Source organism: Hyaena hyaena, unplaced genomic scaffold (genome assembly GCF_003009895.1).
Source record: "Hyaena hyaena isolate Hyena2069 unplaced genomic scaffold, ASM300989v1 scaffold_690, whole genome shotgun sequence".
Taxonomy (NCBI): Eukaryota; Metazoa; Chordata; class Mammalia; order Carnivora; family Hyaenidae; genus Hyaena; species Hyaena hyaena.
The window spans coordinates 813,142-1,059,579 of NW_024081323.1; the positions used below are offsets into that span (position 1 = coordinate 813,142).

General features: G+C 35.4%; 1 protein-coding gene, 1 long non-coding RNA gene and 1 pseudogene across 2 annotated transcripts; 1 reads left to right on the plus strand and 2 right to left on the minus strand.

Annotated features, from left to right (window-relative positions):
• Positions 1-37,357: 37,357 nt before the first annotated feature.
• Positions 37,358-40,776, minus strand: LOC120220366. The gene is made up of 3 exons (XR_005525555.1): positions 40,698-40,776; positions 39,189-39,371; positions 37,358-37,407 (listed from the first exon to the last, which is right to left on the minus strand). It is a non-coding gene; the product is annotated as an uncharacterized LOC120220366 (long non-coding RNA).
• A 54,034-nt stretch (positions 40,777-94,810) lies between these two features.
• On the minus strand, positions 94,811-240,482 carry LOC120220363 (D-ribitol-5-phosphate cytidylyltransferase-like). The gene is made up of 4 exons (XM_039217444.1): positions 240,396-240,482; positions 239,822-239,914; positions 217,242-217,373; positions 94,811-97,419 (listed from the first exon to the last, which is right to left on the minus strand). The coding sequence occupies exons 1-4, from the start codon at positions 240,429-240,431 to the stop codon at positions 97,315-97,317; spliced, it is 366 nt and encodes a 121-aa protein (XP_039073375.1). The 5' UTR covers positions 240,432-240,482; the 3' UTR covers positions 94,811-97,314.
• Positions 129,380-129,462, plus strand: LOC120220367 (annotated as a pseudogene).
• Positions 240,483-246,438: the final 5,956 nt, after the last annotated feature.

The window sequence follows — 246,438 nt, forward strand, 5'->3', positions numbered from 1 at the left end:
GAGAAAAAAAGTAATCTAGAAGGTTTTCTTTAAAGATACTGAAAGCAGAGCCTATGAAATAAAGTGTAAGCAAGTTGACTTTTTACTCAGGCATTTTTTTTCCTTGAAACTCTCTCATTTTGAACTTATTCTGGATATTGAGAGAAGAGGTCCAAAAGCTAAATGTCATTTTTAAAAATCAATTTTAAAGCACAGATAGATGAAATAATTTATAGTTCTTTTTCAATTGTTGGCTAATTCATTTAAACTCCTTAAAGTTCTAAAAATATATATTATTTTAAAATTTAAAAAATATACATATCCTAAGTATGCTGACAATTTGGCCTCAGTTCTGCAAATCTTCTGTGTTAAGTATTAATTCTGTTTTCTACATTTGAACATATATTACTTTTTTCTTAAGTAGAGTCTTTGATAAGTGTGGTATATATGCATGCCTATGTGAGTATGTGTATAGAGAAAAAGACAGTGAGATTATAATCAGTGTATTTTTCTTCTACTTGATCAGACTTTGTTTTAAAAATCAATGGGAAATATCTAAACTTTTTTGGTAGGTACTCTAGTGTTAAAATAAAAGTTGGGTAATATTGTTATTATTATTAACTTGATTGCTGTTTAGAATGTGAAGAGGTGGGTTTGAGTCCATCATCCTTTTTACAAACATTTTATAAGCCCCTATGTTATGCCAGTCACAGCTTGGCAACTATGGTTTCAATGGTGACAGTGAAATTTCAGCAAAACCTTTGTCTAGAATGCTTCTTGAGAAAACTTCAAAGTACACTCCTGATTATCTAAGGAAAACAACTTGAGATCAGAAAAAAGTAGGAGAGTATTTTTTTATTTACGGAACTCTATTTTATGGGGGGGAGGGTGCGCCAATCTCATGGTTTATGTAAATGATTTATCATCTGTGCATGGTGTAACTGATAGCCACTAACTTAGAAGAAGGGATGTCCTTGAGTCAAGTAGTCTGCTACTTGGAGGCACACTAAAAGCGACATGACAATGAGACCAGAAGGAATGGATTGGATTAATTTCAAGTGAAAATAAGGAACTCAATCTAAACTATGTAAAACTCACCTCACTCTGATTTATTGCTTTCTCAGACCATTGAAGCTACAAATAAAATTTATGAGGGAAGAACAATAAATTAGGATTAGATAAAGGCACAATTTTAGGCCTCAAGTTGCTTGTACAGTTAGATTTTAGCACATAAAATTGGGAGCATAATAATAAGTTAATAAAATCAGCCAAGTGGTGACATGTAAAAACTTTTTTTTTTTAACAATTGGTTGGTCCAATCAGTTAGCCTTGTTGACAACTTGAAATTTTGAAAACCTATATTACTTATATTCAATGAACATTAAAAATGTAGAAAAGTTCATGGATGCATGCAACAGAAGTTCATTGGTCTTGGAATACATTTGGGGGATGGGGTAGTTGCCTTTAAAGTTAAAACTGTAAAATTACCACATAATAAAAGTCTGTGCTTTGAACACTAATTGCCCATTTATTTATTTTTTAAAATTTCTTTTCCTATAATTATGGTGTGATGTATAAACTTTCTTTGGTTTTATTGAGGTATGTTTTATATATGTTCAGTTCTACGGCTCTTTTCCATTTATTCTTGGTTTTAATTTTACTAATATGCATTAGTATCAATCAGGCATCACGTCTACAAAGATTCCTACAGCGTTTTAATTGAGAGTAAATTGCCTTCAATAAATGGGGCCTCCTACTGGCCTAGAAAACTGGCCCACCCTAGTGGCTGGGCACAAATGCTCATTTGAAGAGTTAAACCGAGGTACGATAGCCCACTTTGTCAGCTGCCTAGAGGGACGTTGTCAAGTCTGGGACCCTGCTGCTTTATTCCTATAACTGTGTTTTAGAAACACCTCACAAGTGGAATTGTGGTTGCCTCATCCAGAAAATGTGGAAAGGATTAATGTGGCATGTAAAACAAATCACTCCTGAGCTCAGCTGAGAAAGTGGGTATTAAAAGCACTCCAGTCAAAAGAGCTTTAGTGAGAGGGTCACGGTGATATACAGTCAGCATATGTTGGGCTGGTAATGCTGCAGGGTGTTTGGAAATGGTAATGGTCCATGGGTGTAAAGTCTTTCAAGACCTCTTAAAGACACATGTGTTTCTTGAGCGTGTTCTCCAAACAAGGACCTGTTATGGGTTAGATTCACTGAAGCTTTTAAACTTTATTGATTGGTTTGTGGGATTCCAGGTTCACTCACTGCTTAAGAAAAAAATCTGTTGATAAACACAGGCAAGAATCCCACTTTAATCTTAACCTTATGAATCAATAAACAATGTGGGATGTTGCCTCCTCATCGATTATGGTACACACTGTTTATTTTTACCATGGAAGTGCTTGCTAGTTTTCAGAGTTAATGGGCAATATATCTATGTTGTTCTTCTATATCCAGGTGCTTTGTAGATTTATTTTGAGGGGGAAGAAAAGGGAGAGACCTGAAGATTTCTTGCTATTTGAAATATGAACCATAGCCTTAATAAAAACTTGTGGGTTTCAAGTTGAGAGAGAACAAATAAACCTGCTAAGTGTAATTTCATAAACTGGAACAATTTTCCTTGGTATTTCCAATTTAGGAAGGAATTCATTCAGATCTCACATTATATGCAAATATGTAATTGTAGCCACAGTTGAATGAACTCTTAAAGAAATAAAATGTACTAATTTTCTACATGTGAGTAAACTGTTTTTGCCTATTCTCCTCTGTTTGGTTTATATTTGCAATTTTTTAATGGGGTCCTTATACTTTTTCCCCAGAAGGTTATACCTCATCAATTTATTCATTTTTTTAGTTAAACTACACCAAAGGATCATGCAAAATCTTTGAAAAGATGAAAGCACAGGCAAAGCTTGCAATAAATAAGGGCTGATGCATTTAAGTAGTTGTTGGCACATGTACTCAAAACAAGCATGTGTTTTTAGATAAGACCTGGTAAAACATCAAGACAGGTTAGCAGGAAGTACTAGTTAACCAACCTAAAAATCTCATCAGTAAAACTAAACAAATAAAAATATTATGTGAGACTAGAAAAAGTTAGGGTGCCTTTGGATTTGGGTTCAGTGCTCTCAAGTTTGACCCCAACTTACAACCATGACTGCAAATATTTTTTCACCAACTTCAAGCATGACATTATTTGTTACCTTTACTTTACTGCAGGCCTGGTAAAAGTCAAGATCAATAATTTCTCAGGAACATTTCCACTCTACACTGAAATTACAACCAACTTGAGGGACACAGCAGGTATAAAATTTCTCGCCATCTCTGTAAAACTCATAAAGCATCACCACTGCATTGTGTTTTAATTGAACTTTCCATCTTTAATTGAACTTTTCATCTTTAATTGAACTTTCACATCACTGCTGTCTAACTCACACATTCAGCCAGGAGAGAGGTCTATAGTAGGAGTACATGGCCACTGCATTGAGTATGAAAAAGTTATGTATAGAAACAAGATAAAAATGTTGCAATATAATATCAAGCTAACTGGCAAGTGAAGCTGTCAGTATCATTGTATTTTACTAGACAAGCACAGATTACAGTTACTTTAAAATATCATGGCTATGACTACTTAATATCCAAAGAAGCAATAAATGTTGCTGCCTTCCATGTGATTGACTGTGGCTAAGAAGGAAACACATAACTTTCTATACAAAATGCTTTGAGTACTATGAGTCACTTGCATGCAATGATTGCTTGCATAGACTTTTGAGCTTCTGTTGTATATAGTCTATGTGAATAGTTTTCATAATCCACAAGTAAGCATGAATCTGCAGTCCTATCTTCCTAATTTACTTACAATTACTCTTCCAGGGGCTTCTGTGGCAATAAGGTATTTCTGCATTGTATATAAAAGGATGCAACTTTTATGTATTGTATTAGAAAACAGTAGTTACAAATAGAAAACAACTGAAAACTTCCTGCTCTAGATTTAAAATATTTCAAATGTTTTTCTGATCAAGTTAAACACCCAGAAAGTCAAAGTGCCATGCCTGTCTGCTCCATATTATTCAAAAAAATAATTTATTTTCCTATCAGAATGATGACAGGAAATGGATGAGATTGATGACAGTCTTTCTTTTGCTGTCAGGTGTGTTTGAGTCTATGTGTGCATGTGACATTTTAGCAGCTTTAAACTGAAACTTATTCTGGGCCTGAATGAGAGACTCTGAGATTCCTAACCAGTCCTGAGTTGGGAAATCATGGACCACTTGTCTCCTGTGCTCAGTGGTCCTGACTTTGAATGTTTCTCCAAACACACTAATTGGAGACCTGGACTATGTTGAGTTTTGCAGCTTTCCATGTCCCCCAGACAAACTGCACATGAGGGCAGACTACCCCTCACCAAGATGGGCTGCACACCTGTACAACAGATGACCAATTTTAAATGTGCAAAGAAAAACGTCCACAAAATAATACGATGTTTCCCTCACGTGATGTATATACAATTCAGACAGCTAAGGGGCTAAAGTATGCCATTTAGCTGTAAGTTTTCATTGCTAAAGACATTTTATAGGGCTTAAATTTTATATAGTCCTGTATCAAGTAGTACTCCTAATTGCATGACTTCAAAGTAGACATGTGAGCCCTACTTTCATATTATTTTAGTGGCAAGCAGTCACTGCCCTTCCAATTGTTCCTATGAGGTCCTGTATTAACATCATTATTGGAGATTTTATTTAACTTCAATTTTAGTGAAAACTATGCCTCCTTCTTTGAATGGGAGTTTGAACACTGAGATTAAATTGATAGAGAAAATCAAGTCTGAATCAGTTTATAGCCCAGAGGTACATTGTGAATCCCATAAAGCATTGTTGCAGGAACCTGGTTAGTGTTCTGTACACCTGCTTAATGTTTTTTTCATCATCACAAATGTCAAAGTGCTCGGTAAGTCACTAGGGTTTGAATGACAGCCATGCACTAAGCAAGCAGTTATGTTTTTTCACTACCAAATTGGACCATAAATGATGAAAAAGAGGTCAAAAAGGAAGTATGGAACCATACAAATTTGAAAGGGGAAACTGCTAATAGCCATAAACCCGGTGCAATCAAAGGCTTGGCAAGTCATTGCAAATTACCTGCTCTGTGAATTACTGATCGCACTGCATTATGATATAGAACTTTCTAACTCCTTTCATCTGTAGTAACAGGGTTCCTAATAGCTCACAGATCAAAAGCAAAATACTGCCGATGGAATTTTGATACAAATACACCAAGGTTGTACAAGTATAATGTATATGAATAAAATGTTAATATGCATTCAGTATTGCATCTGGTCTGATTATTTAATATAGTATATGTATTTTACAAACCACACCCACGGATATAATACTTACAGAAAGAGACGACTGGTAAGATATGCTTAATTTAAAAGGAAGTTGAAATCTTGCATGATACTTTCGTTAGGGATTAATGTAGGCTGGTATGCTTTAAGCAAGATCTTGGCAATCTTTCAGATGCAAGATGTCAAGTTCCTAAATCCTTTTCTTTTAGCTCAAAAGTCAGACATGTGGGAGTCAGGGGCACTCAAAGTTGCCCCTTCAAATATTGTTCCTATTAGAGAAAATATCTGTATCAATAAGTTTCTTTCAAAAAGATATGAAATGCCTAGGAAGGGTGAAGTCCCCTGGTCACTTGAAAGCCACTTTAATCAGACTTTTTTCCTCTTGCCCCCTTGCTAGAGATAATAGGTACCAAATAAATGGATATTTTAATTCTAGGTAAATAAGCCTTGGGGATGGGGGAACTTTAGATGATGAGACATTTTATAATAAAGATTTGGCTGAAGTGCTGTCGAGCTAGATTTTGCAACGATGCAGAAATACCTCTGGTGTCTGAAGGGTGGTAAAGGGATAGAGGCAGACAAGGTTGATAGTCACAATATCAAAAGGATACTTGGATCCTTTATATTTGATAATGGCAGATACACTTGAAATTGAAAATCATTTCCTTGTTGGTTCTTAGATCTGGGTTCTTTCATAACCCACTGTGATTCTTTTGTAAGAAGAGCTTATTTTGCTTTTGTAAGAATTAATCATCAATTAGTGCTACCTCCTCTCATGTTGAAAATAGAGATAAGAGAGATACCATCCCTATCTTTATGGGAAATGCAAATATATAGAGACTAACACGAATAAAGAAAGTAGAGATTGTGATAGTGGTATAAAGAATATAAACAGGAGTCTGAGAGGGCTTTTGAATAAGAGTGCTATTTGAGGGAGAATGATCAGGAAAGGCTTTCTGATGAAATAACCTAAGAGTTGGGATATGATTAATATGAAAAAGCTAGGCTAGTGAAGAACTGGGTAGATGGAGAAGATATGACAGAAAAAACACAAGCATAAAGACCCAAAGTATGTGTAGGGCCAAAAGTGGTTGATAAAGAACAAGAAACAGAATGTGGCTGGACCATAGGAAGCAGGGAAGAAAATAGAAAATGATGAGAGCAGATGATCTAAGGCTGTGAGTCAGAGTAGGAAGAAGAACAACACATTGTAACTGGGAAGAACACTGGCTCTGTGAGCAAGAACTGAAGCAAGAAGATCAGCTAGGTCAGCACTGAATTGCCCAAGTGAAGGATGATAGTGGTTTGGGTTAGAGTGGTGGCAGTGGAAGTGAACAGAAATGAAAGCAATGTGACTCACACCCATCAAGTCCCCAGAGAAATCCTGAAAAGCTCTCAGATTTCCAGTCGATGTTATATAGTAGCTGAACCTTCTGGTTCAAGTGTTTCAGTGAATGACTCTCCACTCTCAATAAGAAATTTTGTTTGTCCCACTAGTATTTTCTTGGTGGAGAAAGTATATTAATTTGTGAAATATAAGTGTATGCGTGTGTTTGTTTCTAACTACTTAACAAGCAAAGTACAGAACTCAGTGACACATATGAATTACTTCTGCAATGTCTGTTTTAAAAGCAGTTTCAAATCTTTGTGGCATGAGGTAGGGTTATATATCCATTGGTCAATAAATTGCAGCTGATGAAATCTGAGCTGCTGAGGTGAAGTTCTTACTTCTGTGGGGGAAGTAGGAAGAATGGGAGGTTGGCTGGTTACTAGAGCAATTGGTGTGAGATTGGGGAGGGGTTTAGAAAAAAATGACTCAGTTCTTTTCTACACACTTTTGCTTATTATTTTTATAAGTAGCATGTATCAATGGCTCTGCATTTTGTATAAATGAAAAAAGCTTATTTAAAAAACTTTTTAGCGTTTATTTATTTTTGACAGAGAGAGTGCAAGCATGGAAGAGAGGGCAGAGAGATGGAGGGAGACACAGAATCTGAAACAGTTTCCAGCTCTGTGCTGAAGGCACAGAGCCCAGTACTGGGCTTGAACTCACAAACCATGAGATCATGACCTGAGCCAAAGTTGGTCGCTTAACCCACTGAGCCACCCAGGCACCTTGAAGAAAGTTTATTTCAAAATTAGTTTAAAACATTTGGAAAGAGTGTCTAGAGACTTTCTGTAATCAGCATCAGATCAAGAAAGAAGCCATGAGCGAGGAGAAGAGCAGACCAAAAAGATGAGAGGCTGTTTGAAGGATTTGTAACAGAAATTCAAGTCTGCTCTCTTAGCCAAGCCCAGGGCCAGGGTCATGGGAGGAGCAGTTGGTAGATACTGCTAGATAGTGATGCCTGTATATCATTTATAATTTCTGGTGATATGTAATTGCTTTGAGAACCACATATAATTTATTATAGAATACAGATCAGTGTTTATCAACCCTGTGTGTTTTATAATTTCACGTGAGAGGAGGAAACTTTAATTCATTAGTAAAGGGAAGAAGATGAACAACAATGGCCCATAAGTTATCAGTAACTGATGCCAATAAAAGGAAGACCAATACCAATATGTCTTACTGTATAGCTTCCTTATTCCTTTCTTGTCATGGCATACAGGAAAAAAAGACGATATTTGTAGAGATCATTGGAGGAAACTAGAAGGGATTTAAGAGTGTCTATAAACCTTTTGGAAATTAAAAAAACATTACATTTTCTTGACATTATATAATTACAAAGACACAAAGCATTATGGAAAATATTAAATATTGAATTTGTACCACACTTGCAAATAAAATCTTTTCAAATTTTCTACAAAAACACTGTTAACTTTCATGTTTATTTTTTTATTTTTATTGTTTAAGTAAACTCTATCCCCAACATGAGGCTTGAACTCACATACCCTAAATTAAGAGTAACATGCTTTGCCAATGGAGCCAGCCAGCTACCCCTTTCATCTTTAAACTACTTGCATTTGGAAAACTCATCCAGGACTTTCACTGACAAATATAATTAGTGTTGGCATTTCTGAGGGCAAAATGATTGTTAATCCAATTAAACTTTTCCATATAAGTTATCTCAAACTTAGACTCAGAGGTGTATGCATTGTCAGAGCACTGACGAGGTCACATGTCACTAAGAGAACACAAATGTCAATTACATATGTGAAGACAGAGATTGAGACTGCCACTCACAATCAAGACTATTAAGAGTCCTTGTAAAACTCTGCTGCCACTACAGGCTGTATATCATGGTCTTTGGGTATTTGAGATCTGAACTCAGCTGTAAACTGGTAGGGTCCCACAACTAGCACAACCTGCACCTGAGTCCTGAAGAGATAGATACCCATGGATAGAACAACGGCTGGCATGAAGAGAGACTATTCAGATTGTTGGATGGCTGCAGATATTACTGAACCTTCTTCCAAACATACTGTTTTGTGGCCATCAGCCAGGGGTCATTTCAAAGTTGCTCATAGTTAGAGGCCACTAAACAAAGATATCAGCCACTTCTGGCCCTATCTGGACTTTTCAGGTCTGAGAGAATAACTAGCTATACATCTGCAATTCACTGCTGAGGCTAAGGGCTACAAAGTTCTACTTTACAAAACAGTCAATAGACCAAGCAGCTACCTCACTACACACACACCAGGCTTTAGACCGTATAGGCCAAGTCATATGCCAAAATAGGCATAAATTGGAAGTTCTTTTATTGGGATGATACACTCATCCCAATAAGCCAGAGGGAAAGGGAAGAGAGGTGGAATGAAGGACAAATAAAAAATGACTGGTTTTCCATGAGGACTGTTGTATTTTCTCATTTGTATATATTTCAGCCTTAAAAAAAAAAAGCTCCAGATTCTTTATTTCTTCCCTACCCTTTAGAGGTGGAAAAAATAAGGCAGCACAGGTTCCTTGTCTGCCTTAGTGATAATACTAAATTTATAATGACAGAGAAGCAGGTTTATTAATAGAAGTGATGAGGAAAGTAAAACTAGTATTTCTCAACATTGCTCAAAACACCTTAATATATCTCTTTGAAACATAATAGCTGGTGTTCCCCAATCAACTTGCATATTTAAAAATAATATCGCAACCATTTTATCATAGAGTAACTGATCCGATATCAAATTAGAATTTGGATCCCTCTGATCTTCAGTCCTTGCTTTGCTTGCTGTTTGTGCTCATTGCTAAGCTTCCTTCCTCATATTCATGGACATTTATTTATTTACATGTTTCCTTTCACATGACCCAAAGCACACCCAGAGTTATCTCAAAAAAAAAAAAAAAAAAAATCAAACCAAAAGACTGTGCTTTTGCATGTATACATGTAGCATAGTATTTTTTAATCACAATCTAAATTTTTCCAATGTTTTCCCATAACGTGTGTTTTCCTCTGAAAAAGAGAATTTGAAAAGAATTGCCAAATCTGTCTTGGAACTTCCACTTTAAATTCAAAACAGATCCCAAAATGTCTACTGGGATATATCTCTAGTATGACTAAGAATGTGCACCTGTGATTCCCTAAACCAGCCAAAGAATGGCACCATTGCTTCACATAAATGTAGTCACAGATATTTTTTATATGGTTATAGCATTTTGTCATAAATCCCATGGCTCAGTGTAGAATTCTATCTGTCCTACAGGTCTACTTTTTGCCTTTAGATAACATTTTACAGCAAAAGCCTGATGTATTGCTTCTGTCACCCTTTGACCACTAAAGGAACTTAGAACAGCACAATGGGTGAATAATAAGGAGTCAAAGGGAATTTTCTGCCCTTCTGGCTCAGTCCATGCATATGGTCATAATTTTCCAACTTTATGATAATAAGGGGAATGCATTTATCACCCCTCTGCTCCTTCTCAAGTTGATCCCCCATTGTTAACTTTAGCAGTTGGCTATCGATAATATAGAATTATTAAATAATATGGAGGGTAATGAGTGAGATGACCACTTGAGTTTCACAAGGAAATAAACGGTGGAGAAAGATTGCCAAGTTTGAAGGACAAGTTCAGAAAAGTATTAACTAAATCAGATGGTTATCTTATAAATCCTGAAAGTTAAAATAAAAAACTAAAGATAGCTTGAGAGGTCTTAGGCTAGTTTGTGCTGTCATGTTCTGCTCCAGATAAGATAAGCTGTTATCAGCACTGGGGTAACTACAATGAAAACATAAATTATTTTCTTCTTTAAAATTGGAGACAGCACCTAATAGTCCTTTACCTGATTTATCTACATTTGTGATAGTTTCATGTGACTGAGTTTAAGGGAAAAAAAATGATTACATTACACAGTGATTTTACTTGGATTCGATACTCTCAGTTTTCAAAATGAGGCAAGGAAAAAGAAAGACAATCAATTTTTTTAATGGGCAAAAATAATGAACAGTTTATACAGGAAGATAATCAAATGATTGAAAAGCACATGAGAAAGTGTTCAATGTCATGAATCATCAGGAAAATGTAAATTAAAACCACAATGAGAAACCTCTAAATACTCACCAGAAAATCTAAAAATTAAAAGACTGAAAATACCACATGTCGATGAGCTTAAGAAGTCACCAGCATATTCATACATTGTCAATGAGAATGTAAAATGGTACAACCACTTTGGGAAAATAACTGGCAGTTCCTTTATAAAACTAAACAAATGTCTACCCTATAATTCAGCAATGCTACTCTTAACTATTTACCTAAGAAAAATGAAAACATGTGTACACTGAAAACACTTGCATGAGAATATTCACAGCAGCTTTATCGCTGAAAGCTTAAAGTGAAAACTAGTCCAAGTTTTCATCAAGTGAAGAATGAATAAACAAAATGTAGTATGTTCACGCACTGGGATATTACTCAGAAATAGAGAGGAACAAATCATTACAACAACATGGATAAATGTCAAAATCATTATGCTGAATAAAAGAACCATTGCACAAATGAGTAGATATTATACAATTCATTGGAATGATCAGGAAGTCTAAAATGAGTAGAATTAATCTATGCTATAAAAACTTGAACAATGACTCTCTCTCTGGGCTGAGGGGTAAAAGGTGAGGATTATGTTGGATTTGACATAGTAATATTCTATACCTTTAAAGAGATTTGAGTTCCATAGATATATATACTCATTAAAAATCATGAAATGAGTGGTTTCTAGGAAAGAAGATGGTGGAGAAGGAAGATCCTGAACTCACTTCCTCCCATGCACATGCTGAGACAACAAGTGCATGTATTACACCTCTCCCTGAAAACAATCTAAAGACTGGCAGAATGGATCTTCCACAGCTAGTCATAGAGAGAAGACCACTTTGGAAAGAAGAGGTGGGGTGGTAAAGAATAGGTAGGGTGGAGATGTGATTAGGATTCAAACCTCCAGTGTGACTAATCACAAATGGGAAGGATATCATAAGCATAGAGGAGCAAGGACATCAGACTCCATACTAGACACCCTTGGCCCTGGGAACTCACACTAGGAAGAGGAGTCCCCATGATGCCAGTCTTTGAAAATCAGAGGGGCTTCGCTCCAGGGTCTATAAAAACCAGTGGACTTCACTGCAGGAGAACTGAAGGGCAATGGAAAACTAAGTCCCCCCACTTAGACCCAACATACCAAATAACTGAGCCCAAGACCCAGGACAGAAGCAGCAATTTGCAAGTCTCTGGGACATACATAAAGTAGATTTATTGACTAATTTTAAGACATGCACCAGTGGAACAAACATCTACAAGAGTTTTCTCTGGGAATGAAGGAGTAGGTAACCACCATTTTTCTTGCCCTCCCCCAAACTAAACAGCCAGACACTTGTGGGAGTCTGTGCTAATATTCTCCATCTACTTTGCTAGCACTGTGTGATCCATCCTTGCATCTTCTGTACACATGCCCCATCTGACCTGTTCACGCTGGCAGGCACCACTCCAAAACAACTGCCACACCTCATACCTGGCAAGCAGCCACAGCTGAGACTCATATCTTCCAAATCAACTCCTGTTCTGAGGAAGAGGTATGTTAAATCCACACACTAGTGTGCCCACAGGCCCTGGAGTTGAACTTCTCAGTTGGCAAAAAAAAAGGAGCAAGTGCATGCAGCCTACACAGAGGACATCTTGGACTGCCTGGTCCTGGTTACTGGAGAGGATTGTGGTACAGGGCACCACAGGACCCCTTCTACACAAGGCCACCTCTTTTAAGACCAGCAGATAAAGGTGACCTACCTAATACTAAGAAACAAAAGCCAAGAGTTAGAAAAATGAGGAGACAGAGGAATATGTCTCAAATGCAAGAAGAAGAAAAAGGCAGAGAAAAAGAGCTAAAAGAAATGAAGATAAGCAATAGGGTGGATAAAGAGTTCAAAGTAATTGTCATAAACATAGTGAACTAGACAGAAGAGTGAATGAACTCTGAGAATTTCAACAAAAATAAAGTTTTAAAAAACAGAACTGAAGAACACAATAACTGAAATGAAAAATACATTACAGGGAATAAACAGCAGATTAGAGGATGCAGAAGAATAGATCAGCAATCTGGAAGACAGGGTCATGGAAAGCAACCAGTGTGAGCAACAAAAAGAAAAAAATAGTATTAAAAAACCAAATAGGTTAAGAGACATCTATAACATACTCAAGCATAATAACATTTATATTATAGAGATGCCAGAAGCAGAGGAGAGTGACAAAGGACAGGAAGCCTATTTGAAGAAATAATAGCTGAAAATTTCACTAACCTGGAGAAGGAAACAGACATTCAGGCACAGGTATCACAGAGAGCCCAAAGCAATATGAACTCAAGGAGGTTATCACCAAGATAATAATAACTTAAATGACAAAGACTAAACAAAGAGAATCTTAAAAGCACCAAGAGCAAATAAAGTTACATAAAAGGGAAACCCCAGAAGACTATCAATAGATTTTTCAGCAGAAACATTGCATACCAGAAGGAACTAACATGATATATTCAAAATGCTGAAAAGAAAAACACCTACAACCAAGAATATTCTACCTAGCAAGGTTGTCATTCAGAATTTATGGAGAAATAAAAAATTTCCTAACAATCAAAAGCTAAAGGCACTCATCACCAATAAAGCAGGTTTACAAGAAATGTTAAAAGGACATCTTTAAGTAGATAGAAAAGATCACAAGTAGAAGAAAACTATGAAATAAAAGAATTTCACAGGAAACTGAAAACATATAGTAAAGGTAATAGGTTAATCACTTATAAAGTCAGTATGAAGTTAAAACCCAGAAGTAGTAAAATCAAAAATATCTATAAAAATTAGTCAAGTGATATAAAAAATAAAAAGATGTAAAATATGACATATACATAAAACATGGAGAGAGGAGGGAGTAAAAATTTAGTGTTTTTATAGTGTGTATGAACTTAAGTGACTATTAACTTAATTAGAGTGTCATATGCATATGATATTGTATATGAACACCATAGCAACCAAACACCAAAAACCTATAAAAGACAAACAAAACATGAAGAGAAAGAACTCCAAACATAGCACTAAAGAAAACCTTTTAACTACAGAAAAAGCTATGAGGAAAATAAGGAACAGAGAAGAACTATATAAACAACCAGAAAATAATTTTTTAAAAGGGCAACAAGTGCATAATTATCAGTAATTACTTTAAATGTAAAAGGACTAAATGTTCCAATCAAAAGATAAAGGGTGACTGGATGGATGAAAAAATAAAACATATCTCTGTGCTGTCTATAAGAGACTCACTTCAAACATAAAGAGACATATAGCCTATTAAGGAAGGTAAACCTTTAGCTGCTCAGTCCAAAAAAACATCCTCCCCTTTCTCACAAATAAACTTTAAAAAAAGAAAAAATACAAAGGATTTTAAGAAATTCATATAAAAATTATATGCCAACAATTTGGACAATATATAAGAACTGGGTAAATAATTAGAAACATACAATTTTCCTAGACTGAATCAGGAAGAAATAGAGAATTTGAATAGATCAATAACTAATAACAAAATTGAACTGTTTATCAGAAAACTTCCAACAAACAGAAGTCCAGTATCAGATGGCTTCAAAATAGAAGAAAGATTGCTTCTAAATATTATCTATGAGGCCAGCATTACACTGATATCAAAACAAGGCAAAGACACCACAAAAATAAAACTAACAGACCAACAACCCTCATGATCATAGATGCAAAAATCCTCAAGAAAATATTAGTAAACTGAATTCAAAAATACACTAAAATGATTGTTCACCACAATCAAATCAGATTTATTCTAAGGATGCAAGGATGTTACAATTACATAGGATGTCAGTGTAATATATCACATTAACAAGGTAAAAACCATATGATCATCCTAATAGGTACAGAGAAAACATCTGACAAAACTCAATATGCAATCATGATTAGAAACACCCAACAAAGTAGGTTTAGAGGAATCATATGTCAACTTAATAAAGAAAAACATACAAGACAAACACACAGCTAGCATTATCCTTAATGGTGAAAAGCTGAAACCTTTACCCAACATCAGGAACAAGGCAAGGATGTCCATTCTCATCATTTTTATTCAACATGTTACTATAAGTTCTGGCTAGCAATTACACAACAGAAAGAAACAAAAGGCATTCAAATTAGTAAGGAAGATGTAAAATTGCCAATATTTACAGATGACTTATACTATATATATATAAAAAACCCTAAACACCTCACCAAAATAAAACCTACTAGATCTAATAAATGAATTCAGTAAATTTGGAAAACACAAAATAAATATATAAAAATCTGTTGCATTTCTATACACTAATAATAAAATAGAAAAGAAAATAAACAATCTCATTTACAATTATGTGAAAGAGAATAAAGTACCTAGGAATTAATTTAACCAAAGAGGTAAAAAAAAAAAAAAAAAACAACTGTACTCTAAAAACACTGATGACAAAAACAACAATAACCAAAACAAGCAAAGGTGACATAAATACACTGAAAGATATACAAAGATATACAATGCTCACAAACTGAAAGAAATAATGTTAAGATGTCCATACTCCCCAAAGCTATCTACAGATTCAATGAACTCTCTATCAAAATACCCAGTTTCTGAGTTGAGCTTCATAGAACTCAAAACAAAAAGTTCTAAAATTTGTGTGTAACCATAAAAGACTCCAAAGAGCCAAAGCAGTCTTGAAAAAGAATAATAAAGCTGCAAGTGTCACAATCCCACTATAGTCCTGACACAAAAATAGTCTTCAAAAAATGATGCTGGGAAAACTGGACAGCCACATGTAAAAGAATGAAATTGAAGCATTTTGTTATATCATATACAAAAATAAACTTAAAAGGGATTAAACACCTAAATCTAAGACCTAAAACCATAAAACTAAAAGAAAGTATAGGCGGTATTCACTTATACATCAACTTTAGTAATATTTTTCTTAATCTGTCTCCTCAGGCAAGAGAAACAAAAACCAAAAAACAATTGGGACGACACCAAAATAAAAAGCTTTCACATAACAAAAACCCATCAATAAGATGAAATGGCAACCTAGTGAAGAGGAGAAAATATTTGCAAATTATCTATCTGATGAAGAGTTAATATCTAAAATATATAAAGAACCCATACAACTAAACAGCAGAACAAACAACTCCCATTAATGCAAATAATCCAATTACAAACTGATAAGGTTCCTGGAGGGGAAGTGGACAAATAATCCAATTAAAAAATGATAAGGTTGCTGGAGGGGAAGTTGGCAGGGGGGTGGGATAAATGGGTGATGGGTATTAAGGAGGGTATTAATTGTTGTGATGAGCCTTGGGTGCTGTATGTAAGTGATGAATCACTAAATTCAATCTGAAACTAATATTACCATATATGTTAACTAAAATTTAAATAAAACTTGAAACATAAAAAAATAAAATAAAGAGGGGCACCTGGATGACTCAGTTGGTTAAGCGTCTGACTTCAGCTCGGGTCATGATCTCATGGTTCGTGGGTTTGAGCCCTGCGTTGGGCTCTGTGCTAACAGCTAGCTCAGAGCCTGGAGCCTGCTTCAGATTCTGTCTCCCTCTCTCTCTGACCCTCCCCTGCTCGCACTGTCTCTCTCTCTCTCTCAGAAAAGAATAAAAAGGAAAAAAAATAATAATGAAAAATGAGAAGACCTGAACAGATTTTTTTTTTTTAAGAAGACAAACAGATTGCCAACAGTCACATGAAAAGATGTTCATCATCACTTATCATTAGGGATATGTGAATCAAAACAGAACAAACTTGTGAGTTATCACTTCACAAGAGTCACAACGGCTGGCTAGTATCAAAAAACACAAGAAATAACATGTGTCGGTGAGGATGTAGAGAAAAAGGAACCCCATGAACTGTTGGTGAGAATGTAAATTCATGCAGCCACTATTGAAAACAGGATGGAAGTTCCTCAAAAAGCTAAACATAGAAGTACCGTATGATAGGGGTGCATAGGTGGCTCAGTCAGTTAAACATTTGATTCTTGTTTTTGGCTCAGATCATGATCTCATGGTCAGGCTCTGTGTTGGCAGCATGGAACCTGTTTGGGATCCTCTGTCTCCCTCCCTCTCTGACCCTGCTCTGCTCACACTGTCTCTGTCTCTCTCAAAAATAAATAAGTAAACTTAAAAAAATAAGAAATACTATATGATACAGTTATTCCACTTCTGTATGTTACCTGAAAAAAAAAACACTTATTCAAAAAGATATATGCACCCCTATATTTACTGCAGCATTATTTATAGTAACCAAGATATGGAAGTAAATTATGTGTCTACTGATAGATGAATGGATAAAGAAGATGTGCTAGATGGAATGGAATATTACTTAGCCATGAAAATAAAGAAATCTTTCAATTCAAGACAACATGGATGGACCTATAGGGTATTCTGCCAAGTAAATTAAGCCAGACAAAGACAAATACCATATGATTTCACTTATATGTGAAATATAAAATAAATAAAACAAATGAACAAATAAACAGCAATAGGAAAGAAACAAGCTCATAAATATAGAGAACAAACTGGTCTCCAGAGGGAACGGGGAGATGAGTGAAGATTAAGAGGTGCAAACTTCCAGTTATAAAATAAATAGGCCACAGGGATGAAAAGTACAGTATAGAGAATATAGTCAATACTATTATAATATTCTTATTATGATGAGCATTTAATAATGTATATAATTCTTATATCACTATGTTGTACACCTTTAATATTATATGTCAACTGTACTTCAGTTTTAAAAAATCATCAAATAATACACACAATTTGTGCATTTTACCTCATTTAAAATTTACCTCATCAAAATAGTTAATGAATACTGAACTCTAGCTAATGAGATGCATATTAAATGTTTTAAGGTAAAGAATACTGATTACAATCAATTAATTTTAAAATACATAAAAAAATAGATAAATGGATGGATAGAGATACTGATGGATAGATAGGTGAAAACTGAAGTCAGCAAATTTATAAAATATACTGCTGATACAGTATTCACCATGTAAAACTTAAGCTTTCTTTACATTTAGAAATCATCGTACTAGGAAAAAAATCAGGTAGATGATTTTTCCTTTCTTCATTTTCATTGTTCTTGAAAACTAAAAGTTAGAATTAAAAAAAAAACAAGATAAATATTGAAAATAGCTGTTTTAAAATAAGGCTAGCTATTTCATTGAAACCAACATCTCCATGATTATTTAACATGGAAGTAAATTATTTCCTTACCCAGAACTCTTTTCTTACAACAAAGGCCATAGAAACCAATGAAGAATATGGGTTGGCCAGGGAATGTGTTAAAAACCTGGAGTTCAAGATGTCTGCTCCCACACCTACACCATGCTAATGGGTAAATGGCAGAAGTTCTATATATAGGGGTAGGAAGACCCAGTGATAAATCATAAGGGTTTGAAGTCAGGGGCATCTAAGTTTGAATTCAGGCTCTCCTCCTATCTGCTTTGTTTCCCTGTAAACATTATTGAACCTTTCTGAGTCTTGTTTTTATCATTTACTAAATGGGAGAATTACTGGCATGTACCATTGAGGGTTATTCTAAGGAATAATAAAGTACTATGGGTATTAACAATTATTATCACACACACACACACACACACACTCACACGTGGAGAAGAGAGAACAGAAATTAACTTTGATGGAATTTAAAAAAAGTTTTTGAAGAAAGATTTAATGACAAAATAAGAAGCTAGAAAGTATTGAACTACGCAACTCCTAGTTTTTTCCTTTCTTGCTTTTTTTTTTTTCACTGTGTGGGTTGGAGATTTTTGTCTACCCCTGGCCCCCACCTTTGAACACTGAAGCAGTGACAGCGATGATTGTTCCAAAGTACACGTTTGAATGAAAAGCCACACTATGGAATATTTTACTTTCCCTGCAAATCTTCTCACAACTTTCTCATAAATAAATGGGGCTAGAGTCAAGGAAAATGGGCTAAATCCCTCCCTTACTGCTTGGACTATTCCCAAATCATTCATCATGGACACAGAAGGATGAGAGCCTCTCTTTGGCATATATCTTAGGGAAGTCTGGCAGGGTTAAGGGACAGAGACAAAGGAGCCTATGCTCAAATATCCTGGGTATTTTTTTGCCAATCTACTTAAAAAAAATACATGCACAGCATGCTTTTTTCAATAAATCCTCCATGTGCTTATACTGGAGGTGCTGAAAATCGCTTGGATAGTTCAATATTGTATCTGGAGCTTTCGGCAGATCAGTGTTCTGACAAGTGAAGTTGAAAATTTCTATCTCTAGATCCTATAGTCAACAACCTCTGAGAATTGCTAATGGTTTTTACTGGATTAGAACTGACTGACTCTTCTGATTTGAGCGGTATCCATTTCAATTATACCATTATTCCCTGGGCAAGGAGAATGATCTTGTGCAGGAGCATTGGGCCAGCTTGAGAGCAAAAATATCCGGGTCCCAGGGAAATTAGGCATGGTGTGTAACAGTCACAGAATCCATGATAGATTGCTCTGTGCAATTGCTCTCAAGTCTGCTTAGGATTCTATGTCCTATTTTAAATCTGCAAAATGAAATTTCAGGCCATAGGGTTCTCAATGAGAGGAAAGAATACAGGAAAAAAATAAAGAATAAAGTCAATGCAAGACAGAACACCTTTTATGGTATGAATAGCTCCTAAAACTCTTTTTCTTTCACTAAAAAAGAGTTTTATTGTTAACTGTTTCATTTTGGGGGTATAAAATTATTTATGGGGCTCAGAGTAGAAAGCCACCATGCCTTATCTTTTCCCGGCTCCTATTCTTAAAAAGAAAAAAATCCACCTAATAGTAGTGTGGCAAGGCTTTAAGTAAAAAAAGTGCATTTTATAATTTCTTTAATTAAACATGATCAAAGGTGTCCTTAAAGCATTTGAACGAGCATTTTCCTAGTTATGTGGCACTGTCTATATTCTTAAACATGGCCATTGGCTCAATATCCCTGGTGTTGGTTCAATAGTTTCTTTTGCTATGGACGACCAAAATTTTCCATTCTTTGAAACCTAGTGTTTTACTATACACAGATGAAACACACCTGTTTCTGATATATAACCACTTTCAATTCTTATTAGCTGTGAAAAATCCATGAAATGGAAAAAATCTGTGTTTTCCATGCTGATGTAAAATATAATGTGGAGCATCACATTGTTGATTAAAAGGAAAAAATAGCAAGCACCTACTATGTGCAAGGAAGCTGCCATAGGATTCAACAATTCTATGAACACCCATTTATTGAGCACCCACTCTGGGTCAGGCTGTATCGCACAGTCTAAAAGGTAGGCTATGAAAACAAACAAAAACAGAAACAAAAACAATAACAAGCAGGAAGAAAGGGGGTAGAGATTTCTGGGGATAAGATGACTTTTCAATTGGATTACCAGGGTCCTCTCTACTGAGGAAAATCATATTGTAATGGGGAAATCTGAAGAATTGAAGGAAGTAAGGGTGTAAGCAACATAGTTTTTGTGGGGAAGACCTTTCCCAAAAGCAGGAGCAACAAGCGCCTTGAGGTAGAAGAATACTGAACACTGTTTTAAAAAAGAAAGCAGGCCAGTGATGCCACAAGTAAACACCTGAGGTGGGAGCAGTCAGAGATGAACACATGGAAGGACAGGGTACCAATTATCCAGGGTCTTGTAAGCCATTGTAAAGACTTGGGGTTTTACCATGAGTGAGAGGGATCTTTTAGAAGAGTTGAGTGGGGGTCCTGGGTGGCTCAGGTCATGACTTCACGGTTCGTGGGTTCGAGCCCTGCATTGGGCTCTGTGCTGACAGCTCAGAGCCTGAAGCCTGTTTCAGATTCTGTGTCTCCCTCTCTCTCTGACCCTCCCCTGCTCACACTGTCTCTCTCTCTCTCTCTCAGAAATAAATAAAACATTAGAAAAATTTTTAGAAGAATTGAGTGAAAGGAGACAGTATCTGATTTTTTAAAAAAATTTTTATTTATTTCTAGGAGAGAGAGAGATAGCGTGAACAGGAGAGGGTCAGAAAGAGAGGGAGACACAGACGCTGAAACAGGCTCCAGGCTCTGAGCTGGCAGTCAGCACAGAGCCCGACGCGGGGCTCGAACCCACGAACTACGAGATCATGACCTAAGCGAAAGTCGGACGCTTAACCGACTAAGCCACCCAGGCGCCCCGACAGTATCTGATTTTATATAATACCTCAATCAGTATGGCTGTTCTACTGATTATGTACACAGTACAGAATGCAAGTGCAGAAGAAAAGCCAGTTAGCAAGCCATTGAGTACCTCAGGTGAAAGATGATCATCGCTTTGATCAAAGTCAATATATGGAATGGTGAAAAGTGGTCAGATTCTGAATATCTTTTGCAGATAAAATGAGCAGAATTCATTGAAAGGTTGCATGAATGAATTGAGAACAAGATAAATCGATGATTCTAAGATATTAGCTGGTATTTGCTAAGATGGTAGGTAAAGCAGATTTGTTGGAGGGAGGGGCAGCAAATGGGGATTTCTGTCTTAGACACATTACATTTGAGATGCCAAGTAAAGATACAAGTGAAGATGATTCCACATGAAGCCGGAGATAACCATCTGGATTTGAGGGTAGAGGGACAGGCTGGATATAAATATTTGAGAGTCATCAGATGATCACACATATATATGGGACTCTCAGCAACTAAGGGATTGAGGGCTGAAATGATAATAAAGTGAGCAGAGGCATGCAGCTGTGAACCAAATGTAGGATAATAACTAGGAGTTAGTGATTACAAGGTTAACCGCTTGTGTTCTGTTAAGAGTCCAGGCCAATGAGCCAAAATAAAACAAAATAAAAGACTATAAAGAAATGGCCTTTAAGGGAGGGAGAAAATTGAGAAAGCATGATGTCCTGGAAACCAAGTGAAAAAATAAATAAATAAAATGAGCGTTATACCTAGTGATACATATAAACAATTCTTTAGCTTATAAGGAAGATAAAAGGATATCAAAATATTCCAAATTTAGCATAGTAAGTCGTCAATGCTGCAAAAGATTTTAAATGCAATGTTGAGGGATGGTTATAAACCTGATTGGCAGAAAGAGGCAGACAGTTGTATTAGAGAGAAACTCTTTTTTTTTTTTTAATATTTTTTTTATTTATTTCTAGGAGAGAGAGAGAGACAGCGTGAGCAGGGAAGGGTCAGAGAGAGAGGGAGTCACAGACTGAAACAGGCTCCAGGCTCTGAGCTGGCAGTCAGCACAGAGCCCGACGCGGGGCTCGAACCCACAAACCGCGAGATCATGACCTAAGTGAAAGTCGGACGCTTAACCGACTAAGCCACCCAGGCGCCCCAGAGAGAAACTCTTAAAAAGGAGTCCTGAGAAGGGAAAGCACAATGTATAATGTACTTGAGGAATGGTGAGTAGTTTAAGGTAGCCTGGGAGTACAAGATGTAGAGCCCATTTTTGGTATACTTCTGAGGCAGGTTTCCTGGGGCCAAAAGATATTCAGATTTTGCTGTGTGTGCACATGTGTGTGTGTGTGTCTGTGTGTACCAAATCTCCAGGAACAGCAGGTATAAGAACATAATAATGAAACTTTTTTTGCCATTCCATCTTCTTCCAATCTAACTCTCAGCTATCAAATTTTGTCTTTTCACTTGTAAATAAACTAATTGCTAAGTAAAACATGTATCTCTACCTGTTTAACATTTATGGAATGCTTGTTCTATGTAAACTCTGGTGGAAGGAAAAAAGGACTAATACAAACAAGCAAAAATATTCACTGCAGTGCAAGTCTCTACTATGGGCCAATTGTGGAACCAGGATGGAGAAAGTAAAGAAATATGAATAAGATAAGGCTCATTCTCTGAACAGTTGCATAAACTGATTAGGATAGTCTGCCTTAATAATTGGAAAATAGAAAATCCATGCCAGAGGTTTGGAGTTTGGCCTACGACGATCTGACCTATGCTCTAGCTCCATGGAGACAGAGAAAGCTATCTTGCCTACAATCACATGCAAAATTCCTTAAGGATAACAGTCATTACTTCTGTTGGAACAACTCATGGCATTGAATAAAGGAAAAGAGAATCCCAAGGAATCAGACAAGACTTTATTTTCAGTAACAGAAAAACTTATATTCCTTTCCTCAAAGAGAAACATGGTAAATTTTCTTAAAGATTTGTTAATGTGAATTTTAATTTTAGGGTTGATTTCACAGGTATTTTTCCCACCTTTATCTTTTCAATGACATAGTGGGATAAACTGGGTCAGAAGATCTATCTCCCAATCTAAACTGAGACACCACTTCATCCCCTTTGTGTCTTTAAACCTTGTGTGTCTCATTTGCAAAATTGAGAGAGAGGAGCGTAGTGTCAAGCGGAAAAGAACACTTTGGAGTCATACAGACTTAGTAGCTATATGGTATTAGGCAAGCTACTGAATGTTTGAATTTCAGTAGTTAAAGAGCAAATTAGAAAAACAGGTCTCACACAATGTTGTCACAAGGATAAAAAGAAGTCACGTACAGAAAATTTCTGGCATATAGTAGACACTCAGTAAATGGTCATTTCCTTCCTACTTTTAACTTCAGCATTTCAGTTCCAATATAATGTTAAGACTTAATTCTAAAAAAAAAGTTTAGGAAAGAAATTCTAGAGTTTTATCACTACTGGCTATTTTGAAACACTTTTTTAAAGTGGGCACCCAGTCTATCTCAGAGTTAAAAGACAGCTTCTGTCTTTAGGGTAAAAATAAAGAACTTACATATAAGGGGAAAAATATAAGGAAAGACAGGAGGAAGGAATTTAGCTGATACATAGCTTTAAAGTCTATAAATTAAAAATAAACCAAGTAGCAGAAAGGTATTTGCTGTGTTGCCCTTCTCATTAAGATGGGTGAGGTACTATGGCTGGCATAACACAGTCATCTTCCTTTCTCTCAAAATGGAAAACTTTTTTTTCATAAAAGTGAGAATTTATTGCAGGAATGTCAGCTCAGTGAATAAGTCTATGCTCTATGTAAAAGGAAATGTATACTTTACTACTTTGACCTTTCTATATTTTTCATATTTTGTCTGGCTACATATTGCAACCATTCCTTTCAGTTAGCAATTAAAGTCAAATTCGCAGCTGCTTTTACAAAACCAAAGCTTCCCTCCTACAAGTGAAATTTTTAAAGTCCTCTTCTTTGATCTCTAATATCATACAATTTGTTACTAAGACATATAAAAAACCCCATGTTTGAAGAAACACAATAGTCACTGTCCCTTAGCACTATTTATCACTCTATGTTTTAGTTTGTCATACAGTATAAAAAATAAATTTAAAAAAGGAAGGGAGAGGTAGCAATAATTTATGCCTGTCTAGGAAGTTTGGCACTGTAGCTTCAAGTATAGAGAGCCCTTTACAGGAGAAAAAATGTAACCAGAGACTATGTGAGTATGGAAGATGAGATCATCTACCAACAGCAATCTTTCAAATTCATAGACACTTGTGGGTTCATGAGGTGAGAATGAGCAGTGCAGAGTACTGTAAAATTCATTTGTAGTGTTTGAATTTGTTAACATGCATTCTCAATCTGTCTTTGTTAGGAGACAGTGTCTATAATGCAAGTGAAAAAAAAACAGTATGGACAATATCACTATCAACTGCAATCAGGATAGTCTTAAAGTATGAAAAAAGGACAATATGTAACTCTAAAGAGCATTTAAGAGAGAAAAAAGTGCAAATTTAGGAGAAACTTGCCATCATCTTTTTTTTCAAATATCTTTCTAATTGTCTAAATTATTAACCTCAATTAATTAATTCCAATTATTTTAATGTATTTGTCTTCTACTGAACATGACCAAAATTTATCTTGAGGTTTTTTTTTTAACCAAACATTCTCTTCAAAGTACAATTAAATTTATCAATGATTTCATAAAGACAAAAGATAAATAATTTATAGAAGCATACAGTGATCCGTACTTCTCTTACATTTCTCTAATAAAAGCCAACATCAATATTATTTCAACCTCAAAAAGGGAGATGAGAAATCTATCTTAGTAGTTTCTCTAGAAACATGCAAATCAAAACCTAGGAATCAGATCATGAGAATAGATAGTAAAGTGTTTCAGGGTAAGAGAAGGAGGAGGTGGTATTAATATTGGCTCCTTGGGTCCTAGTGCGTATTAAAAAATATTAAAATAATGTACATTAGTAAAGTGTTACTTATTTTTTAGGACTTACGTAGTGATCCAGGAATTCAAAAAGCAAGTATTTGGGCTAACAAAAATACATAGGTATACTGACAGACATTATTAAATTAGTGGTAAGATCAGGAATATATGAAAGTATATGTAAGGGAATTTGATGTATAGACAATCTCATTAAGATACATATTTGTGAATCAGTAGATTTGGGATGAGATACAAGATTCTGCATTTCCTACAAGCCCCCTGGCCATGCTGAGGCTTCTACTTTAAGGATCACAGTTTGAGTAACAAAGGCCTGATCATGACAAAGGAAGTTTAGGGCTTATCTTAGAAATTATGCCTAGAGAAGTCTGCATATCAGATGATGTGTCTCACCAACTACTGCCACCATTCTTATTTTCAATGGAATCCACTCCAGAAAATAGAAATAGAACTGGCTAACACTTCTAAATAATCACAACATGACATTTTATTAAGGTAAATAAATAAATTATTTAATTTAATCCTCAAAAGCCTATGAGGCAAATATTTTTATTATCTTCATTTTACAGTAAAAGAAACAGGCTTGGCAAATTTAATTAATCCAGTTAAACTCACACATGCAGGATTTAGAAACAGAATTCTGAATATGGTAGCTCTGACTCCAGAGCCTATATATTTTCATCAATGTTACTACAATGATCAAGCCTGTCCGACTGCATTCTTAGTTATGTTACAAAGAACTAAACACAAAAGATATGGTAGGGATACAATTTTGTATGAACTTTGGGGTGTATCATCATCATTAGCTTCTAGAACAGGATTTACTCAAGAATAACTGCTCCTGACATTAGAAATCTTAAATGAATGGTGACTAGCAGTTCCAATACACCAAATATAATCACTTTCAAGAGTCAAAATAAATAAAAGATGAGACTAAATTTCTTACTGGATCGGGTCCTTAAGATTAAACAAACAACAGATTCTAGATAGGGACTGGAGGTTCTATAGTCCTGAACATATGGGATAACCCTTAAAGCTCCACGTCTGAAAAATTAGCCCTTAAACTTTAGAATCCCTAAAGGATTGTTACTATTGAGGGGTACACTATTAAATATTTTATGTATTCTGTTATTTTTAAAAGGTGTAATCCCTCCTAAGGTGTGTTGGCCCTGGGGTCTTTGAACCAGTCTAGACCAGAATTAACAAGGAGCCATCATTTTCATTATAAGTATGCTATAATTATGTTTGCTTATTTCACACTGTTTAATATACTCCGTCCTGTTAAACTGCATCACAGGGCCTTCAGCACCTGTTGCTTATTTCTGCCAGACTGAAAGTATTCCTTTCTCTTTATTATTTGTGTGCAAGGATCAGATGAACTTGCCAAGGGTTGTCATTCTTGCATATACCTGCCAAGAGTCAAATACTTTAATAGTTGAAATGCTAATAGCATATGCTGCAGTTGCTACAGCTACCAACTTCCAGTGCCCAGTATTTCACAAGAGATTGAATATAGTCAGGATGACAGATTCATCCCTTGATATATGCATATGTGACCATATGCCACTGGGTATACACCATGTTTATATAACACATCCCCAGGTTAGCGTTGGCTGAGAATATATCTTCCAGTAATTTACTACCTTATATCTTCAGCTCTAAAAGTTAATAATAAATCTCTTGACACTTACTTATTTGTTGGCCATTTCTAACATGAAAGATGGCATCAGGTTGTGCCTAAAAAGAAAAAACCAAAACAAAATTGAGTTTATGGTTGCAAGATAGGCTCCTTCTTGGTTTGTTAAGTTCATTACTTTCCCTTTCTAAGGACTCCTGATACATTTCCCACTCTTCTGTTATGTCTTCAAATCAAGATAAAATGAAGTATTGGTACCCCACAGTATTCAGAGTTGAGCTAAGCTTAGAAAAATAGGGTGAAACTACCCAGCTGCTGGGGTTTGGCCAGTTGACTCTAAGACTCAGGGGATACAGCCAGTTTTCATGTAAGGCACAACAATCAGCATCCCAAAGACAGGCTTTCCCTTGGATGCCATCGAGAAATAGGGCCTGGCATAATGGTGTCTTTCCTTGAATCCTACTGAGGTGACCAGAAGGATAAAGCCAGAAAAGAATATGTCCCTTTTCAATGATTTTTTTTCAACTCTATCCTACCAATCTTGTCAGATCTCATCAGAGATGTGGAATGGAGAGTAACAAGTATAAAGAATGTTTTCTAGAAGGCTGACGTGTGACTAAAGCAAAGAAAGAGCAATGGAGACAGGTTTCTGCTTTCATTGTTTTACTATATTCCCAAGGACATGTGTAGCCTTTCTGGTTTTGGTGAATTCTGGGGAAGCCCATGTGCATATCAGTATGTTTGTCTTTCCTGTCCATGAGTAGATCTAGGTGGCACAATTTTCACCCCCTCTTCCTTGACAAATAGCAACATTCCATCCAAACTCTCCTGCAATCAACAGTGAAACTGACCTCTATAGCAATTTTGTGAGCACCCTGCTTCAGGCAACCACAGGAGACAGAACAGTTATTTTTCCTTCAGAACAGTGCAACACATTCCTAGATATCTCCTTCCCTCTTTCCCTCTCCTACACCCTCCCTCTCATGTGTGCAAACACCACTCAGAGCCCAAGCTGCTTGATAATTAAAGAATGAATTACATATCTTAAGACCTTTACAATTAGAAGATATATGGGTTTAATTCATTAACTGTAAGCTTTCATGAACCAAGTGGTCAAGAGCTTTCTTAGCACAGCATTAAAATGGAACCATGGGACTTTTCTCAAAGGAAAAACTTCTAATGACATTATTTTTAGTAAGTGAATCTACTAACCTCTACACTGGCAATTCATTATACTTTCTGGAATGAGAGGTCTTGCTGTAGGGCTATAGCTAACTGGCTTTCCCGTGTCCTGAGCTACTTACTGTGCCTCAGTAACTAAACCTCCTTGGATGTGATTCAGTCACAGATAGGATTTTCTCAGAGGTTCTTGGTACACCTAATTTTAACTTTTTAAAAAATGTTTATTTCTGGGGCGCCTGGGTGGCTTAGTTGGTTAAGCGTCCGACTTTCGCTCAGGTCATGGTCTCACGGTTCGTGGGTTCGAGCCCCGCGTCGGGCTCTGTGCTGACTGCCAGCTCAGAGCCTGGAGCCTGTTTCAGAGTCTGTGACTCCCTCTCTCTGACCCTCCCCTACTCATGCTGTCTCTCTCCTAGAAATAAATAAAACATTTAAAAAAAATTTTTAAAAAATGTTTATTTCTGAGAGAGGGAGAGTGCAAGTTGGAAAGGACAGAGACAGGGGACAGAGGGCCTGAAGCAGGCTCTGCACTGACAGCAGTGAGCCTGATGTGGGGCTTGAACTCCCGAACTGCAAGATCATGACCTGAGTGGAAGTCAGATGATTAGCCAACTGAGCCATCCAGGTGCCCCTAATTTTAAATTTTTCACTGATCCCTCTGACAACATAAATCCAGGACTGGGATATACATGAATATACAAAGCATCTTCAGATATGTTCAGGTACGCTTTTATGTAGGAAAGGAACAGATAAGTTCCTAGGGGCTATACCTGTACTACCTAGCTGGTAGTGTTACTGAATCATTACCTGGGGAAACATACTAGAAAAAGGTCAGAGTTGGTAGCTTTCATCAGATTCAGAAAAACACATAGGAGACAGAGGTAGGAGCTCTTTCGTCTAGAGCCTATGTCACTAATCAAAGAATTCCAAAGAGAATTCTATGCACAGTCACTGTTAAAATTTTAAAGATTAGAGACCCATTTCCAGCCAGAATAATTTGAAAACCCTGACATGTACCATTACATTGTTTGATGAACATTTCCAGAAGAATGAAATGTCTGCTTTGACCTTTGCAGTGTGAGTAACGTATGTAGAAAAGAGAGACAGAAGGCTTATTTTTATACAGATAACAGAAAGCTGCTCTCCTTGTTAGGAAAGTATGGCAGGCTGATTCTGTCTTTCTTTTTCCTTTGTAATTTCAAAGTCCTCCCAGATAAACCTTTGCGATATACAACTTAGTTTTGACATCCTGGCTTTATGCCTCTTACTGTTTATAAGTCATGTAAGGAAGTCATCTATCTTGACCAATATGGCTCAGACATATTTTCCATGTTAATTACACATGTTTGGACTGACACTGCAGTGATACAATTTCATTTGTTTAAAACAACAGAATGGATGGCTCTTTACTCAACAAATGTAGGTAAAAATTCTTCCTATAGTAAATTGAACAAGTCTGGAAATTATAAAGTCACAGGCACTAGTGGCTGATGCCCCAGAGACGAAGAAGCTGATATTCTGCAAGGATCCTTATTTAGATTAAAAGCATATTGGAAAAGTACAACATAATTATCAAAAAATATATAATTATAATAATATATACATGAGACACTCCAACAAGATTGGTGTCCTAAAAATAGTCACCAGTTTAAAAGGAAGCAGAAGCATTTTTTACTTTGACCCAATGGAAATGTTCAGATTTGGGCTGTGTTTTTAAGCAGGACATCAACCTTTTTTTTTACACTTAACAGAACACCAGCAGTTAACCCCGTAATGGCCAACTGCTAGTTATTATCCTACATTTGGTCCACAGCTGCATGGTTCTGCTCACTTTATTGTCGTTTCAGCCCTCAATCCATTAGCTGCCTGGTGACTGCTTGCATGCAGAGGGGCCTTTGGTTAACTAAATCCCCATCAGGATCACAGCTGTTGTAAAATATGCGGTGACAAAAATATCCATGTGCAATGCATTGTAGATAAATCTGTAAGCCAATTTAAGCAAAACTTGAAAAACAAATGAGGGGCCTCGCTGAATTCTCTGGCTTCTGAACATTATAAACTACATTTCCTTTATTTTAGGGAATATCCTTTGTAAGATTCCAGCATTCTCCTCTTCCTGCTTAGGATGTATGGGGCTAAATTTCAAAGTAACAGGCCTAGCTCAGGAAAGTAGTTCTTCACAACTTCTTTCACTCAGCAGTAAGAGAATGAGTCGTGTTCAATAATTCAAATAAATTCCTGATTTGGGCACAATATTAATGTCAACATTGGGTATTTATTCACAATGTGCCTGGACTTAAACACCATACCGTTGTCTGAATTTCTCCCAGCTGAGAGGCTTAACCCAGTGGGTATGTATGTGCAAATATATCACACCACAACTGTTTGCAACAGCCAAAGCTGCCAGGTTGGGCTCATCTCACAGAGGGCTTTGAAAATGCCCTATAAGTAATTTTGGCTGGTATTATAACGGTCAACCTTGTGTCCAGTTATGAAACTGAGACATTATGCTGATTATGCACCTTCTTGCTACCTGGAAATATTTATAAACAGGAAGAAGATGAGAAAATAAACAACTATACTAAAAATAAATAGTGAAGAAGTCCTTTTCTGTATTAAATCATTGAATGCCGTTTATTTGTCACTTTGTCAAAACCCAAAACCAAGAGGCAGATGTGATCTGAAACTTCCTTAGATCTAACCACACTTGACCCCACACATGGGGAATTGTTTCTGTTTCTAACTAATCTAAAATTTGGTTTGTCCCTGCCTGTGTTGACTGATTTGAATTTCTACCCCAGATTCCACTTGTTTTGTTAAATTGTTCAGATGTTCCTTAACAGTCAGTGACTTAGATTTTTCTACTTCATTAACTCATTCAAATATATTGTAAGTACCTACTATGTGCAAGGCACAAGGGATAAAATGTTAACGAGTTGCAGTCCCTGCATGCAAGAAAGTTAAGGTTCAGATGCCTATAATCTCCAAAATGTAAGAGGAAACATTTTTTTTCCTTTTTCCTTCCATTCATCCTCCAGTCCTGTGGTGCCATGAATCAAACAAGTGAGAAAAAAAAGTGCTGTCAGCTGTTTTTGGCTGTTTACCAACTTTGTAAAATAAGAGAGAATTCTTGAGATATGTATATTACCAGTATGCTGATGACTTATTAACTTCTTCCTAAATTTCACTGAGAAAAAAATAAATTAAAAAGTATCAGGTAGATATCTAGAGTATTACCAATATACTAAACGCATGAAATTAAAAAGTATATATATATAGTATAAATTATACATACTATGTTCCAGGAATTTACAACTAAGTCAGGAAAACAACATTATGACAATTAAAAAAAAAAAAACAGAATGCAATGAATCACAGTATATGTGTATATATATTTATACAATTGAGGTAAAAAATAATAAAATTATGAGTTTTAGACATGAGAGCTCTTAGTTTAGAACTGTCAAGGAAGGCTTAATTAATTGAGATCCTCATCATCTCACATGATGTGGCTCTACTTTATGGTTTTTTTCAGAAGGGTTCCCTCCATCCACGAGGTAAAACATTAAAAGGGCTGTGTGGAATCCAGACATGGAGTGCAAATTCACTCTGCTACATGGAGCCAGTAAACTAGTTACACATTTGATCAAGAACAGTTAATTCCAAAGACTATTGTTCCTTGGGTTCCTAATTATTGGGCTAGGTCCTAAAACTACTGGACTCCTTATTTTTCTTCTCATATTTTAGCTCTTTCTTTTTTTTTTTTCCCTTTATGTTGGTTAATTCTGTGCTACTCTTTGAAGGCAGGGCATGGTCTATAAAATGGGGTTTTTAAAATAAAGTTAACAAAGATTAAAATTTAAAAGATTTTTAACCTGGATTTAAATGTGAACTTCTATCAGACCAATGGGACCTACAAGATAGATCCCTTTTTGCTGCATATATACACCTGGTGCTAAGAATTAAAGATTTCCTGTTCTTTATTGTAATTAAAAAAAAATAGAGTAGTAAATATTTCTTGAAATTGTAGTTTAAAGTGTTTTTATTTTTTAATTAGGGCAGCCCAGGTCTTAGATATCTTAGAACAGATGAGAAATAAAGAGGTTGACATTCAATTCAGTTCAAAATTTAGCATATCTATCATCTATCTATCCATCCATCATCTATCTTTATGTATCTATATCCTTTTAGATGAGATATAATGAAAATAAAATAAGACAGTCTTATATGTCAAGTTACCTCTAATCACTTGCAAAGTATAAAATGATTAAGAGCTTAATCATGATATAGCTAAATTGTAAGAAGGGAAAACATCATAAAAAATATATCAGTTGAGCACCTGATGCATACCAGATAAGATCTCAAAGGGAAGGCATACTAATTCTTAAAAGAAAACCAAAGTTAAGAAATTGAAGAAATAGGGAGAAAATGGACCTTACTTTCAAGGAAATACCTTCTAAAAGGAACAGAGATATAAAATATGTTTTAGGGAACAAATAATACAAAATTCAAGGGATAGAGGCAGCTGGGTAGCCCAGTTGGTTGAGCGTTCGACTTCAGCTCAGGTCATGATCTTAGAGTTTGTGGGTTCGAGCCCTGTATCATCCTCTGTGCTGACAGCTCAGAAACTGGAACCTGCTTCAGATTCTGTGTCTCCCTCTCTGCCCTTCCTCCACTCATGAGGAGTGTCTCCCTCTTCCTCTCTGTCTTCCTCTCTCAAAAATAAATAAATATTTTAAAAAATTAAAACAAAAACAAAATTCAAGGTATAGAGAGATGAAAGATAAAAGTGGAAGAGTAGTCTGGGAAGGAGGACTTTATATGCCAGATTATAGAATTAGAAGTTATGAGATAATGAAGATACATTTAAAAATTTTATGAAAAAATCTCATGATGAGATAATCAGGACCTACACTAAGGACTATATGTCAGGAACAGAAAAAATAAACATACTGACAATATTCAGAAATAAAGTCAATAGGATTTAATGTGGGAAAGATACAGAAAGAGCTAGTGTCCAATATGATTCCAAAGTTCCTATCTCGAGTGATCTTTTTGGTTGATAGATTTTATTACTTGAAATAAGAAACACAGAAAAAGTAATTAGATCAAGGCTTAAACTGGAGGTAGGAAATTTTATACTCCAAAATTACAGAGGAGATAAGAAAAAGTAAAATATAAATGAGTTTGTATTCATCAATTATCTCTTAAACTAGATAGAGTTATAGAATCTGGCAGGCAAAATCTATCTAAAAGAATTTTTTTTTTTTAACAAAGATTGCACCTAATAAGAATGAATCTGAAAGTCAACCCTCCTGAGAAGAATGATCCACATTCATAGAAAAACTATAAGAAGAAATATATTTCATGGGAGTTCTAACTATGAATTTTTGTAGTTTTAGAAAGTGTTAGATCTGCACCGTTACCTGAAATACATTTTTTATTTAACATATAAGCTTTGTATTTCACTTAAAAGTGAAAATACTGTTCTTTGATTCTTATAAAGTAAATCTTGGAAAATACACACTTTATAAGATATCCTATCTTTAATAAAATATATTTTTATAGGCCCACCAGTCACAATCCTGTGAGAGATCATGAGAAAATATCCACATATTTAATAAAAGTACAACTTAAAATAATAATTTGATATCACTATTTATCAGATTGGCAAAGTTGAAGAAGTATTTTAAATAGTACTGGAAGAGATAATTTCTTAGTTGGAATTTGAAAATATTTAAATCTTAATATCTTTAAATAAATAAATCTTTAAAATTTTCCCATTCTTCTTATCAAGCATACTAGTAATAACTTACGGTGTATTCAAGAATTGGGCTACAAACATATACATCTCTATTATCTATGTATTACAAGTGAAGTAGCAGTTTTTAGCATTTTGCCTTTTTTTAATTTTAAAGAAAATATCATAATCAAAATATGCAAGTATTCAAAAACTAGTTATAATTAACTTTTTGCTATTTCTCAAAAGGACTTTTAAAAATATTTATTATTGAAGTACCATTGACATACAGGTTATATTAGTTTCAGGTGTACAATGTAGTACATAGTAAATTCTCGCTATTTCTCAAAAGGACTTCGGACTGGGTAACTCTAGTTATACCACTACATTGCAGAAGTTCCAAAAATTCTCTTCTCCCATTTATCTTTCCTAAAATGGTACTCATCACAACTCGGCAGCTAGTCCCAATATCTCTGATTCTATATTAAAACTCTCCAAAACTTTGTTCTACAACTGAGTGTTGGCCATTTCTTCTCTGTAATCCCTTTTCTCCATCTTTTCAACTCTTTTTCCTTCTCTTTTTCCTTCTCTTAAATGTGTCCTCACATGAGTTAATATAGCCTCTTAGACATACACATGCTCTAATTCATCAATTTCCTGGACCAACACAGCAAAACCCAATGCCTTGAATTGCCTAAAAAAGAAAGCATTATTCCTCTTTAGAAGATAGAAGAGAGGCTTTAGAAGAAGAGAGACAGCTGAAAATATATGTTACTTTTTAAAAATATCTGTCATAATTTATCATCCTTGTTATATTTATCACAAATATTGAAAATCTGATTATCCAAAAACAATAGACTGATTAAAGTATATTAAATTCATGCAATGAAATTTGATACCACGGTTTTAAAATAGTGAGTGTGTGAACATATGAATTATATTTAATGACACAGAAATATAAATATGTTATACATAGATGTATTAAATTTTAAATTCAGAAACAAATTAGAGTGTATCATTAATCCCTATACTTTTTTTAATGGATATAATTATATACTTATATCAGAATATTTTTAGTAATTATCCTTACATAGTAGGATAAAAATTATGTTTTACGTTTGTTCTTATCCTTCTATGTTTTCTAAATATTTTGTAATAAACATTTGTGATAAGAATAAAATTAAGCTATTTGTAAAGATGAAGATCTTTACTGTTTTCAAGTAAAGTAATATGTTAAGTTCAGAGTCAGGAAATCACATCTAATTTCGTCCCAACAGAATTTTTTTTAAGTATCCAACTGACATTTATGCAAAATCACGCATACCAGTTCTAATAAAAGATGGATGTGAATTATTTTGTTTACTACATTCTAAAAGATAAAACCATTTCCATCTGTATTAGTTTGTTGGGGTTGCCATACAAAAATTACAGACTGGGAGACAAAACACAAGTTAATTTTCTCACAGTTCTGAAGACTCAAAGATCATGATCAAGGGCTGTCAGAGAAGAGGCCTCTCTGCTTGGCTTTCTCACTGTGTTCTCACATGCCTTCATCCACACACAGACAGCACTGATACCCCTTCCTCTTCTAAGCACACCAGTCCTATTGCATTAGGGCCTCACACTTGTGACCTCTTAACCTTAGTTACCTCTTTTAAGGCCCTATTACAAATATGGTCACACTGAGGTCAGGGCTTCAACATATGAATTTTTTATAATTTTTTTTTAAATTTATTTCTGAGAGAGAGAGAGAGACACATGAACAGAGGAGGGTCAGGGAGAGAGAGAGATACAGAATGTGAAGCAGGCTCCAGGCTCTGAGCCAGCTGTCAGCACAGAGCCCTACAGGAGACTCCAACCCACAAACGGTGAGATCATGACCTGAGCGGAAGTCCAGTCGCTTAACCGACTGAGCCACCCAGGCGCCCCCAACATATAAGTTTTTAAGGGAGCACAAATGAGTCTGCAACTAAAATATACTTTATAAGTAAAAATAGAATAAACTTAAGTTCCCAAAGGTGGATATGAAAATAGTGATAGATATAGTTCATATAGTAGCACTAGTATATATTTGGCTATATTCTAATTCTTTGAATATTTATCCATAGCTTTAGTAAGTAAGAAACATAATTAATTGAAGATTCCTTCTTTCACTAATGCTGAAGATGTAAGAGGCTGAATGTCATCCCTTCATTTTTAATCTAGCTGTGCTATTACAAAGTGTCACATACACACCTGTACTAACAGGTATAATCATCTCAAAGGCAGAGCTTGAAAGGAAATGGTAGACTTCAGGGAATGCCTTAAAAACATCAGGAGGCCTATTCATTAGTTTTTTGTTTTCTATATTGGATTATATCAAACTGACCAAAATTTGTATTTATAATTGATCTGTTAAAACAAAAGCAAAGTTTAGACAGAGAACATTCATCAATTCATATTTCAATATGTACATGGATTATGTAGGCCAATAAATCATGCAACCAGCTGTGTCTTTTTCAAAATGTACTGGTAAATAATCATTTGGACTGAAATTAATTCCATCTTTTCTTCTCCCAATCCCTCACTCACATAGCAGTGTCAAAGTGTTAGAAGACAAAAAATAAGCTGAGATTCAGTCATAAATAAAATAACTAATTCTGCATACCAACCAAATAGTACATGGCAGGATCATTGGTTATTATGTAAAGAGCCAAAGCAAACCAGAGGGCTATGAAATTAGATAACAATTTTTTCACCAGGGGTATAAATATTTTCAGTGTATAAAAATTCATCCACATGTGAGGATTTTTCCCCCTTTTATGGCAACTCTATCAATAAGGATGTCATTTACCCAAGGTTGTTTCTTCAACTTTCATCAAATAATTTAATCAAACTATTTCTGTTTATAACACTTTGTTTGAAATGTGCATTTCCAAGGAAGTATCTTTCTTCCTTAGAAAGCAGAACATGAGAGATAATTGAGAATATTTATGGGTTAAGTATTTAAAACTACTTTGCAGTGTTATCAACTAGAGTCAACATGTTTTTTACATTAGCTCCTTAGACCTTATTCACTTTATAGATGATTGTTTGTAGTCTTTTACCAATCTCTCCCTACTTCCCCCACCCCCAGCCCCTGGCTATCACTTTTCTACTTTCTGTTTCTATGAGTTTGACTTCTTTTTTAAATTTAAGATTCCATGGATACATGACATCCAGCAGTATTTGTTTCTCTGTATGGCTTCTCTTACTATAATGCCTCAGGTTCCATCCATGTTGTCATAAATGACAGGATTTCCTCCTTTCTCATGGCTCATTAATATTCTGTTGTATATCTATTTAAAAATTAAATACTACATGATTTTTTATCTATTCGTGCATTGATGGAACTCCGATATCCTGTTTTCATTTTCTTTAGACACATGAGGTCTAAAGATCTAATGTAAAACATGGTGATGACAGCTATAATGCTGTACTGTATAAGGCAAATTTGCTAAGGGAATAGAACTTAAATGTTCTCACCAGAAAACAAACAAAAATATAAATATGTGAAATAATGGATGTGTTAACTAACCAGATGAGGAGAACATTTCACAATATATTTCAAGTCATTACAATGTATATTTTAATATCTTATAATTTTATATGTCAATTATACCTCAGGAAAGTTGAAATAAAAATCAAACAAAGAACAATATTTTGCAGTTGATTCTTCTTCTTTCTCTAAGGACTTAGTGAGAACTAATCCTGTCACTGCTTGGACTCCTGGTCACTTTGGTCATCCCAAAGTTTGAGGCTTCCAAACCATCTGTTATCTCTAAGACTGCTGATAGTCTTCAGAGCCTGTAGTTACAAACACAGATATAAAACCAGGATGCCACTTACTGTCATCATGGGCAAATCATTTACATTTCCAGTGCTTCATATTCCTTATCTGTAAAAGGAGGAAATAATATTTATCTATTAGAAAGATTAAATAATGATAGTGTTTAAGCATTTAGCACATAGCAGTTTCAAACTAAGAAATATAGTATATCCCCAAATCTGACCAAATGCTGCCCTCCCTCCCAAATCTTTTTCCTAGCCTTGTGAAAACCTAGAATAGGAGGGGAGGCTTCATGGAGGTGCAACCTGTAGAGTCATAAAGGGCTCCACATTTAGAAGCGCAATGTTCATCTGTTGCCATGTTGACATTCTTACTGATTTTTGCACATGATTTCCTGCACTTCTACATTGCACTGTATCCTCCAAATTAGGCAGTCGATATGTCATCCCCAGATTACCTTATCACTTTAACCTCTTCTGTGAATATTATCTTCAACTTCTTAAGTCCTGATGACATTGCTTTCCTTGTAACAGTCTGAAGCAAAGGATTTTTTTTTCCTATCATACACCATATACCCACAGGACCAGAAGGTAAGGAGTTAGGTGTGCATCACCCCCTCCTGTTTGAAGCTTGCACTATCAGACTTTATCACCCACTAGATCTTCTTAGTCTCATGTATTGACTCAGTCATTCCTTCAAATTTACTCTGGACTCATTCTCTTCCTTTTCTTCTCCATTCCTATACATTTCATCATTCTTGGTGACTTCAGAATTCATGCAGATGAGCCATTTCACCCGTCAGATCCTTCCCTTCTTCACCTCTAATCACCTGTTCTTCCACCCATTCCCAGCTAGCCTTGCTGACATTGCACCAGCAGTAACTCATCATAGCTGAAATTTTAATATCAATCACTCTTTTTTCTGGTTGCCACCTGCTGCTCTTTTAGCTTTCACTCTTCAACTGCAGTGAAACATCTATGACACTGACTTCATTTTTTTTTTTTTACCTCTTCCTATCTACTTCTGTGTCCTGTCCCTCTTTCACCTGGCCTTGAGTCTATGTTTTCTAGTTAAAATTATTCCCTTTTAATTATTTTAACTTGCTTGCCCCTTTCTCAAGCATCCTCCCCTAGAAAAAATGCATACGTTAGTTTTATCCATTTTAAAAGTTTTTATGCCAACTTCTGAGAGGCTGAATATAACTGTAAACGATGAGGAAGAAGAAAACGAACTTCAATTAATGCTAACATTTTCATATGGATACCCAACACTTACTAGCAAACTTTCTGCACTCCTATAGCAGTTTAACTTCCTAAAAATGAATCACAAATGACCCTTCATACTCTCTCCAGCCTCTTCTAAGTACTGCCTCTTTCTCTGTTACCCTCAATGTAAAACTGCTGAGATGATTTTTTTTAGCACTTGCTAATCATATTGTCTGCCATTTACTCTTCAACTTACAACACTGTCATTTTTTCCCATTATTCTAAAAAATATTGCCTCGTTAAGGTCGTTTGTGACCACCTTCTTGCCAAATCTACTCTTCCATCCTCTTCCTACGTGACATTCACCCAGCATCCTCTGGGTGACATCCCCTCTTCCTTTGGTACCAAATATTTGACACTTTTCTGCCTTCCTCTTATCCATCTCACTGGCTGTGACCTTCTAAGGTTATCTTGTCTCTTAATATTCACCTCATTCAATCCTTGCATGAGATCTCCTTGGTTGCTTTTATCCAATTCCATGGTGTAAATAGCACCTACATAGACTGAGCCATTGCCCCTATCTACCAAGGACTAAGAGGATTCCCAGGCCTTGGGATTGTCAGTAATATAATGGGGACAGTCTTAGGCAAACCGAGATGGTTGTTCACTTGTTACAATGTTCACCTGTTATAAGGCCTCAAGCCTGCTATAAGTCCAGATGTCTCTGATGAGCTGTGTTTTCACTTGGTTTGTAAAATACATTTCAAACTTAAATCTGTCGGAAACAGAACTATAGAGTTTTACCTTCAAATTCTTCTTCTCTAATTATCCATTATCTCCATATACGTTATCATAACATACCAGTTCCTAAGGCAAAATAAAAGAAATCAGAAATCATTTAAGGTTCTTCACAACTTTTTCTTTTTCATTCCCATGTATATCTGCCACCACCTGTACCACCATGATTGTCTCCTCAGTACTCTCCTTCTTTGAACCGTGATCCTTTCCAATTTGTTCTGCACAATGAAAGGTGGGATAACTCTATTTCTAAACTAGGGAATTTATTTTTTATGAAACATATATAAAGACTTATTTCTTTCCAAAATAGTTCAGTGGTTTCCCACTACTCTAAGAATAGCAATGAAACATTTCCCCAGGGTTTACAACAGAGCTTCTCTACCAACCGGTGGAGAGGATGAGTTTGTTTTCATTTTTGCTTTTGCTTTTTACTAATCCATTATGGACTGACATGTGGGTCCTGCTGCACATGACAAGAAGCAATTTGCAACATGAGATGCATGATGCAAGTTTGAAAATGTGTGAACTGAGATGATCCAGTGATCATGTGCTGGAGTCTCAGCAATGTGAAGTTGCTACAAAGGTTTTAAGTTTAGGTAGTTACCTTGTTTACTGAGCAGAAGTGATCTACAAACTCAAACTTTTATTAGCAGTGGTCTACAAGGCCCTGGCTTTCTAGCCTTACCTCACACAACCAAACCAGTTTCTCCCAACAGAGCAGGTGCCCTGGCTTCCTTTCTGCCCTTCAAATGAGACAGCAAGCCTGTGTACTCAGCTGAAAACATTCTTTGTCCAGCTCTCATCAATAAAACTTACTGTTAACCTTCCAGTCTCAGCTTAGACACTCTCTTCAGAGAGTATATCTCAAACCACTCTCTGACGTGATGTTCTCTAATTATTCTGTGAATCAAATAGAGTTTATGTCCTTTATAATACATTCTTGGATATTAACATATACTTTTAGTTAAAAATATTTACTTGTGAATTTTAAAATTAGTTATTATTAGTATAATAAGTAAAATCACCCTTTGCTCTCCAATTCTATCCTTTCTGAGGACACCATTATCAGTGTGTATACTGTCATCTTGCTAGCACAAAGACACACACACACACACACACACACACAATTTGTTTACTTACTTGCTTTTTAATGGCATTATTTACATGTTATTTTGTATTATAATTTTTCACCTAATAATATATTTTAGACATGTCTAAAGTGTAGAAACCTAGATTAAATGCTTGTATAATTTCCTTTGAAATAGGTATACATATAACTCATGTGAATAGTTTTACATGAATGAGAGTTTTGAGCATGTTTTTAACTTCCAGCTTTTGTTTTGTTTTTCTGTTTCCCAGTGTCTTTGTTCCTCTTCTCCACCTGCATCAACTTACCTTCTTTCATGTTCACAATCCATTGTGATTCTTGTTAAAAACTCAATGTCTTTCCTTTCTCACAGTGTTTTGTATGTTGTTCTATTTGCTTCTGTGCATCTTGTTTTTCTCAGTCAAAGCTCATTGGCAAAATAACTCCAAGACAAATAACATAAATCTTACGCATTCGTCAAAATTTCTTTTTTAATAGCTCATAGTGTGAGTGTATCATATTTTTTCCAGCTAAGTTCATTCACACTTTCAGTTTTTTGCCACTACAAAAAATAAAAAAATAGAGAAAAAGAACAATAAGCATCCTTGTATATACATTTTTATTTGGTGATACTTTTACTCCTATGTAATAGGGTTGCTTCTAAGACTGCGATTATTTTAAATTTTATAGACATTGTTAAACTGCTTTATAAAAAGGTGGGGATAGTTTATATTCCAGGAGCAAAGAATATACCATCTCCTTCACAGCCTGCTGGCAAGTTTATTAAAACTTTTAAATTTTGTCAGTCTGCTCACTTGGTGCTATCTCATTGTGATTTTAAGTATAAGAAACTTGAACTTACCTATCTGTGGATTCTCTCTTCATATTCTTGATGTATTTTTCTATTAGGTAGTTTGACTTTTTCTTTACAATTTCTAAGGACATTTCTATATCATAGAAACATAAACATTCATCTTCATCTGGGTTGCAATCCTCCCACTGGCCATTCTATCATTTGCTGACTTTATGTTAATGTAGTGGACATTTATCATGCTTGTGTTTGCTTCAGGAAATAATGAACATCTTTTCTATATGTGAGAACTTTCCACTTATGAGTCCTGTCCCTCTAAACTAGAAACGTGATTTCCCATGCTCCCTTGCAGCTAGGACACAAGAATATGCCCCAGTCTCTTCCTATCGGATTCATCTGCACACAACTTCAGCTAGGAAATGATCAAGGCAAGACAGTAGCCATAGCACTAGTGTCCTATAGAGGTAGCAATGGTATCATCTTAAAGTAGTCTCTCAAGGACATTTAGGTATTTCTTCTTCCAAATTGTTTTTCTGTATTGTCAGTACACTGGTGAGCACAGTGGTCTTCCAATATGTTTTCTGCAACATATACCTAAAATAGATGCTGTTGCTTTCAGTCAAGAACCCCAAAGGATATTGGTATCTGGGCATATACAAAAGTTATAATTTCTTGCGTCAAATATATCTCTTTTTTATTTGATTTGCTTCTGGGTTTCTGGTAATGTTATCAAGTTTCCCCTGAAACCCTATATTGCATATGTAGCCTTCATGATTTTCTTCTAAGTGTATCATATTTAAATTTTAAATGAATTGGTAACAAATGTACATATTCACAGTTATTTATATTTATATTTTAGTTCATATTTACATAAATTGTTATAAATATAAAATAGCATATAGTAAATATTATATATATAAGGAAAAAGATGAAAGGAAGATCAGTACTAACCAATATAACATTTTACAAAGATGGATATCTTCAATAATCTGCACTGCCCAATAAAGTGAACACTAGTCACACTTTAGACTGAGCCAGTCAGGTGCCTCCTGGCCACACTTTAAAACATGACTAATGCAGCTGAAGAACATAATTATAAAGTTAATTTTAATTAATTTATATTTAAATAGCACTTGTAGCTAGTGGCTATAGTATTGATCAGCAAATACTGTGAGAATGGGCACAACTTCCTTCTGGATAAAGAGTTAATTGGTAGCCCCATTTATTAAATAATTATTTTCCCACTGAATATGCCATATATAAAATTTTTACATACAGACATCCATTTGTTAGATTCTCTATTTTTTTATGGCTCCATATGGCTAATACCATATTGATGTGATTATGGTGACTTTATAGTGTGATGAATAATGTGTAAAGCAAGTTTCCCAGCTTCTCAGTCTTCTATATGAAACTTTTCTTGGCTTTTCTCAGACATATACTCTTCCAAGCAGACTTTTATGTCACTGTATCCATTCTAAAATCGACCTTGATTAAGTTCTATTTAGAAGTGATTCAAATTTATAGAATATTTCAAAGAATTGACATTTTTACTGTATTAATTCTTCATATATAAGTGCATATTTTCCATAGTTTAAGTATTAGTTTATGTCTTCCATAAGATATTTTTATATAGATCTGATGTTTTCATCTTAAAATTATCTATAATATTGTTGTTTATTCTAAATAGATATTCAATTTTTATTGACATTTGCTTACAGATAAAACAGAAAACAGCTATTGATCTTTATATATTTATTTTACTTCTACCTCAACAAATTCTCTTATTCAAATTTTTCCTGGATTTTGACTTTAATTAAAATCTCAAGATTGCTAGGCATACAATATTGTCATTAGAAAAAAAATCATATTTTTCAATGTTTATGTTGACTTCAATTTTTTAACTCACTTTTCCAAAACAATGAAAGCAGTAGAAATTTCCATCTCATTTTTAATAGTTAAGATTGTTTGAGAAAGACAGTGTATGTGAACAAGGTGGGAGTAGAGAGAGGGGAGAGAGAGAGAATCCCAAGCAGGGCTCAAACTCACAAACTGTGAGATCATGACCTGAGCAGGAATTAAGAGTCAAATGCTTAACTGACTGAGTCACCAGGGTACCCCTCTCAGTTTTTAGATTAATTATAATGAGAATTTAATAATTTAGAATGATAATTAGTTTTGGTTTGAGGGAAGTTATTTTGTGGTATTGTGTAGTTTACTTTTATTCCTATTTAACTTATGTATATTTTTTTCAGGATGTATTGATATTACCATAAGACCACGATCTTTTATAGGTTGACATAAATAATTATGCTGGTAGGTCTCTAGATATTAAAAATAAAAATATTTTATAATTATTTTCAGTTTTTTTATATATATAATTTATTCTCAAGTTAGCTAACATACAGTGTATACAATGTACTCTTGGCTTCAGGAGATTTCCCTGATTTGTCACTTACGTACAGCACCCAGTACTCACCCCAACAAGTGCCCTCCTCCGTGCCCATCACCCATTTTTCCCATCTTCCAGCCCTCCACCCGCATCAATCCTCAATTTGTTCTCTGTATTTAAGGTCTCTTATGGTTTGCCTCCCTCTCTGTTTGTAACTGAGAAACTTAACACATGACCACCACTGGGAAAGGGAAGATTTTTACATCTGCATTTGTATATGAGGTTAAGCTATACTTTTGTTTTTCATACTAACTTAATGAAGCTTTATATTAAGAAATTTTTTTCAGGTGGGATTTACTAGTTTAAGTAACATGGAGATTACCTGTTTTGTTTTCCAAAGGTTTGATAGAATTCATTTGTGAAAATCTGTGGTCTCGGGGGATGTCATTAATGGGAGATTTTGAAACTCCATCACTTCTTTGATTATTGAATTAAACTTTTTATCTTCTCTTGAGATAATCTTAGAAATTTAAATTGTGTTACAGAGGCATTTCTGTTATCTCTAAGGTTTTCAGATTTGTTGCCACAAAATTGTCTATAAAAGTACTTTATTCATTTATTACTAATTTAATCACACCTCCAGTAATGTCTCATATCTCATTCCCATTCTTGTGTATTTTGCTACTTTCTTTTGTCTTAATCAGGCTTGTTTTGTGTCTCAAATCTCACTTGACTTTCAGTATGGTTCACTAGTTAGCAAAAGCGTAATCTCCAAAGTCCAAACGGTTACAGTTTTAGGGCAAGTTTTTACACGATATTTCTAGTTTGTTATTATAAAACAATTGATGCTTATGAATAATAAGAAATTATATTACCTTGAGTGTCCAAATAGAGCTCAATCAGAAGATCTTATTCAGTAATCAAAACTCAGTCTCCCATTTAGGGCCTAGTATGGGTAAGAGTGGAAAGAAGGGACAAAAGTAGAAAAGAGGGTAAGCATAAATTTGGGCAAGGCAGTAGTGCAGCTTTCAAATGGGCCTGCGGGACTGACTTCCAGAACACCAAGGCAGAAATGATCCAGCCGGTACTGACTCTTTCTCTCACAATCAGTAAACTTCAACCAACACTATGTAACATGTTCTATTGTAGTTCCTAAGGATACAACAGTGAACAAATCAGACAATAGATTCCTACAGTAATGAAGTATTACTTCTGGGGGAAGGTGGGGACGAGAGACAGGCAAGATAGGGAAGCAAGCAAGGTAAATATGTAAAATAGACATTATGTTAGATGCTGATAATTGGTATGGAGAAACACAAAGCAAAGGAATTCTGACATTTTAAATAGGTTAATGAGGGTAGGGAGGAAGGCAAGTTGATATTTGATGGAAAAAAGTTCCAGGAGGGAGAATACATGATATTTTTAAAAACCAATGAGACAAATGAAATTAAAACAGAGTGAGCAAAGTGTTGAGTCATAATAAGGTGCAACCACTAGGTTATAGGTGAGGCGAGAAGGTGGGGATAGGCAGAAGGGACCGTTTACATAAGGCCCTATGGGTTGTGACCAGGATTCTGGTTCTTACTCAGCAAGGCAGAGAGCTATTGAAAGGTTTATTATTGGACTGACATGGCCTAACTTATTTTTTAACAGGTTTCCCTTGGGTTGATAAAAGGGAAAGGGAGACTGGCTGGAAGACTACTCAAAACAGCTGAGTGAAAGATGATGATGATTCCCATCATGATGCCACCTGTAGATGTGTTAGACAGGAGCAAATTCAGCACAGGTACAGATGACAAAATGTGGGGATCAATCATATACTTGGTGTGAAAGAAAGCAGGGAGTCAAAGGTAACCCAAGATTTTTTATTTGAGCAACTTGATAGATGGAGTTTCCATTAACAAAGATGTAGAAGGCTATGAAAATAAAATTGGGTGGAAGAAGATCAGAAGTTAACTTTTTGGTCTGTTAAGTTTGAAATGATTGCTACCCATTCAAGTGGAGTGTCAAATGAAGAAAGTGATTTTGGAATTCTATAGACAGTTCAAACACGGATTTTTCTGTTGAGATGTGGAAACAAGGTGCCATCTAGTTTTCCTAGGAAGACCCTTTATTCCTTCAATAATTTCCTCCACTTTCCCTGAAGTCTTTTATTTTTCTTTCATATTTTCATCTATGTTTGCTCTGTGCTTTCAGATATTTCTTCCACTTGGTCTTCATATCTTAGTAAGACATATCCCAACCTCATTTCATTTTATTTTTAATTTAAAATGTCTGTAATTCAAGAAAAAGGTATATGTATGTGCACACAGACACTGCACTGTGAATGCCCTAATATGCTCTTATTGTTCTTACTGTTTATTTTAAATGCTCCCCTCACCTAAAGAAACTCTACTCATTATCTGCTGGTCCCCTAAGAAGTCATATTATTCCTTATGCTAACTGAAGCTCAAGTATCACCTTGGGATATACTTCCTAGAGTATCATACTCCTGAATGGTGAAAAGTGCAAGTGTTTTTGGCTCTTGGACCAGGAAAGAGGCAGCTTCAAGACAGTCAAATTATTACAAAAGTACCAGCAAAAAGGTATCTGCTTCCAGACCTATTCTGAGGACTCAGTCCATGGGAGTTGTAAAAATCAAGAAACCTCACTGAAGCCTATGGTGTCAGTGTCACAGGAGAGGCAGGATCTTCTTGGCATCTTCTGTTTCATAAAGGCCATATATGAAAGACCCATAGCTAATATAATCCTCAATGGGGAAAAACCGCGACAGGGATGTTCCCTCTCACCAGAGTTGTTTAACATACTGTTTGAAGTCCTGGCCTCAACAATCAGACAACAAAGGTAATAAACATCATACAAATCAGCATGGAAGGAGTCAAACTTCACTCTTCACAGATGACATGATATTCTATGTGGAAAACTCGGAAGACTCCACCAAAAAACCTGCTAGAACTATAAACGAATTCAGCAAAGTTTCAAGATAAAAAATCCATGTACAGAAATCGGTTATACTTCTATGCACCAATAATGAAGCAACAGAAAGAGAAATCAAGGAATCGATCCCATTCACAATAGTACCAAAAAACATAAAATGCCTAGGAACAAACCTAAACAAAGAGGTAAAAGATCTGTATGCTGAAAACAATAGAAAGCTTATGAAAGAACATGAAGAATAAATACAAAAATTTTTTTTTAAATTCCATGCTCATGGATTGGAAGAACAAATATTGTTAAACTGTCTATACTACCCAAAGCAATCTACACATTCAATGCAACCCCTATCAAAATAACACCAACATTCTTCACAGAACTAGAACAAAAAATTCTAAAATTTGTATGGAACCAGAAAAGACCCTGCATAGCCAAAGCTACCCTGAAAAAGAAAAGCAGAGCTGGAGGCATCACAATTCCAGACTTCAAGCTGTATTGCAAAACTGCAATCATCAAGACAGTATGGTATTGGCACAAAAACAGACACATAGATCAATGGAACAGAATAGAGAATCCAGAAATGGACCCATAAATGTATGACTAATCTTCAACAAAGAAGAAAAGAATATCCAATGGAAAGAAGATAGTCTCTTTAGCAAATGGTGTTCAGAAAACTGGACAGCGACATGCAGAAGAATCAGCCTGGACTACTATCTTACACCATATATAAAAAGAAACTCAAAATGGATGAAAGACCTAAATGTAAGACAGGAAATCATTAAAATCCTAGAGCAGAAAACAGGCAGCAACCTCTTTGACCTCAGCTGCAGGAACTTCTTACCAGACATGTCTCCAGAGGCAAGAGAAACAAAAGTAAAAATGGACTATTAAGACCTCATCAAGACAAAATGCACAGTGAAGCAAACACTCAACAAAACTAAAAGGCAACCAATGTAATTGGAGAAGAATTTACAAATGACATATTGGATTAAGGGTTAGTACCCAAAATCTATAAAGAACTTAGGAAACTCAACTCCCAAAAAATAATCCAGTGAAGAAATGGGCAAAAGACATAAACAGATACTTTTCCAAAAAAGACAACAACGTGGCTAACAGACATATTAAAAGACACTCAACATCACTTATTATCAGCGAAATACAAATCAAAACCATACCAAGATACCACCTCACACCAGTCAGAGTGGCTAAAATTAACAACTCAGGAAACAACAGAGGTTGGTGAGGATGCAGAGAAAGGGAAACCCTTTGTACTGTTAGTTGGAATGCAAACTGGTGCAGCCATTCTAGAAAACTATATGCAGGTTCCTCAGAAAATTAAAAATAGAACTACCTATGACTGAGCAATTGCACTAGTAGGTTTTTACCCAAAGGATACTGGAGTGTTGATTCAAAGGGGCACATACACCTCAATGTTTAGAGCAGCACTATTGACAATAGCCAAATTATGGACAGAGTCCAAATATCCATTGACTGACAAATCAATAAAGAAGACATGGTATACATATACAATGGAATATTACTCAGTGATAAAAAATGAAATTTTGCCATTTGCAACAATATGGATGGAACTAGAATTTATTATGCTAAGCAAAATAAGTCAGAGAAAGATAAATATCATAAGATTTTATTTGTATGTGGAATTTAAGAAAGAAAACAATCGAACATAGGGAAAGGTAATGAAAACTAAGATAAAAGTGGAGAAGGAGACAAACCATAAGAGACTTAAATACAGAGAAAAGTGAAGGTTGCTGGAGAAGTGTAGGGTAAACGGATGGGCTAAATTGATGATGGGCATTAAGAAGAGGATTTACTGGGATGAACATTGGGTGTTTTATGTAAGTGACAAATCATTAAATTCTACTCCTGAAATCACTATTACACTGGATGTTAACTAACTCAGAGTTAAATAAAATGGAAAAAATAATTGTCGAAATTGTCCAGACCCACACTTTATATGCTCAATATTTTATTGCCAACAGAGGCCCCAAGTAGCTATGGGAGGCTATGAAATGGAAAATGGAGAAAATAAAAGCAAGCACTGATTTAGTACCTAAAATGTGTCAGACACCCTGCTAGACACTTCACATCTAGTCCTTATAACTATTCTACAACAGATAATATTGAACTCTCTTATATATGAAGACCTCTATTTCAGGTTGGACGTAAGAAATTACTCATAGTCATTCAATGTCAATCCAAAACTTTCTGGCCCAAACCCCATGATTTTGCTACTGCATTTTTTTACCTTTGAAATATTGCTAACTTTTCTCAAAAGATCAGTACAGAGGCGCCTGGGTGGCTTAGTCGGTTAATCGTCTGACTTTCGCTTAGGTCATGATCTCGCGGTTCGTGGGTTTGGGCCCCACGTCGGGCTCTGTGCTGACTGCCAGCTCAGAGCCTGGAGCCTGTTTCAGTCTGTGACTCCCTCTCTCTCTGACTCTCCCCTGCTCACGCTGTCTCTCTCTCCTAGAAATAAATAAAACATTAAAAAAAAAAATCAGTACAAATATGTAAATATATCTGAATACTTTTTGAATATTTCTTGATACTCTCTGTATATACTATCTCTTAGAATGATAATGGCTCAAGTCCCTCAGGTAGTCAGTGTCTGAGACTGAAATGGCAGAGTGTGAGTACTAAAACCCATAACTGTGGTCTCCAAAGCAAATGCTCCTTCCATTACACTGCAGTATTTTCTACAGTAAAATAGAAATGATTTTTATATTATCCATGCCTCAGTTCTCCTATTAATGCATGTATAATTAAGATTGATGTTATGTAGACAAGCCACTGGGCTTAAGTATATTAAAGCAAATTTCTTTGTGTCTTCCTGGCCATAAGGCAATTGCTAGAAGGTTCTGACCACCTACTGTGGTACAACCCAGTTATCTCTCGATCTGAAAACATGGTGCCTTGAGTTTGGCCTTGCAAGATGCTAACCAAGGTTGGCAGCAGAGTTGGTGATGTGAGTTTGATGTGATCTCTAGTCCTTTCAATTTATATATTAAGATACTTAGGAGAGATCACCCATCTTATTAGACTGGATCTTGTCCAGGTCAAGTTTCTTGGATTTCTCTGAATCTCTTATGACGGCCTCAGAATTAATCTCTATTAACTGCTACGGACCACCCATGAGTAGCCCTTAAATTGAGGTAGCCATATCTATTTCCCAGAGTTTCTTCAAGCTAAAGTAGGTCACCCAAGGACCACACAGAGGCAAGATAGGAGATCTAGTGGAGTTCTGGTCTGAACCCAACTTCCAAAGAATGTACAATGTCTCCTCCAATATTGTGTAAACAGTGAGAAAGTCTAGAGGCCACTTACTCATGAAAGCAGCTGGGATGCAGTTTATCATGCCACCACTTGGCTTCAGTGATGTGTATGAGCATCAGCTGTCATCATCTGAAGATCACTGCCTGTAAATTCTAAACTGTGCATTATCCCATGAGTATGGTAAAAGCCTTCTCTCCAATCTAGCTTACCCAAAAAATTAAAGAAACCTTAACCTTTGTTACTGCTCAATTGTTTCTGTTTTATTCTTGGTAAGTTCAGAATATTTTAATCAACATTTTATATAAAAATATCAACTGGTTAAATATGTAATACATTGCGGTTTTTAGATGAAATGTGTCATATACATGAAGGATATTGACATTGTCATTCAGCTTATTTCTAGCTGCAAATTTTGGAAACAACACAATCCAAAATATCTATTAAACAAAGACTACATCAAGATTAATCCTGCAAAATGAGAGTAGTAAATTGAGATTTGGTACTTTTTTTTAAAGCCTGGTTGTGCAGTTCAGTGACTTAACTTACATTTAGTTCTATGTCTTTGTTTCACATGAGCAAAAATGGAATGTGATGAATGAGCATATTGAACTAGTCTGTAGCTGAAAATTTTTGACCTTTTGAATATATATTACCATTGCCATATTCCAAACTTTCTGTTAAATCCCTGAGCAACCCCAAATTGATACTGTTATTTAAAAGAAATTTTTCTTGTGTAAAGGGATACTAGTATAGTAACACTGCAAGTCACCATATAATCTGACCTAAGCATAGACATGCCTTTGAAAAGCCCAGGATGCTGCTTTTCCTTCAACCATCCATCAACCCAACGGCTGAGGATATAAGAAAATTCTGTTTATGATATTCCAATTTCTCCTGAAACCAAGAATGAGAGTTTTCATCAGCTTATGAAATATTTTAAAATTCATCTAAAATAGATAAATTGATATGTGGGTGATAGTTCTAGTGAGAAAAGAGAAAGTTCTGCTGCATTTATTTGTCTATTTCTTAAATAAGAGGGGGGGTTAACCCAAGAGCCATTCATCAACCACCATGTGGAATCACTTATGCCAGACTAAGCCATCAATTAAATTGGAAAGCATCGCCCTGTACTTTCTAGATTGTAGAAAAATGCTCATACAACTGAGAAAGAAGGAGCAGCAAGACTGTACCTGGTTAGTCCAATCCCCCGAGTTCTTCCAATTCTATTACCGTAGATTGTCTTTCATCACCTTCTGGATTTTTACCTACAACTGCACTGTAATGCCAGCATCCAGTTACATATCCACACCACTGGTTAGCAGACAGACTAAGAAACCACTCCAATTTAGTCATTTATGTGTCAGCAAGCAGGGAGCCCCACTTCCCTCTTTGCCAGAAAATTTACTTCTGCAGTACTGAAGTGATGGCCAGACATTTACAAGCCATTTTCTTTGGCTGACAATTTTGTTTTCAAACCCTTAATGGAGCATCTGCAACTACTGTTTTATTGAACTAATTTCAAATGCAGTCTTGTTTCCAGTAATCTATGACAGTTTTAAAAGTTTGAAGAGACCAGGAGTTGGAGACAACAGTAGAGCAGATGTGTTTCATTGAGATTTGTTAACATCTTACTATAGTATGTTATAGACAGATTTTAGGAGGCAAACAATTAGTCAAGCAAAAACAACTCCCCTTCATACATATATAATTCCATGTCAAATGGTAAAATGAGAACACACAAGCCACCAAACTACTTGTCCAATATCCAACTATCACAAATGTACATATAATAAAAGGGGAATGATTACCAAAAAAGCCCTGAAAATGCCACAGCAGATCATCATTTTGAGGAAAGTATACTCATTCATTTTTTAAAAAATAAATAACCATTGAGCACCTATGGTATGTCAAGAACTGCCTTAGATCCATGGGATTCATCAGTGACTAAGGTGCCTGAGTTTGAGGAGCTTCTGTTCCTGGGGGTACAGTTGAGAGTTGGCAAAGCAGACTAAAACAAAGATTAATAAATAAGAAAATTGCAAATCTTGCTACAAGGTGATAATTGCAGTGAAAAGATGAACAGGTGGAACAGGATAAGGAAGCTCCAAAGTACAGTGACTATCAGGTGACAGAATTTGGATAGTCAGGATACTGTTTGACAAAGCGATATTTGAACAAACACCTGAAGGATAGCTGGGGAAGAGAAATTATACTTAATGATAAATTACTAAAAATGAAACTCTAAAGAATTAATCAGAAAGATGCACAAAAATCTGATAAATAGAGCTGAAGACTAATAATACAGCAGAAAGCAAGAATGATGGCAAAAAATATACTATTCAAGTATTTTCACTTTGTTCTTCCCAGCAGTTTTGTATAACTCCCTTTTCCTTCATTTTGTGCCTTACTCCTCTTTTCTTTCCCTGAATAATTCATGTACTTCTTCTTCCTCATTACATGTATTTTTAAAATCTATATGAATAACTATGCTTTTTTCCAATAATACATTACTTGTCCCCCCCTTATGTACAGGGGTACATTCCAAGACCGCCTAGGATACCTGAAACCATGGATAATACTGAACCCCACATATACTATCTTTTTCTATACATACATACATATGATAAAATTTAATTTATAAATTAGGTAAAGTATGAAGTTAATAAAATAGAACAGTTACAATAATATACTGTAATAAAAGTTATAAAAATATGCTCCTTCTCAAAATATCTTGTACTGCTCTCACCCTTCTTTTTGTGAATATGTGAGATAATAAAATGCCTATGTGATGAGACAAATGAGGTCAATGATGTGGGCATTGTGACGTCGTGCTAAGTGACATCTGTCGGGCTATGTATCCTCAGAAGGAGGATCATGGGCTTCTGGACTGCATTTGACCTGACGTAACTGAAAGTGCAGAAAACAAAACCATAAATAAGGAGGGCTACCGTATCATTTCCCAGGAAACCAGTATACCCACTTACTTTATCCTTGCTGGAAACACTTTGCTTATGTTGTGATCAGCAGAATCAAAGTAGTCTATGTCTCATTGAATAATTTTCATTTTGCTCCTGAAAACCTTGCCCTAAAGTGAAAAGCCAACTGAAAACAAAAATTAATTTTAAGGGGAAATTATTATATTATCTCAATCCAAAATAATTTTCATAGATTGGAATATGTGTTTATACATATGTATGTATATGTACACATATATAAAAAACATTAAAAACAAGTTTGATAGATGGTAAATAGCATGAGAGTAAAGTTTGAATATAAATTGTAATCAAGTTTATTTTACTCACCAAGGAAGGAAGAGATTAGATAAGGGGTGGTAGTTGGTGCTTATCTTTAGACAGGCATTTGCTATCAAAATGGGAGGTACTGGATATATTAATTTCCTAGGGCTGCCATAACAAATTATCACGAGTTGGGTGGCTTGAGACAAAATTATTCTCTCATAGTTCTGAAAGCCAAAAGTCCAAAATCAAGTCCAAAAGGCTTGGCAAGCTGTCCAGAGCCTCTGAAGGAGAATCTGTTCCATGCCTCTCTCATAGCTTCTGGTGATTACTGGCAATCCTTGGCATTCTTTGGCTCATAGATGCTTCATTCCAGGCTCTACTTGTCTTCACATGGTCTCTCTCTGTGTGTCTCTGTATCCATATTTCCCTCTTCTTATGAGGATATTAATCACTGGATGAGCATTCACTCTCCATTATGTTTCCCCTCATAAACTGATTATACCAGCAAAGACTCTAATTCTATATAAATTCCTATTTACAGGTCCCAGGGCTTGGAACTTGAATCTATCTTTTTGGTGGACACAAATCCACCCACTGGATATGCATTTCCTTTTCCTTAAGACTATGACAAAATAAAGAAAATACTGTGTTAAGTAAGTGGTGCATCTTTTCCTGAAACTATACTGCTGACTTAGTGTATTGTTTTCAGTGTTTTAAGACTTTTTTTAAAAAAAGTTGTTATTTGAGGGAAAAAAAGTGTTGTATGGGAAAAATGAACTATTGTGGTGAAAGGTGGTTACAGAGACAGAATGCAAAGTATCTATATTTCAGATTCAAGAACAATCCAACTGTAACCCAGATAGACTATATATTTTCACAATAATGTACTAACACTATTTCCAATGTACACTATTGAGTAGGCCCTTAAAAATACTTAAATATCCCTATCACAAGTGTACGTATCTTGAACGGCACTAGGCAATACGTAGAATTGTTGAATCACTATATCGTACACATAAAAACTAACTTAACACTGCATGTTAACTACTCTGGAATTAAAATTAAATTAAGTTAAAAAATAAAAAAATGAAATAAAATTTAAAAAGTACTATAAACTTTTTAAAAATCGTAAATAGCCCCACAGTCTAAAATTTCCTGGTGAAATGGAGGAAGAGAAAAAATGTCATAATGTGGATGCCACAGGATCATTTTCTAAGTAAACTGCATACAGTTATGAATTACATCCCCTAAAAAAGATATGTTCATGTCCTAACCCCTAGTACCTCAGAATTCAATCTTATTTGGAAATAAGGTCTTTGCAGATGTAGTTAAGGTGATGTCATTAGAGCCCTAATTCAGTACAATGCCTGTCTTCATAAAAAGAGGAAATTTGGATAGATATAAATACTACATTAAGATGAGGATACAACACCATCAAGAGATAAAGGCTGAGATCAAGATGATGCCTCTACAATCCAATAAAACCAAAGATTGCTAGAAAACCACTAGAAACTAGAAGAAAGCCAGGGAAAACATTGTCTCTCACAGTCTGGTTGTGAGAGACACACCTTAATCTTGGATTTCTAGCCTCTAGATATGTGAGATAATAAATCTCTCCTGTTTAAGCCACGTCATATGTGGTATTTTCCCATGGCAGGCCTGGAAAACTAAAATACCTTTTGATACAAGAAAACTTTCCAACTCGGTGTGAAGAAGGCTAAACTAGATAGGACATAATATATGTGACGGATCTTCAAGATTGCTCCTCGACAATGAAAATTTTGTATGTTTAATGCCATGGGGTCTGTTCTGTACTAGAGCTTCCTGGTACAACCCTGTTCATACCGCCCCCAACCGCCACGAGAGGTTAGTCTAATTATTGGTACATCAATAATGGGAGATGAACCTCAGATTTCTATAACAAAGGTGGTCAGTGGATAAAGTTTTCTCTCTTCTCTTTGGCTCTGCGTGATTAACTCAGAAGAGGAGTCTAAGAGGGTACTGAAATTTAACATATGTAGCAGTAACTCCTCACTACCAGCACAATATCCATGGTTTTTTTTTCCTTCCTTTAAATGAGAGGATAGGAGCAGGCAATGGACCCAGCTAAAAATACCATCTCTCAGCCTCACTTGTTCAAAGGATGGTTGGTAAGGCGTAAGCCTATCTTATAAGCAAGTTGTAATAAAGCATTGGATAAGACATCTGGAAAAGTTTTATTAAGCTGACAGGTAGGTGCTACTTTACTTTACATTTCCCACTTCTTTTTTTTTCTTTCCCAAAACCTAGCTTAAATTGAAGTCCAGCAGCCATTTGAGGACCATGAGTGGATGGCTTAGAAATTCAATCAAGTTTCCTTGATACTCCCATGCTATTGAACAGATATCAGTAACTCTTGTCTACATACTTTTTATTGATTGACAAAAATAAAACCATATATATTTAAATTATTTAGACGTCTCTCACTGGTAGCCAAAAACAGTTTTTAACTGATATAAAAACCTATCTACTCAGCAGACACACTCTTCGTTTAAAAGCCTCTATGTAGCTTAATCCAACATTGTCAATTTTAGGATGCAGATCAACACACTAACATTCCCCATTTTCATAATTGAAATAAATATTTGACTGTAAGGGCATTAATGTACATCTTAAGAAATATAATTCTAAGAAAGCCACAGTAACCATATTTTTATTTTGTGGTCTGTTCTTATTTTATCAAGCAACCACTTCAGAAATTAGAAACAAAAATAAAACAAAAACCTCTGACTCACTTAAAAAATTTTTTCATTAACCAGAAAAGTAATCATTTTTCAATAGCTACAAAATGGATAAGACCTAACTATGTGATGTGAACTTGAGAGTTTGTTCCTTCATTTGTTTATTATGAGCTTGAGGGTTTTAAATTTTACAGGTTGCTAAAATAGATGAAGGATGGTAATGGTTAAGCACTGATTCACTGAGACTTCTCCAAACAGTTTCACTAGCACAGGAATGGACAAAGTGGAAATTTAAAAAGGAAGCATTTGAGAGGCCCTTTACTCCTTGGATATATTAGCTACTCCTTTGGAATACAATGAATGTCTAGGGCAAAATTCTGAGAGGTTAGGTAGTTTTAACATGGAAAACACTTTAATTGGGGTGCCTGGGTGGCTCAGTTTGTTAAGCGTCTGACTCTTGGTTTCAGTTCAGGTTATAATCTCAGTGGTTGGTGAGTTCCAGCCCCACATTGGGCTCTGTGCTGATGGTGCAGAGCCTGCTTGGAATTTTCTCTCTCCTTCTCTCTCTGTCCCACCCCTGCTTACATGCACGTGCCCACACACTCTCCTTAAAATATATATATATGGAAAACACTTTAACAGATACCACAGAACCACTTAACAGGGGTTCTATCAGAAAAGTTTTGTTTTCCCCATAGTTTTATCGACAAGAGAATAAATAGGAGCCACTCTCTGCTTTTAATAATTTCTGTTTCCTTCCTCCATTCAAAGAGAAATGGAAAGAAACAGAGAGGGAAAATGGAGACCATCATCAAAATTTCGTATAAATTGAGGCTATAATATTGCCTAAGATTAAGTTTATATCATCTTTAATATCCTAAAGTTAAAAGCACATGGTCGAAATGTCTCTTAAAAAAACAATGTGATATTTTAAGAATTTCCCCACGTTTTCCTAGTTAAAAGGCCTTATTAAATATCTATACGTTTTTTCAGCAGTTTCTCCTAAAAGTTGTATTATTTCACTTAAGAAGTCAGTGCAATTCAATTACTTGGCATTGTTTCTTTGAGGGTATCATCTTCCAAGTGAAGAAACAAGTTGCCCATGAAGAGCAAGTACATGCTCCAAATGGTTTGGGTTTGTTAGTTTTTTGTTTTTAGGGGTTTTGTTTGTTTGTTTGGCTACAACCAAACTTAGCAAAACTGTGTCAGGGGCACAAAAAAAATATTATCAATTTATTACCTTTCTAGAAAAGTTAGCCACCAAAATATTTTGGGATAGAGCATTTCAGGCCTGTCAGGGACTAACTGACAACCTTAAATTACACTAGAATTCATTTACGAACTGTAATTGTTGGCCAAAGAAACAAAAGTCTTAATTGTTTCTACCATTCTCATCTATCTCTTCCTTCATTTGAAGATTTCCAGTTTGAGACTTCTGATTCTGCTACTGTTCTAAGTATTTTTCCCCCATTTACAACCACCATTCCCTTCTTTTTATTTCCCATCACTGTTATCCTTCCAAATCCTGTTTCTAAATGACAACATTCTTGAGCTGTTTGAAACTTAACCTTGATATATAAGTGTAATATTTCAAATGCGTATGGCATCTTAGAGCAAAATGAGACTTCATATTCATTATCTTATTTCTGATGAGGTAGGTCAGGTAGGGGGGATCATAAGTACAAAGTTTGACATTGAAGGCCAGAATAAGTACTTATCACTCAGCTAGGATCACATATACACTAAGTGATGGCGCCAAGACTAGAATCCTTTCTTCAGTTTTCTACTTCATTCGCTGTGTTGTACTTCACTTCTACCCTCACTTTTGAAATGGGTATTTTTGCCACATCAACAGGAAGGTGATTAAAGTGACTCATGAGAGATAGAATTCTCTCCCAGGTAGACATGTCTCCAAATTTAATTATTATTGTTGGCAAAAATTTAAGAAAGTACTAAGTAAGGTAAAAAAAAAAATGTCTGTTTGAAATAAGCAATTTATATTATATTACTCTCTACCATTAGGTCATTTACCAAAATGACAATATTCAATGTCTTTCATTGCAAATGGAACACAAAGACCATTCTTAAAAGTGGAACAACTGACAAATGTTTTCAAAGGCATCTTTTGCCTGAATTATTCGTTTACCTTAGGGAATTTTATGAAGCCAGGTACAGGATGTCATAACAATGTCTGCTTGGATCAGAAGCCTTTTGCTTCTAGATTTACAGGACATTTGGCTTGTATTCTTTGTTCCTCTGTCTCATCAGTTATTTCTAAGGAGACCTATATTGCCACAGTCTTGGAAAATGGTCTACGGGGTTAGCGAAGGATGAAGATTGGTGGCAAAAATCCAGTTCTTCTTTCTGCTGTTCTTCCAATTCCTACCTCATTTTAGCCCCATCCATAGACATGAGAATCAGCCTAGCCTAACTACAAAAATAAGGCTGAGTAAGCACACCCAGAGCCCAAAGTAATACAAACTTTGTATGCAAGGATGTAAGTAGCTACCAACTTGAGAATAATGTATTCCTGTGTTTTCTTGTGATTACTTTTCTATTTGTCCTAGCCATTTTTGTGGGAAAGAAGTATTCTGAGTTTATATATTAAAGAAAAAAACATTAAAGCTTTTTCTTAAACAAAGAAGTAATTTGTGAAATCAATTATCTGTTCAGTGAATATTTATTGAGAGTTTATTCTGAGAGACACTGTGAAATTCCCATGATATATGTGAACCAGATGAGTAAGGTCTTGCCATCATGAAGCTTACAGTCTGATGGAAATGTACAAAGTAAAAATAAAAGTTAAACATGATAACTGCTGCAAGAGCAGACATAGAAGACTCTATAAGATAACTTGAAGCAAAACATTCCCATGAGCATGTCTAAGATTAAGTATGATTCACTGTATAACAGGTTTAACACAACACTAATTTTCTTCTGCTCTTAAAGGATGCAGGAAAAATTAGTAAGACTTATATTATTATGAGGATAACTTTGAGCTTGTTACAGTGTGGAGAAGAATGTAGGTTATTCTTAAACTTAAATCATTACTTTTTTAAATTTTATTAATTGCAATGTTTTGTGTTATAATATTATATTTCTGATGTCATTCTAAAATATGAAGAGTTTATTTTAGGGGCACCTGGTTGGCTCAGTTGGTTAGGCATCCGAATTCAGCTTAGGTCATGATCTCACAGTTTGTGGGTTTGAGCCCTGTATCAGGCTTTGTGCTGACAGCTAGCTCAGGGCCTGGAGCCTGTTTCAGATTCTTTGTCTCCCTCTCTCTCTGACCCTCACCTGCTCATGCTGCCTCTCCCTCTCTCTCTCAGAAATAAATAAAACATTTAAAATTTAAAAAAAAGGAAGAGATTATTTTAAACATTAGCTTAGAGTAAAATCAAAAGACATACTCATTCATGCTAATAAATTTTTATAACAGTAGAACTTTACCTTCCTTGTTCCACATCTTAAATTGAATGCACTTAGGGTATAATTTCATAAGCAAATAAAACCGACCAAAATGTAGTGGTAGGAGATAGCAACAGCTAATGTTCATCTATATTAAATGCAATAAAGAAATTTTATTATTCTATAAGATTGTCAGTGCTTTAGCACTGGAAAGATACCACATTTTCAAATTGTTCACCAAAATTTATTAAGAAGCTAATTGTGACGTGTGATCGCCCACAACTGATGCTAATACTCAGAAGTAATAATGGAGTGGAGTATGTTACAAACCACATTCTAAAACTCACTGAATATACTGAATGTTTCTATAAGAAATAACCAAAAATCCCTTGTCACGATTCCACAGTGATCTAATCATGCCCTTCCAGAGAAAAATCTTGTGATAGGATTCTTAAACCTCCACTACAAAAATCCTAACTTTGAGTTCATGTCTTGAAAAACAACAACAATGGAACTGAATGAACAGGAACATTTATTTCTGTTAATACATCTCTGCTGCTATCAGCTGGTTTAGAAAAATTTTCCACAGGAACTTTATTCTGGTAATTAAGATAGCCGACAACTGGAACAGATGATAATAGATGCTCAAAGATTAGCTAGTTGAATTTTCAAGGTCTTTTCTATACTTTGAAAGGCCTTTAAATTTCAACAATAAGAATCATGTCTACTGAATTTTAGTCTGGAGTAAGACCAGAGTTACTGTACTAATTTAATAGAGGGATACTTTGTTGAAAACTTCTTTCTTCCTTGTCTCTCTAATGTAATACATGTCCACTTGACAAATAATGCAAATTTAACTAGAGAGATCCATGGAACTGACAGGGATTATAGTGCCCCAAAACCATAGAATCTGTGTAAATGTTTGCCAAACTCAGGTTTATATCATTCCCAAATAAATACTTTCTAATTTCTCCATCTAGTCTTATCTCCTAGAAGACTACCAATTCTGACTGCTGCTATCACTACAGCTATGGCCAAGCGTACTCTAGAGCAGATAATACCAAATATACACATATACAATATTTTGGATGTTTACAATTCCCAAGAGACGAGTTGTCAGCTGGCCAAGGAATGTGTCTATATGGGCCAAACCACAGGGAAATATTCTTATCTAGTGTATATTTATTTTATTATTTGGCATATCCTAAATATGATCCAAATTTCCCTTTCTTCATGAAAAGTTAATACATGTGTCCTGATCAGAGGGCCGAAATTTCTGCCATGCCAGGGCTTTTAAAAGAACGGCAAAATAAAAAGTTCCATATTATATCCAGATATTATGATTGAATTCATTTAAAAAATTTACAGTTATATAAGCTGCCTCAAATAATACTCAAAATATGAATAATATTAAAAATAGATGAATATTATTATTCTTTAAATACATTTCAAAAGAAATTATTCTCATTCCGGAATTAAGTAATGTACTTTTTATGAATATTTTTATCTGATATTTGGCAATTAGCTCATGATCAAAAAAGATTATTAAATTTACTGAAAGAACTGGGGCGCGTGGGTGGCTTGGTCGGTTAAGCGTCCGACTTTCGCTTAGGCCATGATCTCGTGGTTCGTGGGTTCGAGCCCCGCGTCGGGCTCTGTGCTGACTGCCAGCTCAGAGCCCGGAGCTGTTTCAGTATGTGACTCCCTCTCTCTGACCCTCCCCTGCTCACACTGTCTCTCTCTCTCTCTCTCCTAGAAATAAATAAAAATATTTAAAAAAAAATAAAAATAAATTTACTGAAAGAACAAATTAAGTATGTAATTTTTAAAAATATCGGGGCACCTGGGTGGCTCAGTCGGTTAAGCGGCCGACTTCGGCTCAGGTCATGATCTCACGGTTGGTGGGTTCGAGCCCTGCATCCAGCTCTGTGCTGACAGCTAGCTCAGAGCCTGGAGCCTGCTTCAGATTCTGTATCTCCCTCTCTCTCTGACTCTCCCCTGCTCACACTGTCGCGCACTCTCTCTCTCTCTCAGAAATAAATAAAACATTAAAAAAAATTTTTTTAATATCTAATCACATTCATAAGAACTATGATACACTGACTAAACTTTCATATGCTCAGTCCAATATGAAACACTTTTTCACTAATCCACTTTAAAAATTGACTTTAAAAATAATGAAAAATAAATATTCATATGAATATTTTAAAATTTCTTGCAAATTCTTTTTCTGGCATTTGGGAAGTCTAGAAACCCTAACTTAACCTGTTCTAAAAATAACTAAAAATGCAATGTACATAACATCAGTTAAATTTGTGGGTGTGCTATAAAAAATGGTAAGGATTATCTGAGGCTACAAATAGAGTGAAAGAAACTAAGCAAAAGAAAAATGATTTTACCTGGAAGATATCTGATAAATCAGGTAATCTTGAGCTTCCATTTTCAAAGTTCCAAAGACCATGTGAAAAATGAATAAACCCTAGAGCCAAGCCAATATGGAAACTTTATAGATGATTTTCCTACATAAACTGGAAAGGACATAGTGCCATATTCTTGGTTACTATATAAATGTACTCTGTTTCCTACAGTCTCTTACATTCCTACCCTCATCCCACCCCTCTATCTCTCACCACCAACCACACCCTTTCTGTGGTAAATGAAACAAAAATCTGTCCCAAAACTTGGTGCTGACAGAGGAAAAAAGTTAACTTTCTTAAGAATTCATAAATACAAATAGGTGCTCAATGAGTTTACAAACCAATGATACACTCTCTGGATTGTGTGAGGAATTTTAAACCACGAATTTCTTTTAAAGTGCTCCTAGATAAGAAGTAAGGATAGCCACTGGCAGAAACAATTTCATTTCTTTTCTAAGGGATGCCAATCTTAAACCAAGGACTTAAGGAAATGCCAGGTAAACTTCCAAGAAATATGAATCATACTCAACAGTCACCAAATATGTAAGAAATCAAACACCATGAAGGAGAACCAGCAGAATTAACAAATAGCAGAATCACATGAAAACAGAAACAAGCAAGGGCAACAAAAAGAAAACAGTAATGGACACAGTAGATATTAATCCAACCACATTAATAATCACATTGAATGTCAATGGTCTAAATGCACCAATTAAAAGACAAGACTCTGACTGTCAGAGTGGATCAAAACAAAACAAAAGACCCAACTATAGGCTATCTGCAAAAAAACACCTTTTAATATAAGGATGAATATAGATTAAAGCAAATGAATGGACAAACTAAACCATTGTAAGACTAATTAATAAAAGAAAGTAAGAACAGTTTTATTTCAGACAGGCAGACTTCAAAGGAAAGAAAGTTCTCAGGAATAAAGAATGGCACTACATAATGATTAAGGGGTCAATTCTTCAGGAAGACATGACATATATGTTAATGACTGCACCTAACAACAGAGCATTAAACTACATAAGGTAAAAACTAATAGAATGCAGAGAGAAACACACTAAGTCACTAATATATCTAGAGACTGCAACATTTCTCTAACAGAAGTAGACAGATCCAGCAGGCAGAAAATCAGTAAAGACATGGTTGAACTCAACAGCACTATCAATCAACTGGATATAATTGACATCTTTAGGCTACTTTACCCAAAAAGCAGAATACACATTCTTCTCAAGCTCATAAAAAACATTCACTGAAAAAGATCATGTTCTCAGTCATGAAGTATATGTTAACAAATTTAAAAGGATAGAACTTATACAATGTATGCCCTTAGACCACAATGGAATTAAACTAGAAATAAAAGCTTAAATAATATACCTCTAACACTTGAGTCAAAGAAGAAATCTCAAGAGAAATCATACAAATGTTTTGAAAAATAAAAATGAAGACTCAACTTATCAAAATGTGTGGGATTCAGCAAAAATAACGCTTAGATAAAATTGTATAACAATGAATGCATACATTAGAAAAGAAGATTTAAAATTAATCATCTAAGTTTCCAACTTAGCAAACTAGAAAAGGAAGAGCAAATTAAATTCAAAGTATGCAGGAGAAAAGAAATAGTAATAATTAGAGCAGAAATCAATGACATTGTAAATAGGAAGTGAATAGAGAAAATCGATAAAAGCAAAAGTTGGTTCTTTGAGAATCCAATAAAATTGATAAACCTCTATCCAGACTAAGAATAAAATAGAGAAGACACAAATTACTATTGTCAGAAATGAGAAACGAGACATCACCACAGATTCCATGGACATTAGAAGAATAAAGTAATATTATTGTCAATTCTATGCCAACAAATTTGAAAACCAAGATGATGTGGACCAGTGCCTTGAAAGACACAATTTGCCAAAATTCACACAAGAATAAACAGACAACCTGAATAAGCCAATATCTACTACAAAAAATGAACCAGTAATAAACCTTCAAAAACAGAAGGCCCTAATGTGTTCACTTGTGAATTCTATCAAACATTTAAGGAAGAAACTATACCAATTCTCTACTCTCTCTTCCAGAAGATAAAAGGAGAGAGGATATTTCCTTATACGTTTCATGAGGCTAGCATTACCTTAATACCAAAAGCAGACAAACATATTAAAAGAAAACTACAGACCAATATTTTTCATGAATACACATGCAAAAATCCTGAACAAAATATCAGCAAATCAAATCCAGGAATGTATAAAATGAATTATACACCACAAACAGGTAGGGTTTATTTCAGGTAGCAAGTCTGGTTCAATATTAAAAAATTAATATAATGCATCACATAGCAACAAATGAAAGAAGAAAAACCACATCAATAGATCAAATAGGTACGTAAATCACATCAATAGATATGTAAAAAACATTTCATAAAATCCAACACCCATTCATGACAAAAACTCTCAGTAAATTATCAGTAAAAGGGGAGGATCCTCAGATTTGTAGATAAATACAACAAAAACCTATAGCTAATATACTGAAGGGTGATCATCTCAAAGCTTCCCCACTAAGACCAGATACAAGGCAAGAATGTCCCCTTACCACTCCTTTTCAACATTATACTGAGAGGTCTAGCTAATGTATAAGACATGAAAAGATAGAGAAGTAAAAGGTATAGAGATTGGAAAATAAGAATTAAAACTTTGTATATAACATAATCAGGTATATATAAAATCTCAAAGAAACAACAAAAAACTTCTGGAAATAATAAGCAATTACATCAAGGTTGTAGGATATAAGGTTAATATGCAAGAGTCAATCACTTTCATATATACTAACAGTGAACAAGTGGAATCTGAAATTAAAAACACAGTACCAGTCACATTAGCACCACAAAAATGAAATACTTAGGTACACATCTAACAAGAAATGTACAACACCTACATGAGAAAAACTAAAAAGCCCTGAAGAATTGGGGGCTCCTGGCTGGCTCAATCAGTAAAGCATGTGACTCTTAACCTCAGGGTTGTGAGTTCAAGCCCCACATTGGGCAGAGAGCCTACTTAAAACAAAAGTCAGATGAATGAAGCAGAAATAATCACATAAAGGAAGAGAGATCCTGTACTCATGGACATAAAGATTCAATATTACTGTTATGATGATATCAGTTCTTCCCAACTTGAACCACAGATTCAATGCAATCCCACTCAAAATTCAGCAAGTTAGTTTGTGGATTATCAACAAACTGATTCTAAAGGTTATATAAAAAGGTCAAAGACTCAGAATAGCCAACACAATATTGAAGGAGGACAAAGTTGAAAGACTGACACTACTCAATTTAAGACTTATTCCTCAGCTACAGTTTTCAAGACATTGTGATATAGGCAAAGAATAGACAAATAGATCAATGGAACAGACTATAGGGCCCAGAAACAGACTTGCACAAATATATTTAACTGATCTTTGACAAAGGAGCAATGGCAATACAAGGAAAAAAGATGGTCCCTTCAACAAATGGTACTGGAATAACTGGATATCCAAACTGAAAAAAAATTTTGAATGTAAACACAAACCTTACACCTTTCACAAGAAGTAGCTAAAGATGGATCACATAGCTAATTCCAAAACACAAAACTATCAGACTCCCAGAAGATAACAGAAGAAAACCTAGATGATCCTGAGTTAGCAATGACTTTTCAGATACAACCCCAAAGGCACAATCCACGAAAAAAAGAATTGATGAACTAGACTTCATTAAAAGGAAAATAATTAAAAAACAAACAAACAAATAAAAACTTCTGCTATGCCCAGAGAATGAGAAGACAAGCCAGACTAGGAGAAAATATTTCTAAAAGACAAATATGATAAGGAAATATTAACTAAAAAATACAAAGAGCTTTTGGGGCAACTGAGTGGCTGAGTCGGTTGAGCATCCAACTCATGATTTCGGCTCAGGTCATGATGCCAGCATCCTAGGACTGAGCCTCAGACTGGGCTCTGGGCTGAGTGAGGAGCCTCTTAAGATTTTCTCTTTCTCTCCCTCTGCTGCTCTCCCTGACCTGCATGCTCTCTCTTCCTAAAATAAAATTTTTTTAAAAAAATGCAAAGAACTTTTAAAACTCAACAATAAGAAAAAAAAAACAATTAAAAAGTAGGCCAGAGTCTTGAGAGAAACCTCACCCAAAATGATGCAAGATGTCCAATAAGCATATGAAGAGATGAAGAGATGTTCCACATCATGTGTCATCAGGGAAATACAAATTAAAACAATATAGAGATACCACTGCACACCTATCAAAATGGTGAGAATTCCCACAACACCAAATGATGATATGGATGTGGAGCAACAGGAACCCCCATATATTGTTGGTGAGAATGTAAAATGATTCAGCTACTTTGGAAAACCATATGCCAGTTTCTTACAAAATTAAACATATTTTTACCATATAATCAAGCCATCCCTCTCCCTGATATATATCCAAAGGGGCTGAAAAGTTTTATTTACACAACAACCTGCACACACATTGTACAGCTTATTCATAATTGTTTATCAAAACTTGGAAGCAACAAAGATATACTTCAATAGGTGAATGGATACCTAAACTGTGTACATCCAACAATGCATATTGTTCAGCACTAAAGAGAAATGAGCTATCAAGGCATGTAAAGACTTTTAGAAACCTTAAAACATATTACTAAGTGAAGTAAGTCAATCTGAAAAGGTTACATACTGTATGATTCCAATTATATGGCATTGTGAAAAAGATAAAATTATGGAGACATAGAAAAGATCAGTGGTTGCCATGGTTAAGGGAGGGGAAACGGTGAATAGAACACAAAGGACTCTTAGAGTACTGAATATATTCTATAAAATAAATACTACGGTAAAGCTTAGGGAAATCAATGTTTTCAGTTAAAAAAATAAACATGTAGCAGAACACAAAATCAAAAATTACAAGAAGATACTTCTTTGGAACGGGACTGTGGATAGAAGGACACGTGAGTTATAGAGAATTCCTATTTCTCATCATAAGCTCTCCTGTACTAGGTGATCTTTTTCCTATTACAATGAACTACTTCTGGTACTTGGGTGGCTGCTCAGTTGGTTGAGCATCTGACTTCAGCTCAGGCCATGATCTTGCAGTTCATGAGTTCGAGTCTCAGAGTCTGAAGGCTGCTTTGGGTTCTGTGTCTCCCTCTCTCTCTGCCCCTCCCCTGTTTATGCGAATAATGAATGATAAATAACACAAAAGCCAAAATACAACGGTTCTTGTTCAGAGTATTTATCATTCATATAGCTAATGGCTACTTCAGCCTTATATTTTCCACTTGATATTAATTTTACTTCTCTGTCAAGATATACTATTCTATATTATCAAATATAATGATATCTAATTTTCTTTCCAAAAAGAGAACCTGAATAAATCCAAGGGCTAAATGCAGGACATGTTTTCAGTAGCTTATAAAACATTTTATAAACATCTTCATAAGGGAGTTGAGTTGCCTTATCAATCATAGAAGAGGAAGAGAAAGATGCAACAGAGAGATTCTGGAATAATTCCATCTAATTTGTAGCCAGCGCACCATTGGAATTTAGAGAACCTCAAGGATGTAGAGTTGACAGCTCAGCCATATAAACAGCTCTGCCCCTTAACTGGAACACTCCCAAAGACAGACAATGATGCTCCAGGTCTGAGATTCATTCAGTGAACCTTGCAGTGATCCAGAACCAGCTAGCTGACAATCTGACTCACCTCTGAGTCAGTCCCATTAAGTCCCTAGTTAACTTTACACAAAGTTCTCTTGGTCTTTTTGTTTTATTTTATTTTTCAGGCTTTAAAGCTGAAGAAAATCTTATAGAACAGAGCCTCTTTTTTTTTTTTTTTTTTTTTTTTTTGGTCTTTTCATGTAGAAACAGGAATTAAAAGTTTTAAACTTGTTCCCCAGTGAAATAGCTGACTCCTGATTGGCTACTATGCCATCAAAAGAATACAGTTCTCTAAACATTGTTGAAGAAAGTATATAACCTCATGAAAGAGCAAAATGTATTCTCTTTCTTCTACTATTGAGAAAGACAGAGAGAGAGAGAAGAAAGTTCTAATCTTGTCTTACTATGGTGGTTTTCGTTCAGTGTTCTCTCCAATTTTCATTTTAAGAGACTACTCCCAATATATCCCAAACCAGAAACATGGAAACCCAAAATCACATTTTTCTAAAACTGTCCCCATTTGGTGAACAAGCATACAGTAAAGTAGGGAATTACATTGAAGGAATGATTAATATCCCAGTTTTGACTTCCAAAAATCTTATTTACTAACTCATCACATATTCCTATATTATACTATATATTTACTTTATATTCTTTACTATATATTATCTAAAACTTTATCAGCTGAATGAATCTTGTGTTTCATATCGTCTTCAAAGCTATGGAGAGAGACGAGGAAATCATTTCACAGACTAGGTCGCCCAAAAAGAAAGAATGGGTAAGAAATCATTGTTAATCTTGTGATGAAATTTATAGGTTTGACACACTTAATATATAGTAGAATATTAACACAATATAATCATTGTGATGATAAAAATCACAAACACATCATAGTCATCTTTCATCTCTCTGGATTTGGTGATACTTCCCATTCTCATGTAAAAAGCAGATTTTTCAAAGAGCAGTTTACCTAAACCTGAATTGTGAGTAGTACACCTTAACATTCAATGACAATACTTAAAATGTTCTTAAAATGTGAATTTGCTCCGTCTCAGGAAATTTATTTTATTTACTTTATTTTATTTTACTTTATTTTATTTTATTTTTTGAGACAGAGAGGCATGTGTGTGGGTGCAAATGGGGAAGGGGTAGGGGGAGAGAGAGAATCCTCATCATGCTCCACATTCAACACAGAGCCTGACCCAGGACTCAATCCTGGGCCAGATGACCTGGGCCAAAATCAAGAGTGGGACGTTCAGCTGACTGAGCCACCAGGCATGCCTCAGGCATTTCAAAATGATTGCATGTATGGAGGTCAGGGGTACACTTGCACACAGGTGGAGATGAAGTTAACATAACCACAGACATACATGCCATCAACATTGGCCTTCATGCCATCCCTCCAATACATCATGTCCCCTTATTATGGGTCTTTACATACCGTTCCTATCTACCATGCTTTCTGAAGGAAGACAGCAAAACGGTTTACCCCTTCTACAAATTTATGCTTTGCTCAAATGCCACTTTCTTAGGGAGGTGTCATTGGGTCACCAAACTTAAAATTATAATTCCTCCATCCCAGCACGCCACATATTTCTTTCCATTTTCATTTTTCTCCATACCATTCCATATCTCCTAGTATAACTACTTAATTTCATTTGTTCTCTAACACAATATGCCTGGAACATCAAGATGTTCCAAAATAATTTTTTGAATAAATGAATTTATAAAAACAATGTAAATGATGTCAGCTTGGTATTCCGCTAATTTTTTACAGTGTCAGTGTTCCACTAGAAACATGCATTTTCTTTTACATTTTAGTAAAATTATATCCCTTTTTAATATACAAATGTTGTTTTATTTCCCCCCCCAAGGCACATCTTAGCTTCCCCCATTTTCAATTGCTAACATCTCTCTGGCCTTCCACTCTGTCTTCACCCAGTGTTTGTTTGACATTTCCTAGTTCACCAAGGACCACCTCGACAAAGAGGGGTTTTCCAAGCAAAAAAATTCCCACAAAGAAATTCAACTTTGATATAGGGAAGAAGACAATCTGTTGCAGGAGATCATGTAAACATGGGAGTTATAGGCAGTGGCCCACTCAGAAACAGAAAGAAATTGGACTACCCAAGGAATCTCTTGCTCCCCTTCCTCAAATTAGAAGTCTCTGGCAAGGGTCCCATTTACCCTCTCAAAGGGCAATAACTTTCCACCAGAACGGTTTAGACACATGGCTACTTTCCAGTCATATGAGAGGCTCTCCAGAAAACGTGTCCTGAGAAGATGTCTACAGTGTAGGTATGATTTCAGAAGATAGATCTGCCTGAATGATTTCTTGCCTAGACTTGGCTGGGAGTTTTTTTCCATCTATTCTAATTTTTTTCAGTCTAGATTTTTATGAGTATTGAATAATTAGAGAACTTTAGATGTCTCTAGTAGCTGAGATCGAGTCTTAGACAAAAGACCTCTAAGACTGAAATATAAATAGAGAAGAGTTCAGGATGACATCATGTTGTATGCACACCAGAAGTGACCACAAATAACCTACAATAACCTTTAAAATTAGTTTTTTCCTGACTTCATAAAACAATATTTTATTTGGCAGGCATATATTGGCAAGCTCTTTCAAAAGCTCTATTTGTTTTCTGTATCCAGGAAGATACAACCAGTGTTTTCACATAGGTTTCCTTCTACGCTGTGGTTTTGCCATTTTCTGCTTCTTTATGAGTAGCTGCTGGAGAATATTTTTCTTTGGGACACTTATTAAGAGTAACAAGGATATGAATGAAAAACCATCCTTATAACAATACGGGGGGGGGGGGGGTCTGCTTCCATATGTAATGCTGACCAAATCCAAAGGATGTAAGCAGAATATATCGACAGTGATACGGTTGCTTTATTCTGAGGTTATATAATAACATGCAGCTGGATCAAAATATAGTGCAGTAAAAGAAATCAGCCCATGTGTCCTCTGATGCATTAATTAAATCCAAGGATAAAATAGAGAATGTCAAATCATAACAGAGCTTTAAAAAAAAGTGTAGAATTATCTAAGTCAAATTGAGGTGTGACAGACAGAAGGAAAACACTATTTCAAAGTCAGTTAACCTATGTCATAAGTTAGCCAATTGTTCTAGACTCTTTTTTAATCTTGCCATTATAAAATAAAAGTAATGTAGTTTAACATAGTATTAAATCTTGTCTGGACTTGATTAATTTCATATCACTCAGGTTTTTAAATTTCTACTATTTCCTAGAAGACCAAGATGAGTAAGTGTAGTCTTTTCAAATGTAATAAAAACCAAACAAATATTTCCCAAATAAACAGCTCTTCTAGAATAAATCACTATATTTCATTTTCTTCTTTTGGTTCCTATTAATCTTTTACTCTCACACAGGCAAAAGAGGAAGGTTCCAATAATTAACCTTGTGCTGTTGACCTAACCAAAATTAACTGGCTATGCAACAATTTAGTTGTCCATATAAAAACAGGAAGAGAGATTTCCCCAAGTAACCCTTATTCACCATGAGAAAAACAGCTGGTGCTCTCTCTTTCCATGTAAGCCTGTGAGGCATGGATGAAAGGATGTATATTTCTGATATCCTCTCTTGTAAATGGGTGGTTTTTTTGGTGGAAGAGTGCCAACACTCAGTTCCTGAGAAGCAGAGGCCCAAGAAAGGCTGGTCAAAATGTTTAGAATTATATCTTTATAAGATGAGGTCTGTGAAAATGAGCAAAGTTTCCTCACCAGTGCTACATGAATAATCACTGCAAAATAATAGTGGAAACCTACACCTTTTCCTCCTAGGAAAGGAGGGAAAGATTAATAAGAAACATTGCCCTTCCAACAGCAAAAATCAAAGTTTTAGTACCAGACTTCTTTGTGTCCTGTTTTCCAGTAGTTCTGCTACATTTCCCACAGTACACTGCTGGGATTTTTTATTTTTTATTTTCGCTACGCATGCTCACACATCTGTTGCACATGTGTGATCAACCGACTAGATTTTTGAGCCAAATGTCCTGTTAAATGGACAGAGTGGGCAGAGCATTCCTTTGAGAGTTAGACTCTGCCTCTGGTGGATTGCCTCCAAATGCAGTGGTGCAATAAAGAAAAGAAATCTGCTCATTTGAATTGCATTGAAATGAACTGTGTCCTCTCCTAAAATACCATATGGTAATGATCCCTGGAGGTATGGCGCATAACACCTAAGTCTGGCAGACTCCACTGCAAGGCTGTAAATGTCCCTGTGTAGTCAGACTGTGAAAGGCAAGATAGTTGACAAGAAGCATGTCGAGTAAAATAAGAATCCTATCTGGTGTCCCCCCAATCAACTCAAAACGAAAAGAAAGCAGATTAAACAAAGAAATCCTAGCAGTCATTTTGGAGAAATCCTTCTTCTCCCATTAAAAAGCCATTCTTGGATCTCACCTCCAGTAAAGTAAAACCGTATGGAAAGAAAGCGGTTTCACCTGAGCAGTAGCCAGAGTTTCCTTGCAGCAAATTATCTCAATAAGACTCAAGTGTATGTCTGCAAAACAAAATGCAGTCTTCCCAATCAAACCTCCGCCAGAGTGGAGAGCAGATGGACCAAGTAACCAGAGACGCTGCGTCGTGCCTCTGCTTTGGCTAGCACTCTCAGTGAACCTGAGCCTCCTGCAGGTAGTAGCTGGTGACCCGCACACCATCCTCTGAGGTCTCTGGAGGGACACACACCCCACAGTCTTTTCTGGTGGGGAGAAATGGAGGTAACACTGGGGGTGAGATATTATAAAGTCTGCATGACAAACAATAGAAAAGAATAGCATATTTTATCCCCTGGAGCAGTAAGGTACTGCTTATAGAAATTAAGAGTATGGGATATAGCTACAATAAAGCTTCAATAGCCATTGGTACTTTAAAAATTTCCATGAATGTCAACAGCTCAATTCTGGTCTGTTCTTTCATTTGCCTTGAAAAGGAACACATTTTCTACTAATTTAGATCATAATCAAATATACTTATAGAAATATATGGGAAATTACCTAAAGACATGAAGTTATTTCTGTTTGAATTTTTCCATTCCTTTAATTTTTTTTTCTTTTCTAATAATTTGATCATAATGGTGTATATCTTTTAATGGGGTAAAAGAATTCCTAAAAGTAGTTTCTTAACTTCCACTTTTCTTTTTCTACAATCTTTGACAACTAAAGTCTATCCATTAACCCACATTTAAGTATGGGATTTAGAGACTTCTTTGGGACTTTTCTGAAAATTTAAACTTTACTTTTCGTATCAAATGTAACTTTCTCTTTTGATTTCTGTAATTTCTTTGTGATTATTTTGAGGAAACTATGTTATTATTTACAAAGCACAGTGTGTAATAGGATAATAGTAGCTAGAGCATTTTAAGCAATTTTATCTTAGCTTTTAGTAACTCATTTAATCTTAAGCATAATCTAGTACCATAGGCATTACTATTATTGCTGTATTATACAGACGAGGAAATTAAGATTTAGCCAGATTCCGAAACATGCCCTAGGTCAAACGTAGGTGGTAGAGCTGAAGTGTTATCTCATATTCTGTTTCCAGAGCCAGCATTCTAAAATGTCTATTACACTATCATGCTGGAAGAGTGTTTGGTTTTGTAAGGTTTTTAAAATCCAGACTCTAGAAATCTCATTTCAAACATGTCCTCTCTACATTTTAAGACCATCAAAGGAGAAAAATTCTATTTATCTCAATAAATTCATAGTTGTTTTATATGTAACTCAGTATTTTTCCTTCTTCAAATATCAATCTTCCCCATGACAAAAGTATTAATTCACTGTCTCTAAATTCTGCTTCTAATAAGATTACATAAAAACCTTAACTTTCTCTTCAATCTTTTCTTCACAAGAGACAATTTTCCTTAATGTTATCAAATTATCTTTTTCCCCTAATTTCTAAACCAAGAAAGTATTTTGCTAAAAGTAGAATTCTAACTCTATAAGGGCTTGCCTTGTTGGCTCATTTTTACTTGAGGATCTCTATGAATGTCAAGATCACAAAAATGGTTCTTGGAAATCATGCAACTGACATTTCCAGTGATATCCATAATTCAGAATAATCCTCACAATATCAACACAGATGTTTCTCTTTTTCATTAACCATAATATCTTCAAATTTGATACTGAAACACCAAATAAATGTCATCCCTTCTTTGTTGTTGATAAAGAGAACATTGGATTCTGAAGCGGTTCTTAAATTCATATATTACAACCTTGTTTATTGTTTCAACAGAGGAATTCTGACTGCAAAATGTGTGGGAAGAATATTTATCTTATTTTTACAGATCACAAAGCTGATGCATAGAGATTAAATTATATTTATGAGGTCAATGAAAATATCAACAGAACAGTGATGAGCCAAATCTGCATTCCACAAAAGTCTAAAAATAAATTAGATTTCTATGTGATATATAACTAGCATTTTAAAACATTGTATAAAATTATTCATATATTCATGCCTTTCATTTCAGCTTTAATTTAGGCTATCTATATTTTACTAGATTCACAGGAAATTCCCAGTACGCTTTGCCAAATGATATTAGAACATAAAGTCCAAAGGAGTCATATATATATGACTTTTATATATATTTATATATATATTTCTTTTTTATGTATTGTATATAGGTATTTCCTTTTCAATTTATAGGGTGTATTTCTATGAAATGCACAGGATCATATGTGTTAAGTAAACCTAAACATTCTAAATTTGTCTTTAGACAGGAACAAGACTGCAGAAATACAAAATCTCACACTTTTTAAAAAGCTTTGTTGTAACAGCTATTTTCTGGCCCTTTTAATAATGCTACTAATTGTCCTGGATGCAAATTTCAGTGTAGCTGCATTTCTTCTGGGATGCTTTGTGTCTTTCTGGTACTAATGTAGATTCACAATGATTCCATAGAAGCTTGATTTGTCCTTCTGGATCCTCAGGTCTATAATCCCCACCTCTTACTGAATTTAAGTAAAACTGTTAGAAATGTTTTGGTGAAAGCAAATAGCAGCCTCTCCCCATTAGCGTCTGCAAAACTAAGAAAAAAGCTCCTGATTAGGCATATGAGCATGGTTTGACAATAATCTTGAAAATTCTTCCTGAATTTCACATCTGAATTAAATTTGAGAAATTAACACAGCTGCTCTCTCTCTCTCACCATGCACACACACACACAGGGCAGATCGAGAAATAAGCAAATAAACCAAAAATAAGGATTTTGCAGACCCGTCTCAGACGGATGCCTCAGAGACTTTTTAGTCCAATTGCCATTTCTCCAGTTGCTCACGATGTGTTGTGTGTGAAAACAATCATACATAAACAGGAATTTGAGCTCGACAACACTCCCTACTTTCTCTTCCACTCCCCTCCCTTCTCAACATCCTTTTACTTCTTAATCTTCCAAATCAAACGCTAAGTCAGGAGCAACAGCCTACAATTAGCTTTCTTCAATTAAAATGTAGAGTTCAAAGTTGACTCCAGAGTGAGTAATTGCTTTTGAAAACCACAACCAGCAGGCAGCTGCCAGATTATTACAACAGTTTATTTAACCTCAAAACATCTGATCAATTTTATTATCTCAGCAGAAGGGAGATATCCTGGAGAGAAGGGTTTAATATATACTACTCATCCTAGCTGTCTGAGAGGAAATAAAAATTCTCCAACACTATAAATACCCTTTTGCAATCACCTTGCTGAGAAAACAAACTCAACTCACACTTTCTTCATTGGGAAGTCAATAGAAACGAAGAAATCGAATGCAAACGTTTCGTGACATCACTGGGGTGGGAGTGTGGGGAAGGGGGCCAGGAACAATCCACAAAATTACAAGGTTTAAAAACATTCAAACATCCGGCTCATGATGTTTGGAGTTATTATTCATCCAGAAAGAAGACACAGAGAGGGCTGCCAACTTCACCAAAACAAAGACTATCACGTTTCCAGGATCCTGATTTGGCTGCCTCCGCACTGCCGAACTTATTTGGAAATCTGCTCCGAGGCTCAAGGGATAAAGGGAAATGAAATCTTCATATTATACAAATGGGCTGAACAGCCCTGGGAACTCCTCCTACCTTGCTCAGCAGAACCAGGGCACACAATATAACCCTTCTTGCCCTATGGAATGGCCTTGGGATTCCTCCCACGTCTTCCGGACACTCCTACCAGGACTTCCCTACAGATCTTTGCATTCCATCTCCCCGCCCCCCCCCCCCCCCCCCCCCCCCCGCTCCTGCAAGTCGACGGGAACCTTCCACCTGAAACAGGTTGGGTTGATTATTTCACCCCTTACAAAGAGGCAGTATTTGGTAAGAATACAGACCCTTCAGCAATTGTCCTGCATTCCACTCTCGGCTCTATCATTCACTAATGGAATAATCTTGAGCAAATCGTTTCTCTGTAGCTCAGTTTTCTCATCTACAACCTCATAGCTTTGCTGGGAAGACTGAACAGTTCTGTGTTGAGTGGTTAGAACCAGGCGTGGCATACTGGAAGTGCTATGCGAATTTTAGCTGTTTGTTTTTAGCATTCACTCAGGATGTAGTCTTTAATTCCCTTTGGCTCTGAACCTCAACTGTTGGACAATTCTATCTGCCTCAGGCCCAGTTCCCAGCTCTTGGAACATCTCATCAGTTAGCCTGGAAGAAGAGTTCAAACAGCTAGCTATCTGGGCTATTTTTGTATCCTGACTTTGGGGTCATGTTATAACAAATCTTCACTACAATCACCTATCTCTCATCTTTCTAGCGATTTAACCACCTTGAACAATGACCCAGATAGACCCAAAATACAGATAATGCCCAACTGTAGTCATCTCCAGAATATACCCTCATTCAAAGCCACAGAAGGGTAGCTAGATATGAATTCCCATCACTGCATCTAAATAATGTGAGTATTGCATTTTTCCTGTCTATTTCTGCAACTGTTCTCTTAAAAGAAAAACAAAATTCAAAGATCAATTTAGAAAGTGTTCACAGGAAATAAACCATTGATTTCTATAATAAGACACATCAGGATGCCCCAAAAAGCATGAAGAAATTGTTAAAATGCTTATTCTGTTTTATTTTCTGATTGTCTTTGGTTTTTTCTCCAATCCTCTTTCACTTCTTTCTAGAACCATGTTATCATATTGGATATTCTTGAATTCCTAGGGCTTCTTGTTTAATACACAATGTTTTGTGTATATTTTAATGTAAAGTGCATTGATTTAAAACCCCATAATCATTAAGCGTTATTGACTTATAAAGATGTTGATTAATTCTACTACGTGAATCATTCAATAGTGTTCTTGCAATATATTTATACTGTTTTACGTGCAATAATTTGTTGCTTTTAATTACTCCAGAGTGCTCCAGAGTGTGTCATCACCAGAGTTTTACTAACCACCTGATGCTTGCCATTTAATTAACAAAAATATTAATATCCCGTAGTTACTCTCATATTTAATCAGCCTGATCTAAAGTCACGGTGATTCTGGTAATTCACTGATGGAATTTTTCCTCCAATCTTTTACATAAGAGTTTCTACCTGAATTAGTAAGATAAATGATTCTTTCACTTTCTAGTAAAGATACAAAGAAATAAGCACTTTTTGTTTTGAAATCTGATCGTTGGGACCCAACATGCTTTGTTGATAAAAGTCAATAGTGGTTAGAGACACATAATGGTATAAAACATAGACAAACTTTGTGGAAAAAGGCCAGGAATAAAACGTAATTAATAAGCCAGCCATTTTTTGAGCATCTATAGCATTTCAATTGTAAAAAGATAGGAAATGCACAAGATCTCAAAAATGTTCAAATTCCTACACTGCACACTATGCTATAATGTGATACTGGAAACAATTTAAATGTCTATCAGTAGGAAACGAGTCCAAATAAAATATGGAATTTTATGGAACTATAAAAATGAAGTAATTCTATAAGTACTGACATAGCAACATCTTAAAAATACATTGTTAGTGGAAAAAGGAAGCCACAGAAGAGTTTGTTTTTTAATATGACTCCATTTCTATAAGAAAAAAAAGTAAAGGGAACCTACACGTATAATAATGTGTATATATGCAGAAGGGCATGTGCTAGAACATATCTGGGAAGATTCAAACTGCACAGAAGGATAGCAAAACCTCAGAGACAGAAAAAATTTACCTTTTAATTTTTGTCCTTCAGTGACATTTATGTATGTTTGGTTGTTTACAACATGTATTAATTTCATACTAAACTTCTCTAAATGTAAATAAAAGTACAATGAATATGTTTGGCTTTTGAAGAAGGTTGGAGATGGATTTATTTGTAAGTGAAATAATGAAGGAGTCGACCCAGGGACATCACCACTGAGGCAAGCAGAAGCAAATTTAAGCAAGGAACAAAAGAGCAGATCAAGAGATCAAGGAGTCACCCTTGCCCCAAAGAACTTAATAAAAGGCATGTAAAGTCAAAATAACTTAGCTATTTCCACATTGATTGGCGTGTCACTTGCAAAGTGGTGGTATATTACTTTTTATTGCAATGGAAAAGAAAAATTTTTTAATTCAGTCTAAAAGTGGTAATTTTCAGTGAACTGAGAGGTTAGGGGAAAATTCTTTTTTGACCACTGATGCTGACAGGAAGGTAACTGATAAAGAAAATTAGCTGGACATGTTTTTCAAATAGTTAACATACTAAGAAATTAATTTCATTAAAGAATATTTGAAATAATATACATGTGCCTTTTTCTTTGATGAGAATGATGTAAATTCCAGTTTAAAATATAATTAAGCAATAAAAAGCTAATATTGTCTTAGTTTTTTATACGTATTTTACCTTTAATTTTTAAAATCATGTTTTAATGTTCAGTGCTTCAAAATAGATTATAAATTATTTTGATTTTTTTCCAAATAATCAAAAATAAAAAGTTCAAAACAGAACTTGGCGACTTATGTCCAAATTTAAACTGTATTTCAAATTACTTAAAAGAACTGGGAAAAATATAAGAATTTTTAACAGAAATATGAGAAAATAAGAGGTAAATGCAGAACCATCCACATGGGAATGAGTAGTACTTTTTATGCCTCAGAATTTTCCATTTTTAATTTTCCTAAGACAGGATGATTTTTTTTAAATTAAGAAGTCTACATTTGATTTTGTTACTGTATAATCAAACCAGCTCTACAGTGGAAAAGTTTATCTTACATGTCTAGAAAAGCTCTCACAGAAAGTGGTAGTAGGCTCACAGGTAAATACTGGAATCATACCCATGGCAAATAAAAATGGTAACGACATATGTAAGAAAATCTGGTGATACATACTCAGTGTAGAACCAAGATGTTTTATAGTGATAGGCAATATAATTGTGTGGATTCTCTGTCCACACGGTGATTTTAAATTCTGAACTTTTCACGTGTATAATAAAAATACTAATGTGCCATTACAGTATACTACACTAAATTTTCTTAGGAAAAATGTCTTTGCTTATCAGAATATTCCATAAGATTTCAATGAGAAAAATATTAAAGAGAGTATGAAATAAATTCTAGGTATTTGCACTTCAATCTTGCTTTCTTACTCCTTACCAGAAACAAGGCAAATGAAAGGAAATATTTATGATGTTATACTCCCTCTAGTGGCCATTTTTAAATGGAAAGTTCAGTACCCTCCGTGCACGCTGCAGTACGCTGTGAGCTCCAGGATCTCATGATCCTGATGGGGAGGGTCTTTGTAGAATGTCTGGTCAACAGTGCCTGTGAAGCCTGTTCTGTTTCACCCCCTCAAGAAAGCTACTGTTTTTAGCTTAGGGGAACTATTGTTAGCAAGTTATGTTTGAGTCCAATTCCAGTCTTTGTAACATGTACTTTTGGACCTCTTGAAGAAACTGGGAAAAGTGTACCCCCTTTTCCATTTTGCCCATCTTCAAGTATATTTAGAAAGTGGCTCCTCGCCATGGCAGATACTAAACAAGTGCAAAACGGTAGCATTAAGAAGCCATTTAAAGAATATATTGTTTCAGGGAAGAGTAACAAAGTAAGAATGTATTATTAATAATCCATAAAGTCACAAGCATAAAGTGGTTATTTTATTTGCCATTATATAATACCATTGCCCAAAGTGAGTATTATACCCAAAAGCAAATAGTTTATGAAGACAAATATATCCAATAAATTTTTGTTAATTTTAATTTTTTAAAATATGTTCCTTTCACTTTATATGAAACTACAACATTAGTTTCTATTAGATGGAGTGGCTGGTGCAACTTATTATTTTTATTCATCCACAGTGGCAGAGGAGGTGTGTGTAGAACCTATAAGACCTCGAGAGGCTTACAGTCCAAAGGGAAAGCAAAAATACCTGTATGAAATAGCAGAACTTAGTCACACAGTAAAGGAACTTAAGCCATAGCTATCCTACGTTTGCTCAAATTCATCTCCCCAGTTTCAAGGATTTCATACTGAAATTCCCACCATTATGTTATGTGCCCCTCGAGCAGGAAAATTCTCGGGCCCTTTGTCCCTCTGAGCTGATACAGCCTACAGCTGAATAGATGCTTAAGTCAGGCTTATTGTTGATGAAGATGTAGCCCCAGGTATAATGCTTGGGGTCACCAATAGTTACTAATTCCCCTTTATACCACATTACAGATTAACTTGCTTCTCAGAGGATCTGCTGCTCATGGAACTGTTTTGGAAAACTGGGTGTGGGGAATAAGCTTAGGATTTCCCTGAGCTGGCACTGTTAGGTTAACGAGGCATAAAGGAATAGAAAGCCTCAGAATGTAAGCATCTAAGATTAGGTTATCTGGGCAAAGGCCCCCAGGTTAGGCCAAAGATATAGGAATAGAAAAGCCTCAGGATGAAAGCATCAAGAAGGAGGTAAACAAGATTAGGTATTCAGGGTGGAAAAGTCTCCCAATTTAGTACAATAGCAGAAAGCTGCTTTCACAGGAAGGAAGGACCCAAATAGGTAAACAGGGAAGCAGGACTTTAGACCTCAGCAGGGAGAAGTTGCCCCGGGCAGAGCTAATTAGCAAAACAAAGGTGCCTTGTTGACCCCAAGGTAGCGTGGTTTGTCTTTCTTGTCCCCTATGCCAGTTTAGGTAAACAGAGGTGAAGCCTCAGCCTCACATCTGCTATACACAGCCTTCTACCCAGCACCAGGATTTTTGTTTTGTATTGACCCAAACACCTAAAACCTCACATCTTCCAAACACTCTTTTCCCCATGCCCATGAATTAATGTTCACAGTTTCACTGTGTCTTTGTGCACACCCATCACGTTTGTTAGCCTCTGGTCCTACTAAAAATGGAGCAAGGACCCATACTCGGGGCTCTTCTCCTGGAAGTTAACCTCTCTAGCATTTTAATCCTGGGTCTGCTCTCTTGCTGGACAAGAGAGAACTCCAGACCCAGAGCCTACGACAACTAGGGAGAGCAATGAGAATTAGGACAGGTCTTAGGGTGCGTCATGGTGGGGAAGCCTCAGCAGGCAGGGAAAGAGAGGTATTTAAAGAGAGAGTAGGAATACCCAAGAGACCTACTTATCAAGGGCAGCCTAGATCCACCCACTATTCCACAGAAAGGGAAGTTCAGGCTTTTTCAAAAGCTAAGTGTCACCTACCCCAGAGGAAAATAAAGGACCTTCTCTAGAATAATATTAATTTTATCTACCCTAAGTCTCCTGGGAAGCTAACTTTGTAAAATTGTTACATAATTGCAGGAGTGAGCGAGCAGGTGTGAGGCAGGGGAGAAGAGCTGGGATATGGACAGCTAGGTGGTAGTGGACTACTTGGTAGACGGGATTTTGTGGGCCGGCACTGATGTTTGTACAACTGCACAACAAGATAAGTGCACTGAGCAATCTGGGAACATTTCTCAAGGAATGGCCTCGGTTGTCCACCACAACAGCCACCTCAAGTTTTTATAGACACAATTTCCAAGATGCAGTCCAAGACCAGTTCAGTCAGAATTTCTAGGGATGTTGCCTGATAAGCAATACATTTAACAAGATCACTGTTGATTTCTGTACAGATACTCAAGTATAAGAATCTTAGCACCAGGAATTTTAAAAACATCTTCATAGGTCCTTATACTGGGTGGAGTATATAAGGAATGAGAATGGGGACAAGTAGGCTCTCACATATCAACTACTATGGGGAAAATCATACATAAACCTTTACAAAGCCCTTAGAAATCGCCATTTGGAGACCAACATGCTCTCTCAATTAGATTTCGCTGCTAAGTGGCAAGAGAATTTATTTGTTTGACTAAGCACTAGATTACATAATTGAGTACCATATTCAAAAATATTCATCTTCAAAATCTAGAACTACTTAGAACTTGGAGAAATTATACTCTGAGAATCGCTGGGCAAAATAGAGACTAGCTGGGATATAATGGATAAACCAGGGAAAGTGCCAATAAACTGAAAAGATAGATTAGTTCATTTTCTCATACTGAGCAGCAACTTTATATTCGGTGTTATGCCTAATCACATGAATATCAGGATGAGGAGTGAAATCAGTGTGATCATAACTAATGAAATTTGTTATGCTTCATGAAATAGCATTATGACAAGTTATAAAGTTAAGAGAAACCTCTTAACAGATATTTTATCTTTGAATTGATACTGTAGAATGTATTAAGAGTTCTAGTAAAGTGAAAGATAAGGATAACAAGGTGGAGACAAAAAGGAGAGTTTTAATCATACACAGGTGATAAAAGAAGGAAGAAAACCTGTTGTTCTATATTTTAAGGTGTCATGGCTTTCTGGCCTATTTAGTTGATGTTTTTAGTTATTTAAATGTTTTATAGTTATCACCCACCTTCTCCTTGTAAATCTGGCATATGATTCTGAGTAGTCTACTTTGAGGTCTACTTGCATGAATGTTGGATCTGGGGGCTTGACTGTCTTCTATGTTCCTTGATTACATGTAAATGCATCATTGCCCGACACATACCTGACAGCCAATGTATCCATCAACAATATCATATAAGCCACAAAACATTCTCACTGTGCCATATTATCATGAAAAAATTTATAAAGCATCACTGTTTTAGTGCACTGCAAAGTGTCAGCAGTTTTCTGGTTCAAAAGCAATAGAAAAAAAATCTTCCTAACAAACATCATGCATCTCAGGAGAAAGAGCGATCAAGTGGCCAGAGTTATCATAATTAAAAACACATTCTCTATTCTCAAGGAAGTCAGCTGCAGGAGCATTGAGAGAGCTACATGAATTTATGTTTTTATTTTCTAAGCACAATTTCAATCACAAACCTAGAAGACTATTGATACAAATTTCCTGTTTTGCTCTAAGTACATTTTCCAAAGGGAGAGAACATTCTGCAATGTATTTACAGAGAAATACTTCACGTGTGCTTAAATCCAATTCTATTGACGAACTCTCAATATTCTGATGTCTAAACCTTCACACGGAATTCCCAATTCCACATGACAGATCAACTACACTTCCCTCTCAACCACCTTCCATTAACTTTCACAGAAATCTGTGTGCCATGAACTTGAATCAAAGAGTCCCTTGTGTCTATAGCACCACTTGGCTGTGTCCTTTCCAACATTAGATCAACTAAACTGTGGCCACATCACCAGTATTATTTTGAGAATGTGTTTATTTATCATTTTTAAATTGAAGTAATCCATGGACAGACAATGGGACTTTTGTGGAAAATAAAGTTTATCTTTTGACACCTTCTACCTATTGCTAGTTCTTTTTACCGTATGTCTCCTACCTGCAAAGTCCCATAGGCCACACTGGAGGAACATGCGTCTTTAATCAAACATTCTCTCTCTGCTACCTATGGGTAGGAATGGCTTAGAACAGTCATTCTCAAGACAAGGTAGAGAAGAGGAGAATAAGAGAATAGTAAACATTGCATTGGTCTAAAAATTATGATTTAACAAAATACTAAAATAAAAATAAAAACCATGACTACTTTGAAAGATATTTTTTTTCATAACAAAGATTTCAGAAAGCAAACATCAACCAAAACTTCTTTGCTGGTATATTAGTTTCTCATTGTTGCTTTAATAAATAACCACACACTTGGTGCATTAAAATGACACAAATTTATTGTCCTCCAGTCCTGTAGGTCAGAATTCCAAAAGGGATCTCAAAGGGCTAAGATGCTAGAGGTGCTATGTTTCTAGAGGCTCAAGGGGCCAGTGTGCTTTCTTGCCTTTATCTAGCTTCCCAAGGTCATCTGCCTGCCTTGTTCTGTGACTTCTTCTTCCATAAGGAGAATACTTTGGTTGCCAGCAGTGTTGCATCTCTCTGACCATTCCTGTAGAGTTAAAAACCTCCCTCTGACTCTCCTCCTGGCCTCTATTCCCACTTTTAAGGACCATTGTGATTACTGGGCCCACCCATTTCATGCAGTGTAACATATTTAATGCAGACTGATCACAACCTTAATTTCATCTTCAATCCTATTGTCTTCTGCCATGTGATGTAATATATACATGGGTTAGAATATAAACATCTTCGGGAACCACTGGTTTTCTGGCTACAACAAGGGAGGATGGTCATAATGTGGTAATTATTAATCACAGAAGAGGCGCTCCCTATAAAGGGAGATGCAAAATGAATATCAAAAAAGTGGTAGGGCATGAAATATTTAACTTCATCCGAGGGAGACCAGGTTTGGAAGGCTGGGCAACTGAATTAGTAATAAAAATAACTGTTCAGGACGTGGTTTGATTGGGTGGAGAAGGCAAATACATTTATGTGGGAGCTTAGATTTTAGCCTTAAATCTTCAACAGAGGACTTGTGTGCCTTTGTCAAAGCCACTCTGTCTGGAGTCCAGTTCCCTCTGTGAAATAAACATTTGGATCTGAGGGAGCCTAAAACAACTAAAATAATCTCAGCATGAAAATAAATAATAGAGCTTTGGATACTTCCCAGCCCAGGAGTTTGTGTTTTAAAGAAAATGAAGCCTTTAAAATGTGTGTCAGCTAGTAATTAGGGAAAGTACTTCTTTAATTCAAATAGTGTACATTTGAAGCACACCTACTGTACCATTGAGGCTATGTGTTATATCTGAGAGGAAGTAATTCTGTACTTTTGTTTGAATTACTTCCTTCATTGTTTTGATGGTTACTGACCCATTCTTTTTATTTTCTCCTTCTACTAGACTATACATTTCTCAGAGACGTATCACAGATGAACAGTGGTCACAAATACTACTACCTATAGGAGCCAGCCAATAACGATGAGGATACAGAGTGTGAGCATGAAGGAGAAGTTAGCTTATGGAAAACCAGAACAGGTACCCCAACTAAAAAGGGGCAGATGCTGTTCGCATTGAGATGACTTGCCTTGAAAAAAAAAGAAGGCCCCTTATTGCTAGATCGTTGCATTTTTATAATGACATTTTCCAACTTTCAAACACAGCAATTCTGTTATATTTTAATACAAATATGAAAAAAAATACCCATGGGTTAAATCCAGCTAGAGGGCTTCCAGTGTATAAACTCTGGAGAATTTTCTAGTACTTATAAAGCTAACTGAACCCAATGTCAGTATCACTCAATATAAGAGGTATACATAATAATGCTCTCCCATGCTTGTGAGAGAGAACACAGTTGTGTACTGAGTAAAGGGTTGGGCTATCTCAGTATTAAAATATGACTTAATATCTTCAATCACTTGTCCATGTGGTTAGTATGATATCATATGAATTATAAGCATCTTTAAATAAAATCCCTTCACTATGAAAGCATAAATCAAGTCATTTCAAAGAACAATATGAGACATGGGTGGGAGGAAAGATCTGGTTTGTGATTTTCACAAAAAAATCAATATGGTCACTGCCAACAGACTGAGCATCATAAAACATTTAAAATCACCCAGTGCTGAATGCCATGTTTTAAATGCCAGTGTCAGTAAAATAAGTAAGAAGCACATTTCACAAGTTTTGTGACAGAGGAAAGCCTGCAAGACACACACACACACACACACACACACTCTCTCTCTCTCTCTCTCTCTCTCTCTCACACACTACTGTATGTATTTATGTGCACATATGTAGACATGTAAAGATGAATACAGAATTTGTTTTTACTAATGAAATGATTTTGGGACACCTGGGTGGCTCAGTCGGTTAAGCTAAGTCGGTTAAGCTAAGTCTGACTTCAGCTCAGGTCATGATCTCACGGTTCATGGGTTCAAGACCTGCATCCGGCTCTGTGCTGACAGCTAGCTCAGAGCCTGGAGCCTGCCTCAGATTCTGTATCTCCCTCTCTCTCTGACCCTCCCCTGCTCAGGCTGTCTCTGTCTCTGTCTCTCTCTCAGAAATAAGTAAAACATAAAAAAAATTATAAAAGAAAAAGAAATTATCTCAGTGTGTATGCTGAGTTCAAAACAAGAATAACAAATTCTACCACCAGGTGGAGCTTAGCTTCCATTAAAGCAGCATGTATATAAAAGGATTTCAAGAGCTTGTTTGAATTATTTGTATACCTTAAGAAAAGACTGAAGTAAAAGGTAAACGTCAAAGGAGACCGAGCTTTAAAAGCCTATTACAAATGACAGTTATCAAGGACTTAAAGCATTTTTCATGAGAGTGCACAACTGATCGGGTGTTCAGGGGCCACTCATAAATGATTTTGACAACTGACTTCCTTCCTGCTCTTTTCCTTTTCCTTGTATGAAAATGTTGTAAATTCCTCAACATTTAAGCATTCGTTTTTAAATAAAAATCACTATAACAGGACCTAAGAAGTAAATTACAAAAAGAAATAGCTTAAATTATGCAACAGCTGGACTGTTTACGTTACACATCAGAACATGCATTCTTCATTAGATGAAATTACATTTCAGAACATAAAGTAATGCAGTGCCTGAAAGAGCTGGTAATAAAAGTTACTTCTTTCACAGTTGCAAACGAGATGACCATTTCACAATGAATCCCCACCAAGTCAATGTTCCACATGTCCATGAAATGCTCGTTGCATGTTTGAAGCATATCTAGGCTTTATAGAGCAGCCAATTATAAACTGAGAAGTCAAGAGGGCAACATGTTCAATTCCACTGCCGGTGTGTTTTGGCCTAAAGGGTAGAACCAGACATGAAATAGGTGGACTAAGATGATGGGTCCTAGTGAAATGCAAATGGTGGATTTACTTGCTAGGGAAGTAGGTAGAACATTACTGAAGATGGTGGCACAGGAATTCAGAACGAGGAGAGCATCACCTATGTGGCTTAGTGAAAGGAAAGGAAATCTGGCAGGCTTACTCTGTATTAAGTCCACCTGCCTGATGCACTTATTTTCTACCAACTACCAACATTTACTATTCCAGATTCAAAGAGGAGAGAGATGTATAAAACATGTCTTCTATTTTTAAGTTGTCTAGTGGTAAAATACTGTAAGTTTTGTAGTAGTGGGTAAGTACTACCAAAGTATAGATGCAGAATAAAGGATTTAAATGTGTATAAAAAGATCTAAGAATAGAGTGTGTCAGGCAGTAAGAGTATGTTCAAAGGTGCAAGGCAAAAGCACAGTGTGACCAGGAAATGGAAAGTGGTTTGCTGCCATGTGTGACATATAAGGTACTAGTAGCTTATAGTGATGATGACATAAACTGAAATGACCACAGAAATAAAGGAGAGAGCCTGGATTTAATGGTTAATTCAAAGAAAGATATGCAGTTGTCTAAGGAACAACCATGGGACAAGGTGAAACTAAAGGGACCAAAACTCCCAAAGAGGACGAACAGTGAGCACTGGTAATAATGACAAGATGTGAATTTGGGGAACAAATCAATCCTGAGGACAACAGAACCTCAGGGTTTTTTTTGAAGTTCAATTCAATAATAACAAATCCAAGGGTAAAAGTGTTGCTCAGTAAGCATTCAGCAAGATGACTCAGTTCACGTGATACCCGTTGATGCGGGATGGGTTTGGGAGATGCCAGAAAAATGCACTGAAACAAGTGGCACTTGTCATTGGCATCCCTCATTTATTACTAAATATATGGGAGCCAGGATTACTTGAGTAATTCATTTGTGTTTTGCTCTCTGTACTTTTTCCTCCTACTTATACTTAAAGCTAGTAGCCTGGATTTATGGTTCCTTGCCACAGGGATTTTGGAAGGTAGGAAAACAGGAAGAACCTGAAATTATAGTCGCTGCTGGCTCTAGAGTAAGGGCCAAACTCCATTATTAATGATCCTTGGGTAAGGGGAAGGGAGGAAGGACCTTTCAGGCCAGAAAAGAAAAAGAGAGATCTAGAGATCGAGAAGGGGTTGATGGCCCTGTGAGGACAGTGAGGTCTGGTGGCTGAGGATGGGAGGGGCAGTTATGATGCTCTGATACTTGAGACCCAGGGTCTTCCAACATCCATGATGAGAGAGAAGCCTAAAGGATGCCTGAGGTTGACTTCTGGTCTAATCCCCCAGGATTGGGGCTTGAAATCAGAGATAAATTGAGTTTTTAAAAATAAGTGTTTATGGACACGTGCATTTATGTATTGAAGATTCCAACATATTACAAAGGCTCCAGTGGATTCTTAGATATCACTTCACCGATGTATTCTGTCTCTCTTGCTAAACAAGACTGTACATTTCTCAAGGGTTTATATCCCAGCAGATAAAGTCTTAATTAAAGGGTGTTGATACTGTTGAGAGACTGAAATTACATTTCATGCCTGAAAGGGACCTTAGCAAGTTACTGTTACATTTAATGAAAACTGAAATTAACCAGATAGGTAAAACTTTCATGCTTAGCCTCAAGGAGATTACATCTTCAAAGTGGACAGAGACATATAAAGAGAATGTTTTAATGAAATATGTAATCAGTAAGTGAAGTTATCCACCGGTGCTACGTGAATTCTACCAAAGGAGGATATGCTGCCTTATGTGAAAGCCCAGGGAAGGAATTTAGCAGGAGCCCAAGTGAAACCATCAAGACTAGAGCCTCCATGAGGCAGAGAAGCCTCTACCTCAAATGCCCAAGTTTCTCTCCTCTGAACCCCTATCAATACCTAATGATATCACTTATTTCACTTTTACTGTATCACTTCCTATGGTCATAATTTTCATTTGTTTTTCTCACTTTTCCAGGAAAAAAAAAATGTCAAGGAGAATAGGAATCCTGCCTTTCATGGTCTTTATACAATTCCCACAGTACCTAGAAGTCTTGAACATAAGAGATGCTCAATAATTAGGGACTGACACTTGGTCTGCTGTATGCTTCTCACCTTACTGACCAGGAGATGCACCTCTGTTGCTAAGGACTACCTCTGCCAGTGGTCCTGGAGCCCACAGAGTAATGAGAACCGAAACAAAAACTGAAACCCAAACGATCAAGGAGACTCTCAATAGCTGTGCTGATAACCACATCTATCACTCGTTATTTCTTATTGTTATTTATAACTTTTTTATTGTTATGAAAAACTAGATTCTATTGATGAGAAGAAGCATGGGGGGGATTGGAAAAATAGAGCAGTTGGGTGCTGGCAGTGCTACTTACAAGCTATGTGATCTTAGGAACCTCCCGTGGCCTCTATGGGTCTCAGGCTCTTCTGTAAAATATGATAACTGAGCTCTCATGAAAGTTATATCAGATAAGTGAAAATTATTAGGAAAAGAATAAAGTGAAACTCAATGGTAATTATAATTGAATAGCTGTCTCTAAGATACTCTTCTAATATAATAAAGATCACAGAGATTTTTATAAGAAAAAAAAGCTGAGTCTTTCTTTTACATATTTTGCCCTTCACTGTGTTACTTTGTAAAACTGTCTTCTTTAATTTATTGAAGTCCCATAAAATATTTCTCCCAGTTAGAGATGGCATTTTTGGAGAAAAGATCATTTTCTTAATGTTGCAAGTTGACCACGCCTAAGATTAAAAACTCCAGACTTAAGGAAATATATCGACATTCACACTATTTTATGCTGAACTTGTCGGACACATGAGCCTTTCTCTTGAAGAGAAGGGATGATAGTGCTTTCGCCCCCTCTTGAGGAGTATCTCATCTTGAGATAAGGCATACAGTAATCCTTCAAATGAGGATGTGGTAAAGGATAGGCACTGCTTGCTCTCCGGGCCCAGACACTCAGGAATTTAGTATTTCTGTTAGTGAGCCAGTGGAGATAGGCCAATGTGAGTGGCAAACATACCTTTGCTCCTGGCTGATGGCAGCATGTATCCCTGCAGCGACAGAGAGATGACCTCAGTGTTTGGCAGCATCCAGCCTCCACCTCCTGAACTGCTCCTTGGTTGAGATCTCTGAGTGAGCTGGAAGAGCATCCAAGTCTGATACCCTGGATGCCAGACGGTCCCTCCTTGGGGAACAGTTAAGACTAGAGCCAGCAGGACCCAGAGTGGCTTTCTCCAGACTGTCATTAGTAGCAGAAGTTACAACACGGCAATGCAATGAAAAATAGAGTAAAAGAAACTGAAGGACTTTTTCTAGAGCATTCATGAAATTGTAGGGACTATGACTTTGAGTCAGTTTAGCCACTGGCAGAAACCATATGAGTTCAGGTTTTAATAACATGGGTTTAAAAAACAAGAATGTAACATCATTTTACATCAGGGGCTAGTGAGGTCTTTGTTATTAAAGTTACACAATTACTTAAAAATTTGTGTTGCATCTGTTTTGCTAATCAGTATTGTTAATTATTTATAATTACTATGTACAAATTTGTATTTGTTATGAGTAGGTACAATATATTTTCTCTATTTTCCCAATTTATTTAAGATAAACTTTCTTAAATCAGTGAGAGCTAATCTGCAAATCTCTAGAAGTTCTTCTTATATGTGCATACAGAGCCCAAGTTCATGATGCAATTGTTTTAGACTAATTCTTTCCAACAAATGTTGACATGAAAAAATATATCCATTTTTTTTCTTTCTCTACATTCTCTCCCCCTCCCACACACACACTGAAAATCAACATGAAATTAATAGAGATATCGTAATAGTGATAAACCTTTTAAAAATTTAAGGAAATTAAACTTTGGGTAATCTTTCTTAAGGGGAAGTTTCACATTTAAGTTTTAATTCTAAGTGAAAGAAACTAGAGAGACCACAATTTTCAATTCATATGCTACAGAGATAGTTAGAAGAAGAGTATATATCAGAAAAAAAGTAAAAAACTAGTGAAAAAACCCCCAATCTACCAAACTGCCATTCACTGTAGTCACAGATTCATGCAGATGGATAGAGTCATTAATTATTAATGGTAAAGATAAATAATTTACATATTATATATATTTGGTATGCCCAAATAATATAAAGCAGTGACTTCAGAGTTGAAAGTTTGTCTGACAGTAAGCAATTAAAAGTTAGTGAAATAAAAATAAAATTTCCATTTAGGCAACATATATGTTTGGGAAAAAGTAGTGTTATGTATGACTGCATGATTAAACCAGATCTTTTAATATCCATTAGGATTCTCGAACTGAAGCCAAGAATAGTTGGTCTATAGTTGCTTCTCCCTGCTATCTTATTAAAGCATATTATCTTAAATTCCTGATTCATGGTAAAATTTATGGATATTCCCACTGGGATACTCAAAATTCTTAATTTGTTTACACATTTTGGCTTCTTTCCAGATTTTATGTGAAGAGTAACTGATCCAAGAAACAAACAGGCGGAAATGTCTTTGAATAGCATTCTTTTACTATCAGGTCATACATACCTCCATTCAGTAAAACAGGCAATGAAATTCCTGAACTGGGCAGTTCAATAATACATTTTTAAAACTCAAGAGAATGATCTTCTATTCAAACAAGAAAAGAAAAAAGGAACTATGAACTTAACAGGGTCTTAAAAACACACACAGGATGGAAGAGAAATTCCTTCAAACTATTGAAAAAGTTAGTAACATGCAGATTTTATCACCTATTTCCTTCTCCTCAAAGGGATGTTTTGTTATCCACTTACACTGAAGAGCTTGCTTTCAACCAAATTAAGGGCTCAGATGTAAAGAATAAGAAAGGGGGGGGGGGGAAGCAAAACCTCACATACCAACAAACCAACCAATTTCAATAGCTCATTTTATAATGAGGTAGAACAAAGAACAAAATGGATAGCTCCAGAATGGCAAACCTCCAGAAACCTCATTCAGTTAATCTTCTAGATGCTTTGCCAAACCTTATCCAAATAACCCAATTATTACAGTCTACAGACTAGTGGAAATTCTTACAAAATTGGCTTCCTTGTGGAATCTCAAATCATGTCTCTACTCGGGTCAAAAAGATCACTAGGACTGCCTTGTTGAAGTTTTTACCCCTGGGCTCAACTGCAATTTTGCAAAATGGAAAATGAGGGAATGCCTCCAGGTAGAATTCTGGATGCAGGTTTAGATTTTGTTAAAACCTTAAGTAAAGAACAGCCGCTCCTAGTTGTAATCTAATTCTCTGAAAACCTGTCCAAAGGAGACTCAGAAATTCTGGATTCCCAAACTCAGTTTGGCTTTCAGGGTGTTGAGTGATCAGGAGTCCTTAATCTCTGCATACGCCTTTTTGCAACTGTCACATCACAAGGCTGATACAGACCTACCTCAAAGAGACCCTGCAAAGATTAATTAAGGTTAAACTGGCAGGAAAAAAAAAATGCATTTGACAAGTCAAGCTTTACCCATGCTGCTAAACAGACCCATATGTTTTAAGAAGTGCTCAAATTATTTGGTAGTATCTTCAACTAAGTAGAGAATATATTTACATAATGCATTTCAGCTGTGAAGCCATTTTTAAAAATCAAAGATTCCAATATTTCAGATGGTAAGAGAAAACAATCTGGCTCTGCTCAGGTCTAGCTCATTATACAGGGCACCATTCACCCCCAAAACCTCCCATCAAGCAAATATTGTGACATATGTGCACAGGATTGTCTAATGGCCAGGGAAGACTTCATACTTTGTCATGCCTTGGAGTTTCTCTAGACTTTTCTTTCTCCTATAAACATGATGAATGGATTTCTACTTCTCTTTTCATGTCTTCTCATGTTGCAGAGGCACAAATGGCTACATGCACCTCTGGTTCATTAAGAAAGTACTTCTGCTTTTTCACCTTACACTTATGTTATGCAAGTATATCTGACATTCACTGTCTATGGAAATTCCTACAATTTTAAAACCCTCAGAGATTGCATTGATAGTAACTGCACATCAGTATCAGTCTTTATAGATTTCAATGCCACAGGCAGATCCAGTGATGTTCCAAAATATGTTCATGTATTGTGGGTGATGATGGGCAAAGGAAATGAAGAGTACAGAAATACTGAAAAACAATGGGATTTAGCTTTTTTTCCTTTCTTGTTATTAGAGAAGACTCTCTTTGAGAGTCATTCTTTAACACATCTTAAAATACTATGTTTTTGTAATACTGCATGTCATTGTGTTCAGGAATATGAACTCTAAAGTGAGAAAGCCCTTTTTGACTCTCATTTCTCCCACAGGCTGCTTGGGTGACTCTGACTCTGAGTAAGTTATTTAAAATGATACGCCTTGGTTTCTTCATTTTTTTGAAATAGAGATTGGTATACAACCCAACACATAAAGTTATTACGAAGAAAAAAAAAAGTTAGGTACACACAAAGTACTAAGAATAGTTTCTAGAACATAGTACTCATTCAACAAATGTTAGCTATTTTCACTATCATTTTAAATGCCTGAATTTTGGGGCACCTGGGTGGCTCAGTCAGTTAAGTGTCTGACTGCAGCTCAGATCATGATCTCATGGTTCATGGGTTTGAGCCCAGTGTCGGGCTCTGTGCTGACTGCTAGCTCAGAGCCTGGAGGCTGCTTCAGGTTCTGTGTCTCCCTCTTTCTCTGACCCTCCCCTGCTCATGCTCTCTTTCGCTCCCGCTCTCTCTCTCTCTCAGAAATAAATAAAACATTAAAAAATTTTTTAAATGCCTGTATTTTAATTCAATATCATTTTAGGCCCAAAAAGTTTAACCTCCTTTATAAGCTTTTCTAAAACTTGCAGGTCTATTTTTCTTTAGTAACTATTAAATAGAGGGAAGTAACCATCAGGACCTTCTAGTACTTTGGGATCATTACTCTAACCAACATTTCTCCTCAGGAGCATCCTACTTAGCAAAACATGTGTCTCCAGATACATCCTAGATGTGTGAGGAAAACGTATCACACACTGCCACATACGTTCTTTCCTTGGTTACCACTTGGTGTGCAGTAAAAAGTTTCAAAAGTGAGTATTAGCAAACAACAATTAGCAAACAACAGCATTGCTCTAGCTCACCTGTCTGGTGGAGGTTAAATGAATTAGCCTGAGGAGCCCTGTTGATCTCACTGGTCCTCTTCATCCTTTTATTAATTAGCTGGACATCAGCTGATCTGGGCTTCTGTTTTCCTTTTGGAGACAGCAGGCCACGCAGGCATGTTCCTCTCATGGTCGGGGCAAGAGCAGAAAGGAGCAAGCGGCAACATGCAAGGTCTCTGAAGTTAGTCTCAGGCATATATACAAGCCACTTCTGCCTCACTGCTAGTCAGAGCAGGTTACACGGTGAATCCCAAAGTCAAGGAGGACACATATATTCCTCCTCTGGAAGCTAAGTGGAAAGAAAGGGTATTTCTGAACCAGAATTCAACCCACTACCCCCATGCAGACAGTTAAGGAATCACAGCACTTCATTCCACTGTGTCTGAATACAGTTTTATATTCACAGCAGCCACTGTAATTGCTAGGAAACCTGCTAAATACGAGGAAAAGAAGAAAAAAACTAATTGAGACTTCTGATTTTGCACATTTTTAATATATTTTACAGAATAATAAATGTGGATTTTAAATTCTTTCTATAAAACATTACTTTGTTATTTTCTGAGAGTAAATGTTATATTTCGTTATTCAATTGTAATTGAGTTAGTTTTAAAAATATGTTTATATACACCAAATAGCAATAATAACTGCCATTAGATATTAAAATAACAACCAACCAGTTAGTTATTGATCAAACACATATTTTGTTTTATAAAGAGAATATATTGAGAATCTTTAATAGTAGTGTGTTGCTTTCATTAAAAAAACTGTACATTTTCCACAATTTTAAAACTAAGAACGTACAAGAACATATATAAATGGTACAGTGCCAAAGCCACCTACACAGCCAGTTCTAATTGACTTATTTTAAACCATACAAATAACTTCTAAAGTAATGTGTGTTGTTTCATTTATTCTGTTAACTTCTGAATTACACTTTTAAAATAAGTTCAATCTTTCTTCATCAAAATGGCTTTAACACATTAATTAAAGTATCACTTATTTTTCCTTGGCCTAATTAGTTTCAACATTAAAAGGAAATAAAATGGGCACATTTAATATAAGAAAATGTTCTACTGGACTGTAATTTTTATAAAATGATCACTGTATTTAGATACAGGAAGTGAAGTTTGATACTGCTAACAATCCAGTATGAACGTGAGAGTCTGTCTGTTAAACCAATGCAAAACGCTTAAAGTGACCACAGAAAGAATGGCTCTGAGTGGAATACAGGGGTCTAATTATTACCTGTAAATTCACATGCTTGCAACAAGTTATGTCTCAAGCTGAGCAGTTTAAAAAAAAAAAAAATGTGTACCTCTTACCAGTATGTCATTAACCAAACCAATGATCACACTGTTAAATACTTTAAAAGGCTAACTAAATTACACTCAATGAACTAGTAAACATATAGAAAGAAAAGAGTCTCTCCACAGAACTTTCCATAAGTAGAGGACAATTTTAGCAGCCCTGAAACATAAATTACTATTATTTTTAAAGATATTTGGGAAAGTAAAGTGAAAATAGACAGTTCCCATGAAAGTAATGAAGTTTACAGAAGCAGTGATGAAAATGTAACGATATAGTTTGCCTCTGGATCTCTTAAACAATAAAAACAACTAACCAGTTTATCTTTCTCTCTTGGCCAATACTTCTCTGCATTCCCTTCATCCCTGGCTACAATTACCAATTATTCTATGTTGGAAAGATGACTAGAAAGCCAAGAGCTTCAGGACTTTCCTCTGGTTAATGGGATGATCTGCCCCTCCTTGTCCATTTCTCCAATGTGCCTTGGGAGCCTCTGACTTACTTCCCACAGCTCCTCGGCTGGACGTCCTTTGCCAGCATTATGATTAAACAGGGAGATGAGGTTCAAACTTACAAGTGGTCCTGAGTTTAATCCCTACTTTTTGTTAGTAGGTAGCCACATGGCTGTGGACAAGGCAGTTAAAGATCCCTGAACCTCCAGTTCCATCTAAAGCGCTCAAGGATGCGAGAAGACGTCTTTAAATTATTGTCAGGGCTGTGAATCACTTTGTAAACTGTAAAGAAAAAGATTAAATGCTATGAAAAGGTGATGATGATGATGGTGATTATTTCAGGAACAACTTAACATTAACTAAAACTTCATTACACTAAATATTCCAATTGCCTCCAGTAAAGCCATAGTCATTGCTCTTCGATAAATTCTTGTCCGGTGTAAGAGTCCATTATTAAGTTGAAATCTAAGGTAACTTGACCAGCATTCAATCAATACAATAATTTTGCTGTGCCTTAGATATGCCATTTCCTACCTTTTACTCAAAGGCACTTTCTCTTTAAAATCCCGATAACATTTCCCTATTTGCTTTTATAAGCACTTTCAAATTCTTAAAACATTTTCACCTGAAGTCTTAAAAAGGTGCAGGTGTGAAACTTTCACAACACAGCCAACCCACCATCTTAACAATGACATAGGCATTCCAACAAAAAATCTACACATTATTCATATATTGTGATCCTCAAGAATTTGAATTATATCACTTACTTTATATTTCTTAACATCCCTAGAAAGAGAGAAACAAAGTGGCAAGCTCAGAAATTTAGATCTAAGCCACAATGAAACAATACATTTCATTTGGGAGAATGAATTAATAGTGATAACTCCATGTTCATTATATGCTACTCACTATTACTGAAATGTAAAACATACTCTCCCACTAATATAGATCCTTGAGAAAAATAAGGAAAATCATCCAACGTGTTAAGAAGAAATTCCTTAAGATAGGTACCTCACAGTCTATCTTCAACTGATAATGTCTCATGGAACTTTTATAGTTTCCACATGTAACCTAAGCCTTGGAATCTGATCTAATGTGTTTTTATAAAATAAGAGTAAATAAAGAATAAAAGTTATCTCCAATGATTAGATGTACATAACTGTAAAATTTAGTGTTAGGGAAAATCATTTACACATTTAAGATGCATATACCAGGGGACATTTGAAAGATTGAGAACTTGACTTAAAACAGCACCAGTATCAAAAAATAATTCAATTCTTGGAGGTGCAATGACTCCCTCCTTTTCAGAAAAGACTAACCTAGGATTGACCAAAATAATTTCACTTTTATGAGGATTTCCAGTCTTTTCAACAAATTCAGAAAAGTCAGAGACCACTGAGAGTAAGTCAAAATTATTTTTCATAAGTCAAGGAAAACATACTGTTTTAAAATGGAAAATAGGAAAGAATTACATCTTCTTTACAGACCTAGAGTAACGTGAGCCCAACGGTGAAAATATCTCAACCAGAGTTCCCTATTATCTCCTCTTTATTTTTTAAGGTGTGGAAAATTAGAATACAGGTCAAAATATCACATGCTAAGAGGACAATTTTAGTATTAAGATAATCCTAAATCTTATCTATTAGTTTCAAGACAATGTCATCTACTAATTAACACAAAAATAAGATCATAGTTGTTTTCTGAATTCTCATTTCTAGGATGATAAGCTCATCCATCATTATTTCTATTCAATCTTTTATGCCTTTGTGCAAAGATTATGTGAAGGCAATTACTTTCCATTTGCCTCTTATCTGATTCAAACAATTTATATTTGACATGCACAAAAGTATATTTTTACTTCACAGATATAAACAGGGATTCACTTTTTTAACCCAAACATCACATCGTACCAAGTATGAGACATAAAAGACATAAACATGCTATCACATATAATAGGGAGAGGAGCACATCAGAGACACCCAGATATATGTTTCTAAAATTCAGTAAGTAATTATCTCTGTGTTCTTCATGCTATCAGCAGCTGACCAACAAGTCCAGAATTTCTTTCTTTGATTAAGGCAGCGATAATCGTGGCACCTTGCCTTAAACTTTCCTGTAGCTTCTGCTCATCCTAAGGGGGAAAAAAAAAAAAAAAAGAATAAAGTAAGTTTTAAAAGATGTCACACATTAAGTTTAATGTTACTTTTATTTTTTAAAAAAATATTTCTTCAATTTTAGTTTTTTCATCAGCTTTATAGAGACATAATTGACATATAACATTGTGTAAGTTTAAGGTGTACAATCTAATAATATAATATACATATACATTATGAAATGATTACTACAGGAAAGGTAGTTAATCCATCACCTCACACAGTTACCACTGTGGGGGTAGTAAGGATGTTTAAGATCTATTCTCTTAGCAACTTTCAAGCATACAATATTGTTACCTATAGTCACTATGTTACACATTAAAATCCCAGAACCTATTCACCTTATAAGTAAAGTTTGTATCCTTTGATCAACATCTTCCCATTTCTTCCCCTCTTAGCCCCTGATAACCACCATTCTATTCTGTTTTTATGGGCTACCTTTAAAGGTACGCTGCTCTCTGTGGTAGCCATTTTATAGAATTCAGGCCACAGTCACTGGTATATACTTGGTCCCTCAAATAAAGAAGAAATGTTTTAAAAATTTTTTTAAGGTTTATTTATTTTTGAGAGACAGAGCATGAACTGGGAGGGGCAGAGAGAAAGATAGAATATGAAGCAGGCTACAGGCTCTGAGCTGTCAGCACAGAGCCAGACAGAGGGCTCGAACCCATGAACAGTGAAATCATATTCTGAGTCCAAGTCAGAGGGTTAACTGACTAAGCCACCCAGTGCCCCCAGGGAGAAATGCTTTCACAAGCACTTTTCATTATACACAACAAAGTATCTGTTGAAGATACCAAGAACACTCTGACACAGTTTCAAATGCTAACAGTATGAAACAAAAGATTTTCCCTTAATCCAATATCTGACCAACTTTGGCTCTTCACTCAAGTGTGAATAGTTCATCGATGATGCAAGCCTTTCCTTCATCTCGTTTCTGAGTGTTCTCCAACAACAGACTTTGTTGTAAACTGAATATGGGTTGGGAGGAAAAATAAAAACGGCTTGTTGTTTGTGAAGTAAGGATCAGGCAAATTAGTGAAATGAGTTTCTCACAAGTTGCTAAAATGTGGTTTTGCCTTTGAAATCATATTGCCTATGAATGTATGTTTACTCTGATGATTTAGGCTTTTTGAGGGGATGAGGGGATGATAGTAGGAAGGGAACAACAATGTCAAAACTGAGATAAATCTTTAAAAAGATCTTTGTGTTATGAATTGTGCTAGATTCAAAAAGAAGGACCTGATAACCAATTTCTAAATGTGGGCATCATCCTTAATGCCATTTCCTTTTTTTTTTTTTTTTTTTTTCATGTTTACTTATTTGTCTTTGAGACAGAGAGAAGGAGTTAGCAGGGAGGGGAAGAGAGAAGGAGAGACAGAATCCCAAACACGCTCCACGCTGTCACAGCACGGAGCCCAACGCGGGGCTCAAACTCATGAACTGTGAGATCATGACCTGAGCTGAAACCAAGAGTCCAGCGCTTAAGCGACTAAGCTACCCAGGTGTCTCTTTAATGCCTTTTTCTAATGTTCAGTATATCACAAGTACCTCCTGCTTCTACCTCCTCAATATTTTTTTCAATCCATGAAATCCCCTCAAAGGGCCGCTGCCAGCAAAACATCTCCATCCGAAATTACTGGAATAATTTCATCAACACTCTCTTTAAAGTCTTGCCCTCTTCTTCCCTGTTTCCCACACAGCAATCCAAACAGGTAATGTAAAATATAGATCTGATGGCACTAAACTAACTAAAATCCTTTCAAGGCCACCTTTTGAACTTCAGGATCAAACCAGAACCCTTTACCTTTTTACCCTTCCATCCTCTCATCACTAAATTCTCCAAGCCACACAGAACTGGATAAGATTGCCAGAACAAACTCTTTTTCTAGGCTCTCCTCTCTTTGCACCAGCGAACGTCTTTGCCAGAAAAGCTACCTCACTCCCTTTCTAGCTCAGCTCACCCTAGTTACTCTTTATGGTTTGACCCAGTTATCAGAGGTTGCAAAGTACCCTAACTCCTACCCTCCAGCCCAGATGAGTGAAGAGAATCTCTGTTTCCACAGCTGTGAATTCCTCTGGCATGCTGAATTTGTAAGTCTTTTGAGTTAACCATCTCTTCCACAAGATGATGAGTTTCCTGATATAAAGAATTTTTCACTTTATCTTTGAATATGGAACACTGAATTCAATGCCTAACACATGGTAGCACTCCACAAATTACAATGAACTCAAAGCACAGGAGGCTATATGATAGAGAAATCCTCATCCTTTTAGTTTAACTCATCTGTTAGTAATAGTGACCACTTTTGGTTACTTTGTTTACTTCTATTTTCGCATTTATCAGGAAGCCTGGCAATGGTACAAAGAATATTATCAAAACCTTTCCACTATTATACCTTCACCAGCTCAGAGACCCAAGTTCCTCACCTAAGAGGATGATGTTGAGAGACCACCTCTACTTAAGCCATTCTGTTCCGTCAGTTTCCCAGACTGTACTGTAAGGAGTGGAGCTGGGAAAAACCCACAAAGGGGCTAAATGATCAGTACTGTGCATCTTGCAAGTGAGGTTTTTTTTTAAGATTTTTTAAATTAATTATTATTTTTTAAATGTTTTTATTTCTGAGAGAGAGAGAGACAGCGTGAGCAGGGGAGGGTCAGAGAGACAGGGAGACAGAGAAATTATTATTATTATTATTTTGATAGAGAGCACACAAGGGGTGTATGTGTGTGTGTGAAAGAGAGAGAGAGAGAGAGACAGAGACAGAGAGAGAGACTGATTGAGAATCTCAGGCAGGCTCTGCACTGTCATCACAGAGCCTGATGCAGTGCTTGAACTCACAAAGAGTCAGACGTTTAACCCACTGAGCTGAAGTCAGACGTTTAACCCACTGAGTCACCCAGGTGCACAGATGATGAAAATGAAGGTTTCTCCTTTAAAAATAAACAGAAAAAGACTATCTGTACAGCCTCTTTGAAACCAGTTTATACTTGTGAATAAAGCAGCCGAATAACAAAGCAACAATGGGGAAAAATTGCTTAAGAGCCTAGGGCTACAAAAATCACATTTCCTTATCTTAGAATAAGTCTTCCATCCTCATTTTGATAGTCCCATAACTTACATATTTTTAACTAATGAATTTAATTAAGAATGTTCTCTTAAAGGTTAATTTGTTTGTCCAAATTTTACAGGCATCATGTAGAATGATTTTAAGTCAGTGAGAAGAAACTATTTTATTCCACTGTTTTCCTTCCTGAGCTTACTTTAGTCCTGAAAAATACAGAAATTTAAAAAGTGATTAAACAAGATGGTGAAACACACCTACACTCAGAAAATTATGTACAAAAACTAGATATTCAAATAATGCATGGATTTCAAACTCATCTCAAAATTTCTTATCTCTATAAAAGTATTGCTAATGTAGTTTTGAAAAAGATGCAAATTCACATAGATTTTTTTTGGGGGGGGAGAGAAAATGTGTAAATGAGTGATGGGCAGATGGGGGGGCGGGAGAGAGAAAAGTGGGGCTCAATGGGGGCTTATGTTTTACCCAAAGGAGGACTTGAGCTCCTCGAACTCATAAACTGTGACATCATGACCTGAGCTGAAGTCAGATGCTTAATGACTGGGCCACCTAGGTGCACCTACCAAAATCTTTAAAAAAGCATTTGCTGGGGCACCTGGGTGGCTCAGTCGGTTAAGTGTTCGACTTCGGCTCAGGTCATGATCTCACGATTTGCGGGTTCAAGCCCCACATTGGGCTCTGTGCTGACAGCTAGCTCAGAGCCTGGAGGCTGTTTCAGAATCTGTGTTTCCTCTGACCCTCTAATGTTCATGCTCTCTCTCTCTCTCTCAGAAATAAACATTAAAAAAAAAAAAAAAGGATTTGTTGCTGCCAGTGGATATGCAAACCAGTGTTTTTAATCCCTGAGGAAGTGGGAACACAGAGGCCTTACAGGTGGTCATTTTATTATCATACACACACATACATATATGTGTGTGTGTATATATATGTGTGTGTGTGTGTGTACACACACACACACACACACACACATATATGCATTCCCTGGTATATACCAAGTATTATATGATAAAAAATATTTAATGTTGAAACTAAGTAAGCAAGATCAACATGAATACTGAAAACTCATGTTGAGAGTATGCATTCTTGATCTGATGTAAGGAAATGACATTTAATGCGGTGGTCTTCTTCCCCAAAATCCATAACCACAGGCTAATCATGACGAAAACATTAACATACAAAAAAAAGAAGGGCACCCTACAATACATGTGACCAGTCCTCCTCAAAATTGTGAAATTCATCAAAAACAAGTCTGAGAAACTGTCATAGCCAAGAGGACCCTAAGGAGACATGACAACTAAAGGTAATATAATATCCTGAAATAAGAAAATACATTAGGTAAAACTAAGGGTATGTGACTGAACTAGGGTTTTTGTTGTTAAAAATAGTGGAAACAGGGAGCATGGCATATATGTTCAATTTAAAAATATTTCTCGATTTTAAAAATGTTTATGTGCCAGAATTACAAAACTTGAGTTACAAAGGTAACTTGTGTGTATCAGCCCATTTGTATGTTCCTTAAATAAAATACACTATTTAATAAATTATGCAATTGTTAAGGACAGCACCTCTAGCATGAGTCTACTGGTATTCAAATACAGGCTTTGACAATTTTCAAGTGATCGTGTACAAATTATCTAAGTTTCATAGTTCTCCATTTTTTTTCATCTAAAACAGGGATAACAATATTAGCTACCTCACAGATTGTCTGTGGGGACTATATCAGACAAGATCCATAAATCACAGATTTACAGTAAACATCCATTCACAATAGCTATTAGAATTATGTTATGATGTGCACTAATTTCACCCATGACAGGGTGGCTGATATTATCTTCTTATCATATATGACCATTAAATCTGATGATCTACCATATGTAAAAGTACTGTTGCAGATCTTGGACAGTCACCTGGCTTTGTCTAGAACCCTTCAAAGACAAGCCTGTTAGCTATCATTCATCCCTACTACTTTGTTGAGAGATTTTTTCCAAACTATAAAGAGATACAGGGCCTAAAAAGAGAAGAATGACAGTCTCTGCAGGTAAAGACGACACAGATTGCAATTTAGAGTTGTTAAGGTGGTTGGATTTCTACAGGCAAAGTCCCTGAGAGTGGGGAGTTGCAGAGAGGTGCTAAAAATCTGCTAAAAATTCCTAGCTTTCAAACTGTGCTTACACAGGAAGAGACTCGGTGGGGTCTAGCAGAAAGCAACGGCTGGGAAGCTGAGGAGCTGAGCAAAAGTTTCAGAGGCTCCACTGTGCTGAGGACAAGAAGGTTGGATGAGAGTTCAACTAGAATGAAGAGACCTTGGTGAATACCCATGGCTTGCAGTTCAGAGCTCTACAAGGCCATGCATGCAGCCTGGGAATAAAGATGAAACCGAACAGGACCTGCCCTAACAAAGGTTTCACAGCCTCCAGAAGATCAGGTTGATCTCCCAATAATACAAATGCTTTCCAGAACAAATTTTAATATTCTTTGGAGGAAGCTAAAATAAGCTAGAGCCTTTAAAAAGTTTTATAACTCAAGTATGGCATATAATAAAATCTTCCTAGACGAGTAAAGAAGCAGAAAGCAAAAAAGCTGAAAAAATCCATAAAGGAGAGAAAAAGATCCATATATTGGATCCATTTATTGGATCACTTTCAGACATAATCCGCATGTTAGAATTAGCCGGTCAGAATTTCAAAATAACTATATTTAATATGTTCAAAAAAAGGGAAGAGATGGCAACATTGATGAAAAACGGACATTTTCAACAAAGAATGGGAACTGTAATAAAGAATGTTTAACAACTGCAAAATATAACACTTGAAATTAATAACTAATTGGACTGGTTTAATAGGAGATGGGCAGGGCAGAAGACAGTACTAATGATCTTGAGGGCATATTAAAATATATATATACTGAAACACAGAGAGAGAAATGGTGAATTGTTGCTATAATCATCTGAATACCTGTGACTGTATTACTATTCCATTTCCCTACCCCTTCCTTATCTACGTACTCCCCAGCACCACCACCAAAAAACCTGTTTGGGACATTTAGAAAATCATCTATGGTGATTATCTCAGAAGCCATGTCACCTGGAAATATTCACTACATGAAACAAACAAGCAAAAAACAAAAAAGTCAACCCTATTTCTAGACAAGCAGTATAATGTCATGTACCTAAATATGTAGAAGACAAGACTGAAGGTAATATTGCTACAGCTGAGCATAAAAGGATGAGAGATTCAGAGTATGGTAAGACCGCATGAGGCTGGCAAGATGCTTGAAGGAAGTACAGCCAAAGGATGAGAAAAAGAGAAGCAAAAACTGCAGAGCCCAAGATGGACAAGAAATAGGGAGAAAGAAATCATGACTAATTTTCATGGCGGCTTATCACTGTGAGAGGCTTGACCTTACTAAGATATTACAAGCAAAATGAGTACCCAAACTCCCCCCCGCAACACACACAAATTAATAGAATTACCAAAATTACATTTATCAACAGTTCATTTACTAGCTGTAATCTAGCGATTTCCACGCTTCAGGTTTACCTTAATTTCTATTCACCAGCCATAAAGAGCATAAACTGTAAACACAGCACACAAACATTCTTACGCTTAAAAATCAAAAGCATACATTTTTGGGGGCGCCTGGGTGGCTTAGTCGGTTAAGGGTCCGACTTTCGCTTAGGTTATGATCTCGCGGTTCGTGGGTTCGAGCCCCGCGTCGGGCTCTGTGCTGACTGCCAGCTCAGAGCCTGGAGCCTGTTTCAGTCTGTGACTCCCTCTCTCTCTCTGACCCTCCCCTGCTCACGCTGTCTCTCTCTCTCCTAGAAATAAATAAAACATTAAAAAAAAAAGCATACATTTTTTGAGTTTAAAGAAAAATAGGGTATTTAATGACACAAAATGTGTTAGTTTGTGTTAAATCTAAATTATTGTCATAATTGTAATTTCTTGTTTTATCCTGCTCACTTCACAGCAATGTCAAATTTTTGAGAAAAATCATAAAAATTGCTAACCTGTCACAAAACAATAAAAACATAACTTCTAGCTCAGAAATACAGCATTTATGCTTGTCCTTGGTTACAACTACATTTAAAAAAATGGAAGCCAGTCAGAAAGGAAAAAAAGAACACAGTGGTCTGATTTCTTAAAATACTAGGAGGAAAAATAGTAAAATGTTAACAAGAGGTTTTTTTAGATGATGGATTGACGGCTATTCTTATTTCTTCTGTGTTTTGTTCTATTTTCAAAACTTCCATAATGAATATAACTTACTCTTCTAGTAAGAAAAATAAGTTGTTCTAAAATTTAGTTTCAAGACTGTTTAAATCCTGGTAACTAAATTTGACTTGTTATCGCATAAAGTCAATAATATAGAACACTGTGTAAATTTCCAGGAAATATTTATCCGCATAAAAAAATCTTCAAAGTCTGTATAAAGGAACGACTTTTTGTTTGAATATTTTTGTCTTCACTGAAAGGTCCAAGAAAGAATTATATTAATAATTCACAAGGCCTTACCCTCCATTGGCTTAGAACTTAAGAAAAATATAGTGGATGTCACACTAAAGGAAACAACGAAAAATTTGTACTTAATTAACAATTGTCCATTCAGATCCTCAACAGCTTAACATATTTTTAAAAAATATATTAGGAAGAAAATGACCTGAAACATCAATATATACTAGCTATTTTTAATTTCATATACCCTTAAACTCAGTCAATGATTTGGGATTAGAATTCATATGGGTTTCATATGGACTTCATCTAAAAACATCATTTTTAGCTATTTCTTTATCCTTTGTCATTTCAAGATTAAGAGGAAATGTACTATGTTTAGATGAAAAATGAACAAAAGTTGAATTTTTATGATCTGTCAAGCACACTAGGTAATTCTAAATTTATTCCACAGCAATTAAGTCTGGTCAACGGAATCCCGGACTTGAGTCTGTCTATATCTGGTTGGTTTCTTTTCCAGTTGATAGGCAGGTTTCCACATGATGATTGTGTCTATCAACTTTGCTAGAGGAATAAAGTTTCGATTCAGAAATTCTCACGGGACTTCTAAGCTGTTGGCAAAATTTGGGAACTCGGGGAAAGTAGCTGTTATTTTCACAGAAGACTGGGAATGACAGGAATGCCTCCGTAATTTACAGCAGCTCCTCTTTTCCCTCCTCCACATAATCTACCAGTATTAGGACAACATAGTTGCAGTTACACAAGTAAGTTACAAAGAAGTTACATCTCACAAGTGTGTACAAGCAGACAATTTTCTAAAAGCCTATGTCTTCAAAAGTCCTTACTCTCCAAATGTTCCCTTCCATTTTCTCAAGGACAATTTATGGCAGAACTATTCCCGGTGTATATAAACTTGAAGAACTTAAAAAAAAAAACAAAACAAAACAAAAAAACCAACATTAAATTCTATCACTGTACTACACAGCTTTCAGTATTTGAATTAAAGAAACATAAATTTATAGTATGCTGTTAGAATCAAATTTATGTGAATTTTGCAGAATCTATTCTCAAAGAATAGCAGGAAAAGCTATGATATCATTGTTGTCCAAATCTTTACAGATAAACTGAAAGGAAATCTTTTAGAGATATTCATCCTCCCTACACATCACTCCTAAAGAACACAATGTACTCTGTTAAAAGGAAGACTATAAAGTAAAAATATGTGTATGTATTGAGGCTTTCATTATGTCAGGAGATTACACAGCCCTTTTTGAAACATAAACATTACATTGTCTCAGCAAATTCCATACCTAAAGCCTAATTCAGTTTCCATGAGTTACAAAATCATCCTGAAATTCAGGTTGCTCCTAGTGTGATATTAATATCCTTTGCCATCTATCCTTGTTTTGGTGAACTCATGCAAATATTATCAAAATGCCACAAAACATCAAACACTCCCAACAAATAAAAGTTCACTACCTATTACATACATTTATAAAGAGCATATGCAATATACAAAAATGTATCATATAAAATATATAAAAATGCTAAATTGTTGACTTTTAACACTTTTGTTACATTTATAAGATAATATCAAATCAAAAACTTTGTATTCATTTTCCTGATATGGAAGGGGAAAAAAACCTAATGGTAACACACTGCCCCCTAGTGGAAATGAAGATAAAAGTTTGATGTGTGTAAATTTCCAAAACTTCAGGAAAAAGCAGTCACTTACTGATTTTGAGAAAAACAAAACAGTTCTATCCAGATGAAAAGCATTTGCCTCTTGCTCATTGGAGTTAAATGGCTGTCTCCTGAAATCCTCAGTAAGAAAATAGTATGATATGCACTCGGGTTTACTTACTAACATAATCATCACACAGTAGTTTTGGTCTCCTTTATTCTTCATGCCTTACACATACTGTAGATATTCAATAAGCATCCGTACAAATTTAATACAAAAATTAAAAAAAAAACTGGTTAACAAAACTCTGGGGGACAGCACTGTTACTTTGCTGAACAGAAACAGAGAATATAGGAAAAAGCCCAACTGTGCAGTGGTTAGTGCCAGAGTACACTGGGGTAGAATGGGCAACCAAAAAGCAGCCATCTACCCTGAGAAACAAGCAGTTCATTATGGTGTCAATTAGTTCTACATCTGGGATTTGTCACACTGTCATCCTTTATGTTCTTATAGCATCATTCATACTCTCAATTCCACAACCTAATAAAGTTGAAAAAGCAGTCTCATACAAAATGTCCCTTTTAATTAGCAAAATGTTTTGATCCTACACAAGTTGCCCAGCAGCCCTGGTATGTTTCTATTGTGACATCCCTCTCCAGTCACCCTCCAACTGCTCAAAATCTGACTCCACAGCATCTCTCATCTTACTAGGACACCATTTTCATTACCAAACCCGCCTTACTCTCAACACATAACTGATGTGAGCATTTAAGACTCTCCTCAATCAACCTAATTAACCCTTCTAACCATGGTTCTCACTTCTTTCCTATACAGAATTCACTTTTGTGGCCATACTTGTATAATCAGCTATTCCTTCTTTAGTGAAATGGTTTCCTAATATTTGTCTTTCTACTTCAGATCAATTTCCAAAAACCTGGCTATGATGACTTCCTCTTATGAAATTATCTATTTTACTGAACATCAATAATTTACATGATGATAATTTGCCACACAATTCTTTATTAATTTTTTATTAGGTTTATGTATGAGTAAGTCTTATTTTCTTATCTAAATTGCACATAGTAAAAGGCAAGTCTCCTAAACTAAGTTATAATATCAAATAAAGTACTACATTCATAGTAGGTACTCAATAAATACTAACTAGATCAATTTGTTAATTCTATAAAGATCTGGCCTGATATATGACTATTAAGACATCTCTGAAACATCAAAGTATTTAGATAAAGAATGCACCTTTGTAGAAATAACCTCCTAACAATAAAAATAAGAATAAAAAAACACTTTTATCTGTACTTGAAAAAAGATGGCAAAGGCTAGAATTTTGTGTTACGTGATTCCCCCTACTATGAAAAAGTGCCTGATTTGGGAGTTAAGCACAATGGACATTGATAAATTGACATTAATATGCCCAAGTCAAGAGGATAAACCAGATGATGAGGCAAATATTCTCTGAGAGGGTGGCTGCATAAGCAGAAAAGCAATACATAGTGGGTGTTGGTGGGCAATGGGTACTGTTTCCAGAATGCATGAGAAATGACAAGGGGGACAGAAAGATTATCCAAAAGAGTTTATTCTTCATGGATGGTCCAGGTAGAAACACAATTAGTGGGAAAATGTTGATAATTCTCTTGGAGCAGAAAGACTTTAAGTTTTTCCCATAAAATGTAGTTCAAATTTTTAGTGATAAATTTAATACAAGGGAAAAACTTAAACAGATCAATGCAAACATACTTTCTTGGTAGCAGTGTATGTGTGTGCGTGTGTGCCTATGTGCATGAGACAGAGACAGAGAGAGAGAATTCTTGCTGGAATAGTTTTGAGCAGTTAAAAAGAAAAGGATGCAAAGTTAATGATCTTTAGATTCTTGGCTATTGGTTAAATGGGTAAGTAGTTTGTATCCAAAATCTTAATCTCCAGGTTCCAGAGAAAAGTGTTTAACATTGTGTTAAAATCTCTACTTTCAGGATGCTTGGGTGGCTCAGTCGGTTAAGCATCCAACTTTGGGTCAGGTCATGATCTCATAGTCCATGGGTTTGAGCCCCGCGTTGGGCTCCGTGCTGACAGCTCAGAGCCTGGAGCCTGCTTTGGATTCTGCGTCTGCCTCTCCCCTGCTCATGTTCTGTCTGTCTCTCTCTCTCTCTCAAAAATAAACAAACATTAAAAAAAAAACCTCTATTTTCTTCCAAGAAAGATGCTTTAAATTACAACTTATAAGAGTTGTATCCTGACCAGACTGGTGCCAATTTTTATCCGTATTAACCAGCAAGAAAGTAGTCTGGCAAAGCTCCCCACCTAGCATCAGAGCAGAGCTCTTTCTCAGGAAGAAGCCCAGAGGTGGTAGTATTGTGCCTCTAGAGCTTTTTCCCAGTGAGGAGAAACAAAAAGTCAGATATCCAAAACAATATTGTAGGAGGAAAGAATTTACTGGAATAATCAGAATTCAATCTTTTTCTGAAATGACACCACCAAGTGAAAACAACAATAAGATTCAAGGAGATGATTCAATCATAGGATTGGAAACAAAGTAGGAATAATTTTATGTCAAAAAGGATTTCATATAGGTATTAAATAAATGTGTTTTGAATTAAAAATCTCATTGGAGGTGGCAGACAACCTACCTTTTCTATATAAAACTGAATTCATTAAGTGGAAGTCAAACTTGAAAATGTTTAGAACTCAGAAAGAGTGAGTAAAAAGTCAACACATTAATTTAAAAGATAAATTATATAAGGAAAATCAGTGAAGAAAACACAATAGATACTGTGGGAGTCATCATGATGCAGGAAAAAAAATCTCTTCAGTAAATAAGATCAGGAATTGCAGACAGGTATCCTTTAGTGCCTCAAAAAATTAGTGACAACTGTCAAAAAAGCCATATTCAGATGTTGCCCTTCAAATTTAAATATAAAAATTCAATAGCCTTCAGCAGACAATACAGTTTATTTTCAATAAGAATGGTTGATGTGTAACTTTTGTGAAATGCTAAGTATCAAAGAAAATGGGATTTAAGGAAAAGATTGTTATAGTAGAATCCTGTGTTAGAAGATCAAAAAAGGAGACATTGTGTGATATGTAAGGGCTGTAAAAGGCCCTCCAATTAGTGGAAATTTCTTTAAAAAAGTATTTAAAAATTTAAGTTATCCAAAGACTAAATGAGGAAAAAAGAACAGGGACTCCTTTTAATAACTATTTAAGGAATTTACCTAATACCAGCAGTAAGCCCTATATTAAGGTGTGGAACAGACTCATATTTCTTTGCCTTTGTGGAATATGTGGTCAGTTAAGTCAAACAAACATATAAACATATTCTAATAACAAGTTATGAAGGAAATAAGAGATCAATTTATTACCAAAATAAAACCAGCATTAGAATTATTAGACACAATATATTTTTAAAACTATTTTAAAAATCCAAATAAATCAACATGGAAACACAAAAATGAGCAAGCAAAACAACATTCTCAAATATGTTGATTTGAAAAATAAAAAATAGAACTTGCACAAATGAAAACATTGCTGAATTTAAACAAACAAAAAAATTTCTATGTGGATCAGAATACAGATGAGACCTAACTGAAAAGAGTATTACTGAAACCAAACACAGAGTTGAAGAAATTACTCAGAATTCATATCAGAGACAAAAAAGAATACAAAACATAATAGGGGTCTAAGGAATTTGGGAAATGTGACAAGAATGTCCAATATACATTTAATCAGAAACCCAGAAAGGACTAACAGAGACAATGGGGAAAAATTTTTTTAAATTATTATTGCTGAAATATTTCCAGAAGTTGTGGGATACATGGATTCATTCATAAGGGAAACCCAGTAAATTCCAAGGTTGGTAAAAAGGAACAAGCAGACCAAAAACAAGGGAACTGTGAAATACTAAATACAGAGACAATCAAAAAGCCCCTAGAGAGAACAGGCCAACAGAGGATTACCAATTAGACTTACAAGAGTCTTCCTCACAGCAACGGTGGAAGCCAGAACACAATAATGTATTTGCAAAGAGTGCTAAAGACAAAAAGCAAACATTAACTCCCTCTAAAACAAAATAAAACACAACAACTATTATCCTAGAATACTTATTACTTTCTACCGCACATACTATGTATCAAGAATGAAGATAGAATCTGGACTTTCTAAGTTAAAAAAAACTTAAGTTTACTCGTAAAATACTCTGATACTAAAGGATGTATCTCAACTGGAAAAAAATAATTTCATAAGGAAGGTTTAATAGATCAGGAGAAAAAATAAATAAATTTATAAATAAAATTTATAAATTTTTTATTAAAAAAAATAAAGGAGCTTTAAAATAAATAAGTAAGTGGTACCTGGGTGGCTCAGTTGGTTAAGCGTCTGACTCTTGATTTTGGCTCAGGTCATGATCTCACAGTTTGTGAGCTTCAGCCCCAATAGGGCTCTGCACTGCTTGGGATTTTCTCCCTCTCTGCCTCTCCCCTACTCATGCTCGCTTGCTTGCTCTCTCTTTCTCTCTCTCTCTCTCAAAATAAACAAATAAACTTTTAAAAAGAAATAAATGAATAATAAAGTGAGTAAATAAATCTGAAAGCAATGTCTCCAGAAAATTAATAAAAGTAACATTTAAGGGCTGCCTGGGTGGCTCAGTCAAGTAAGTATCTGATTTTGGCTCAGATCATGAGCTCATGGTTCATGAGTTCAAGGCCCACATGGGGCTCTCTGCTCTCAGCACAAAGACTGCTTATGATCCTGTCTCCCCCTCTGTCTCTGCTCTTCCTCCCAGCTCTCTCTCAAAAATAAAAAGCATTAAAAAATGTAATTAAAAAATAACATTTAAGGGGCACCTCAATTGGCTCAATTGGTTGAGTAGCTGACTTCAGCTCAGGTCATGATCTCACAGTTTAGGAGTTTGAGCCTATTGAGAAGAGAGCCTGCTTTGGATCCTCTGTCCCTCTTTCTGTCTGCACCTCCCTCACTCATGCTCTCTCAAAATAAATAAACATTGAAAAAGTAACATTTAAATATAGACAGTATTTAAAAGAACAAAAACATACTCACTGAGAACAGTAGCATAAAAAATGGGAGATAAATGATCAAACAAAATGTTCTAAGATCAATGAAATTGTAGAGAGAGTGATTAAAATTCTAACTAGATTTTCACATAAATATGCAAAGTAAATTTCAGAAGGTCTACTAAATGTCTAATAATAGAATGTGTGGGTGCCTGGGTGGCTCAGTCACTTAAGCATCAGACTCTTGATTTTGGCTCAGGTCATGAGCTCATGGTTCATGGATTCAAGCCGTACATTGGGCTCCACACGGACAATGGGATCCTCTCCCTCTCTCTGTCTCTGTCTCTCTCTGTGCTCCTCCCTTCCTCACACACACTCTCTCTCTAAATAAATAAATGAACTTAAAAAAAAGTAACAGAATGTGAAACTTATTTATTAGTTGAGAGAAAATAGAGTGAAAAAGAATTGGGGCTTCTAGGTTGCTAAAACCAAGGTGGCTCTCACAATATTTCATTAAGAAAAAACAAAGAAAGAAAAAGAAAAAGGAAAAGGAAAGGAAAAACAAAAACCAAAAACAGAAACAAAATTGAACAATGAAAAAAATCAAATAAAATTCACACATACAACAACGAAAACAACAACAACTTGAGTATAATTTGAAGACAGGGACCTTTAAAAATAACTTCAAGTCAAAGAAAAAAACAGAGAAAACCACCAAATTTAAATAAGCAATTGCTCCTACTCCTGTGACCTACAGCAAGCCTTATGGCAATGAGACAGTGGGGGGAGGTGGGGAGGTTAGAAAGAAAGAAAGAAGGGATCTACTGATGAGTAAAAAGCTGACCTAAAACAATCACCAAAAAGAATAAGCCTGCCTTAAGTGTGAGAAAATAATAAAAAATAAAAGTACACATTTGACAAGAATGACCAATTTAAAAATACTTAAAATTATGCTTGAAGTGACAGTCTTCTCCTGGTGATGAAAAACGCAAAAGAAAGAGAGAAGCAATCTTTGTCAATTGAGTGGTGAATGGGGAAAAGAAGCAAAAAGAAAAAAAATTAGGGTCCTTAAATACAAAAGAGAACAAAAAAGTTAAAGAACACACAATTCCTCCTTCCACCATTAAATAAGAGAAATTAACTAAAATGTATTTTGCTATATTGACAAGAGAAGGTGGCAATGAATGAGATACTCTGTAAACTCACCAAATGCCCCGCAGAAGAACAGGAGAAAACTTAATATATCCATACAGTTATCGCACAAAAGAAAGATTTAATCATCTGATTTAATGAACCACCCTCCATCCAAGAAGAAAGAGTTAATCAGAAGACTGTAAAATAACACTCCAAATAGAACAGAATTTTTATACAGTTGTGACCCTCATAATCATACTAATGTTTCACATACTTAAAAAAAATAAACAATTAGAGTCAACAGGTCAGCAGGATTATTAACATCATATGAAATCCAAATTATTATAAATAACAAACATTAAAAGAAAATCACCATTAAGAGGATGGCTAAAAAAAGAACTAACCTCAGTAATTTTGAAAAATAGTATTTCGATTCTATACTTTAAGATAAAGAACTGTTTAAGATTATTGCACCCTAATTAGTCAATTTATTTTACCAGAGTGGCTCTTCTGAAATTATTTTTGGGTGTATTCCATAATTCAACAAAGAAGTAAACATACCTCTGATAATGAAAGATTCCTTATTGTTGCAGAAAGGAGTTACATATAAGAAAAGGGAGAGACTATGGGCGGCCCAGTCAGTAAAGCATCTGACTTCTGCTCAGGTCATGATCTCATGGTTTGTGGGTTTGAGCCCTGCATTGTGCTGACAGCTTAGAGCCTGCTTTGGATTCTGTGTCTCCCTTTCTCTCTGTCCCTTTCCCACTCAAGCTAGTGCTAGCAGTTGCTCTCTCTCTCTCTCTCTCTCTCTCTCTCTGTCAAAAATGAATAAACATTAAAATTTTTTTAAAAAAAGGAAGAGGCCAGAAAGATCCCATAATGTCAGACTGGAAACAGATGTCAGTGTGAACTCAGTAGATTTGAGACAGGTTATGTATTACATACACACACACACATGGAGAGAGAAACAGGTGTACGAAAATACATATATTTGCTAGCAATGTCTACTGAAAGGGAATACAAATAATGACACTCCAGGGCAATGAACACCTTTAGTGCCCAGATCTTGGTTTCTAAATACCATCACTTATTAAAAAACATAGATTCCTTGGAGAAACTGTTGATTCCATAACTGAAGGAGGAAAAGAACAAGATGAGCCTACAACTCTTCATGCAAAAACACGAGGAGATGCTCAAAATTTGAAGAGGATATTCTGAAATACAAGAGAAGGTAACATGAAGAGGCTCCCAATGACCAAATATGGCACATCTAGAGTAACAAAAATGAAATTATTCACCAGAACCCATAAAGCAAAACTAATATTTATGTGTTCCGATAGACAGACAAATGGAAAGATGAATGAATGGTTTAGAAGGGAAAGCTCTTCCTTATGGTAAAATACCAATTGATAAATTTGAAAAGAGTGACAAAAACAGAAAACCACCATTTGATGAGCACTATCATTTAATTATTTCCAACAAAAATCATGATTGTATACTACAATTAGCATGCAGAACTACTATAGAAACTGTGATATTTACCAAGTATTAAGGTATTTTCCCACAAGATACCTAACAATTATAAACCGAAAAATAATTTCCAGTGGAGAGATCTAGCAGACACCTCCTGAACCAAGTGATCACAATTAACATCAACAGTTAACAGACACTGAGACATCATGTGGGCCCTGATACAATGTACTGAAAAGAATATACTGCTTCTCTTGGTATTCTTGCCAAAAATACATAGCTTGATTTAATCATGAAAGCACATCAGACAAGCTTCTACTGAGAGCCACTGTAGGGCATAACAGGCCAGTATATTTCAAAAAGGCAAGGTCATGAAAGACAAAGATTTTTGATGTATCCCAGATTACATGAGACCAATGAGAGATGACAACAATATGCAAAAACTGGATGCTGGGCCAGAAAAAGGATAGTCTGGGCAACAATAACAAAATTTAGGAGATTTGGAAATTCCAGTGTTACATCAATGTTAACTTCTTGATTTTGACAAGGGGGTGATAGAAAATGTTGATATTGGAGATTAGGGGTCAGGGTTGCACAGGAATACCTTGTGCTCTTTTTGAAAAATTTTTAACTCTGAAATTAACTCAGGATGAAAGTTAAAATGAATAATAGAAAAAAAATAAAAACCAAACAAACAAAAATCTCAATTAGAGAGTAAGAGAAAAAATATGATTAAAGCAGAACAGTTAGAAGTCAAAAATTAAGGTGGGAGAAACTGTTCCAAGTATTTTTCTCATTTCAATAGATGTAAATGACAAAACTCACAGACAGAAACACAAAGATTCTCAGACCGAATTACAATCTAAACAAAGCTATACAGTTAAATACAAGGACACAAAACATAAAACACATACATGTGTTTTATAACAGAAAGATACAAAAAGCTGAAAAAGGTCTACCAGATGGCACTATCAAAGGGAAGTTTTGTTCACTATTTAAGTATACTCACTTAAACACTGCCTATAAGAAAAAAACAATTATTAGAGAGGGTCACTACAAAAGTCATAAAATTTTTTTTTAAAAAGCCATGAAGAAGAAAATGGTAGTTATCCATTTGTATTTACAGATTGTTATAGGAAACAATGAATCAGTTTTACAGAGATAAGGATAATTGTTTTTAATAGGTATCAGTGATTCATAATAATGAATCAAACAATGCTTTAATAATAATTAATAATTACTCTACAATGATAAGGTTTAAAAATAGTTAATTTAAAGTGCACTGTGAAACAATGTAATGTGAAAAGGTAATTAGCAAGGTTGAAAATCACACTGAATTTCTCATTGTACACAAGGTCAAGCCAATATATATTAAATCATCATTGATTTTAAGCCAGTAAGAAAAATATAAACATGCATATAAAATTCAAAAACAATCAGCCATAGTATGAAACTGGGTATCTTATAGAATCACTAGAGAGAAAATTACAGAAAATGGAAGAAACCCCGTGAAGTAAATTCCATTATTTAGAAAACTTATACCAACAAAGGTTGAGTAACATGTCTAGAGTCACAAATAACAGAAAAACCTAGATTTGAAACCAGAATCAGAATCTATAGAGTCTAAAGCATTTAATATTAGGGACATTATTATGCAAGAAAACTTGCTCCTAAATGACTATTACAAGTTCAGATCCATTATTTTTAGAGGGCTTAATTTAACACCAAATTAAAAAATACACTCCCTCTTGAGATTTCTAAATAACTCAGGAGCAAGAAGTTGGGTGTGTGGTCTAACACATATTCACACCTCCATGGGATGTGTATCCTGGTTCCACCAGTGTAAAAAAAATCACTAGGGTAATTCATGTTTTATCACATGAATACAAACTGATGAGAGAATTACATCTCCTTTCCTTGGTTATTAATAATAAATACCCTAACTTGTAAATTGGGACACTGATTCCAGAATTTATAACATTCAGACAAAAGGTAGATCCAAGCACTTTTCAGTGAATGTTGATAGAGGAGTAAAAAAAGGAGTTCTGTAAAACAGATGTCGGGGACATAAAGCAAATATTTACGGAGTCAAAATGTCATTTTCTCTTATAGTTTATAGTGTCACACATATACATTGGAAAGATAGACAGGAAGCCTTCTCCATTTCAGGACCTGTCATGCCAATAAAATGATAAGCCATAGGGAACAACGAATACCAGAGTCAAGTTGCTCAAGCAAAGGCAAAAATAAAAATCTAAAACAAAACATACATTGATTTGACTGTCATGGTTGGTTGGGTTTGGCATGATCCCTGGCGGGATCTGTTTTATGTTGAGAAATAATGAACGTTTGCTTTCTCTGCCGACATGTTTTCAGTGAGGTGTAGAACACAGGAAAGGCTAAGCAACATTTTAATTACTGTTCCAGCATTTTAATAAACTGAAAAAGATCTGGGGAGAGCACAAATAAGCAGCACATTAGAAATCTCCTGTGACACCCTGGAAACCTTACAAAGGAAACGCTAACATGTTTTCCATTCCCTCAGCCTAAAGCGTAATTCTCCAGTTTCCTGGATATACTAATTTCATAAAGAATAATTTAAGTGTTATATAGAACACACACAATCAAAAGGAAAAGAAGAGCTACAAAACCTTTCTTCCTTTTAATTGTTTATTCATTCTGATTGGGACTGGAAGGCCTTTAAAAGACAAATAAATGCTTGCGGCTATAAATAATTAAAATACCAGCAAAGAGGAATAATAATTACAAGAAAGAAAATGTCTGTCTGGATTACACACATGTCCAATGAAAGGAGTGAGAGACACTACTGAACAGTTAAGGACTAAATCATGAAAGCAAACATGATTGATAATCTTTATAGGGACATACTAAAAGGCATTCAAAAAGTAAATGTCAAGTTCGATGATAGGAAGTTCTTACTGTATACATTATTCTTATAAAAATATAATTCCCTCACAGAATGAAATATCTCCTGACTTAAAAAAAAAATGAAAGAAAAGCTCCCATAAGGAATTCTAGCCTGTTCAGATTTGTTTTGTTTTAGATCTGAGCACTTTACTTGATAATAAGTTCTCGGCATTGCAGAACAAAAACAAAAACATACACTAGCACAGCTCGCCTACGAAAATGTAGCTTACAATGGCATTCTTCCATATATTATATCACTCTTCTTTTTTAAATAATAAGTATTGTGAAGTTTAGGAAAAGAGGGGTAGAGGAAGTTTGTCTCCTTATTATGGAAGATGCCTTTGAGACTGTTCGTTATATTCTCGATAATAAATGCTAGAGTAACAGCCTGATTTACAACAATCATTTTCAGTCTGAGGTAACCATTTCTTGTACATGTCTTTATAGCCTGTTACCTTCTGCTTTCAACTAATTATGTGCTGAATAGAAGGAATAAAGTGAATGTGTTAAAAGGGAAGCAAGATAGATTTAATTGAATAGTAAAACATTCCTTATTTTCAACCAGGAACATTTTAGACCTAAGAATTTAACAGAATACAACAGAGTGCAAAGAGTTTTTAATATCTCATAACATCAGTTTGGTTACTTACAGTAGGCTAATGAATCCAAAACAAGAAGTTATAAAAAGAATACAAATATGACTGATAAATGCTATATTTTATTAAAAATTTTTTAATGTTTATTTTTTATTTTTGAGAGACAGAATGTCAACAGGGGAGGGACAGAGAGAGGGAGACACAGAATCAGAAGCAGGGTCCAGAGTCTGAGCTGTCAGTGCAGAGCCTGACATGGGGCTCAGACTCACAAAAGATGAGATCGTGACCTGAGCTGAAGTTGGATGCTTAACCAACTGAGCCAAACAGATCCCTCCATAAATGCTATGTTTTAATATGCTTGAGATTTAAGCATCCTAAGATTGTAAGTACTCATTCTTCTTCCCTTCAAAACAAAAGAATTAGTGGTCATTTCTTTCAGCCTGATATACTGCTTATTGCTAGGTTGTATAAAGCAACAGAAGATCAACTAAAGTTACTGAAGAGGAATAGTGAATATAGATAAGCCACAAGGATGTCAAATTTTGGGGAAGTCCAAAGGCAAACTATGTTAGATTCATGTGTATCTATCTTGTTTGTCAGGAAATAATATTCAAAAGCCCCAGTAGCTCAGAGCTCTGTCCAGCAACATGCACCTGCATAGCAATCACCAGGAGCCAAAGATACTTTTTAAAAGTAACTGCTCTAAAAGGCATAGCAGAAGTTCACCCAACTTACAAGGCCACCCAATAAGTATGTGATGGTGAAAATGAACTCTAAAATACACAATGTATGACAAGTTGTATGGTGCTTAAGAGGCATGGGAAGAAGTAGTTACCATACCACATTAAACTCTACAGAAATCCATGGATCAGGGATTTAAAAGGGATACTGAATTTGTGGGGGGTTAACTTTGTTACTTACAACTCTATATTTTATAAAAATAGCTTGAGGGGTGCCTGGGTGGCTCAGTCAGTTTAGGGTCCGATACTTGATTTAGCTTAGGTCATGATCTCATACTTCATGGTATCAAGCCTGGCAACGGTGCCGACAGCACAGAGCCTGCCGGGATTCTCTCTCTTCCTTTCTCCCTCTGCCCCTTCCCCACTCATTCTCTCTCTCTCTTAAAATAAATAAACTTCAAAAAATAGCTGGTGAATGAAGGAAAAATATGTAAAGGTTTTCTCCAGCACCCAAAAATTGACAAAATATTTTAATATAAACAAAAAATGTAAATTTAATTTGAGTTAACAGTTATCATGATATTAAATTGCTAATCACCTCTTTTCAAGAGACAGTCAAACACTGAATATACCATGTGGCATGTAAAATACAATCTCTTATTTCACTGAGGGGTAGGGTAGGAAGCCACAAAAGAGTGATTTCTTTTTTTCTGAAACTATAACTAAAACTTGAGATTTTAAAACTGTGAATAAACATAAAACAGTTTTTGTTATATAAATACAGTAATTATTCAGTTTCTTGCTTCTAGTTAATAAAAAAGACAAGCCTATCTTCCTCCATTTACTCTGGGACTATCCATATATTGTACAATTCATTTAAAAATAGCTCCTTCTTTTATGCAACCCAAAGAAATCATTTTTACGCTCATTAAAAATAAATTCAGTGAATCAACTAGAGAGTAATCACCACAAATTTGAAGATAATATGAGAAAAATAACAGCCAAGACAGGATGACCTTTCTTCAATGATGGGATTATAAGTAATGGGAGTTACTTATTATTCATAAGTAATTACTTGTAATTACACTCACTCATTTTAAGCAGTAAGAATTATAATGGTGGACCTCTTTGAGGACCACCACCCTCAAAGAAAGTGTTATAAATTCTAAGTGGAACTTTAAAGAAGAAATCAATTACTTTTTAATTTTATGAAGTAGACTGCCTAATGGGTGATGATGACTTAATAATGTATCAGAACAACTAAACTCTATTTTTTGAAAGGGTTTCTTTTTAATAAATCATTGAGAAGCTGGATCAAGGTGGTAGCCTAAGAGCACATGTCTTCCTCATTTTTAATCCCTGCAAATGTGTACTGCTGACTCTGGTGGGATTAAATGCACTTGGAAGCTCATATATGCATACACAGATACACATATGAGAATACTGGAAAATAACAGGTCATGCTATAATGTGACTAGATATTTTGGAGAATTCCTGAGAAAGAGAAAGACAGAGGACTAGACGAGAAACAAAAACCATAGACACAGGTAGGGCTCTGCAGAAGACAATTCTGGGTTGATTCAAGCTAGGATTGAACACATTCAAAGAGCAGAAAAAGACTCTGGCCCAATCTTAAAGGTAAATATTCATTAACTATATTCTAAGGAGTCATTAGGCTGACAGATCCTTCCCTCCCTACCTGCATTAAAGAACTGGCAATAAAGATGTTTACTCACAGCCTAAAGTAGATCACGTGAGCACTGAATCTAGGAAAAAAAATGACAATGTCTTAAGTTGTCAGGGAATTTCAGAAAAAAAAAAAAGAATCTTTTATAAAGGAAACAAGCTATTAGAAGTAAATGGCATTTATACAGTTATAATAATGTGAACACATTGTGTTAACTAAAAGTTGTGATAATATGCACACAATGTTCTCTCACCATGATACACTGTGAAAAAGAAGAGTTTACACTAAGATTTCTAGTTTGGTTTCAACATATAAAAATCCGTGATTTAACACATTATAAAATTAAAGGAATAACATAAGAGGAATTTTTAATTACATTTACTATTTTTACTGTTCAACATCTATGCCTGAGTATGAAAACAAAAAGAGTTAAAGTGGGAAGAAAAACCTTTCATTATTTTATGAATTTACCTTAAAAGGGAAGCAAGGATAAGCGACATCACTCCTACTATATCTCAATGCACTGGATTTAGCAGCTAATGTAACAGGAAAAATAAGAAATACGAGGGTTAAATACCGGAAAGTAGGATATAATCTATCCTCCTTCAAACATAAAAATGTAATCATTTGAAAATATAAAGTGAACAGAGTTCAGTGAGTGGTTAGTTTTAAGAACAATCCACAAAGTAATATGTACTTTCCTATAAAACAGTAAAAAACCAATCATAAAATTTAATATTTTCAGGAGCTCAGTTGGGTAAGCGACCAACTTCGGCTCAGGTCATGATCTCACAGTTTGTGAGTTTGAGCCCACATCAGTCTCACTGCTGTCAGTGCAAAGTCAGCTTCAGATTATCTATCCCCTGCCTCTCAAAAAGAATTTAAAAATAATAATGAAAATCTTAAAAATTTTTTAAAAATAATTTAATATTTTCAAAGACCACAACCACAAAACTTGGTGACTCTCAAAACACTGGCAAAAACCAATTATGAAATGTAATAAAAAAATAATTATCACATTGGCAAAAAACAAAGCAAAATAAATTAACACCCATAAAATGGTCATAGTTAAGTCGTGAAAAGTGTCAGGTAGAGTACTGACATTTCCAAATTAAAACAATTATCAACAATAAATTTTAATAACTGCAACTGACAAGTAAATTAACTCTACATGTGTAGGATGTTCAAAAAGAATAAGTCACACAAAAAAAACTAATGTCAAATTTTACTTATGCAGTTTTTTATAGGGAGTGGATTCATTTTTTACACTGATAAAACAATAAATATGTTAATTTTGGGCAAGATTTCAATTACAGAAATAATAAATTTAGGCAATTTTTGATGTTGCCCTAACTCTTCTAATTATAAGTACAAAGGAAATTAGTTTTTCTCTCAGGTGTTATGTGAAAAAAGGACAGAGATATACTTGCAAATTGCTAAAATTCATCTCAACCTCTCCCAAGCAGTACCAGTGACCAGAAAACCATTTTCTCTTCTTTTCCCATAATGATATAGATAACTTTAAGGAAGCAAATCTATGGCTAGGGGAAAGTAAATTGTGTTTAAATGATAAGTCCACTTAACTGGGTTAGAGATAATCTGTGACTTTCACATGAGTTGTAAATCAGGGAGAAAGGGTTTCTAATGTAAAGAAGAGAAACCAGATGGCAAAAACAAAGCCAAGAGAGTAACTTGGCAAGAAAGCTAGATCTGGGCTAGAACATAAGACATGGAAATACTTTATTTAAAGTTTATTTATTTGGAGAGAGAGAGACAGACAGACAGACTCCCAAGCAGGCTCCATGCTGTTAATGCAGAGCCCAACATGGGGCTCGATCTCCTGAATCATGAGACCAAGGACATGGAAATTCTTAATTATAGAATGAAAAATTCAAAAAAAGTCAGTGAAGATAAAAAAGAAACCACACAAGTTCCAAATCATAAGGCACAAAGACAAATTAGACCCAAATAAGACACCATCTTAGTAGGAGTCCATAATGGACAGAATTAAGAATACGCCACATATGTTGCATTTACAGAACATTATGATAGTCATAAAAATAAAGTTATCATGACTAGGGATAAGATGAGTGAAAAAGGAGAAAGTATAGTATTGAGCAATCCATAGTCATAAGAAAATAATTAGTTTTACTTCATGAGTAAATGAATAATATACAAATTATTTTCAGTCTTACAGGATAGTTATAAACAAACACTGGTATATATTGCTTTAATTACTGTAGCTTAACCATGAGAATAGAAGCATAAAAGAAAAAGATTCAAAGTTTGAGCAATACATCCAATTTTAATCAGTACAACCCAAACCATTATTTTTTAAAAGAATGATTTGATCCCTCTGGCCACATCACACATTGTGCTCCTCTATAATTATGATCCTCCTTTATCTCTCCAGTCTAACCTCATTAGCCTATTCTTACGCCTTCTGAGGTAAAGTTCTCTTCGATCATAAAGCATTCTTATTCTCCCTTTAGAATAATCTCTCTTCCATCGTTACTTTCCTTCAGATCTCCAAGTGAGTGAAAAAGTCCCTTTTCATTTTCATTCGTCTTCCTCAACAAAGTCCTTCTGGACATGCCTGCTTAGGTCAAATCCATCCATCGTGGCTCTCACGGGACCTCTCCTTTTCAGCTCTTGTCTCTGTTCCAATTTTGTATTTATTAGTGTGATTCTCTCCTGGCTTGAAGCTCCAGGCCGATACCAGATACCGTGTTACCTTGTCTGTTTATGGTCAGCACTGCATTCCCAGCTTCCCTCATGAAGCCTATACCAGAGTGAGTGCTAGTACATATGTGTACAGTGAAGAAATGAAATTTCGGTTTCTGGCACTTTTTGTTGATAAATTTCTGCAATCCAGGACGTAACTAAGTCTCTTTTCCTATTCTACATTTACATTTCATCTCCCTCCTCTTCTGTCTCATTCCTCCTCGGTATATAATTCCAGGGATCAGAAAGGATGTTTCTCTTTCATTGTTTCACCATTCTGACAGAGCGCCATTCCAACTCCCAGGACCCATCCTTTCCCAATCGACGCCCTACCTTCACACAAGACCTGAGACAAGAATGGGAATGCAATCAAGTAAACAAATTGAGCTTTTTTAAAAAACGGTGTTCCACATTCTACCCAAGATCATCTGAGACATGACCGCTGCATGTCAGTCCTATCCCCTAGAAGATCAGGTGTCCTGATCAAATCTTGACAGGAGTTATGTGCAATAAAAAATGTATAATAATGAAGTTTAAAATAATCGATGTGCTGTAATAGTCTGGTTACTGGAAGGAGAGAATATTCTTTTTTTTGAAATCAGAAGAAATACTTCTGTTCCTTTAATGGTGCATATTGGGTATTTTCCAGATAAAAGGAAGCAAGAGAGAAAAAGGTCCTTTCATTTATTTTTTAATTTTTTACATGTTTTTATTTATTTGTGTGTATGAGAGAGAGAGAGAGACAGCGTGAGCAGGGGAGGGTAAGAGAGAGAGGGAGATACAGAATCTGAAGACAGGTTCCAGGCTTTGAGCTGTTAGCACAGAGCCCAACACGGGGCTCGAACCCACAAACTGTGAGATCATGACCTGAGACAAAGTCAGCGGCTTAACTGACTGAGTGACCCAGGCACCCCGAAAAGGGTCCTTTTAAATACAGACTCTAGAAAATCTTCAGTTACATTAGAGACCATCCAAAGCTGCATGACTGAGAACTGATGTTGCCATGTCAAAAAAAAAAAAAAAAAAAATTGAGATTCTGAAGTGAGGAGATGGGCACCTAGCAGGATCTGTCTTGCATGTTTTACTTACTCCTTATAACAGAATTAAATAAACCAATTAAAACAAAAACAAAAGCTCCATGACTGCAATTCTGTCCTTCCTTCCTCCACTGCCCATTCCTAAATTGGAAAATGGATTTGCAAAGGGCAGGTATCAACTTCCCAATGCTGACCTAGCCTCATTCTAACAAATTGCATTAATTGGAAAACTCCCTTGAAGTAAGTTTCTTCCTTTTATACTGCCAAGGAACACTTTTATTTATGGGACATAAGTAATGAATCTCTGTATCCTATTTAAAAAATTAGGTCCAAACTGAATAACATCTGGAAGATATTCCTAGAAGTTTGAGATTTAAGGATGAGGAGGCTCCCTATTTTCAGAATGGAATGTATGCCCTGTTTTTAGTTGTTTTAGTTAATTTTTAGAAAAATTTCAGCAAAAAAATGAATACATGTATCTATTTAGTCCTTATAATCTACAAAACTTCCCAGGCTAAGATTCTGCCTTTTGTTTACTTTGTTTCTAGTATGACTTTTGATGACTTGGCCATGTTACTCTGTTCACACAGTTAATAAGTATCTATTGTGTATATACATAGATAGTGTGCCATATATACCAATGTGTTAACAGGGAGTTCTGTCATAAAAAGGTTTATAATCTCTAAAGCACTTTACAGCGAAACATATACCAAAAAGTTAAAGAGTAATACAAGGGTTTGCATCTTAATATTCTCTGATAATGCCTCAAAGGCTACTTAAGAATCTAGTAGGAAGTGAAGGAGACTGAAGCTTCTCATTCTCCTCCTCAAATAGCTAAAATTTCTGGTTTCCAAAGGAAATATGCTCCCTATCATTTTTGCACAATGGATTTCATTGACAGAAATAAATGAAAATAATCACAGAAATGAGAAAATAAATGGCGAATAAGTAGTATACAGATAATTACATAAACTCGTTGGAATGATTTTGTACAATGGTCAACTATACCTCCCAGGACTTGAGCTAGTTCAGAAGTACAGGTAATAGAATTCCCTGGCACCACCAGGGTGGGTGTAGGAGGATCCTGTGAAGATATGGGGCCCAAATACATGACAGAGTAGGAATGTTAAGTCAATCCCCTGACTAATAAAGGCAACAGAAGACCCCACAGCAGCAGGGATGGGATGTATTAATTCAGCAAGTTTGAAACCAGGGTATAGAACTTAGACCATTAACTCAAGATAATACCCTTAAAGATGCTTCATCAGGTGATTTATGCAGCAAAAGCAGTATTTTAAAAAGAATCATCTGGAGGAGAAATGATGAAAGAGAAATTAGAGCAGGGGTTTTCAACCTAACATGATTGTCACTCTAGGCTTGAGTAATCGTCACTGGAGGCTGTCCTATGCCTTGTACGATGCTTATCATCATCCACAACCTCTGCTCACTATATGCCCATAAGCACCACACCCTCAGTTATGGCAACTCAAAATGTCTCCAGATATTATTGCCAGGTGTGCCACTAGATGAAAGGTAGGGAGAGTAATTATTTTAAATATGAAGTCAGGGAGACCTTGACTAAACGGATGAGCACAAGATCTATACAGGTATTATACACATAGCAAAGAAAGCATATTCAGAATTTTCTCAATGATTCAAGTTTCGAGACTTTTTTTTTAAAGAACATTTAATGTTTATTTTTGAGAGAAGGGACAGCATGACTAGGAGAGGGGCAGAGAGAGAGGGAGACACAGAATCTAAAGCAGGCCCCAGGTTCTGAGCTGTCAGCACTGAGCCCGATGAGGGCTTGAAATCACAAACCTCGAGATAAGGATCTGAGGCAAAGTTGGTCACTTAACTGACGGAGCCATCCAGGTGCCCCCAAGGGTCTAGACATTTTAACGGAAAAATATTACTCAAAAAAGGGAAAGTAGAGAAGAAAGCATATGTTTTAATGAGGTAAAGGAAGGTGTGCAAATAGAGATATCAAGTAGAATAATTTCTTCATATGAAACCTGTCTGTACAGAATATGTTCAAGAACACTTCCTACAATTTTAACAGATAAGTAAAAAATGAACAAAGGTGTAAATGATACAGAAATGTATATGGGCAGAAGATGGGGAATACTGACATTTCTCAACTAACTTTTGTAAGTTATGCTTGAGTTTCAGCCACAACACATACAAATTTACCCTTTGTTGGGGCGCCTGGGTGGCTTAGTCAGTTAAGTGTCCGACTTTCGCTTAGGTCATGATCTCGCGGTTCTTGGGTTCGAGCCCCGCGTCAGGCTCTGTGCTGACTGCCAGCTCAGAGCCTGGAGCCTGTTTCAGAGTCTGTCACTCCCTCTCTCTCTGACCCTCCCCTGCTCACGCTGTCTCTCTCTCTCTCTCTCCTAGAAATAAATTAAAAAAACATTAAAAAAAACAAATTTACCCTTTGTCAAAATATTAGAAATGTTTAGAAGAGGACACTTGTTGAGATGAGCACTGGGTGTTGTCTATAAGCCAGTTTGACAATAAACTATATTTAAAAAATAAAATACTTAAAAAATTTAAAAATAAATCTCATCATAAAGCAAAGGTGTTGTGAGAAGTTCCATATCTAAGTGAATTCTATGCCAACTTTTATTTTATAGTATGATTACTTACTAATATTGCATCTTAAAGTCTGGGTTTTTTAAATTTTATGTCCCCCGAAGTTGAACACACTATTTGAAAAGTTAAGAAATGACAGTAACCAAGATCTCAAAACCAATTTATTCCAATATACCTAAGTAAACACGGAGGATTTTCTGCCTTTTGAAGACCACCTTCTTACCAATAGTGTTAGATGCTCTTGGAAATGCTCACAGCAAAACAGAAAATTCATACAAGGGTGGTTTAAATAGGCATAATTTCAAATGCACAGCACAGAAGTACAGTGTCAAGCAAAAGGTTAAAATATACCTCTGTGAAGACCTCCGCTTGACTGTTCTCTGACTACTTTGTGGTTAGCTAAGACTCTATTATACAAACTATATGTTGAGCTTTACCTTATAATTATGGTAAGCGTTATTTGTGAAAGTTACTTAAACTGATTTGGAATTTTGCTTCCTCAGCTGGCAGCAATTACACAAAGATCACCAGAAATAATACTTCAGCTCCTTTTGGGATCTACAAGCTTGTTATGAACACTTATGCAAGCGTATGAACATTACACTCTGACAACAAAAAAGCCGGAGGGAAGGTTTTTCTTTTCTACTAAAAAAAAGAAAAAAAAAATCCTGCTTATAAATGATTCAAAAGCTAAAAGAGAAATCATAATTCTACCAGCATATACAGTTTTATCTGAAATCAGAGTCACTCCATGTAGGATTCTGAGACTAACAGCTTACAGAAATTACTGACTACTTCTTACCCAGTCAGTACAATCATCTAACAAAGCAATTTCCATACGAGCAACCAGAAACATTTTTGGCTTCAGTTGTTAATCTTCCATGAAAAACTATTTCCATACTATTTTTAACGTGTATATGGTAATAATTATGTGTTTATCTCTGAAGCATGAAAACTCATACAGTACCCTTTATAATGTATTTATGGACCATTTTCCCTTCCATGTCCTTAGCAGATGGAAGTATTCCTATCTTCCTTCCAGGAACAAAAGTTCTGCTTTCTTTCTGATTGGCTCCTTTTGTGTGTCCTAATCCCTTACACTTTGGGTCTACTTCTCAAAGACCTTTCAATTTTATCTCCTTAGATAAAAAACCACAACTGTGTGATACCTGAAGTCAATTAATATGGAAGAATACATTTAATGGCAAATAAAGTCATAATTTACCTTGACCACATACATATAACATCTAAGTATTAAGTATTTTACTGTAAATTGGAAAGTGTTATTTAAAAAGCATAGGAATCATTTGAAGATATTTAACTATAGATCTGAACTAAAATTTCTTACATGCCTTTTACCAAATGTTTTAAATTAACTCATTTAATACACTGAATAACCATATAATATGAATATTCTTTTATGTTTACAGATGAGAAAAAGTAACCTAAAAATTTTAAGTATCTCACCCAAGTTTACACAGCAAATAAGTGAGGGTCCTGAGTATTAAATACAGTTCCACCTGAATTTCCAAACTAACTTTATTTCTAGGATTCTATTCTCCATTCCTTTCTGAAGTTCAAAAAGGACCCAATTACCAACTAGACTGACTTCAAATACATAAAACTTGAAATAGAGCTACAAATTAATGCTAACAATTGCTAATCAACACATGGTCTTTATCCTTAAGGAAATCATAGTTTAGTGATGGACACTAACATTTTTATTTCCATGGTGTCTCCATTGCATCAAATGCATAAAACGTTAGCACCTAACAGAGATTTCATGCAAGAAAGAAGGTATCCATTGTCTGTTGGAGTGGAATAAGAATGAAGGTAATGGGAAGACATACATACATATGTGTGTGTGTGTGTGTATGTGTATATATAAATATATATAAATAATTAATGCTATATATAATACACAGCTATAGAATTATATTAATGAATATAGCCAAAAACATAAAGTATTAATTATACATGTTTATATTATATAGACATAAATATACACATATATACACACACATATATAATACCTGATACATATATATCAGGTATGCCTTTCTACTATCCTCCTCTCATTCCACCTCAATAAACAAAGGATATTTACTTTCTTCCATAAAATTACTCTGTTAAGTGCTGATGTTTCATGTATCTGTGACACACATATACACACATGTGTATATGTGTATATATATATCTACATATTACTTATATCACTTTTTGAGAGAGCGAGCAAGCACGCGCAAGAGTAGGTGAGAGAGGGAGGGAGAAAGAGAATCTCAAACAAGCTCCACACCCAGCACAAGCCCAACAATGGACTTAATCTCACTTCTGTGAGATCATGAACTGAGTAAATCAAGAGTTCATTGCTTAACCAACAGAGCTATTCAGGTGCCTCACCGATATATTAATGTATGTATGTATACATCTTATTTGAAGATTTCTGTCTAGATTAATATCTGCAAAAATATTCCCTACATCTGAGAGCTCTGAGATCTGTAATTTGTACCGTTTGATTTCTTAAAACAGTATATTATAGAAAACAAGACTAAGATACTACCTGAGAAAGGAAAACTGACATATTCAACTCTAATGATCTATACTTTAACCTTTTTGATGTGATTAAGTATGGGAGGGGAGAGGAGGTAGATGAAAAGACTTTTGCTCTTAATTATACTTTTATATTTTAATAATTTTTTATGAAGAGGATAGGTATTAACTTTATGCTTTTTAATGGTAACAATACTGAAGACACATGATATTCAAAATTAAATATTGAAAGGAGGACTAAAGTTTAAAAACAGCTACACAAAATCTCCTTTTCTTAGCATAGGATTAAAAACATTAGATCCTTTTGTAGTTCATAGGAATATCACACCTATGTGCCTCCCTCAAACCTTATTATGACCTTGGCACATTACCTGTCCAATGTGGAAACAAAACAAAAAAAGAACATTGCATAACATTGAATTTCTAATCATCTTATTCCGAAAGAGAGGTTTAATTTTCCCTTCAACTTCCACTAACACTACTTTTCAGTTCTTCATTAGAATATCCACTGCTTTGATGGGTTTTTTTTAATAAGCATTTTGTATACAAAAATAATGAGAATAAACCTAATGAATAATTCTGAGCCAGATGTTGAGATAGTTATGACCTTTGCTTTTTCATTACCATACTGTATGATATGATATATACAAACAACCCATGATGAATTGAAAATTCATGCTTGTAATTATAATCTTGCACAAAATATGAGCACTGAGTGCTGATTAAACTAGTGATGATTTATTAAAACTTCACAAAAATATCATGTAGGAAAAATATTTTACAACATAAGCTTTATTCATTTTTGAAGTGACCAAAAATAGATAACGTAAATATTAAGCCAACAATAAAAACAACATGCTGTAAAAATAAACAAGATTAATAGAACATAAACTATATCAACTGTTCACATATATATCTGATATATTTCTCTAACTGAACCCTTTACAGCCAAAGACATTTATGTGAAAACAAGATCATCATTTCTAGACGTCTGCTGCTTACTTACCACTTACATTAATTTTCCAGACAGAACAAATCATTGATGGCTTAAATATCTCTAATTTCTCAAGAAAAGGATTTGGCTATACAAGGGTAGAATTGGCAATGGTATTGTATCTTGGGGTGAAGGGAAAGCATTAAGCTCTTCTTGAGTATAGCCTGAGAAATACAAAAAATAAATTTGAAGTACCTGCAAAAACTATTAACCAAGAATATTTTAGAATCATTCAAGAGCTTTTAAGAGATCAGAGGGTATCCAAATTATGCCTTAAGTTTGTATTTCTCTGTATTAACCTGTGTTTTATGCTTTATCTTACATCAGTGAGATGTATGAGGTTATTATACTTTGAGCACCAAAACATAAGCACAAGGAAAAAATGGAACGTGACAACCCTAATATACTTTTTAGTCTTATAAAATTGTCTACATATTATGACAACATTTAAGAACCTATATTCTTCTTTATAATTACGTTGTACTTTGATGAATGGTAGAGAGTAAGAATCATGAACATTTTAAAGGACCTATTTACTCTGTGTGAGTAGCTCACTTTATATGAGAAAGCCAGAAGGGTAGTAACTGAGGAAGAGGCAGAGTGGAGTAGGTCAAGAATAGAAAGAGAGGAAAGAGATCTCTGCTGTAAGAACAGTGTGACCTTGGGTATCTCATTAAGCCTCTTCATTCTTATTTTCTTTTTCATCTCCAAAACAGACAGACGAAACCTGATGCTTCCACCCCTGAACCCACCTTATCCACACCAGAAAGTCCAAAAAAAGTCCTGATCGAAAAAAAATCCTGACCAAATTTAACATTTTAGTAAGTTAACACTCAGAAATTAAACTGTTTTATGTATCACGAGCTTTTTCCCCCAAGTAAATAGTATTAATACTAATTCAAAACAGAAATGTGATACCAAAATCAAATGATCTTCTTTGTCTTGCAACTAGACTATACTTCCTTCAGATCCCAGGTGCTTGGCATATAGTAGGCACTTAGAAAACTTGATCAATAAAGGAAGGAATGTACAAATTCATCTCTTGTGTTACCCAGACTAAAACTGCTATGTGGTCTAAGAGTTAATAATATTACTTAAATTTTCCCAACTTAGATACTTGGCAGAATTTTCTACATTCGAATTCTAGTTCTAGCCATCAATAGCTGGTACTGTTTTTCCAGGGAAAGAAAACCTTCTACAAAATATAAAGAAGTACCATTAAGGCTAATACACTCATAGCCTGGTCAGCCATGTTTCCCACAGACGTGACTAAATTTAAGATTAGTATTATTTTGCCATTATTAAATTCTTTGTTAAGAAAAGTCAAATAGAATTATTGCTTAAGATAAAGTATATCCAAAGAAATACTTTACAGGCTAGGGCAAAAAAAAAATGTAAATATTGTATTTATATTATTCACTAATATACTATTACACAACTAGTTTTTAGGAAGTCTGATCTTATTCTTTTATCCATATTAATTAATGTAAAGAGACTTTAAGAAATAAAATATAAAGATTAATTGCCTCAGTTGAAGAATCAGGAGCAGCAGGGACACTTTCCTTTCTGAGCCCCTCATCCCTCACAGAAGTCCCTGAGCAATCTGTTAAGATTTTTCTGTAGAGCTTAGTTTCAAAACCCATAGCCTTTTATAATTCTTTTTACTCAATCTTGTAGGAACGGACTTTCTCATTCATGGGAAACTTTGATGGGGTTTAACTATTTTTCAGCATCTCCTAGAGATCTGTTTGAATAATACAGGACACATTTATTTATTAACTTTTGCCGTTTTTAATAGAAGGCTTTTTAACATTTGGGGGGCACAATCTCTTAAGCAGTGAAGACAGGCGTGAAACATGTCACAAGAAAAGGAAACAAGTAGACAACAGGCTGCGTGCTAATGCCTAAAACTGATCAATAAACCCAAAGTTAAGAATCTTTTCTTGGTTGGGGTGCCTGGGGGGCTCAGTCGGTTAAGTGTGGGAATTCAGCTCAGGTCATGATCTCCTGACCAGTGAGTCTGAGCCCGCGTCTGGCTCTGCACTGACAGCACAGAGCCTGCTTAGGATCCTCTCTCTCACTCCCTTGCTCTCTGCCCCGTGTCCTCCCTCAAAATAAATAAACATTATTAAAAAAAACAAAAAAGAAGAAGAAAAACCTTTCCTGACCTTTCCTTCTTCCATATCAGGTGGGATCTTATACCAAGGGTCAGCAAACTATGGCCCTCATAACAAATCAAAGTTACTTCCTGTCTTTACAATGTGTCACTGGGGGTCACCTGGGTGGCTCAGTCGGTTAAGCATCCGACTTCAGCTCAGGTCATGATCTCACGGTTCGTGGGTTCGAGCCCCGTGTCAGGTTCTGCGCTGACAGCCAGCTCAGAGCCCGGAGCCTGTTTCAGATTCTGTGTCTCCCTCTCTCTCTGACCCTCCTTTGCTCATGCTGTCTCTCTCTCCCTCAGAAATAAAACATTAAATAAAAATTTTAAATGTGTCATTGGAACACGGCCAATCATTCATTTACAGTTTATCTATGGCTGCTTTTGTTACAATGGTAGAGATGAACACTCACAAACCCCCATAACTTCTTTCATCTTTAAGAAAAACTATTTTATAACCATTTATAAAATAAAATATTTTGACACCTAGGCTTTAATTATACAATTTCTTAAATAAGTAACCAACATTTGACACTTGAATTTATTAAAAACACCAAGAACCATCTTTTATATATTTTTCTTCTCTAATTTATGTAAATGAGTAAAAAATAGGCCTTAAATGAGTTAAAATCTGTACAGAAATTTTTATTTATTTTCTTACAAAGACTAACAAATCTAAAATAAACATGAGATTTAAGTGAGCTATGTAAATATGAATATTAAAATATTTCATTTTAAAGGGCATAGCAAAAAGGCATCATACATTCAACTATTCACTATAATTCTTATTTTTCCCAGGCTAGTAATTACCAGAGTGCTAGAAAGATTATTTATTTAACTACATTTCAAGTTCCTTAATGAGAAAAAATCCAGCAAAGCATTTGTATGAGCAATTTTAGATAAGCCTGGATCTTCTGCTGAGTACAAAACATGCATGTACTCAATTTAAACACAGGACCATGCTTAATGTGAAAAGGTTTCTAATTCAAGAATAAAGTTCTGTATTGCATTAAAGAAATTATGTAGTACGAGAAAGGCTTTATTCATTGATATGCTGTTAATTTAAATATAAATGCTAATACAACTATTGATTGTGAGGTAGTCACAGATAAACAATTGTGCCAAAATAGTCCCCCTATCTCAAGAAAAGTAGTCTGTGATAAGAGTTTTCCACATTTATATTCATACACTAATATTTTAAATTCCTTTGGCTACCTTCCAAACTTACTCAAAATGCATCACTTACATTATAAGTATAGGTCTGTAATAAATCTTTTCTTAAGAATAATACATAATTCAAAATCCTATCCTGTGTTAAATTCTAATGAGGTTTTAAGTACTTTTAGATTTTAGCACATTAATGCATTATAAAATGACCAGAGCAAAGAGTAATCAATCTCAACCCTACTTCACCTATAACTTAGTTTCTTCCTCCTCAAATAAGAATAGTAAGATTTCACCAAGATGACTTAAAAATGAATAACAAATGCTTGAACTCGATCAAGAAAAAATTACAGTAAATATTTCTCACCAGGTAGGCTTGGCAGTTTTATACTCTATTTGAAGCTCATGCATAAAAAATTAGGTTTCAAAAATATAAGATATTCTCTATGTTATAATTGGTTATAATTGGCTGAGTTAATGAATACAAAGCACTGAGAACAGCATGTGCTATATGTCTAGCAGTTTACAAACTTCACATCACGACCATCGGAACCATGACTGTCATTCCCATCTTAGAAATAAAAACACAAACAAACAAAAACCCCTCTTCTCTAGGAGTGAAGTACTTGAAGGTGAAAGTGATTTGAAATGCATGCTTCAGGGTATTTAGAAGGTAAAACTTTCCATTATTCAGGGAAAATGTTATCAAAGACATTCAGAGAATTAAAAGCTTCTCTTAGGCAACAATTCTGAGACACAAGTCAGTAAAAATACAGGGCCAGAAAAGTATAGCACAGAAAGCTGTGAACATGTATAAAATCCATTTACGCTAGGGGTGAAGTACGATGGTAAGTGTCTACACAAGCAGGTTCCTAACTGGAGAGAAAAGTACAAGTAAGGTCACTGGATGTACAACTTACCTCAAAAAGAAATACTTGAATGATGAACATTTAATTCTATTTGAAGTCATATTTATATAAAGTCTATTTGTGTCTGACAGGAATCACTGACTAACCATGGTTTCCAAAGTCATGTGCAAAGCACAAATGTACCTATCATCATCTCTTAATACTAGCAAAACAAAATAACAATGGTATGAACAATGGAATCTACTTTTGGAAGCTTCTGGAAACACACTTCATAACTTAGGCCTAAATGGGGAGGCACTCGGTGTTACTGAACTATGTACCAAGGAAGTGTCTGATACCCCTGGAGCTTTCTGTGATAACTCTCTTGGGAGAGACTAATGGCTCGAAGACCAATGGGAAAAAAAAGTTTTTTCAAAGATAAGTAATGTTTCTGAAAGGAAACTAGCAGCTAGTTCTTCAGTGACAACCTTCATGAGGAGCTCTTTACAATTCTTGAGAAATTACTAACTGTATATCTGCTTTAAGAGTCGATGGGGCGCCTGGGTGGCTTAGTCGGTTGGGCGTCTGACTTTCGCTTAGGTCATGATCTCGCGGTTCGTGGGTTCGAGCCCCGCGTCGGGCTCTGTGCTGACTGCTGGCTCAGAGCCTGGAGCCTGTTTCAGTCTGTGACTCCCTCTCTCTCTGACCCTCCCCTGCTCACGCTGTCTCTCTCTCTCTCTCCTAGAAATAAATAAAAAAAAAAAATATTAAAAAAAAAAAAAGAGTCAATAGGTATTTTGCACATGACTCATTTTAAATTGCAGAAACATAGATAGTCATTTATTCAATCCCTTATGCAGGAGACTTGGCCTCGATACCAAAACTTTTCCTGAGAAAGCTCATTACGGTACCACTTGAAACCCAGAGAAAATGATTATTATTCTGTTAAAGCACACCTCCTTACACAAAGACATGTATACATAGATACACACACTTCATTATAAATTTTAGAAACTTAAAGAAAATAAAAAGGATTACAGAAATCTTTTTACCAATATCATGACATGTAAAACATGATTCCTCATATTTGAGATATTTTATTATATTGTTAATGTACAAATAATCTGGGAGCCAGCATATTTGTAACTCTGTATTATATTTTAAAATATGTATATCCCCCTTTAAAAATCCCTAAATTATACAATGAACTTCATATGGTTTGATTCGATTTGCTTCACCTGCAAGTATTTAAAAAAAAAAAAACTCTAGTACTCTAAGTCTCACACTTAGTTTAAAGGACAAATCATGATTTTAAACTATGATATTAAATTCTAATACTTTTTAAAAATGTTTATTTATTTTAAGAGAGAGAGTGCGTACAAGCAGTGTAAGGGTAGACAGAGAGGAAGAGAAAGAATCCCAAGCAGGTTCCAAACTGTCAGCACAGAGCCCAACATGGAGCTTGATCTCATGAACCATGAGATCATGACCTGAGCCAAAATCAAGAGTCGAATGCTTAACCAAATGAGTCACTCGAGAGCCCCTTAAATTCTATTAATTTTGACATTTTATTCTCCAACTCCTTGTCATTAATATATATTTTGTTTCAAGCATTTTCTAATAGTAACCTGTAGATGTTCCTTACCACTATTAAATACTGATGTATTAGTTTTCTATTTGTTGCCATAATAAATTACCACAAATTCAGTGCCTTAGAACAATATAAATTTATTAGCTTATGGCTCTATAGGTCAGAAGATTGATACAAGTTTCAGTGAGCTAAAGGCTTTAGGGAAGAATCCATTTTCCTGCCTCTGTAGCTTCTAGAAGTTACCCATATTCTTTGCCTTGTGGCCTTGTTCCATCTTCAAAGCCAGCAAGAACTGGTCACATCTTTCTCACTTCATATCACTGAACCTTCTGCCTTCTTCCACTTCTAAGTACCCTTGTGAATACGCTGGGCCTACTCAGATGATGCAGGATCATCTCTCTATTTAAAGTCAGCTGATTAACAACCTTATCTGCATCTGCAACCTTAATTCTCCTTTGCCTCTTAAGGTAACATAAGTCGCAGGTTCTAGGAGTCAGGGTACGGGCATTTGGGGAGGTGCCAATATTATTCTTACTAGGTTCGCTACAAGCTTAAATTCTATATGCTATCCATCAGTATCTGTATTTATCAGCACATGCATTCCTCTATAAAGAATGTTTAGTAGCTAAATGCGTCAAATAACAAGTAAAATAGCACATACTTTGTACAAAAAAAATGAGAACAAAAACCTTAAGCAACTTCGTATCTTGTGCATAATTTACCATTTTTGAAATTTTAATAGAACCCAATGAACTTTACATTCATCGCTTTTGAAATTATAAAACTGGGATGATGTCACAAGTGATATCCTCACTCCCATAAAGAGACAAGCCCCTGGCTTTTGGAAAGGCATTCATCAGAAGCATGCCACATGCCTCTCATCTATCTCCTTACCAACCTCCAAGGAGTCACCTTTTAAATCAAACCTTCCATCAGTAGCTTGATGAAAGTATGTGTGGTTAAAACACACTCTGGCCTCATAATCACATGTGCTTTCATTCTTCTGTACATGTCTTCTGCCAAGCATGGCCTTCATATGACCGATAACGTTTTTATAGTAGTTGGTTAATTATCTATGTTCAAGAATTAGACAAGGGGCACCTGGGTGACTCAGTTAAGTGTCCGACTTCGGCTCAGGTCATGATCTCATGGTTCATGTGTTCAAGCCCCGCGTCGGGCTCTCTGCTGACAGCTAGCTCAGAGCCTGGAGCCTGTTTCAGATTCTGTGTCTCCCTCTTTCTCTGGCCCTCCCCTGTTCACACTCTCTCTCTCTCAGAAATAATTAAAAATACTTAAAAAAAAAGAATTAAACAAAAGAACTTGCCATCCAAAAACAATAAAATATGAATCTCCCCTACCTAATCTCACTTATACTCTATGCTCTTTGATAGTCAGAACATCTCTGCCTTATTTTACTGCCTCTTACCAAAACCACTGCATAGTACAATCCCAAAAAATACTGTTCAAAGAATGAGGACATAGTACCAAGTATCTCAAGCCTTCTACCATTTTTGTCATTACTTATCTAACAAAAATCTATTACTCTCATTATAAATTTTGCTGTAGTTAAAAATCCAACAGTCATATGCTACAAATATTTATTTACTTCTAATTATCTGCAAGTCTTGTCATACCCTGAATTAATACAAAGATGATTTAGTTCCTGTCCTCATTCTTGTAACTGTGGTCTTTCAGATTTTTCTTTCTTTTTTTTTTTTTTTAAATGTTTTTAATTTATTTTTGAGAGAAAGAGACAGAGCGTGAACAGGGGAAGACCAGAGAGAGAGGGAGACACAGAATCTGAAGTAGGCTCCAGCCTCTGAGGTGTCAGCACAAAGCCTGACGCAGGGCTTAAATTCATGAACCATGAGATCAAGACCTGAGTGGAAGTCGGAAGGTCAACCGACTGAGTTACCCAGGCACCCCTCAGATTTTTCAATCTTAGCCATTTGATATTGGTATCTATTCCATGAAGCATTTCTCAATCTTCTCAAGCAGAAATCATCTGTCTCTTCTAGCCCTTAATACTGTCTATTTCACTTGCCATTTGCACTATCTCAAATGGCACTTATTTACAACACATTGCATCTCCTCCAATGCAATATAACTCCTTTCAGCTTATCTTTATGCATACACAATACTTTAAGCATACAGGGACATACATGCTTCTTTCTCTTCAAAATATCATCTCCACAAAATTTGGGAAGGATGTTTTCTACTCTGTAATTCTCATTTTTATTAAAAGTAATTCTTTTCTCTTTGTCAATAAAATATTAATTCTTGGTTAATAGAAAATATTTAGAGTGAGATTATAAAGTAAAACCAGGGTACAATGGATAAATATACAGTAATTGTTATTGTGTAGATAAATAATACTCATTTTAATTATATTTGTATCCTAAAAAAATTATAAAACAAAAAGTTCTCCTCCAAGGGGCAACTGTTATAATCTGTTTTTCCTAATAATGTGTTGCTGATAACAGTCATATGCAGCAATCATGATACAGTTGACCCTTGAACAATATGGGGGTTAGGAGTGCTCAGCCCCCACCTACTTGAAAATATGCATATAACTTTTGACTCTCCTCAAACTTTAATAATCTACTGTTGACCAGAAGGTTTACCTATAACATAAACAATCGATTAACACATAACTTTTTTTTATGTCATATTATATACTGTATTCTCACAATACAGCAAGGTAGAAAAAATATTAAGAAAATTGTAAGAAATACGCTTACAGTGCTATACTCTATTGAAAAAAATCTGCATATATGTGGATCTACACAGTTTAAACCCACGATGTTCAAGAGTGAGCTGTACTAATGATAATATAATCCCATCACATGGGAAGAGAGCAAAGACAGCACAAAATAGTTATAAATAGAATTCAGAATCAACTGCAAGATATGCATCTCATATGCAAATCGCTGTCTTTCTGTAAAGCTCCTGAAGGTGTTTTCTGTAATATTTTATGGTAATAATACAAAAGCAGCACAACAATTGGGCATGAATGTGTTATTAGGGGGTGGCCATTCTTTTGAATCTAAAAAAGCTTGAATTAGATGGTAATAGATGTGTGGCTCAGATTAAGTAGACTATGCCCAAGAGAATGTGGCTACTTGCCAAATGAAGTAGGATTTGATCTGAAAATAACTGTCAGCTCTCATTTCTAACCCCTTCTAGTAAGTAACGACTCTGTCCCCTCAGGAGAGAGAAATGATGCAAACCTGTGAGTAGGGAGAAGTTGCTTTGTTGTTTTGGTTTTTTTTTTCAATTTTCTTGCCAACTAGTATTTCAAAAATGTTTGTTAAGGCTTTCTTAAATATACAACTCTGCCAAATACAATAAAAACTTAGTTGATATGCTACAGTGAAACAGTGGATAAGCAATGACTCCACCCAAAACGTTTCAATTCATGCAGGAGAAAACAATTTTAAGTGGTAAACAAAAATAAGGTCTCTCAGTGAAGTTTCTGAAACATCTTAATGCACTATTTGGGTTTGAAACACTTGATATCCAGTAAAATGAATACTGTGTATTAAAGATAAGTAAAGCCTCAAGATTAATTTTAAGGTTAACTATTTCCAAGTTTGAAAATGTCTTCCATTTTATTTACTTTTTACTTTATCTTTAGAAAGAAAAGTAGCCTGTAAGCAGCCTATTAACATAAACATTATTTTGTAAGCATCATTATAAGTGTGACACCATTACTGTAAGGAAAGAGAAATCAAAAGCAAACCCAAATCAGAATTTCACCTATGCACAACAAAACCAGATTTTAGAAGAACAAACACAGGAAATTAGGTCTACATACAGTTTGTTTCACCAGGTCACCAGGAACAAACCCATTGGTGATTTATAAGGAACTGAGTTGACTCAGATTCACCTGGGATAAATTCCAGGGTTAAAAAACACACAGGCCTCAAAAGGAGTCACTTGTTTTAGGTCAAATCCCCAAACCAGGGCTTAATACCTAACCTATTTGCAATCTCAGCCTCCCCCAGAAACTTGTCTTAAGGGGTCAGTCATGAGTTTTCTGGTCAACACCAATGAGGTAATCTGTCACAGGGGCCCTCTCCATTGCCCCCAAGGATGATGAGGTAATCCACCTAATAAGACCCTTTTCTCTTCCCCTAAGGGATGGCGACCTTGCCTGAAGCAATCTTTTCTTTTGCTAATTGTCTCATCCATTTCTGCTCATAAAATCCTTCCATTTTCACAATTCCTAGGAGCTGCCCTTTCCTAGACTGGATGCTGCTGATTCATGAAATGATTAATAAAGCCAATTAGATATTTTAACATTCTATTGAGTTTCTGTGACATACCACTAAAAATCTCTATTTTAAATTCTTTCCAGAGAAGCCATGAGGTAGTGACGTTAGAACATCTGCATTCTATCTTCCACAGCATGGAAAGGCAGACCAAGTCTATGGTAGTGTTATGAAATGCTCTATCTGGAAGAGCATTCTGCATGGAATGCCCAGGAAACATGCAGATATCCTTTGCAGGCCAGTGCCCATGATTTCTGACCAAGTGATAATAAAAATGACATGACTGGTCATGTATAGAAAGTGTGTTTAGCATTGAGAATCAAGGCCCTTATCTAGTATTCTTGGTTTCTTCAAAATTTAGGATTCAAGCATAACATTTTTATTAAAAAATAATATGTGGTACCCTATTCACTGAAATAGTTCTTGAGGATACCAGCAAGCTGAATCATAAAATTTACAGTTAAGTCCTAACTACCTCTATATAATCATTTAGACATTGAATAGAAACACCAAGTATTAATAGAAGCTCATTTTACCTCATTGGGACATTCTACATACAATAAAACTGGTGCTATTTCATATAGTCAGAGTGCTTTTGAGGCATAATTACTTAAAACCTTTTACTCATACACTTGAATAAAGACTTAAAATGAGCAAATGACCTTTTAATGACAGGTTTATCAAAAACCCAGTGCTATACAATCTCAATAGAACATTTAGGGAACTGGAATCTACTTAATAGTTTTATTTCCCCTCATTTGGGAATAATCAGTAACTTCCTTTTTACTTTAGAATCTTTACAACTTATTTTAACTATTAAGACAAACAGCTGTCTTCTTAAGGAGGATCTATGAAGATTAATAGAATGGCTATTCAAGGGAAGATGCAGAAGGGATTCTGGCGACAAGCCACCATGCTAAGGATGCTAAATGTTAGGACTGAAACTGTGTCACACTTTGAAAGTTTTAAAATTTTAAGTTGCTTTGAAATTGCTCTTTCCATTTCATATTAAATACTATGACTTGATGCCAGCAGGGATCATGACCTCCTTCTTCCTACTTGTAACACAGGGAGCCAGAACCAAACAAAACAGAACTGAAGGTTTTCGTTTCCAGGAATCTAATGTAAATACATTTACTGAGCTCTGGGTAAGTTTTATGGACTTGATTCCCCAATGGGAATTATGTTTCCAGAATTATATATAGAATGGGAAGAAAGTCTTATATATATCATGTCCAAATTCAGTAACAAGATTAAACTTTTGCCATACAAGGGTAAGAAAGTGTGCATATTAAATATATTATGGCTAATAAATTAATTTCTTAGACTTGTCAACCAGATAAGAACTGGAGATGACATTTGAGATTTTCTTGTTCTCAAGACTTTATAGAAAAACATAAAAGTTTTTTTAATGTAGTTATCTTTGATTAATGCTTTCTATATTAATATTTTATCAGTGATTCTTACTTTAAAAATGTGAAAACTGTTACTGCATTTGAACACTAATGCAGTGTGTACGGGCCTATGGATGACTTTTACCAAACCACAGGCCAGCTATCGCGATCATACGTATTCTACGTGTATCAATCGCCCTGCCATTTTAGAGCTACAGAAATCCCTGCAATTTCCAAGCAAGTTGTCAGTGGACCCACTTCACTCAACAGGCTATAGACCAGTTCAAATATTATTGAATCAAATACGGTGAGTTATGTGACAAGTTGCTCACTGGGTATGCACAGTAAAAATACAATAATACACTGAGTAAAATCACAATTTAATTAACAAGTATGTACAGTAAAAACACAAAGATAAATTGGGGAAAATTACAATTTAATAAACAAACAAATGAAAAAAATGGGTCATTTAAACTCAGTTACTTTGAGAAGCAATAGTCTCCAGGATATGGGAGAGAGAAAAAGGGAAATCAAGGGCAGGGGACAACACAGATAAATAAAATTAAGGTCAATATATAGATCCTGTAAAAAATTTCTTGAAAGACGAAACCATTGCTTATAAATGAAGCAAAAAGAAACGAAACTAAACTCTGTATATTCTTGTGGAGTTACTGAGAAACAAAAAAGTCATCGCTATATAATTATCCTCTCTGGAACTTACGAAGTATGTTTGGGTTAGTTTATTAGAGCACTGCCCAAGGTTCAGACTTAAAAATAGCTCTAAGGTCAACACTCATTCTCGTTTTATCTCACTTACTTTATCTCAGTAACTGTCACTGCTCTGAGTTAGACAAGCTTTTGGCCAGTTTTGTCTACACTTGTACTTTGCAGCCAATTTCTGTGTCTAGGACAGACATCGGCAACTCTTTCAACAGATAGTGCCAAGGGCATAACATCCTTTCTGGTGGCTTGCATAAGTGAAGGGAAGAAAATCTAAACATGTCCCTAGTCTCAAGAACCAGATGACAGAAGTTCTGAGCACAAAGAATCCTCCCTTGGGTGACCTCTATGATTTCCTCACCCCATCCTATTTCTCAGAGACTGGATGCCAGGATTTTATAGGTAGCATCTTAGATGATCATAGAGGCACTAAGAGGAACAGAACTTAAGAATGAATTCATAAAATAATAGGTCTACATCTAAGAAAACTATTATGTCATGCAGAATATTTTTGCTGCCATCAAAAAATAGCAGCTTTTTGGCAAGAAATCCAATCATTATGTAAATGATTGTAAATCACTTCTCGGCCTTTTGGCTAAGATCAAGTGTAAATAATTGTAATAGTGTTGTTTGTTTTTATTTTGGGGGGCCCAGAACCTTAAGAATATGATGAGAGCTGTGGATCTTGATGTAGAGAAGTGCTTACATAAAGAGACAAAGAACTTTCCATATAATTTTTAGGGAGCTCACAGATCCCCTTAAATGAGGTCAACAACCAATAGAGTTAAGAAACTCTGATCTAATCCAATTCTTTAATTTTTATAAATAGTAAAATAAACCTCCAAAAGAGTGACACCTTCTGCCTAACACAACACAGAAAATTAACAGCAAAGACAAGTTTTTCCACTCTAGATCCAATGCTCTGAGAGAGACTCAAATTAATTATCTTGATAACAAAGACTTCAAAGCAAGTCACAGGAAGCTTCTGAGAAAGAGAAGACATACTTCTAGTACTTTGTGAAGCACAGGGAAATCTTTCAGAGCACGAATGTGTTGTTTTTTTTTATAAATAGTAAAATAAACCTCCAAAAGAGTGACACCTTCTGCCTAACACAACACAGAAAATTAACAGCAAAGACAAGTTTTTCCACTCTAGATCCAATGCTTTGAGAGAGACTCAAATTAATTATCTTGATAACAAAGACTTCAAAGCAAGTCACAGGAAGCTTCTGAGAAAGAGAAGACATACTTCTAGTACTTTGTGAAGCACAGGGAAATCTTTCAGAGCACGAATGTGTTGTTTTTGTGTGTGTATGTGTGTGTTTTTCCCTACAGAGCCAAGAAGTGAAATTCATAAGTGTGTTCTTGTTATTCTGATTTAGAGACACAGACATGAGGAAGATAAGCAACTAGAATTGAAGGAAGTACTTGGAAGGACATCTAAGAGTTGAGAGAAGGTTCTCACATGGAAACAATATGTTCTGCTTACAAGTCGGCATTAGGACAAAACCGAGTCATATGAACACTCTTGTCACTATATTAATAAGATAATATTAATTAAGTTTCTAAAACTGAACACATGTGTGAGCTCCCCTTTTAGATGTTCCCTCTTCCCCAGGGCCTACTCTGCTCTGCCTCCACCTGCACTGGCTGGAAGCCTGAACCACTGAACCATGCGCCGTTCCATGCGCCGTTCCAGGTCCCCAACCTGCCTTGCCCTCTCATTCTCAAAGATGTCTCCATTCTGCCCCTAATGTGTGTCCCTTGACTGCACCTCCTGAGCACCTCCCCACTCATTCAGGGCTCACCTCTCTCCTGGCCTTGCTTTCTTTCTACTTACTTCTCTTTCTACCTGTATTTATTTTCAATTCATCCCGCAAGCTGCTGTGAAAGGAATCTTTCCATAAAGCAACATAATACATTACTCTCTGGCTAGAACACCTTCAGTAGCTACCCATTATCTACAACCTTCCTTTGACAGTTTCATGAGGTTTTAAAACTCTTCTCAACATGCTATATGATAAATGCTTTATCATTTTGTAAGGTTGAAGACAAAAAAGAATGCTCATTTTAAATCACTGTATTAGCAGAGAATGTGTAACAGAAGTTCTCTCTTTAAACTCATTTTATATGTAAAAAACAAAGTGCTCTTTTCATTGAAAAAGGATGGATGCAATTGTATTACTGTATACTTTTTATTTAAGAAAAAAGATTTAAAGTGTATTACATATTAAAATGTAGACTGAACTTTTATTCTGTTAATGAAAAACAGATTTAAAAAATACTATTATACCCTGAAATTTGAATTTCATATTTAGAGCTTAATAAATCAGCTGGTTTATTTTTTATGGTGATATGTTTTATGCTTAAAAGCTAAGAAGCAAGAGAAAATATTCTAGAATACCATTTGAAAGAACTTCTCCACAGTTACATATATCCCAGAAATACATTCATATAACACATTTCTCTCTCTCTCTCTCTCAAAAATAAACATTAAAATTTTTTTTTAAAAAATGAAATATGTTACATGAACTTCATGCATTATGACTGAATCTATAGCAGCACAGAGTCATCTGTAATAATACTAATGTGACAACCCAAAATCTTACTTTTCAAACATTTCTAGGAGTGGGATGATGCTCCTAAAACAGTGCATTTCTCCTTTACTTCACTTGTGCCTGTGTTAGATCTTGTTAGCTGTCCATGAAAGACTTTCTCCTCCCTTCTCCAAAAGAGTCAAATATGGCCAAGACAAGGCTGTTGGCTAACTGCATTTCCTAGCTTCGTTTGCTACAGGCATGGCCATGTGACTGATGCTTCATTGCTAATGGATGGCAATCAAAAATGATGTGAACAACTTTTTTTTTTAATTTTTTTTAAATGTTTTATTTATTTCTAGGAGAGAGACAGCATGAGTAGGGGAGGGTCAGAGAGAGAGGGAGTCACAGACTCTGAAACAGGCTCCAGGCTCTGAGCTGGCAGTCAGCACAGAGCCCGACGCGGGGCTCGAACCCACGAACCGTGAGATCATGACCTAAGCGAAAGTCGGACGCTTAACCAACTAAGCCACCCAGGCGCCCCTGTGAACAACTTTTATATGACTTGCTTAAGAGGAAATCTTTGGCCCAAAGCTGATGTTCTTTTCTCTCCATTTCTATTTGCAGCAGTGGCAACCAGTGACTTTGGAAGTTAGGCATTAAAATGGCAGGACACCACCTGTATGAAACAGAGCTGCTGAAAGACCTGGAAAATCCATCTGTCTTGTCAGCGAAAACATAAATAAAAATCTATCTTGTCTGAGCCACTGCTTTGGGAGGTCTTTGTTGGATCAGCTTCATCCCTTACCCTAACATACACATACAGTAACAGAAATTAGAAAATTACCAATCTTCCTTTATTCCTACACATATTATATTTTTATCCAACTTAACAAATCCTCAAAATAGAACTTTTAAAACTAGAATATTAATATTATAGTGAGAAACTCATTTTCTGAAGTATAAAGTCTTTGGGTAGAAAATTTTATAAAACTTGATAGAGAAAAAGTTATCCTTGCATCTACATACAAAAATAATTTGCTGACAAAGGTAAACAAACTTTTAGGTAGAACGGATGTGACAAAATTTCTGTGTCAAACCCTATAGAATGAGGAATGCAAAGATACTAAAAAAGAACCATATGTTTTCCAAAAATGGTTAGGTCACATTTCAAATTTTTGTAGTTTGAGTATAACTTCTCAATCATTAAACAAAACGAAAATGACTGCCAGTTCCTTTTGTTATACATGAAATACTATTGATGGGATCCCAGATCCTTGGAAGATAGAACAATGAGAAAACTAGAGTTATTTAAAAAATCTAGTTTCTGCTAATTTTCAAGTCAATCTCATTCAGAATAAAAGTCCTGTTTGGTCCCACTCATACATATTGTATAATTCATTTTAGAAATGAACTCTGAGGTAATATTTCTCTTCTCTTTTTATGGCCAAAGGTCACTCATTAGAAAAGGAAAAAACTGAGCTAGCAAGAAAAAATGATTTTCCGTAGAAAAGTACGGAATTCACAGAGGGAATTTTCTAGTATTAGAAATAAACAGGTCATGGGGCATCTGGGTGGCTCAGCCGGGTAAACGTCTGGCTTCGGCTCAGGTCATGATCTCAGGGTTTGTAGGTTCGAGCCCCGCGTCAGGCTCTGTGCTGTCAGCTCAGAGCCTGGAGCCTGTTTCAGATTCTGTATCTCCCTCTCTTCTGACCCTCCCCTGCTCACACTGTCTCCTTCTCTCTCTCTCAGAAATAAAAAAACAAAAAAAAATTTATAAAAAAGAAATAAACAGGTAGATATAGAAATAATTTCTGAATGTTTTTTCCCTAGGATTTTAAATTCAGTAAGAAAGACATAATAGGGGCACCTACATGGCTCAGTTGGTTAAGTGTCCAACTTTGGCTCAGCTCATGATCTTATAGTTCATGGGTTTGAACCACACATTGGGCTCTGTTCTGACAGCTCAGAGCCTAGAGATTGCTTCAGATTCTGCCTCCCTCTCCCTCTCTCTGCCCTCCCACACTCATGCTCTTTCTCCAAAATAAATAAACATTAAAAAAAAAAAAAAAGACGTCATAGACGGCTCTACAGCATCATTTCTGGTGTTGTTATCATAGCTTTAATAATCTGGCCACCTATTGTAGAGCAGATTTTGCCTCCTTGTGGATATTTATCAACACCAACCCTCTGAGGCCTGCCTGCTATGCTTTGGAACCCACAGAGTTTTGTCAAAAAGCTAAACCATGATTTCTAGTAGTTTCTTAAAATAAGTAGCCCCCACTAAATGGGAATAGGACTGGGTCTATTACTATCAAATTTACTCCCAAGTACCAAATGCTACAATGATTGCCAGTTGGATATTAGTGTTTTATGTCATTCTTCTTTCTTAAAATTTGCCTCTCTTTATTTCAAAGAGAAATGGTTAGTCATCAGACAGGAGTTTCCTGAGCTTGAGATCAACTTTCTCCCTGGATTCCATTACACTTATCGGTGTCCCTTGAAATCCTGCTGCTTAAGTATGCTCTTTACCCTGCTGCTTCCACATCCTTATGCTGCGGAATATCTCCTCTCTTCACCATATTGCCACTTACCTAACTCATCCTTAACATCAGCATGTTTTCCCATCTTAAAACAATGAAAATCTCTTAAACCCGCCACTCTTCCTCAGGCCCATACTTTCCTTCCTGCCTCTTCATAGATGTTACTATTATCTTCAAATTTCCCAAGCTCACACTTCAATTGACTGCCATTGGACTTCTTCCTAAATTACAAAGTGACAGCTCTTGTCAAGGTTTCCTCTTTCCTGCACCATAAAGCCAATGTCTGAAAATACTTATCTTGAGCACTTTTTAAGAATATGAGAATCCCCTGCAAAGACCAACTTGAGCATAATTTTTACTTTGTAATAAATATGGGACAGGAGGTTCTAGTTACAGGGTTACAACCTACTAGTAAACATGGAAGTGTGTAACGATGCAATCTGTTTTTGGTATTTTGTATTTCATTTGGGGCTTTTTAGTATTTGATAATGTTAACCAATTCTTTTTTATTTAAAAGTTCTTTTACCTTAGTTTCCACAATATCATACTTGCCTGCTTTTCTTCCAACCTGTATGGTTACATCTCAGCAGATCTCCACTACCCATCCCTTAAATGGCATCTTCCTTGGGACCCAATCCTGGACTTTCTTCCCAATCTTTATTGTCTGAATGGGATGCCCTACTAAATCTAAGGCTTCAATTACTTATACAATGATAACAGCTATACCATATTCTAATAATAATTATAGATACTGCTTGTGTTACTCTTACATTTTACCACATGTTACAGATAACCTAACACATCTAACCCTCATAACAACTGCATGAGGAAAAGCACTACTTTCTAATTTCAAAAATGTGGCACATTCTGAGCTGTAATCAACCTGTCCATGACCATAATGCTAGTTTGTCACAGAGCCACAATTTAAACCAGATATTTAGCCTCCAAGTATCCTTGCGATGCTTCCAATACTACCATGTGAAAGCCTTACCATTGTATAATCCCATGTCTAGTTCCAAGTCCATACCTAAAGCCTTATCCATGCTGCCTTTTCGACTTTAGACCTTAATACATGACTATTTGGGTATGTTCACCAAATATAGCTGACTTTGCATTAATGCCAACCACATGAGTGGCCGGACCTGTACATGTAAAGCCTTTGGTCAACATGGAGCCTCGAATGAAATCAACTAAATGAGCTCATGCCTAAACATAATCAAGATTAAAGCTTATCAAGTTAACAGCAAATATGTTCCAACTTCATTCACTTAAATATGCTTTAAATACATAATGTAAATATAAATTTAATTCTGACCCTTCCAAGGTGAAAATAATGTTTTTGAAAACTTTATAAATTTATGATGCTAGACATCAGTTCACTTAGAGGAAATACATTTCATGAAAATGAAGATTACATATAATATTCACTTTTAAGAATGTGATTCACTCATTGTGGGTTCGAGCTCCACGTCGGGCTCTGTGCTGACTGCCAGCTCAGAGCCTGGAGCCTCTTTCAGTCTGTGACTCCCTCTCTCTCTGACCCTCCCCTGCTCGCGCTGTCTCTCTCTCTCTCTCCTAGAAATAAATAAAACATAAAAAAAAAATAAAAAAAAAAAGAATGTGATTCACTCAGAGCTGTTTGTACCATTCAGTTCATACACCAATGAACTCATCACAGAACAGAAATGCCCAGACCAAAGATCAATCACAAAGGATTATATGAATTTGTTCCAAGAAAAGAAGAAGAAAGAGTAGTGATAAAACTGTCCTTGGGTCATATGAGATGCTCAGATGGTTAAGCATCTGAGTCCCAGTTTTGGCTCAAGTCATGATCTCATGACTCATGAGATCGAACCCCACGTCAGGCTCTATGCTGACAATGCAAAGCCTGCTTGAGATTCTCTCTCTCTTTCCCTCTCTCTGCCCCTCTCACCCTTGCTCTCTCTCTCTTAAAATAAACTTTAAAAAAATGTCTATTTTAGGTACCACAGATATATTTAGAAGTGAGTTAGTCCTAGTAGCTGACAAAATGAGATTTTACCCCTAACAGGCATTCACATGATAAAGGCAAATATTCTTCTTTTATTTTTAACAAAACCAGTGACAATGGGGTATAGCTCAGTGCAAGAACATTTGACGGCAAAACTAGTGACAATTTGTGCCCCTTGTGTGTGGCTTTAGGTTGAATGTTGCTGTGTTAAACATGTTTCAGCATCCAAATCATCATGGCAAGAATGGAACTCATCATCTGAACCCTCGAATCTGCTTCCTGCCTTATGTCTGGGTTTGCAGTAAAAGACCCTATCATAAACTAGAAGCCCAGCCAGAAACATGGGTATCATCTTTGATTTCTACCTTTTGACAATTTCCAAAATGCTTTTGTACTATAATCTCTATGTTCTGATTGTAGCAGTCCTGTGAGGCTGTATTATCTTAATCTTATAAATGATGATATTTATTATGTTCAAAGTTTAAGTGCTTTGCCCAAAGGTACAGACTAGTCATGAGGCTTATTTTGTGGTGCTTCATTTAATTAATATATTCGTACACACTATCTTACTTATTAAAACATTTATGTGCTTACAGTCCTTTTTTCTCAAACAAGTGCATGGAGAGATTGAGCCCGTCGTTTGAGGATTTGAGTCTGTCAGCCTTAAAATATCCACTTAATTATTCCTGCTCTTACTGAATTACTGATTAGGGATCTAAGCTCTAAATCCAATCTATTTTCCCAGTAGGCAAGCATTCAATTGACCAGATAGCCCATTGATGCGACGTTCACGTTAATTTGGTGCTAAAGGCTTTATAAAAAACACGTTTACTTTAAACCTTTTTCTCAAAAACGTTCTCACTTTTGCAATCTGTTAAGTGTAGCTCATATTTTAGTGACTGAGAAATGTATAATGCATTTCAAACATATCAATATTAAAAATGATTTTCTGTAACAGTGCTGAAGTTATATGTATAGAAAACACAGCGAGAGAAAGAAACCTAGAGCAGACTGTGAAAGCTACTTTTCTGTAGAATGATTTCCTAAGTCTATTTTCTCACCACTTTTTTTCTTACCAAAAACTAAGATGCATGATTCTTCTCTAGCCATCTTCCCCAACCCTCTCTCCTAGAAAAAGTACAACCATCTGTATATTTTTAATTAATAAAGCCTGTAAGTTTTATTTATGATTACACATGACAAAAGAGGAACACTGAGAGATTGAATGATCGAAGTTATACAAATGAACTAGCAATAGTACTAGGGTCATAGTGTATTTAAATTCGTCTTATAAATTAAATCCAGATAATTTTTGACATATGGGGGAAAGAACCATATTTCTAGAATATGTTCCATCATCATCGGTTCCAGATCAATGCCATAAACATATTCCTGAGATCGAAGAGCAACATTAAGACTGTATGTGCTATAGCCGCAATCCATGTTTACAAGCACCATGCATGAGAAGTCAACAATTAACTAACTTCCTATGTTCATTTTGTCAGATGGAACCCACATGTAAATGTAAAATCAAAAATAGACTTTTCCTTAGAAAATACTTAGGAAGAGGTTTTGAAAATCCCATAATTGCTGTCTTCCACCTCTTTCTCTCATTCCTCCTCCACCCACTCCAGTCTGACTGCTATAAAGATTATTAGTATGCAAACACAAAAATGTGTAACTCTTGTGAGTAAGCCTGGTCAGATGCACTTCTACAGTGGTCCTGCCAGGTTACTGAAAGAGCCTTCTGGAGACTGAGGGATCAGATGCCAATCTATCTTCATATTGCAAAATCTTCACACAGGACAAGGCCATGAGGTTGTATCTATACCACCATCATTCTTCCTTCATTTAAAACCTCCCAAAGCCCACATTAAATTTTTCCCAGTTAAAAGAAAGTGCAAAACTCCCTTGACCACTTTCTATCCAAACAAGAACAATTTATGACTTCCCCTTCATTCACTGTTTCTTGAACATTGTAATATCCTTATTTGTACACAAAATCAAACCTACGTTTCTGTTAAACAGGCTTTGTTAATTATATCAGTTTTGCCTGTTTTCATTTGCAGACTCTTAAAAGAAAGGATATGTAAGTGATACATATTTCTCTGTTTAAATGGTACTTTTTAATGAATGTCTCCAATACTGTTGTCATTGCCTAAATTATTTTTAATGGACCAAACCGAAAGGAAATTCCACAAGTTTTGTTAGTTATCAATTACTTAGAAATGCATTGACCTCTCTAGTGCCTCCAGTATCTACCTACTATCTACTGTGCTAAGTTTAAATTCTTTGGACTATTTCACAAGACTCAGAGCACGGCCTAACTGGGTCTCCACTCTTCATTCACATAAACCCAACACTCTACACTGTACATCCTGCTCCTTCCCATTTCTTCATCTTTGTCAATACATTTCTATTTGCTTTTTTTCAACAATACAATCCTAATATTGTTCATAATCTCTTTAAGAAAGCTTCCTCCATCTTTTCCAACCTACTTTCATCCCCAACTTCTATGAATTCATCTAAAATTCATTAGATCATTAGACAAACTGATATCTATTTGCTGCTTCCTAGGTGATCGCATCGACTCAGTTCAATTTCATTATCTAATTTATACACCCTGTAAGCACAGGAAATACATCTTATAATTTATCTTGGACATCTATTATTAATTATTAACAGATACTGCCTATATGGAAGGTGATCAATAATCTCAAATACATTAGGAGAATAAGACATTTTCTGCCTCAGAGTTTCCAAGACGTTAGAAAGAAACATTTCTATTTATTAGTTGTCTTAGTTAAGCAAGTTCATCTCTGAACCACTGACACCTTTGTTCAAAATCAAGTATAAGAACACTTAGGTTATCCTGATTTCTTTGAGTATACTATGTAATCTGTTTATCTAGTCACTTCCTATCTCTGCTTAAATATAACATTCTTACAGAGCTTTTCTTGTTATTCCTTCCTTATATCACTTTATTTATTCAATGACCACCTTCTCTGGTAAACTGTACCTGGATAGAAAGCATGAATTGCATAATATTATTCCTCACTGTATATTCAGTGCACTGTGTAAATATGTGAATATTCATTACTATTTCCTTTTATTCAACTTTCATCTTCTTTTCTATGATTTGTAGTTAAAATCTCATAGTGATTTTCCTTATTCATTGATGTGTTTCTTGGCATTTAATGATGGTCACCAAACACCTCGCAATAATTTCAAGTGGGAAAAAACAAAATTATACTATTTATATAGGGAAAATTACAAGATTAGGCCAAAGAGTTCAAACGTGGGTCTATATCTTCTTTGGGTGAAATGGAAAAACAGAGAATTTGTGGTGAATGCTAAGTAGGCTGCTCATTTTGATAACCATAAATACTTCTTACAACCTGAATCCTGATAGATACTATAGCTTTTAAAATTTTTTCTTATTTTTAAATATAATTTATTGTCAAATTGGCTTCCATACAACACCCAGTGCTCATCCCAACAAGTGCCCTCCTCAATCCCATCACCCACTTTCCCTTCTCCCTCTCCCCCCATCAATGCTCGGTTTGTTCTCTGTATTTAAGAGTCTCTTATGGTTTAATATATGACTTACTGTGAATCTATTTAGAATTAAGTGAACAGAGAAGACACACTGCATGATGGGGTATAAAAGGTAAATCTGGAGGTGCTCCCTTATACACAAACCATTATTAATATGTACTATGCTGGAAAAGATTTCCATGACCAAGAACATAAAAATTGTAAATTGATGGGCATTAATATTTTTGCACATAGCATAAGTGTTTTCAGTCTCATTCAACCTGCATAAATAAGAATCCAGACTGGTACAAGTTATTAACACTGACATGAAACACACACACACATCACTGACAGAGCACCAAAATCAGAACTGGCACTGACATTATCGATGAAAAGAGATGATATTTATTAAAACAAGAGAATTCTAACTCCAATGAGTCAGACATAGTAGTTTATTAAATTTAAAAACAAACCTCAGTCTATACAAATAAATTCACCTGTTCAATTTAGTCAGACTGAAGACTGAGGTTAACCAGTCCATTCTAAAGTGGAAAAAGGGAATATATACTATGTGACTTTATTTATAAAGCTGTTAATGAAAATCAGCTTTCTCAACAAACAGGTAAGGATGACTACCCAAGCAATTACAGTACAATTAGGCTGACAGTACTTGGCAAACCAATAGTCCCTGAGAGCGTTTCTCAAAGAAAAATCACAACTGCACACAGCTGAAGTCTTGTAGTCAATGCTCATATATATGCCAAATTTTGTTAGGAAAATTTCAGGAACTTAAGATTTAAAAATTGAAATCCAACTCCCAGAAACATTTTGTTCTACTTCTTAGCTGGCAGAACTGTACCATCATGCCTGTCTTACACAGATAAAGAAAAAAAAAAAAAAAAAAAGACCATGGAAATTTTATCTTATTTCCACTTTAATACCTGGTTTATAGATTCCCTAACTTATAAAAGGCAAGACATTATTCAAATGGGTAAAAACACTGCTGGGGCACATTAAAAAGAACCTGCATTACATACACAATAAAGAAATTAGGATAGGAATTCATGAAGTAGAAATACTTCAATCTATTCTCCAAGAAATAAAAATTTTTGAAAGAAAATGGGCTTTAACTGTACACTTCTGATCCTATCTTTTGTCTAACACATTTATGTAACTAAACAGTCCTAATCATAATCTAAAACTGAGGGCCAGGAAGGAGAATTTGCCTAAGTAAAATACTTCTCATAAAACAAAAGAATGGTTGCCTTTTACAGTGTACTAAGCATGTGAAGAGGTGCATGCTTACTCAGACAACAAGAATGTGGGCAGTTTAAGGAAGAAACGCTAAGGCTTTAAAATTCAAGAAAGAAAAAAATTCAGTGATGTTTAATGTCCAGCTAACTCACAATGTGAAACAGTTGCCCAAGAGTAACCACTCCCAAGACAGAGAACTTTCTGCCTCAGGGTCCATCACCATTTCACTAGTGTGTGTCTGATGGATTAGATCAGAAAAGGAAATTATTCAAATGCTTTGAATTCAAAGTTCAAATGCTTCTTCTGAACAATTGGCAAAATGAAGCAATTTTCAACAGTCCTTTAGTCTACTTGGATTATAGGAAAAAAACACCCTCCTTAGATCCAGAAAAATGAAACTCCTATACTAAGATAAAAATAAAGACAAAGACTAACATTAAGTTATAAACAAATAATTTAGGTTTTCTTGGTAGACATGTTAATATACTGGGTTTAGGAAGCTCTAAATTTCTGTGACCAGTGGCCAGCATTTCTAATTAGTCCATATATTAAAGAGAATGTTTAGGCCCTCAATAAATTTAAACAGACTGTTATAAACAAATAAAATATGGAAGTACAACTCACAGGCATCCCATAAAGTAGAATATGCTTATTTCTGTTAATTTATATAAGTGATTCTTTATATAATCTCTTTGAGAGTGCTATTTGCCCATACTCTCCTATTTCCTTTGCAGGAACAGTAAAAGTATATATACTTAATTAGCAAACAGCTCAGAAACAGAAAACAAGAAAACATACCTTGCAACCCAAGTCTTTAGAAATTTTTACAGAACAGATTTTCAGCTGAAAGACATTATCTTAAAATCTCTCATTATTGCATATCAAAAGGCACCTGCACAGCTTCAGCAAACATTTAAAATGTTACTTCTACTTTTTTATGTAACTCAGAACTGATTGCACAGCCTCTTATCATTAAAAAACTAATTTTTATTAAAACTTAAACAGTGAAATATGTTATATGTATTTTTCTATTACCTGTTTCTTATATATATAACATTATATAAAATATATATAATTTTATTTATATATTACATATATATAAAAGAAAATAACTTTAGCTTAAAATGTATCTGGTTGATTTTTAACCTCAAAGCTTCTGCCTCAACTCACTATTTGAGTCTAATCAAAAAGAACATTTGAAGACAAGCTGTTTTGAACAAAGGATGGATTCTCCCTTATAAATAAGTGCTTTCTATCAATGGTTCTGTATATTCTTCCCTCGCCTAAACAAGTAAGATCTATTACCTATTCTTAGCAGGTATACTCACTCACTGGCCTCTTCCTTGCATCAATTGGCTTGATGATCATAGTATAATTTTTTTTCAAGTAGTTTATTTAAACAGATAATAAAGGTGAACTTTGTTACAAATACTACTATAATTTTTTTCCTTACCTAGTGAAATTGCCATTTCAATCCCATATGCTTTCTTCAACTTCCTCCCAAACTGGCGGATTATGGCTGTCACTCCACTTGTTACAAACTTTTAATTTGTTAATTAGAAGAGATCCTTTCCGAATTCCTCTTCCAACAGAGGAAGGCAGTAGAGACAATGAAGAATCTCTTCTCTTCATATGCAAGCATATGAAGAGAAGGGAGCAGAGCAGACACTAAGGAGCCTGGCACTCACTGTTTGGGAACTGCAGCTGCATCTAGAAGAAATGAATGGTCACCTGGCAGCTGCCGAGGTGAACTCCATCCTCAGAGAGTGGCAAGAGTCAGAAGCAATGCAGCATGCAACATGAAAAACGAGTAGTCAGGAACAAAAAGGGAAAGACCGTACAAGGCAGGTTTGTCCCATAACACAGGCAACTGGAAGGATATTTCTTCCTGTAGAGACAGCCCTGTTGGCCAAAAACTTGAGCTTTAAAATGACATTTGGATATATGAATCATTTCTAGGTAAGGCTTTTTTTTAAACAGGAGGCTGCTAGTATGTAAATAAATGGTGAGTCACCTCACATTCTGATAATGCAGACAAATGAAGTCTACTAAACAGCTTTTCTTTTATGAATTATACATGTATTCTAAATATTTCAACCTGTGGAGCATATTACCTATCCTACATGACCATCATATAGGTCTAGAAGAGGTGTGCAGGTATTGGATAAAAGATGTTTACCATGTAAATCTTAATCCATATTCATTTTGGAAACTTTTAAATAAGACATGAGGGATCCTGGGGCAGGCAGAAGGCCTTTTAACCAAAAATAATTTAAGTGTCAGAAAGTCATCAGTTAACCAAGTTACAGAATAGAAACGTTTTTCTCCACAACTAAAACTATCCACTAACATACTAAAGTTCATGATATCCATGAATAAAACACTGATGTATTTTTGTTTTTAGTCAAAGAAATCCATAATTCTCTAGAGTTCTACCAATATGTGTTAAATTAAGGAGTCAATATTTAAAATTTTCAACTAGTTTGGATACATATTTTTTAGAGTTTTATTAGTTCAATGGACCACTCCAATGATTCTCAAACTAGCTGCATGAAAGTATCACATGGGAGGAGCCTGGGTGGCTCAGTCAGCTAAGCATGTGACTCTTGACTTCCACTCAGGTCATGATCTTGCCATTCACAGGTACAAGCCCCGCATTGGGCTCTATGCTGATAGTGAGGAGGCTGCTTGAGATTCTGTATCACCTCTCTCTGCCCTGAGCTCTCTCAAAAAAGAACCACCTGGGAAGCTTTACAGAAGACTGATTCCTATATCAGACCAATTCAATGAAAAGCTCAAGGATTATAACCTAAACAGAGATAAATAACTGAGTTGCCTCAGATAATTTCAACACAGGCTGGAAGAAAAATCATTGTTCTGCTCTTGCACCTACATCTTCTGTGGAAAACATAAATGGGTGGGTGTTGTAAGAAAAAATTTCCCACTGTCAAATATTTGAGACATAACCAAAGATAATCATTATATTTAATGGATGTCTGAAGCATTCTTTTAATGATAGAAAATGAGTATTTCTATTCTCATCACTACATTTAATGAAATTGAGCAATTCTTTCAAGTGCTTTCAAAAAAGAAGAATAACATACATAACAGCCTGAAGAGAATGAGAATCTTAATATTTGAAGACTACATTGTCTGCTTAGAAAAATTAATAAAATCTACAAATAAACTCTAAAAACTAACCAAAAAGTTTAATTCTAAGATCTGGTAGAAGACTGATTTAGAAGAATCAAGAGCACCCCTCTAATTTACCTCTAATACATATTGAATACAGCAAGCCATTTACAAAAATAAGAAAAATTACTCAGTATGAAGGAATTAACAAACTATTTAAAGATCCCTATAGAAAAAAATAAAATAAAATAAATATCCCTGTAGAAAATTTAAAAAACCATTAAAGGCCTTTTAAAAGGCATAAAGTACTAAATGATGAGATATTTCCTATTATTGGACAAAATGATTTAATTTTAATGTTTTTATTTATTTCTGACAGAGAGAGAGAGAGAGAGTGAGCCAGCGAGCAGGGGTGGGTCAGAGAGAGAGGGAGGCACAGAATCTGAAACAGGCTCCAGGCTCTGAGCTAGCTGTCAGCACAGTGCCTGAAATGGGGCTCAAACCCACAAACCATGAGATCATGACCTGAGATAAAGTCAGATACTTAACCGACTGAGCCACCCAGGAGCCCCTGGACAAAATGATTTACTATAGTCATGCACTCCAAGTTAAACTATATATTCAGTGCAGTCTCAATAAAAATTCCAGCTGCATTTCTTTAGGAATACTCAATAGTAGATGGCACTGAAACAAGCTGACTGTTAAATTGAGAAAAAAATTCAATTCTTAACTAAACATAAAAATTAGAGCCCGGATGGATTAAATTTCTAAGGGTGGAAAGTAAATCAATGAGTTAATAAAAAAATAATATAGGAGAATATATAGCCTTCATTATGTAAGGGTGGGGCAAGACTTCTTTAAAACTCTAAAAAAATAAAAATCTACATACTTCATGGTTCCATTTATAAAACAGTCTAGAAAAACCACGGGGACAGAAGGGACGAGATCATTAGTCGCAATGTATTAGAGGTAAGGGGGCAGAATGACAGTAAAGAAATACAAGAAAACTTTCTGGGGCAATAGAAATATTTGATATACTGATTTGGATGGCAATTGCACAATTATATACATTTGTCGAAACTCAATAAACTGTAAACTTTTAAATGTGTAATGTTGAATGCAAACTATGTCTCAATAAAGCCCCTTTAAACCACAAATTCCAAGGTTGAAAACTCATTAACTTACTACATAAATATTAAGATTTATATGCAAGGAAGGGAAGCATAGAAACAATTGGAGAAAAGAGGCTTACAATGCCCCAAAAACAACAAAGAACAAATACATAAGCAATCTCTGCAAACCAAGAAAAAAAAAAAGACACCTCAACAAAATTATGAACAAGGGTAAGATCAGACCAATCACAAAACGGAAATCTGCGATGATAATTCGGATATGAAAACAGTTGCTCACCTCATTAGTGGAACATGGAAAAATATATAATAAGTGAAGCAAGGGGTCCCTGAAAGGCTCAGTCAGTTAAGTGTTCCACTCTTGGTTTCAGCTCAGGCCATGGTCTCACAGCTCATGGGTCTGAGTGCCACATCAGGTGCTCTTCTGTCAGGGCAGAGCCTGCTTTGGATTCTCTCTCTCTCCCTCTCCACTCCTCCTCCACTCGTTCTCTCTTTCTCAAAATAAAAAAACAAACTTTTAAAAAAAAGTGAAGCAAGACACCAGTTACAGCCAACAGATTGGCAAATGGTAGACTGATGACTGTCTCATTATCTTTGTTGATCCCATTCACTTTGTTCTAACAGTTAGCTTGAATATTCATTTATTCAACTACATATTTAATCCACCTGTATTCTTATTTTCATAAACGTTTAGGTTTTATGGAACAATTTTTATTTGTGTTGCTTTTTTTGTACAGTAAGGAAAGACAAATTAATGGGATTTCATTGGATGGAGACACTGTGACTCAGGCAGTCTCTGTGTTACAGAGCTATTCTAATCCACATACATCTGAGGCAGAGAGTTTTCCAATGGTGAAAATGAAAATCTAGACTAAATGAAAATACACCTCTGAAATAGCGACAACAACCTTGGCAATGGCTTAAATACTTAAGTGTAGGTTCAGTGAATGATATATTGAAAATATGCTTCTAGTAAAAATAAGTGGTAGCCTCACATCATCATCCTGATGAAACTGACTTACACAATAACCTCAAACACTGGGAAAATGCAAAGTTAACGAGTAAAATAATAAAACATTAAAGAAAAGAGATGGAATGCCAGTTTAACTTTTAGAAGAAACTGTCTTCCCTGTAACTATGAGTCATTCTGGGCTTAAAGTTGTTGATGTTTGTTATCAGTCATAATGCCTCTGAGCCTAACACCATCCAAAGCAACACACGGTCTCAAATCTAAAATTTGCTTTATTACAGGCAGTTTAAAATTTTTCCATTGTTTTCATTATTGGAAACAGGAACTCACCAATTTGTGGGGAGGAATATTTTTTACCTTAAAATTCTGAGAGAAAATTCTTATGTTGGCTGTATTTAATGGCTATATCATCAAGAATTGGTTTTACAATATACACAAATCCCATGTTTCTCATAATGACTCTCCTTTATCCAAAACTCAGAATAACAATCCAAGTCTTTAGCCTTTCAGAAATGTAAATTCACATCAGTCTCTGAGAGGCAGGAGTATAGGGGAACCACAGAGATGATGGGGTGCAAAATTGAGACTCCCTAAATCTATGTATGAATTCCTAGTAAATTCTGAACTCCATGTGTGTGGACTGAATTAAAGCAATACTGCAAAGTATTTGGAAACTGAACTATGACACTGAGCATTATCCAAGTCCCAGACTTGGCCATGGTGGTGTACATGTGGGATGACCTGATAACATTATGGAGGTTTGAAAAATTAAACTGAGAATTGAAACCACAGCACTCAAGAGACAGAAGAGAATGTGTAATCTGAAAATAATTAGGTGAGTTGAATATTGAAACAAAATAAATCAACATTATTGATGGGATTTCAACAGAATATCTATTTTCATAATGCAATATTCAAATACACAGAATAAAAATTTTACTCAGCACACAAAGAACCAGAACAATTTCAATTCTCAAGGTAAAAGATAATCAAAAGACACCATCCTCAAGATGATCCAAATGGTGGAATTAATTAGACTTTTAAACATATGCAATAACCATGCCCCATGAAGTGAGAACAAAAACTCTCAGGATAGGGGCAACTGGGTGCCTCAGTCATTAACTGTCCAATTTCAGCACAGGTCATGATCTCACAGTTCATGAGTTCGAGCCCTGTGCTGGGCTCTGTACTGACAGCTCAGAGCCTGGAGTCGGTTTCAGATTCTGTGTCTCCCTCTCTCCCTGCCCCTACCCTGCTCACGCTTTTTCTCTCTCTGTCTCAAAAATAAATAAACATTAAAAAACAAAAAAAAATTAAGAAAACCAAAAACTCTTAGGATAGTCTTGGCAAAAAATATATATAAATTGCAACCAATCTAATTCAAAAACAGGTAAAAGATTTGAATCTCTAAAGATACACAAATGGCCAAATAAGCACATGAAAAGACATGCAACATCACTAATCATAGGAGAATGAATGCAAATGAAAATCACAATAGGATACTTCTTCACATTTTTTAGAACTGCTATCCTCAAAAATAAATAAATACATAACACACAAAAACCAAATGTAGGCAAAAATGTAGAGAAATTGGAACACCTGTGCACTGTTGGTGGAAATGTAAAGTGCTGCAGCTGCTAGGGAAAATGGTGTGGCAGTATGCCAAAAAATTAAACATATAATTAAACATATGATCCACCAATTTTAATTCTGGGTATATGCCCAAAATAAAAGAAAACAGAGTCTTAAAGAGATACCTATGTAACCATGTTCACAGCAGCATTATTCACAACAGTCAAAAGGTGGAAACAACCCAATGTCCAAAAATGAATGAATGGATAAATAAAATGTCTCATATGTATGTGTGTATATATACACCCACACACACACACAGTGGAGAATTAATCAGCTTTTAAAAAGAAAGAATTCCAACATACAGTACATGGGTGAACGTTCAGACATTGGCTAACAGAAATAAGCTAGTCATAAAAAAGATACTGTAGGATCCCACTAAACTAAGGTATTTAGGATAATCAAATTCATAAAAATGGAAAATAGAATGGTGGTTTCCAAGCGTTGGGGAAAAGAGAAGGGGGGAGTTACTGTTTACCGGGTGCAGAGATCCAGTCTTGCAAGATGAAAAATGTGCTCTGGATAAATGGCAGGGTTGGTTGGACAACAATGTGAATGTATTAAGTCACCAAATTGCACATTAAAATGATTTAAATGGGGCACCTGGGTGGCTCAGTTGGGTGGACTGCCAACTTTAGCTCCGGTTCTGATCCCACAGTTCAGAGGTTCAAGCCCCACACTGGGCTCTGCGCTGATGGCTCAGAGCCTGGAGTCTGCTTCATATTCATAATGCAATAGGAATTGTGTTATGTGTCTCCCTCTCTCTCTGCCCCTCTGCAGCTCATCCTCTTTCTTTCTCTCTCTCTCTCTCAAATAAATAAACTTACAACAAATTTTAAAAATAATTTAAATGGTAAATTTTGTATTATATTTACAATTTAAAAATACTTTAAAAATATAAAAAAGAAATAAAAGAGAATTTTATAATTTAAAAGCAAAATACTGAAATTTGGGCTGGATGAGCTCAATAACCGATTATAGAGAAGAAAGAGTTACTGTCAAAAGAGATAGTTAATAACTGTGAAATCTGAAAAAGAAGAAATTGTTTAACACAGTTCATCAGAGACTCAGGAGTAAAACGATGAGATCTGATATGAGTATCCTTGAAGCTTCAGGAGGAAAGAATGATGTAGAAATTTTATTTTTAGGAAATAATGACTAATGTGACACCTAAATGTGAGAGCTGAAGCCATAAAACTCCTAGAAGAAAACACAGGCAGTCATTTCTTTCATATCAACCAAATAAACATTTTTTTCTAGATATAACAACTCTTCAGGCAAGGGAAACAAAAGTAAAATCAAATTACTGCACTCTATTAAAAAAAAAAAAGTTTTTCCACAGTGAAAGAATCCATCAACAACAAGGCAATGAAAGAAAATATTTGCAAATGATTTATCCAATAAAGGGTTAATATCCAAAAATACATTAAAGAAAAACTTACAGACTACCCAAAACCTCACAAATAATACAATTAAAAATGGGCAGAATACCTGAATAGACATTTTCCACCAAAGACATACAAATCACCAACAGATACATGATAATATGCTCAACATCACTAATCATTAGGGAAATGCAAATCAAAACCACAATGAGATATCACTTCACACCTGTCAGCTAAATAGCTAAAATCAAAAACCCAAGAGAGAACAAGTATTGGCAAGGGCATGGAGAGAAAGGAACCCTCCTGTACTGTCAGTCGGAATGCAAATTGGCACAGCCACTGTAAAAAACACTAAGGGGGGGGGGGTCCCTCAAAATATTAAAAATAGAATTACCAAATGATTTACTAATTTCACTACTGGATATTTATGAAAAAAATGTATATACTAATTTGAAAAGATCAGTGCCCTCTGATATTTACTGCAGCGTTATTTATAATGGCCAACCTATGGAAGCACCTCAAGTGTCCATCCATAGATTAATGGATAAAGAAGTGGCATCTGTGTGTATGTGTGTGTTTGTGTGTGTGTGTGTGTGTAATAGAATACTACTTAGCCATAAAAAAAGAATGAGATCTTGCCACGTGCAATGACAGGAACGGACCTACACAGTATAATGTGAAAGAAAATAAGAGGAAAAACAGATGTCATATAATTATAGTTCTACATGTAAGTTAAGAAACAAATGAACAAAGAGAAAAAGAGACAAGCAAGCAAACAAAAAATAGACTCTTAAATATAGAAAACTGTTTGTTGCCAGAGGGAAGGTGGGTGGAGGATGGGTAATATAGAAGGGGATTAAGAGTACAATCTTGATGAGCAACGAGTAATATATAAAATTGCTGAATCACAATATTCTACACCTGAAACTAATATAACATGTTAATTATACTTCAATAAATATCCCCAAAATACACACATATAAATATAAAAATAAATATTTACATAATTACAGGTTGAAAAAGACTGCCAATCCCAAAACAGGATAAAAAAAATATGAGGAGATGTAGATGCATTTTAATCTCATAGATGACCAGTAAAGATTAAAAAAATGTCTTGGGAGATCCTAGCCAAGATGGCAGAGTAGGGAGCTCTGTACATTTCACTTGCCCCCATCTCTCAAAGGGAGAAGGCCTGAAGCCATAGGAACCCTTACAGAATCCAGGAGTTTGGGAGGGGAAAGAGACAGAGTCTGCTGAGAAAACATAATAGCGTGAGTGTGGACTGGGGAAGATAAACATGGGCTGGGACCTGAGACACGGAGGGAGGCGAGGGAGGCCCCCTCACGGGGAGCCACAGTGAGTCAAGGGGAAAAGAGAGCGGCTGAAACAGCTCAAGAAACCTTCCCTGTCCGTGGAGAAGAGAAAAACCTCAGCTTGTGACACAAAGGGATCAGATTTCCAGCCGTCCAGCTGACCTTGAGCCAGACGCACTGGTCCCAGGCGACACAGGGAGAAACCTCTCTTCTGCTCACCAGCTCCACCCAGAGGGGAAGCAGCACCCCTGAAGCCGCTCTGCAGCTCTTTTGGCTCAGATCCATTCCCAGTAGGGAAGCGAGAGGCTTGAAACTTCTCGGAGGGTCTTGACCTTCAGGTTTATACTTCGGGCAGTATCAGTGAGGCCATTGGACTAAGATCTGGAAACGAGGCCTGGCTTGGGACATAAAGCACGACCCACCTCGGCTACGCCGACAGCACAGGGAGACCAGACCCAAAAGAGTGAATTGCAAAACTTGGTTCCAGAGGGGACTGGGGAGCTGCCAATTTTTCCCCACAACCACCAAGGCGGGACCTCAGGGAAAACACAATGGGATGCAGTGGGGGCTAAGACCTGCTTACACCAAACCACACCCATCCCCAGAGCTCCTTTTTTTTTTTTCTTTTACTGGAGCCTGGGGCGAGACCAACAAGGATGCACGGCTGTGATTAATTCTACATCAATTCTTTCTATTCAGATATATTTTTTCCCTTGTCTCATTCGTATCCCTCCCCTGTACTGGACTGGGTCCTCTGGTCACTGGTTTGCTTAAACAGTCACATTTAATCCATTCTCTAGATGTATATTCTACACTGCCACCACTACCTTTCTCTCTCTCTCTCTCTCTCTCTCTCTCTCTCTCTCTCTCTCTCTCTCTCTGGAGTAATCAGACTATATAGTTTCTCTGAGTAACATTATCTTTGTTTCTTTCCCCTCACCTCTTACCACATTTTCCTCTTTCTCTCTCTGAATTAAGCTTCTTAATCTCTCTGCCTGGTCATTTCTCTTCCAATTTCACTTCCTGCCTGCCCTGTCATTTCTCTCTTTGTATATGCTCTTCCATCAGCACTGCACACACCCAGCTCTTTATTTGTAGCTGGGTATTCTGGTTTTATGCTTTTAGACTGTCCTTTGTCTTTTGGGTCTTTTTCTTTTTTCTTTCATTTTTTTTTTAAATTTAGATTTTTATTATTTGTTTTTCCTCCCTCCTCTTTTTACCCTTCTTTTTTTCCCCTTTCCGTTTGTGTGTTTGTTGGATTTGTCTGTGAATTTGTGTGCCTTTGTTCCTTGTGTGTTTCTCTGTCTGTTTTCTTTTCCAGGGCTACCTTAAGAAACAAGCCAAAGGACACATGGTGGAGAGTCCCAAATACCACTACAAATAGGGAAATAAAATAACCAAAGTCTCAACAAGAGAGACCAAGAGACACCATTCAGAGAACATTTCCTGAACAGACAGACCCTGGACAAAGAGCCTTCTTTAATACAGCAGTATTCTCAGGTGCAGAGTGCATAAAATGCTTTTAAAGCTAACAAGGGACAGAAAGCTAACCAAAATGATGAAATGGAAGAACTCTCCTCTAAAGAAATTCCAGGAAGAAATGACAGCTAAAGACCTGCTTAAAACAGATATAAGCAACATAATAGAACAAGAATTTAGAGCCATTTAGAACAATGGTCATAAAGTTAATCACTGGGTTTGAAAAAGGCATGGAAGACATCAGAGAAACTATTGCTACAAAGACAATGGAGCGTAAAAATAGCTGTAATGAATTTTAAAATGCTATAAATGAGATGCATACTAAAATGGAGGTGTCCAATGCATGGATTGAAGAGGCAGAGAGGAGAATAGGTGAGTTAGAAGACAAGAAAAAGAGAAAGCTGAGAAAAAGAGAGATAAACTGATCCAGGAACATGAAAGAAGAGTTCAAGAGCTGAGCAATACAATCAAAAGGAACAATATCCATATCATAGGAATTCCAGAAGATGAAGAAAGAGGGAAAGGTGCTGAACGAAGTCCCTGAACAAATTATAGCAGAGAAGTTCCCCAATCTGGGTAAGCAAAGAGACCTTGAAATCCAAGAGGCACAGAAAACTCCCCTCAGACATAAGTTGAATTGATCTTCTGCAAGGCATATCATAGTGAAACTGGCAAATATAAGAGCAAAGAGAGAATTCTGAAAGCAGCTCGGGATGAAAAGGCCCTAACATACAAAGGGAAAATTATCAGAGGGGTTACAGACCCATCTATTGAAACTTGGCAGGCCAGAAAGGAATGGCAGGAAATCTTCAGTGTGATGAACAGAAAAAATAGGCAGCCAACAATCCTCTATCCAGCAAGCCTGTCATTCAGAATAGAAGGAGAGATAAAATTCTTCCCAAATAAACAAAAATGGAAAGGATTTGTCACCACTAAACCAGCCCTACGAGTAATCCTGAGGGGGACTCTATGAGGGAAATGTTGCAAGGAACATAAGGGACCAGAGACACCACACAAGCACGAATCCTACAGAGAACACAATGGCTCTAAACCCATATTTTTCAATAATAACACTGAATGTAAATGGAATAAATGCTCCAATCAAAAGACACAGGGTAGCAGAATGGATAAAAAAACAAAATCCATCTATTTGCTGTCTACAAGAAACTCATTTTAGACCTGAGGACACCTTCATACTGAAAGAAAGGGGACGGAGAAATATAGATCATGCTACTGGAAGTCAAAAGAAAGCTGGAGTAGCTATATTTCTATCGGACAGACTGGACTTTAAAGGCAGTAACAAGGGATGAAGAAGGGCAATATATAATAATTACAGGGTATATCCATCAGGAAAGGTAACAATTATAAATGCCTACACAATGAATACAGGAGCACTCAAATACATAAAACAATCACAAACAGAAACGATCTTATAGATAAGAATGTGCTAATAGCAGGGGACTTCGATACTCTACCTACAGCAATGGATACATCAACTAGACAGAAAATCACTAAAGAAGCCATGGACTTGAATGACACATTGAACCAGATGGATTTGACAGATATATTTAGAACTCCTCATCCTGAGGCCATAAAATTCACTTTTGTCTCATGTGCGCATGGCACATTCTCCAAGAGAGATCACATATTGGGACATAAAGCAACTCTCAATAAATACAAAAGAATTGAGATCATACCATGCACACTTTCAGATCACAATGCTATGAAACTTGAAATCAATCACAGGAAGAAGTCTCGAAAACCTCCAAAAGCATGGAGAACACCCTACTAAAAACCGAATAGGTCAATCAGGCAATTAGAGAAGAAATTTAAAAATATATGGAAACAAATGAAAATGAAAATACGACAATCCAAACTCTATGGGATGCATCAAAGGCAATCCTAAGAGGAAAGTACACTGCACTCTAGGCCTATTTTAAGAAATTAGAAAAAGCACAAGTACAGAATCTAACAGTGCACCTAAAGGAACTAGAAGGAGAGCAACAAGAGCACTCCAAACCCAGTAGGAGAAGAGAAGTAAAACTCAGGGCAGAAATAAACAATATAGAATCCAAAAAAACAGTTGAGCAAATCAATGACAAGAGTTGTTTTTCTGAAAAACTAAGCAAAATTGACAAACCTCTAGCCAGTCTTCTCAAAAAGAAAAGAGAGAGCACGCAAATAGACAAAATCATGAATGAAAATGGACTTATTACAACCAATCCCTCAGAAATACAAGCAATTTCAGGGAATACTATGAAAAACTATCTGCTAACAAACTGGACGACTTAGAAGAAATGGACAAATTCGTAAACACACACTCACTACCAAAACTCACATGGGAAGAGAGAGAAAATCTGAACAGACCCATAACTCGTGAAGAAACTGAATCAGTTATCAAAAATCTCCCAGTAAGAGCCCTGGGCCACATGGCTTCCCTGGGGAATTCTAAAACAAAGTTAAACAGACACTTAAAACAGAGTTAATACCCATTCTTCTCAAGCTATTCCAAAAAAATAATAAATTGAAGGAAAACTTCCAGACTCATTCTACAAAGCCAGCATCACCTTGATTCCCCAGGCAGACAGAGACCCACCAAAAAAAAGAGAACTACAGGCCAATATTCATCAATACAGGCCAATATCCTCGATGAATATGGATGCAAAAATCTTCAACAAGATACCTGCAAATTGAATGCAACAGCACATAAAAATAATTATCCACCATGATCAAGTGGGATTCATTCCTGGGTTACAGGGCTGGTTCGATATTCACAAACCAATCAATGTGATACATCACATTAACAAAAGAAAAGATAAAAACCACATGATCCTGTTGACAGATGCAGAAAAAGCATTTGACAAGATACAGCATCCCTTCTTAATAAAGACCCTCGAGAAAGTCGGAATAGAAGGAACTTACTTAAAAAAAGTATAATATATAATAAAAGCCATCTATGAGAAGCCCTCACCTAACATCATCCTCAATGGGGAAAACACTGAGAGCTTTCCCCCTGAGATCAGGAACACGACAGGGACGTCCACTGTCACCACTGTTGTTTAACATAGTGCTGAAAGTCCTAGCATCAGCCATCAGACAACAAAAGGAAATAAAAGGCATCAGAATTGGCAAAGAAGAAGCCAAACTTTCATTTTTCGCAGATGACATGATACTCTACATAGAAAACCCAGCAGAGTCCACCAGAAGCCTACTAGAACTGATCCGTGAGTTCAGCAATGTTGCAAGGTACAAAACCAATGTACAGAAATCGGTTGCATTTTTATACACCAACAATGAAGCAACAGAAAGAGAAATCAAGAAACTGATCCCATTCACAACTGCACAAAAAAACCCCATAAAATACCTAGGAATAAGCCTAACCAAAAATATAAGTCATCTGTATGATGAAAACTATACAACACTTACGAAGGGAATTGAAGAAGACACAAAGAAATGGAAAAACATTCCATGCTCATGGATCAGAAAAATATTGTTAAAATGTTGCTAGTACCCAAAGGAATCTACACTTTCAATGCAATGCCAATCAAAATTGCATCAGCATTCTTCTCAAAACTAGAACAAACTGTCCTAAAATTTGTATGGAACCATTAAAGACCCCGAAGAGCCAAAGTAATATTGAAGAAGAAAACCAAAACGATAGATATCACCATCCCAAGCTTTAGCCTCTACTACAAAGCTGTAATTATCATGAAAGTATGGTATTGGCACAACAACAGACACATAGACCAATGGAATAGAGTACAGAACTCAGAATTGGACCCACAAGTGTATGGCCAACAAATCTTTGACAAAGCTGGAAAGATTATCCAATGGAAAAAAAAGAGCCTCTTTAACAGATGGTTCTGGGAAATCTGGAAAACAACATGCAGAGTGAAACTAGATCATTTTCTCACACCATACACAAAAATAACTCAAAATGGATAAAGGACCGGAATGTGAGACAGGAAACCATCAAACTCCTAGAGGAGAAAGCAGGAAACAACCTCCTTGACCTCAACTGCAGCAATTTCTTACTTGACACATCCCCAAAGGCAAGGGAATCAAAAGCAAAAATGAACTATTGGGACTTCATCAAGATTAAAAGCTTCTGCATGGCAAAGAAAACAATCAATAAAACTAATAGGCAACTGATGAAATGGGAAAAGATCGTTGCAAATGACATATCAGATAAAGGGCTAGTACCCAATATCTATAAGGAACTCACCAAACTCCACACCTGAAAAACAAGTAATCCAGTGAAGAAATGGGCAGAAGACATGAAAAGACACTTCTCCAAAGAGGACATCCAGATGGCCAATAGACACATGAAACAATGCTCAACATCCCTAGTCTTCAGGGAAATAAAAATAAAAACCACACTGAGATACCACCTCACACCGGTCAGAGTGGCTAAAATGAACACACCAGGAGACTCTAGATGCTGGAGAGGATGTGAAGAAATGGGCACCCTCTTATACTGTTGGGGCGATTGTAAAATGGTACAGCCCCTCTGGTGAACAGTGTGGAGATTCCTCAAAAAATTAAAAGTGGAACTACCCCATGGCCCAGCAAGAGCACTGCTAGGAATTTACCCAAGGGATACAGGAGTGCTGATGCATACGGGCACATGGACCCCAATGTTCATAGCAGAACTCTCAACAGCAGCCAAATTATAGAAGGAGCCTAAATGTCCATCAACTGGTGAATGGATCAAGAAGATGTGGTTTATCTATACCATGGACTACTACATGGCAATGAGAAAGAATGAAATCTGGCCATGTGTAGCAACATGGATGGACCTTGAGGGTGTTATGCTGAGCGAAGTAAGTCAGGCAGAGAAGGACAGATACCATATGTTTGCACGTATAGGTGGATTAGGAGGAATCTAACAGAGGACCTTGAGGGAGAATAAAGGGAAAAATACTGGGGAGAGAGAGGGAGGCAAACCATAAGAGACACTTGAGTGCTGAGAACAAACTGAGGGTTGATGGGGTTTCGGGGGAGGGGAGAGGGGGTGATGGGCATGGAAGAGGGCACTTGTGGGGATGAGCACTGGGTGTTATAAGGAAACCAACTTGACAATAAGCTATTTAAGAAAAATGAAATAAAATAAAACAAAATCTGAAAGCTCGTACAAAAAAAGAAAGAAAGAAAGAAAATGTCTTGGAAGCACCCAGAGAAAAAAATGATACATTACATATAAGAGAACAATGAACTTAATGCTTTCAGATTTACTATAGAAAATATAGAAGCCAGACAACAGTGTGACATTATTTTAGAAGTGTTCCAAGAAAATAACTGACAATATAAAATTCCAAAACTAGTAAAAATACTCTTCAAAATTTAAGGTAAAAGAAACACATTCTCAAATCAGTGAAAGCAAGATAATTCATTACCAGCATTTCTGTTCTTCAGGCAAAACAGAAATGAAACTAGAAGCAAATGTGGAATTCTTGATTAAAGAAAGATCAACAGAATCAGTAAATATCTGGGTATATATAACAAACTACTTTTTCTCAAGCTTGTCAAGTATGAATGACTATATATAAGAATTATAACATTGTTGGAAGGGTTTCCTTGTGTGGATGCAATGCATGTGACAAGTGTAACAGACAGGCTTACAGAAACAATATGGTGGTAGTTTCTATAATTCATTTGAAGTGATAAAATACTAACCTTAGGTAGACTAGGAAATTTAAGCATGTATGTTATGGTAAATGAACCAATCAAAAATATTCAAAGAGAAAGCTAAAAACCAATAAAAAATTAAAAATGTATACTAACAAATATTCAAATAATCCAAATAAATAAGGAAAGGGAAGCTAAAAGAATAAAAAGGGCAGAAACATAAAACTGCCGTAAGTGGGAAACCTAAATTTGTCCATATCAGTTACAACATTAAATGCAAATGATCTGAAGAAACAGATAAAACAAAAAAAAATCAAATTGGATTAAAGAACTAAAATATACTATGCACAAGAAACCAATTTTAAACACAATGATATTGCTAGGATAAAAGTAATATAATGGGGTGAGAGGAACCATGAAAAGACCAATGAAAAGAAAGCTGCAATGAATATATTATTTTCAAATAAACAAGATTTCAGGTCAAGGAAAATTCTCAGGGATAAAGAGAAGATTATTACATAGTGGTAAAAGTCAATTCACCAAAAAGACAAAACTATTTCTGTGAGCACTTCAGAAGAGAATTTGAAAACCCAAGAAGCAGAAATTGATAGAATTGAATTCAGACTTGGACAAATGCACAATTACATCTGGGAATGTTAAAATTACTAAGAGATTGACAGAACAAGTAAACACAGGATCTGTGAATACATAGAAGCTCTGAAAAGACAAACTCAACCAACCTGAACACTCCACCTAACAAAAGCAGAATATACATTATTTTAAGTGCACATAAATGGACCATATCCTGTGTTGCCAAGCAAACCTTAAGCATTAAAAAAAAAAAATGGAAATCACACAAAGTATATTCAATGACCCTAATAAGATTGTGTAAGAAAGCAACTACTGACATATACCCTGAAAATCTCCCATATTTATAAATATGGAGTGAAACAACATATTTACAAATATGGAATTAATCAAAAAAGAAGCCTTACAAGGATCAGAAAGTATTTTGAGCTTAAGAAAAATAAAAATATAACACATCAAAATTTTTAAACACAGCCAAAAAATGACAGGAGTTAAATATAAAGCAGTAAATGCTTTTATTAGAAAAAAAAGAATGATATTAAGTGAACCATCTATGCTTCCATTTCAAAAAAAGAAGTGAACTAACCTAAAGGAAGGAGAAAGTAAATAATAAAGAACTGAAACAATAAAATTAAGAGGAAGAAAAGAGTAGAAAAGCAATCAATGAAACCTAAAATTGGTTCCTCGAAAAGAATAAATTGATATTTCTCAACTTCCTAAACTTGATAAAATCATCTATGAAAACCCAACAGCTAACATCATACTTAATAATCAATTTATGAGACCATTCATCCTAAGACTGGAAATAAGTCAAAGGATATTGTTGCTGCCAACTTTTTTCTAACAGTGTACTGAAAGTCCTAGTCAATGCAGCAAGGAAAGAAAAAGCAATAAAAGATGGAAAGATGATGGAAAAAAATAACATTTTATTTGCAGAAAACATGCTTTGATTGCCTTTATAGAAAATCTCAAAGAATGTGTAAAAGAGATCCTAAAATAAGTGAATTTAGTAGTATCACAAGACACAAAGTAAATATATAAAATATCAATGATATGCCTATGTAATAACAAAGAATGACAGGGGAAAAAAACATTTTTAAAGAAATTATTATTCATTATAGCTCTCCTAACCACTACCCTCCCACCAAGAGAAAAGAAAGTCTTAGGAAAAACTTCAGAGGATATGTATGCTAAAACCTACAAACCACTAATTAAAAAAATATGTTTTTTAAGTCCTAAGTATATGTATAGATAAACTATGTTCATGGATTGGAATAAATATTGTTAAGATATCAATTCTCCTCAATTTTATCTACAGAAAGCAAAACCCAGGCAGAAATTTTTATAGATACTAACAAGCTCATTTTAAATTTATACAACAAATGAAAGGAAATAGAGCAGTCAAAATAACTTTGAAAATGAGGGATTAAACTTGTGAATCTTATATGAACAAGATTTTAAGACTTATTATAAAGCCACAGTAATCAAGAAAGCTTATTATTAGTTCAGAAATACCTACATGACTACTGTCAGTTTATATGTGAAAACAGCAAAGAGGCAGTGTCATTGCAAAAGGAGAGTCTTTTCCACAAATAATGGTAGAATTTGTTATCTGTAAAACAAAACAGAACAAAAGAAAACCTATCCCTCATGTCTCAAAAAAAATTTATTAAAAATGGATCATATCTAAATGTAAAACCCCAAACTATGTAATTTTTAGAAGAAAATATAAATCTTTGTGACCTTGGATTAAACAAGGATTTCTTAATATAAAACATTTCATAAAAGAAATAAAATAATGTTTGGATTTCATATACATTAGTATATTTATTCTATAAAAGATGTTACTATATGAATAAAAAGAAACACGCAGAGTGGGATAAAAACAATTGTAAATCACATATGTGACAAAGGACTTCAATGAAGAACATATTAAAAAAACACTCAAGACACAAATACCAAGACTACGAAAGGTGGGCAAAAGATGTGAACACCTCTCAACAAAGAAGATGTATGGATAGCAAATAAGGACATAAAAAGAAGTTCAGTATCATTAGCCATGTGGGAGACATCAACCAAAACTACATGAGATGCCTTTACACATTTATTGCAAAGGCTAATAGAAAAATAAAACAGATAATAGCCAGTACTAGTATATAAGTGATGCAACCAGAAATTACACACTTCTGGTAGTAATGCAAAGTGGTAGACCTACTCTGAAAAACGGTTTTAAAAAAGTTAGGGCACCTGGGTGGCTCTATCAGTTAAGCGTCTGACTTGGATTTTCAGCTTAAGTGATGATCTCATGGTTCATGAGTTCAAGCCCTGCATCACTGTCAGGGCAGAGCCTGCTTGGGATTCTCTTTCCCTCTCTCTCCCCCTCCCCTGCTAGTGCACATGTTTTCTTCCTCCCTCTCTCTCTCTCTCAAAAGAAATAAACTACCAAAAAAAGTCTTATAAAGTTAAATGTCCACTCTCCATATGATCCAGCAATCACACTCCCGAGGATTTACTCTAAAAACATTAAGACATCTGATCACATAAGAATCTGTACAAGAGGGGTGCCCTGCTGGGGGCTTAGTCAGTTAAGCATCCAACTCTTGGTTTTGGCCCCAGTCATGATCTCACAGTTCATGGGATCAAGCCCTGCACTGGGCTCTGCGCTGATGGCGTGGAACCTGCCTCACTCTCTAACCCTACCCTGCTTGCTCTCTACTCTACCTCTCTCTCTCTAAAATAAATAAACATTAAAAAAAAAAAAAAAAAGACAAAGCTTCTTGGAAAAAAAAAGGAACCTGTATAGGAACATTTGTGAAAGCATTACTTGTTATCAGCAAAATCTTGAAACAAACCAAATATACTCTGCCAGGTTCATGGTAAGCAAACATGGTACACCCACAAAAACTATACTACTCAGCAATGAGAACTTAATATAATCAGCAACACAAATTACTCTCAAATGCATTATGCTAAGTGAAAGAAGAGAGACTCAAAGGTTACATACTGTTTGATCCCATTTATATGACACTGTTAAAAAGCCAAAGCTTTAGACACAGAAACCTATTCAGCCAAGGGGTGAAGAAGTATATGACCAAAAAGGGACAGGGTGAGGAATTTTTTTCAAATAAGGGAAGTGTTTTGCTATCCTGATTGCGCTAGTGGTTACTGGATACATTTGTTAAAACAAATGGAACTGTACACTGCAGACAAACATATAGATTTTGAACTTAAGTTTTAAAAGCAAAGAAGTATTAAATATCCAAAACAGGATGAAGTATGTATTATGTTCTATTGGGGTCAACTTCATTCATTAACTTTCCTTTTAAAAAAGTGGCAATGATTCACTTTTTGGTTTTAAAGCAGTGATGGAGAATTTTCTGTTCAATAGCCTCTGGGCAATATAGAGAATCATAATTATATGAAGCAGTTAGAAATCAGATTGCAGAGATCAGATGATTAATGAGACCTGGAAATAATCAGTTGAAGGTTGTCTCCATGTGAATGAAAGGTATCAATGTACTAATTCAGAGGAGAAAATAATAAATGTACATATTTCTACCAAATACTCTCCAACACTAACAAGTTCCAAGGCAAATAATTAAAAAACCTAGAACAGTAAATTTTGAAAACACATTCTCCCAATTAAATGTATTCTTCACATAACCTATCTTTCCCGTTTAAATAGAAGTACAGGAGCTTAAATAGCAGTCGTACATGACAGTTTTTTTAAAGCTGGGCATCACTTTACATGGGCCTTCAACTTTAGGGCTTTTTCCCTTTGGAATTTTTGTAGGCCTACCATAGCAATTGCAGTCTGTCCAAGCATTATAACTACTAAGTACATTTTTTTAAATCTTTCTATAAACCTACCGTACCAACGTTTTCCATCAAATGGAGAGCCAGAAGATAATTTCAGTAAAGTATAAACAGCAGTAAGAGATTAAGTGAGGTTTCTGGCTGTTGCTAAGGATAGGGGTAAAAAGGGACAAATGGCAGGCCTGACTGGAATTTGTTTAAGACACATCAATGTTTCTGAAGACAGCTTTAAGGCCCTTCCCTTGGCTGCTGCTGAAGATGTCTGGCTGCTGACTTTAGGGGGAGGATGTTTACTTGGAAGATTTTGGCACCTAGGAAATAAAGTGGGATGTATTTCAGGGCAGCAAAAGACGGAAGTGACATACAGAAAGAATAGTATGACACTTGCAAATGATTTTTGTCTGCTGGCATCTGGGAATGAGCAAGGATATTTAGGGAGAAACCCCAAATGGTTTACTAATGATTCCAAAACCATATGAAGTACAGTTGTTGAGCAGAACTTCTGAAGATTCATACTGATATCTGTAATGCTTTAGAATTTTAAATAAAGAAGTAATTGGTGGAATAGGAAGACTAAAAAAACATTCATGCACAAACACACAAATTCTTACATGATGTACTCAGAAGAAGTAGGGCAAATAATTTTATGTTAGCTTTAAGAAACTAATGTAGCATACATACCTCTTATCAAAACCCTTTTATCCTCCACACTAAAATAATTTTTCTGAACCTCTTTTAGAGTGCTTTTAAGTTTCTTTCCTAAACAGAAGGTTATATATTCAGTTGAGGGCAGAATATCAATGATTTATTTTTTTATCATCTATCTGCCTCAGGACATTAATAAGAGCATGTGACACATAAAAGCATCCAATGAACATATGTTCCTTGCCAAATAGATACAGAATCTACCAAGATAACAATAATTAAATGTTGGCAGAATGTCTACATAGGCATTTTTTTTTGCTGATAAGCAATACTACTAATAATAACTAATATTTATTTTCATTTATTATGTTGCTCTTCTATGTGTAGAACATTAATTGCACCAGTTAGGCATCAAAACCCCCATAAAGTTTGTTCAGTGTCCATTTATTGATGAATAATATGAAGACATGAAGAGATAAGGAATTACAACCACAGTGTGTATGTTGAGAATGTCTTACATACACACAAATCTTAGCTCAGTTTAGACATTTTTGAAAACTCAAACTCTAGTTATATAATAAACCAATGAGGGAAGTGATATGGAATAATTAAAATATTTCTCTTTGATTCAAAGTCTTACAACTCATGTTCAAGAGTTCCTTAAACAACTTTTCATTTGTTAAAGTATTTTCATTTTCCTGCTTGCTTTTGAAACTCTACCACTGAATTTCATTTCATTCCTTTCTTTGCAGACAATTTATTCAAAGCAAAAAACAACAAAGAAACAAACAAAAAATGCCATATTGGGGGGGGGGGAAATACTAGGTCAAAGTTGTTTGTAGTAGACTAAATAATGTTTCCCTAAAGACATGCTTATCCAAACTCCAGAACCTGTGAATTTGTTACTTTATATGGCCAAAGGAGCGTTGCAAGGGTCATTAAGTTAAGGATCTCAAAATAGGAAGATTATCATAGATTATCTTTACCTGGGTGAAGCCAAAGCATCACAAACATAATTATTCACTGGAAGTAGGAGGACAAGGAATTGAAAGACATGAGACCATGTAAACAAAAATTATAGTAATGCTCTTTGAAGACGTAGGAAGGGGCCACAAGTCAAGGAAAGCAAACAGCCTCTAGAAGCTAGAAAAGAAAAGAAAGGGATCTTCTCCTAGAGCCTTGAAAAAGAATGAGACCTTGATGACACATTGATTTTAGGACTTCTTACATTCAGAACAGTAAGAAAATAAATTCATTGTTTTGGAGCCACTACACGAGGTTTGTGGTTATTTGTTATAGCAGCAAGAGGAAACTAATATAGTATAGCCTACGTTTGGGCAGTAAATAGCACCTACGGTGCAATTTATATGCCCATATGTTTTTCTTAACCACAAACCATTCTTCATATTAATTTATATCAATAGAAACATTTCCAAAGATTGACCAGCAAGAGGAGTGATATCCATTACATTCTGTTAGATTACATTCCTTTTAGCATATATTTATATGACAAAAGCTATAGTTGGTAAACATCAGCAATGAAATCATAACATTATAAATCAAAGTTTTAATTTTTTATTTTTAAGAAATACATAATTTGTGGATTAAATCACATCAAATGAAATCTAATCAAATGAAATAATAATCGTTTGAGGAATATCTTACATTATATCGACAAGTCTTCAAACCACACTACACATTACAAATTAGAATCACCTGGGGAATTCCATTGCCTGACCCAAACCTGATTCTGATTTATTTGGGGTAGGACCCAAATATTAATATTTGTTAAAAGCCCTTCAGGTGATTCTAATATACAACCAGAGCTGGGAACTAGGAATAGAGATATCCTTTTTCATCCTAAAATGCTATTTTCTATAACCCTTAATTAGTAACAAAATTTGTTAAAGGAAGTCAAATGTTCACAGGCATTTAACAATATAAGAAGGAAACAAACATACTACACAGGAGGATGCCATCCTTCCTTCAAAGAGGATGATAGTGGCAGATGTATTGATCAAGCCATACATGGTTATCTAATTTCTCTAACCCCATTGGGTTTTTATGTGCCAACCACTATGATATTATCTATTTCAAAACCATGCACTTGAATATATTTTTCTACCAATATTTTCTGTAACTTTATTCTTAAACTGACTGAAGTTTCACTGCACAATGCCAATTCTGTGATTGTTAGTCAGGTTTCTTTTTCCCCCGAAGAAAAACTGACCACTGCAAATTCTGTAATAAGTATTTTAAAAAAGCTCTCCTTCCTAAACTCGTGATGTAGCTTACGGGAATTATGCCTACACATGATGTTTCATAAAATAAAAACCAGATCATTTCTAAAATATATTTTCCTGAAAAACATAAAAACTCTATGTGACTTATGAGCACCAGGGTGGGTCATTCAGTTAAGCATCCGACTATTGATTTCGGCTCAGATCATGATCGCACGGTTTGTGGGATCATGCCCCAATGTGCTGACAGGTTAAAGCCTGCTTGGGATTCTCTCTCTCCCTCTATTTGCCCCTCCCATGCATGTGTACTCTCTCTCAATATAAACAAGCATTTAAAAATTTAAAAAGCTGTAAGCAACTTAGAAGGCTATACTAGTGTCTCCAAACTGCCATAATGTCTTATTTCTATGGTTTCACGTAAAAAAATCTTTTATCATTTTGTGATTGCTAAGTATAGGAGAGATGTGATAAATGACTAGAAAAGCTTCACTGTGATCATAAATACAATTTTGTAGAAAAACTATGACATAAACTTAAAGCCTCTAATTTGATAATTTTTCTGCAGCATTTTGATCTTCGTTAAAGTCCAGATACAGAAATTCTAATTAATTCTAATACTATGGAAAGTTTAAAAAATGAAATGATATTATTTAACAAGTTTTTATTGATCGAGGCATATGGGAACTATTTTTAAGAAAATACTACATTTAAACTTAATACTAATTTTTTTCCTAGAAGAAAAAAAAATTGTACAGCAATTAGAGGTGTTTAACAACATACTTGCCAAACGAATTTAAAATGTATGAATATCCATTAAGATATTCCAGGAAAATATTAAAATCTGTCCTATCATTCATCAGTTATCACAATTACAGATCGAGTAGAAGAATATGCATATGATTCTAAGCAATTAAAATTGTTGAATTTTATTACTCTTTATGTGGCTTATTTACCAAGTCTCTACCTTTAAGGTGTAAACAAAACACATATGTGGTATCGAAAGCACCAAAATAATAAAAAAACACCAGCTTAATGACAATTTTAAGCTAAAATCCAAATTTTAATGTCAGAGTATATTTTGCTTTTCAAAATGACATTCCCTTTAAAAGAAGGAAACCCTTTTCTGAATTAAAATATAAATTATTAAGTTAAGGCAAGAATGTGCAACTTGGTATTCCACAACCTATGTGTAATTATATTTCTCCAAATATACAGCAGTTTGTAAAACAGTTTTATACTTAGAAATACTTACAAATATTACAAATGTTAAATATTGGCAAAGAAAAAAAGCACTGACTATATATTTTAACAATGTAAATTGTTTCTTAAATCAATTATATTCATAGTAAATAATTTATTCAGATTTTTAAACTGGTCCATATACAATTCATATGCATACACAATGTAATAAATACCTCATGAACAACAGAACTAGTGTAATTTTGATTCTCATCAATATTTATTTCTCAATCTATAAACCTAATGTTCAATTGCTGTAAAGAATAGTAAACATTTACCACTGAAGAGTAAGTAAAAACATATGTAATCTATACTCTGAATTTGTTTCATAAAATGTCTCTTGCCATCTGGCTGAAATACATTATTTCAAATTCTTCTATAATTGGCCAACTACTTGGTGTTAGGCAATCTTTAAAGGGATATCAGGAAAAATATTTTTTCTTGGTAAAATTGTATCAACTAATGTACACTTGACATCATTTTAATTAGCATTAATTGTTTAAGTTTAAAACTTCAAAAATATTATGAAATACAGAGTTCATTAAAAAGTTTTGAGGTAGGGAGGGTAAGGTGGGACTGTTGGTAAACAAGCCACAGTAAAATTCCTTGTTCAAACAGAAATGATTTAAAAATTACAGAAGTACAGGTTGTCATCGTTTGCAAACATCATTCCAACTATATCATAATAAGTCAGGCTATTAACAAAGCCCTCTGTAACATACTGTTAAACAAATTAAGTATTTCATCAATCATCCTAAGGAAAAGACCAGTGTTAACTTGACCAAAATAATTTGAGGTGGGCGGGACTTTATAGAGCATCTACTCCAATCCTCCCATTTTAAGAAGAGAAAACGGGTGCTTAAAAAAATATTACTTTCCAAGCCATTGTTAGTGAAGCATCAATCCTTGTTCCTCAATTTCCATGTCAAGAGCATGCTAAGCTTCAACATTTATAACCAATTAGAACTCACCCAAAGTTTAATTGTGACTTGTGCCAAGTTCTGCGTCCTCTACCCTGTGTCCCTCCATTTTCAACATGCTGCTCAACTTCAAGTCAACAAATCCAACTTTACCCTCATTAAGTACATACTTGTTGACTGCTCTCATGATATTTCAGTCAACGGGATATGAAAAATTGCCTTTAGATTCATTTATGCTGCCTTCTGAAATTTCCAAAAGGAGGCTTACTATTTGTATTTCAAGTAACAGAAAATGCTAAATCACAGGAGCTGGCTCAACTTTTAAAGAATAAGGACATTATTATATCAAGCTTCAAGTGCTTTATAGTCATAGCACCAGTTGTATGTCTAAAGGATGATCTCCATCATTTTGTTCCACAGTCAACAGTATCAATTTCATCCTGAGTTTACTTTTTTGCTATTGATGTAGAAAAAAAAGATTTTCCTATTTATAGCTAATGCAGGAGAGAATGGTATCCCATAGACTGAAGAGTATGAAAAAAAATTTCCCAGCAGCCTCCAGAAAACTTCTGTATGATCTCAATGGCCAGAGTTCAGTTATATCTTGAAGAATCATCAGCAAGGCATATGAGATTATCCTTAGACTAACCAGGATATCTTTGAGACTAAGAATGAGTTACTTCTCTCAGACACATGACTTTATGCAACCAGATACTGAACACAATTTGGGTTGTATTGAAAAAGAGAATCAGGGTTGCTGAGTACTCAGTCATCAATGTTAACTATTATTTTAGCTACAAAATATCCATACACCCCTCACTACCTTATTTTCAAAGCTGCCCAGCGCTACCTGTTTCTGTTCCTTCCCTAAAGGACTAGATCCAAAGTCTCAACTGGTCACTGCATCATGCTCCAAGTTCAAGATTTCCAGGTAACAGCCATTATGTCTAGTACGTCCAAACTGCTTAGTGAACTCAGTCTAAATGATGAAGTATCTACTCTCTCAATTTTACACACCAATCAACAGTGGAATTATTAAAAAAAAAAAAAAACAGTAGCAACCATAAAATGTCAGAAAGGGGGCCAATAAAAAAAAGCCCAATTAATCATTGTTCTATAAAATCCTCATAGCTCTCATTCTCTGACAGGGAAAGTACATATTTCCAGGTCTGAGAAGGAAATATGCTCCCGGGTAGCCCATGTTTCTGCTTTCTGAAAGGTTTACCCCTCCTCCCCTTTCCTCCATGGCCACAATGAGCAAAGTCTTGTGGAGAATGCCATTTCAGGGGCCTGTATACTTATTACCTCATCTCCTCACTCAACTGGGGAGCCTAGGAACTTGCTTTATAGGTTGAACAGTACCAAGCTGTTATCAGGTCTGGCATTTCTTTGGTTATTTAAAAATGAAGCTTTTAGTGTATCTGCACCTGATCCAACCTAAGGGTTTCTAACTACAATCAATGCATTTCTTTAGACCTAATCCAGAAGTCTGGAAACCATTCTTCCACTGACACTGGGATCTATTTGACAGTCCTGCTTAACAGTCTCTACCATGAGACTCTTAACTGAGAAAAACTACCTCATATTGTTTGTCACATATAATCCTGTCTCTGTCCCTGTGGTGGAACAGAAAATAATGGAAGGTGCTTGTAACAAGTCAAGGAAATAAAGTTTGCCTTTCTTCCAAACTTCTCTCCTGCTAAGTCTTCAACATCATAACCATTGCCAGCACTTTAGCCTAAGGCATATAGTTCAGCTGTTCTAATCTCGAAAGAATCAAATTTTAAAAATCCTTTCAACTTAATTTTTAATGTTTATTTATTATTTTTGAGAGGAAGATAGAGAAAGAGCATGAGCAGGGGAGAGGCAGAGAAACACAGAATCTGTCAGCACAGAGCCAGACACTAGGCTCGAGCCCACAAACTGTGAGATCATGATGTGATCTGAAGTTGGACACCCAATCAGCTGAGCCACCCAGGTGCCCCTCTCCTTCAACTTAATTTTAAAGTCACATCCGAAATGGTACTGCCTGAGTAAAACCAGGTTTTTATCTTTCAGTTTCCAAACACGCCACCTTGACCCTATGTTTGTTTCTTTACTTTGGATTGCAAAAATAGCCATTGTGATCTAGTATTATTAATTTTTCCTACCATATCCTGTAATTTTGCAGCATCTGTAGGCACACAATTTCCAAAGGCACACTACAAGCAGTAGTTCTCCAACTGTTTAGAAACCAAATAACAAGTGTCGCTTTATACCAGCCTCTAAGAGTAAGACCTCAATGTTCTACCTCCTCGATCCTCCATTTGTTCAAGTACATTTTAGAACCTTTGACTAGCAGTGCCCAGCTCCATAAACCAAATACTATACCACCTCCCCACCTACCACAAAATATTTTATTTGCTGCAAAGAAATATTCTTTATCCAAATCAGATTATACAAGAAAGCTGTCTATTATACAAGAAAGCTATTAGGTCACGTAACAGAAATTAACTATAGAACATTCTAAATAGTTGGTTCAGGGGCACCTGGGTGGCTTAGTTGGTTAAGCATCTGACTTTGGCTTAGGTCATGATCTTATGGCTTGTAAGTTTGAGCCCTGCATAGGAATCTGTGCTAATAGCTCAGAGCCTGGAGTCTGCTTCAGATTCTGTGTCCCTCTCTCGCTCTGTTCCTCACACATTCATGCTCTGTCTCTCTCTCTCTCTCTCTCTCTCTCTCTCAAAAATAAATTTTAGGAAATTATAAACAAACGAATAAAATAGTTGGTTTATATTGCAACCATGGGTGGTTCCTGGTTCATTTGGCTCATTTGACTATGTCATCAAGGTAAAACATTCTTTCTTTTGGCTTTGAGACCTTTCAGGTTGGCTCTAATTGACAGACTGCTATCAAGATGGCTATACTATTGGGACCTCATCAAAATAAAAACTTCTACACAGTGAAGGAAACAATCAGCAAAACTAAAAGGCAACCAATGGAATGGCAGAAGATATTGGCAAATGACATATCAGATAAAGGGTTAGTATCCAAAATCTATAAAGAACTTCTCAAACTCAACCCCCAAAAAGAAATAATCCAGTGAACAGAAAGCTATCCAAGGAAGACATCCAGATGGCCAATAGACACATGAAATGATGCTCACCATTACTCATCGTCAGCGAAATAAAAATCAAAACCACAATGAGATACCACCTCACACCTGTAAGAATGGCTAACATTAACAACTCAAATAACAACAGATGTTGGCAAGGATGCAGAGAAAGAGGATCTCTTTTGCACTGCTGGTGGGAATGCAAACTGGTACAGCCACTCTGGAAAACAATATGGAGATTCTTCAAAACATTAAAAATAGAACTACCCTATGAGCCAGCAATTGCACTACTAGATATTTATCCAAGGGATACAGGTGTGCTGTTTTGAAGGGACACATGCACCCCAATGTTTATAGCAGCACTATCAACAAGAGCCAAAGTATGTAAAATTCCCAAATGTCCACTGATGTATGAATGGATAAAGAAGATGTGGTACATATATATACAATGGAGTATTACTCCGCAAGCAAAAAGAATGAAATCCTGCCATTTGCAACTACATGGATGGAACCAGAGGGTATCATGCTAAGTGAAATTAGTCAGAGAAAGACAAATATCATATGACTCCACTCATTTGAGGACTTTAAGATACAGAACAGCTAAACATAAGGGAAAGGAAGCAAAAAAAAAAAAAAAAAAAAACCATAAAAACAGGGAGGGGGACAAAAACATAAGAGACTCTTAAATATGGAGAACAAAAAGAGGGTTACTGGAGGGATTGTGGGAGTGGGGATGGGCTAAATGGGTAAGGGGCATTAAGGAATCTACTCCTGAAAACATTGTTGCACTATACGCTAACTAATGTGGATATAAATTAAAAAATAGTAAATTAAATAAAAAATTTAAAAAAGGAAATAAAAGATGGTTATAATGGTTTTAGAAACCACATCTTGACACAACATTGTATAGATCAAGAAGGAAGACCTTCATTCTTGGTCATTTTTTTCTTGCGATCAATGAAAACTTTTCCATAAGCCTGTAGGAGAATTCCCTTTATGTCTCATTGCCTAGGATTAGTTTCAATGTCCGTTATTATGCTAATTATCATCATGGAAAATAGGATTGCCATGATTAGATTAAACTAACAATTTAGGATAGATTTGATGTAGAGAGCAAACCACCATGACCACAGAAATACTTTGCTCACTATTCAATTAGACCTAATGAACATTTGGAAAATAATTGTGAAGCCAAAGTCCTGAAAGAGCAGGGTTTATCTGCAAAATAAACATGATATGCCTCCATAACTAGTCTTTTCAACAGAATCTCCCAAGCATCCCTAAGAAGTATGAATTGGAGTAATAAACCATTACAGTGATTGTTCACCGTTGTCACTTAGTACTGGATATTCCTCTTCTGTTGTACAAAGCCATGGGAGGTTCCAAGAACACATGGGACTTGACAACAAATAGACTGCAGCTTAAATTTCAGCTCTTGCAGTTACTTACTGTTTGATCTAGGGCAAGCTGCTTCAATTCCCTGGGGCTGAGTTTCCTCACCAGATAAATAGGGACACCAACACTAACTCATATCTCAGGGCTATTTAGAGTCTCAAGCAAAATAATGTGTATAAAACACCTGCACAGTACCTTGTACATACTAGATAATGAACTTTTACTTATTTTGCTTTCCTAAACATGACTTTTTTCTCATAAATTCCTTCATTTTAAATCAGTCCCTTTCACCAAACATAATTACCCACATGGATTAAGTTTTTCAGTAAGATACTACGTTGTTCTATTAAAAGGAGAAGTCCTAGTCATTACTCAATTATTCTGAAATTCATTACTAATATTGTTGTATAAAGCATCTAACTGAAGTGTACTTCATCAAAAACTTAATATCATATATATGATAGTATATATAGTATATATACATACATATATATAATCTCCACAGTTAAAAGTATGTACAAGTTTTCTATTAGTATAGAGAGCCAAACTGCAGAAATTTTAAAAAAAAATCTAAAATTCTCAATCTATTCAGTAAAAAAATTCTAAGAACCCTATTATGTAGTTTGCCAGATTTATAAAACTTAGTAGTCATGAATGCACAAATCCACATTACATAATATCAACACTTGATTATTAAAGCAACTCAAGCAACAGAAAAAAATAAACTCAAATTTTCCTAAATGTTTATAGTGATTTGAAAACCATTACCAAACATTACCCATTTTTCTAATAAATATTATATATGGCTTATGAAAGCAATGTACAGCATTCCAAATTAGCAAGTAACACATAAAATCTATACTCTTACAGTTTCATCTCATATTTAATTTGTAGAACAATTTTTTCTCTTAACATTTTCTTGATATCCTACCTACTTAATAAGTATCAATTTGATTTAAAAAAAAAGTTAACAGCGTCATATGAACTAAAAACATAGTATGAACACAACCACCATGTTAGTTTTTAGTAGAAAGTCAGAAGATTCTGTATGGAAAATAGTTTTTTGACTGCTTCGCAATGGCAAAGACTTTGGCTGATAAAATATGCATGCTAGTTATTATAGATTGGAAGTAAAACAAACATAATTTTAAATAACATTAACTAAAAACAAAGACCACACTAGTCACTAGTAATAATTTTATTTACCTTTTTCCTTAATGCTTTAGGTGGGCTGAGTGTTTTTTTTAACTTAAAAAAATTATTATTCCTTTATTCAAGATGGCTGAGTTTTTATAGCTAGAATCTTATCTTTCCATACAACTTTGATTGTTGATTACTTGACATAACAAATATTCCCCATGTTTTTTATATTTATAACTAGCAATTTTTAATAAATCCATCATTTACCACTGAGGTTATGTATCAATTTACTTAATCATTTCTACAGAGTCTTTTAAGTGATTTCTAACATTTGGGACATTTTTGTGCATACAATTTCCTACACTTATGATAACTTAAATAGGATAGACTGCCAAAAGTAAAACAACTAGGTCTAGATAATATAGACAACTAAGACTGACATGTATTTCCAAAGCTCATTTTACTACCCCACACCTTCTGTCTTAGATTTGCCTAATTGTGGTATAACAAAGAAAAGCTCAGTGCTTTTGTGTGTGGCCCCTCTGGAGAGGGATATGTAAAGCTTACACTCTAAATGATCATTTATTGGGTCACCTGGGAGGCTCTTTCGGTTAAGTGTCAGACTTTGGCTCAGGTCACAATCTCACGGTTTTTGGTTTCAAGCCCCGCATCGAGCTCTGTGCTGACAGCTAGTTTAGAGCCTCGAGCCTGTTTCAGATTCTGTGTCTCCCTCCCTCTCTGACCCTCCCCTGCTCACGCTGTCTCTCTCTCAGAAATAAATAAAGCATTAAAAAAATAAATAAATGATCATTTAGTTTGGACTCAAGGTCAACTGACGATTAGAAGAGTAACACTAATTGTGATATGAGAACGATTCAAAATACTTATTTTATATTCCACTGAGGGTTGAAAAATCAGACAAAAAAAGCCCTCCAGGTGACAAGTTATATATGAAATACCATTAATGGCTGCTGGCAGGGCTCCAAGGCAGTGGAAAAGAGAACAAGCAAAAGAAGCGGCAGTCACAAGAATGAGCTAGCTGGTGAAGCAGTGAATAAGTAGGCATCTGTGAAAGAATGCACATATTATTTACCTTAAGAATTCCACTCCTAAGAAGAGACTATTCCTCTCTTACCGAAATAAACACACATGAGCATGACAGCACATGCTCATATGCCTTAATCCTCTCTACAGAATCAATAGGCCATGAAATAGCTTATAGCAGTGAAAACAAATGCTAGACTCAAATACATCAGCATGGGAAGTCCTGCAGGATATAAAACTCCACATGTATACATACATAAAGATTCGACAGTGCATAGGACTTTATCCATGTAGATACCCACTAAAATGTTACCTATCATTTTCTTTGGAATAGGAGTGGCGGAATTAAAATGAATTCACTGGTTGATGTATGACGTGTTTACAATTTTTCAGGAAATATGTTAAAAATGATAGCTTACTGAGTCAAATCAAAGTGGTAATGACTATCAAGAAAAAGTCTTAGACTTAGGATATGGTTCAGTACAATCCCTGTTTTTCACACATTTTGAGTCCTGGTTTTCTAATAATAATAACAACAAGACCAAAATGTGCTCCTGAGGTTCCTATATATACTCGGAGGACACTTTTGGACACAGAGGTACAGTAACAACTAACAGACTCAAAGAAGGGAAATACCAAAGACTTGGGGCCATCACCAAGGGATGCAGTGTATTCAGCAGTATTAACCTAAATGGCAAGTATGCTGAAAGTATTTACCAGAAAATAAAGAAGAAAGATTTTTGATATTCTAATGTTAGTCTAAAATTTTATAACTGTTTTGGGCATCTGGGTGGTTTAGTAGGTTAAGCATCCGACTTTGGCTCAGGTCATGATCTCACGGTTTGTGTGTTCAAGCTCCACATCCGGCTCTGTGCTGACAGCTCACTCAGAGCCTGGAGCCTGCTTCAGATTCTATATCTCCCTCTCTTTCTGACCCTCCCCTGACCACGCTGTCTCTCTTTCTGACCCTCCCCGGATCACGCTGTCTCTCTTTCTCTCTCTCAGAAATAAGTAAAAAGCATTAAAAATTGTTTTTAAATAAAATTTTGTAACTGTTTTTCATGTCCAAAAAGTTGCAAATATTTAAGTGAAAGAAAGCTTCTCTTTCCATAATTCCCACTTTGCAGAAAAGGTTTGTGAGAATTTAGAGGGGAAGCTATAATCAATCAATACAAGAAGATCTTTCCCATTTCAATTTCATAAGATCAAAGTTAAAAACAAACTATCAAATAATTATACTATATATCAATGAATACTATTCAGATTTACAGACTAAACCATGAAAATAAGATTTCCTTTCCTTAGGTATTACCTTCCTGGTACCTAACTCATTACTTTAGGCCCATTAAGCATATGTACCATGTAGTTTCCTTTGTGTTCCATTCATATGTGTTTAAGTAGTCACGATAGAGTAAAAATACACACCCCACCTCTACAAAAATTTTTAGGGGATTTTCTGTTCCTAAAACTTGAAACTTATGTTAATATTTCTGGATTATGGCCCAATAAGCCCACATATAATTTTTTGTTTCATTAAGATAAAAAGACATTTTATTATGTTTTAATAATCCATGCCTGCACAAGGAATGTAACAAAAAAAAAAAAAAAAACGCGAGGCATTTTCCTGAATTCTTTTCAAGCCTATCTTCTGCCTAGCATTTAAAAAAAAAAAATTCCATTTCATTTTTCTTATAAGATCCAAAGAAACTCATTCAACAATAAGCAAGTTTCTTCCATTTTCAACACAATTATAGTTACCACCAAGGAAATACAGATACATAAAACATCAGAAAAACACTGAAGCCTCCATATAAAGAGAAATATGACTACAACTTAACAGATACAATTCATCAGTCTGGAGGAGACATATAGGATGAAAGGTATTAACTCTTTAGAAGTGGGGAGGTGACAGGAAACCTGGGTGGCTCAGTCAGTTAAGCATCTGACTTTGGCTCAGGTCATGATCTTGCAGTCCATGGATTCAAGCCCCACATCAGGCTCTGTGCTGACAGCTCAGAGCCTGGAGCCTGCTTTGGATTCTATGCCTCCCTCTCTCTCTCTCTCTGCCCCTCCCCAACTCATGCTCTGTCACTCTCTCTCAAAAATGAATAAATGTTAAAAAAAATTTTAATTGCGGAGATGATGGCTAAGATACATGAACTAGTTAAGGGGATGGAGAGGAGAATCTTTGTAGAAGCACAGGTAAGGATAAAAAGAGCCTGGGCATCATACAAGGGAAATAGTATACTGGAGATTAACAAACCATCTTTAGAGGGTGGCAAATGCAAACATACAGGATTAGCATTTCGGGTTGCACCGTTATCTATTTCACAGTCTCAGAGGGATGAGGATCCACCCGAAAGCTGGGACAAGATGGAAGGATTTGGATGAAGTCATTATTTCAATCCCTCAATAATTTTTGTTTTGTGCTATTTTACAACCAGGAAAATGAGAACAAACGGTGACGTGGTGACATAAAGAGATGACAATAAGAGAACATGGTCTACTATTAGATGCTCATCCATTAAAGGGCATATTCAGTGATTCAAATAGCAGTAAGATTTTAAAGCCATATTCACAGACTGAAATATTATTTTACACACACACACACACACACACATGTATACACATATATGTCCAAACAACGGATCATACATCATTTTAGTTACAATATTACAAGCTTAGATATCAGACTGACTTGAGATTCTATTCCATCTGCCTCTACTAGTTGCATAACCTTGGGCAAGACACAGAAACTCCCTGAACCTCAAGGAGTGTTCATACCTATGGGATAACTCCCCTAGCAGGGTTATTGTAAGCATAACATTAGATAATGAACTTACAAGTTAGGTCAGGGTCATACCATAGTAGTACCTCAGTAAATAATGTAATTCTTCGTCATCATCTATCTAATTTCTTAAAAGCAGTATAATCTATTTTATTTACTTTTATACACATTTCTTCCAAAATAGATGCCCCATTCATACCTCTGAAACTACTGTTGTGTTTCAATTCTAACTCATTTTTTAGAAAGCCTCATTTTACAAAGATAATCTGAAGATAATATGGGCACTTGGATGGCTCAGTCAGTTAGCATCCGATTTCGGCTCAGGTCATGAGCTCATGAGTTCAAGCCCTGTGTCAGTAACTGTGCTAACAGCTCAGAGCCTGAAGGCTGGTTTGAACTCTGTGTCTCCCTCTGTCTCTCTGCACTCCCCCACCCCGCCACTCATACTCTGTCTCTCAAAAATGAATAAATGTTCAAAAATTAAAAAAAAAAACAAAGATAATCTGAAGATGGTAACTCTATCATTTTCCCAGACTAAATGTATTTATATATAATCAACTGATATACAGTCAATCTTTTAGCTCCTTTACAAGTTCCTTAATAAGGCCCAAGATACAAAAGACCATTATTTCAGCTCTTCTAATCAGAATAATGAAAAAAGAAGAGCAAAAGGAAAAAAGAAAAAGACAACTGAAATGCAGACTAAATGACTGATCTCCAGGCATACATTTAGCATGTTGTAACATCATTCAGCATCTCCTGGCCCTGGATGGATAGCCACACATCAACAACCTTTTGTAGATTTCACTGATGGTGATTTCTTCTCTTTGCCTGATGTAGGCATCACTACTAGAGCCAATCTCAGCAGTGCATTGCTGAACCTATCTCCCTAGTCTCACTAACAACTGGTGTGTTAACACCCAAGAGATTCCCTAATGGTGAAGAAAACCGCTATAAATGTAGAAACCTGAGGACTCACAGAATTGCATCAGGCATAGGAGATTCATTTTTGCTATGGAAAGATTTCATTGAATATTCACAGTGATATAAAAAAAAGTAGACAAAAAAATTCAGAATGTACAATGATTTGTACCCAGACAACAACTGTCTGGAAAACTGTGGCTGCATATTTACCATCTGGCAAGTGGGAAGCATTAGCAATCAAGCATCTAGATGTCTGAGCAAGAAGCACCACATACCCACATGCATGGAAAATCTGAATCAGCAGCAAAGCCAGAAGCATACGTCCTGCCAAAGAATGAATAGCCATAGTGTTGCCAGTACCACACAGGTTGAATTAAACACAAATGCAAACAAGTGTTACAATTTCATATTGATATTCTGCCTGACAGAGACATCAAAGATCAGAATATAGCATGAGATAGGATAACTCATCAAGAGTGTATATGTAGTTAGTGTGAAGAAATGAAGCAGAGTAGTAATCACAAAGGAATGGCCCTTGTGAGTGGGAAGGCAGACTGTAGAGGAATAAAATACAGAACACATGGAGAATCCCAAGTAAAAGTACCCAAGGTAAACTGCAGTCTTTGGAAATCCTTTACCAAGATTTTGCTTCAGTCTACCAAATCTAAATATGTTGATTTCCAGCTTTCTTAATTACCTTAAAAAGTATTTATTGCTACTTTAAAACCTTCAATATTAAGTATCAGTAGAGGGACCTTTACTGATTATAAATATATATTTTCAAATAACTCATACAATAAGTCTTTGGCTCACCACTAAGATAAAATTAAACTAAGTTCAAACAATGAAAGCTAGACTTTGAAACAGAAGGCCGGAATGAAAGTTCATCCAAACATCAAAATGTCAAATTATCCCGCAGACACATAAACCAGACATGTATCTGCTAGCATGTACATACACCCTCAAAAGGGTCTGTTTTAACTGCGGCTAATGTTTCACTTCAAGTATTCAAGACAGGGCTAAGCTAGAAAGCTATTTTTAATTGTTGACTTTTAATAGAGGATACCTGTAACTTGGAAATACTGCCTTAAATAATGCATATTGCATAGAAATTAGGATTTGAAGCTCTTTTAAGCATGAGGAACAGAGTTTTAAGTATAGTGAAGTCTGCTTCACTGTGTTATGCATCAAGTAACCATAATTAAACCATAAGCATTCCTCAATAGATTTATTCCATTTGACTTCCTCTGGATAACTCACAATGAAAAGAAATTTTCCAAAAACCACAGGTCTGATCATGCTCTTCCTCCAGTTGAGAATTTCAAAGGCCTCCCTTGTCTTTAGAAATAGCAAATTTTTGGTGTGGCTTTCAGAGCCAATTCAATTTGGCGAACTTATAGCATAGAGCAAACGTTTTCAAACATTTTCAAGAATGAGGAAGGACCGTTTTCAACTTCACAATTGCTCAAGGATTATGTACCACCCAGCATGATCACAATGGAACTTTGGTAGTCATCAATTGAATAACAAATGCATAATTGTGAATTTAGTAATGTCTAAATTGTGTTTTTATATGTTTTAAGAACACATATGGAGCACTTGGGTGACTCCATTGGTTAAGCGTCCAGCTCTTGATTTCAGCTCCAATCATGGTTTCATAATTGGTGAGTTTGCACCCCACAAAGGGCTTTCTGCTAAAGGCGTGGAGCCTGCTTGGGATTCTCTCTTCCCCTCTCTCTGCCCTTCCCCCTGCTTCTGTGCCATTGCTCTCTCTCTCAAAATAAACATTTAAAAAAGTATAGAACACATACACATTTCAGTGTAATATGTATAATTATTATCTACAGAAAATTTTCAGAGCTAAATATATTTGAAGTCCTTTGTAATGACTCTCTTGCTCATGGGTGAGGAACCACTCCTATAATGAAAATAAAGAATCAGAAATTTCCTTGGCACAGTATGTGTTTTTACTACAATAGCTCCAATGCCTACCTAGCACTATGCTTACACAAACAGTGTACTCAATATCTAGACTTACACAGTGAGCAGCTTAAGACCAAGGTTCTAGTTTTAGTTACCAGGCTTCGAGGTTTCACACTACTGGCTTCCTCTAGTGGATTGGTTCTCCCAAGATATCTACAAGGGTCCTTCAAGTCTCCAGTAAAATATGCTACCGTCTTTTTTTTTTTTTTTTAATGTTTTATTTATTTCTAGGAGAGAGAGAGAGACAGCTTGAGCAGGGGAGGGTCAGAGAGACAGGGAGACACAGACTCTGAAACAGGCTCCAGGCTCTGAGCTGGCAGTCAGCACAGAGCCCGACACGGGGCTCGAACCCACGAACCGCGAGATCATGACCTAAGCGAAAGTCGGACGCTTAACCGACTAAGCCACCCAGGCGCCCCAAATATGCTACCTTCTTAATGAGGCAAACCCCATATGAGTTTCTCAGTGCTCCCTAACTTATTCTACCTATTTTCCCCGAGGCGCTTATTACTACTATTCTCTAAATTACTATGGAATTTTCTAGTATTTTTACTGTCTCCCACCTACTACAATGCACACTCCACAAGTTCAGATATTTTCCTATCATCTATGCCATGGTGCATTCCAAGTTTCTATAAAACAGCTGGCATAGGTGTTAATCATAGATTAAACATCAAATCTTTGACAAATGAGGCCATCTTGTAGATCCTTATCCTACATCTATGAAGAAGGAATTAAAACTCTCCTACCTGCCCAGGTGTTTGGACAAACACTAGATTAGCTGAAAAGACATTCTGTTATATATGATTAACATTTACAATCAGTTGAAGCAGATTATCCTCTAGAATGTGGGCAGGCCTCTTCCAGTCAAAGGAAAGTCGTAACAGCCATGACTAAGATTTCACAGAGGAGCAAGAGTTCTGCCTCAAAACTGAGACATAGAAATCTTGCCCAATTTTCCAGCTTTCCAGCCTCCCCCACAGATTTCAGACTTGCTGAAATCCCACAATCAAGTGACAATCTCTGTCTCTGTCTCTGTCTCTTTCTCTCTCTCCTCCCACCCCCATATATTTTCTATTGGTTCTGTTTCTCTGGAGAACCCTCACTAATATAATAGAATTGATGCAACTTAAGGTTTAGGAACAATGGTAGTGACACACTTGCTTAGAGAGGCAAAGACAACATGAACAATTTGTTAAGTTATTGTATAAGGAATCTACTTTTGAGACATAATTCAGGTAATCCAAAATGCACAGATGTTAAGTGTAAAGTTTAGTGAGTTCCAGCAAATACAACTGTCTATCCACCATCTCCATCAATGTATGCTTTCATAAACTCCACGTGTTGTTTTTGAGGTTAAACTATGTATCATTTTGTGTGTATATCTATAGATTGAATTTTAAACTTTGAATCTAGGTTTCTAATCATCTTGAATTTCCTTTTGTAGCAGGCTAAAGGCAGAGGATGAAGTTCAGTGTTCTCTGATAACTCTTTACAATTATTTTAGAAATAGTTGCTGAAAAGATTTTCCTTCCCCTATCAAATAACCTTGATGCCTTTGTAAAACACTAATTTTCTATATATGCATGGATCAATTCCTAGACTGTTCTATTTCTTAGACCAATTCTACATAGTTTGGTTTTTTCTGTAGACTTACGAGTCTTTCTATCAGTTAGAGTGAGTGATCTCACTTTGTTCTCTTAAAAACAGTATTTACTGATATTCCAGGCTTTTGCATTTTTATGTAAATTTGAGAATCAGTTATTTTCAAGAATAAATGACTCGGTATTTTGAGGGGAACTGCACTGAATTATAGCTCATTTGGTATCAAACCATCATCTTGACAAACCATGAACATAATATGTATCTCCGCTTAATTAGGCATTAATTTCTCTCAATATTTTGTAATTTTAAGTATAGAAATCTTCAACATTTTTCTATTTATTTTTTTAAATAGGATCCATGCCCAGTGTGGAGTCCAATGGTGGGGCTTGAACTCACGCCCCTGGGATCAACACCTGAGCTGAGATGAAAAGTAGAACATTTAATGGACTAAGCCACCTAAGGTCCCCCACATTTTTCTAACGTTTTCATATTTTATCATGCTACTGTTTCATTATTTAATTTTAGTTTCTAACATTTTCTTGCTAGAATATGAAAATAAAATTGATTTTTCTGTTTTGATCTTATAGTTAAGGAAATTTAATATTCCTCTAAAGTTAGTTAACTATAGGACTTTTTCATGAAATACTTATTAAAAACTTATGAAGTGTGTTATATAGCACAATGTAGAAAAAGTTGTTTTACTTCTAATGTAAATTTACTTAAATGAACAACTCTGTATTTGTAATTTGTGATATAGTTAATGCTCTCAACCACAGAGCTGCTCGCTAATGATATAAACTTTAAGATAATAATTCCACTATATTTAAATTGCTGCTCATATAAGCTTAGGAAGGAACTGAATAAACACTCTAGAATTAACACCATAAATATAAAACGGGTTGAATATAAATCCTGTTTTAAAATATCTTCATGAATCAGTAAAGTAGCACTACTTTTGCGGAGCCAGGACAAAAATACCTAAAGGAACAAGCTCTCTGGCTTATCCTCTGATGTACGAACAGGGACGATTCACTTTGCATTGTCTACACTTATATAAGATTCTCTCATGCAACTCTTTCCAAAAATTTAGAACTCTCTGGACCTCTTTGACACCCACACCAGTCTTCCCCAACCAAATAGTAGTGAATTTGACTTTTTACATGTTGTGGCTAATTGACTGATTTCATTAAAACTATACACAGTGGGGGGAAAAAAAACTGACCAGGAGCAGAAAATTTAAGCCTCAGTGATAGAATTAAATATCTGTTGACCTATGACCAAAATATTAACAAATAAGAAGACAGAGAGCCCAAATGACAGAAGGGAACCAACAGGCCTTGAAATCACATGAGGACTCCTCTGTCAGCCTTGGAGGAAACCTAAATTAGGCCTTGTAAGCTATATTGTAAGCAGAAAGGACTATGAACATAGCCCTTTATTTCACACATACACCACCACTGTCCTGAGATACACACTATGGAAGCCTTCTTCAAGTGAAGAGACAGGGCACTTGTATCTGGGCTCCTTCTACAACAGCCTACTCTGTTGAAGGAGAAGCCCTCACTGAGGGTTTCCATTTACAGATCATTCCTACTCTTCCCCAAAAGGAAATGTTATACCTCCACACATATTTTTGTTAGTACTTATTTTTCAGTCTCAAGTCCCTTACCGTGTTTGTCCACATTCCTTTGCCTCTTAACATTTTCCTCAATTTGATTATAAGGCCTTTAACACAGTAGTACATCATGGAGCTGAAATTTCTGTCAACACAACCCTAACAAAATGTATCAGAAAAAGGAAAGATCTATACAAAGTATTCTCCTCCTCCAATCTAGGTAACAAAGAAAACTAATTTTGAATTCACTTCTTATATCCTGTTTTATTTCACTAAACTATTTTCATAAGTTTTTTTTTCTTTTTTTAATGTTTTACTCAAGTTTTATGAATGTCAGGTATACTTATACATTCCCTTAATGGTTTAGATAAAGAGTACCAAAGGCAAACATGACCAGATTGAAAAGTAGTCTGATCTATCGGAACACTCTGAAACCTGTACAAACTTTCAAAATTATGCTCTGTGAGTTTAAACACTTTGTATTCCTTTCCTTTTGTTTTCCTTTTTTTTTTTTTTTAAGGGGTGGAGGACAGTCTTAACTAAAGAATATAGCATATAACCTAACGAGTAGAGATTTTTTGTAGTTTGAAAACTTCCCCAGGTCATTCTCATAGGTTTCTGTACCACCACCACTTATTACCCTACCCTACAAAGAACCATAGAAGAAAAAAAAAAAAAAGCATCAAAACCACTGTTTACAATGTTCTTTGTAATATACAATTAGGAGCCCAACCCAAAGCAAAGTAAGCTACACAATGATCCCTGGAAGCAAAGATAATTAAGATAAGCAGATAATTAAGGAGAGCAGTATTAGAAAAACAGTGTTATGGCTCCCTGGTACTCTCTGGAATGTATCCCATGGAGCCAATTCTGGCAGTGAAACTAATCAAGCACCTAAGAACTATTCTTCTTGGAAGCAAATATGTCATAAATGCTTTACCTTTTTAACAGGGTTACTTTTTAAAACTGACTTAAATTTTTATTCTGGTTCTTTGAAAAACTAAAACTTTTTTCCACCTAATATAGCCTCACCTTGCTCAGATCAAGGTAGTGTAGGCCAGGAAACAATCTATGCTGGTCTTCGTGCTGCCACAACCAATGTCGGATCCAAATGCACTTAAATAAGTATCTGCTACAAGAGCAGAGAAGGGCCTTGGCCTTCCACATTGGGAATGATGCAGATAAAGTCCTGCAGAGCTCTCAGCTTCACTATGGCCAAGAGTGAGAGACTGACAAGGTTCAGGGCTATCTGAGGTGGTCAGGCAATTTTAATATTTTCCTCCTCATCATCGGGGCTTGGTTATGGGTACTCCAGCATAAAAGGCTCCTTCCCTTAAAAGGACTTATTCTCAGGGGCCATCTTTGGGATCTGTTCTCCAAGGGTCCTCCCACGCTGCACATCCATTCTTGCCACCCCATGGGAACAGACACTTTGCTTCAACTCCATGTCTTGCTGTTAACACCTCTGTAAAACCTAATGACAAAGACTGGTTTTGGGATTACAAGCCCATCAAGGCTGAGATTCCTTTTGTTCATCTAAGTTCCACACCCAATCATCAAGGAAAGACCTTGCCAAACTTCATACCCAGCAGCATCCCCCTCTCAACAGCCAAGAAGAAAAGACTGGATCATAAAATAATCTAAAGAGAAATTAAGTTTGATCTTTAGGATAAATCAAAAGCCTGCTAAATGTTAATAATATAACATGGCTTCCATTATAGAGTAATGTTTTAAAGAAGCTCTTCTACTCAAGCCTCACTGAGTAGCTACACACTGTGGTACATTTAAGGTCCAAACCCAATTCAACCACTTACTAGTTTATGGTGTAAGGAGTTATTTCTGTTTTTGGATCTGAGATTCTTCACCAATAAGTAATTGAGGTATTAACTAATCATAGGACTATTCTGAAATTTCAATGAAGTGTATACAAAAGTACCTAGTGCACCCAGTGCTCCAAAATATTAGTTTTCTGACAGTTCCTTCTGCCCATGGGTCCTGTCCCTGTGGTTTAATAAAACTACATTTAAAAAGAAAGTGTTAGTCTTCTTCCTATCCTCTATGAATGCCCTTCATTTAGCAGGTCACTCAGCTAGACATGGGCACAAGAACATAAACCAATCAAAGTTAATGGGATTATCTTAGGCTAAGAGAATTAACAGTATGGATACCATGGTCAAGTTCATTCAAGAGAAATGCAGTAGTGTTTTCCAATTAATGTGTCTCATTAAACTTCAAAAATGTAGCATCTCTTTGCAAATACTTGGGTTTAAGACTCCAGAATGCCAGAACTCAGGGTCAATGAGAGCCACCTTCACTGATCAGGTGAGGTCTGCTTCTTTTACATCTGACTGGTCACATACAAGTAGCAATCACTCTTGGTTACATTTTCCTTAAACAGCAAAGACAACAAATACTAAATTACTCTCAGAATGTTGCTTTTTCTATAATAATGTCTCCTTATGACCTAATGATATATATTATTTTAATATGCAAAATAGGCCAACCCTGTTGATTACTCAAATGCTGACAATCATATTTCAGTAAAATACAAAAGCCAGTCTATTGGAAATCAACATAGCTGGGAAAACCCTTTATAAAAGGCAAAAACCTACCCAAACCCAGGAGGAACAGAGTAAGGGAAACATGATAAACGTGACACATCCAAGAACTAAAATATTTAATTGATAGCCATAAACCTAACAATTCTATTAACACACACAGGCCATTTACTATTATTCTAATTCTGTAGAATGAGCCCAGGAAAGGAAAGGCAAAAATTAATTTCTAAACACAAATTATTTTCACATTATCATCAAAATAAAATTCTCCTTAATCATAATTCCATTTAAAATTTGTATGTTTTCTGAGTACATGTTCAAAGCATAAATTGTTTTTTTTTTAACTTCAGTAAAGACCTTTATTTCACTTGTATTATTGTATTGACTAGGGAATTCATTATGACAGATACATTACTGGTGTTTCTGGTTTCCAGATTTTGTTATTTTCATGGACCCAAATCAATCAGACATTCTATTATAACTCTAATTTATTTGAAAGCCATCACCTTAAGAACTGTAAATGTCCAAAAGAAATTGATTTTATTCAATGGACAAAAATATATTTCTATAAATAAATGAACTTCTATTACTTCACATGAGTTCTTGTGCAAAATGAAGCATGGTTATGCTTAAATAATAACACATTCCTCATCATTACAGCAATTTGCAGTGATTTAAATTCATGCCTCAGTGTGACTATAAATTGTTAAATGTCATAGATGGTGAAAGCACTATTTCACAGTAGAAATTGGTAATGTTTATCTACAAACCTGAAATCTACATAGTATTTAAAAAAATTTTTATATTAAGAGCCATATTTAATCTCAATATTAGCTTCATTGCAATGAGCATCCTTGAAATACTATAAACAATACCTACCTTAAATAATATCTGTATGGCATTCACATTCCTATAAATTGAAAATGCATATCAAGTGCTAGAATGATTCAAGGTATAAAGTTTCAACTAAACAATTTAAGCTACTTCCTAACTTAATTTCTAAACACCGTATAATTAATCCAGTATTTTAACGTATGGTATTTTAAGATGTTTTATAAATCAATTAAAATTTTCCTTAAATTTTTTTAAAAAACGGTATCACAAGACTTTTTCCAAAATGTAAATAGTGTGTACAAATTCCTAATACTGTGAAAGATTAATAAGTTGGCACATAACCAATTCCCTTAAGGGACTAAAGATCTACCTGACAATGAATGTTCACACGGTAACGTGCTAGGAAAACATGCAGAAACCTGAAACAGAAACATCCAGTACCTAGATATCAAACACTATTATTGCTTAACAGTTTACCAGGAACAGGGTAGTACTGAACACTTCCCAATCAAAAAGTTTTGTCTTTAATGACTGCTTTTATATTTTTCTAAATATCTTTCTGTTGTTATTTTTGAGCTAAAAATGACAGTAATTTGAAGAGAAATATAGATACACTAAAAAATCAAATTCATTCACTGTAAATAAAATAGTAATTACAGATCCTGCAAGAAAGGAGATCAAGAGGACACAGACAGACTCCACTTGACATAATTCTATTTTATAAGAGAGGCCATTTAAAGTTAGTAACAATTTGTTGCTTTTGTGTTGAAGTAAGTTTACTAGTATGTTGATTTTACAGCATACATTCTTGAGCTCTTAAATTTGAAAATGTACAGATTCGTGACATTTCTACAAAGATACTCAAATTATTTACAAATACTGATACATTTCTCACTTTCCAATCATTTCACCTTTTATTCTCTTTTGCCTTACTGCTCGAGTAGAAAACATCTAGAGCAAAATTGACCAGAATGGTGATTATGGTCATTCTTTCCTTGCTCTTTATTTTAGAGGCAGTGGGCCTAACCAATCCCCAGTTGGATATTTGCTTTAAGTTTTTAGTAAATCACTTTATCAAGTTAAGAAACTATTCCTATCTCCAGTTAAGAGTTTATCAAGACTGTGCTGGCTGATAAATTTTATGAGTTTTTTCTCCAACTTGAGATATTTTTCTTCTTTAGTATGAATAAATGGCAAATTATTAGTGGGATTATGAATAAACTATCTCTAAGTTTCTGGAATAAAACAACTGGCATTCATTTATGAATGACAGTTACCTACACTTTGGCATTCATTCACTTTCATCTTTCTATAAATTTAACTAATAACATAAGTATACGGTTTAACCACTTTTCTGTTAATGTTTTATATACTTTCAGGAACACAGTAAATAAGATATGAACAGAAACCAGAGAAATATAGTTAAAAAGAAAGATAAGGATACTACTCAAACTTATGATGTTGTGATAACACTTGCAAGTATATGTACAATTTTGCACATTACATGTTAGTAAATGAGTATATAGGTTTGAGGGTCTCCTTTGTACGAGGCATCATTCCAGAAGCTAGAAATAAATCGGTAAGCCAGAAAACACACACACACACACACACACACACACACACACACACCACCCTGCCTTCTAAGGATTCCCATTTCAGGTAAGGGAGAAGGATAATAAATATATGTAAGTAAAGAACACTGTGCACCAGACTGTGTTATATTGCTCTGAAGAAAAAAGTATGATGGGTGATGTACAATACTTGCACGGTGGAAGGACAAGGTCAATACATTTTTACCACAAATCACATCTGGAAAGAAATTAATAGAACAAAGGCAATCAAAGTTAAGTATTATGATGGACACTATAAATCCATGAAAACTTTTTTTTTCTGGAAAAAAGGCAAGTATGGCAAGATTGATAGATGTATAGAAGAGTGGTTTCCAACCCATTTCCTTCCACTGTGACAAAAATAAGGAATCACGTTCAGATTGTGACCTACCCTTTCCCTTCTCTGGAAGGGAGACTTCTCTCCCTCCTTCCACTTTCTTCCAGGAACATCTTGGAATGAAGATAAGATGAATGGGTATTAATATTCTAGTGGCTACTTGCTTTTATGAATTTGAGTAACTATTTTCCAAAGTGTGAAACTTTTAGCAACATATAATCTAAAGTATGTTTCACAAGTGGCTAAAAATAACTGGTTGGCAATGTTTCCAGAACAGTCTGCCCAGATGTACTTAAAGATCCCCTAAATATTTGTTATGATACTTTGTAATTCCACACTTAATGAGTAAACAAGCACTCAAATTTATACAATGGGAACACAGATTTTTATTATCTTCTTGTAGAATTACTAAGATATAAAAGTGACCAAAATAATAAAACATCTTAGTTCAGGCTGCTGTAATAAATTATCATAGTCTGGGGGGCTTAAACACTATCTTACTTATCACAGTTTTGGAGGCTGACAATTCCAAGATTGATGTGCAAGCAGATCAGCATGTGTTGAGCACCATGTCCTGTGTTGCACACTGCTGGCTTCTTGTGTCCTCACATGGCAGAGGAGAGGGCACTAATCCAATTCACAAGGGATCTACCCTGATAACTTGTCTCCCAAAGACCTCAATGCCTAATACCATCACATCTGGCATCACTATTTCAACATAGGAATGTGGGGGAGACACAAACTTTCAGTCCATAACGTTAACAGATATGTAGTTTGGGTTTATCCAGCAACTGTTCCCCATGCTGTTGGAGATGGCTCCACAATTTTCTTTTACAAATGTACCCAGTCCTTACAGTCATCCACGTTGTTTGGATAAGCTGACCTGGCTTCAGAGGCGGGCATATTAAATATGCCTGTTAAAAGAATAAAGATCCACTTGGACCACAGTAATTCAATAAAAAACCAAACAAGTTTAATGAAAGCAAGAACCAAAAGGTTTGGCAAAAATATTGGGAAAAAGGCAATCTTTCCATGGAATTTACTACACTAAAAAAATATAAACTTGTAATGGTTGGTGGTTATGTTTCATACTACTTAAAAATTATATGAGACACCTGTCAGAATGGCTAAAATCAAAAACACAAGAAACAAGTGTTGGCAAGGATGTGGAGACAAAGGAACACTGTTGCTCCTTTGGTGGGAATGCAAACTGGTACAGCCACTGTCGGAAACAGTATGGATATTCCCCGAAAGGTTAAAAACAGAAATACTCTAGAATCAAGCAATTGCACAACTAGGTATTTACTCAAAAAATACAAAAATACTAATTCAGGGGCACCTGGGTGGCTCAGTCGGTTAAATGTCTGGCTTCAGCTCAGGTCATGATCTCACAGTTCGTGGGTTCAAGCCCCGCCTTGGGCTCTGTGCTGACACAGCTAGCTCAGAGCCTAGAGCCTGCTTCAGATTCTTTGTCTCCCTCCCTCTTGGACCCTCCCCTGCTCACACTGCCTCCCTCCCTCTCTCTCTCTCAGAAATAAATAAAACATTAAAAAAATTCTTAAAAAATACTAATTCAGAGGGATACAAGTACCCCTGTTTACTGCAGCATTATTTACAACAGCCAAATTAGAGAAGCAGCCCAATGTCTATTGACAGATGAATGGATAAAGATGTACTACACACACACACACACACACGAACACACAACACTGGAATACTATGTCAGTCATAAAAACAATGAAATCTTGCAACATGGATAGAGCTAGAGAGTATAATGGTAAGTGAAGTAAGTCAGTCAGATAAAGACAAATACTCTAAGATTTCACTAAAATGTGGAAGAAACAAAACCAATGGCCAAAGGAAAAAGAGAAAGAAACCAAGAAAGATACTTTAATTTATTTTAAGCTCATTTATTTTGAGAGAGACCGAGACAGCGTGAGTGGGGGAAGGGCAGGGAGGGAGAGAGAATCCTGAGCAGGCTCTGCACTGCCAGGGCAGGGCCTGTTGCGGGGCTTGAGCCCACAGAACCATCAGATCATGACCTGAGCCGAAAGCAAGAATGGTCACTTAACTGACTGAGCCACCCAGGCCCCCAAGATTCTTTTAACTATAGGGAAGGAACTGAAAGTTATTACCAGATGGGAGGCTGGGGGGCGGAGATAGGTGAAATAGGTGATGGGGATTAACGAGTACACTTACTCCAATGAGCACTGAGTAATATATAGAATTGTTCAATCATTTATTATAAAGCTGAAACTAATGGAACACTGCATTTTAAGTATGCTAGAATTAAAAATTTTTTAATTACATGAGAATAAAGAATGAAATTACTGAGTGTAGGCAGGGGTTGAAGGGGGGCAGAAACAGAGAAAAAGAGATAATCTTTCTTTGAGCATCTGAGTCTAATAAACCCTAAAGCCAGGAGTCTTGGATTGGTCAGTTACATTGTTAACTCAAGTTATATTTTGTTTCTGATATTCACAACTAAAATTTTCCAAATGATAGGGGCACGTGGGTAGCTCAGCTGGTTAAGCTTCAGATCAGATCATGATCTCACAGCTCCTGGGTTGGAACCTCACATCGAGCTCTGAGCTGACAGCTCGGAGCCTGGAGCCTGCTTCAGATTCTGTGTCTCCCTCCCAATCTCCTTTCCCTGCTTGCACTCTCTCTCTTTCTCTCACAGATAAACATTACAAAAAAATTTTTTTAATTCCAAATGATAAACCAACTAGTTCATCAATTAATTCAACAATGGAGGTTTAAAACTCCATTCTGCTGTGATTTTCCCCAGTAAATTTCCTTAAAACTGACAAAAATGCTACATTTTTTTAAGTTTTGAAATAATCATAAAATTTTGTTCACAAAGTATATTAAAATCTGTACATTAACAAAGTTAGTAGCTTCATTTATTATTTATTAATAATGTTCCAGATAGTTAAAAAAAGTATCACTTTTCAAAATTTCAAAATAAATGGAACATTTAAAGATGAAATTAAGTCACATCTCTGCTATATAACAAACTGTAGAAAGTCTAGGTTTATTTCATAGCTCAGTAAAAATTATCAGTCTAGGGGCGCCTGGGTGGCTCAGTCGGTTGAGTGTCTGACTTCGGCTCAGGTCATGATCCCACGGTTCGTGGGTTTGAGCCCAGTGTCGGGCTCTGTGCTGACAGCTCAGAGCCTGGAGCCTGTTTCGGATTCTGTGTCTCCCTCTGTCTCTGCCCCTCCCCCACTCATGTTCTGTCTCTCTCTCTCTGTCTCAAAAATAAACTATAAAAAAAATTAAAAATTATCAGTCTGAAAAAAATTGTCTGTTTAATGAAGTGATAATTTTTCAACCTAACAGTCTACACTTCGCTTTTTCAAATAAAAATATTTTAATAAACTTGGCATTTTGAGTAAACACCTTTGTTTCCATTTAAAACATCTTAAACATCTGAAAAATAATTATATTTGAATTGAATCAAAGGTGAGCCTGAATAAAATATCCAAATGATGCAAGCAGCAATTAAAATTCTGTCTGAGAAGGCTTTAAGTTAGTAGTAATTTAGCTACCATATCTAAGTCAAACTTTGGATACTTGAGAATTATTACAGAATTATTCTAAAATTTCCATTTAAATTTAGCACTTAAATGAAATGCCATGGAAAGAAAATTTCCCCTTCCTTTATAACCCTTGTTAAAGTAAGAAACCTTAAGCAAATTTAGTTCTTTAACTTTATAAAAATCCTAACTTGGTAACTTTTGGGATTTTTACTCATTATTTTCCTTTATTGTACATTTTACTCAGGAAATTCACTATTCTCAAATGTCTAGGCGAAAGCATGCTCTACTATTTTGTCTTAGCGCATATGCTTTCTTACTAAGTAAAGCACCAAATATGCACTAGCTGAAAAGATCTGCAAATCTTCAAGTGCAATATACAGGGTTTTAGAAGGTAGAAGTTTCCCAAGAGACAGCTAGGCTGGCAAAAAGCAAAATAGCTATTTCTCCATTACCAATTGTCATGAATTTATCACAAGGGTCATAATGCTGTTGATTAGTTTCTCTGGGAAACACATACCTCTGGAAATAATTAAGCTCTGAAAAGCAAACGTTATACATTTTTAACACCCAGTTAACCTGATATAGTTCCTTCCTTGAAACCTCTCCCTGAGAGCGAGGGTCTCAGCCATCATGTGACTTCCTCAATGTTCCCTACAGAGGGACTTAACACATATTTAAAAATATAACTTGTCCTTCTTTTCAAGGTGTTAAAACAATCTTCAAAAATTTGAGGAATGGTAGGAAGCATTCAGTGTGATTTACTTGACTTAGGATAGTATATTTATGAAGAAAATCTACATTCTTGTTACATTGCTGGCAAAGCCTGATAACCTTTATGCATAAACAAACCACAAAATAGAAGGCACAACTTTAGAAAATATGCATTAGAGGCTTCTTAAATGTTATATTGGCCATATCATTGTTCAATATCATTAAGACTCTCCCCAGTTGTACTTCTTCTTGAATGCTTGTACTTCTTGACCAGCATATTTGGGGGAAATTATATGTAACATCCAAATAAAAAAATTAGATGTAGGAAACATGTTCATTTTCCATGGACCAGAACTGATAATTCAGTAACTAGATTTTTCATAATTTCTCATATGTGTTTTTAGACTATTATCAAAAAGGTCAGAAAAATACTAGTAAGTCTACATCAATGCTCAGTTTATATTATTCTGAGAGACAGAGAGAGAGAACACATGAGCAGGGCAGGGGTGAGAGAGAGGGAGAGAGAGAATCCACACAGTGCAGTGAGTCCAACCTGGTGCTCGAATTCATAAACCAAGAGATCATGACCTGAGACAACACCAAGAGTTCAGTTGCTTAACCAGCTGAGCCATCCAGGTGCCCCTGGACTTTCTTAATGTAAGAGAAAAAGAGCTGCCCCACCACCCTTCCTTTAGAGTGTAAATCCTTAAACTGCAACAAAACATTTTAAAATATTGGGACAGAAATTTCATCAAGGGGTAAGAGTCTAAGATGGTGATGAAGACAGTACATTTTAAACTTGTGTCAGTGTGTTACTAATCCTCTTTAAAATTCAAAACTAAACACATCAAGTCAGAATCAGACACATGCCTGGTAGACAAGTAAGAAATGACCTGACTTCTCTTTGCAAAGGACCCAGAAATATATAGTATAATGCAGAAGCATTAGGAAACCATAAATGCATACATTCCTATTATACGTAGCCTGTTATTTAATAGTTTATATCTTTTCACAACACAGATCTTCACTCAATCATGAAAATGCTGTTTGCTTGTTTGTTTTCTATCTTTATAGTAAGAAGAGTACACAAAGTTGGCTCCAAATTGCAAACTGAATGTAAGAAGAGCATACCAGTAGGTGGGAGAGATTTTAATTTCATGGTCCCTATTTTAATACACTCTGCATTGCTCCATTTTAAGCTTGCGATTATGTAAAAACAAAACAAAACCAACAAAAAACAAAAAACCCACATTTTTGTTGAATAATTTTAATGGAAAACAATTTTGTGGTAAACAAAAGTAAAACATGTCCTATTAATTAATAATTAATTTCCTTTGCTCCTGAATGATCTCTGTAAATGAAAATTTGTAGAGCAGATCTGTGGGCTACTTAAAATGTATTATGTAAAAATGTATTATGACTTAGACATTTTAGGCCATAAATACATACTCAGAATCATTTTTAAAAAGATAATACAGTAAAAAGGCAAATAAGTAAGTTATTTAATTTTAGATGAACAAGTGGTAAATTATCTATGGTATGTTTTGAATGCTATTTCCTTACCTATTTTCTGAATACAGCATTTCAAAATGGAATATAATTAGAAACATATAAAATATAAACAGTGACAGAAGCGTAAACATCATCATGCATAGTGTCTTTGTCAAACATGTTGTCTGTCCATTAAAATTCAGATTCTAAAATTTAACTGTAGATATGTTTGCTCCCAACTCATTTCCTAATAGCATCAGTATATAAATGCCATTATGAATTTAGTAGGAGGAAGTTGAAGGTTAATTAAAGTAGGTTTCCTTAGCAGTTGTCAAAGGTGAGTAATAAAATAGATGGAAAACTAATAAACGTACCATTTTCTATACACAAATCTATTTGCCAACCATTACTCATATCTCCTGATTCTCAGGGGAGAAGGTACCTCTGTATTTCCATCACGATCATAATCAGAAATGCTGATAGAATTCTCAGAGACAATAAAGACATGTTCTAATTTTATTAACTACTCTTCTTCTGAACTAGTGACTGGGGCAGAAAATACAGAATTCTTATCTGATTAGGTATTTAATTCCTTACACAGTTGCTGGTTTTAGAAATATTACCCTTTATCTCAAGGACATGAAATATCTAATAGTCAATAGGCCACCAATATTTCAACATATTCAGAGATACTGTCATTGGCTTAGAATGTCAAACCATAAAATAATTATCTTGGGGATGCCTGGGTGGCTCAGTCACTTAAGTGTCTGACTTCAGCAAAGGTCATGATCTCATGGTCTGTGGGCTCGAGCCCCATGTAGGGCTCTGTGCTGACAGCTCGGAGCCTGCTCCAGACTCTGTATCTCCCACTGTTGGCCTCTCCCCTGCTCACGTCTCTGTCTCTCTGTCTCTCTCTCATTTAAAAATCATAATTATCTTGACTTCACGTTTCTCTTAGTTTCATTTCCCCCCCTACTTGGTGTTTTCAAGTCCTCTAGAATGCATATAAGGTTCTCCACTTGATTCAGTTAAATATTGCAATTTTAGAGTTCTTTGTACAGCTGCATCTGAAGCTTGGATAATTAGTCTTCCACAAAATGAAAATAAACAGAGAAAGTTATCTCCTTCCAATGTTATTTAAGGACATTCTACATCAAACTCAGAGTATATATACAACGCATTTTATTTCAAAGGGCTGAAATAATGCCACATACATTAGAAAACTCTCAATCTTCCAGGAACTAATTGTTTAGTTTACTCTTTCAGGCTATTTGCCATATCTATTTTTTTTCTATTTCATGAGTCAAAATATCAGACTAATGGAGACCAAAATTAAATCCTATTTTTGACTTTTCATATTAGTAATATAGCAGTTTTACTGGGGGAACAGTTTATGGAAAATCATGACTCCCAACAAAGTTTCTCAATATTTTCCGGCACTCTACAAAGCTGTCTTCCCTGAAGATTACCAACACCTCTCTTGTCTGGAAACTTTTCTCCAAGCCTCTAACACAACACTTTTGGGTTACATACTCTTAATGTAATTGGTCTCAACTTTTCAAAGACAACACCACCACTTTACAGCTATTACTTTGTAATACAAGGTTTACTAACTTTAAGTCAAATAAGACAGCCTACCTATAAATATATGTTTTTTGTTTTTGATGTATGGATATTTGACATGGACTTGATATGGATCTTACCTAAATCAAGCTCTTCAAAACACACACACACACACACACACACACACACACACACACACACACAGATTACAACAAGGTAAGTTTCTATTTCTTTGCTCTTCATCTCCCTGCTATAACATCTTCAACCGTTATTACTCTATTCATGTATCAAAAAAATGTGTATGATCATATGTACATGCATAGACATTATGTATTAGATATACACAATTTATATTTTTCATTAAAACATTTCTAGCCATATTTAAGGTTACCAACCCCTCACTTGGCATGGGGTACATATCAAGAAATACTTAACCTTAATATTTGCACTCTGATATTACTGTGGAGGACTGTCTGATATGGCTTCTAATCATCAGTACCTCCAAGTATCCATGCCCTTGTGTAATCATCTCTCCAGAGGGTGGGTAGAGCCTAGTAATTACTTTGCAAGGATAGAACACAATAAAGGCGATGGGATGTCACTTGGTGATTATGTTATAGAAAACTGACTTCATTCTTGGTCCTCTCTCTTGCATGCTGTACCACTGTGAGATACTCTATGAACAGGGCCCCAACCACAAGCTTGGGAAGAACTGAAGCCTGGGTGCAAAACATCCCAGAAGACCCAATTCCTTCCAACAGCCAGATAAGTGAGCTAGGAAGCAAATCATTACCAGTGGAGCCTTGAGATGACTTGAGTCTTGAGAAAGACCCAGAACAGGTGAATCCACAGAGATTGTGAGATTATAAATATTATGTTAGGCCACTAAATTTGAGGGTAATTTGTTATGCAGCAATAGGTAACTAATACTTTATTTAAAAGAATTAGTGCATTAGTTTTCCATGGCCATTTTCATTCATAATGTTGCTTCATTTATTCTGAAAATATAAGTGGAGATCTGTAGAAGTTTGTACCTACTACGCCATTTCATTTATTTATATCTAAGTATTAATGCTTACTGTCGCTCTAATAAAGCTGAGTAAGCTATCCAAACTCTCTAAAAAGAGTTTTGTTTTTTAATCTCACACAATTTTGAAGACACATTATATTTTATGACCTTCATATTTTCCCGAAGAATGACTAAGTTTAAACATTAAAAGCCAAAACAATATTGAAAGTGAAAAATATTTAGTCTCATAAACATTTCCACATCAAAAAAGCCTGATTACTCCGAACAGGGTATTCTGGGTTTCTGTAAACAGATTTGGTACAGCATGTTTGGTGTGCATGCCACATGATTCAATGCCATGGAAAGTACTGTGTGTTCAGTAAATAATTCCCAGTTAAACTACGAGTAATTGTTTGTTGTGGGAAGTGGAGTTTTAAGTTTAACCTCCTCCAAGATTATCATTAAACAACAGTGTTGTGCTATTTGATAGCATACACCTATGTGTTCTCTAAATGATCATGCAAACTTAAAGGATGACTCATGTCTAGAGGACAGAGACCAAATGGGATGCAGTTAAGAGGGAAAGATTAATAACAACTGTATGTTACAAATTCACGTCTTTTGGCACAAAAGTATCCTACAGCAGTTTGACCTGTTCAGACCATTCTTAATGTTTCATTATGAATTTAGCTGGAGTAAATGACAAGGAGATTCATCAACAAGAATAATTTCTGAATGTCCTTTACAGTACATACAAATCTTTCAAAACCCAGGCAATAGAAAAGGACAATCGTATTTAACTCATCATATGGCTAGTTGTTTCAATTAGATGGGATGACGCTAATTCCAACTAAGAAATAATCAGTTTTAATAGTTTTGGAAAACCCTTTAACCATAAACCTCTTTGCTTCTATCTCTAAATCCTTGAGCACGTAAAATGTGTACATTAAATAAAAAACTAGTTCAGAACTTTATAAATTTTACAGAATTTACAAATTCTATTGTCAAAAAATTTATGTGTAAAATTTTATTTTTAAAAATGTGTAAATTGTGATATTAAGACACCACATGAAAGCCTGGATGAAGGTGAATGACACACCCTTGACAGTGAATATAACGTGTTAAAGGTACTCTGATTTCAACCTAGAACAAGATTCTATGACCTAGGTTGGTGGGGCTAATACTGCAAAGTGACTCAACTAATACCTTCTTCAACAATATCGCAACTTTCATTCACATGCTAGAGAGACTACAGAGGAAAGAACCTACATTTCCCCAGATTTCATTTTATCAAAATTCTATGGATTCTGCAATGCACATCTAAGAGACTTAGAAGTTGGCAGTGAGCAGGTTGGCATGGTTCCAGAAACATGGAACCATGTTTGGGAAAGTAGGTTTGGGCAAAGACTTTGTCTTTTCTGTAGGAGCTATGGCAGAGTTTCTACCTGTGCTTCCCTAGCATCATATGCACCCAGGAGCAGTGATGAAGTACGTGAAGGAAGGCACTGTTACTAGCACCGTCCCAGAGCAATTGAGTATTTCTGCCACCTGCACTGTTCTTGGCTAGGTGGTATCCAAACTTGGTTTCGTGACTCTTCAGGAATTCTATAAGACACAAAATGAACTAAATAAAACTTTCTTTTTAACAACCACTGAAACATTTTGTTTATAACTAAGAACTTCACTAATAGAATCGCCCTATGAACTGGATCATCTGTGAGTGCTTAGAATGTTTGTTGTTAATGAACAAGAAGAGATGATCTCAGAGTTGGCTGAGAAACTTTTTCAAATGGTCATTCTTCACTCCCTTACTCATGTTCATCTCAACATTCCATTGTGCCATCTGGTATCCCAGGGCCTTCACAGAGGTGACAGTCCTATATAGATTAAAGAGGGTCAACAGTTGATTCTAGTATGTCAGTGTACTTAAGAACCACTGACCTAAGAGTGTCATCCAAACCTGGTTCACATTAAGACTTTCATGAGGGCTTGAGCTTGTGAAATATGTAGAGGCCCCAGGTGTATTCTTGCTCTACTGAAATAGAATCCCTAAGGTATAGGCTAGGAATCTATATTTATTAAATTCATCAGGTGACTATAATACTGTCACCTAAGGACTTTTACAAGAACCAGTATTTAGAAGCCATTTGCACAGAAAATCAGTCATCAGCTGGGCCTAATGTGACTTCATTGAAACAACTTAAATTTATTTCTCCCTCCTATAATACCAGTAGAACACTCAAACAAGTGCAAAGTGTACAAATCTTAGATCTGGACTTGAAAAAAAGTATCTACTAAGATGTTTCATGCTATCTTTGTGGTGGATAAAGCTGAATGCAAAATTCAGTTGAGTAGATTATTCGAGGGTGTACTGTCTATATAACAACAACAAAAAAGATACTTATCATTGAAATAATATCTTTTTAACATAGAAGCTCCTTCTGTGAAATGGTCCGTATGGTTTAAGTTGTACTACAGTAACAACAAAATTTATTTTTCATGCTATAAGTCTATTGTCAATTTGCTGGGGGCTCTGATTCACAACATTTTCTTTACAGATTTAAGGTGAAACAATGTCCACCATACAGGTTAATGGTTCATTCCCACAAGACTGCCTTCTAGTTCAGATGCCAATCCAAGTCAGGGTCATGTGTACTCCTTACCAACATGCTATATATAGATCAGGGGTTCCCATAACCTCCTGGTGTTTGATAATTTGCTAGAATTGGCTCACAGAACTCAGGAAAACAGTTTATATATTATTGACAATTATAAGAAATATTTTTTAAATATACTTGCAAATGTTTGCCTTAAAAAACAAAGTCATGACATGACAAAAATATTTTAGACTTCAACAAAGACTGAAAGCTCTGAACTATGCGCTTCAACAGTTCATGCCAGAAATATTAAGTGTCTATAACTTCACTACTTTTTTTTATCACCTACAGATTTCAAATACTTATCACAGGTTGCCAAAAGACACAATTTATATCATGGACTTCAATGTTAACTTGCATCATAAACTTAGAATAAAATGATGAAGAGTAATATTTTACATATAAATTTCAAAGAATACTTAAAAGGGGATTAAGGGTCCTTTATGTAGATTAAGCTATAAAACCTGGTTTTAATTATTCACAGTTATGCTTGTAAGGTTATTTTAGAAAGAGGAACAGGACTTGATTTAAATTCACGAAACAAATTTTAAGGGCCAACTTTATGCTACACTTCTAGTCCAGAGCATAAATTTAAAATCTTTCCTTATTTATTTACAACTTAAGGAACAGATCACTCAATGATAAAGTCAGAAAAGTTAATATATAAATGGTCAAGCCAGCCACTTGATCCATAAGCCTAAGTTGAAGCTACCTACAAAGAATCTATTTTATTTTTCTGTTTCTTTTAAATTTTAATTAAATCCAAGTTAATTAATATACAATATAATAATGGTTTCAAGAGTGTAATTTAGTGATTCATCACTTACAAGTAACAGTGTTCATCCCAAAAAGTGCCTTCCTTATTGCCCTTCACCCATTTAACCCATCCTCCAACCACCTCCCCTCTGGCAACCCTTAGTTTGTTTTCTATATTTAAGAGTCCCTTAGGGGGCCTGGGTGGTTCAGTCAGTTAAGCGTCCAACTTTGGCTCAGGTCATGATATCGAGGTTACTGAGTTTGAGCCCAGTGCTGGGCTCTGTGCTGAAAGCTTGGACCCTGGAGCCTGCCTCGGTTCTGTGTCTTCCTTTCTCTCTGCCCCTCCCTCATTTACACTCAGGCTCTGTCTCTCAAACATTAAAAAAAAAAAACTTTAAATTAAAAAAAAAGAGTCTCTTATGGTTTGCCTCTCGCTCTGTTTTTTATCTTATTTTTCCTTCCCTTATCCTATGTTCGTCTGCTTTCTTAAATTCCACATATGAATGAAATCATAAAGTATTTCTTTTAAGGGACTAATTTTTTGAAGTTAGCAGAATATTTTAAAGTCAATTTTGGAAAAAGCTAATTCATTCTTCACTACATTGATATAGCTAAGGAACTAAGATATTCTGTAATTTACCAAATGGTATCTCTATGATCAGAAAAGAATGCATACATATGAAGCATATCTAGGGGTAAGCAAAGCATTTGTTAAAATTTCTTACATCAATAAAAAAATATATGGAGAAATTTAGTTGAAACATAATATATAATATATATATAATATATAATATATAATTAGTTGGCATTTGTCAGTAATTATCTGAATTATCTGCAATTATCAGTAATTGATCATAGATAACATTGTAGAACATTTACAGATAATCAAGAAGGAATCAATCATTATCCTTTTCCAAATCAATTTCTTCCCTAAAGTTGCACATAGACTGTAAATGTCCAATTATGAAGAAACCATGGCTAATTGATCATAGGATATATTGTAGATCCAAAGAGATAAACGACTGAAATGTAACTAATAAGTTTGAGTTCACCAAACACAGAATGTCCTACATATGTAGAACTCTACACAAAGACAAATAGAGGCTTAAGGGCATCATATGTTTAAGAAGGAAAAAAAAAAAAAAACTTGCAAAATTCTACTTAACTACAATTGTCATGTATGTCAACCCTGTGAAGGAGCTGGCAAGCAGTCCATATCATCTACATTACCAGAGATGCTACATACATAACAACACAGGTCTTCTTTAAGCTAGAAAGACCATATATGCAGCACAGATACTGAAGCCACTGCATTCTTTCCTCCAAGGAGGAGTTACCAATAAATGGAGAGTCTATCCAAACAAACTCTTGATGCTATGTCTTATGAAAGCTGGTTAAAAATCTTTCTATATTTCACTGATCTAGGATTCACAGATCAGAGACTGAAAAGGACACATATAACTATGTATGAAAAAATCCTAATGTTATCAAGACAGATTTGTTTAGGGAACAAAGTTCAACATATGAACATTACAAAAAAGCTATGTCTGCCAGCACCATGGAAAGTATAAACCAACACTTCTCACTAAACAGTGACCAAAGTTCCACCTTACAAATCTTCATATCCTTGGTGTTGATAGAATACTTGTCAAGTAGGCACTCAAAATTAAAGATACTGATTTAACTAAGTGGAAAAACTTAGTACTGAAGTAAAAAGTAAAAGTTAAAAGAAAAAAAGTTAATTAAAAAAAAAAGCACTGTCCAGAGGTAGTGCTTTCTTTACACATGGCCTATTTATGAGGACTATTTCTTGAAGTTTCATATAGAGAATATTAGCCTCATGAATTGTCTGTGCTTAAACAGGTACAGTAGAAAGTGAAAAATAGCATTGCATTTGTCGCCAATTTGGAAATATGAAATGTTCATCAGTATATTAAGGATGTGTGAGAAGTCCATCATAGACGACATCTGTTTAACTCTATTCATTGATGCTTCCCCAATTTTTTAACCATAGCCCTTTTTTAATGGGTTATCTTTTGAAAATCCCAAGGTCCTTTGGTAAATGCTCTTCAAGGCAGAATTATACACTGGACGTGTGTTGGGCTCATAACAGCCAGCTGACACCTGTGTCTTTAAGGACAAAAATAAACCCTGCATTTTAAGTGTTCTCACATATCTGAATCATCTTCACTATTACATTTTTAAGAAAAAAAAAAAGCAACATCTAATTAAGCTATCTTTGCTTCCTAAAATGATGAGAGACACATCTTGAAAGCCTTGCAGGGTCATCTTTTTCCCATTCCTGAGAGCTAAGTAGACAGTTCGCTTAACAGGTCCAAAACCATAATGCTCAGATACAAAGTAGTAGGTCAGAAAGGCTGCTCATTTTCAACAAGGCCACTTTTCTAACCACAGAGCCTTCACAAGTACAGAGTCACACAGATAGGCAACTCCATTCCACTGATATGTAGAGCATGCCAGGTGTGAAGAAGTGAACAATTTTGTTGTGAATACGAACTCTACAAGGGTTACCAGGTTTAGTAAATAACACAAGATGTCCAGTTGCATTTAAATTCCAGGCAGAATAACAAGGAATTTTATTGTTATGTATATCTCATGTAATATTTTGACATACACTAAAATTTATTGTCTATCTGAAATTCAAATTTCACTAAGCATGCTGTATTTCATTTGGACTGTACTCTCTGCTGAAATGTCAACTACAGTGCATACAGACTCTTTGTGCTTAGCCAAGAGAGTCCCAGAGACTGTGTGCTCTACCACTTTGTAGCTTTTGAGATTTTTCTCAAAGAACTCTATTTTATATCTGGATAGGACAGCATTAGTCATGTGTATCCATGACTCCACTGCATGGCACAAGAGGAAGAACTTACTATTCCTACCATAATAATCTGGAGTACAACCACAGACAATCTAGTGAAGAGGAAATATTCTTGAACAAAGATACAGGCCCAAGTTCTTATTCTTACTCTGCCAGTTTTGTGCTATCCTTGGGCAAGTGTGTGTATATCTTTAGGCCTTGGCTGTTCTGACTTGACTAACCCCTACAGCACTAACATATTGCACTTCCATGATCCCAAGTAAATTCAGCTTTGCCTCATTCTCAATGACTAACTGAAGGTCATGCTTACAGATTTTGGAAGCAAAGAAAACCACCTCAAAGGAAACCAAGGAACTGGCTAAAAGATGGTCCTTATATTTAATTAAAATCCATTTGTTTCAAAAGAAATGTTATTACCTTCAGGCTAAACAGGTACCTTAAATATCTCACAAACAATAACTGTTATTCATCAGCCATATAATTTTAAATGCCTGTCATTCCTTAGACAGTCAATACCAAGTCATTTTTATTCCACACCATTAAAACCTCCACGGACCATTTCACTTTCTTGATTCCTGTGGGGTATCTCTAAAAAAACTACAAAGCATTCTGCCATTTCTGTGAAAGCAATCTATGCACAAAGGGCACAGCCATCTTCCCTAATAGATTCTCCAAATAATTTGATTTAAATAGCACTTCTCTGCACTAAGAATCTATAATGCTATTTGATTCTGCCTTCAGCTTAACTAACTTTCCAGTTTTAAAAGAGTGACAATAAGAATTCTTCCCTGGTTAAATACCACGCCCTCTTCTAATATGAATGCCAGGCACTGCTTTCAAGTAATTAAAAACCAAAGCGCCTGCGTGGTTCAGTCATTTAAGCATATGACTTGGGCTCAGGTCATGATCTCACGGTTCGTGGGTGTGAGCCCCTCATCTGGCTCTGTGCTGACAGCTAGCTCAGAGCCTGGAGCCTGCTTTGGATTCTGTGTCTCCCTCTCTCTGACCCTCCCCTGCTCACGCTGTCTGTCTCTCTCTCAGAAATGAATAAAACATTAAAAAATTAAAAAAAAAACACCTGATCACCAACATTTTTAGGACCACATAAAAGAAACAAGCTATTTCAAACCATACAAATGGTTGAGTTGTGAACTCAGTTAAATACAAAAGTCTGTTTCAATTTGAATTTCAAATTTTGAATTCCAAATTTAGGGCATACATAAGATACTTTATTGTTTATCTGAAATTGAAATTTAATTGGATATTCTGTATTTTTTATTTGCTAAATTGGTCATTCCATGAGGGCTACCTTGTATAAGATATTCACCAATTTTACTTTTTTTCTTAATCAAAACAGTTTTTTTTAATTATTCCCTTAGAATCGAGAGATTCTACCTACTACAGAACATGAATAGATGAATAACATTCCAGCCAAAATTCTTCTAATTATTAATATATCTTTGCTTTCAAGAAATCTAGTTTCCACCCTTAAAACAGTAGTGAACAGAGCATAAATCTGACACAAAAATTTCACCTACCTGTGGATAACATATAAGAAGGCCACATAATAAAATATTTCTTTTTTTCACTTCCTTTGCATATTCCCTAATCTGCATTAGGTTTTCCATTTTCTGATCAAAAGGTACTGATTTATAATCAAGAAAATGTACCTGCAAAATAATATAAAAGGTCATATTAGAATACAATTTCTTTCACTTTGCTTTGAAAAATATAATATTAAAATGCTCAAAATACAAATATTATAATATGTAACAGTTTGTGTCAATTTCTAGATAAGCATCTCAAGCCATAAATGCTCAGTAAGATTCATGAATCTCCTTTATAAATACAAAGACAATAAACAGTGAGAACATGATGTTGAAATTATAAAAATGCTAATATTCTATCTCCACTTGTGTTAGAGTCAAATGTATAAAAAATATATGATTTCAACTATTCATTCAATTTAATTTATAAATAGCAACAAGTCTAGGTAGAAATACTACCTATTAAACAATTACTATATTAATAAAATTCAAGGAAGTGCTCTATTACGTTCATAGTTCTTTAGAAGAACCCCTTTCAAAGTGATAATTCAAATTCTAGTAAGTCATCTATGTCTTAGCTTAAATACAGAATTTTACTTATTATTTTTTCCAATGTTACATAATATTTTTCAGGAAATTATTCCAATGACTACTTTAAAACATTATTTTTCATTTAAATTTTAAAGAGCTCAGGGTGAGCTTCCTTTTCTTCAAATTATTGAAGTTTTATGGTAATATTTGTCTTTTGTGGGACATAAAATATCCACATCACAATAATATCAAAATAAAATACAAATGCAAATACAAAATAAACACTTGGGAATATTTATATTTTTCACAGTATCAAGAATTATAGCTCTCAAGATTTATAATTTGTTCACTCACATGTATTTATTATCTAGAAGCATTTTAAAATCTACTCCACTTGGAAACTCTTATACTAATCCCTTCCATTCCTCCATTCATTGATATAGAAACACACTCTACAGAAAATACACAACACAATCTTACTATGTTCTTTTTGTAACACAAGGTACTGAGTTTTTACCCACAAGACTGCATATTGTTTTTCCAGGAAAAACTACTTAACAATAGCCATTTTAAAAGAGAATTATGATAGGACATGTATGTATATTAATTCAGTAGATATTCAATAACTAGTTCTTGGAACTTTTCAGTAAATTTAACTGAAGACATACACATATCATTGCTTCCTCCTAAAATCTAAAGTGACAATAAACACATTTTTCCTTAAAAATGCTCTATCCATAAAGAAACCAAAAGAATAGACAAAAAAACAACAGAAAACAAAAACAAAAACACAAAGAAACTGAAGATGAAAAGCACAAAGGAAAGAATCTCAGGCTTTACTATACACTGAATGGCTGATGAGAAGACAATGTGACCCTGTGATCCTGAGCTCACAGGGCTCAAGGGATCCAGCTCCCCCAGCAGTGATTCCCTGAAACCTTATGAAGATGAAATTTCAGATTTTTTTTTATCAGGCAACAGTGCTTACAGCAAACATAATTTGAGGGGGGTGAACTAGAGCCAGGCTGGAATAATTGTGAATGAACTATAAGTGCTAGGCTTCCCTTCAGTTTAATTGAACTTGGAACCAGGTGTTGCCCTAGCTGAAACCTAGGAAGCTAACATCTATCAGCTGTTTCAAAAGATACTAGTTCCTATTTGTAGCTTGAGGCTTTTAGAAGGATGACTCACATACCACCTCCTCTAACCTCCTTCCCTCACCCTTTAGAAGCCACTGTAGGGGAGAAAAGGGGGAGGGGAGGTAAAAGGCAGTCCTTATAACTTATGTGACATTATGAGCTCAAGAGCTAAAGCTGAAGAGACATGGCCATCTTCATCTTTTTTCCTGTCATGTAGTCTTTTATAATGTTGCACAAACTAGTGCCAAAGGCATCTTCTAGTCTTGTGAGTTTATAATATCTGTCTGAAGCTACAAGTGCTGGTTGTAGGATTGTCAAAAAAAAAAAAAAAAAGGCAGCATAATTCCCCTAACTCAAAAGGAATTTATAAAACTGCAGTCATGTTATGAATCTAAAGCTAGAAGATTGGCCAAGGCTAAGACCCTCTCCTGGGCCCATACTGCCAGATCATTACATAGCCCCATACCATCTGGACTGAGGAACAGTGCTGCTGTTTGAGGTTACAAGCCTCACAGTACTATTTAACTCTTTTAACTGTGTAATTATTCATACTATTTAGATACCATGAAATACCAGCAACTACCCTACCCAACAAACTTCATGTGAATAGAATGTCCTGGAGTTTTGCAACGCACAACCCGGACAACCTCACTGCTAGCTTAGATAGTTAACAAGCCAGATAGACATTTCTTACTTAATAATACAAGTCTTCCTAATAAATATTCAGTTCTGAAAAATATCACATTAAAATAAGGGGGGAGTACACAAAGGGTTTGTGGGAAAAATAGCACAAGGAGCAGAAAAGACAAGACCATTATACTTCATAATTACAGCCTCCATAGAGATTTAAAAATGCACAGAAATTAAAGAGCGGAAATGCCGGGAATGCATTAATTGGAGAAGGAATGATAGATACAACTGGGAATGGAGTTATGCAATGTAAAGCTACCATTGAACTTGGCTCAGGAGGAAGTGCACCTGCCAGGGGAACCTCCCTGTGAAGTCAGAGCTGGGAGCAGGTGCTCATTTTTCAATTTTCCTAAAAGAGTGTGCTAAAAGAGAGCCTAAATGTAGTAACTCTGGGAGCTTAAAAGTGGTAGAACTAAATTCTCGACAAGAATAAATTATATTTGAATGAAAAGGTTTAATAGGTAAAGTGTGCTGAATCTGTTTTTTGTTTTACACCAAGGACAGATACACTGAGTTAACTTGCAGTTAATTATGCATATTTTAAAAAGTAATAGTATTTAATTAAAGCTATATACAACTACATTTTATAGTTCTTAGAACTAGAAGAGGGAGAAAAGGATTATGTGTATCAATTCAGCAAATTATAGGAGTAAATACAACAACTGGCCAACAGGAGTAACAAAATAAGCTTGTATAAAAAGTCTCAAATATAAAAGTAATACACATAAATTAAAAACATTTACTCTTTCATAGTATCAGATTGGATTTTTTAAAGAAAAATCTAGCAATATGCTAGTTTTAAGATAAATACCTAAGGCAAACTATACTGAAAAGCACATGTTAAGAGGATGAACAAAACATGCCCTGCAAATACTACCATAAAAGAATCATGTTATAATATGATTCACTTTAGCTTAAGACAAAAACTATTAATTCAGATAAAGAGGAATACTACATACTAAAGAAAACAATATTATAATAATCATAACTTTATTACTAAGAACACAGATTTGACTACACACAGAAAAAATATTTGACAGAATTATGAGAACACGGCTTCTCATACATGTTTTATTGCACTTCTCTTAGAAACTGATATATCAATCAAGCAAATTAAAAAGGAAAACAAAGTTGTAATAGCTTCTGCTTCCAGTGCTGCAGCTTATTGCTGGTTACAATTTTATTTCTCTTTTTCTGGCTGTTCTTATCTAGAAAAAGCTGTATATGAGTTGATGCCACTTCCAAATTATATGGACCTAACTTCCTCATCTACCAATCACATAGAAGCTTTTTTTCTTACTATAACCATGTATTATAGCAAAAACACATGGCGAATTAAAAAACAAAGCACAATAGTTTAAGTTCTCACCAAATCATGAAATGTCAAGCAAGGATTGGAAGACTTTCACTCCAGCTAAAGATCAATTAGACACAAGACACCCTAGTTCCTTGGAAATAAAAAAGATAATGGCATGTAAAGAAATCAGTAGGCCAATGCTATTCACCAAAGATTCCATGAATTAAGAAAACTGTGCATAGAAGTGAATTTTAGAAAAGCTATTTATACATCTACAAATTGCCTATGTTATCACATCAAATCATCAAACTATATTACTTATTAAGTAACAAGTACTTCAATTATAGGTAAATTAAAAAATGTAGTAAAAATCTAAGAGCATAATAAAGGTCCTTTTTGGTGTGTGTGCTTAATATTGCACTAGGTGACATAATCAACTAAAAAAAACAAATATGAATATGGACCTTATGAAATGTATAGAAGGTTGACAGAATTCATGCATGAAAAAGTAGGATGTATCTCAAAATTCTCCTTACCAGATGGGAAGGCCTGATGACATCATGAAAAACAGAAGAAAATCTCTAGCAGATGGATTTCCTAATACCAATCCCATGAAACTGAAGCATATACTTTACATTGTGCTACTAATTTTTGTACTTCTAAAATCCACCAGTTACTATAAGTTCCAGAAAAAATTCTTTTGGTACAATAATGCAATCAATTTTAATTTTAAAGACAGAGCTAGTTTATACAAATACAGCAAGGGGTTACCAAGTGATCATGATAGCTCAAGAGAAATGTAAATGTTTTTGCCTTAATAAAACAAACTTACAAAGTGGACAGTCTTGCATCCATTGAAATGTAGCAAAACATTTCATTTAGGTTGAGTTCTGCAGATTTGCTTATAAGCTGCATTAGGTAGATATTCTTTGATCTGGTTTTGAACTGTTGACTCATTTGCTACATATAAATTAGAGCAACAGTATTTCCCTTTTAGGATGTCATTTCTAATAATTTTTTTCATGCGTATATAAAAAGAGATAAGAATATCTTCCTACCCTGCCCCCCCCCCAAGAGAACGTCTCGTTTCATTGTCTTTTGACATAGCAAATTCCCTCCTATAAACTAGTAAACTGCTTAAACATCTAACATATGGGTAGCCTCATGGCTTTGTGGGTGGGCAGGGTTTCTGGCAGACTTTGGAAAATGCTCCTTTGTGCCTCATGTCTTCTACATTCAGTTCTACACATGCTTTATATTTGTCTAGTAACCATTTAATATATTCCTGGCTCCAGATGAACTGCAATTAATTTTTTTATATTTTAATATGTAATTTTTCATTTGTCTCTGAGGACAGGTACATTAATTAAAGGACAATAATTAATATCAAGTACAATATTCATTACAACATCAAGAATGTTCAATAACCCAACATTTAACACTCCTGTCTCATTCCAGAGACCATGTTAACACGAAGACCAGAGAAGGGAGTCAGGAAATGTGGTAGGGAGAGAAATAGAGTCTTTGTTTATTTGACTAAGAAGTCCATTTTTGAAGATGAAGTCTATATCCAACTATGCACTGCTTAATCCCCACCTGAGTGGAAGGAAGGATAGTCAAAATCTAAGTTCTGGTGATTATCAATCAAGTTAGAAAGAACTGGTAGGTGGACCAGACGTTCTCTGAAACCACACAATAGATAATGTGCAATTATCTACCTATATATACAGAAAAGTAAATTGTGTGAATTAGGCCCACCATCAAGACAAAATTACTTTTCAAAATAAATATGGGGAAATATAATAAGAGAGGAAACTGACTACTACTAAGCAGATGAGAGTAAGAGTTTATCTTAAGGATAAAAAGAGACAGTTTCATCTCACTTCAACAATTTATGAACTACATGGATTCTATTAATGAAAAGTAATAAATTGTACTTTATTTAACTATACTTTCAAAATGAAAAAAAGCAAGCTTTTAATGTTGAACCAGTTTATTTTGGAACAAATTGAAATCAATGCCACCAAGAAATTCAATGCATAATTATGATGAATAGAAGCTAATTAAAAGTTATAGGCTATCATAAAAATTCAGAGCAAATGTTTAACACTCACCTATAAATCTTAAAACACCAGCAAAACTATTAGGTTGAGAAATGATGCCATTTAACCAAAGTAGTAAACAGCATTTTGCATTAAACTATTAACCATACCAAGTTTTAAACATTTCTATTAACTCAAAGAATTAAAAAATCAAGGGATTTTGTAATATCGGGACAAATGTTATACTTGTAAACCCATTTTGTTTCATATCCTTATATAAACAATCCAAGAACTAATGAAACCAGAACTTCACTTTTTAAATGCTTTATGTATTTGCTTTTGAGAGAGACTGTGAGCAGGGGACAGGCAGAAGGAGAGGGAGACAGAGAATCCCAAGCGGGGCTTGAACTCAGGAACTGTGAGACCAGGACTTGAGCCAAAATCTAGAGTTGATTTGGCTTAACCAAATGAGACAGCCAGGTGCCCAGGAACTCCACATTTTTAAATAATTAGCAGGAAAACCTAATGTAACTTGAAAACATGTTGAATTTTTTTTTCACAAGGTATTCTCCTAGAACAATAGATCTCTGCCCCTGTTGCATTATGGCACAGTTACGTGAAGCATTACATACATGTACAAGAGTATAGCAAACATGTCAGTGTACAAAGTGCTAATGGGCTGTTCATATGTCTAGAATGAAAAAAGCTCGTGTAATATAAATACATTTTATTTGTTCATCTTAAATCCCATTAAATGGGGGGTCATTAATTTGTGTGTTTGAGTTATACAAAGAAGTTTCTTTCCTGACTAAATGTTTGGTTACCAGTTAAAATCCTACTCTGGGGCGCCTAGGTGGCTCAGGTTCATGGGTTTGAGCCCTGCAACGGGCTCTGTGCTTACAGCCAGCTTGGAGCCTGGAGCCTGTTTCGGATTCTGTATCTCCCTCTGTCTCTGACCCTCCCTGGCTCATGCTGTCTCTCTCCCTCTCTTGGAAATAAATAAACCATTAAAAAATAAAATAAATAAAATAAAATCCTACTCTGAAGAAATTACATCCAGAATGCACAAAGCAATAGAGTGTCTGACCTGAAACAACCTAAGCTTTTTCTTACATATAAAATATATTTCTGACAATGTCGATGAATATGAATTATGAAAATAAAATTCTTAAAGTGAGAGGAGTCTAGCTTCTGTTTCTGTCTATTGAAGAATACTATGGACCAAATTTACCTTACCAGGTGAAACTGACAAAAGAAGTATACAAACCAAACAAAAAGAAATGGAGCTATAACAGACACTTCTTAGAAATGAGAAAAAATGAAATGAGCCCCACATGTGCACCAATCTACTCTTTGTTAAAACAGCTTCCAGGCTCTGGCACACTAAAAGGAGAAGCAGATATCTGGGCTTCAGAGCACGGGGAGACAAACGTGGGTAGGGTTCACATGGCAAAATACCAGAGAGGAGAGAGGCACAAGAATGGTGGTGACTATCAGACTAACTCTTTCACATATACAGCAGAGCACTGACCCATCCACGTGTTTGATAATTAAAAAAAAAAAAAAAAAAAAAAAAAGCTGAGGCTGGGGAAAGACCCACTAGAGATTAGAACATTGCCTGATGGGGGTGCCTGGATGGCTCACTCGGTTGTGCTTCCAACTTCGGCTCAGGTCATGATCTCACAGGTTGCGGATTCCAGCCCCGCGTCGGGCTCTGTGCTGACAGCCAGCTCAGAGCCTGGAGCCGGTTTCAGATTCTGTGTCTCCCTCTCTCTCTGACCCTCCCCTACTCATGCTCTCTCTCTCTCTCTCTCAGAAATAAATAAAACATTAAAAAATTAAAAAAAAAGAAAGAAAGAAAGAAAAGAACAATGCCTGATGTACCTCCAAGGTCAGGAATAATGGTGGTAACCATTAGCCAGAGTAGAAAACTTCTACTTTAAAGGGCATTAGGTAGAGTGCTAGAGAAGTGTCTCACCTCAGTTATGAACAATAAATATACTAGTTTGACCTAAAAATCATAAAAACAACACTTAAAAGGACCAAACTATTTCTAACTATACGCCAGGAAAAAAAGTTCAATCATAGCAATTAAAAAAGAAATCTAGTAACCAGAACAAGATAAAATTCACAAAACGTAACAGCTAATGAAAATGTATCAAATGTCCAAAAAAGCAGAAAAATATAGCCCAGTAGGTGAGAAGTCAATCAAAACCAATTCAGAAGTGACACATTTATTAGAATAAAAAAAGACATTAAAACAATTTTATGGTTATGTCCCATTTCTTCACAAAGCTCTAGAAAAGAATGCATGTTGGTTAAGTAGGAAAAAAAAGATATAAAAGAGACCTAAATCTAAATTAAAAAGATGAAAATATCATCATCTGAGATTTAAAAAATATATATTGGAAAGTATTAACAGAAGATGAGACACTGCAAAAGATTAGTCAATTTAAAAATATAGCAATAGTGACTAGTTAAAATGAAACAGAAAAAAGACTCAAAGGAAAAAAAGGAAAAACAAGCAGAGTAGTAACGAGATATGGGTCAACTTCAAACAATCTGCTATACAGATAATTGGGAGTTCCCATTGAAGTATGGAGAAGAACAGAAAAAAAATATGGCTGAAAATTTTCCGAGTTAGATGAAACTTAAAAATCCAGAAAGCACACTCTATATACACACAACAGAATTTTCAAGCATAAAAAGCAGCAGGAAAATAACCATAAGAAGGAGATAAATACATCACTTGAAACTGATGCAAACACCAAAGTGCCAAGTAGCAGACTAGGATATTAAAACGGTTACCATAACTGTTTCTTATATATTAAAAAGCTGAGTACAGAAAAAGAAGATATAGGAAGGCCACACATCAAACTTGTAGAAATGAGAACTGCAATGCCTAAGATGAAAGACCACTGTAATTTTTTTAAAATTCAGCCCTGTGCAAGTCTGCATACATAGAATGGTACAATGAGGTACACTTTCACAGCATATGTGTGCTGAACTCAACTGAATGGCCAGCAAGAGCTAAGAAACATCTGTGTGGCACATGCTTTCATCATGGTGTAAGAATAAACTGAGCAACACAGACTAATGAGTGAAATATCTCATTCTGTTCATACATTATCATCTTAACATGTATTATAGGCTTGAAGGTAAATTTTGTTCCATTTTATATTTATTAAAATATATTTTAATATATTTTGTTCCATTTTATATTATTTATTCACTTTCAGGCTTCTGGATTCATTTAATTTAAGAGGGTAAGTTTTTTTTTTTTTTTTTTTTTTAAGAAAAATCATTCTTCAATTGCTACTATTGTAATTATCTAGTAGGTCAATCAGTATTTTATACAATCCAAATTAAATGCAGGAATAGACTAGGAAAAGAAACCTGCAACTATAATCCATGACCTTCGCTTTCAAACATTTGTCTTCATCAAATAACCTAATATTTCTTGTTAAATGTTTAAGTAAATGGTGTACATGTGAACTAAAAGATAAAATTAATGTTCATAAGTACACTGTAAAGTTTGCTTAACATAGTAGTTACTTAGAATTTATTTTGAAACAAAAAAGTAAGCCTCCTCCAAAAATGTTGGAAAATTACCCCTAAATTCAATTTGTAAGAGAAAAAAAGATTTCCCCTTAGGAATGAGAAACAATTCAAAGGCTAATCCTACTATTTAGGCGTAAATACATAAGGATATGATGCACAGAATCTAAAAATATAAATATGTAATTAGACAATTATAGTTGCTAAAGGGAAACAAAATTTCTTTCTGTAAAAGAAATAACAGAAAAATTTAACTATACTAAGAAAAAGGGTAACGTGAATCAAAATAGTAAAATTAATAAAGTTTAAATTTATCATAGTAAGTAATACCCTCAGGTAGTAGTATTATTCTCCTTAGCCAAACATAGCTATTACTTGAGGTCCAGTTTCTATTAATTTCCTCATGCAGAGCCACTTTCATTTCTGCAAGCCACTACCAAGCATCCATTTGTGGTAGGCAATACTGAAAACAGGGCAGAACAAGAGACATCATAACTAGGAATCTCAAGGCAAGTGTAAGTCAATAAGTCAATAAACATTTCTGAATGCCTTACATATGCATTGTTGGGAAACGGGAAAAGACTCTGAACATGGAGGGCCTGAGGAAGGATTCCAAGAAGAAATATGATCACTCACATTCAAAGAACAGAAAGAATAAGGCAAGAAAAATGGTGTTCCAGGTCAAAAAACTCTACTAGACACATATATGCCAAGCAATATGGTACATGGGCTATAAAAGTTCAGTATTACCAGAAGGGAAATAGATTGGTTAGGAAATATAGTCAGGATTATAAAATTAACCAAGAACCAGGCTGGCCAAGGCTTTATATCTGACTAATCTTTGTCCAATAAGGGATGAAGACCCTCTACAAGGTTTTAACGAAGAGAGTAGCTCCTTATTAGCAATTAGCAAAATCTGTCATAGAAGCAATGGTGAGGTCAAACTGAAACAAGAGACTGTTGGGAGAGATAGCTCTTGGACACAGGATGATAAATTCCAAATTTTTTAACTTCATGTGCCTGAACATTTTTGTCAAAAATGAGAAGAATGATGAAGACTGGAGATAAAAATGCAGCAATTGGCACATGAGTGACATTTTAAATAGTGAGACTTGAGGACACAGAGAAGAAAATTTCTAACAGGTATTTTTAGGTAAAGATACCAAGTAATGGTGGCCGGAGGGTCATTCAGGATTGAAATCTGAACCAAAATTAAGGAGACTCAAGCCTAAGTGCCCAATCCAACCCCATGTCTACTTCTGTAAGTGAAAGTTTACTGGAACACAGCCACACCCATTCCTTTACATATGGTCTATGGCTACTTACGTACAACAGCAGAGCCCAACAGTTGTAACAAAGACCATATTGGCCCACGAAGCCTAAAATATTTAGTCTTTACAAGACAAATTTGATAACCCCCAATATAAAAAACTATCCCAATCCAGGCACAGAAAATGACCTGAATTGTCTCTTATTATTTAAGAGCAACTTATGGAGTCGTTTTTAAGATTCAATTCTCCTTCAATAACCTAGATCTCTATTACTCAAAGGGGGGCAAGTATTGACATCCCTAAAAAAAAAGAGCATCATTTGGTAAAAGTAAAAGGACCACACAGCTTACGCTTGAGCTGAGCATAATGGCATCTATGATCAACTCTCAGGATTGATCCTCAGGACTCCTCTGAGGATTAAATGGGATCATTTATATTAAAAGAATGGTGATTCATTCTTTCAAGTAGTAACTGACTGTTATTACTACCATTAACATAATTATACTAAGAATAAGCATTAGCAGGCCACATTTGCGGGAGGAGAAGGGAGCCTGAGGATTATAAATGTAGACAGAGCTCCATTTCTTAGAAATGGGAAAAGCAAAAAACACAAGATCACAGTTAGTTATCACTGGTTGAGCAAAAAACTAGAAGTCAGTCATTACTCTCAACACATTATAAAAAACTGAAATGTGTAGTTCTCTCTCAAAAGATCTACTACTTAGATATAATACTCCAACTACTTAGAAGAAACATGCAGGTTACTTTAACCAGTCCAGTCATTCCCAAATAACAATTTCCCAGCATTTAACTAAAGTAAAACCTTTAAAATACCATAAAATAAAACCCCTGCTGCCTGAAAATTTAATCATACTGTACTTTTCAAAAGTACCACATACAAACTTATTGCAAACGGGGTTCAAGTCAAAGCATGTTTTTGAAGGAGATTTTTGCACTGATTCCATCACCTTTCTACACTTTCAACAAAACAACAGTTCAGGCTTTCCAGAAAACTGCAGAGGTAATCTACTTTTAGGTGGCGATAAATTTTTACCCTAAAGGAAAGTACTTAGGCCTGACAATATTCTTACCATCTTCCTGTCTGCTAATGATTCAACCCATGAACAAGGTTTTGATCTTTGTTTTTCAGTTGTGTTCTTTGTATATGAAATATTCCTACAGAAAATATTTCATGAAACAACATGATTCATCATGCAAACTCTATGTAAGACTGGGCAAAAACATTTTAATATGAAGATTTTTAAAAATTATTCCTATACCTGTGATTCTATTAAAACTAAAATACTGGAGCACCTGGGTGGCTCAGTCAGTTAAGTGTCCAACTTCCGCTCAGGTCACCATGATCTTACAGTCTGTGGGTTCAAGCCCCACGTTGGGCTCTGTCCTGATGTGTCCCCCTCTCTCTCTGCCCCTCCCCTGCCCATGTTCTATTTCTCTCTCTCAAAATTAAACATTAAAAAATAACAATGATAAACTCAAATACTAAAGAAGCCATGGAGATATGTAACTTGTCTCTCCAAGTTGGCTTTAAGAGACTATGCACATAAAACACACACAAAAATGAATAGAAAGCTTTCGACTATGGGTAAAATCTTTCTAAGTATCTCTGAGAACAAATGTGTAATAATCATCTGCCAACTCAAACTTCAAAAACAAAAAGACTATTCTCTAATGTCCCCTTATTATTATTCACTCAGTTTCACAAGATAAAAAACTTGATATTTTACCTCTTCTCTCTCATTAAAACAAACATAAATTTGAGCACCTGGGTGGATCAGTCTGTTAACCATCCGTCCGACTTTGGCTCAGATCATGATCTCACAGTTTGTGAGTTCAAGCCCCAGAATGGGCTCTGTGCTGACAGTTCAGAACCTTCTAGGCCTGCTTCAGACTCTGCGTCTTCCCCAAATGCACTCTGCTGGTCTCTCTCTCTCAAAAATAAACATTAAAAAATTTTAAACCAGCACAAATTCTTAGTGCTTCTATTTCTTCAATATACCTGGACTCCAGCAATTTCTGCCCGTTCTCTCCAAAACAACCCTAGTAGCAGCCACCACCATTATTTCTAAGACAACCATGAAAGCCTTCTAACTACAGCAAATGCATCAAGGAAACTCTTTGATCATTTTAATCTCTTCTCTGTACTATATCCAGAATGATAATGTAAAATGCAAATCTGATCATCACATCAATTTCTACTGTGCAGTGCTGCTTCCTGGAGTTCAAACTAAGAAGGCCCACCTTGACCTTTTCCTGCCTAATCCTCAACATTCCCCAGAGTGTGGTTCCGTTGGTCTCAGATCCAGTGGCTCTTTCTAGTGCTCACTATTCCATATGCTACTCTGGCCATGAAGAAATGCTATTCCCCGGCTCCTCAAATACGTGGACCTGTTCAGTCTTGCAAATTTCAGGTTCCTTTCATATCTTTAAGATCTCTCCTGATCTTCTATTGTAGGCTTATTTGCAACCTTTTTCGAAGAGAAGTAGTTACAACTTAACCTTAGGATAGTGAACAGAAGGAACAGTGACCAAAATGCTATGAACTCTCAGCCACTGGATCACTTCCCAAGCTAACTCTGGCCATTTAGTTAAGCGTATGTTATTGAAAATCTTCATCTTCAAAAGAAAAGATACAAATAAAAGTATTTCCTTACTTAACAAGATAAAATAATCTGAAACACTCTTCTAAAGATGTAGTTTTTAAAAAATTAAATTATTAAATAGCATATGTGTATGTCAAAATGCTTGTCACACAGATGTTCAACATATGTTCTATTTATCTATATTAAGTCATCAGTTAGGTAATAAAGAGAATAGGATAGGACACTGTAAAGAGCTAAGTATACAGACCTAACGTAAGTATAAAATGAAAAGGTAGGGGCACCTGGGTGGCTCAGTAGGTTAAGCATCTGGCTCTTCATTTCAGCTGTAGTCATTGCCTCATAGTTCTTGGGATCGAGCCCCACATTGGGCTCTGCTCTGACAGCTCAGTGCCTACTTGGATTTCTCTCTCTCTAACCCTTCCCTGCTTGTTCAGGTGCGCACATGCTGCTTTCTCTCTCAAAATAAACTTTAATAAAATGAATAGATAAAAAGATGCACTGGTACTTTAATGATTAAGAAATTCACAAGGTAGGGCCTGGGATAGACACAAATGGATAGATTCTTTGATGGGGTGGGAAGGAGACTCTTCATGCAATATTACAATGGTTTTAACGAGACCGCTCCCCCCCAAAAAAAGGAATGAATGCAAAAACATTTAGACTTAACCTAATAAAAACTCTACCACAAAAAGAGAAAGATAAGGGACACATGCAAGAGGAAGAATCAAGCAACCAATCCTTGAAAAAGGATTAAGGAAACACAACTCTCAAAAATGGTTCACAGTAGGAATACTATACCACCTGATTCAAAATTAACAGGACTTTACAATATGAATTGTTCTATTATACCTGTACATAAAGCACATGCACAGTGGGTCGGGCAACAGCGAAGGGCCTTGACAGCATGGTATAGTATGGAAAATATTTTTAGAAAGAGAAGTCACTTAAATACCTTCAAGAGCATCCAACTCTGTTTCCAGATAAAGACTCTAAATTAAAGGCACCTGGGTGGCTCAGTCTGTTGCACATCCAACTCTGGACTTTGGCCCAGGTCATGATCTTATGCTTCCTAAGTTCAAGCCTCCCACATCGGGATCCACACTGACAGTGTGGAACCTGCTTGGGATTCTCTCTCTCCCCTTTTTCTCTGTCCCTCCCCTCCATTCTCTCGCCAAATAAATAAACTTAAAAAAAAAATAAAGACTCTGGAATACAACTCAGAGACATGAAGGTTAATAGACACTTTTTTGTAGATCTACCTACTCCTCGTACCTTGAACCCCAGTCTGGTATAGAAAAGATGATACAACTAAAGAGTTCCTAAAACTTAAAAAAAAAGTCAATTCTTCTATTTAACACCACCTTTATGACAATGTAATTTATTTTCTCCAGGGAGTAAAACCTTTTAAAATAGTATAATAAAACTATATCACGCCTGATTTTAATCTATATAAGAAATCAACATAATACACACAACATGTAATTGTCAATTAAATGATACTGAAAATATATTTGATAACATCTTTGTAAAGAAACAACACAACACAAATGAGCTAAAGGCCATTATTTAAGAGAATCTAGTATTCAAAACAAAACAAAACCAAAAAAACCAGTAAGAGAAATTCTCAGGCATATTTTTTGATATGACAGAATGATCAAACCCATTGTTCAACTTCTTTTCTAGACCTAAAATTAATGTAAGCTGCCTTACATTAGCTAGCCTAAAAAGGCTAGCTCCATTATTTGCCTCCTATGCATTTCATGTTAAATTTTATAAACTGATTTATATGGAAACCACTAGCAAATAAATTCACAAAAAATTTTGCTCATCTGACTGAATTCAGTGAACTGTTTAAATTAGTAAAATAAATAGCAATTTCAAACCCTGTGCTTAATCAAGAAAAACTCATTCATTAAACTTAGAAAAAATATTCTGGAATTTATTCTATTTGCATATTCCATTATAACATCAATCTATCTGAAAATAACCCTATCTGAAAATAACCACTCATTACAAGAATGAATCAAAACTAGAATGGTATGTCCTATGAGAAAGATTTCCTTCCACTGCATCAGTTATATGCCCATCACAGTTAATCTAAGGGAATTTTAATATCCCGCAACAAAAACTTTCCAGTAACCATTTAGCCATAAGCAAAGATCTTCTAAAACCTAAAATAACAGATAATTCTTTCTATTCACAACCTCCTACAAGAATGACTTCATCATTCCTCACTTTTGTGTTAGATATGAATCTCTTCATGACTAAAATTTCAAAAAGGTTCTCAAGGAATTTAAAACTAGGATTGAGATTTTATTATTATTTTAGGCAGGAAATACTTCAGACTTAGTTTATTACCAGAAAACAAATGAAAACATTTCTAGAATTCTTAGAAGTGATTACATTTCTATCAGTAAAGCTAATACACAGCCACAAAAGAGAAAATTTTAGTGTACCCAAAGTGAAACATGAAAACATTCAATATGCAAGAAGATCATAATTTTTTAAGGAAAAATTAAAGGCTACAGTAGCAACATGGTTGAAATTGGAATAGAAGAAGGATTTTTAGTAACTTCGTTGGTCATTCTTTGACTATTAACCACATACACGCACGTGCACAGAGAGGATATTCATTCAAAAATAAATACAAATAAATGGTGTGAAATATACACATTGTAAAAAAGTAAACCCAGTATGATGGCAGTGAGAATTACAAGAGCCAGCTCTCTTTTGTTTCTTAAGAACATGTGACCTAAACACATATTTTCTCAGTCTACTAGTAATAGGGTTAACAGAAGGAAATGTATAGAATAAGTAGTTCAGTAAAAGGTGACAAAGATACGTGTCTAGGATCTGGTAATAAATTTAAAAATTTAACAGAACCACAGATTTTTATAACTTAAATTCAATAAAGCCTCAATTCAATACCTTGTGAAGCAAAGAAAGAAACCATTAGCACTTAAAAGAAGGCATTGTTATGTTTTTCCCATTGTCATTTGTTCTTTGTTAGGAAAGAATATTAAATATATATGTGTGTGTATGTATATTTTTAACCTTTTTCCATATTATTTAACACATCCATGAGAGCATAAAAGTAACAAGTGTATATGATACAGTGCACATTGGACTGATTCTGTTCCTAGCACTGCCATTGGTGAGCTGTGGAACCTTCTGGAAATAATTTACATTGCTGACAGCTTCCCCAGATGTCAAAGTATCAAGTGTCAGTGGATGCTGATTTTCCATTTTTTTATTTGCTAACATGTTCAAATACTAAGCATTTTGAAGTATTTTAAAATACTTCAAAATCTGTTTGTCAATAAACTACTTCCAGGTAACCACCATTATATTAGGCACTTTTGAAGGTTTATTTATATTTTTCAAACCATTAAAATTCCATATGTTGATTTGGTTTTTTTGCTAAATCCATGAAAAGATTCCTAACACTCATAAAGCATCAATAAAATTATTGTCTAGATAGTCAAAAAAATAGAGTTTTTGTCCAATTATCCAAATACTGTGAATTTATTTTGTAATGGGGAAGTCATAAAAAATTTTATCAAGTAAAAAAGTTTGCTTCATTTCTCAGTTTTGAACTTCTATTTATGTTTGTTGCCAACTTTTTCTGCTTTTAAAAATTAAACATTTCACTGGTGTCTATTACAGGAAACAGCTTTGCTCATTGAAAAAATAAGTTTTAAACAAGAATAAACTGCCCATCATCTCATCTGATAATAGTAGGCAAGGATATTTTGCACAAAACTTTCCAGATCTAAATAAATTAGAACCTCTCTTTTACTTTCTGTACCTGGGAAGGAATTTTTTTTTTTTAAGTTTTACAGTTAGTTTTACATACCCTTGGCTGGAAAACAGCTATACTTAGTTATGCCTCCTGAAACTCTTCTTCTCCAGTGTTGGAAAAAAAAACATCTCCCTGATCATAATTACTAAGCAAAGAAATCAGCCTATAATTGAGATTCTTAGCACTTTTGAGTCTTATTTAAGTAAAAGCCTATTTTTTGTGGTGGGGATGATTTTCATGGCAGAAATTTTATGAATTGGCCTTTTAGTATTTTAATATATTTAATATGTTACTTTATTTTTCTAAATATTTGCCCATTAAATAGTGGAAAAAAAACAAAGTGGAAAATAAAGAAATGAATGCGACCCATGTTGCTAGCTATACTATCAAGTGATTCCAAAGAAAGTTTTCAGTTAATCCTCTTGAGAGTTTCAATCTGAAAAAGTTGTTAAATATATAAACCCCGCCTCCCCAACGACCCTCACTGGTAACTGCAAAGAGAAGGCTAACAGTAACTTTAGTTAACTCAAGATAAAAACTTGGCTACTTGGTAATTTATAATTACACATGAAACAGCATCAGAAATCTCATCTGAAAAGGGCTCTCAAAGCATTACTCCTACACAATTTAACAAAAGAAAACATTGGTTTTTATGTTTATAAGGTTTCTTGATAAAAGACATAGGAAAGACCCTACATTTAAAAAAATCCCTTTGTGACAATCAGTCTCTAATAAAAGAAATATATGGGGGCATTTGGGTGGCTCAGTTGGTTAAGAGTCAGACTTTGGCTCAGGTCATGATCTCACAGTTCATGAGTTCGAGCCCTGCATCAGGCTCAAAGCCTAGCGCCTGCTTCAGGTTCTGTGTCTCCCTCTCTCTCTGACCCTACCCTGCTTGTACTCTCTCTCAAAAAATAAATATACATTAAATTTTTTTTAAATGATATTTTTTCATTTGAGTTAGGAGAATTGTCCCAGTACAAGACAAGCTTCTTATCTGATTATGTGTTTCTAAAGGCTCACAGTTAAAAGGCTACATAGGCTAACAAATGTCATCCTTAACATAGATGAAGACTCAATGAAAAACAAGACATTTATAAATTGAGCCCACTCAACTACCTCTACCCACTTTAATGCTGCATCTATGTAGGCAAAACAGTCAATACTATCAGTTCCCAACTGGTCAAAGACATTTTAAAAATTCTGATTATTTAATATAATTACAATAAAGTTAAGTTACAACTACAAAACTTTGGGATTTTATTAAGTTGAACAAATTAACATTAGTAAACTCCATAAATCCTACTCAAATGAGAACCTGGCTAAGTTAAACTGCATAAAAATAAAGAAAATAAGAATTATTAATGTATGGTCCCAAAGAGAATTCTGAACAAGGTATTAAGATATTTTTACAAAACTAAAACTGTCCAAAAATATTTTTGTAAAAATGACCACTTGAAATGAAGCATGTCACAGCTTATTATCATATGTGATCACAAGATTAAGCAAAGATGCCTCTCCAAATGATCTAATTTTTTAAACAGATAAAATTATTTTGATAGATATTTTAGTTATTTCAAGATAAAGTCCTAATTATTTTTTCTACTTTTCATGGTGAAATTTTGTTTCTTCTTCCAAGCACATCTTAAAGCAGTAGCATCTTTCCTATGTCAGTTTACTTTAGATCACAAAAACCTCCTACTGAAATGGCCCATTTCAGTTTCATAAAGGCAGAGAGAAGTTGATTTTGAGATTGATCAACACCATGAAATAAATTTACTTAAGCTAAATACCTGTGAACCAAGAACCTAACACCATTAACCAGTCATTCCTTCCATGTTTAGCTCTCTCCAAGGGATAAAAGTTTCTCATGAGGTTGAAAGTCAGATATACCATTTAAATGACTACCAAATGACAATTAATAGGAAATTCCAAAATATGTTTCTACATCTCTTTGAAAATTTAAGACAATGTGAGTTTCACCAGCATGGCAGACCAGATACCAATTTTCAACACTTAAAACCTGATCAAGTGTTGGGGCGCCTGGCTGGCTCAGTCAGTTAAGCATCTCACTCTTTATTTCAGCTCAAGTCATGATTTCACAGTTCCTAAGTTCAAGCCCCACATGGGGCTCTGCATTGACAGGCCAGAGCCTGCTGGGATTCTCTCTCTCACTCTACACCCTTTCCCCATCCTCTTGTTCTCTCTCAAAAATAAATGAATAAACATTTAAAACACAAACCAAAAAACAAAACAAATAAACAAAAACCGATCAAGTGTTGTTTTTGCCAAACAAAATGCCCCAGCTTAACTTCAGCCCCATTTTCTCTGAAAATTTGTCCTTGTAGAGTGAAACATAGTAACACTGCAAATGACCACCTTAACTAGTCTCTCAGTTGAAAAAACTCTCACAAACACCTCATCAACCACAAATTACTTTTCATCTGGGTGCTTCCCAAGTGTTCCTCTCTTCTAATAGACTGAAATTAGAAGTTGATAAACCCTCACATAGAAAAAAAGGACCAATGTACTACATCTCAGCCAAGACAAAATAGGTCTTTAAACATTTACAACATATGCGTTCAATAGCTACCGAATCATATAGTTCCAAAATAAAAATCGATGTATTTTTCTATGACCTTGATGTCATTTTAGACTTATTTTCTGGTGAGTAAAAGCTGCCTGTTCAGGGAAGTAAATACACAAATTCTTTGACCACTCTTCTTAGAATTTATAAATGCTTAAAAGCCTTATTAAAAAAAAAAAAATAGTATGACTTAATCTCCTAGCAAAGGAATTCAGATAAAAGCAAAACAGACATACCACAGTCTACGACCTGCTTGTAGTAACACCTTTCCAGTTACATATATATGTATCTATGTCTTCATGTGTATTCACATTTCTATCTCCAGACATTGCATGCATTATGTTTTGTTTCTACTTATTAACGTATAAACTGTGTCCCCAGGTATTTAGACTCAAATTTAAGTTTTTACCTTATTTATTTTTGCCATTAGAATCATATTCTCTACACAAATACTCATTTGGGAAATATTTGAATGATTCTGCCAAATTTTAAGTCATAGGAAAACTGAAATGGCCTTTTGGCCATTTGCGGAAAACTACTACCAGAAAGAAATGGAATGAAGTCTTAATTCCATCATTTACAAGACAATTCAAAAATCCAGAAAAAGTTACTTGCCTCTCAATCCAAGAAGGCAGAAGTCTTTATGTTGCCTCTTCAGTGATACAGTCCATCCTAAGATACAGACTCTAGGTATGTTCTACTGACATTTTCCTATTAAGTTTAATAATAACTTTCATATACCTATACTAAGTATACCTATTCAGAGAGAAAATAATGGGTGAACAAATATTAATCATGGAGTAATTACAACTCTCCAATTTAAAGTAAACAATTTTCAATGTGTATGGTATACAGATTTATAGTAATACTATACTCAAACTAGCCCTAGGAGACATTTATTTCCTAATTAGAGGATTATGCATCTTTTTCCTTGGTATGATACAAAACATCAGGGAGGAAAAAAAAAATTCTAGCACTTACTAGGATAAATAAAATAGAGTTCAACAGAAATAAACAGAAAACTAAATTCAGTGGGAGCCTGAGTGGCTCAGTCAGTTGAGCGTCAAACTTCAGATCAGGTCATGATTTCCTGGTTCGTGGGTTTGAGCCCCACGTTGGGCTCTGTGCTGACAGCTCAGATCCTATAGCCTACTTTGATTCTGTGTCTTCCTTTCTCTCCGCCCCTGCACTGCTTGCACTCTGTTTCTTTTTCTCTCTCGAAAATAAACTTTAAAAACAAAAAAGAAAACTAAGTTCAAATATTTATGGAAAAACACAAAAAACAGAGGTTGACATACAATAGTAACAACCAAATAGAACAATTTAAAAACTGTATGTGTGTGTGCGTGCATGCATGCACATGCATGTTTGATAGTGAGAGGTAGAGAAAAAGGTGTAAAGAATGAAAACCTCAGCTAGAATCCTACCTGAGTCCTGGCCACAACTACTGCCACTAAGATAAGTCAGCTAAAAGGAAACATGTTTTTATGGTAGATCTGATGTAGTAGGTGTGAGACGATAATGAAGTACTCACACTGAAGTACCTAATAGAATTTTGAAAAATGTTTGATTCAAACTCAGTAATCTGATTAGAGAGCAGTGAAAGTGAACTTTGAGTCATCTCATCGAAATGGGAAAGAAGAGGAGCTAACCTATTAAATGAAACACTACGTGCCTTCCAAACAGATACCAAGTTCATTTTGCATTTATGTAGTCATTCATTCATCTTAATCCTTACAATGAATTAAGAAGTAGGGTTATTAGCCTCCTTTCTAAAATGAGGAAAGCAAATTTCAGAAAAGTTAACCAAGTTGAGCAAGGAACTCAGAGTTGAGAAATTCTGAGTCTAAAGCCCTTGCTCCCTTTATAATACTGTATTCTCTTTAGAATATTATCTGGGAACACGGAGAGAATGAGATTTCTAAGTTAACACAAAGGGAGGAATAAAAGACTGTACCCTGGATTTTTAACCTAACTGTACCCTACAGAGCCTTAGAGCCTTCCAGCATTAAGTACATTTCATAATGTTTCCCAAAACACCCGATGAAAGGTACCAATATTTGTGTTAAAATCAGTCACTTGTGGAACTTGATTTTCCATAATCAGCAGGATCCATGGAACTTACGTTAGGATATATAACCAACTACAAGAGGACAGTACAATCAATCTCCCCCAGTTGCTAATTCGGCTATGTTTGCAGGGCTAGAGTTAAAATTCATTTGTAGTACAAATTTTCTTTTTGTATTAATGACCTTACCTCACAAGAACTAAATTCTAAATTCCCACACTACTGGGATGGGCCTGAGCTTAGAAACTCGGCAATTGCTAAGCAAATGCTTTGAGAATTTCACATTTAGAATCCCTTCCTACAGCAAAGTGTCACTGACAGCAGGCTCTACTCAGCTAGCCTCTGATTTTATTCCTTCCTGGTTGTGCTGAGATCTCCCTCTTGTGCAGTTTAAAAGACCAATCAAGGAAATACTGTATTAAACATGTACCTGTAGTCTTTCACAGGAAAGACCTTCCCAAAATTTTCATAGGCCACTCTTCAAGGAATTCCCTTTGATCTGTTTCTCTCTCCTTCTACTTTGCTGTCCAAATGACAGAGAAGATGAAACAACCTAAGAGACAATTTACTTCCACATGATATTTTCCCTCTCATTTTTTTTAACCTTGGTATTTCTTCTCCAATGGTATTCCGGGAACATGCTAATAAAGCTCTTTCATATTCTTCAAAGAACTAGTCAACTCAGTAGTATACTTCGCAATTTTAATGAAGGAAGAGAAATGAAATTGGTTGCTAGATTAATTTTTCCCTATACTTGTCAATTCATCCAAATAACTGCAGTAATAAGAGAACAAAGTCACAGAAGTCATAACAAGAGAGGAAGTTCAGGGATCCATAAATAGGAGTTTCTTCTGGGCTTGGGTGGGTTTCCTCAACTGGATGAAATTTCGTTAAAAAGGAAAATTGAATCCCAAGGAAGGAAGCCTAAGGTTGAAGAGTTAAATCTACATTAAATCACTTACTGAAACAACAACAACAGGATATAGAATGGAAAGATTACTCTCTTCCAGCATTTTCACCAATTTCCGGGTTTCCTCAAAATCAGAGGTCATAACCTGAAAGACCAGAAAATAAAAGCAAGTTAAAAAGAAGTTCTTAAATGATTTAAAAGTTAATTTAAGAATTAAAATCAGTGAAGGAAAAAATATGAGGCTTTTACATATACATCTAAAATACTTATCAAGCTTAATTTTCCCTTTTCAAACAACTTTCAAGGATACCTGTAACGTCGTATCTATTAGAATTTGAACTCTTCATTAATTCAAACCTGTGTCATCTTATCTGATTCATACCAAGTAAATGAAAATGATGTCTACAGAAATATCACCCTCTTTTAATTATGGGAATTAGTTTGCGAGAAAATATTTTTCCATTTCAAAAATTTAAAAATACAACTTCCAAATGCATATTGAATAACAAAACTCATCTATCACAAAAACTTAAATTCAAAAAATTAAAAATCAAGAAAAAATTCTCTTGCACATTACATTTACACAAATCCTCAAGGGCTTTGAGCCATTTAAGGTCACTACTTACATTCACACAAATGTAACTGTAGCATTGCTCTGACATGATTTGCTCAAGATCTCTGCCAGCATGACAAGGAAGTTGAGAGGTGACTTTTACAGGCTAGGAGAAAAAAATATGTAAGACAGAGGAGTTTATAAATTAGATAGAAACGCAAACCAGAACCTAAACAAATGTTACAAATGAGCATAAAATTTCAACAGACACATAAAGCCTAAGACCATAAAAAAATAAAAATAATTCAAGCTGAAGTTTATGAGGCTTCCAAGAAAAAGACATCTGAACTAGTCCTTTACTGATGAATACTACTTTGGTGAGGAGAGAAATAGATAGTTTCAAATGAGAAAAGTACAAGATATATGGAGGGACAGGCAAGTAACTACTTTTTCTTATATACAGGATACAGTTCAGAAAATGCTTGATTATTTTCAAATGGTTGGTTAGACAGGGGTTGTTGGATGATTCTACAATCATGTTAAATTCTACAGTTAGATAGATTCTGCCAAACCTGGAATGACTAGAAACAGGAAATGCATTAAGAAATTACTAGAGAGAGAGGAGTCAACATAGTGGAGATAGTAGTGCTATCAACAATAGCCAAAGTATGGAAAGAACCCAAATGTCCATCAACTGATGAATGGATAAAAAAGCTGACACACACATACATACATACACATAATGGAATACTACTTGGCAATGAGAAAGAATGAAATTTTGCCATTTGAAACAATGTGGATGGAACTGGAAGGTATTATGCTAAGTGAAGTAAGTCAGTCAGAGAAAGATATCATATGTTTACACCCATATGTGGAATGTGATAAATTTAACAGAAGACCATGGGGGAAGTGAAGGAGAAAAAATAGTTACAGAGAGGGATGGAGGCAAACCATAAGCAACTCTTAAATACAGAGAACAAACTGAGAGTTGATGGGGTGGAAGGGAGGGAAAATGGGTGATGGGCATTGAGGAAGGCACTTGTTGGGATGAGCACTGGGTGTTGTATGTAAGCAATTAATCATGGGAATCTATCCTGAAGCCAAGAGCACACTGTATACACTGTGAGTTAGCTAGCTTGATAATAAATTGTATCAATAAAAAGAAATTATTACAGTAGTCTGAAAGAGAAATAAGACGTGAACTAGTAAAATGATAATAAAACAAGAGATGAGGAGATTATTACTAGAGGTGGTCTCAGACTAGATTTAGAATAGCACATATAATACAAATATTTCCCTCATAAGACTTTTATTCCATACAACTCAATATTCTAATTAACTTCCATTGTTTCCCTCTATTATCAATATGAACAAAAACTTAATTATGAAACAAGAGATCTTTTATGTTCGCTATTTTAATTCCCCAGAAAGCTACATTTCAGTGGTTAATAGTGGCATTATATTTACAATGCTCTACAATTTGTACTTCGAAAACAGCAGGCCAGTCCCTAAGTAACACACTAAACACTGCACTTCTAAGAACATTACATAGTAAGTAGGATTTATCTTAATTATATGTAATTTTGACAAAATATTAGAAAAGGGGAAGTAAATACTTTGAGGTCAGAACCCTGCTAGGAATTCATTGACTCATGAATTTCAAGACTTTTCTTCCACTTTAAAATTCTTATTGAGTACCAAGTTCAGAGACAACATTAAAAAAGTTTAACAAAATAGTTCCATTTGCATCAGCCATATACTGATACTAAAAGAGAGAAAAATTATGGGATTTCATTGTGCAACATTAAGTTTGTTCAAGAAATCACATCTTCCAGATAGTATAGGAAGACAATTTTCCAGGGGTTTCTCATAAACCCAAACATTTTAATAGCTAACTTACTCCAGATGGGCTTTTCAAAGATGTCTGCATAACAAGCAGATTTACAAAGGTAGGTATGTCTCTTCCTGGAGTGTACTTGTGCATATTTCAGAAAATAAAGGTAGCCTCCTCACTCTCCCTAGGTCAGATCTGTTTGACATTTCGGAGGAATAAAGACAATGTCTCTTTTTTAATAAGAGGATGGACTGGTTTCCCCATGGTCCCTGAATATAAGGTAAGGGCTCCCCAATATCAACTTCTTTAATATACCTCAACTGGAACAGCACCTAGTGGTGACAACATTTCCCTGTAGGAAATGCAATTTAGACAATCAGTGCAACACGGTCATTCTCCTTAAGGCTACTGCAGTGAACAAATGGTCTTTTCTCTGGCCACAGAGTTAATGTCTCATGCCAATATTTAAGATGTTAGCATGAATGTCTGCATACAAGTACTATATAATTCCTGAGATCCTGCCAAGTTTGACATAACAGATATGAAATAAGACTACCACGTCATGTAACTTCAGCAAATATGAGTGAAATATGAATTTTAAAAAATGATTAATTTAAAATTTTCTTTTGCATATACATAAATGAAGTCTAGGATGAGAACATGAAAGACTGATTAAATTTTTAATTACTGAACTGGATAAAATTCTTAAAGAAAGGGTATCGGATCTTTGTGCCCCAAAACATGGATGTTTTCACCACTAGCAAATGCTTGATATATAAGTATTTTAAAAGCAAAACAGTTTTTAAAGTCTTATTTCAAGAAAAATGGTGTATTGTTCTTAAAACCAACTACTTGAAAAAGGTAAAAAAAAAAAAAAAAAAAATGGTCCAAAAATATCACTACCTAACATTAGCTAAACATCATTCCAACAATACTCTGTTAATTCTATTAATATATGCAGTAAGATGGCAGGACAAAAGGATGAAGAAATAAAAGCAATAATGCATTCAATTAGATCACATGCAGGTCTTTTCTTAGCTGGTTAGGGAAGAAAATTCAGCAGAGTGAAATTGAAGAAAATGCTCCTGAACGTCAGGTATTTTTTCACTTTCAGAGCCCTAAGCTTCTAAACATTAGGAAGAGGTAGCATGGATAGGATTACAAAACTGGAGTTTTAGTGGCAATGCATTTTATTTGTCACCATTAGCTGACCTCCTTCTATGAGAAAGAAAGAAATAGCACATTCTAACTTCCACCTAAAGCCTCATTCTGATAAGCATGGTATTTTTACTCTAGTAGATTAAGCCCACGTCTTATTCTACAATCATGAAAGCCACAATCTAGACCTATCTACATTCAAAAACGTTGGCTTTTTACACAAAATATCTGTTTGTAAGTTCTTCATTTTAATTCCCTTCTTTATTTGATGAACTTTATCTGCAAATAGTTTGTTTAGTTGGTTTTGCTTTTTTTACAGAAGCCTCAACAGGTTTATGTTCCTGGAATTTTGCTTTTACACTCAAAGACAGCTTACCTGGGAATCAAAGATGGGTTCACTCTTTCCTCAGATTTGTAGTCACTGCTCCATCATAAGAATTATGTACTTATCCTAATGCTTATACTCCATCTGGCCTTCACCTACTCTCCGTTCATTATGTCACTGGGTAGATTTCAACACCAGTAGTTTTAATACGAAATACATGGAGACATTATGTTTAGTTTTTCCTCCTATCATTTTTTAAGTGACAATTTGGCTGGTGGCTGTATTCTTGGATTCCATATGCATTCCCTCCGAAGTTCACAGAAACTGCTTCCTTATATCTATCTGGGTAGTGAATATAGTGAAGATGCAAGAGGCCAGCAGAGTATCCTTTTTTCCTTTAACTTTTGTTTTTATTTTTTTTCACCTAGGTCCCTGTGTGAAGAATTCTTTAGAGGAAGTTCTAAATCCTAATAAAAACCAACACGTGTTTAATTGTAAATTGCTATACCTCAGTTTTCCCAAGTATGCTTGTTAGGTCTTGGAGCATCAGTTAGTCATTTCAAGAAAATTTTCAAGTTTCCTCAAGAAGCATTATCCATGTGCTGGATTCTTTTATCATCATTCACATCTATTCTCTTTATTTTTTACTTAGAGGACACTCCAATTATCTCAAGTTTCCCATTATTATAATAACCTGACATCAGCTTTATTGTATTTCTCATCTGTTATTTTTTTTTAAATATTGATTCTGTGAGAGAGAGTGAGAGAGATAGAGCATAAGTGGGGAAGGGGCAAAGAGAGAGGGAGACACAAAATCGGAAGCAGGCTCCAGTCTCTGAGCTGTTTGCACAGAGCCCCACATGAGACTCAAACCCAAGGCCTGTGAGATCATGACCTGAGCTGAAGTGGGATGGCCAACCTACTTGGCCACGAAGGTGACCCTCTTACCAGTTAAGCAGTTCTAAATTAATATTGCTTTAGTCTGAATTTTGTTTCCTGTGATAGTTAATAATTGTATTAATCTTTTGCAATGCCATCTTTGAAGTTTGTCTTTAACCTTCTTGAATTCCATTTTTAAAATTTTTTTATGTTTATTTATTTTGAGACAGAGAGAAAGAAAATAGAGTAGGGACAGGGAGGGAAGAAAGAGAATCTCAAGCAGGTTCCACACTGTTAGTGCAGAGACCAATGGGGCATTCAAACTCAGGAACTGTGAGATCATGACCTAAGCTGAAATCAAGAGTCAGATGTGTAACCTACTGAGCCACTCAGGTGCCCCTTGAATTCAAATTTTTACTGAGTTCTACAGAAGAAAAGATATAATATTTTAGGGAAGAGCCTTGGTGTTTCTTTCTTATTTTTAAATCTGATTTGCATGGGCTGTGATTATTTTTGAGTATGAATTACAGAGTTCCTATTCTTCTTCACAAGTTGTAAAGTTAAAAATTGGTAGGCACTGAAAATTTTGCCTGCTTCTGCCACTGTGCCGCAAAGATTTAAGGATTTTCTCTGACTTTTCCCTGACGTTCATTTCAGTCCATCCATTGGCTTCTCCTCAATCAAAATTTAAGAATTTTCTGGATAATCACCATTTGCCCTTTAACAATGACTTGCAGATCCATGAGTGGGGATTAGAAGACATGACGAGCCAGATGAAGGTGCAGATAGATTCAGTGATTGATAAGAGACCGCTTTGTGGTTCAAAAACAAGTCTTTCTACTGTGTCATCACATGATGGCAGAAGCCAGGAAGCTCTCAGGAGTCTCTTTTGTAAGAGAACTGACCCCTTCATGAAGTCCTCATCCTCATGACCTACTCATCTCCCAAAGACCCACCTCCTAACACCAGCACACTGAGGTTAGGATTTCAACACATAAATTCTTAGAGAGAACACATTCAGTCTATAGCACTTATGCAATGTACATTCTTAAATAAAAGTATTCACTGTCAAGAGTATTTTAAGATTAATATTCCTAAAACAGAGTTTCATTTTTTTATTAAGAACATTTAAGAACATATAATTATATATGTATATAACATATATGTGTTTAGAGTGAATCTCCGATTGCAAAATTGTCATTAAAGTACTCCATAATCTAATTATAGTCAAATCTTTTCTTTTGTAATGTTTATTTTTGAGAGAAAGAGAGAGAGAGAGAGGAGGTGGAGCAGAGAGAAATAAAGACAAAGGATCTTAAGCAGGCTCCAGGCTCTGAGCTGTCAGCACAGAACCCAATGTGGGGCTTGAGCTCACAAGCTCTGAGATCATGACCTGAGTCAAATCTGATACTTAACCAAATAAGTCACCCAGGCACTCCACTATTCAAGTCTTATTAACCATTCAACTTGACTTATCAACTCAGCTCATCCACACAAATATTCTTAAACTCTAAGGCCATTTTCTACTACTGTCACAAATAGTGGGTTCATTTTTGCCTGGGAGGGCTTTGGCGGATACTGACTTCAATATATACTTGTTTCCTTATTAAAACTTTTGTTTCTTAATTATTAACAGTTAATAAATACAACATAAGCTGTTCAAATGCAGGATATAGATATATGGGAAACATAGTACCCAGCCAATATTAATTACTGTTATTAAAATATATTCGTTCTATTATTATTTACTAAATTAAAACTCCAATTAAAAGATAGTCATTCAGAGAGAGGGCAAGATGGCGGAGAAGTAAGGAGCTCCGTACTTGCACTCGCGCCCATACATCACACAGAAAAGATCTGAAGACATTGGAAACCTTACAAAACCTGAGAGATTGGGAGAAAAAAGACGCAGAATCCACT

Coding starts and splice junctions, on each gene's coding strand:
- LOC120220363 (XM_039217444.1), bottom strand. CDS start 240,431: ATGTCAGAGCAATGCTACAGTTACATTTGTGTGAAT. Junction 239,915..240,395: donor ACAGTTACATTTGTGTGAAT/GTAAGTAGTGAC, acceptor CTGGTCTTTCAG/GTTATGACCTCTGATTTTGA. Junction 217,374..239,821: donor ATCCTGTTGTTGTTGTTTCA/GTAAGTGATTTA, acceptor ATTATTTTGCAG/GTACATTTTCTTGATTATAA.